The sequence below is a fragment of the Hypanus sabinus genome, chromosome 2 (assembly GCF_030144855.1).
Source record: "Hypanus sabinus isolate sHypSab1 chromosome 2, sHypSab1.hap1, whole genome shotgun sequence".
In the NCBI taxonomy this organism is placed as follows: domain Eukaryota; kingdom Metazoa; phylum Chordata; class Chondrichthyes; order Myliobatiformes; family Dasyatidae; genus Hypanus; species Hypanus sabinus.
The window spans coordinates 143,020,685-143,309,042 of NC_082707.1; the positions used below are offsets into that span (position 1 = coordinate 143,020,685).

At 38.6% G+C, this 288,358-nt stretch overlaps 2 protein-coding genes across 4 annotated transcripts; both read left to right on the forward strand.

Moving 5' to 3' along the window:
• The first annotated feature begins 11,013 nt into the window (after positions 1–11,013).
• g2e3 (G2/M-phase specific E3 ubiquitin protein ligase) lies at positions 11,014–80,591 on the forward strand. Its single transcript, XM_059956101.1, has 15 exons — positions 11,014–11,186; positions 24,331–24,407; positions 27,851–27,945; positions 32,257–32,358; positions 35,088–35,212; positions 36,883–37,054; positions 38,142–38,248; positions 41,105–41,221; positions 47,483–47,607; positions 53,764–53,896; positions 56,172–56,488; positions 63,186–63,367; positions 70,742–70,914; positions 73,355–73,569; positions 78,412–80,591. The coding sequence occupies exons 1-15, from the start codon at positions 11,014–11,016 to the stop codon at positions 78,660–78,662; spliced, it is 2,364 nt and encodes a 787-aa protein (XP_059812084.1). The 3' UTR covers positions 78,663–80,591.
• A 2,585-nt stretch (positions 80,592–83,176) lies between these two features.
• Positions 83,177–239,331, forward strand: scfd1 (sec1 family domain containing 1). 3 transcript variants are annotated; one of them, XM_059956122.1, is made up of 26 exons: positions 83,177–83,241; positions 92,864–92,934; positions 93,994–94,082; positions 94,848–94,938; positions 95,089–95,211; positions 96,264–96,351; positions 100,726–100,815; positions 102,906–102,961; positions 104,534–104,619; positions 107,267–107,366; positions 137,985–138,124; positions 138,912–139,002; positions 139,746–139,819; positions 147,187–147,268; positions 150,502–150,598; positions 150,946–151,016; positions 161,152–161,231; positions 163,889–163,951; positions 169,375–169,450; positions 198,132–198,185; positions 208,734–208,786; positions 215,849–215,882; positions 229,523–229,588; positions 235,612–235,680; positions 238,272–238,331; positions 238,556–239,331. In XM_059956122.1, exons 1-25 carry the CDS (start codon positions 83,211–83,213, stop codon positions 238,296–238,298), a joined length of 1,902 nt encoding a protein of 633 aa, XP_059812105.1. In that variant the 5' UTR covers positions 83,177–83,210; the 3' UTR covers positions 238,299–238,331; positions 238,556–239,331. The 3 variants fall into 3 exon arrangements, with proteins under 3 accessions (XP_059812105.1, XP_059812095.1, XP_059812113.1); XM_059956112.1 differs by having other exon boundaries at positions 238,272–239,331; XM_059956130.1 differs by lacking the exons at positions 83,177–83,241; positions 92,864–92,934; positions 93,994–94,082; ... (1 more) ...; positions 95,089–95,211; positions 96,264–96,351 and adding an exon at positions 99,951–99,973 and having other exon boundaries at positions 238,272–239,331.
• The last annotated feature ends 49,027 nt before the right edge of the window (positions 239,332–288,358 follow it).

Sequence of the window (288,358 nt, forward strand, 5' to 3'; positions counted from 1 at the left end):
TAAGTCAGATGGAGCTGTGAAGAGATTGAACGGTAGGAATTTTCACTTTGCTTTGCTTCGCCCGGTTCACAAGTGCTTCCTTGGGTTCAAAAGAGAATCTTTAGATGTCCTCAAGCCCATACTTTATATTCCTTCCTGGAGGCTTAAAGACACACCTATGTTCATGTTGCTATCCCATTCCCATTCATTACTAAAGTGACACACACAAAATGCTAGAGGAACTCAGCAGGTCAGGCAGCACTTATGGAAAGGAATAAACAGTCAATGTTTCAGGACAAGACCCTTCTTCAGGATTGGACATCCACTATATACCTGGTCCATAACAGAAATGCATTTTGACTGAAAATCCCTACGATCTGAAACATAGTCATGAGAATTGACACAAAAAATCCTGTAAAATCATACTGGCACAGCAGAAAACTAACTGGTTCCAGTGGAAACTTCCAGTGCTAAAACTACAGTTAATTCCATTGGTCTTATTGTGCTGACAAAATATTAATACTTTCAGATGCAAAGCAATACTTATTTTGTAAATAACTTAATTGACAGCACATAAACGTGATTAATGTTTTTGAATCCACTGCCACTTGTAGGCAAAAATAATTCTGCTGACAGAGAAAAAAATTGCTTTGCTAATGGAGAAAATGAATTTAGATGTTGCACTGAAGTAGTCTGCCCAGATTTCAATCAGAGTACAGCATTCCTCCTCATGTCACCCTTCTATTAAACTGTTTGTGTCAATTTCTGTCTCTTTTTCTAATGATTCCCTAACATCCTCTTTGCTTTTATAGTTGGTGTCTCCTGAGTGATAAGAGGACAAAATATATACTTATGAAGTGCCTTCCAAATTGCTCTTTAGATAACACAAAGCACTGTACACTAATTAAATACTTTTGAAACATTGTCACCGATGAAATGAAGCTAAAATGGCAGTCTATTTATACACAGCAAGCTCCCACAAATGGCAATGTGTTAATTATTAATTAGATAATGAGAGAATCTGTGTTGGTGATGCTGAAAAAGGAATGAATGTCGGTCATGACCCCAGAGATAATGCCAGTGCGCTCTTCCAAAAGGCAACTTAAAGGTCTGGAGTTTCAAAAGTGAAGATTTCCTTGGGAAGCATGGATCAAAACTTTTGTACTCATGTCTCTGAGACTGGACTTGAGTAAACTCTCTTGAAGCTAGAAGGCAAAACTGCAAAGAAGTACATCACAGGTGATTCTGAAGCATCATCTATATTAGCATTTCTCCAGGAGCCCCCAGTCCTCTGCTGGTCATCAACATGCACCACTAGCAGAGAATGCTGGATATTATTGATCATCAACTGATTTTTTTTCCCAATGAAGGAGGACAGCATGCAATTTTAAACTCCCCAGCTATTCCCAAACTCAACACGGATATGTGAATACAAAAGGTAATGACTAAACTATTCCATTTTTTATTCCTTGCTAGATGATTTCTAAACAGATAACACAAAATTTAGTAAAAAGATTGCATGTAGTTTTCCTGCAGTTAAGTAATTATTAATACCAGAATTCACATAACAGATTTGACCTAACAACAAATGTAATGTGAAAATAAAAATGAGCCATTGTTATAAAGTGTCCATTTTGTAATAATCTATTTAAGTATTCCATAATAGTCTATCTGCTTGAGTGCTTTCTTATTCGATAGTACTTATTACAACTTTTTACCTTGCAATTGATTATTGATGCAATTGAGAGAATATTAAACTATTAAACTGGTTATAATGATTAAAGTGATTACTGTGAAGCTGTGGTACTTCACTGGCCAATCATCAGTAAAGTACTGGCTCTAAATGAAAAACATTTTCATCATGCACAGTTCCTTGTGGATTTTATGTGTCAGGTTTAAAAGGAGACCGTGGCCCATCGGGACACGTCTGCAAAGTGGGAAATTGTGGAGTGAGTTGGAGACAGGCAAGGGTTAATAGAGCAGCCATTGCTGGAGTGGGCCAATGTTAGAGTGGTCAGCTTTGGCTCAACAGGTAAGAATAGGTAGAAGCTAAGGGTGCTGAGTCATTTAGAATCACTTAGTTTTTCACCTTCAATGTGTTTTTGGGACTGTTAGAGCCTGCAATTTATAGTTTGGAGATTGAGTGATCCAGCATTTTGCTGCCTCAGAGAAGATTGTGGGAAGTAAGAGCATACTCAAGATGGCCTCAATATGAAGAAACTTTGAGACGGGGCACGAGCCAATGTTTGCTGGTTAAATTGCCAATACAATGCTGCTTAAAGCAAATGCAGAAGGTGAGGGACTTCAATGCCTACTGATCACTGCTGGAGAAGTAATCTGTCAGCGGCCTATCGCCATGGCAGGCGAGTAGGCCTCTCTGCCTCATGTAATGTCGGTCTCTTTAGATGAATGTTGGTAATATCGTAGGATGGTATCGCAGTTCTGCACTTAGGTATTGGATTATTGCATTTAGGATTGTAGAATTTTACAGAATTACGGTTTTTATATTTTGTGTTTTTATCACCCGTTCCTTTTCCGTTTTGTTGCGCAAGGGGAGGATGTTTATGGGTTGATGCTTTATTGTGTTCTGTTAGTTTTTTTTCCGCAGAGGAGGGGTTGTTTATTGGGGGGGGGGGGTCGATGCTCCTATTCTGCTTTGTGAGGGGGGGGAGCGGTTGATGATCTTTTTACTGCAGGGGGAGGGGTAGGGTAGATATTTCTCACTGAACAACCTTCACGTTCTTTCTTTGCCCCATGCTATTTGGAGAAGACAAATTTCAGAGTCGTATATGGAAAAATGCTTTGAAAATAAATGAACCACTGAACCCTTGGTTGATTGTAGAACTTAAGCTGAAGAAATTAGAGCCAAAGGTATAACAAGTGTAGGCAGAATGGTAGTTAAGGCAGTGGAATGCTCCTTCTGTAAGGTGTAGGACTGCAGGATACCTAAAGGTCTCCCTGAATGCTACATCTGCAAGAAGGGCACCTAACTTCAGTTTCTGACTGACAAGGTCAACTAACTGGAGCTGGGCGTATTCAGGACCAACTAGGAAGATGAAAGCTCAGCGATGAAACTTTTACTGAGGTGGTCACACCCAGAGAGCAGGCTTCAGATAGAAAATGGGTGACCACCAGAAGTCAGAGGAGTGAACAGTTAGTGCGGGGTTCCCCATGGCTATTCCCCTCAGAAACAAATATGCCCTTTCAGATACTGCAGGGGAGGGGAGGATCGCCTATCAGAGCACAGCGGCAGCAGCCATGCCACTGGCTCTGAGGCTCAGCAGGGAAGAATAAAGTCAGGTGGAGCAATAGTGATAGGAGACTTGATAGTTAGGAGATTCTGTGTCTGCAAAAGAGACACCGGGATGGTGTGTTGCCTCCCAGGGTCAAGGATGTCTCAGAGTGGCTGCAAAATATTTTCAAGAGGGAGGGTAATCAGCCAGAGGTCATGGTGCACATTGACATAGGTAGAGATGGGGAAGAGGTCCTGCTTAATGAGCATAGGGAGTTAAGGAAGAGGCTGAAGAACAGGTCCTCCAAGGTAGTAATCTCTGGATTACTCCCAGTACCATGATGATAGTACAGATGAATGTGTGGCTGAGGAAATGGTGCAGGTGACAGGAATCATTGGGATCTCTTCTGGGGAAGGTGTGATTTGTACAAAAGGAACAGGTTACAGCTGAGGGGACCAACATCCTCACGGGCTAGTTTGCCAGGGCTGTTGAAAAAAGTTCAAACTAATTTGACAGGGGAATGGGAACCAGAGTGATAAGGTTGTGAGTGGGGCAGTTGGTACTATATACAAGCAGAGACAAGGTGTAGTAAGACTGTGAGGAAGGACAGGCAGATGATGGAGCAAAATTACAGTCAGTGGGAAGAGTTCAAGTGTAACATGTGAGCAAAATCAAAAATGGTAATGAATACAGGACTGATAGTGGTATATTTGAATGCATGCAGTAAATAGAAGATGGTAGATGATCTTACACTGCAGTGAGAGATGTGGTTATGGGCATCACTGAAATACGGCTGAAAGAAGGTCATGGTTGAAGCTTAGATAGATAGATACTTTATTCATCCCCAAGGAGAAATTCAACATTTTTCCAGTGTCCCATACACTTATTGTAGCAAAACTAATTACATACAGTATTTAACTCAGTATAAATATGATATGCATCTAAAATCACCCTCCCAAAAAGCATTAATAAATAGCTTTTAAAAAGTTCTTAAATAGTTTACTAATAGTTTAATAGTTAACATCCAAGATACACATTGTATTGAAAGGACAGGCAGATAGGCAAAGAGGGTGGGTGGCCCTGCTGGGGAAGAAATAAATCAAATCGTAAGAAAGAGGTGACACAGGGTCAGAAGGTGTACAGTCCTTGTGGGTAGAGTTGAGAATTGCAAGGATAAAATGACCCTGATGAGAGTTACATTCAGACCTCCAAACAGTAGCCAGAATGTGGGATACAAATTACAATGGGAGATAGAAAAGACATGTACAAAGATTTGTGGATGGTCATAGAGGATTTTAATATGCAGGTAGATAGGGAAAATCAGGTTGGTGCTGAATCCCAAGAGGTGGAATTTGTAGAATGGCTACTTAATGTCTTTTTATAACAGCTTGTGGTTGAGCCCACTAGGGGAAAGGCAAATCTGGATTGGGTATTGTGTGAAGAACCATATTTGTAGTGGAGCTTGTGGTAAAGGAACCCTTAGGAGGCAGTGATCATAATATGATAGAATTCACTCTGCAGTTTGAGAGGGAGAAGATAAAGTCATACGTATCAGTATTACAGTGGACAAAAGGGAATTACAGAGGCATAAGAGAGGAGCTGTCCAAAGTTGATTGGAAGGGGACACTAGCAAGGATGATGGCATAACATCAATGGCTGGAGCTTCTGGGGGAAATTCAGAAGAAGCAGGATAGATACATCCCACAGAAAAAGAATTATTCTTTAGGGAGGATGAGGCAACTACGGATGTCAAGGTAAGTCAAAGGCAACCTAAAAGGAAAAGAGAGGGCATATAATATAGCAAAAATTAATGGGAAGTTAGAGGATTGGGAAGCTTTTAAAAACCAACTGAGGTTACTAAAAAAGACATAGGGAGAGAAAATATTAAAATATGAAGGTAAGCTAGCCAATACTATAAACGAGGATCCTAAAAGCTTTTTCAGATATATAATGAGTAAAAGAGAAGCAAGACTAGATATCAGACCACTGGAAAATCATGCTGGAGAGGGAGTAAAAGGAGACAAAGAAATGGCAGACAAACTTAATAAGTATTTAGCATCAGTCTTCATTATGGAAGATATTAGCAGTATGATGGAAATTCAGGTGTGTAACAGAGCTTGGGAAGCTGAAAGGTCTTAGGATAGATCAGTCACCTGGACCTGATGGTGTATACTCCAGTGTTCTGAAAGAAGTAGGTGAAGAGATTAGTAATGATCTTTCAAGAATTACTAGATTCTGGAACAGTCCTGGAGAACTGGAAAATAGCAAATGTCACTCCACTCTTTAAGAAGGGAGGGAGGCAGCAGAAAGGAAATTATAGGCCAGTTAGCTTGACTTCAGTTGTTGGAAAGATGGTGGAGTCCAATACGAAGGATGAGGTTTCGGGGTACTTGGAGTCACATGATAAAATAGGCCAAAGTCAGTATGATTTCCTAAAGGGTAAATCTTACCTAACAAACCTGTTGGAATTCTTGAGGAAATAACGGGCAGGATAGACAAAGGAAAGTAGGTGGATGTTGTTTGCTTGATTTTCAGAAGGCCTTTGACCAGGTGCCACACATGAGGCTGCTTAACAAGATAAGAGCCCATGGTATTACAGGAAAGATGACTCTTTTGTGATTAGAAGATTAGTGACTAACAGAAGGCGAAGAGTGGGAATAAAGGGGGCCTCTTCTGGTTTTCTGGGCCTTTTCTTAGCTACGGGTGACTAGTGGTGTTCCACAGGGGTCAATATTGGGACTGCTTCTTTTCACTTTATATGTCAATAATTTGGATGACGGAATTGATGGGTTTCTGGCCAAGTTTGCAGATAATACGAAGATAGGTGGAGGGGCAGGTGGTGTTGAGGAAGTAGGGAGCCTGCAGATGGACTTAAGACAGATTGGGAGAATGGGTAAAGAAGTGGCAGATGGAATATAGAGTAGCAAAGTGCATGGCCATGCACTTGTTAGAAGGAATAAAGGCATAGATTATTTTCTAAATGGGAAGTTCAAAAATTAGAGGTGCAAGGGGACTTGTGAGGCCTTGTGCAAAATTCCCTAAAGGTTAACTTACGGGTTGACTCAGTGGTAAAGAAGGCAAATGCAATGTTAGCTTTCATTTCCAGAGGACTAGAAGATAAGAGCAAGCATGTTAGTGCTGAGACTTTATTAAGCATTGGTCAGGCTGCACTTGGAGTACTGTCAACAGTTTTGGACCCCTACTCTAAAAAAAAGATGTACTGGCATTGGAGAGTGTTCAGAGGAGGTTCACAAGAATGAATCCAGGATGAAAGGGTTAACATATGAAAAGTGCAGCATTATATATTGATTAAATAAAAGCACGCACACGGGAGATGGCTATAACTGGTGTGGAGGGAGAGAGGGGAAGGGGAGAGGGAAGAGGGGGAAGAGGGGAGAGGGGGAAGAGGGGAGACAGTGGGGAGAGGGGGGAGGGAGTGGGAAAAAACAGAGTATGTGCAGACAACAGATCAATAAGTTCTCTGGCCCTGTTAAGTAGCTTGAGGTTTGGCCAGCGCCTTATCAACGATAATGTTCTCGTTGCACGTCTGGACCTGTGAAGTGGTATCAGATTTGACAGGTGTCTTGTCTAAGATAATGCAATCAGTTTCTGGTGTCACGTTGCTGTCAGTGACATGATCATCACTGAGAGGTAAATCCTGTAACTCTAATGTGTCCATCTTGTTGAATCCAGTCGACTCTGGTGTGTTCTTCAGTTGAGCATTCAGAATTTGGTCCACCTAACATCTGATCTCCAAGATCCACTGTATACATCAGTGGTCCCATTCTTGTAGCCATCCTACTGGGTGTCCACTTGTCTTCTCGGTAAGCAAGCACTAGGACTTCCTGCCCAATCTCAGCTCCTCGCTGCCTCACTGGCAACCGGCTGACCTGTTAATTCTGTACTTCCCTCCGGAGGTCTGGTTTCAGGAGGTCTATCTGAGATCTCAGATTCCTGCTCATGAACAGCATTGCAGGTGTTTGATTTGTTGTCATATGAACAGAGTTCCAATACACAAAAAGGAAGTTGTCCACCTTGTTCTGTGAAGTAGTGTCCTCATTGTCCATCTATTTAATGGACTTCTTGAAGGTTTGGATAAACCTTTCAGCTAACCCAGCTGTTGCTGGGTGGTGAGGAGCTGGCTTGAAATATCTGACGCCATTTTTCTTCATGAACAGTCGGAATTCTTGGGACGTGTATTGTGGTCTGTTGTCACTCACAATTTGTTCTGGTAAACCATTTCTGGCAAAGATAGTCCTCAGAGTGGAGACAGTTTTGCTGAGGTGGTTGACTTCATTGGTATAACCTCCGGCCACTTCGAATGAGCATCCCCAGTAATCAGAAACATGGAGTTCATGAATGGCCCAGCTTAGTCAATATGTACTCTTTGCCATGGTGAAGATAGCCACTCCCACTGGTATAGCAGTGCCAGTAGGGGTGCATTTTGAACTTCGTGTCAACCCAAACAGCTTTTGGCCAAGTCTTCAATCTGTTTATCTATTCCCAGTCACCACACTTAGCTCCAGGCGAGACTCTTCATCTTGACTTTACCCAAGTATCCTTCAGCAAATTTTCTAACACTCCGGTGCGTAGTTTAGATGGAACCACAACACGAGATCCACACATCAGTGTTCTTTGACATACCAACAGTTGGTCTCGTCTCGCTGAGAACACTGGAAACGTAGGGTTACCATGAGCTGGTCATCCTTGAATGGTGATTTCATAGACTTTTGACACTGCCAGATCATTCTTTGCTTCACTTTGTATTTTGGAACTTGTTACCAGCAACTGGTCTGCCAATGTGGCATGAAACACCTTGGCTAGGTCGCAGTATGAAGACTTTTCTTCTTCAGTTGCCTACAGTGGAAGATGTGACAAGCCATCAGCGTTGCTGTGTTGTTTGGTACCCTTGAAACCTATGTTGTAAGAGTGGGCTCCTAGGAACGGTGCCTAATGTTGTAACCGGGTAGAAGTCATCACTGGAATTCCTTTCCTTGGACACAGGGGGCTATTGCTGGTGGAACTTCTTTATTCCTCATACTAGACTTAAGGTCAAACTCTGCATAGTTGGAGAGAGGGAGAGAGAAATGTGCATGTGCAAACAACAGATCAGTATGTAGTTCTAATGGGGGGGGGGAGTGTTATTGATCTAAAAGAAATAGATCCATACATTACAGCTCTGGGCCTGTACTCACTGGAATTTCATAAAATGGGGGGAGGGGGAATCTCAATGAAACCCATTAACTATCAAAAGGCCTAGGCAGAGTGGATGGGGAGAAGATGTTTTCTGTAGTGCATGAGTCTAGAACCAACAGAAATGAAGAGGAATTTCTTTAGCCAGAGGGTGGTGAATCTGTGGAATTCATTGCTATAGATGGCTGTGGAAGTGAAGGCATTGAATATATTTAACGAGGAGTCTGATAACTTGTTGATTAGTCAAAGCATCAAAGGTTATGTGGAGAAGGAAGGAGAACGGTGTTGAGAGGCATAGTAAGTAAGCCATGATGGAATGGTAGAGAAGACGCGATGGTAATTCTTCTCCTACAGTATGTCATATGTCACAAGGTGAAAGGCAGTCAGAAAGAGAAAGTAAAACTATCATGTTGTGATACTTGGATGTGGAAATAACCAATGTTATAAAATGCACTGAACAAACAGCACCGACAATTAAAAGCCCAGAAATTCATTCACACAACCTCAGAAAAAATGTGTTGTGCAGACGAAAATTGCAATCACTTGATGTCAAACAATTTTGCACAATGTGAGCATTAGAGGTAGATGTTTCTGTGGGTAAAATTTTCTGTACTTGTTATGAGAGTGGACCGAGCAGACAAACATCAAGTGGCACACAAACAAAAGGGAAGTATGCACAGTATGTCAGGGTCTCCTCACTCTCTAAAACCTTTCCTCAGGATCTTCGCTGAGAAAGGCCAGCCCTTTACTGCCTACCTCAGCTGCAGAATTCAAGGTAAGCTCTAAGAGGGAAAATATATTTTCGATAAATGGGATATTTTCATTCGCACTTGGAAGGGGCATTTGGCTGCACTTCAGCATTTCCAAAAGTGCGAGCATTCATCGAGACTGTTTATGTTCTTAGTGCCACTCACTGGCAGCTTCCTGCCATGAGTTTTCCTTGTATGGATAGTTAGGGGTTCCTGTTGCCAGCTGCAGCTCAAGTTCATGAGTAGCTTCAACCAGCAATAATTAGTCTGCTTTACTAGAAGCAGGATACATCTTTATGTAATTAACAAATGTGCACATTAATACAAAATTGGCAGAACACAGAGAAGTGAGAACAGTTACTTTTCAGACTAGCAAGAATGATAAAATTGATAAAGTGCACAATCTAAGGAGATAAAATTTAACACAGAGAATTGTATTGCAGTTAGATTTGATTCGAAGATTGAGAGAAGTCAATTAAATGGCTCAATTTGAAAAGGATGCAGAAACAGAGACCTTTCAGATTATGTAAGTATCTAAAGTTGATAAGACATATGAAAAAGGATGCTTAAAAGGCCTTCAAGCAACACACACAAAATGCTGGTGGAACGCAGCAGGCCAGGCAGCATCTATAGGAAGAAGCAGTCGACATTTCGGGAAAGCCTTCATTCAGGACACACGAGTATTGTATCTGATGATACAATACCCATCAAGAAAAATGTCAGCATAGAGATGGTAAAGAGCTGAGGGGGATGTGGGAAGAACAAGATGAGATTACCGTAGGATTAGAGGGTGCCTGGCGGTTGGCATGGACTTGGTGGGTTGCTTCCATGCTGTATGGCTCCATGACCTCTATAATGACCCTGCTGTTAAATACAGTTGTTAACACTGACTGTGCATTATAACAGCCACAGTACCAAGCAGAAGCAGAAGAAGAATTATTTCTGAAAGAATGTGTGTTTCCACTTTCTCTGTTTCTGCAACAAACTGAGTTACTTCCACGTTCAGGGTGGGGAGAAGGAAGGGAGACTGGAGAACAATGCAAAAAGAAGAAGCAGTGGTGTCGTGAGCAATATTTTGCAGGGGATTTGAGGAGGGAGTCGAGTTGGTTTAAAGTCTTAGTGTTAAGGTGACATGAAAAGAGGTTCTAAGTTGAAGCGAGGGAATGAAAATGATTGGAGAACACGAGACAGAACAAATAAAAAATGAGATTGCATCAAATATATCTTCAGAAGGTGAATCTTCAAAAAGTCAGCACCCATCATTATGGACTCCTATCACCCAGGACAGGCTCCCTTCCTATTACACCATCAGAGAGGAGGTACAGGAGTCAACGTTTTAGCAACAGCTACTTCCCCTCTGTCATTAGATTTCTGAACGGACAATGAACACCACCTCTCTGTTGTTGCTCTCTTTTTTGCACGAATTTAGTTTATTATATATATATATATATATATATATATATTTCTTATTGTAATTTACAGTACACTTACCAATTCCGCTGTACAGGTACCGCAATTCACCAAATTTCCCAACATACGTCAGTGATATTAAACCGGATTGTGATATAGGAATTTGATCTTGCACAGAGGAAGAAGAATGATGTCAAACATTATGTTGGATTGGCTTTGATGCTGCTGGATTGGTTGATTTTCCAGATTATAGGATGTCATTTCAAGTTAATACCCCACAAAAGTTTAAGTGTACTGTTTTATAGATGCAACATAAATAAAACGTTCAGCGAACCCTGCAAGTTTCAGGGAAGCGTGTAAACGGAGAGCTGCCAAATTTAAAGGAACTTCGAACGAGATAAGTTTGAACAGAGTGGAGAAGCAACTCTGAAAGGGCGGCTGATTGACGGATGACGTCACTATCCCGGCTACGGGTCAGAACGTTGGGGATCACTTCCGGGAGTGTGCCGGAAGCCGGGAATTTGAATCTGAGCGCCATTAAGAGTAACAAAAGAGACGAGGGAAGGGTTGTTGTTGGCACCTTGAAGCGGTCGGTACAGGCGATGAGGAAGCCGGCTCGACGGTGAGTTGCCTACGCTGATTAAGCTGTAGGCAGCGGATATTTACGTACGAGTGTATGTGGATCGGAGTGATAAACGGGCATTAGAGCGGAGCCTGAGAGGCCCGGACGCCCATATGTGGGTGGGTCGGTGTGTGAGAGAGAAGAAAGGAGATGGGGGGAGAGAGTGGCGATGGATGGGGAAAGAGAGACGGAAGAATAGAGAGAGAGCGTGACGGATGGAAGGAGAAACAGGAGACCTGGTGGTCCCAGTTAGTGTAGGAATCCGTAGCCCTGAGAGTTCGGTGTAACATACGGCGTCCGGTATACTCAGGTCCCCGCACCCCAATCCCGGTGATGACGTGACGTCGGACCAGTTGTCAAACCTGTATTGCGATTCCTGTGATCATTTTCAAGATTTAAGAGGAACTGAAGCCTGCCTTCTATTTCAAAGCTAATGACGTGTCTAATTGTGTTCCTAGAGGCTGTTTAAAAGCTGCGTACCCATAATAAGGGGATTGATTCTTAAATCATAGGTGACAGTCCATTCTGCGGGCTCTTCATGAATAAATAATTTGTCTTTGTTGAATTTGTCATCGTGATTCTGGTTACATTTTTCTTCACCTTGTGGTATTTATCTCAGAATCAGTCACTATCCCACCATTGTTTGACTTTAAGGCATCTCTTCATTTGTAGATATGGAAACAATTACAGCACGGAAACTCACCCTAACTCATCCAGATTGACCCAATTACCTAACCGAGTTAGTCCCATTTGTCCGTGTTACACTCATAGTCGAAACCTTTACAACTCCTGTACCTGTCAAAAGTGTCATAATCGTATCTGCCTCTTCTGCTTCCTCTGACAGCACATTCCATATATCTTCACACTTTGTGCGGACAAAGTTTCCTCTTGGGCCCCTTTTAATTTTTTTCCTGTCAGTTTAAACGTACCCTCCAGTTTTGAACTTCCTTACTCTGGGGTAAAAACTGCTTATTCACCTTACCTATTCCGTTCATGATTTTATCAGTCCCTAAAACATCACCCTATGCCTCCTTATGTTTACTGTTCCAATTATTGACTGTTTACAAGTATCAAAATCCTGTAGGAAGTCAATTTACCTACGGGGTTGTGTCTTTTTTTAAGTTACATTTTGTTCTTTGGCTCTCAACATTCTCCCTGTGCCCCAGTAATAACCATTATTTAATTTTGGTGTAGATGGTTTTATATCAGCCGCTGAGATTTCTGAAGTTTCCACTTAAAGTATTTGATTTGCATGCAAGGTCAAGCTTTGTCTGGAAACAACATTTTGTACGTAGGTCTGTTTTCTAAAAGCTCAGAACTGCTAGTGCTATATTCTTGGGTAATTTGATTATCATAAAAAGATATCATTTATCATTACAGGTTTCTTCCTACCAGTTGCCAAACCTGTATTGCATTAAATGTTAAAATCTTCATTCATGATAGTAAAGGAATGTTGGCCCTTGCAACAGTTGTCTTGTACTCGTGTATGAAAGGCCTTTCCTCCACCCTGAAATTTTATTAAGATGATTTGTTTTTTTTTAACTTCCAGGAGCTGTTTGTGTTTTTTTAAAATACAGGTCGACATTCACTAATCCGACTACCTGTAATCCAGTTCCTTTGATAACCAGCACTGATTTCAAATTTTCCGTGCAACTGTAATTTCAAATTTCCCAGGCCATCATACCAATCTTCTGTGCATTGTTATGGTTGCAGTAGATTTGTTCACGTGTTGGCGAGCTCTTGTAAGCACAGACAAGCAATTCCTGCTTGTTTTCCTGCATTTATTAATATCATTTGTGTGAGGCTCAGCTGCACGTCTCACCTGCCAGCGGCAGGGGAGCTGGCGCCTGCTGGGTCGGTCTGTCTTCTCGCCCACCTGCTGGCAGTCGCGCACTGCCCTCTGGCATCGCCCGGCCAGCACTCCGTTCTCTTCTGCCTACGACCTCAGGTCAGACATGGTGACCCGCTGAATTTAAGCATATTTACTAAGTGGAGGAAAAGAAACTAATGAGGATTCCCTCAGTAACAGTGAGTGAAGAGGGAAGAGCCCAGCGCTGAATGCCTGGCCACCTGGCGGTCGCATGAAATGTGACGTATAGAAAACCTCCAATCTCCGACTTCTGCTAATGCTCATCCAGATGTGCTGCCACTATCAACAGGTTTTGAAGAAACTGTTGTGCCAGTTTCAGCACCAGTTCCTGATGTTTCATTCATTTTTCAAGATGAAGATGTTGATAATCCTGACAACCCCACACTTGCAGACTTTGCCTGAAGGTATATTAAACGTCTCACTTTAGAAGCGGAAATGCTCAACTGTTCTGTATAAGTTAATTCCTGTACATTTACCTCTACCCTTTTTTACCTGTGCCTGTACAGTATATTACTTTATTAAAATTTCATTTGCTACTCATTTAATATTTCTGTTTCATTCTTATCTAACTAGTATTGATTTACATGTTTTAAAGGTATGATGAGGCGGTTAGCTATTGCTTAATGTGATCCTTCTGTAATTCGGCATTTTCACTAATCCGGCAATCCTCAGGTCCCAGTGGTGCCGGATTATAGAAGGTCGACCTGTATTCCACTTTAAGTTGTGGTGTTAATTGACATAAATCAGAAAATGCGAGAAATTCTCAATAGGTCAGGCTGCATCTGTGGGAAGAGAAGCAATGTTTGGGGTTAAAAATCTTTTGTCAGATATTGGTTTGCCTTCCCACAGATAGGCTTAACCTGGTGATTATTTCTGATATTTTTTGCTTTTATTTTAGATTTCCATCATTTGCATTTTTTCTTGATATTTCATTCACTTGTGGGCTTTCTTGTTTTTTTTTTGAGATTTGTGTTCCTGAACTTGCTGTGTAATCTGTTTCTAAAGTCTATTTTCAAATGGTTCCATTTAATATCAGAGAATGTATACGTTATGCAACCTGAAATTCTTGAATTTTTATTGTGAAAATTGCTAGCATTCATAAATACAAAAGAGAAAGTGGTTTAAATTACTGGCTTGCTGAACTTATTTCAGTTTAGTACTAGAAATTAGTGGTGGGAGGCTGTCCACTACAGACGTCCAGTTTTAAAATTTCAGATATTGTCTCTAATCACCAGCCTTGCTAATCTTGTTGCGCATATCTTGCAGCTTGGGTTCTTTGTGCTTCAAAATCATGCACAAACTTTTGACGTAGTGAGGTAGATTTATTTTTGTTATTACTTTTCATTATTTTCTTGACTTGTTTATCGTGGTAATTTTCCATTTTGCTCCTCAAGAAGAACTAAGGCTTACTAGTCAATATTGGTTTAAAGAAAAAATTGATTATATTACATTATACATTATTACATTATATTACGTTCTTTCATCAATCTTTTTATAAAGAAGCAGTTGTTTTACTTAATAAGGTCAGCACATTCAGATGGTAAAATTTTTCAAAGTAGTATCAAGAAATTGCCAAAGCATTGATTGCAGTTTCTTTAAAAAAGTTTAACCCAAAAGCTGTAGTTAGTGACACAATCCTCAACTTGCCTATTACTTGTATGTTGTAATCACATTTTGAATTTCACCTTGTCTTTGCAATAACATTTTACACCATTACGTTCATTTTCTTGCTGGATTATGGTATTACCAGATGAACTGCAGGAAAAAAATCTAATCTTAATACTCCAGATTTTATTTTAACAGAATATTACATGGTGATTTAATGTTTATGATTTGTAGGTTTTCTAATGTCTATAAGGAGGATGCCTATTAAAGATAATGAGCAGAGAATTGTGTATTATCTTACTGTACTAGATGATTTTCTGTGGTTTTTATGGAGAGTACAAAACACCCAATATTTAGACAAGGATTGTTCAACTGCGTGAATAATTAGACCAAAGTAGTGGCATAATTCTTTTTTCACTTTAAAGATAAATGTTCTGTTCTTATTGTTAGTTACTTTGATTTTGTTATTGAGTTAATGGCGTAACCAGTTTTAGTGCAGGAAATGAGAAGATCATGTTGGCTGGTTTCCCTATGGGAGAGGCTGAAAAAGCTGTTTAGCTAAAGAACCACAGTTTCATCAGTAATATGAGGGATTAAATTTAGCAAGTTAGCTTACATTGGTAGTGTCCATCTTTAATAATAAATATTATAAATATTATGGGGCATTATAAAGTGTGGAAAAAAAAATAAAAAATTGAAACAAATTTTTATACTAGATGTTTGAAAGGAAAGCAGAATTGAAAATGTTTAATAAGGAACTTCGATCTTGGATTTAAATATTTGATTTGGTAATAATGTGCAGTGCTTCACTTGTATTGAATTACTTGAATGTTAGTTGCCTCTTGCATGATAAGCATTAAATAATCAAGACGTCTTTGGACTTTGGATTAAATTTGATCTGGAACATCACCAAGATTAGTGTGGAATTAATACACTTTGATAGGTAATATTATATTTCTTTGCCAGGCATAATGTTATTTATGCATGTATTTGCAAGAAGAAAGTTTGTGGACCCTTTGCAATTACCTGGTTTTCTGTATTAATTACTCATAAAATATGATCTAATTTTCATCGAAGGCACAATAATATGCAAACACAATCTGTGTAAACTAATAACACAGAAACAAATTGTATTTTCCATGTCTTTATTGAAGACATTGTTTAATCATTCACAGTCCAGGCTGGAAAAAATATGTGAACCCTAGTATTTAATAACTGGTGGAACCTCCTTTAGCAGCAATAACCTCCACCAAATGTTTCTTGTAGCTGCTGATCAGACTCACACAGCAGTGAGGAGGAATTTTAGATCATTCCTCCATTCAAAACTGATTCAGTTCACAATATTTTTGGGATACCTTGAATGAACAGCCCTCTTCAGGTCAAGCCACATCATCTCAATTGGGTTAATGCCTGGACTCTGACTTAGCCATCCGAAAACATGTTTTTAAAAAAAATTGTTGTTGATTTATTTTTGTGTTTTGGATCATTGTCGTATTGCATTATGCAACTTCTATTAAGCTTCAGGTGACAGATTGCTATCCTAACATTCCCTCAACGATTGCAAGCTGTCCAGGCCCTGAGGCTGCAAAGCAGCTTCAAATCGTGATGCTCCTTCCACTATACTTCATAGTTAAGATGAGGTATTGGTGTTGGTATGCAGTGCCCTTTTCCCTCCAAATGTAGCAGTGTGCATTTCTGCCAAAACTTTCAACTTTTGTCTCATTTGTACACAGAATATTGTCCCAGAAGCATTGTAGAACATCCAGATGGTCTTTTGCAAACTTGAGATATGCAGCAATGTTCTTTTAGTGAGCAGTGATTTCCTCTGTGGTGTCTCATGAATACCATTCTTATTCAGTGTTTTTCTTCTAGTGGACACATGAACAGATACTTTAGCAAGTTCTGGAGATACCTGCAGGTCTTTTGCTGTTATCTTTGGGTTCTTTCTCACATCCTTCAGGATTGCATGTGTTAACTATGAAGAATGCCCACTCCTAGGGAGAGTAGCAACAGTACTGAATTTCCTCCATATGTAGACAATTTCTCTTACTGTGGACTAATGAACACTCAGGTCTTTAGAAATGCTTTTGTAGTTTTTTCCTGCTTCATGCATCTCTACAGTTCTTGGGTCCTCTGAAAGTTGTTTTGATCAAGGCATAGTGTACATAAACAGATCTTTCTTGAGAAGAGCAGACTCTGTCATTAACCTGACTTGGTGTGTCTTTTTAATAGGGCAGCTCTACAATCCACACTTCCAATCTTGTCGCATTGATTGGAACACCTAACTCCAAAAAGCTTTTGTAAAGAGGTTCACATACTTTTTTGAACCCAGACTGTGATTGTTTAAATGGTCTACTCAATATCAACAAGAAGAAGTACAATTGTTTGGGTGGTATTAGGTTAGATATATTGTGTTTATCTATTATTATGAATTACATGAAGATTGGACCATATTTTGAGTAATTACTGCAGAAAACCAGGTAAATGCAAGGGGTTCACAATTATTTTTCTTGCAACTGTAATTATGCAATTATTGACAGATTCTGGCTTTGGAAAGTGGCACTCATGTGAAGTCCAAGTTTATTCTCAAGTTAGCTTGCACATTTCATCAAGCAAATGTCCATAAAATAAGACAAAATATTCAAATGAAATTATAGTGAATATAAAATGATAAATATTTTTTAGTTGGATATGGTCATAAATTGGATTCCCCATTTCTAAGGGAAAGGAAATCAATGCTAAATTGTGAGCAATTTTCTTTGACATAAAGGTGGTATCTGGCTGAATGTGCCATCAACAGGGAACACTTGAATGGTTGGCATCATAGCTTGCTCAAAGGAAGATGGTCATGGTATTCAGAGATCTATCATCTTAGCCATGGAATATCACTCTAGGAATTCCTTGGGAAAGGTTTCTTCATTGACCACCCCCACTCCACATGGCTGCTATAAGGTCAGAAGTTGCAATCTTTGTTGATGGTTGGCTGATGAATGTTCAGTTTGTTTTTTGCTCAGCGGTATTTGTGGCAAGGAATATTCATGTCATAAGCATGTCAGCTAGTGACTATCTTTAATAACAGTGTGTCTAACTACTGACAGTCTGTTTAATTGGCATCCCATACATCACCCTTGATGTTCATTGACTCCACTCCAGTATAGTGTGTACCTTTACAAAATGCACTATTGTTAATTGCTCAGAGTGCTCCAACAGTTCTTTTCAAACCAATGCCCTCTACTACCAAGTAGACATGGTAGGCTCCACCACCTGCAGGTTCCCCTCCAAGATGCGTACCATCCGTCCTTGGAAATGTATCATTGGTCCTTCATTCCATGGATGTGAATCATGAAATGACCTACCCAAAAGCATTGTGTGAGTTCCTTTATTACAAAGACTAAGTTGGCTGCTTGCCACCACCTTCCGGGGAAAATTAAGATTAAGTTTACCAGTGTTGCCAAGATTATGGAAATAGGAATTTGTTTTCATAAAATACTACTTCTGATCATTCTTCTGACTAGTATTGTGGATTTTTTTTGGTGATCTTTTAAACTTGCAGGGTATGGCAACTTGGCACAACTGTCCTTGATTTCCTTTGAAAAGATGGTAGTGAGCTGCTGTATCTCTTCATGGTGGCTCTGCAGTATTACTGAGGATCACATCTGCTGAATGATGAAGGACTGGTCTGAATTTTTCCTGTCAAGATGTTGTGAGAGTTGGAGGGAAGCCTCCAAGTGGTACTGCTGCCATGCACCCAAAGTCCTTGCCCTTTTCCGAATCAAAATCAGGTTTAATGTCACTGGCGTGTGTTGTGAAATTGGTTGATTTGCATCAGCAGTACATTTCAATACATAATAATAAAACTAAATTATAATAAATATATACATTAAAAAGTAGAGGAAAAGTAGTGAGGGCATGTTCATGGTTTCATTGTCCATTCAGAAATCTGAAGGCAGGGGGAAGAAGTTGTTCCTAAAATGTTGAGTGTGTGTTGTCAGGCTCCTGTCGCCCACCTCTTTGATGATAGCAATGTAAAGGAGACATCTAGTGATGCATGCCGCCATTTTGAGGCTTTGCCTTTTGAACGTGTCTTGGATGCCGAGGAGGCCAGTGTCCACAAGGGAACTGGCTGAGCTTTCTCCAATCCTGTGCAACCAGGTGGTGTTGCAACCAGTTAAAGTGCTCTCCATGATACAGCTGTAGAAATTCGCAAGTGTCTTTGGTGACATATCAATTCTCAAACTCCGAATGAAATATAGATGCCATCATGCCTTATTTGTAATTGCATCAATATATTGGGTCCAGGACAGATACTCAGATGTTGATGGTCAGGAACTTGAAACCGCTCACCCTTTCTATTGCTGATCCTTCAATGAGGATTCTTGTGTGTTCCCAACTTGCTCCTCCTGAAGTCCACAGTCAATTCCTTAGTCTTACTGACATTACTCCATGTGTAATCTATTGCTGCTGGTTCATTTCCAAAATGTTACATTTCATAACAATTGTAACAGCTCTGTAGTTGTAGTGAAAAGATTGCTCATTTGCAGAGCAATAAAGTGGGCTGCTTTGTTCCAGATATTTTCAAACTCATTGAAAATTGTTTATTTTTTCTGTGAAGTACTGTGATATTTCATCATACTGCTGAATTGATAGGCAGTGGAAAGGTGCTGAGATGTTTCAGAGGGTTTGCCACTGCCTGTCTGGCCTGGATGTTTTATAGCCAGAAGATGTAAGAAGATTGAGTTGAGATTGAATGACATGTGTAAGTGATTGATGCTCTGCTTGGGTAAAGAAGGGATTTATAATTTGTCATCAATAGTAATTTAAATGAAGATACAGTATATGTCTAACTTGGAACAATTTAAACACCCCATGATTACATTGTTACTGTCTACAGGTTGGGCTTGCATCTGGGTTCTTCGACTGTTGCTAAAGAGTTAGGGAATTAATTTGGAGTTGCTAGATCAATCTTGGCTTCATGTTGGCCCAGTAGCGTAGTGGTTAGCACAACGCTTTATGGTATAAGTGACACGGGTTCAATTCCTGCTGCTGCCTGTAAAGGATATGTATGTTCTCCCTGTAACCGCATGGGTTTCCTTCTGGTACTCCTGTTTCTCCCCAGAGTCCAAAGACCTAGAGGTCATTATAAATTGTCCCATGGATTAAATCTGGATTGCTGGGTGGCATGGCTCACAGGGCTGGTAGGACCTGTTCCACACTGTATCTCAATAAATAAATAACGTCCAGCAGTAACCTGTTGATGCAATGTGCTAACACTGCTGCCTCGTTTTGAAGCTTCAGTTGTACCCATGTTCTCTTTAACCCTTTGATGCTGTAGCCCAAAAATTCCTGTATCAATAAATGGAACAATGCATATCTCACATAGGACAAATAGAAAGACATGAACTAAATAAATTTGTATTAAAATAAGCAGAAACAGACCTTTGAAACTCCCAGGAGGAACCTTATGTGAGGGATGAACTTTTCAAGTAACTTTGTTACAATTGGATCAATAGAATAGTGCTATTTTCAAGGTCTTTTTTTTAAAGAGAAACCGGGTCTGCTTTAAATAGCTAGCAATTGCTCGTGTGTAAATATAAATAAATGGTTTACTGTATATTGCATATTAGCTGTTAAATTTGATGTCTGGTTCAGCTATTAGACAACTAGTTTTGTTGCTTTAATTGTAGACACAGTCCCATTTTTAAGAAAGGGAAAAATGTGCCTTTTGAAGTATTTTAAGACTTATTTTATTTTGGCAATTAGCAACATAGCACAGACTGATTATTAAATAATTTCACAAAGGAGACACAACAATAAAATAAAATTCTTACAATTAGAAAGATGTCCTTGAATATATTGCAGGATCTTATCAATCAATAATTATATTGATCTTTTCCTGCTGGCTTTGAGCATGGGTTGAGGTAACTATGGATAGGAAAATCCGTTTATAAGATAGAGCAACTTACAAAACACAACCAAAGTAGTCCAAATTGCAAATTGAAAAATTGCAGTAAAGTATCTAGATTGGTTCATCAATTTGCTCTTTGTCCTTTCTTTGTATAGCTGAACATATTTTAATTATTATACTTTGACTAACTGAAATTGAGCTCTGGTATTGATGTACAGTGCCTTGTAAAAGTATTCAATCCCCACAACTATTTTCACACTTTACTCTCTCGTTAAATCCCATCGTGAAAATGTGCCTAGGTCTGGCCACACCTCTAAACTTAGCCACTGGTGAAGAATGACACTTGCAGGAGAGGCTACTGAGATGCCAGCAGTCACCCTGAATGAGCTGCAGAATTCAGTAGCTACAACTGGGGATGAAGTTCATGGCTCCACAATCTCTTAAAGCTTTGCACAAAAAGATATTTATGGAAGAGTAGCAAGGAAGAAACCCTGGCTTTTCTTTTTAAAAAAAAGCATATCCTTGCTCATAAAAACTTTAAAGCATCACTTAGAAGATTGCTGTAAAGATGTGGAAGAATGTCTTGTGGTGGCATGAGACTAAAGTGGAATTTTTTGGCCTTAACACTAAGCTGTACGTGTGGCGCTTCAGCCAGTAACACCATCCCTGCTGTAAAGTCTGATGGAGGTAGCATCATGCTATGGGGCTGCTTTTGAACGGGGGGGGGGGGGGGGGGGCTTGGAAATCTGGTCAGGATTGATGGAAAGATGAATGCTGCTAAATATAGAGAGATACTGCATTAAAAACATGCTAGCCTCTGCCAGAGAGCTTAAACTGGAGAGGAAGTTCATCTTTCGATAGGATGATGACCTAAAGCACACTGCCAGAGCAACCATAGAGTGCCTTCAAATGAAGAAAACTGATGTCCTTGACTGGCCAATCAGAGTCTTGACCTTAACCCAAATGGTTTTCAAGATTTCTCTCCACCGCCACTCTCCAACTAACCTGAAAATTGGCCCAGCTTGAACAATTTTGCAAGGAGGAATGGGCAAATCTTGCTCCATGAAGATGTGCAGAGACTTATCCAAAAAGACTGTAATAGCCGCAAGAAGTAGTTCAACTGAGTACTGAACAGAGGGAGATGAATACTTTGAACTGCTGACATTACAATTTAGTTTTTCAAGCTTTACAGTTTTCCTGGGTGTTTTTTTTTTGGGCTCTGCTGTGAAGAAAGGAGTATGTGACTCACAATTTTAAAAAATCTCAGTTGAATTGATCAAAATCCCCGTTGTATTACACATTTATGTGAACGGAGGGTTGAATACTTTTACAAGGCACCGCAAATAAGGAAGAGAATTCTGCTCCCTGCCAATCTATTGAGGACTTACTGAATTAGATTCAATATTGATTGATATTTTTTGAACTCGGGTATTTACATTACTGCACAACCTTTGATATACTGAAGTAAAAATCCCAGTGCACTTCAAGGAAGTTAGTTATCATATCAAAATTTTATGTTGTGCCATTTTGAAACCAAATGACTAAAAACTTAGACAAAGAGGAGGCTTGTAATGGATCAGTAAGAATTTAAATGGGAATCTAATATATCCAACTTGGAATCAGAGTAGATGAGGTCTATGCTGGTGTTTATATCCTGCACAAATCTTACAATTCTCATCATTCTTCATCTAACCCGATTAGAACAACTATCATAAGATACAGGAGCAGAATTAGCCCATTTGGCCTATAGAGTCTGTTCTGCCATTTCATCATGACTGATCCAGTTTTCCTCTCTGCCCCAATCTGCCTTCTCACCATATCCCTCCATGCCCAATCAAGAATCTATCAACCTCTGCTTTAAGTGTACATAAAGACTTGGTGTCCACAGCTGCCTGTGGTGAAGAATTCCACAGATTTACCACTCTCTGGCTAAAGGAATTCCTCATCTCTTTTCTAAAAGGATGCTCCTCTATTCTGTGGCTCTGTCCTCTAATCTTAGATGCTCCCACCTTGGGAACATCCTGTCAACATCCACTTTATCAAGGCTTTTCACCATTTGATGAGTTTCAATGAGGTCACCCCTCATTCTTCTGAATTCCAGCGAATACAGGCCCAGAGCCATCAAATGCTCTTCATATGACAAGCCATTTGATCCTCCAGTCATTTTCATGAACCTTTGAACCCTCTCTAGTTTCAGCACAACCTTTCTAATGTAAGGGACCCAAAACTGCTCACAATACTGCAAATGAGGTTTCACCAGTGCTTTACAAAGCTTCAATATTACATCCTTGCTTCTATATTCTAGTCTTCTTGCAATTACTGCTAACGTTGCATTTGCCTTCCTCACCACAGATTCAACCTGCAAATTAATGTTTCGGAAATCTTGCACAAGGACTCCCAAGTACCTTTGCACCTCAGTTTTTTGTATTTCTCTCCATTTAGAAAATAGTCTACACTTTTCTTTCTTCTACCAAAGTTCATGACTATATACTTCCTGACACTTCCACCTGCCGTTTCTTTGCCTGTTCTCCTAATATGTCAAGACCTTCTGTAGCCTCCCCTCCACCCATCTTCATATCATCTGCAAACTTTTCAATAAAGCCATCAATTCCATTGTCCAAATCATTAAAATATAATGTAAAAAGAATCTGACCCAACACAGATTGCTGTGGAACATCACAGGCTCCCTTTATTCCCATTTCTTGACTCCTGTCAATCAGCAACTGCTTTATCAATGCTAGAATCTTTCCTGTGTACCATGGGCTCATAGCTTGTTAAACAACATTGTGTGTGGGGTCTTGTCAAAGGCCTTCTGAAAACCGAAGTACACAACATCAAGCGATTCTTCTTTATCTATCCTGCTTGTTATTTTTTCAAAGAATTCCACCAGATTTGTCAGGCAGGATTTGCTCTTGAGGAAACCATGCTAACTGTGGCCTATTTTATCATGTGCCACCAGGTATCCTGAGACCCCACCCTTAATAATCCATTCCAGCATCTTCCCAACCACTGAGATCAGGCAAACTTGCCTATAGTTTCCTTTCTTCTACCTCTCTCCCTTCTTGAAGAGTGGAGCGACATTTGCAATTTTCCAGTCTTCCAGAACCATTCCAGAATCTAGTGTTTCTTGAAAGGTCATTACTAATGCCTCCACAATCCTTCAGCTACATCTTTCAGAACTCTGGGGTGTACATTGTCTAGGCCAGGTGACTTATATCTATCTTAAATTCTTTCAGTTTCCCAAGAACCTTTTCTCTAGTTATGGTAACCTGATGCACTTCATGCACCCAACACCTGGAACTTCTACCAGACTGCTCATGTCTTCCACAGTGAAGGCTGATGCAAAATACTATTCAGTTTGTCTGCCATTTTGTTGTCACCCATTACTACCTCTCCAGCATTATTTTCCAGCAGACTGATATGCACCCTTGCCTCTCTTTTACACTTTATGTATTTGAAGGAACTTGGTATCCTATTTAATATTATTGGCTGGCTTTCTTTTGTTTTCCATCTTTACTTGATGACTTTTTAGTTGCCTTCTGTTGGTTTTAAAATCTTCCCAATCCTCTAACATTTCTCTAAATGTTATTTGCCCTCTCTGTGGCTTATGTGCTGGTTATGACTTTTCTTGTTAGCCATGGCTGTGTCATTCTACTTTATCATTCTTTTTTATGTCCCTCTCTCCTTAGAGGTTTTTATTCAGGTAGGTGTATAACCTTTTTTTTGTGTTGATCCATAATTATTTATATCTTTCTTTTATCTAGGAAGTTTTCTAAATCCAGAACTACATTTAACTATGTCGCAAAGGCAGAACAGCAGCAGCAGCTGATACAAAATCCTCGTGAGTATTGCTGATATTGAACCTGCTATCTTCATTTTGTATTTCTATCTCAAAATTGACAGATAGTATTGGAAATCGTCAAATGGTTGGAGCAATATTTTTAAGCCTTGAGGTTCTTAAGTGGCCTTTATAGAGGAGGAATTTTTCACAAATGTACTTCCAATGATCTTCTATTTAGATTAAGCTATGATAACTTGGTTTAGTTACTAGTAATACAAAGCTGAGTGAGAAACTTAAGTTTCAGTCCTCAGGTGCTGCAGAGTTAAGTTAAGTGAGTGAACAAAGATCTAGCGGTGAGAATATGCTGTGGCAAACTCTGGAGAGTATTTTATGTTGGCATTGAAAATGAAGCACAAAATCTAAATGACAGGAATTCAAAATCTGAGACGGATAGGGTGTCCTGGATGATTGCTTTCCAAAAGATTTTTATGCAGGTATAGCAAGTAATTAGGAAATGTATTAAATGTACCCGTGGAATTTAATACAAAAGTTGGAGGGTTATCTTTCAGTTACAGTGGATTCCATTTAATTATGCCATCAGTTAATCGGGGTAGCCACTTATTTGGAACAACTCCTAAAGAACAAAATCAAATCAAGAAAATAGCCAGGATTCTCTTCATTTGTTTGGGACACTGTGCCGCTTAATTGGGACAGGAGTCTGTTGCTAAATGATTTCTAACCTGTGTCAGTCATGGACACTTGTGAGGCTGAGACACTACAACGTGCTTAGAGCAAGTAGTTTTTAAATAGTATCAGTTTCATGTGTTCAAAAAGTAGTGATTTTTGTCACTGATAATTCGTGAGAAATAGTAAAAAAATTCAGAACTGCTTTGCTCACTGAGGTTTCAGGTATTCAGTCTTGGAAATGTCACAACTGGCTGAGAGTGAAAAATTCAGTACTTCGAGTTAGGTAATATAATGAAATTGTAGGCATTGACAATCACCTTGAGTGCTATAATGAAAATGAAGATTTGGAGGATGCAATCTTCAAAAGGATTGTATGAAGGCAGTCCATTATCTGCACTGATTTTGTTAATTTACAGTCAATCAAAAGAACATGGCAGTGACACTGGATGAATTTCTCCATCTAGAACTACTAAGACACTGTTTTATAGCACTATAGTAGTATTGATAAGTGTTCCAATTTGTTTTGGATTTCATTTAAATACATAATTTAAATAGGGTACTTGGAAGTGTGGAGGAGCAGAGGGATCTGGGGGAAGTTGCCTGGTTTAGAGAGTATGCATTATGATCAGAGATTAAGGGAGCTAGGGCTTTTCTCTTTGGAGAGAAGGAGGATGAGAGGAGACATGATAGAGGTATACAAGATATTAAGAGGAATAGATAGAGTGGACAGCCAGTGCCTCTTCCCCAGGGCACCACTGCTCAATACAAGAGGACGTGGCTTTAAGGTAAGGGGTGAAAAGTTCAACGAGGATATTAGAGGAAGGTTTTTTACTCAGAGTGGTTGGTGTGTGGAATGCACTGCCTGCATCAGTGGTGGAGGCAGATACACTAGTGAAATTTAAGAGACTACTAGACAGGTATATGGAGGAATTTAAGGTGGAGGGTTATATGGGAGGCAGGGTTAAGGGTTGGCACAGCATTGTGGGCCAAAGGGCCTGTACTGTGCTGTATTGTTCTATGTTCTATAATTTGTTATTCATTTTTAAAAATATTTTTAAACTATTTTCATGAAACTGGCTAATTAGAACAGCCGCCTAATTGGTTCCAAATGTACAGGTCTTGATGTTTCCCTGTTGACTGGAATCCACTGTATATAGGGCATCAGTGAAATTATATTTGTAGGACAGAATAGTATTTAAGAAAGAATACTAATGTTCTGTAAGGTGTTCAGTGGAGATTTACTAGCCAAAAACCAGGAGTGGATGGGTATTCTTATGAAGGAAGTTTGATTAGGCTAGGGTTGTATCTACTGGAGTTTAGAAGAGTACAAAGTGATTTTGTTGAAACATATAAACTTGAGTGGTTTTGACAAGGGCAACATAAAGAGGATGTTTTCTCAAAGGAGGATTAGGTACTAAGGTTTATTTTTTGAGAGAGAGGCTACTTATTTGAAACATGGGTGAAGCAAGCAATCCTTTTGGAGTTTTGAGTCTTGGAACTCTTCTTAAGGTACTATGGAATTATAACGTTTGATTATTAAAACAGAGAATATTTTTTATTCTTGATAGCCAAGAACATGAAAGGTTTGTGTAAATAGAGGAATGTAGAGTTAAGATTTCCATTGGATCAGCTGTGAGCTTATTAAATTATGGAGTAGACTTGAAAGGCTAAAAATACAGCTTCTGCTAATTCATATACCTAAAATGCTGATTAGCAAAATTGAGGCTTATGGGTTTGGTAACTGGTAACCTTGATGATTCAAAGCAATTCATAAGAGTTATTCAGCATGTTAACAGCCTTTTGTCCCAACTTGTCCATGCTGACCAAGGTGCCAATCTATGCTCATCCTATTTACGTACATTTGGAGCTGCTCTCATCTAGTCAAGTGGAGAGCATCCCCTTGCACTCTGGACTTGTGTCTTCTAGATGGTGGAAAGTCTTCGGCCAGAAGTGATTCGCTGAATTGTTTTCAGCCCATGACCTGAATTTCTAGGGATGGTTCAGTTATTGATAGGTTCAATAACTGAACCTAGTTTTATTGTTGGGTTCAGTTGTAAATTTGACAGTAATGATCACAAATTTATGATATTGAAACAGTTTGTCGTGCCACTAAATTTTAAGGGTTGTTGACTCTTGTTTGAGAAATGCATATGTGCAAATTCATTTGCAATTTTGATTTGGACTATTTCAATTATTTTCACATCTGTTTTCTCTTTGGGATTGTTTGAGAAAAGTTGTATTGTTACTGCTTTGAACCAGTGACAAGAAACTAAAGTACTGTTCAGACTCACCTATACCTTTACTTCCTCATCGATAAGATCATTTCTATATTGTTTGTTGTAAATGCTGTGAAAATATTTGAATGTGATAAGTATCACAAGCTTGTCTAATCCAGCATGAGGAAGTAAAATACTGCCGATGCTGGAAGAAGTCACAAGTAGCAGTCATGTGACCCCCTGTGTTGGCTCTTCGTTTTCATTTTCCTACCTATTCCCCATAACTTTAAACTTCTACAAAGCAACAATTGGTCTTTTGTCCTTTAATATATTCAATGGTTGAGTCTCAACAGCAACTGTGGATAGAGCATTCAAAAGATTCTTGAACCTCCAAAAAAAGAAATTCTTCAGTTTTTGAGCTCTCCTCATTGAAATTGAATTGCTGCTTGAAAAAAGTTAGCTAGAAAAATAAAGCTGTGAAAGTGAAAATCTTCCAAAGTGATTTTTCTGATGCAGATTTGTTCTTTACATTTGAAACATTTTTAGTCATTAATTTACACTGTTTAAACTCAGATAATTGAGGATTTTTTTTTTTTGTAGCCTGTGCATTTTGTCGACGGAATGATGACTGCCCAGAGAAGTATGGCGAGAAGAAGACCTGTGATAATGGGATAACTGTGCATTACTACTGCTTAGTAGGTTTAAGCCATCTTTTAATTTATTTCCCTGTTTTCAGTATAATGAAATAACTGAATTTAAATGGTTATTATACTCCTAGGGGATTTTGTTACTAGAAGTATTTTTGAAGTTGTAAATTTAGGCCAAAACATCCTACATTTGATTGTTAACCTTGAATGAATGAGATGAATTGTTATCCTACTATTAACTTTAAAAATACTTGCCAAGTGAATCTGTTATGATGCTCAGTTGTATGCTTTGCCAGAAAGGGTCCAATGAAAGGAGGACTAGATCAGGCTGACTAGTGTCTGCAGTTCTATGCTGTGCTGTGCTTTAAATTAGTGTAATAAAATGCATATTTAAGCAGGTTACCAGCATATGAATGGCATCAATTATATTCCACCAGCATGAGTTCACTACATTAGGACAAGTAGGAAACTTTCTTTTTTCTCTGTAATGGCATATGACATGAGAGGCTTTCAGTATCAAAACTACCAGCTGCCAGGAATCCCATGTAATCTGTTCACTATAGTGTATTCTCTCTTGCATGCCTGATAACAACCCCTATTCTGGTAGTAATTTAGTTAGCAACCAGCCCTTTGGGATGAAATTGAAGTATCCTTGCACTCTCAAGGAAAACGTGCAAATTTCTACACTCCCCAAGGTCAGTATTGATCCTAGATTACTGGAGCTGTGGGTCAGTTGTGTTACCTGTTTAAAGCTTAACAATTGGGTATAGGAAAAACAAGCATTTCACGTTTGGATTTTCCATGAGCACCTAATGGGCCAGATCACATTGGTGGCCACCTGTCAGTTCCATGAAGAACTGTTGGCTGCCTACAATGTGTACAAGCCATTGAAGTGCAGAATGGGATATAGATTAGATCTGATCAGAGATATTTTGAGAGGGTAGAAAGGGTCTTTATAGGTCTTTAATAGTACAATTGGTTGTCAGTGTCCTGGGAACAGGCTTTTTGGTTGTGCTACCTGAAATCTTGTTGTTATTTGTGAATTGCTCCAAATTGAGGCAACTCTTGCAGTGAACCCCTGAGGTAAAAGGTATCAGTGACTATAGAGCTAGTGTGTTACACCAACAATTATTACAGCAAATGTACTTTACTGCCCCAGTATCCCTCATACTTTGTTCAGCTCAGTCACATTGGCCTCTCTTTGTTCCAACTTCCTGCAATTATCGAAACAGCAAGTGTGGGAATTGATTAAATTCATGTGATGAGACTCTGCAAAGAATTTATCTTTCACCCCATTCCCAATGCAAATTTTCCTGGGATACCAAAGACATGGGGGTGAATTTCTGTGCTCAGCTGACTCCTATATCTAGTCCACACTAAGCCCCATTCCTTTAGGTAAGGGTCTGGGCTAAGATGGTGGCCAGCAGTTCTGATTTCAGGATTTTGCCACTTGATCAGTGCTGTAGTTGCTGTAAGTTACTGGAATAGGAAACCATATGTTTCGACTGAATAACAATCCAGAAAGCCTGATTGAAATGCCATCAAACCAACTGTGGAATTTGAATTCAGAATTAGGATGCAATGTGCCATCCTTACCTGGTTTAGACTTTAAGTGCTCCCATGTGATTGACTCTTAACTGGCTTGTACCATTACTCAACTCAGAACATGAATAAAACCAGATGGCCCACTTGGCATTGATCCTAGATACTGAATTAGTGAGTTTTTCACCAACTAGCTAACCTTATCAAATATCTAGGATTTTACAAATATCTAGGATTAATGTCTGTCTCATAGCCTGACCTTGTTGTAGTCACAAAAACATGCTTTGCAGACAATACAGCAGACTCCTCTATAATAATCCTGGTTTATTCTATCCTTTTAGCAAATAGGACTCACCAAAGGCAATGAATGGTGTACAGATTGGAGTCCTTGATTCCATTCTTAGAGAATCAAGGCAGAGCTTCCTCTGGATTACCATTTGTTGTCCTCCTTTGGCCAATTAAATTATAGCAACACTACAGAATGTACTCCGAATGGGAATGAGTTGGTTATAACAGTGCTAACTGAAGGATATACAGTAGCTGCCAGGCTAGGTCTTAAGCAGGTAATGTTGGAACCAGCACAACCATCTTGATTTCATCCTGTGGCAGAAATGTCTGTCCACAATAGCATTGGTAGATGTAACTACACCCACAGTTCTGGTAGAATATGAATGTACATCTTCACAATATGGATGGTTATGTTTAAAGCATTTAAAATGCTTATCTTCAAGGTTTGCCATGTCCAAAAAAAGTCCCTTACTTCTGATCATAGATCTTCCTAGTCCAGCAAAGTTTTTATGTTCACTGGAATAATCATGAATTTTTGGAGCTTTGTTAAAGATTATGAGACTTTTCTGTCATTAGAAACAGTTTTCTCCCCCCTTACTTCTACATGATTTTTGAACATCTCTTGCTATCCTTAACCTTCCTTTCTGTTAGGAGAACCACTCTGGTTTCTCAGAATTTTTATGTAATTGGTTCCAAAATAATCTTTTATGTGGCCCCTTATCAATGATGGCCTCTTATAGCCTTATAAAAAAATTCAACACTCTGTATCCATTAGTTTTCCTTCCTGCACTGTTTAATACACTCTGAGGGAACATGAGCAGATTTGTGAAACACTATTTCCCTCTCAAAACAATATTGACTCTGATCATCTTTTTAATCTCTAAATAGCCTCATTTCCATCTCAGTGAATCCAATATTTTCCCAATGACAGGTGTCAAGGTAGCTGGCTTGAACTTTTAGGCTTTGCATCCCCTTTCTTCCTTATATTATGGCCTTGCATTTATGACTTATAAATCATGCCTGGAATAGAGAGAATTTTTAATTGATTACAACAATGCATCCACAGTCTCCCATGTTTCCGTGAAGACTATGATGCAGGTTATGACAAATCATTGATATGTTTGATGTTTAGTGATGTTCTAAGTAGCTCCTTTCCTATTGCAAACACAAGAAAATCTGCTGGAAATCTTGACTAACATACAAAAATGCTGGAGGAACTCAGCAGGTAAAGCAGCATCTACGGAAGTGAATCAATGTTTTGGGCCAAAGGCCCTTCTTCAGTACTGAAAAGGAAGGGGGAAGATGCCAAAATTAAAAGGTGGGGGATGGGAAGGAGAAGGAGGATGGTGGAAAGTCCTTTCCTATTATCCCTTGTTTATTTTTATTGGGGTGTCTAGTTTTTTTTTCTGTTGTGAAAAGTGATCCATTCTCCAGTTGTTCATAGAGTTGTACAACTTGGAACCAGATCATTTGACTTAATATTGAAAGAGGATCATTTTGCATGCCTCATTTACTATTTCTATAATTAATACAACAGTCTGAGTCACGCAGCCCAAAAGCAGCCCTGAGTTTCACCAAGTCTGCATTGAAGATCAGTTCCTTACCTGCATTACTTTTATGCTATTCCCATTTCACTCTATCAATTCATACACTTGTAGGCAATTTTCAGTGGGAATAACCCACCAATCTTCATTTTTTTTCGTATGTGGGTGGCAACTGGAAGCCTTGGAGGAAACCCACACAAAAACGGAGAACATATGCATACTGTATATACAAACAGCACTGGAGGCTTGGAATGAACCTGAATTGCTGGAGCTTTAACGTGGCTATTCTACTAGCTTCTGTGCAATACCAAACATATTTGTAAATACAAAAAATCCTTCAAACAGAAATGCTGATCTTATTTCATCAGTCACTCAGATCGTAACTAAATTATCTGGTTTCTTTGATTGTGGATCTTCAGATGAAATGGTACTGTCAAATATGTGCAAGTCTACTGCTGTATAATTTGTAGAGACAGTAAGATTTTTAAACAAGATTTTTTTTAGATGGGTAAATGTTTCTGATGATATTTAGATGTTTTGATTTGAATATTGAATATTCATTTCCTCATGCTAAATCATTGATGTAGCACATGGATTGTCGATGATAGTTGAGGTAGCATTGTAGGGTTTGGAAGAGATACTATTGTGGATGGTCATCTGTCCATAATTGAAATGATTAAGAATGAAACATGGCTAGTATGAACCCACAGATCGGGATGATGCTGGCAAGCCATTGTTGGAGGATGGGTATCGTCAATTATATTTTGGATGAGGATATTTTGTTTCATAGGATCCCTTGTAACCATGATAACTGTTTTCAAGGATAATGTTTCTAAAGATGTTGCAGTTGTCCTTTTATAAAGGCATTGGGTACCATTGATAGTTTTTTTAATATAAGATTTTTGAAAAGTTATAATTTGTATTGAATTTTATTTTATTTTATGTGGTCTCCAAATCAAAATGATTATTAAATTTGACTTTGTAGATTATGTCAAGTGGCTTGTATCAACGTGGAGAAGAAAATGAAGGAATTTATGGATTTCTGGCTCATGATATCAAAAAGGAAATTTCTAGAGCTTCAAGAATGGTAAGTATAAATACACAATTCTATTAAACTTGTTTCCACAATGCTCCAGGGTAGTAAAAACAGAAGCTATGTTGGACAGAATCATGGTATGGCTTTTTGGTCATACTGCTTTTTGAGATTCTTAACAGATAGAAACATAGAAGAACACATGGAGTAGGTACAATTTGAATAGAAATCAGCTAAAGTGTGATATAGTAATGAGAGGCCACACTGCCACTTGCATTTTTTTCAAGGCAGATGGCATAAGCATCATAAGGAAAATTTAGTTAAATAGTAAAGTGTCACCATCAAATGATGGTGCAGGGAGTAATTACATTCTGTTTTGAAGTTTTCAGTAAATGAATAAGGTACTTCCATTCTTGATTATGTAGAACCATAGAACACTACAGCACGGGAAACAGGCCATTCGGCCCTTCTAGTCTGTGCCGAAACTTTATTCCACTAGTCCCATTGACCTGCACCCAGTCCATAACCCTCTAGACCTCTCTCATCCATGTATCTATCCAATTTATTCTTAAAACTTAAGAGTGAGCTAGCATTTACCACGTCAGATGGCAGCTCGTTCCACACTCCTGCCACTCTCTGAGTGAAGAAGTTCCTCCCAATGTTCCCCCTAAACCTTTCCCCTTTCATCCTAAAGCCATGTTCTCTCGTATTTATCTCTCCTAATCTAAGTGGAAAGGGCCTACTCGCATTTACTCTGTCTATACCCCTCATAATTTTGTAAACCTCTTTCAAATCTCACCTCATTCTTCTATGCTCCAAGGAATGAAGTCCTAACCTGTTCAATCTTTTCCTGTATCTCAACTCTTGAAGACCTGGCAGCATCCTAGTAAATCTTCTCTGCACTCTTTCAATCTTACTGATATCCTTCCTATAGTTAGGTGACCAGAACTGTACACAATACTCCAAATTTGGCCTCACCGATGTCTTATACAACCTCACCATAACATCCCAACTCTTATACTATACAACCTCACCATAACATCCCAACTCTTATACTATACAACCTCACCATAACATCCCAACTCTTATACTATACAACCTCACCATAACATCCCAACTCTTGTACTCAGTACTTTGATTTATGAATGTCAGGATGCCTAAAACCTTCTTTACAACCCTGTCTACCTGTGACGCCACTTTCAGGGAATTATGTATCTGAACTCCCAGATCCCTGCATTCCTCAGTGTCCTACCATTTACTGTGTATGTCCTACCTTGATTATTCTTCCAAAATGCAACACTTTACACTTGTCTGCATTAAATTCCATCTGCTTTTTCTGGCCCATTTTTCCAGTTGGTCCAGATCCCTCTGCAAGCTTTGAAAGCCTTCCTCGCTGTCCACAATGCCTCCAATCTTCAGCAAACTTGCTGATCCAATTTACCACATTATCATCTAGATCATTGATATAGACAACAAAGAATAATGGTCCCAGCACAGATCCCTGAGGCACACCACTAGTCACAGGCCTCCAGTCTGAGAAGCAATCATCCACTACAACTCTGTCCTCCCACACAGCCAATTTTGAATCCAGTTTACAGCCACTCCATGGATACCTAGTGTCTGAACCTTCTGAACTAACCTCCCATGTGGGACCTTGTCAAAGGCCTTACTAAAGTCCATGTAGACAACATCCACAGCCTTTTGTTCATCTACTTTCTTAGTAAACTCCTCAAAAAATTCTACAAGTTTCATTAAACACGATCTACCACGCACAAAGCCATGCTGACCATCCTTAATCAGCCCCTGGCTGTCCAGATGCTTGTATATCCAATCTCTCAAAATAGGTTTTTGGCACCCATTTTATGGTATTTGTGGTTCCGTCCACTTTTAGATGAAAAATTAATATTAATAGTCATGGTGTTCTTTTCTCAATCTTTAACTGATTCAATCCTGTATTCTGCATTAGGTTGGGTAAATTTCTGTGTTCTACCAACTGTGAGCTCAGCTTCTGAACTTTTATGTTCTCTGTAACAGTAAGCACCAACCTCCACTTCATGACGTCCTTTATTTCTGCTCCTGCATGATCTGTATGCATTTGAAGCTCTTACCACAGGTCTTTCAGCTTCATTTGACAATTATAAAACTCCTAGATGATTTTTTCCTTGGTCACAACCAGAAACCTCCTCTCATTGAGGGCTTTGCTAATCTTAGCTAATGCAAAGTTGTTCTTCTTTGTCATTCCTCCCTTTTTAATTTAATTGATCATTTCTCATCCTTTCAAACATCTCCTTGTGTGACTTCAACGTCTCATTCCCCAAAACTTATTCATCTTACCAGTGCCTTTTAATTTTCATCAGCCTCCTGACATTGAAATGTAAATATAAATTTCTGTTATTGTTGAATGTAACATTTAATCAGACTTTCCATGAAGTCCTGGGCTTTACAAAGTTTAGTAGGATCGAATTTACTTTTCTGCCCATAAAATTAATTAATATAAAATTACAGGATCCAGTGATTGGTAAATTGCAACAGCTGATTTGTTTGCTTTGACAAATATAAACATGTATTTAAACCACAGGAATTCTGAAATTGTTAGCAGCTATTTATTATTTCTAATTTGTGGTTGATCACTTCACCCACTGCCTCTTCCCCCTCCTCTTATTCTGTTCTTTTCAGTCATGAGGCAGGATCAGTCTATTTAAATTTTATATTTGCTCAGGTTATTGGATTTTATTTCAAAGATATATGGGATCAAATGCTTCATTTCCAATTTATTTTTGTAGAAATGTCGGGTGTGCAAGATGCGTGGGGCATCAATAGGCTGTGCCATTAGAAAATGCCGGAGGAGCTTTCATTTTCCTTGTGGTGTGGAGAATCAATGTATTTTCCAGTTTACAGGACAGTTTCCGTAAGTTTAAACATGTTCCAAATGAACAGGTACAACTTAATTGCAATCATCTTGTGCAGTTACTCCCTCTTCTCAAACTTATTCCAACCCACTTACTGAAAACCCTACTTATTTTCTGTCGCCTATGTTATCTAGTATTTTTCATGGCTCCACATTTTTCAAAATTCTTCCTTACAAACCTGCTGTCCTTATTCTTTTCAAATAATTTCCAGCTCTTTGCTTCTTTGAAAACAGAAACCCCATCACAACATTTCCTGTTTTGTCTCTCAGTTTTGTTTTGCTTCACAAACTGATGTTCGTCTTTTCTGCAGATCAATTTGAATTCCAGATTTCAATGTTAAAGTCACCCAAGACTCTTTATCTTGGGCACAAATAATGTCACGTATTGTCTTCTTTAAGCAGAAGGTATAAAGGCTTCAAGTCCCATATCACCAGATTCAAAAGCAGCTCCTTCCCTTCAACCACATGTGCTAACTGAACTAACTGGCAAACCCCTAAATGTTAGTTTAGCAATGCTATGACCACCTTGCACTAAAATTGACCTTTTCTTTGTTCTAATTGTTCTTGTTTGTTAAAAATTGTGTAGTTCTATACAGTGTCATTTTATTGAAAAGCAAATAAATGCAACTTGCTATGTGGACAACACAATGAATTTTAAAGTTTTTTATTTGGGGGAGAGGTGTCTATGAATTACACCAGTATGGTCACATTTATTGCCTTTTCTTGAGAATGTTTGCTTCAAATAGAACAAGTTTTCCCCCGGGTACTGTATTAGTCTTCCTTAAAATTGCAATGTGAACTCAAGAACCTTTTTCATGTTTTTTAACTATTCTTGTTCAATTATTTTTATATATAAATATAAAATAAATAATGTCAATAATGATTAGTTGGTGAGAATATTAAATAATTTAAAGGAATGATATTGACAAGTGTGATCATGTGAGTTTGAATCACTTAGAACAATAAAAAGTCAATTTACTGAAAGAACAGTCTTTTTAAAGAGCTAAGATGTTTTGATAGGCAGGGGAAAAAACAAAAGCAGATCATTCCAGTAAGAAAAGAATGAGTAGAGGATAATTGCACAGGAGTTATACAGTGTTGATTACCAAGCTTGCTTGATTTGCAGCCAGAGACCAGAGTTTGAATTCAGTGCACCTGACAAATTTCAATTCAAATAATTTCAACCTGGAATTAAAACTTACTAGAGAAATGACTTGCTCTGATGCAGTCAGAAAGTGAGATATCTGGAGAATTTAATAGGGAGTTCAGAAGACTGCAAGGTGCTCATTCATCAGATGAGGATTTGTTCCTTAAGCTTGAATTGGGCCTTTTAACAGTGCAGGAAGCTACAAACATGTCAGGTTAAGAGTGAGATGGAAAATTAAACTGGCAAATAACGGAGATGAAAGTCATTCCAGTGGACTGAATTCGGATGTTCTATCAGTGGTTACCAAATTTTTCTCCAGGGTAGAGATACCACATTATTAACTCTGAATATGGTATGCTAAAGTAGAAACAAGGCAAGTTGCTTTATTTTGTTAAATTGGTGGGTCCCAAATGGTGGAAGAGTTGAGGTAAAAGGAAAGTTTTTACTTCTCCTGTAGTTGGGTGGTAAAGTCCATAATGCAGACCTTGTAAATTGAATTAATAGTGTCCTTTTAACCTTCCAGGTCTTACTGTTGGGAGCATAAACCTGTACAAAAGATACCATGTGCATCCATATGGTCAGGCGGTTCTAATACATGTGCTGTCTGTTTAGAGTCCATTGACCCTCTTCCTTCCTATGATGTCTTAAAGAGTCCTTGCTGTAAAAATACTTGGTTTCACAGACAATGTTTGCAGGTGAGTGAAAGTTAAAAAGAAAATCGTGATCTGTTCTTGGTATTATTTTTTTTTTAAATTGCAGATTCTGGAAATTAGAAGAAAAACAGGAAATTGTGGAAGCTACTTTGCAGGTTAGCAGTGTCTGTGGAGGCAGAAATGGAGAGGCTATTTCAGATTGATAGCCTTTGATCAGAACTAGGATAAAGTTTAAAAATGATGGAGGTAACACTCCTTTGGGAATGTTAAGAGTGAAAAACATCTCGCTGGTATTAGAGAAGATGATCCATTGAATTGGAAGCATGTTAAGGTGGAGGAAGAGGCTTGAAGAGATCCTGTTTTTGTTCTGGCAGGGGAAGGGGGTACAGAAAGTGAGAGCTAGGAAATTAAGCATGATTGAGAGCCCTGCTGAATATTGTGGAGGGGAATCCATGGTGAAGGACAAAAGAATTCATCTGTTGTGGATGAAATTGTCATCAGAGAGGATATGTTGGAGTGGCAAGAACTGGAAAATGAAGCAGAGTCCTTGCATGATCGAGCACAAAAGGAGATGTGTTCAAGATAGTTATTGTGGTCTACAAATTTGTAATGGATATTGGCTGTTAATCTATCCTAAAATGAAGTCAAGTTAAGAATAGTTCGATTGTTTTTCTCAGTACATCAAATATATCATTCAGTGCTGAAAGCATTTTCATTGAGTCTTGTGCATTATTGCGATCTGGTTGTTTCTGCCTCCTTTTCAAACCAATTTCCTTTGTTGCTTTTTTACCTCTTTATACTTTTCCATTCCCCAACTTGGAATCTGCTTTCCAATAATTGTACCTCGTTAATGTGGACCAAAGCCTTTTATCAACCTGTATCCTTTCCCACTGCAGCATCATTTTGACGTGATTAATTTTCACTCGAGTTGCAGTATGCCCCACCAAGGTATACTTAATTTACCAATTATTCCCATTTAGTTTACCTGTTATTCTCCTCTATCACTTGGTATACTGAGCTACCAGCCTTGTTGCGTTTCCTTAAAGTTATAATTGCGGCCTGAAAAACTCCTGGTCTTCACCTGTAATTTTTATTATTTGTTGCTGAATGTAATTGTTTTTTTTGGTAGCATCAGGCACTGAGTGCTGGGGTGTTCTTCTTCAAGTGCACTATCTGCAGTAATAAGGAAGACTTCCAAAAGGAGATGTTGCGATTGGGGATCCATGTACCAGAAAGGTATGTTTGCATTTATCAATTAAAGTTTTTGTTGTGCTTATTAATTATTAGGGATAATTCTTTATCAATGATAATTGATGCTTATGTTAGAATGCTGTTCTTGGACTACTGTTCAGCATTCAACATCATAATTTCCCCCTAGGCTCGACAAGAAGCTCAGAGACCTTGGCCTGCACTCCACCTTGTGCAGCTGTATCCTGGACTCCCTGTTGGATTGCCAGTGGGTGGTAAGGATGGGCACCCTCACCTCTACCCCTCTGACCCTCAACACAGGAGCCCCCAGGGTTATTTCCTGAGCCCCTTCCTCTACTCCCTATACATCCATGACTGTGTTGCCAAACACAGCTCCAATCTGCTGATCAACTTTGCAGATGACATGACATTGATAGGCCTTATTTCCAACAATGATGACACAGCCTACAGAGAAGAAGTCAACTGGACAGTGGTGCCAAGAAAACAATCTCTCCCTCAATGTTGAAAAACAAAGGAGTTGATCGTGGAATACAGGAGGAACAGAGACAGACTAGCTCCAAATCACAACAGTGGGACTGTAATTGAGGGGATAAGTAGTTTCAGGTTCCTCAGTATACAGATCACCAAGGATCTCACCTGGACTGTACATACCGGCTGTGTGGTAAAATAAGCACAACAGCACCTCTTTTACCTCAGACAGCTGATGAAGTTCGACACGAATACCCATATCCTCAGGACTTTCTATAGAGGCACCATTGAGAGCATACCGACTGGCTGGTACCGGAACTGTACTACCCTCAATCACTGGGCTCTACAGGGAGTGATGCGGACAGCCCAGTGCATCTGTGGCTGTGAACTTTCCTCTGTTCAGGACATTTACAGAAGCAGGTGCATAAAAAGGGCCCGGAGAATCATCGGGGACTCCAGCCACCTCAACCACAAACTGTTCAGCTGCTACTGTCTGTCTAACAGTACTGCAGCATTAAGGCCTGGATCACCAGGCTCTGGGACAGCTTCTTTCACCAGGCCATCAGATAGATCAATACACATTCATCTGATTGCATACAGGTATTCCCCGCTATCTGAAGGTAGAGCATTCCCATGAAACTGTTCGTAAGCTGGAATGTCGTAAAGTGAAGAAGCAGTTACCATTTATTTATATGGGAAAAATTTGTGAGCGTTCCCAGACCCAAAAAATAACCTACAAGGTCATGCCAAGTAACACATAAAACCTAAAATAACAGTAGCATATATTAAAAGCAGGAATTATATGATAAATACACAACTTATATAAAGTAAAAATACTTTTCTGCAATCATTGCAACACTGTCTAGCGTAGCAAAAATCTTAACTACGTAGCAGTCTCTCCAGTAACCTTTAAGCTATGCAGCTGCCAAATCATACCAAATAACACATAAAAATACACAGCCTATATAAAGCAGAAATAATGTATGTACAGTGTAGTTTCACTTAGCGGAATTGGGAAGACAGTGAGCACACTGATGATGGTGTGTTAGGCTGAGTCGTTGGAGGTAGGGGTGCTCGGCAATTTTTTCCAATAAATTACAGTTTCGTTACAGTTAAAGCACTTATACGAATAACCACCTTCTGTAATTATTTTCTTCAGTTCTGCTGAGAACTTTATGGCAGCTTCAGTATCAGCCAAAGCACTCTCTCCAGTAAACTTTAAGCTACAAAGCTGCCCTCGCCTCACAAACCGATCAAACCACCCATGACTACCTTTAAATTCCAGTTTCGCAACACTTTCATCACCATCGTCCAGTGCTTTCTGTTTCAACTTATTAAAAAGACTGACTGATTTCTCCTTAAGTATAAGATAACTTAACGGAACACCACACTTTGTACACCCATCAATCCACTCAAGCAATAGACTTTCCATTTTATCCATTATTGGATGCCGACTAAGAGAGATCGCTTTGCTATAAACAGAACCTACAGTAACCTCGGCAGATTTCAAGATTCTTTCTCTCTGTGTATAAATAGTGCAAACTGGTCAACGCGTGCACAATGTCCTTACTTCGTTCACCGCGATCAAAATGCTTAATTATGTCTAGTTTTACACTAAATGTAACACCCTTACGAGCTCTTTTAGGCTTTTCCGATATCTTAGAACTCATCTTACTAACGGATGCACAAAATAAATTGTAAAGCACAGATGCTCACAGGCAAGTGTTTAAGCAATGGCGGCTAGAATGCAGTTCCGGGGGAGGAGCTTGGCTGCTCAGGGCACACGCTGCCTTTTCACATAACAGTGAAAGCACCTTCTGTTAGTGAAAACAGGTAACTAATGTAGGTCTTTCGAAACCACAAGGTGTCATAAAGCGAACATTCGAAAAACGGGGGCCACCTGTATTTGTATGACTGTACATACGTATACAAAACAATTATGTATACAATCTTAATGTTTGGGCAATATCCTCCCACATTTCCCCAATTTACATTGCGACGGAGATGCAACATAAAGATTTTTACTCCCTTGGATGAAAGAAATAAATAAATACAACACAAGAAAATTTAAGACGAATGAAAAGGCGTTATTGCACAGCATTGACTTAAGTTTAATTTATAGTGACCCTTCCTCTTTCAGTTCCCATTATTTTAGTTATGTTGCATCATTTCCCTCACCTTACAATAACAATTGACTCAGTCCTTTATTCCACTGGGGGAATTTAGGCTTTTTTTTTGATTTTCCAATTTGAATGTATGGACATGAAAACAGTATTGCAGTTTTGAATTCAGGAAGTGTTTTTAGATATTTTATGAACTTGGATTGCTCATTGCAGGAAGCCTGTCCTCATTCCCACTCTTTATGCAGCAATACTTGTTCCTTTGTTACCAACTGTTTCATTTCATTCTATGCAGGGATGCATCCTGGGAACTAGAAGAAAATGCATTTGAGGAATTGTTGCACCGTTACCACCGGTGTGACGCAAGAAGGTGCCTCTGTAAAGATGGACGAGAATATACAGAACCTGAAGGGTAATATTCTGTTTATCTTGCATTAAAAATGTTAAATAGATGAAACTAATTTTAAAAAATCACAACACTGAATTCCTTAAAACAAAATAAAATAGGGTTTTGAGTAAAATTGTTATTTTCTGATGAGGTCTCTAATTAAATCAGTGTATACACACAACACATGGAAGCTTGCTGTAAGTATGAAGTTGAAGAGATCTGGGTTTTTTTAATCGGTGCCTAACTGTTCCTTCTCAAATGGTTAATGCCTCTGGATTATGAAATATTTACTTAGAATGTCTATCAGAAATCCAGGAATTCCACTCTGAGCTGCAGACTTTTACCCAGGTAACTGCTGCCTAGTGGAAGATTAGTGTCTTGAATATCCACATAATTGATCACAATCCTTGGGCATTTGCATTCCAACATTGGACTTCTGGAGTCCATTAGCGGATGGTGATAATATCCATAGATTCCATAGCACTTAGACTGGAAAACCTGCCTGCTAATGTTGCACAAGGTGTGCCTTGTTCATCTTAATGGAAGGAAACATATGGAAAGAAAACCAGTTACAAGATCTTTTATATCATGTACTTAATTTGCTTATATTTAATTATTTTTAATGTCATTGTTATTTAATTTTTAAAAAATATATTTCTAAATATAAATGAATATTAGAGGCATAAATATTTATTCAACTTGGCAGATTTAACAACAGGTCAGCCTGGCAGCAGGATGAACCAGGATTGGAAAGTAATAGGGTGGGGCTTGCTTTGAGGATAGACAACTGAATGGATATTCAACTTGTGGTCAGTAAAATATCAGGCATTTACTCTCAAGGTTATCATTTGAGAAATGAATGCTTTTGAGAATGCTCTCATACATGAGAGTTCATATCTATTGATTTGTTCAAATCTTACAGTAATAAAGTGACATAGCCAGTTAAACTTGATCTATATCCATTGAGTGGCAATTTACTTTGGCATGAAATTTTCCAGTGACAAATGGACTTTTTTTTTGTAATTTATTTTTTATTGAAGTTCATCATCAAACAAACATTTCTATAAGATATATTTCAGACATTGTACATATATATCATATATATCAAAAATCTCCACAAAATACTTATTTGAGGTATACACTTAAAAGAAAGAAAAAACAAACAAAAGGAAAAAATTGTACAAGTAGGGAGTGAAAGTGGTGACTGAAGAGATTGTGAAGGTATTAGTAATGATCTTTCAATAATCACTAGATTCTGGAATGGTTCCGGAAGTCTGGAAAATTGCAAATGTCACTCCACTCTTCAAGAAGAGAGAGAGAGGCAGAAGAAAAGGAACTATAAGCCAGTGAGTCTGATCTCATTGGTTAAGAAGATGCTGGAGTCTACTGCTAACGATGTGGTTTTGGGGCACTTGGAGGCACATGGTAAAATAGGCCTTGATCAGCATGGTTTCCTCAAGGGAAAATTTTTCCTGACAAATCTGTTGGAATTCTTTGAAGGAATAACAAGCAGGAGAGACAAACGGGAATAAATTGATGTTGTGTACTTGGATGTTCAGAAAGCCTTTTGATAAGATGCCATACATGAGTCTGCTTAACAAGCTATGAGCCCATGGTATTACAGGGAAGATTCAAACATGTATAAAGCAGTGGCTGATTGGCAGGAGACAAAGAGTGGGAATGAAGGGAGCCTTTTCTGGATGGCTACCAGTGACTACTGGTGTTCCAAAGGGGTATGTGTTGGGACCGACCCTGTAAGTTATATGTCAATGATTTGGATGATAGAATTGATAGCTTTGTTGCAAAGTTTGCAAACGATATGAAAATAGGTGGAGAGAAATGTAGTTTTGAGAAAGTAGAGAGGCTGCAGAAGGACTTAGAAAGATTAGAAGAATGGGCAAAGAAATGGCAGATGGAATACAGAGTTGGAAATTGTATGGTCATGTACTTTTGTTCAAGAAATAAAAGGGTTGAGTATTTTCTAACTGGAGAGAGAGTACAGAAAAAAAAACTAAGGTGCAAAGGGATTTGAGAATCCTTGTGCAAGTTTTCCTAAAGGTTAGTTTGCAGGTTGAGTCTCTGGTGAGGAAAGCAAATGCAATGTTAGTAGTCCTTTTAAGAGGACTAGAAGATAAAAGCAAGGATGCAATGTTGAAACTTTATAAAGCACTGGTGAGGCCTAATTTGGAGTATTGTGAACAGTTTTGGGCCCCTTATCTTAGAAAGGTTGTACTGAAACTAGAGAGGGTTCAAAGGAGGTTCATGAAAATGACTCCAGGATTGAATGTTTGTTCATATGAAGAGCGTTTGATGGCTCTGGGCTTGTATTCACTGGAATTCAGAAGAATAAGGTGAGACCTCATTGAAACTTATTGAATAGTGAAAGGCTTTGATAGAGTGGATGTGGGAGGATATTTCCTATGGTGGGAGGGTCTAAGACCAGAGGACAGTCTCAGAATAGAGGGACATCCTTTTAAAATGGAGATGAGGAATTATTTTAGCAAGAGGGTGGTGAATCTGTTGAATTCTTTGCCACAGGCAGCTGTGGAGGACAAATCTTTATGTATATTTAAGGCAGAGGTTGATAAATTCTTGATTGGTCATGAAGGGATATTGGGTGAAGGCAGGAGATTGGGGCTGAGAAGAAAACTGGATCAGCCATGATGGAGCAGACTCAATGGGCCAAATGACCTAATTCTGCTCTTATAACTTATGGTCACCCTTTTAATCTTTTGCCAAAGTTTTTATTCTTTGTCCCCTCATCAATGAGAACAGTTTGCCTCAGTCTGCCCTTTGTAAACCGATCAGTCATGATATTGTACGTCATTTTTGCTCATTCGTCAGCCTTGTTTCTTCTCTAATCTTAGAGGTACGATGCATCATGCCTTGAACATTTCTATTATCTTTCATGCCCACTTTAAAGACCTTTGTATTCAGTCCGGAAATTAATTTCATGTTTTTTGCACAGATTGAATAAAACATCTTTGATTTTGTTCTTGCTGGCTCTTCATGATTAGTATAGCACAAAAAATCCTTTTCTTAATATGCCTATCATGTGCAAGTGATATGTTCAGGTACATGTATACGTTTTTATATTTGCATTCGCACAGTTTGATCTTATCTACATTTACTGTTCTATAGATTTGCAAAGTATCCCTGCAGAAAAAGAATCTCGGTTGTATGTGGTAACATGATAATACTCTGATGATAAATTTTACTTTGAGCTTTGAAAATTTTGAACCTGGAACTTTGTTTCTCAGTTAAACTGAGTAATAAATTATGTATTTAACTGAAATACAGAACAAATTAGTTGTCACAAGGAAATCTGCAGATGCTGGAAGTTCAAACAACACATACAAAATACTGGTGAAACACAGCAGGCCAGGCAGCATCTATAAGGAGAAGCATTGTTGACGTTTGGGGCCGAGACCCTTCGTCCTGACAAAAGGTTTCGGCCCAAAATGTCGACAGTGCTTCTCCTTATAGATGATGCCTGGCCTGCTGTGTTCCACAAATTAGTTGTCTTTTTTTTTGTACCTTTTAACTTCCATGAAACTTTGGCTATTTGGGGCAGTCACTCAATTGGGCCAAAATGTATTGTTCCTGATTGTCTCAATTAACCAAAATCCACTGCATCTCTGATTCCTTCAGACCCTGTTACCTCAGACTTTGAGGTTCTTTCACACCAATAAGGGCATCTTAATCACCAGAAACTTCTTTCCTGTGTGTTGTTTTTCAAATAAATCATTTTGGTACCAAACAGAAATGTTTTTATCAGCTAATGTAAGCACACTATATTTACTGAAGTATGTTATCCCTCAACAATCAGAAATGTACTAATAGAGTTTAGCAATGCAAGTAATGTGGATGGATGATCTCATTAGTTTTACCACATGGTTGTAAAATGTATAGGCCAGAATTTGCAGTTAGGAATAAGTTGCCACATTTGTTGCCCATCCATGAAGTGTTTTCCCTGCAGAAATTTGCCAAAAGAACCTTGCTGCAGCAGAAGTAGAGATTGGGCATTCTACAGCTTCTGGAGTGAGGCTGATCTATAAAACAGACAGCTAAAGTACAGAATCCAGCTTATCCAACTATTTGTGACATCAAATAGTGAATAGTTCTCAAACTACTAAAATCTTGAAGTTTTAAATTTTGGAAGGGGTAGAGGTTAATTGGCATTTTTAAAATAAAAGAAACATGTTCTTTAAATATTGGAGTCATAAAATCTATTAAAAAACCATAATACTACCATATATATTAATAGTTGCAGCCATGCCAATCACTTAAGGAATAAATGCAGTTTTATATTCTATTTAGAATCAATATCATTATTGGATCTAATCTTTCACAGCTTGCTCAAGTTAAGTAATGTAAGTAGTTGGGGGACCTCCTCAATTTCATGTGCCCTCTGCGAAGTCCTTGAGCCCTACTTAAGCAAAATTGGGGGGGGGGGGTGGAAGAACAACAAAAATATGTCTTGACAATACCTTAGGGGCATGCATATTTGTGCAGAAATTACAAATGTGCCTGCTAGTTGTACTAAAAAAAATCCATTCTGTTTCAGACTGGAGTTGCTCAAAGCTTTTGGAAATCCACTGGAGAAAGGGACAATGTCGCTTTATTGCAATTTAAATAGAGGACTAGTTTCAGTTCAATGTTTTCAAGTTTGACTGATTTCAAACCTTTTTTTTTCTGGGAAAATGTAAAAATAATAAAAGTAATGCTATAAAGTACAGTACTTCAGTGCTGTCTCTTGTACACATGTTGATATTATTAGATTTTGTCTTGAAAGTTTTGGAGGATATAAAACACCTAAACTCAGTTTCAATTATGGAAACTACTAATACTCACTTCTGGTTTTGCATATAATCCTGCTCACTTCTACTCAATTCCAATAGATAATGATCACATTATGTATTGCCATGTCCTTCCTGGAGGAGCGGCCTGTATTATTATCTGTGTATAGCTGCCTTGCTGTGTATATCAAGATTCAAATGTGTTTACTGTCATTCTTCAGCACTTACATGTAATGAAAAATGAAATGATTGTTACTCTGTATCTAATACAGCATTAAAATTTACAATAAGCATAAAGAGCATAATAAAAAAGTGCAAATATAAATAGGAAAGCAATCCTACAAAACACATTGCACAAATAACTTGTGTACGTGAACTGATTTTATGTCCCTGTCACCTAATAACACTAGGTAATGTGTATGTAGAGGTGGTGGGGTTAATGGATGGAGGTATTGCTCAGATTGATGGCTTAGGGCAGGGGTGTCAAACTCATTTTAGGTCACGGGCTGGATTGGGCAGAATGCAGTTTCATGCGGGCCGGATAAGTTGGGCGCATGCGAACGCAGCTTTCATTGCCTCAGTTTTTTCAGCTTGTTCTCATGTGTCTCAGTCTCTGCTATAACTACAAAGTGTTTCACTTCACAAATTCCGTTTCTTATGAAGAAGACTGCTGAGCAAGCATTATTTTTATGATTGGTATTAACTTACAATCATAGGCTTCATATCGCCGGGCCATTAATAATTAAAATAATAGATCTATCTAAAATGATCCTCCGGCCCGCGAGCCTTGAGTTTGACACATATGGCTTAGGGGAAGTTACTGTTTTTGAGTGTGGTGGCCCTAGCATGGATGCTACATAGTCTCCTCCCTAATGGAAGTGGGACAAACAGTCCATATGCTGAGTGGGTGGGATCCCTTATGATATAGTTGGCATTTTTCCAGTGCCTTTCAGTATATGTGTCTTTAATGGTGGTTAAGCTCATGCCAGTGATGAGTTGGGCGGTTTTAACTACCTGTTGATGCGTCCTCCTGTCTGCTGCAATGTAGTGTGCATTGCAATAAAGCAGTTTCCAAATTGCTTTGTCACTTCTATTTTTGAGGAGATGCATCATTTTGGCAGAAATACATTTTAATATTCTTATATTGATATAGATCATTAGTTTGTCAAATGAATGTTCTGACTCCTAAATTAAAGACTGAAAAAAAATAATTGGAGTCATCCCAATGATTGTCTTTATTATAAAATGCCAACACTGTTAAGTCCAAATTAGGAAATGTTGATCTGTGCAATGTATTGTAGATGGTATTAATCTATAGTTAACATTTTTTTGTTTAGTTTAACTTGCATAATTGTACCACTTGCAAGTAAACCCTAGTCACTGACTTGCATGTTAGAAAATAATAACTTAATTGGCATTGATTTGTCACACAATTAATGTAATGAAAAATATTTTTGAAAGAAATTAATAACAGTACTTTTTTCAGTAAATGGGACATTGTACTTTGTAAGTACTGTGGCTCCAGTGGAACTCATCAGGCCTGTTCATTGTTGGCAAGCTGTTTGGAAAGTTGGGAGTGTCCCGAGTGCAGAGAGATTGTGTACAAGTCAGGTAATTTACAAATAACATTTCTATTTAAAGCATGAAAATGGCTAAGAAGTTGCTTTTGTTAATTCTAGCTCATAACTTGTTTTGATCTTTCACATTACTAAATAAATAGTCTTGAAACTTGTATGGAACTCCATTCAAAGAGCTTTTTAAAATTCAGTCAGATATCTGTGCACAATAGTTTTTATCCTCCACTATCATGTGTAGAATTGGCAAGCTGTGTCTGGCCATGTGACTCAGTAAATTCTTGTCACTTCTCCATAAGCTACCTCTCGCCATACTCCGTCTCATCCTAATTAGACTCTAGAAGTGCTTTATTAATCATAAAATACATTGGATCATTGTGAGTTCATTATAGCTACCATGTTAAAGTATTGAGTAATACTGGAAGAACTCAGCATTTCAGACAGCATCTAGATTCATTAGTGTCCATCTTTGGGATCCCATTTTGGATTAAATGACAAATATTACCTCATTGTCAATCACTTCTCACCTGTGCTGTTTTAAGCAAATGCACCATGTGGATCCAAGCTTCCGAGGATTACCACAAATAGAGGGGCTCTAAACAGTATGAAGAACTAGGTATCAAATTAAAAAAGAAAATTGAAAACACTTTTGGATAATTTTCTAAGCCACATGTATGTTGACACAAAGGGCAAATAAGATTGGTGAAATGAATGCAGGCCTCAAGTGCTGATGGAAGTGAATTCCTGTTCATCAGTACTGGCCCCCGTAGTCAGGACAGTGGGAATGGCACATTACAACAGTCTGTACTTGAGCCATGTTGGAACCAGTGTTACAGCAAGAGAGGTGGGGAGGATTTTAAACTAAATAGTAGGAGCGAGGGAATAGAGAATATAACTATAAGAATAAATCAGTGGGTAAAGCTAGAGGTTGCAAAACTATATGTGGATCAAAATTCAAAACAAAAGAACAAAGTGCAAATAGAAGTATGATCTGATGACCATTACAGAGCCATGACTGCAGGATGACAGACTAATGGCTGAATATTTAAATATTAAAAAAACTGTGATTTATATTTAATGTGGCTAAATACTCATCAGTCATCAGCAGAGATGGACACCAGAGTTCCTTGATGAACATGGTGGATGGTAAACACTTGAGTGATTGGAATAGACCTCAAAGAATTGTGGTTGTTAAAGGTCAATCATTCCAATTTCAGGAATTTCACAGCAGGAATTCCTAAGGGCAGTGTCCTAGGTCCATCCATCTTCACTTGCTTCAAAAATAGCTTCATAACATATGATTAAAACAAGGATGTATGTATACAGGGACAGAAAGATACTTGTACACAACTCAATTCAAGTTTATGTGTTGGTATAGTAAGCAATTAGGAAGGTGAACAAGATGTTCACTTATATTGTAAACAATTTCAGTATAAGAGTAAACACATTTTGCTGCAATTATATGGAGCCCTTGTGAGCCACCACCTAAAATATTTGCTAAATATCTTGTCTCCTGATCTAAAGAAAGCTATGTTTCTGTTACAGGAGACTCAATGTAGGCCACCAAATTGATACCTTTAAGGAGAGAGTGAGCCGATTTGGTGCAAGAAGAATTAATTAATTTCAATGAAGCATAAAGTTCTTAAGTTTTATAGGGTGACCTTCAATCATGGTCTATTAGGCATCTGGCAAAGGCCAATTAAAAAGCTGTGAAGTGACCATTGTGGGCACAGCCATTGTGTGAGTGATCAGGCTTTGGTTAAAGAGGGTACACAAGAAGGGGTGAAGGCTTGAAGTGAGTTTCTAGTAAGAATTTTTTCTATTAGTATGTATCTAGTGCAGGGAGAATGGGTCCAGGTTTAGTGGTATATTTCTCATGTAAGATATGGGAACTCTGGAAGACCCCCATCTCCCTGATAATTACATCTGCACAAAGTCTATTGAACTGCAACTCCTTAGAGACTACGTTAAGAAACTGGACCTGCAGTTGGATGACATTTGATCATATGGGAGTGACAGATAGGAGCTGCAGGGAGGTACTCACCCTTAAGTAGCAGGAGACAGGTATTTAGGTGACTGTGTCAGGAGAAGGAAAGGGAATAAGCAGCCAGTGCAAAGTACCCTGTGGTCATTCCCTCAATAATAAGTATAGTGCTTTGGATGGTGTTGAGTGTGGGTGTTACCCACTGGGAAAGCCGCAGCAACCTTGTCAGTGGCACTGAGTCTGGCTCTGTTGGTGAGACGAAGAGAGTGCAGCAGTAATAGGGTATTCAGTAGTTAAAGGAGAGTACAGGAGATCCTGTGGATGTGAAAAAGACACTCAGGTATATGTTGCCTTCCAGGTCCCAGGGTCAGATATGTCTCAGATCAGGTCCACAGCATTCTAATTGGTGAGGGTTAACAGCCTGAAGTTGTAGTACATGTTGGTACCAATGACATGGGTAGAAAAAGGGATGAGGTCCTGAAGGAGAATATGGGGGGGGGGGGGGGGGTAGAAAGCTGAAAAGCATAGTCTCCAGGGTAGTAATCTCTGGATTGCTGCCTGTGCCACGTGGCAGTGAGAGTAAGAACAGGATGATTTGGCAGATAAATGCAAGGCTTAAGAATTGATGTGGTGGGCAGGATTGCAGATTTCTAAACCATTGGAATGTCTTCAGGGGCAGATATGACCTGTACAAAAGGGATAGATTACATCAGAACTCAAGGGAGGGTAATATCATTGTGAGAGCTGTTGGGGAGTGTTTGAACTAATTTGGTAGGGGGATGAGAACCGGAGTGATACGGCTGAGGATGGGGTAGTTGATATATAAGTAAGATGCAATGTATTGTTAGACTGAGGAAGGACATACAATGATAGGACAAAATTGCAGTCAGTGCATGAGTTAAATTGTTACAGGAGGGCAAGATTGAAAAGGGTGATGAAGACAGGATTGAAGGAGTTACATTTGAATGCTTGCAGTATACAGAATAAAGAAGGTGATCTTGTAGCGCAGTTAGAGATTGGCATGTATGATGTTGAGGGCATCCCTAAGTCGGGGTTCTAAGAAGATCGTAGTCAGGAGCTTAACATCCAAGGATACATATTGTATCAAAAGGGCACGCAGGTAGGCAGAGGGGGTTGGATTGGCTCTGTTGGCAAAAAATGTAATCAGATCCTTAAAAGAGCTGACATAGAATCGGAAGACATATAATCCTGGTGGGTAAAGTTAGGAAAACGCAAGTGTAAAAAGACCCTGATGGGTGCTATACACAGGCCTCTGAACAGTAGCTCGGATGTGGGCCACAAATTACAATGGGAGAAAAAGCATGTAAAAAGGGCAATAATAGTCATGGAGGATTTAATTAATCAGGTATATTGAGGAAAATAAGGTTGGTGCTGGACCTAAGAGAGGAAATTTGTCAAATGCCTGTGAGATGGCTTTGTGGAGGTGCTTGTGGTTGAACCCACTAGGAAAAAGGCAATTCTGGATTGGGTGTTTTATGAACTGGATTTGTTGAGCAAGTGTAAGGTAAAGGAACCCTTTGGAGGAAGTGATCCTAATATGATAAAATACACCCTGCAGTTTGAGAGGGAGAAGCTAAAGTTAAATTAGTATTACTGTGGAGTAAAGGGAATTACAGAGGCATGAGAGAGGAACTGGCCAAAGTACATTGGAAGATGATATGAGCATAGATGCCAGCGGAACAGCAATGGCTGGAGTTTCTGGGAGCAATTTGGAAAGCACAGGATGGATACGTTCTAAAGAAGTATTTCAAAGGATGGATGAAATAAAGGGTGGTTGACTATGGAAGTCATATCAGCATAAAAACAAAAGAGAGGGCTTTAATATAGCAAAACTGAGTGGGATGTTAAAGGATTGGGAAATCATCAGAAGGCAACTAAAAAGCAATAGAGAGAAAAGATGAAATATGAAGATCAGCTAGCCAATAATATAAGAGGATGCAGAAGTTTCTTTTTCCAGATATATGAAGAGTAAAACAGAAGCAAGAGTAGATGGCAGACTGTTTGAAAATGATGCTGGAAGGGTAGTAATTGGGGACAAAGAAATGGCAGATGAATCAAATAAGTATTTTCCATAGTCTTCACTATGGAAGTCACCAGCAGTATATCTGAAGTAAAAGAGTGTCAGGGCACAAGTGTGTGTAGTTGCTATTACTAAGAAGAAGGTGTTTGGGAAGTTGAAAGGTCTGAATATAGATAATTAACCTAACCTAGATGGACTACACCCCAGGATTCTGAAAGAGATAGCTGAAGAGATTGTGGAGGTAAAAATGTATTGATCTTTCAAGAATCACTAGAATCTGGAATGATTCTGGAAGTCTGGAAAATTGCAAATGTCACTCCATCCTTTAAGAAGTGAGGGAGGCAGAGAAAGTTAAATTACAGGCCATTTAGCCTTATTTCAGTGGTTGGGAAGATGTTGGGAATCCATTATTAAGGATGATGTTTTAGGGTACTTAGAGGCACGTGATAAATAGGGCAAAATCAGCTTAGTTTTCTTAACAGGAAATATTGACTGACAAATCTGTTGGAATTCTTTGAGGAAAATTACAGGCAGAATAGACGAAAGAGAGCCAGTGGATGGTGTTTATGTGGATTTTCAGAAGGCATTTGACAAGGTGCCGCACATGAGGCAGCCCATGGTACTATAGGAAAGATACCAACATACATAGAAGATTGGCTGACTGGCAGGAAAGAAAGAGTGGGAATAAAGGGGGACTCTTGATGTTGCCATGGTGTTCTGTAAGGGTTGGAGTTGAGATCACTTAAACAACATATTTCAATGATTTGAAATACAGAATTGATGGCTTTGTGGCCGTTTGAAGACCAAATTGCCTTACGAAGATAGGTGGAGGGGCAGTTGAAGAAGCAGGAGTCTGCAGAAGGACAGATTATGAGAATGGGCAAGGAAGAGGTGGATGGAATATAGTGTAGGGGAGTGTATGCTCAAGCACATTAGTAGAGGGAATAAAGGTAGACTTATTCTCTAAATGGGGAGAAAAAAGATGCAATGGGAATTCTCCTGCAGGATCCCTAAAGGTTAACTTCCAGGTTGAGTCGATGGTAAGGAAGGCAAATACAATGTTAGCATTCGTTTTGAGAGGACTAGAATATAAAATCAAAGACGTAATGCTGAGTATTTATAAAGCATTGGCTAAATCATACTTGAAGTATTGTGAACAGACTTGGGCCCCGTATCTAAGATAAAAATGTGATGAAATTGTAGAGGGTCCAGAGCAAGTTCATGAGAATGATTCCAGGAATGAAGGGGTTAACGAGAAATGTTTGGCTCTGGGCCTATACTCGCTGGAGCTTAAAAGAATGATGGGGGATCTCATTGAAACCTATTGAAAGGTCACAAAAGAGTGGATGTGAAGAAGTTTCCTCTAGCGGGGGAGTCTAGGACCTGAGGGCTCAGTCTCAGAATGGAAGGATGTCCCATTAAAACACGAGAAGGAATTTCTTTAGCCAGAGGGGTAAATCTGCAGAATTTATTGCCAGGGATAGCTTTGGAGGCCAGGTCATTGGGTAGATTCAAAGCAGAGGTTGATAGATTCTTGATTACTAAGTGCATCAAAGGTTATGAGGAGAAGGCAGAATAATGGTGTTGAGTGTTAATAAATCAATGTTGTGAAATGCTGGAGTAGAATCGATGGGCTGAGTAGCTTAATTCTGCTCGTATTTCTTAAAGTCTTGTTGATAATCTTTATCTGGCTGGATTGTTGTGAGCAAGAGTCAATATTGGGATTCAGATGAGAAGAAACCCCATCTCTAGAGAACAGTTAATCTTTAAAATTTTGTACCTGAGTGGGTACATTATATTCAAAATAAGGTTGATATGTTTTTAGCTAATAAAGGAATCACAGGAAAAGCTGTTAGTTGAGGAAAGTGGCAGTCCATTTACACTGTAACCATGATTTTACTGAGTGGCAAAACAGGCACAAAGGATTAACCAACCTATTCCTTTTGTTTCTAACGTTATCTGCACCTTACTCACTTTTGCCATCCAACTTGAAGTTTGTTATGAAAATACTTCTGTTTCTATTGTGCTTGGTCTTTACTATTGTTGTATATGATTAGTAGATTATTAAAATTGAACAATCTGGTAGATTGTAAAGATTCAATTTTTATTAGAGTTTGTAAAAGTGCTAGATTGAACGTTTTCAAATTGTTTTATGATTTGTCCCATAGAAAAATTAAGGAAACGAAGCCGAAGTTCAGCGATAAATTCAAGAAAGAGGAAATATACAGAAAACCAGGATACACTCCGTTCACCCAAGTGTCCAAGGTTATCAGGTGGAACTCTGAAAGAATGCAAAAATAGGTTAGTACTGGGCAAGAATTATTCTTTTTTGTCTTGGAATTATGAAACAAAATGACAGAACTTGATTAACTGAGAAAGATATCCTAAGCCTAACAATATCCTAAATTCTGCATTCTGCAGATCACAAATATTTGTTTGCTGCTTGTAATCCTTGCCCTTCAGATCTCCCACTCCCATTTTGCATCTAGTTCTATCTATCCTCCCATCACCACTCATCTTTGACTTTGGTGCTTGTTTTCAGCAAAACCTTCACTACGGTTTATACACTCATCACTTTTAATGCTGCCTAATGTCCATTCAAGGGAAAAAGACTGCCAGTATTTAGCCATCTAACTGACAATAAGACAAATACTTTAATGAATGTGTTCTCCAAGTTCAGAAGTCCCAGACTTACCAAATGATGGGTAATATGACACCTATCAATGCATCATTGCTTGACTGTATGGGCTTTCAGCACAAAGTTCTGTCATGTTAAACAATTTACCCAGGAGATTTGCTTTTTCAAATCCAAGGCTGTTGCTTTCAATGGGGGTTGTGGAGTTATGAAAATCAAGCCAAGGGAATTTTAATTTAGTTTATTTTTCTAACTTTAACTCTTCATAATGTATGTGGTTTACCAAAGATTATGAGACTGCAGATGCTGAACGTATTGGGAGCAACACACAAAACACTGGATGAACTCAGCACAAGATTCCTTCCTATAGATGCTGCCCGGCGCACTGCATTCCAAGAATTTTGCTTGTGTAACAAAAGGCAGTTTAAATAGCTTGGTACAGACTAGATGGAATAAAGGGCCTATTTCTGTTCTATACTTTTCTATGTCAACTGTGAGCTAAGCAGCTCAGGCAGCATCTAATGAGCAAAATGAGTAGTTGGTGATTTGGGCTGAGATTCTTCTTCGTGACTAATAGAAGAGCAGAGCTGACCAATATGGAAAGTTTAGTACAGTTTTAGGGGGGAAAAATTGGAGGGAGGACAGCCTGAAGAACTTAAGAATAATAATTAAATTACTTAGTTTAATTTCACATTCTGGCTACAGATTAGAAGACAATTACAGTTATTTCTGCAACTGATTTATAAGTGTTGCGTTCTCTGAAATATCCTGTTCATGTACTAATGCCATTATTTAGTAAGTTCATGTTCTTGAACTTGTTCTTCATCCCTCAAATTCAGTTCTGTACCTTATCCTTGAAACATTTTTTTCATTTTTGGTGTCTAAATCAAATTTCTCTTTGTCAGTGAATGCAAGTGGTAGAATTCAATGTGATGATGTAGCATAAAATTATATGATTATTACAATTTTGAAAATGTTTCACAAACGTACTGTGTTTTTAGAACATCGCTGCAAATTAAGAACATAAGAAATAGGAGCAGCAGTAGGCCGTGCAGCCCGTCAAGTTTACTCCGCCATTCGATAAGATCATGGCCGATCTGGCCATGGACTCATCTCCAGCTATTTGCCTTTCCCCCATAACCCTTAATTCCGCTACTTTGCAAAAATTTAGACACCAAAAATTAAGCTTTGCCTGTTGGGTTTATTAACCAGTCTAAGTCCATCCACCTGCTATTAATTTTTCCCAAGTAAAATCATCAACTGATATTTTACAGCGTCAATGGTATTTTAAAATTTTGGTATTTATTTCTGAGACAACTTGCCCACATTTGGAATGCACAAAAAGATGGATTCTAGTTTTGTGAAATGTAAAGCAGTAAGCAAACATGGCTCAATTTTCCCCAAGGTAAGTAATAATCAGAATCTCCTTTGCAGAAGAAATTTTGATGAAAATAGTGCTCTTAGTGATAGAAATAATCTCTGAAGTATATTATATTCAGCTACTATCACACTGACTAGAAAGACTTGATTTGTAAAGAAGTTTTAGGATAGAGTTTGATTTTAACTGAGCATTAGGACTAGATTTTTCTTACTTTGCTGCAGTTATGTAATCTCCTTGGAGAGGCAAGGACCAGTTGAAGGAAGGGTAAAGCTTCATTACTTCAGGAGAACTTCAATCCCCTTGTTATTCATTTCATTCCATCAGTGCGTTTAGGGTCCCAAATTTCTGTTTTATTTTTATTGTTTCTTGCTTAAAGGTTAAGTTTGTGATCTGTTTGGAGCTAAAGACTATTGGTCATTAGGATATCTTTCACTTTTGATATTTTAAATTGTGAAATATTAAAAGACTTACTGAGGAGTTGCAGTGTATTTCGTGAAGTAATACATGGTGATACATTGTTACTTTACCAACTTCAAACTTGCAAATATTTTTTTTAACAGCCAAATATTTGCAGCAAGACCTCTTGCAAGCATTTTGAAGGAATTGAGGTCACAAATCAAATCGAATGTCATCTCAAGAATCAATTTTGACAGAACAAATGTCTGGGAAGGAGCTTTGAGAGTGATGAAGAGGAAAGTATTTAATCCTACCAACACAATTTGCATTCAGTATTCAAATAATGCTGGAAAACCTCAAGAAATGCCTGACATTGAAAACCCTCTTCGTGATTTCTTTAATTTGCTCATGCATCATCTTCAGAATTCAACCCTATTTGATGGTCTGAATACCTCAAAGAACTTAACTCTCAATTCTCAAGGTTAGTCATTTTTCACATATAATTAATGACTTTGGTCTTTATTTTTTTGTTTTATCATTTGATTTTCATGTTGTACAAGAAAAGATGAAGAATTAACATTAGTTGTAATTTGAGTTGACTTTTGCTTGGGTGTTTTGCCCAAAATCAGATGCACATAAAATACCCGAGTGGCTCTTCAATTCACTGTTAAATGGAAATGAACATAAAATTTATTGTAAGGTTAAATTTGGACAGTGAAACTAAAACTTTATGGATCTCAAACAGCAACCTCTTAAGTATTAAGTACAGGTGCACAAAGGAACATATCCTTTTCGATATCCATGTCAGTTTGAATATCCTTCATTATGCTCTTTCACAAGACGCGTGCTCAGTTTGTCAACTAAGATGGATACTTGTGAAAGTCAATAAAAATGTACTGTCATGTAAGAACGAGGAAGCCTCAGAAGAACAATGTTTTCATTACATTAGGGTGCAGAATGTTTGTTAACCAATTACAGTGTTTAAAATCTGAGAAGTTTAAAATAAAATGCTAATTTTGCATTGTGATATCATTTTGCTTTTCTTAATTTTTTCCTGATAACAAATAGAAGAACAGAAATATTAAACTAAAATGGCAGGTTTTGCCTCAGATTTTGTTGATGGTTAATTAAACTAATATTTAAACATTCATCTTCTCTAACACTACAACGTCCTAAGGGAATTCACCCTCTTGTAATCTCAGTGAATCTACATTGTATATAATGTTTCTATAACATTATACTTGCTAGTTTTCTTGAGTATTTTTGTTGTGCTAGGGCAGGGGTCAGCAACCTTTACCACTGAAAGAGCCACTTGGACCCGTTTCCCACAGAAAAGAAAACACTGGGAGCCGCAAAACCCGTTTGACATTTAAAATGAAATAACACTGCATACAACGTTTTTTTTGCCTTTATGCTATGTATAAACAAACTATAATGTGTTGCATTTATGAAATTGATGAACTCCTGCAGAGAAAACGAAATTACATTTCTGCATGCAACAAAAACATTTTGAACTCCGAAAAAAAGACGTTGGGTTGAAAGTTACTTTTAAGTAAAATACTCAATGTCTATTTGAGTCCTTCTTGTATTTATGAAAAACGCCGAACTTAAATTTTCCGCCAGCAGCAAACCAAAAATATCATCAGCCAGCTGTCAGCCTGAAAAATAAAAGGACTATTTCACTGAACAATGAAAAAATATGAATATACATAAAATAATAGGCAATTAAAATATTTATCATACTTGGTTAATGGGATTTCTGCTCCTGGACCTCAGCGCACAGCGTCTGCACATCAGGGCTGTATGACGTCACCTTCATCTTTACACAGGATCGCAAGCTGTCATCTGTGAAGCATGCGCGATGTTTGTTTTTAATAAAGTTCATGTTGGAGAACACCTGCTCACATACATATGTGGATCCAAAGATCGACAGGACTCCAAGCGCATACTTTTTCATGTTTACATAAATGTCGGGCACAGCATTCCATGTTTCAAACACAAGTTGGTCCGGATTTGGAAGGTTTTCAATATCACTCCATTTGTGATTCTGAGCAAGAACGGCCTTCTGACGGGCAACATCTTCAAGGTCTGCTGTCAAGCGTCTAAACTTGGACACCCATATGTCTTTGTCGGCTATGTCGGCCAGTTCCATCTCAAGATCAGGTTGACTCACACCTGCCAATGCAGTCGTATTCAGTAGGGAAGGATCGATGCTTAAGGGAGTGACCGGGAAGGATAATGTGTTTTTTTCCTCTCTGAACTCACAGAAGCGTTTCCCAAACGATGTTTGCATTGCGATGATTGCAGAATGTAAATACTCCGAAATTATCATGTCGTGACCTTGTTTGAACTCTCTCAAATTGGGGAAGTGAGACAAAGTGCCTTTCTGTAAATCTCTGGCAAGCACTGTCAACTTGCGCTCGAATGCCAAGACATCCTCCAACATGTGCAGGGCTGTGCGTCCTTTCCCCTGAAGAGCTGTGTTCAGCGTGTTCAGGTGCGCTGTCATGTCTACCATGAAGTGTAGCTTTTCCAGCCACTCTGGCTGTTCCAGCTCAGGAAAGTTGAGCCCTTTGCTGCCCAGGAAAGTTTTCACTTCTTCCAGACATGCGACAAAGCGTTTCAGCACCTCCCCTTTGGACAGCCACCGGACTTTGTTGTGCAGCAGGAGATCAGAATATGCGCTTTCCATCTCGTCCAGTAACAAACGGAATTGACGGTGATTTAAACTTTTTGCCATTATTTTATTGACAATCTGAATGACAACATCCATTACTTCTGTGCATTCCGGAGGAAATGTTTGAGCGCACAGTGCCTCTTGGTGCAAGATGCAGTGAAAAGTCAGCAGCTTTCTGTCCAGCGACTTCTGCAGTAAAGCCACAAATCCCTTGTGCGTTCCCGTCATATTCGGAGCCCCATCAGTAGCTACTGACACCAGATGGGTGGTCTTTATTCCTTTGGCTCTTAAACAATTCAAGACAGCCTCACAGATGTCCTCCCCCCGTGTTTGGTCTTTTAGAGGTATCAACTCAATCAGTTCTTCCTGTGGCCCGGCAGAGTTTACATACCGGCAGAACAACACTATTTGTTCAATATCGCCTTTGTCTTTAGACTCGTCACAGGCAATCGAGTAGGCCACAGCTGAATTGATGTCTTTAATTTGCTGTCTTGTGATGTCTTCTGCCATTTTTATGGTTCTGTCTTTGACAGTCTTTGCAGAGAGGGGCATATCCCTGATTTTCTGCACAATTTCACTCTTGTTTTTAAAGTCCGTGAATAGATGTTCTGAAATCTTAATGAAAGATTCTTTTATATATTCACCATCTGTAAACTGCTTCCCGTGCCTGACTATTTCCTGAGCGGCAATATAACTGGCGTATGTCGTTGATTTTCCTGACTTCATCCATTTCTGGAAATGATTTTTGCTCAGATCAACCTTCCGCATCAGTTCCGAAACGGCTTTTTTTCTCTTATCTCCATCCGGATATTTTTGAGCAAAGGCTGCGTGTTTACTCTGGAAATGCCTTGCGACATTTGACTTTTTGTTGTTTGCTAGTTTCTCATTGCATATTAAGCATACCGGTAAACCAGTCTCGTCAACAGTGAAAGCAAATGAATCTGTCCACGTATCATTAAACGTTCTGTTTTCTTCAGTCACTTTTCTTTTTTTAGAATTCTCCATAGTTGGCTTACCTTGGATCGAAAAATTAAAGAAATCGCGCACTGGCGGGTGTCAGGTATTGGCAGTGGTGACGTATATTAATAGCGATAAAAACACGTTGCAGCGGTGTGTTCAGGCAGTCAGTAAACTGCAGTCGAATAACTTTATTCGAACTAAACAGCCTTGCTTCTAAGCCTCCCTCAACCCAGCCCCCATGGACGCAGATGCTGCAAAAGACACGTACTCACAAACCCCCGTAGGCAATCTCCCTTAGCCGGAATGCTGGCTAATTGAGAGCCGTTTCGGATGTGTCAGAAAATGTGTCGCCACACTTACATTGTACAAGATCACCATAATCTTCAAATTTAGAATTACATTTCAAAAGCTAACAAACTAACATAAAATACATTTTAATTAAATACTGACCAATTATTTCCCAAAGCCACAGGGAGCCGCAGCACAGAGGTGAAAGAGCCACAAATGGCTCGGGAGCCGCAGGTTGCCGACCCCCGTGCTAGGGGAACAATTGTTTGGTTGCGTATAGAACAGTACAGTACAGGAACAGGCTCTTCGGCCCACAACATTGTGCCAATCCAAATAAATTAGTAATCAAATGGACAACTAAACAAATCCTTTATTCACACACAGTGTCCATATCCCTCCATTTTCCTCATATTCACATGTGTATTTAAACATCTCAAAAGTCCCGAATGTATCTGCATCTACCACCAACCCAGGTATATAAAACAAAACTTGCCTCTAGCATCTTTAAAATTATCCCTTCACTTTAAATGCATGCCCTCTGGGATGTGCCCTGGGAAAAAAGATACTGTCTGTCTACTCTATATATACCCCTCAATCTTATGAATCTCTGTCAGGTCTTACCTCAGCCTCCACTGTTCCAGAGAAAACAACTTGGGTTTGTTCAACCTCTTGTTATAGCACATGCCCTCTAGTAAATCTCTTCTATACCCTCTCCAAAGACTCAACATCTTCCCTTTTATATGGGTGACCAGAAATGTATGCAATTCCATATGCAACCTAAACAGAGCTCTATACAGCTGCAACATAATTTGATGAGTTTTGACTACTAAAGGCAAACCTGATATGTACCTTCTTAACCACTTTATCAGCCTGTGTAGCCACTTCTAGGGAGCTATGAACTTGGACCCCAAGATCCCTTTACTCATCAGCATTGTTAAAGGTCTTGCCTTTAACAGTGTACTGGCCCCTTTATCCTGCTCTATTCTTTGCCATTCATCTACGCCATCCACAACACCATCAATCTTTGTATCATCTACAAACTTCCTTACCCACTCATTTACATTTTCTTCCAAGTCATTTATATATATATATCACAAACAGCAGAGATCCATATGATCATAAATCCTATCCCTAAGGATTCTCTCTTATAACTTAACAACCACTGACATCAGACTCACCAGTCTCTATTTTCCAGGATTGTCCCTGGTTCCCTTTCTGAACAATGGAGCGACAGTAGCGACGTGCCAGTCCTCCAGGACTTTGCCTGTATCTAGAGAGAATACAAAGATACTGGTCAAGGCCCCAGCAATCTCTTCACTTGCCTCTGTCAATAAACTGAAGTATATCCCAGCAAGCCCTAGGGACTTAATGCTTCTTTAAGGGACCCAATACTACTTCCTCCTTTACTTCATTTCCTAGCATATTAATACTCTCCCACTGATCTCCCTATCCTCCACATCCTTCTGGGCAAATACTAATGTGAAGGATCTCGGGCACATCCCTTGCATCCAAGCAAATGTTCCCCCTTTTGTCCATGAGTAGTCCCGCCCTTTCCCTAGTCATCTTCTTGCTCGTGATGTATGTGTAAAATGCCTTGGGATTCTCTTTAATCCTAATTGCCAAGAACTTTTCTTTACCCCTCCCAGTTTTCCTAATTCCCTTCTTGAGTTCTGGCTTCTTTATAATCCTCTAATACTCTGTTTGATTCTAGCTTCCTGAGCTTACATCCTATTTCTTGACTAAATTCATCACCTCCTTTGACATCCAAGGTTCTCTTACCTTGCCATCCTCATATTTCCTCTTTACTGGAACATACTATACCTGCCTTGTGCTATGTGTTAGATGTGGACTTACCTAAAAACAGCTGTTCCCAATTAACTCTCTATAGTTCCTATCTAATGTCTTGTAATTTGCCTTGTTCTAATTTAATACTGCCCTGCAAGGGCCATACTTACTGTATATATGTCTATAGCAGTCTTAAAACTTAAGGAGTTGTGATCAATTTTCTCTTAATTGCTCACCCACTGAAAGATTGGTCACCTGGCCAGACTCATTACCCAATATCAGATCTAGTGCAGCCCTTCTTCTTGATGGAATATCTACATATTGTTTTAAGAACTCCTCCTGGGTGCAGCTAACAAATTCTGCCCCACGTAAACTTCTTGCGTAAAAAGATCCCAGTTTATATTGGGGTAGTTGGACTCCCCCATTATAACCCTATTATTTTTAAACCTTTCCTTAATATGCCTGCATATCTGTTCTTCAATGTCCCAGTGGCTATTGTGGGGTGGGGATCTGTCACACAATGCCATCAATGATTGCACCCTTCCTATTTTTGAGTTCTACCTATATGGACTCAGTGGATGAGCCTTCAGTTATGTACCCTCTGAGTGCAGCTATGATATTGTCCCTGATTAGTAGTGAAACTATTTCTTCCTAGTCTTTCCCCCTCCCCAACACCACCAGTTACCATCCTGGGACAGTAAGCATTCATATTCATTCCTGTGCCTCTCTCAATTAAGTCTCTGTAATGTCCACAACATCATACTTCCATATACTGACCCATGCTCCTTTACCCATATCTTCCTAGCATTAAACTATCTGTCTCATCAAATCCATTACTTTGCTCCTATCTCCTTTTACTGGCCTTGACATTTATCTTCTTCTGCATCCATCCACTTTCTGACCTGATGTTCTGGCTCCCATCCCCCTGCTATCTTATTCTATTGAAGTAGAAAAATAATTTTTATCAATCAAGCGGTGTTGTTTCTTTGTTTTCTTCATTACAGTAACTCATAGTTCAACATCTGGTGCTGCAGGCTATTAGCAACAGAGCTTGTTTTGAAACAGTGTAAAGCAAATTGTCTGCCATGGGAACACAAATCAGTGATGTGGAAGTTGTCTTGTTTTTAATGCACAGAAGCATAAATACTCATTTAAGAATAGCTTGCTTCCTTGATTTAAAATCATTCAAATTTAAAAATAAGAGGCCTATTCTTCCAAGTTGCTGCTATATGTCTGGAACTCTTGATAATTAGGAAATTGAATCAACTTAAATAAATATATTGTATTTGTACATCATTTATTGTTACCTTGGGAAGTTCCAAAGTTCTTCATTTCCAAGTATTGATGTTTTAAGTGTAGTAGTTGGTGTGATGGAAAATATTGAGTGGAACTTTTGGTTGTTTATCCTCCTAATCTGAGTGCATTAGAAGATAAAAGTCTATATATTTATATTCATTTCTTTCCGTAGCTCTTAGGTTGGATTGGTATTATGAGGCTGGACGAATGATTGCACTATCCTTAGTTCATGGTGGTCCATCACCAAACTTCTTATCCAAAACATTATTTAATTGTCTGGCCTATGGACCAGAGATAACTGAGCCAAGTATAGAAGACGTGGCATCATTTGAGATAACACAAAAGATCATAAAGGTAAAATCATGAACTACTTTTAAATCCTATGGTTAAGGGCAGTATCTGACAACGTTTCTTTTTTCCCCAAAAGCAAATCTTGAGATGTGAATTAATCTTGAAATATAAATCTTGACTATCTATGTATAAATGAAATGAGTTAAATAAAAGTTGTAATGGCCTTAAGCTCATAAAATAAAATTGTTTGATAAAATTTGATAGGTCTTCCCAAAGAAAACTTTTTTGTAGAAAATGTGGAGAAAAGGAATCGGGCAATTGAGGCAATTGTCTGAGGAAAAGAGCATCATTGCAAGTAGGCTCTTTGTTTCTGCCTGCTACTGCTCCACTGAACTTGTTTGCAAACCGCGACTCAATTTTATCCCTCTTGGTTCAGTTCCTTCCCAGCTACACCCGTGGCACTTCACATGCTCTTAATCTCAACATCTTTCAATTCCCTGGCCCCGATTGCCTCATTTTCACCATGGATCTCCAGGCGCCATACACTTCTATCCCGCTTCAAGAAGGCCTTGAAGCTCTCCACTTCTTTCTCGAAAACAGACATGACCAGTTTCCCTCCAGCGCCACCCTCCTCAGTCTGGCAGAACTGGTCCTCGAACTCAGCAATTTCTTTTTTAGCGCCTCCCACTTTCTCCTTTGGCTCCTCTCACTTTCTCCAAACTAAGGTCTAGCCATGGGTACGTGCATGGGCCCCAGCTATGCCTGCCTTTTTGTTGGCTATGTGTATGTTCCAAGCCTTCCCTGGTAATGTTCCTCAACTCTTTCTCCTCTACATTGACGACTTCATTAGTGCTCCTTCATGCACCCATGCTAAGCTTGTCAATTTCACCAACTTCTGCCTTGCCCTTAGTTCACTTGGTCCATTTCTGACACCTGTCCCCTTTCTCAATCTCACTGACTCAATCACTGGAGACAGACTGTCTACTGATATATTATAAACCTACCCACTCCCATAGTTATCTTGACTATAATGCTTCCCACCATGTCTCCTGTTTTTAAAAAAAAAATGCCTTTCCCTTTTCTCAGTTCCTTTGCCTCTTCTGTGTCTGGTCCTAGGATGTGACTTTCCTTCAGGACATAAGGAATAACTTCCTCCTTCAAGCAATGGGATTTCCCTTCCTCCTCCATAGATACTGCTCTCACTGACATTTCCTCCACTTCCCAGACATTTGACCTCCCCCCATTTTCCCACCACCATAACAGGGATAGAGTTACTTTTGTTCTCACCAACCACCCCATGAACCTCTGGATCGAGCCCATCATTCTCTGCAATTTCTGCCTACAGTGACATTTTTACAACATCCCCCCCTCTACTTTCCTTAGGGACTGCTCCCTCTGAGATTCCTTTGTCCCTCCCCACTAACTCTCTCCTGCCACTTATCCCTGCAAGCTGAAGTGCTACACCTGTCAATTCACCTCTTCCCTCACTTCCATTCAGAGCCCCAAACAGCCCTTCCAGATGAGGGAGCACATTACCTGTGAATTTATTGAGGACGTCCAGCACTTCCAGTGCAGCCTGCTTTACATTGGTAAGACCTGACATAGATTGGGGATTTGCTTTGTCCAGCACCTTTGCTGCATCCTCAAAAAGCCGGATTTCCAGGTGCCCAACCATTTTAATTCCAAACCCCTTTCCCATTCTGCCATTTTGTGCATGGCCTCCTCTACTGCAACAATGAGGCCACTCTCAGGTTGGAGGAGCAACACCTCATATTCCATCTGGGTAGCCTCCAACCTGATGGCATGAACATCGATTTCTCCAATTTCAGATAACCCCCTTCCCTTTCTTTCTTTCTTTCTTTCTAATTCCCCCCCATGCTGGACCCCTTTTCAGATTTTCTCTTCTCACCTGCCTATCACCACCCCCTGGTGTTCCCCCCCCCCTTCCCTTTTTCCTGTGGTCCACTTTCCTCTCCTATTATCCCTTCAGCCCTTTACCTTTTCTGTTTGCTTCCCAGCTTCTTGCTTAATCTCTTCCACCCACCCACCTGGCTTCCAGCTTGTATATCTTCTCCTCCCCTCACCTTTGTATTCTGGCTTCTTCACCTTTTCTTCACAGTCCTGATGAACCCCCCCCCCCCCCCCCCCCCAGACCTGAACCATCAACTGTTATTCAGTTCCATAGATGCTGCCTGACCTGCTAAGTTCCTCCAGCATTTTGTGTGTGGTGCCCTGGATTTCCAGCTTCTGCAGAATCTCTTGTGTTTACTATTAGTATTGTGATGCAAATGTTATCTGTTTTAAAATTGGTAATATTTCTAAAATGGATCTCTTGAAAAATAATGCAAATCAGCAACAAGTCTAAACTTTTGAATTACAAGTACTTGCCACAAAGAGGGAGGCAAATCATCTGACTAGTCTAAGAGCAATACTGTGTGTATGTAAACCCAAGAGTAACTTTTTTATCCACTCTTTTTGATTTTTAATATAGTATAGAATGTGGGAGGGGTAGGAAGTACTGGGTAAATGATGGCTTTTCTGAACAAAAATACAACCCACTGAATGTCTTAATGTGCTCCATTGTTTCTCTCCATGTAGAGACAAGTAAAGGAGCTTCAGGTTAGACCTGATTTAGGGCCTGAGAACCTAGTGGTTTATTGTGGAATACAATGCTGTATTTTTAATTATTCTTGCTTTTAGTTCATGTTTTTAATTTTGACTATTTAAGATCATAAGATATAGGAACAGAAGTCTGCTCCACCATTTAATCATGGGCTGATCCAATTCTTCCAGTCGTCCCCATTCCCCTGCCTTCTCCCCATACCCTTTCATGCCTTTGCTAATCAAGAACCTATCTATCTCTGCCTTAAATGCACCTAATGACTTGGCCTCCACAGCCACTCGTGGCAATGAATTCCACAGATTTACCACCCTCTGACTAAAGTAATTTCACTGCATCCCTGTTCTGAGTGGACGTCCTTCAATCCTGAAGTCTGCTTGTCCTGGAGTCCCCTGCCATATCTAATCTATTCAGGCCTTTTAACATTCGGAACGTTTCTATGAGATCCCCCCTCTTTCTCATGAACTCCAGAGAATACAGCCCAAGAGTTGCCGGGCATTCCTCATACGGTAACCCTTTCATTCTTGTGAATCTTCTCTGAACCCTCTCCAATGTCAGTATATCCTTCCTAAAATAAGGAGCCCAAAACTGCGCACAATACTCTCTAAGTGTGGTCTTAAAGTGCCTTATGGAGCCTCAACATCACATCCCTGCTCTTTTATTCTATACCTGTAGCAATGAATGCCAACATTGCATTTGCCTTTTTCACCACTAACTCAATCTGGAGGTTAACCTTTAGGGTATCCTGCACAAGGACTCCCAAGTCCCTTTACATCTCTGCATTTTGAATTCTCTCCCATCTAAATAATAGTCTGCCCGTTTATTTCTTCCACCAAAGTGCATGACCATCTACTTTCTAACATTGTATTTCATTTGCCACTTCTTTGCCCATTCCCCTAAACTTTCTAAGCCTCTCTGCAGGCTCTCTGTTTCCTCAGCACTACCCGCTCCTCCACCTATATTTGTATCATTGGCAAATTTAGCTACAAATCCATTAATCTGATAGTCCAAATCATTGATACACATCATAAAAATCTGTGGTCCCGACACCGACCCTTGTGGAACTCCACTGATAACCGGCAGCCAACCAGAATAGAATCCCTTTATTCCCACTCTCTGTTTTCTGCCAATCAGCCAATGCTCCACCCATGCTAGTAATTCCCCTGTAATTCCGCGGGATCTGACCTTGTTAAGCAGCCTCATGTGCAGCACCTTGTTAAAGGCCTTCTGAAAATCCAAGTACACCACATCTACTGCATCTTCTTTATCTACCCTGCTTGTAATTTCCTCAAAAAGTTGCAGTAGGTTAGTCGGGCAAGATTTTCCTTTCAGGAAACCATACTGTCTTTGGCCTATCTTGTCATGTGTCTCCAAATACTCCATAATCTCATCTGTAACCATTAAGCTTCCTGAGCATAATTTTCACTTCCTTGACACTGTTGAATGTCCAGTGTAATGTAGATGTCTTCCACGGTTCCTCTACCATCTCTGTGCCTCTCATTACAATATCTTCAGCGTCATTTCCTATTGGTCCTATTACCCTCAACTCTCTTTTACTCTTTATATACTTAAAAACGCTTTTAGTATCTTCCCTGATATTAGTCGCCAGCTTCCTTTCATAATTCATCTTTTCCTTCCTAATGACATTCTTAGTTTCCATCTGCAAGGTTTTATAAGCTTCCCAATCCTCTATCTTCCCACTGGCTTTGGCTTTCTTGTATGCTGTCTCTTTTGCTTTTACTTTGGCTCTGACTTCACTTGTCAGCCATGGTAGCGTCCTCCTTCCATTCAAAAATTTCTTATTTGGAATATATCTGTCTTGCATTTCCTTCATTTTTCGCAGAAACTTCAGCCATTGCTGCACTGCTGTCCTTCCTGCTAGTATCTCTTTCCGGTCAATCTTGGCCAGTTCCCCTCTCATGTCATTGTAATTTCCTTTATTCCACTGAAATACTAACACATTGGAATTCAGTTTCTCCTTCTCAAATTTCAAAGTGAACTGGATCATATTGTGATCACTATTCCTTAAGGGTTCTTTAACCTTAAGCTCCCTTATCACCTCCAGATCATTGCACAACACCCAATCCAGTTCAGCCAATCCCCTAATGGGCTCAACAACAAGCTGTTCTAAAAAGCCATCCCCGAGACATTATATAAATTCTCTCTTGAGGTCCAGTATTGGCCTGATTTTCCCAATCCCCAACGATTATCATGACATTGCCCCTCTGACATGCCTTTTCTATCTCCTGCTGTAATTTGTAATCCACTTCCAGGCTGCTGTTTGGAGGTCTGTATACAACTTCCATTAGGGTCCTTTTACCCTTGTCATTTCTTAACTCAACCCATAGGGACTCTGTATATTCCGATCCTATGTCATCCCTTTTTAATGATTTAATATTGTTTCTTGTATACAGGGCCACACCACCCCCTCTGCCTACTAACCTACCTTTCTGATACACCATATATTCTTGGACTTTCAGCTCCCAATGGCAGCCATCATTTAGCCAAGTTTCAGAGATGGTCACAATGTCATACTTGTTCATCTGTAGCTGAATTTCAAGATCGTTCATTTTATTTCTTGTGCTGTGTGTGTTCAAATATAACATTTTTCAGTCCAGTATTTGTTGCTTTCTGTTTTAACTGCACCACCCCTCTATTCAGGGAGTTGGGTAGCCCTATAACTCATCCCACTGGCTGTGATTATGCCTCATTTCCTGCCTGCCCTTTCTATCAGTCCAGTTCCCATCCCCCTGCCAAATTAGTTTAAACCCTCCCAAACAGTTCTATTAAACCTGCCTGCTAGGGTTCAGGTGTAACCTGTCCATTTTGTACAGGTGGTTCCTCCCCCAGAAGAGGCCCCAATGATCCAGGAACCCAATGCCCTGCCCCCTACACCATTCTCTCAGCCATGTATTAATATGCCTGTTCATGCTATTTTTGCGCTTGTTAGCATGTGGCACAGGCAGCAATCCTGAGATTACTACCTGGAGGTCCTGCTTTTCAGCTTCCTACCCAACTCCCTGAATTCTCTCTTCAGGGCCTCCTCCCTTTTTCTACCTTTGTCATTGGCACCAACGTGTACCAAGACTAATGGTTGTTCACCCTCTCCCTTCAGAATAGTCTGTATCCGATCCGAGATATCCTGTACACTGGCACCTGGGAGGCAAAACACCGTGCAGGTATCTCTGTGAGGCTGACAGAACCTCCTGTCTGTTCCTCTCACTATTTAATCCCTTATAACTACTGCATTCCTTATCTTCTCTCCCTTCAGCACCACAGAACCAGGCTTAGTGCCTGAGACCCGATCGCCGTGGTCGTCCTCTGTCAGTTCACCCCACTCAGTAGCATCCAAAACAAGAAATAAATTCTGAGGGGGATGGCCAGAGGGGTGCTGTCTACTGTCTGAGCTCCCTTCCCTTACCTGACAGTAACCCACTTGTCTAACTCCTGCAGCCTTGGGGTGACTTATTCCCTGTAGCTCCTCTCTATCTCCTGCTCACTTTCCCTAATAAGCTGTAGGTCATCAAGCCACAGCCCCAGGTCCCCAACACGGTCTCTCAGAAGATGCATCTCGGTGCACCTGGCACAGATGTGGCCACTTGAGAGACTGGAAGACTCCAGGGTTCTCACATCTGACACCCAGAGCAAAGTACTAACCCTACAGACATGCCCTCTATTCCTCCAAATAAAAATGCAAGCGGAAAAAAAATGAAGTCCACCAACCCACTTACCTCGCCAAAGCCCTACCGCTCTGTTTCAGATTACTCCATCGATGACTGCTCTGCTAGGCAGTCCCCCTTTTAAGCCTGAACCTTCCCAACTCTCCAACTCATGATTGGTCCACCGGTAATAGCCGAGTTCCCGCGAAGCTTTCCCCGTTTAAACTTTGTTCCCAAACCTGTGCACTGCCTCCTCTCTCGGAGTTCTCCAACTTTAAGTCCTTTATTCGTTCTAAAATAGTTCAAATAATTTAAACTTTTTATTCATCTAAATGATGAAGACATTAAAAAAAAATCAAGAAATATTCTCAGCTTCAGGCAGGACTTTGCAAAATGTCTCAGCTCAGGTTTCCAGTGCTGCAGTTTCTATTGGAGGCTCAGCTGCTCCTCAGTTCATTTGAGGTGGGCAAGTTTAGGTCACTCTACCCATACCAAGAAGATCTTGTATTGCAATTCTGTGCAGATGGCTCAGTGAGAGAGGTTCATCCCCTCGTAAATTCAGTATCTTGACTTCCCTGAATCATAATTCAATCAATGCCCCATATTTGGGTTATTAAATTATATATTAAAAGTCAATACAACCATCCATCTTGTAGAGCTGTAGCTCATAAGTTCCCCAGTGACATTGATTCAATCCTGATCTCTGATGCTTCTGTATGGAGTTTATGTGTTCTCTCTGAGATTAATTGGCCACTGTAAATTAACCCTAGTGTGTAACTGTGTTTGGTTGTGGGAAGTTTATGGGATTGTGGGAATAAAATTAGTGGGAGAATGGAATTGCCGTGTCCATTGGTATGGATGTGATGGGCCAAATGGGTTCATTCTGTGTGGTATGGAGGTACGTAATGTGGAAGCTACACTAGCATCTGATTCATTTAAATTATAAACCAGCAAAATTGGAAGGTGGAAGATAAATTAAGTGCCAAAAACTGCAGTGTAACAAAGTTAGTTAATACAATCTTAGTGTTTCAGGCTCATGTTGCTTTTAAAAACTGCTGTTCGACGTTTATAAAATTCTTAAGGCCGTGATTATGGGTGAGGGAGAAGTGGTTCCAAACTGATGCTTGACGTATTTCTTTATTATGTTTGAATATTCAGATAAAAGAATCATCAACCTTGGAAGAGTTGAAACTATTTATCAATGAAAACGCTGATTACCTTTCAATAGCTGGATGCTTAAGACCAGTATGGTCACTGGACGATAAGGAACCGCTGTTAAAAGATGTGCTGATCTTTCACGTAATCAGTCGAGTTCACTCACCCTTAGAAAGGTTTGTGTTTTGTTCTGTACTTCTATCAGTTGTATAAATGAGCATTCAAAATATCCTAAAAATTGGAAGCCTAGGCAGTTTTGTGAATGTGAATTGGGCAATGTTCAATGAGAGTTTAGCAAGAAGTTGTACTTAATTGCAAGCTCCAACAATTTTCATTTTGCACTAGGGCGTGAAGTAGATTGCATTTGATAGAAGGTCTGATCGGGTGGTAATAACCCAGTTTTCCAGTGTTCCGGGTGATTTTAGAGAAAGTTCAGTGTTGAATCTGAAACCTGTTGTATTCTCTTGGCCTACCTTTTTGTTGGTTCTTAAATTTTTAAAGACTAGAATTAAAATCTAGTCTCTCCAGTTTATTGTTCAGCAACTTTATGCAGATTATCACTTATACTAAAGTGGAAGCCAGTTTTTACACAGTGCTTCTGATCAAAGCAATTAAGGAGAAATGATATCATAGGGAAATGATATCAATACTTATATCAGATGCACTTCAGACGTTTTTTTTTAAAGTAAATTTTTGTACAGTGCTTCAAACCTCCAGAATTTAAATGTATTTTAAATGTCATATGTGTGTCTTTCATGTGCATCCTTTCATCAGTTTCCCTTGATGTCAAATAGATATTTAATTTGTTCTTGATAGTTTATTGTCAGTCTCCATGGTATCAGCTGTGGGTCTGCATGGCATATCAGTTTCCTTAATAATACTTTAGAATTACACATAATTATGGTGAGGACTATTCCAGTCTTTTGTTGAAATTCTGTAACATTCACTTCGAGAAGACTAGAATGTAAAGCAACGATTATGGCTGGTGTTTTGTAATGCATTGGTCAAACAACATTTGGAATATTATGAGCAATCTTGAGCCTGGTATTTAAGGAAGGATGTGCTAGGCCTGGAGAGAGTCCAGATGAGGTTCACAAAAATGATCCTAAGAATGAAAAGCTTAACATAGGAGAAGCATTTGATAATTCCGGGTATGTATTCAATGGAGTTCAAAAGGGCGGGGGCATCTCACTGAAACAGAGTAGATACTGGAAAACCCGGATATAAAGGATATTTTCATTAGTAGGTGGGTCTAGGGTCTGAGGGCACAGCCTCAACAGAGGGACACTCTTTAAAACTGAGGTGAGCTAGAATTTCTTCAGCCAAAGGGAGGTGAGTCTGTGGAATTCATTGCCACAAAGGGCTGTGGAGGCCAAGTCATTGGGTGTAAGGCAGGGATTAATAGATTCTTCATTGGTGATGAGGATTAAGGATTACCAGGAGGAGGAGAGAGATTGGGGTTTAAAAAAAAATTCATGATTGAACCGCGGAACAGACTTGATGTGCTGAATGGCCTAATTCTATTCCTATATTTTATGGTCTTCTACACAAATAATTAAATGGTTTCATGAAAGAACTGTTGCAGTGACTATTTGTATAATTTAATTTGTTTTGAAGCAATTCTTTACTTATAAAATTCTAGTTGAAATCGAAGTTGAATTCTATGATCTGCAAAAGTTTTGATTTCTACTATTTAGAACTTCTTGTCTCAGCAAGGTTGGGCGGGGGAGAATAGAGAAAAAGGGTTTATGGGATTAACATAGCAAATGTTTTGTGAGGCCAAGTTTTTGATGTAAATAAATAGCGTGGTGATAGGGATGAGGAATAAAGATTTCTGTGAAAATGAGAGAGGCAAGATTGATAATGGTAATTCACAGACAACCCATCTAATCAGATTTAGATGGATTAATATCGCATGTTGTAAATGCACAAACCCAGTAGAAGTTGTAGAAGTTTTACAAACAAAAAATTAGTTTTTAGTTCAAAACTCTATTAAATAGCATAATATTCAACAGTGGTCAGCAAAGGCAATGGGATTCTGGACTGATAGGACCTTAGATTGGTGAGTGGAACCTTGTGCTGCAATTTGATTTTTTTGGAATTAGTTCCAACTTCTACCTGTTGTCTGATGTTTAAAATAGTGTACAGTGTATGAAACTATGCACCTCAGATCTTATAAAATATGTGTTGTTTATTTTGGGTTTAAGAATTTACCAGGCCAGTGAAATATTTTTCATATAAAACAAGATATTTTTACATACCTGTATCCTTTTATTGACCTTAGTGTGTTATGTAAAAGATCTTAACTTACAGTGTATGAAATTAATCAGCTGTGCATTATTTTAAAGGGTGTGTAAATGCATTTGTTTTAATACTTGGTTAAAATAATATGCATTCCACTTGAAACGTTAGATTCTTCAGAAATCATTCACCAATGAATCAGTGTCTTATTTATCCTCATTGTTAAAAACATGGCCATCTATGATGTGCGTCATTATGTTGAATTATTTCTACCATGCTGTTCATCTAACTTATTTCTATTTTCCTTTGTCCAGGTCATGTTGCCCCTTGAAACTGATTTGACTTTGATCTTTAATTTGGTCCTTATCTTTCCAGGTTTCGTGAAGGATTGAAAGTTCTTGGTGTGTTGGAAAGTATTCAAACCTATCCAGAAAAATTCTCTGAACTTCTGTGTTACAAACCACAGAAATTATCTGCTGAAATAATTGGAAACCTTTTCTCCATTGACTTTTCACCGAATGGAAGTAATAGAATAATTGCAGAATCTAAAGCCATCAGCTTCTGGAGAGATTATTTGACAGATGTAGAAGGTATGAAAATTTTACACTTTTTGCCACACTATCCAATTATCAGCAAAATTTGTGCATTTGTGCAGCCAAACTTATATACTATCTTCTTGATAAAGAGAACTGAAATAGCAATGATGTTGGTATCAAACAAGGTGATTATCTGTATTGGTTGAAAACAGTAATTGCTGTTTATAATACAGCAAAGAAATTCTGAAGAGAATCAACTTATCACCCAAGGGAATTACACATTAGATAACAACACACACAAAATGCTGGTGGAACACAGCAGGCCAGGCAGCATCTATAGTGGGAAGCGCTGTCGACATTTCAGGCCAAGACCCTTCGTCAGGACTATCTTTCCTTTCGGTTAGTCCTGACAAAGGGTCTCGGCCCGAAACGTCTTCAGCGCTTCTCACTATAGATGCTGCCTGGCCTGCTGTGTTCCACTAGCATTTTGTGTATGTTGTTGTTTGAATTTACAGCATCTGCAGATTTCCTCGTGTTTATACATTAGATAAATTAGTTGTCTGGCTATTCATTATTGTTTATTCTTTTCCATCTTCGAAAAAGTAGTTTTAACAATTTGAAAATTTGCTTCCACCGAACTAAATTGTTTATGGGAGAAAGGAATCCTCATTTATGAGATTTATTTGGTTATGTTATTGGAACAACATTCAGTTTCTGGATCAAGATACCAAGACATGAATTCAAAATCTGAGTTGGAAAATTTAAAATTCAAGTACGGTAAAACTAATAGTCCACTATCCCAGTGCTCTGCATCTGGCTCACCTAAGCTGTATTTCTTTACTCCTTTTAACTCACCAGAGTTCCATTCCCATACTCTGTATAGAGTCATCGGGGTCATGTTCACCTGCCCTTTAAACGAACTGGATTTTATGCACTTCAGCACTCCCTTTACACTCACCTGGTTTTTCCTCATTTTCTCTTTAACACACTGGTCCACAGATAAATTCATACTATCATGTACAACTTACTTAAAAAGTGAATTCAAGCATGTTGATGAACTGATAGTATCCAGTAGTTTCAAATGTCTGCCAATCCAGCAGAGGGCCCTGGGTCATTGGAGCTTTACTTAAATAAAACTGATATTTTGGGGGAGAAAACTATAGTAAATATCAGCATGAAACCAACAGATGGTGGTTGTACTGTAAACTCCCTTGATTCATTAAGTTCCAATTTACCACAGTCTGATCTAGAGTGCTATGCAAAAATCTTGAATACACATGCACACATACACTCACGACTTTTACATGGCATGTAGTATTTTTATGTATTGCACTACTGTTGCCGCAAAAAAAAAATTTCATGACAAGTGTGATAAACTGGATTCTGATGTGGGTTTCTGTTGTGGACTGAGAGTGGGAAGGGAGAGGGGAATCATATCTGGGAATAGCATAAGGGAGGGAACAAGAAGCACCACAGAGGCATTCTGTTACGATCAATAAACCAGCTGTTTGGAATCAAATGACCTTGCCTGATGTCTCAGGGCTGACTGTGTCTGCACCTGTGCCACAACCACCCCCCCCACCCCAGCACTCCTTCTCTGCCACCTGTCCCATACCCCCTCCAGCGGCACTTAGCCTTCACCATTCCCAACATCATTTTCTCCCGCCAGAATTACAAACTTGCTCTCTGCTCCACGTTAACAAATACAGTACTGTGCAAAAGTCTTAGGCACTCTAACTGTATATATGACTCCAAAGCCACTAATGTGGATAAATCTAATTGCATGTGAACAATAAATGGTGAAATGACCAGTGATGAACACACCTTGCAAACAAAATGTAGTATAGTACATGATACTTTGGCATTTATAAGATATAGGAGCAGACTTGGGCCATTTGGCCTATCAAGTTTGTTCCTCTCATTTTCCCTCTCAGCCCCAATATTTTGCCTTCTCCCTTCATGTCCTGACTAATCACGAATCTATCAATATCCATCTTAAATATATCCAATGACTTGGCCTCCACAGCCACCTGTGGCAATGAATTCCACAGATTCACCACTCTCTGACTAAAGAAATACCTCTTCATCTCAGTTCTAAAAGGATGCCCCCTCTATTCTGAGGGTGGTCTTAGACTCTCCAACCAAAATAAACATCCTCTCCACAACCACTCTCTGGAGACCTTTCAGCATCCAACAGGTTTCAATGAGGTCAGCCATCATTCTTCTGAATTCTAGTGAATTAAAGCCCAGGACCATCAAATACTCTTCATATGACAAGTGATTCAATCCTAGAATCATTTTCATAAACCTCCTTTGAACCCTCAACAGTTTCAACACACCCTTTCTAAAATAAGGGGGCCCAAAACTGCTTAAAATACTGGTGAGGTCTCACCAATGGTTTATAAAGTTTCAATATTACATCCTTGCTTTTATATTCTAACCTTCTTGAAATGAATGCAAACATTGCATTTGTCTTCCTCATCACAGACTCAACCTGCAAATGAACCTTTAGGGATCCCTGCACAAGTACTCCTAAGTCGGTTTGTACCTCAGTTTTTTGTGTTTTCTTTCCATTTAGAAAACAGTCAACCTTTAATTTCTTCTACCGAAGTGCATGACACTATATTCTACCTGCCATTTCTTTGCCCATTCTCCTAATCTAAGTCCTTCTGTAGCCTCTCAGCTTCCTCAAAACTGCATGCCCCTCCACTTATCTTCATTTTGTTTGCAAACTTTGCAACAAAGCTATCAATTCCATCATCCAAATCATTGACATATAACATAAGAAACTGTCCCAAAGCAGACCCCCCTGGAACTCTAGTTACCGGCAGCCAACCAGAAAAGCTCCCTTTATTCCCACTCTGTCTCCTGCCAAGCAGTCACTGTTCTATCCATGCTAGTATCTTCCATTAATACCGTGGGCTCTTAACTTGTTAAGCAGCTCATTTGTGGCTCTTTGTCAAAGACCTTCTGAAAATCCAAATGCACAACATCTGCCAATTCTCCTTTGTCTATCCTGTTTGTTATTTCTCAAAGAATTCCAACAGATTTGTCAGGCTACATTTTCCCTTGAAGAAACCTTGCTGACTCTGGCCTATTTTATCATGTGCTTCCAAGTAACCCTTAACCACATCCTTCACAATCAACTCCAACGTCTTCTCAACCACAGAGATCGGACTGACCTCTAATTTCCTTTCTTCTGCCTCTCTCCCATCTTGAAGAATGGAGTGACATTTGCAATTTTCCAAACTTCCAGAACCATGTCAGGTTAATTGAATATTGAAAAATCATTACTAATACCTGCACAATCTCTTTCAGTACTTTGGGGTGTCTGCCATCTGGTCAAGGTGACTTCTACATTCAGACCTTTCAGTTTCCCAAGAACCTTCCTGAACTTCTGGCATACTGCTAGTGTCTTCCACAGTCCATCATTTCCTTGTCCCCCATTACTACCTCTCCAGCATCATTTTTCAGCGGTCCAACAATCCAGAGGTGATCCCAGTGAACTCCTGCCCCCACACCAGTTCTTCAGCCCTGCATTCATCTGCCAAATCATCCTATCTCTGTTTTTCCTGTTTTTCAGCTTTCTACCTAGCTTCATAAAATCTCACCTTCCTTACCTATGTCATTGTTGCCAATATGTACCAAGACTTCTGGCTGCTTACTCTGACCCAGGTGTGTCTATTGTGCCCACAGAATCTCATCTCTATTCTTCTGAATTTCCTATTATCGCTGTAGTCCTCTTTACCTCTCTTCTGTTCTGAGCCACAGCACCAAACTCAGTGCCAGAGACCCAGTCACTGTGCCATCCCCCTCAATACTATCCAAAGTGTTATACTTATTATTGAGAGGAACAGCCACAGGGGTACTCCACACTGCCTGCCCATTTCCCTTCCTTCTCCTGGCAGTCACCCAGTTACCTGCCTTCCTGCAATCTAGTGTGACTATCTCCCTGTAGTTTCTTATTCTCCCATAAGAACTGAAGGTCATCGAGCTGCAGTTGCAGTTCCTTCTCTGGGGTGAAGCTTTGTGCACCTGGTGCTGTTGTGGTTATCTGGAAGGCTGGAGGTCTCCCAGAATTCCCACATCTCACACATGGCCCTGAAGCCATTTTCACTGCACTAACTTTGACCTAACCAACCAGGAAGAAGAATCAAAAATAAAAAGAGAAACCTACCAGATGCTTGTTTACCTTGCTTAGGCCTGATCTTGCCAAAGCTTGATGAGCCAAAGTCACTCCCAACACTGGTTCACTCATACCTACGGCTGCTCCTTTCTCATGAACCCCACTTGGTGGTTGGTCGCAGTCCAATCACTGCCGTGAAGTGCTGCCTTTTTCATCTTTAGGGCAAACCCAAGTGAGAAGATAGCTTCAGAATGCCTTTCCCTGAATTAGTGCTAATAAAGCTGGCACTAACAGTTATCATTATAACTTTATACAAAGAAGTATTAAAGCATTGCTGTGCTGGGTATCTAGCTGGAAATCCCTGACCACTGTCTGTACTTTCACAGCAATGATTCATCTAAGTGTTTGATTTTCTGTAGACTGGCAGGTGGTGCAGCCATAGCTGGGCTTCTTATTCTAGGCTGGTGAGGGCTGAGGAGGGGGAGACAGCAGCTTTCATCACTTGAAAGTAGATAATGAGAGAGACCAAAGAATCAAGGTGATGGAGAACCAATTCCAATGCCAATTCCCAGCAGCAGCTTGCACTTACTGTGCTGGTCAAGGTCAACCCTGAGCCCCTTGTTTCAGGCTAAGTAGCTGTGATGGTCACTGCAACAACACCAACAGCGAGGATCTGGTTTTGAATATTTGGACTGTTAGTCAAATAGTTAAGTAGAACCACATCTAAATGCACACCATTTTTTGTGAATTAACATTGTTTTTCTTTTCAGGTGGAAAAACTAAAGCTTCTTTTGAAGGAATCTTGAGTTTTGCAACTGGCACAAGTAATATTCCACCCATCAGTTATGTTCCTCGCCCATCAATTAAATTCTTGCATAGTGATGGAATAGTACAGTACAGATTTCCAACAGGACAAACATCAGTCAATTGTTTGAAACTACCAATGTCAAAAACATATGAGGAATTTAAAGAATGCATGGATTTCGCTATTTGTAACACACCTGAATTAAAAAGAAAGTAATGCTGTAAATATTCTTAAGTCAATTATTAAATTTGTACATTATCTAGCAGTTTTCTTTTTAGAAAATTACAATCTTTGTTTTTAATTGCCAATTATTTAGCAAGGGCTTGCAGAAGCCTTGAAATAAGTTTACAGGATGTAAAGGATAATGGTTCCTCCTTAGAGAACTATTTTATGCACAATGTTCAAAGAGGGAAGCAGAAACTTAAACTTTGTCAGTTTCCCTGCCAACATGTTGTGTTTCAATATACTTTGATGTGGAAACACAGTAATAATAATATTTGCATTAGTTTATAATCTTGCTGAAGCACAACTATTTCTCTACTTGGGCTGCCCTGGCTAAGTGAAAGTCCTTGTAGCCATTCTGATTTTCTCTGGCAGAGAAGGTGAAGGAATAAAATATTGAAACAGCTGAGAAGTTCTATATTGATTTCTAAATATTCAGAATGTTATTCAATTTCTAGATTAATGTAATACAGATTTGCTTATGAAATTACTTGATTAGCTGGTTTGAAGTTTCCTTTAATAGCTTTGCATATGACACCCACATATATCATCAATAAGTTTACACTTAGAGATGGCATTTAAAAAAAATTATGATGAAAATAAATTTAAATTTTCTAAAGTGCAGTAAATTGTAATTTGCCAAAGTAATATTTTGGATGACCAAAATATGTAAGGTTTGTTTTGTGTTTACTTTTAAAATGAGGAATTGGAAATTTTGCTTTGTGTGTAGACTTTTTGAAGATTTTCTTCACTGGTTTCGCCAGTAACAAATATAAACTTTGTATTTTATTTCTGACCTTATAACTACCATGATGGACTATAGTTGTAATGTAAATAGAAATTACTTTATATTGGTAACTCATTTAGTTGGCTTCTCTAGAAAAATATAACTATTTAGAATTGTTATAAATATATTTAATTTTCATCAAAAAATGAAACCCATTTAACAGTATTATTAATAGTTTGGTTTGGCAACAAAAGGGAGTTCCTTAGGTGCTGATATTGTAATATGTTCTTGTTTAATCCATTTCTGAGAAAATTACTGCTTTTACAAGTTGTACAGTCTTCCTTAGCTTGCTCTTTAAACACTGATTTCAGACCTTCAGCAGTGGGTGAAGGATTCAGTATTACAAATGTATTTTTACATTTGAACAAAATCCATAAAATATGTTATTTGGTTAAATTCGTGCTTTCCTTCTGACAACTTATCTAAGTCCCCTGACGTTTCACATTGAGAAAAGATGTGGGTAAATGTAGTTTTTTTGCATATTTAAACAGGAAAAAAGCAAAAAAACAAAATAAGCAAAATTTATATACCATTTCTGAAGAAAATAATTGTATGAAAGAAATGGTAAGATGTAGGGGGGGAAAGCTGTCAGTACAAAGACTACCATTAGTGAATAAAATTAATGCAGAAAAATAATTTGAATGTGTACAAATGAACTGTTATGTGAATGAATATTGTTTGTGAATAAAATAAACTATTGTATTTGACTAGGTATCTATCCTAAATAATTTATCCAAGTGATTTTCTGTGTAATTGTTCAGTTTGATGTGTGCTTTTATCAATGCATATATTTGATTAATGCAGAAATAACAAGAAAGTTGAACCTTAGTTACCAATTGAGATATTAGAACCTGGTTATCAATTAAAAATGTAAAACAACTGCTAAAACATGTTAAAGGTAGAAATGTAATAATCTCATTGGAATAAAAATATTGAATTCTTGGGTAATTTTTGACTGGCAAAATTGGTCAATAGTCGATTATGGATAAACTGACCTTAACATCAATTTATTAATGTTCAATTTGTGAAGACATCTGTAATCTGTGATGTATAATTGTTTTAGTTATAGCTGGATGGTGTCCTTACATGAGCTTGTTTCTGTATGTGCTTAAATAATAAATGAAAGGATGTTGCAATTTTTTCTGATGAACCAAATTGTTCTTAAGTTTTTTTTATATTTCTTGTAAGCTTCAATTGAAACTTTGGTTTCTAAAACACAGATTGAAATGTTTAAATGTAAAGATTTTGTATATGTTACAAGCTATCAAAAATGAAATTTTACAGATAACTGACAAAAAAACACAAATGGTAATCTAAATTAAAAAATAGTAAATGCTGTTCAGGAATAAGACCCAGAATTAACGATTGAGAGTGATCTCCCTTTTACAGAAATTGAAAAGTGAGAGAATATGATTGCGAGGAAACAAAAGTATTGAAACTCAGATGCAGAACACAGCAGCTGCTGGAAATATTCAGTAAATCACAGCGTCTGTGGAGAGAAAAAAAAGTGAGTTAAGTTACAGAGTGGATAACCTTGCTTCAAATCTGGCTAGTTTTGATACAAACAGAAATGTTAGTTAGCTGAAATTATTAACTTCAAAATTGAGTGTCTAAGGTTATAGTATGCTGAGGCAAAGGGTGGGGTGCTGTTCCTTGAGTTTGCTTTGGGCATTGTTAAGATTATGAAGGAGCCAAAGATAAGATGAATGTAGAGGAGAATGATTCATGAATATGGCTTCATATTCATTCTATATTTTAGTTATGTCTTTATCCATAAAAAGAAATCTCTTAAAACCTGGACTCTAAATGATTCATTGGCATAATGATTGTAGCATGGAGGGTGGCCCATTGGTTCCATGTAAAACCTAACTGGTCCTACTCCACCCTCCCCACAGACCTGCATTTTCTTACATTGAAAACCCTTTACCAAACTACCATTTGATTGCTACCATAGACACAGCCCCCACTTCTACCCATAGAAGTGCATTCCGGATCCCAACCTCTCAGTACATGTGTTTTTTTTTAACTTTTGTCTCTTGTCATCAGTCTTCTCATGCCACTTGTATGCTAAGTATTTTCATTCTTTGTCCATGTTCTTGATCCTTATGTTTCAACTGCCCAACTCAACTTGGGTACCTTTTGAAAGATCTCACAATCTATCCTTTCAGAGGAATAACTGTGCATTCTCCAATCTGCTTACAAAATACGTTCTTTCTTCCTTAAAATCATTTCAGTAATCCTCTTCTACGCACACTCCTTTGCATCCTTGAAGAGTATTTCCCAGAAATGTAATATTCCATTTACAGCCACAGGGTTCTATAATTGTCCATCATGTCCACTTTTGTTCTTGTACTCCAAGGCCAAGATGTGGTATGATTTTTTTCTTTAGCTATGAAGTCCAGCATCCGTACAGTTTGAATTCTTGGGGTGATAGGCCTTTGTGAGGCAAGAGTAATCATGAAGCTTTATATTTAAAGAATTAAATTATTTTGATTGCTTCATGGCTATTTTAAGCAGAAAGAGGCATGCAGAGAGGGGCTCCTCAGACCTGTGGAATATGGGATCTCCTAGATGTTTTCTGTGCCCTTGATATATCCAGAAGGCAACAGTGCACATGGTCAGCAGGTAAGATGCTGTACCTGAAGCTAATGTCAATTTTAGCTTGTGGCCTTTCCTAGGAATGAATTGTAGCTGAGAGGCTTTGCAGTGATTTGCTGCTAAGTTTAAAGTCTTCACACCTTGGGTAGAAATGGCAAATGAGTTAATAGTGGGATACAGATTCAATTGACTGCAATGGATAAGATGGAAATGATTCTGCAGTGGCCAATAATTCTGCATTTAGTTTTCCTTGTGTAAAGGATAGCATATTGAGTGCCAAATGCCATTGGGTAAACTGAAGAAAGTTAAAGGCAGTCCATCTGAAGGGTTGCGGCCTGAACGTCAACTGTACATTTCCCTCCGCAGATGTCTAATCTGCTGAATTTCTCCAGCAAATAAGCTAAAATCTACAGGTGCTGGAAATCAAAGCAATGCATACAAAATGCTGGAAGAATTCAGCAGGCCAGGCAACATCTGTGGAGAAGAGTAAACAGTCAACATCTCTTCAGAAGGCTAAATTGTTGAGTTGGAAACCATGCAACTGTATGATACAGTATGCTTGACTTCGGAGTCTATTTTCTATTTTTGGCTCAAATTTCTAGTATTTGTGGTGTTTTCTCCAATTATATAATAGCAGGTTGAAATAAATGTTAACTTTTATCAGTGAGGCTCTTCTTTGAAGGGTTGGGGGGGGGGGAAGGGAGACAAACTACTGCAGCATCTATAGAATAGACAGTCGACGTTTCGGATCAAGACCCAAACACACCGCTTGAGGAACTTTAACGGGTCAGGGAGCATCTATATATGAAGCAAAAAAAAAGTCGCTATAGAATCTGCTCGACCCGATGCATTTCTCCATTTGTTTTCCGATTCCACCATCTGCAGGCTCTTGTGTCTACTCATAACGAGAAACTCATGTGTTTGCTGTGACTACCAGTCCTTACCAATGTGGAGAACAGTCATCTACCCCCGAATCTGTGCAAAAGACGTAATTTGTCTGGATAAGTTAAAGCTTCTCTCACAATTTGAGCACTGTACAGTAAATGCTGGTGTTTGAGGTGTTGCCCAGCTTTTAGCATCATTACGGCGGGTCGCGGAGCCCGACCTGCATTTGCCACGTCATCCGAGTTTGCGTCAGGCAGGGAGCTGCGGGCAAGATGGCGGCGTCCGTACGGGAGAAACAGATTGGTGAGTAATGTCTGAACACCACCAAGGGACGGGCTCTGACCGGGCTAGAGAGACTACTGACAAACTTGGTAGCGCACAGCGATCCTGCTTGTGAAGGAGAATGGCACGTTCACTGTTACTGTGGTGCCAGGCCCGAGACCGCAGAGAGCGTCGCCGCGCAGCTCTGTGATGTGCAGCTGCTTGCAGGCGAACTCCCTCCCAGACATGATGCGCGGCGGCTTACGGCCGAATTACCAGCTTCTCTTAATAGCTTTTTAAGTGGCTATAGCATCTTATCATTTACTGTTGGAGTCTTGTCTCTGAAAGCAATAATTTTTCAGTAAGAGGCACCGCTGTTTGGAATGCTGGTGTTTGTGTGCTAGCGAAAGTACAAAGTTGTTTGACGTTTTTACTCTGTGTGATTGCCTGTTATTCACTTGTTGAATATGCTAATGTCGAACTTTGGTGACATATATAGGTCTGAATGCGTTCCGCAAAGAACTGGATTGGATACCCTTTTATTATGTGATAACCTCTTTACCAATATAGGATGCCTCCTTTAAACAATGTTCTGATAATTAATTTTTATCAACGGCATTACTGGCTCTTATTGGGGCGTATAATCGATTTACCAGTTTTATGTTTGTGCAATAACAAGTAACGTTTATGTTAGTAATAATCACCGATTGAAGTTCCAGTTGAGAAGTGCAGCTCATGTTGTCATTCGGAGTGTCAACAATGATCGCTATCCACTTCGATAGTCTCACAGGATCGGGACGATAGGTTTTACGCGTTATTGAGTGGGTAATAAGGCCAGAATAGAAACCATAGAGTCTTTTCAGATGCAGGAAATGCCTCTTAGGGCAGTTGGGTGGCTGCTTTGCCTTTTCAAGGCGCACTCAAGGCTTCTGTGTGCTCTAGATGCCGTCCCGAATGCACTTCCTTCACTGAGTTGTTCCCCACCAGAAATTGCAAGGTTATTGCACTTCAGGAAAAATGAACGCATCCTTAAATGTCTACCTTTCTTGTAATCTTTTCCTATGACAGAGCTGGTTATGTTTATGGAGTCCTAGTGTCAGTCTAGCAAACAACATGGCTTGTCCAACATAGCCAACTCTAAGTACTGAGCAACAAATAACCCACTATCAAAAGCTATCAAAAGTAGCATCAGTGGGAAGAGAGGAATCATTGACATGGCAAGTTGAAATCCTGTGTAAGGACATGAGTGTACTAGGAACTGAGAATGTTGACAATGCTGGTGTTAGTTTGCCTATCCTTTGAATGAACTTGGACAGTTTTGCAGAGCTGTCTTTGGTATTATTTTTCCAGTGTCTTTAGCTGCCTATGGAAGGAATTCCAGGTGTTAAAATTTAATAGGAGGACAGGGATCATTGCTGCCTGTTAGAAGTGAGTTTCATGCCTGGATTCCAATGCATTCAACTTGCAACAATCAGAGTGAGAAGATAGAGGGATGTTGGGGCACTGGGTTTGGCAGGGGAGAGAAATGATAAGGGAATGAGATGAGGACTGAGAGAAAGTGAAGGAAATGAGATCTCTTGTAAGTTTAACTTCAAATATTTTGTGTGCAGAATGGTATTTTCAGATCGTTGTATTGATTTTTTAGTACAGTATTTAGGTTACGTTGACAGATATACTTGAAGATAATGAGAAACTCCTTTTGAATTTCCTGATGAAGGGTCTTGGCCAAAAATGTGAACATTTCATTTTCCCTCAATATTGCTACGTGAATTGCTGAGTTTCTCTTGCATTTTGTATTGCTTTTGAAATTAGGAATATTTACTATTGGAACATGTACCTGACATCAAAATTCAAATTTCTGGATCAGCATTGCAGAGGATCTATTTTGGGCCTAGCATATTGATGCAATCATAAAGAAGGCATGCCAGCGGATTTACTTCATCATAAGTTTAAGGACATTCGGTTTGTCAGGCAAGACTCCAGCAAATTTCTACAAACGTGCTGTGTAGAGCATTCTGACTGGTTACATCATCATCTAGTATAGTGCTGTAGGGGGTTGTAGACTTAGCCAGCTCCAAAATGGACACTAGCCTCCCTACATCAAAGATATCTTGAAGAAGTATTGTCTTAAGAAGGCAACATCCATCCTTAAAGACTCTCAGTATCCAGAACATGCCCTCTTCTCATTACTACCATTAGGAAGGAGGTACAGGAGTGTGAAGATGCACACTCAATATTTTAGGAACAGCTTCCTCCCCTCTGCCATCAGATTTCTAAACAGACCTCATAATTTCAGTTCTTTTTGCAGTACTTATTTATTTTTATATAGTATTGTAATTTATGTATTGCACTGTACTGCTGCCACAAAATAACAAATTTAATAACATTAGTGATATTACAACCGATTCTAATTCTGAAATTAATGAATTCACTTTATAAATCAACTTAACTATAACCATCACTGAGATCTATGCTGAAGGGAGCAGTTGTCTCAAAACAAAAAAACCCTAATTAGAAAATATTACATAAGCTGTGAGTCTTTCCCATCAGAATATGTGGTTAGGTCTTCCAGCATTAGATTGTCGTGGAGTGTGTGGTACATGTGAAGGAGAGCCTGCACATGTTATGAGTTTGAATGATACAGATGTTCAGAGAAATCTGCATGTCCCATTGAACAATATAACAAAGAGTTGGAATAAATGGGTTGTTTTAAGGCTGATAACCAGTGGAGTATCACAGGGATGGGTTCTTAGCCCATCCCTGTTTACATTTTCTATTACATTAACAACCTGGAGGAGGGAAAGAAATGTAAGGTTTCTAAGTTCGCTGATGATACAGGAAGAGGTGGAAGAGTGTTCCGTGTTGGGGACATTGTGATTCTGCAACACCATACAGATAGATTGAGTGGGCAAAAACATGGATACAGTGAGCTGATGAACACTACCTTGTATATGCTTTTTGCACTTATTTTCTATATTTTTATTATATTTTATAGTATATTTTATGTATTGCTCTGCACTACCTCAAAACAACAAAATTCATGGTGTATTTCAGGGATAATAAACCTGATTCTGATTATAACAACCTGTCTTGAAAAATGGCTGAAAATACTTATGTACTATAATATTCTAGTGTTCCAGTTACTAGGCAGAGAATAAATTGCAATGACTTCTCTTTCCATTCATGTACTTCAAGACTCTGAAGTATCCATTCTTGTTTGCCTTTTCTTTCACATGTACTGTTCTCCTCAGGCATATAAATAAAAAAAATATGATCTATGTATGCTGTAACATTTGGATGTCTCACGACCTCCTCGCTGATCCAATGAATCTTGGAATTATCGTGCTGTGATGTCAACTGTTGGGCAAACATTTCCCGTGGATGAATATAAATAAATTAAACTATTTGATCTGCTCAGTTTAATTTATTGACCACTAATCCCATCCAAAAAATTGACGCTGAAGCAACTCTTCATAACCCTGGTGTGTTTGATGCAGAGCTGATTTCTCAAGTGCTTCTTGCCTTACTAGTACAATCATTAATTTTTGTTTCAGTAATGTCACTTGTTATCAATTGCTGAAATCTTTTTCATGCTTTTTGCGTCTTTGGATACATCTATTCTCATACTGTCTCTGCTCTAGGCTGAGGCTGTAGCCTGCTCTGTCTACTCCAGGCTTTGTGTCTAAGGACTCACTTCTGTTCTGAAGGCTATTTGCTTACCTATATTATTTGCACAGTTTGTTTTTTCTTTGTCTGCACATTGGACGTTTGATGGTCTTTTTTTAATGGGAATAATTCTTCTGGGTTTCTTTGTTTTGTGGCTGCCTGAATCTCAAGGTTGTATAATGTGTACAAACTTTGATCATAAATGTACTTTGAACTTTTTGTATGGCACTCTTTAGACACTTGCCCTCTTAGAAGGCTTTGCTGCATATGTCCTATGTCTTGCTGAATCCTGTTTATCTATCCTGACGCTTGCTTGCTTTCACTGGTTCCAGGTCTGACAATGCCTTGGTTGTAAATTCTCCTTCCATGTATTTGAAATACTTTAATCACCTTGACCTCCTTATTTCTGTACTCTCAGGCCTTACAACCTTCGAAATTCCTTTGCTGCTCCATTTATTTGTCCTGCTGACTATACCAGGTTTTAATTGGTTTATAGTTTGTGATCATGTTCTCAAGCTTTGGAATTACTGCATATTCATACTCCTTGTCAAACATTTGCGAAAATCTTTCTCTGGTCAAGCTATTGGGCACCTATCCTAATATATCTAATCTCACATTGTAACATTTTTGTGAAGCACTTTAAGACATATTACAGCATTAAAGACATTGTATCAATATTGTCTTTTTGTCTTCTATGATGGCTTCTTAGTATTGAGGATAACATACTTTCTGTGTGCTTTTGTCACTTATTTTGTGACTGAAGAGGGCAATACGTGAACTTCTTAGGCTATGTCCACACTAGACCAGATAAATCCATAACCAAAGCTTTTTTTATTCATTTTGATCCTCCATCCACACTTTCCTCCCCCAAAAACAGAGCTTTCCTTAAATGTCCTCCAGAGTGTGTAAACTTGAAAACGCTGATTGGGCAGAGTAGTGTGGACGGGGTAACTGGAGAGTTTTAAAAACGCTGTCATGACAAGCCGGAACAGATGGTGGCGGCAGCGCGACATTTCATTGTTTTCTTGAATGCAACCCCCCCCCCCCACACACACACACAACCTAACAATTTCAGAACTGACGGCAACGAGACTGAAGCCAGAAGAGTTAGAAATGTACTCACCAAATACTTTGACCCATAACTTACTGAATAAATAAGTATACTCACTTTGCCCTGTTTTCTGTCCTTGCTTATATGAAGGTGGTTTACCTACTTATGCAAGTACTTCTCTGACAATAGATGTGTAACAGCCTAATGTAACATTGTATGGAAGTACAAGATAACACTGATGCAGGCATGTTTTATGCATTTAACAAGGTGCTTATTAATGCAGCAGAATCAGTGTTTCAATGTTCATCATTAGCCCGGTCATACTGTCTGTGAACTCCCTATCGGTTGCTTCCATACGCTCCAGTATTAGATTAATTTTTTTTAGGTTTAGTCCTCCTGCGCGAGAGCCAACAGCTGTCCATCATTTAGCAATTTCCTTTTAAGTTTTTCTAGTCTGTAACTGCACAAACGTGCACTTTCACAGCGAGATTCAACAGCAAACGTATCGCTTGCTTTCTGTAGATGTGTCCTGCGCATGCCCAGTTGGAGGAGATTTGCCTAAATACCCATTTTAATGTGGACGGATGTATTTTCAAAAGCACTTGGTGTGAACGCCTATTGTTTTTACGCGAAACCAGCGTTTTCAAAATTATCCGGTCCTGTAACCGTGTGGGTTTTCTCTGGGGCTTCCCCCCCCATTCCAAAAATGTATGGTTTTGTATGTAATTGGTCACATAGGTATAATAGGACAATATGGGCTTGGTAAGCCAAAAGGACTTGCAGTAACAAGTTTCAGATAATGTGTGAACTGTGGTTTTCAAATTTATAGCAAATTCGTATTTCTAATGTATCTCTGCAATAAAAATAAAAGTCTTTGGTCAATTGAAGAGTATATTAATATGTTAATGTTGATTACCATGTAATTTATATTCATTTACTTGAGAAGCATAAGTTAGATTTCACTGTTTTCAAAACTTCCACTTGACAAAATATCCCTTTCCCATCACTGGAATGTTCTACTGACTGCTGGGCTGGTAGACTTCTTCTGAATCTTTACCACCATGGGATAGCTAAATGTTACTCCTTTTATATCAGACATTGTACGTGCAACTGTAAAAACAATTTTCAGCTTCAATCTATAATAAATGGTTTGGCAGCTGATAGTCTTTTGTTCTTGGAGTAGCAAGTTTCAGATGATGTGTGAAGTCTGGTTTACAGTTTTACAGCAAATCCGTATTTGGTTCCGTTGTGGATGTAATTCTGAGTGGCTGGGAATTCTAAGGTTATAATAAGTTATTATAGCAAGTCAACAAAATTGTTATAATGAACAAACAACAGTATTGAAGGGAAATGGTACCTTTTATGATGAGCTTTATGTTTCATAGGTCATATGAAAGGGAACTCTGCACACCACAATAGTTTAGACCTGAAGTTTCTAGTTGAGATTTACAATCATTTGTGGACTTTCACAAGCAGGCAGGATAGACAAAGGAGAGTCAGTGGCTGTTGTTTACTTGGATTTTCAGAAGTCCTTTGGCAAGGACTTTGACATGAGACTGCTAAACAAAATGAGAGCCCATGGTCATACAGGAAAGATACTAGCATGGATAGAAGATTGGCTGACGGGCAGGAGGCAAAGATTGGGAATAATGAGAGCCTTTTCTGGTTAGCTGCCAATAACTAGATCTGTTCCACAGAGGTCTGTGTTGGGATTGCTTCTTTGTACTTGACCTGTTAATGATTTGGAAAATTGAATTGAAGCCTTTGTGGCCAATCTTGTGGATGGTAAGTGGGGGGCAGATGGTGTTGTGGAAGCAGAAAGGGTGCAGAAAGATTTAGACAGATTAAGAGAATGGGCAAAGAAGTGGCAGATAGAATACAGTCAGGAAGTATATGATCATGCATTTTGATAGAAGGAATAAAAGCATAAACTTTTCTAAGTGACGAGAAAGTTCAAAAATCTGAAAGGGATCCTTGTACAGGTTAAATTGCCGGTTGAGTCAGTCATGAGGAAGGCAAATGCAATGTTAGCATTTATTTCGAGAGGATTAGAATATAAAAGCAAGGATGTAACGCTGAGGCTTCATTAGGCATTGGTCAGAACGCATTTGGACAATTGTGAGCAGTTTTGGGCACTGCCGTATCTAAAATGAGATGTACTGACACTGGAGAGGGTTCAGTTGTTTCAAAAAGTAAAACTACCAGGCACTCTTGATTTCTGTTGAAAGTGGGAGAGGTGGTTCCCAGAGATGACACGCATTTTCAGAAATTTGGTGGAAGTTGGTCAAATACATTGTGAGTAATTAATCAATCAGTCAAGAGTTGGATACTATCAGGTAAAACAGTTCATTAAAATTAAATACACAGAAGCAAAATTGCTAAGTTCAGAAATAACTAAAGGTGAAATTGAAAAAAACAAGTGTAATGATAAAAACAAGCACTGGGAAGTGATGCCTAGAATTTCTTGTCTCCTAAATAAAACTTTGCTTGCTGCCTTTTGATCACTTGTGAGATCTCTCTGCTGCCGGAGAGAGGAGACTGCCTTTTGATCGCTGGTGGAATCGCTCACTGCTGGAGAGGAAAAGGCCAGCACTGTGCCTGGAGAATGTTACCTAGGTTTTCTGCGTTTTTGGTATGGGCTTGGACAATAGACTTTTTGTCAGTCTTATAGTTTTATATATTCAGAGTTTTTTCACCCAGTCTTTCTTGATTCTTGTGTGCAGGGGAGGGGATTTGGATGTCAATGTACCTGTTCTTTTTGTGCACAGGAGGGATTTGGAAGTTGATGATTGTGCTGCTGTTCTTCTCTTTCTTGGTTTTGTGGCTATCTGGAGAAGAAGAATTTCAGAGTTATATACTTTGATAATGAATTAACCTTTGAAACTTTGTACTGGTACATGGAAATTATTTAATGTTGTTGGTACAGACATCTTAACTTCAGCTTCACTGGTGGCACCCTTATTTTTCATAAGGTTTAAAATTCTAAGGTTGAACTTGATGATTCTCTGGTGAAGCATTATAAAAGATGTTAAACCTGGACACGATGAACCCTCGTGGAACAATGGCAAAGATGATCTGTTTGTATTTAGTGGTTAAGTTACTGATAAAGAACATGCAAGGTCTGGCATATTTATCTGGAGGCTTTATTTTGAATCTCCACCACAGCAGTGAGAATATTTAAATTCAAGTAATCAAATAATGCTGAAATTTTAAAAATGGTATAACTTGTCATAATTGCAAACCTACTAAACTTTGAAAGCTGTTTATGAATGCCCTTCAGCTAAGGAAATTTGTCATCTATGAATTTTGGCTTATAAGTGATCCCAAACACCCAGCTATGGATTGACTCTTTATTTTTGAATGACACAGAGGACCGCTTAAATCAGGGGAAATTAGAAATGCTTCACTTGTTCGTGACATACGTATGAATAATTATGCAGCACTAGCTAATAACAGATGCATAGATAATTACAAAAATAAATCACATTTCATTTATCATTCTGAGAACAAGCAAGAGAATCCTCCCTGATGTCCTGGGCACTAATCACTGAAGCAATATTGCTAAATCAGTTAATTTGGTCTTTATCACAATGCAGGAAATGTTATTTGATTAGATTTTTTGGAGTTTCCTAAATGCATTTTTACATTACAATAGTGACCACACTTAAAAAATACTTATTTTTGAAGTATTTATCATCAGAGATCACACCACCCAGGCCATACTCTTTTCTCACTACTGCCAGCAGGTAGAACGTAGAATTGACTCAGGATTCTGAGCAATCCTCAGCACCAGCAGGTTGAAGAACAGTTCCTACCAGACCATCATCAGACTCTCATCAAAGGGAATAACTACACTCACCTGTCCATCCATTGAGATGTTCCCACAACCAATTATCTCACTTTAAGAACTTTTTTATCTTGTTATCTCGTGTTCTCATTATTTACTGCTATTTATTTATATTTAAATTTGCACAGTTTGTTGTCTTCTGCACTCTAGTTGATATTTCCTTGATCCTGTTATAGTTACTATTCTATAAAACTGCTGAGGAATACCCACAGGGAAATGAAACTCTGGGTTGTATATGGTGACATATATAAACTTTGTAATTAAATTTATTTATGAATTTTTGGATTTTTTTATTGATGCGAAGTGCCTTGGGACATTCTGAGGTCACAAAAGAGTTTATTTTAATATATTACTAACAGAATGCTTAAGTAATGTAATATTTGGAATATAAATCAACACACTATTTGAACAAAAAAGAAATTTATTATTCAGTATTATTTTTAACAAATTGGCTTGATCCAAACATTGGGTTTAGAGCTACTATTTTTGTTTAAGTAATATTTTAATAGCGTAATAATGCAGTCCCTGTTTCCCTCCAAGTTCTTTGTTGTGGAAAAAAAACCTTTTAGACTGCTGCTCTCATGCAATGAGAAACTTTTAATTAATGTTAAGAAATTAAAGTCTTCAGAGAACAAAGGAGCTTGGTGATTTTATTTTATCTTTCACAACTCTACATCACAAGTCAATTTTCTTGCCACAAATACATTCATGTTTTGAAAAAAAAATGTGCTTTTCTACAGAAAGTGTCCCATATTCAAGCTTTACTTAAATCTGAAATAAATGTTTATTTATGTACCAAATACACCTTTTTGTGTCCAAGTATAATGCAAAAGTAATTAATCACTATGCAGTTAATTTCCTGCTCTTTTTTTTTCTCCTGCAAGTATTGGGCACATGAAAGTCTGCAAACTCCAGAATACCTGTGGGAACATGTTCATTGTATTAAACTACAAGAAGTTTTAGGAACTTTTCTCATTGTTTATTTTAAATTAATCATTGCAAAATGAGACAGGCAGTCAGTACTGTAGAAATATATGCACTTGTAATTCTTTGAAATTTAGTAATAGCTCTTAATTGGTTATTTTTCTTTTATTTTACAGCTGCTCTAAAACGAATGTTAAACTTCAATGTCATTCCAGTTAAAAACAGCACCACAGAACCAGTATGGAAGGTGAGGGAATATCTAGACTGCTGGCAAACGTCAGCACATGTAGAACACCCTAATCATTAAAATTCTTAAGCTAAGCTTTTAAAGCATAGTATTTTCTAACTCTATTCAGCTCACTATTAATTTGGCAAAGACAAAAAGATTGAAATTGTGTCAGCTAAGAAAAATCTGGTTGGATACAATAACCAGATTTAATTATTACTATTTGCACTTGTATTTCTACTTAATTCTAAAGCAGTATCACTGGAGTTTAATCACATATTTTTTGGTAGTGACAAAAGTAAAATTTGGGAGTATTTATAGTGTATTTGTTGACAGTAGGACTAGTGTATCAGTGAACAAGCTTCGAACACTGGAATACTAGTATTAATGAATGAAATCCAGAAATGCTGGAGATATTCATCAGGCAAAGCAACATCTGGTGAGAGAATCTAAATTAATGTTTTGGATCAACAAAAACATTAAGGATAAAAGCAATTTTTGTTTTAGGATGCATGTGGAGATGAGAACAAAATATCAAAGGGAAGATCTATGATGGATGGAATTCATTATGGTGATAGTTTCTGGCCAAACTAATCCACAAATTTGAACCTGTACTCTAGTTACTTGATACTTAAAACTCTATTTCCACACCCACTCTGGCCTTTGTCTTCAACCCACTGCACTACTCCAAGTACAATGTAACCTTAAGAAGAGCACCTTATTTTTCAAATAAGTGCAAAACAACCTTCTGGACTCTAAATTAATTTCAGAGAATTTTGTTATTGCCATTCTGTTCTCTTGACCAGTCTATTCCCTTGCATCATCGTCAGTTTAATTGTTTCAAATTTCTCTTTGTCCTTCTCTGCCCTTCCCCTTTCTTTACATCTTAAAACTTCTGGGTTTTCCCCCCCATCTCTTTAATCTGAAGCATAAACTTTATTTTTCCACAGATGATCTTCTGGTCTTTTGTTTCAAATTACAACCTCTGCAGTAATCTGCATTGACATTAATATAAATAAAAAACATTGGTGTTATTCTTTAAGCCATAATTCTTTGTTTCTAATATTGTTTCTTCTGTAGATTCTGATCTACGACCGATTTGGTCAAGACATCATTTCACCGTTACTCTCTGTGAAAGAATTGAGAGATATGGGCATCACTTTACACCTGTAAGATTAATTTAATCTTGGACAACTGAGTTTAAAGTTAGAACATAATGGAGTAAGACATGTTTTAAGGAAGTGTTTTTCCCTCAACTATCTTAAATTAGCTATCATTATCCTTATTGAAACAGTTGTTCTCTAATAGACTGTTTTATTGGCGTGAACGATTTAAAAAATAACTGGATTTGCATGGTTCTGAGGTTGTTTTTTTAGAAATGAAGAATATGAAAAATCTCTTTATAGACTGTCTATACTGTCTTAAGTGCAGTCATGTTAAAATTAGTTGATTAAAATAGTTAAAATTAAATAAATTTAAATTAAATAAAATTAAATAGTTAAAGTTGATTAAGATTAGTTAAAATATGTTGGCGATATTCTTTGATGTCCAGAGTTCATAAATTTGTTTTGTTTTTTCATTTAGTGAATAAAGTGCAAGTAAACATTAGGTTTTGGTTTACTATTTTGGTCAACATAATTAAATCTTTGAGTAACTGCATGCTGTACAGTTGCTGTATACCTTAGACACTCTTAATAACAACAGAAGTTTCATGAAGCGTAGTGCTTAAATTATTCATTTAGGACTACATTTATAATCCATAAGTCATGGGAAAACACACCATTAGTTTTCAAAACTTCCAAGATTTATCTTTTGTATAAATCAAATGTTAGATTTGTTGTGCTTTATTTTTGAGAAAGTTATTTTCCCTGTATATCAGTATGTTAGGTATAATCTGTAGTATTTGGTTTTAATTTGTAATTACAATTTTTCAGGCTATTGCACTCTGACAGAGATCCTATTCCAGATGTTCCAGCAATTTATTTTATAATGCCAACAGAAGAAAATGTTGACAGAGTATGCCAGGTAATTTGGATTATGGCTTTTTGATTAAAGTAACTTTCTATATATCTGAAATGGAAAGGTTTAACTGATTTTAAGAATATTATTTATTTGAATATTTACAATTTCAGTTTTATGATTTAATATTAATTTTAAGTACAATTGCTTTTGTAGGATCTTCGGAACCAACTTTATGAGTCCTATTACTTAAATTTCATCTCAGCAATTTCAAGGGGTAAACTTGAAGACATTGCCAGTGCAGCTCTGAGTACAAACGCAGTAGCCCAAGTTGCCAAGGTCAGATGATTGCATTAGCTCAGGAAATCATGCTTTGTTCTGATCTCTTCATTTAACCTGGGTCAAAAAAAAGTTAAATTACATAGTTGCAATAGATTTAACTGAATTTAAGTGTATTGTACATTTGCTTTTTCTAAAGTTGTCAATTACCATCTGTTTGTTGGATGCCTAGATCAACATTTTTGAGTCTCATGTGTAACCTTTCAACATCGTAAATCTTCTGTAGTGCTGATCTGTTAAAGCATGTTCCCAATCAAAATAGTAAGTGTTTCTTTGAAATACATATGCAACATATTTGGATATAGAAACATAGAAAATAGGTGCAGGAGTAAGCCATTCGGCCCTTTGAACCTGCACCACCATTCAGTATGATCATGGCTGATCATCCAACTCAAAACCCTGTACCTGCTTTCTCTCCATACCCCTTGATCCCTTTAGCCACAAGGGCCATATCTAACTTCCGCTTAAATATAGCCAATGAACCGGCCTCAACTATTTCCCATGGCAGAGAATTCCACAGATTCACCACTCTCTGTGTGAAGAAGTTTTTCCTCATCTTGGTCTTAAAAGGCTTCCCCTTTATCCTTAAACTGTGACCCCTCATTCTGGACTTCTGGATATGGCTCATTAACATTGTGTTCTATATAATCAGTTTGTAATCAACAAACTCAATTACAAATCAATTCTAATAATTGTTAAATGGACACATGATTTGAGTATTATTTGATACACCAGATTTTTTGGTTACATTTAAAATGTGATTCCCCTTATAGCAAGTTTAAGTTTTAAGGCAATTGTGCAGTTAATAAGTTTGATTAATATACAAGTTAATTTGATATAGAGTCTTCATGGTGAACAATTTTCTAATACTTTGAATAAAATATAATTATTTGCTAGTTACACTTGTATTAAAAGAAAATTGTTTGCAACTTTGTACAGATCATGATTCTCCTAAATCTGAAGTTTCAATTGCACTCTATGGGTTTTGCTGATATTAAAGAATTTAGCATTATGTGATATTGACATCCTTTTCTGCTTTCCTATTTTTGCAGTTATTTGATCAGTATTTAAACTTTATCACTTTGGAAGATGACATGTTTGTACTGTGCAATCAGAACAAACAGCTGATCTCATATCATGGTACTGTCTCCAATCTCTTATTTCTATATTATTATGTGCGTCGGGAGTGTTTTTTCTCAGATTCAAGCCAGTTTTCATTTATAGTCTAAAATAATAACATATTTAAGTTGTATTTTTAAAATACAGTTCTTCTTTTGGGAAAAAAAAGTTATTTCTTTTAGTGTGAAAATTAATCCAGGCTTTGTCTGCTGATGAAACTATGGTGCATTAAATTTAATTAGAGTAGGGCTCCATCAGATTTCAAAAACATGAAATTAGTCTAAAACATGAAATTTTTTTACAAATAGAATGTACAATGGGTGAACGTTTAAATATAACAGAATATTAAATATCAATATTGATAAAATATTTTTATGGTTATATGAAAATCCTTCTCTGATGTCACCTACCAGGAAAAGATGCATTCAATTCTCAACATTTTGAAATGGATTTTGTACCAACAATCTCCGACACTTAAACACTAAAAAAACTCAAACACTGCTTATTAACTTTTCTGTATTACTCTTTGTTTTTTGAAATATTAAGGTTTATTTTTTAGTGTTTTTAGAAAGGAGTTTAAAGTAAATTTATTATCAAAGTACATGTACGTCACCATATACTACCCTGAGATTCATTTTTTACCGGCATTCACAGTATATGATAGAATCAATGAAACATGACCAAGACAAACAATGTGCAGAAGACAACAAACTGCAAAAACAAAAATAATAATGATAAGTAAATAATATTGAGAGCATGAGTTGCAGAATCCTTAAAAATTTGTCCATAGGTTGCGGAATCTATTCATTATTGGGAGTGATTGAAGTTATCCCCTCTAGTTTACGAGCCTCATATTTGAGGGGTAATAACTGTTCCTGAACCTTACTGCTTCTATAACTATATCCTGTTGGCAGCAGCAAGAAAAGATCATGGCCTGGATGTGAGGGTCCTTGATGATGAATGCTGCCTTCCTGCGAAAGCATCCCTTGTCAATGGTGGGGAGGGCTTTACCTGTGATGGGCAGGGCAATATCCACTACTTTTTGTAGTTTTTTTTTCCATTCAAGGGCATTGGTGTTTCCATCCCAGGCTGTGATGCAATCAGTCAGTATACTTTCCACTACACATCTGTAGAAGTTCATCAGGTTTTAGATGACGTGCTGATTCAGAATCAGAGTCAAGTTTAATATCATTGGCATATGTCATGAAATTCGTTGTTTTGTAGCAGCAGTACAATGCAATATATTAATTAAAACTATGAATTACAATAAAAATATATTATAAAGAAAATTATATTAAATAATTAGTGCAAAAAGAGAGGAAAAAGTACTGATGTAGCATTTATTGGTTCATTCTCCATTCAGAAATCTGATGGCAAAGGGGAAGAAGCTGTTCCTAAAAGGTTGAGTGTGTGTCTTCAGGCTCCTGTACCTTCTCCCTAATGGAAGAGTGATGGGGATCCTTAATAATGGATGTCACCTTTTTTGAGGCATTGCATTTTGAAGGTGTCCTTGAAGCTGGTGAGGCCAATGTCCACAATGAAGCTGGCAGAGTTTACAACTTTCTGCAGCATTTTCTTATTCTCTGCAGTGGTCCCTCCATAACAGACAGTGATGCAACCAGTTAGAATGCACTCCATGGTTCATCTGCAGAAATTTGAGAGTGTCTTTGGTGACATTCCAATTCTCCTCAAACTCCTAATGAAATACAGCTGCTGTCATGCCTTTTTTGTAATTGCATCGAAATGTTGGGCCCAGGATAGATCCTCAGAGATGTTGACACTTAGAAACTTGAAACCACTCACCCTTTCTACTTCTGATCTCTTGATGAGTACTGATGTGTATTCCCTCGACTTCCCCTTCCTGAAGTTCACATTCAGTTCCTTTGAGTGCACAGTTATTGCTGTGACACCACTCAACCAACTGGTCTATCTCAGTCCTGTGCGCCTCCTTGTCACCATCTGAAATTCTGTCAACAGAAGTTCTGTCATCACAAATTTATAGATGGTGTTTGAGCTGTGCCTAGCCACACAATCATAGGTGTGGAGACAGTAGAACAGTGGGCATCCTTGAGGTGTGCCAGTGTTGATTGTCAGCGAGGAGGAGATGGTACTTCTGATCTGCACATAGTGTGGTCTCCCAGTGAGTAAGTTAACGATCGAGTTGCAGAGGGAGGTACAAAGGCCAGGTTTTAGATCTTGATTAAATCTGAGGGTATGATTATCTTGAATGTTGAGCTGTAATCACTAAACAGCAGCCTGATGTACAATATGTATTGCAATCGTCCAGGTTATCCAAGGGTGAATAGAGAGCCAGTAAGATTGCATCCGCTGTAGATCTGTTGTGATAGGCAAATGACAGTGGGTCCAGATCTTTGCTTAGGCAGGTTGTGATACTAGCCATGACTAAGCCCTCAAAGCACTTCGTTACAGTAGATATGAGTGCCACTGGGCAGAAGTCATTGAGGCAGCTCACCCTTCTCTTCTTGGGCACTGATATGATTGTCACCCTTTTGAAGCGGGTGGGAATCTCTGACTGCAGCAGTGAGAGACTGAAGATGTCGTTGAACACTCCTGTCGGTTGGCACAGGCTTTCCGAGCCCCACCAAGTACACCATCAGAGTCTGGCGCCTTGCAAGAGTGCACCCTTTTGAAAGCTGTTCTGACATTGGCCTCCGAGACAGCGATCACAGTGCCAGCAGATATTGCAGGGTTTCGCACAGGTGTAGTTTTGTTCTCTATTTTTGCATAAAAGGCATTGATCTCATTGGGGAGTGAAACATCACGGCCTTTCATGATGTAAGGTTTTGCCTTGTAGGAAGTACTGGCCTGCAAACCTTGCTAGAGCTGATGTGCATTTGATTCTGTCTCTATCAATCAGAATTGTTTTTTCACCTTTAATAGCCTTCCGTAGGTCATATGTGGAAGATGTGTCATTCTGGATCATTGGTCTTGAATGCCACAGATCTACCCCTCAGCAGACTACAAATCTCCTGGTTGTTTCATAGCTTTTAGTTTGGGATATGTCTAATATGCTCATCCACACAGATGGCAAGTGAGGCGTACTCATTTAGACTCTCCATAACCCATAGGAGCAGAATTAGGCCATTCAGCCCATCGAGTCTGCTCCACCATTCCATCATGGCTGATTCCAGATTCTACTCGATGCCATACACCTGCCTTCTCGCCATATCCTTTAATGCTCTGACCGATCAGGAAACAATCAACTTCTGCTTTAAATATACGCATGGACTTGGCCTCCACTGCAATCTGTGGCAAAGCATTCCACAGATTTACTACTCTTGGGCCCCTTACCTCTGTTCTAAAGGGTCTCCCCGCAATTTGAAGCTGTTCCCCCTGGTTCTGGATACACCCACCATGGGAAACTCCTTTCCATATCCATCCTATCTTGTCCTTTCAACATTTAGAAGGCTTCGATGAGATTCTTCCCCCCCCCCCCCACACACACACACAGACACACACACACACACACACATTCTTCTAAATTCCAGTGAGTACAGGCCCAAAGCTGCCAAACACTTCTCATATGTTAACCCTTTCATTCCCAGAATCATGAAATTGAATCCCTGAGTAGAAGTACAGCCAGATGATCAGACTTACCGAAGTGTGGGCGTGGGATGGCACGGTAAGCTTTCTTGATGCTGGTAGAACAGTGGTCAAGTGTGTTGACTCTTCTGGCTCCATAGGTGATTTTAGTGGTAGTTGTTCAGAGACTTCTTCAAGCTGGCATGGTTGAAATCTCCTGCAATGATAGGGAAGCTATCAGGGTGCACTATGCAAACTTCTAAGGAGGTAGAGGTCCTGCCTTGCCTTTTTTGTAATGGCAGTTACATAGTGGACTCAGGACAGATCTTCTGAAATAATAATGCCAAGTAATTTAAAGTTACTGACTCTCTCCATTTCTGATCCCCTCATGAGAAATGGCTCATGGGTTTCTGGTTTCCTCCACCTGTAATCAATAATAGGCTCTTTGGTTTTGCTGACATTGAGTGAGAGCAGAACTCTTGTGCCATGGAAAACTGAGCACAGGAATCCAGGTGGAACTTGCATGCAATGTATCATTGTAGCTAATACCTTTTGGATGCAGTTTTAAAGTGAGACCACTTAGCAGCTCCTGGATAAATGTAGCTCCAGGGGCATTGTTTCAGAGAAGGTGAACAGAATTATTTTCATGTCATGGCCAATATTTATTTTGTCATCATTACTATTTTTTTCATTTTATTGTCCTTTGTTATAGCTTGTTGAGTGTATACCGTGTACTATATTTTCAATAATGTAATAATTATGTTTTGAAGGTAAGCAAGTCTCTGCAAAATGGCTTGGGATCTGTTGGTTCATGTATGGCATACAATTTCTTTTCTCCCCATCTTATTTCAGCAATCAATCGACCTGATATCACTGATACAGAAATGGAAATAATTATGGACACTCTGGTGGATAGCCTTTTCTGTTTTTTTGTCACAATGGGTAAGTGGAGTGTAGCAAATCCCTATTTCTGTTATTACAGTTTTGAAGGTGTTTTAATTGCTTTAAAGAAAGTATACTCTTATGAATTTCTTAAATATTTAGGGCTGTCCAGTGATAAGTTGTGTATCAGGGTGATTGGGTGTGATGCACCTCCATGGTCACCTCCTAAGGGGTTTTAAATCATACAGTTGGAATTATGGGGAAGAAACCAAGTAGATTGATAGTAAGAAGTCTGTCACATTACATGGATATATCGTTTGACTTTAAGTGAAACTTGAGCTGATGGTGATTACGTGGTGGATGTGTCCTCTGAAATGACCTTTAGAGAAGGAATCAACAAATGGATGCAACTACCCTATATAGACACCAATAGTGCAGGCCATATTATTATTGGGAAACAACGTTTTCTAATCAACTCTGCAGTCTAGCAAAGTTGCCCACTCTTCGTTGTCTTGTTGATGTGTCATTCCTTGAGGAAGGATGAGCTGATGGCATTCAGGTCAAACCCTCTCTGAATATGGATAATGTCACTGACTTCTGCTTGGACTCATGATTGATTCACAGGTTAACCAGTGTATACAACACGCGGGAATTAACTCCATGAACTGGAATTGATTGCAGTAAGAATGAGACCATACAAGTAACTGTTCCATTGTACTCTTCATCATCGAGCTGGATTACCAGAAGGTGCTGGGACATTGATACTGTGATCTTGGTGCAAGTGTTAAAGCTTGACTGGAGCAGAATGCAAAGGTGAAACGGAAGTTGGGAATGTGAGAATAGCACTCGCTCTTGATGGCAGGCAATGAAGTGGTCTTAAGGGGTGAAGTGTTCTCAGTATAGCTAAGCACAGCACAAGTGTGACACAATCCCTGATACCATGCCCTTGTAGTCACCCGAGTCATCTTTCACTTCATCTGGAGATCCAGAATGTATTTCATCCATTGGTCGTTATGTAAAGGTCTCCAGTGAAGGGGGAGGGGAAATGTACTCAACATCATCTTCATTACAATGGCCATTTTCGGGTGTGGTTCCATTGAACAGTACTTAAAATCAGAGTAGGCTAACACCAAGTGTCACTATCTTGAGGTTTTACCCGTCCCCAGTGTTGCAATGAACCTGGTCTTGTGGTGCGATCTTGTCAGGCTGCCTGTTCTTCAAAAGACTGTTTCTGCAGCAAACAATTTTGTAAGGTCTCTGATTGGTGAGCTTGGAATGCTCTGGAGGGAGCTTGGGAGAAGATGAAGGTGGATCCTGCATCTGCAGATTTCTTCTTGTTTCTGGGTGGATTCTATGGGACATTTTCCTGAGTAGATTGTCAAAGGCATTTGGCAGAATGCTTCATTTACAAGAACTGCCAGGTAACCATCAAGATCTTGTTTGGCTGTTAGAGAGAAGGAACATCCCTGTTAGAGCCGCCTTCCCAACTGGACTCTCACTCTCACCTCATACTCTACCTCAAGATGGTTGCAGCAAGGATGAGACATCAGCCCACCTCCTCATGCACTGTGTATTTGACAAGAAAGTCTGGAAAAGGATGCACTGGTTCTTGTCATGGTTCACCATGTGCACCTCTGAGTACCCTGAGATCTTCGGGCTGTTCTCAGGGAGATACCTTGAGATAAACACCTATTGGTGCTGGAAGATAGTCAACTTGATGGAAGGTGCACTTTGCCTGTAGTTTGTTGGTTTTTCAATGCACAATGTCCAGAGATAAACACTTCTGACTGGAACATTGCAAGTGCAAGATTATGTGCTGCAAAATGAACTGAAGCTTGGTGTAACCACTGTTGAGATTCTGAGTGGGCTTTCTGTAATAGTCTCTGAAACATTTCACATATGCTCTGCCTCAGGAAGCAAGAGTGCCATGGATGTGTTATAAGCTAACATATTAAACAGGTACTACTCAGTGTGGAGAAAGACATAACAATTGTATTTGCTCTTTGTGTGTGTGTGTTTGTGATTATGACCAAAGTATATTTTTGAAATTTAAAATAAGTGGGTAGAATTTAAATTGATGATAAGCACAGCAGCTCATTAATTTCAGAGCTTTTGCAAATCTTGTAGTTTGACTGCCTTTCTTAAATTAGGTGCTGTTCCAATCATACGATGCCCTCGAGGAAATGCAGCTGAAATGGTAGCAGTGGTAAGAAATATATTTTCATTTATTTCAGTACACATAACTAATAAGCTTAATAATTACTAGACAATGCATGATCCATAATGTATACCTGATAAATTAGTGCTTATAATTGTTAGCTGCTGGTAAAAATCTTATTTCTAATCAATTAGTAAAACAAATGAATTTAAGTAATGTAAGATATCAAAGTGAAGTCCCACTTGCTTCCTCACATAGATGTTAAATATCAGATATTGCAGGAAGCTCTTACTGCAATAACAACGGCTTGCTATAGTTTAAATTAAAATTTCTGGGGTATAATAGAGGACAGAATTGGACTAAAGCATTGATCCAAAAGGGGTCAGTTAAGGCTAGTGACAAAACCAAAACTAGTGAAATGATAAATTTTATTGAGGAAGACTTGTTGCAGAGTAGACAAGGAATTTAACTGTATGGGGCCTCAGTAATTCAGAATATGTTGATTGATTCGAAATAACATGTTATTTTACTTACCAGACTGTGACCTAGTTTGGAAAGTAAGCAGTAATGATGAAATTAAAAAACTGATCTGCAATACTTCATAAATGCTGACATCAGGCAGCACCCCTTACACTGCCACCTAATGCTCTTAAATACTGATAGAAGTGCAGTACTGTAGCGGTGTGCTACGCGCAGCGCTAAAATAACGACATGGAATTGGTAAACTGCAGTTAAGATTTTATTCGAACTTCGTGGCCTCGCTTTAAACCCTCCCTGATCCCGCCCTCCCCAGGCGTGGATGCTGTAGGGGGCACGTACTCACAGTCCCGCGCGAGCTTTTCCCTTTGTTGGTGAAGCAGACCTGGCGCCCTTTTGGGACTGGCCTTTATGCCGGCACACTGGCTATTTGTGAGCCGGTTCGAGTGCACTAGGAAGTGGGTCGCCACAGTACCAATAATATTGGGTAAGATGAATGAGGAGTTCTCAACCCATGCGTGATACAGTTATTTGGCACTTTTCATGTGCAAGTAGAGGGAATAATACTTGTTTCAGGACTTGCATTGACACTAACTTACTTTGCTCAGTGGGGAAAAAAAAATATCTAATTATCACATCAATTGCAAAGAGAAAGTAAGAAAAATTTAGCATTTCAGCTTTACAACAGTGACTACACTTCTAAAACTAAAAAGTTTGGGCAGAACATGAAAAGTGCCTTTCTAAATTTTAGGAATCTGCGAAGTGCTTTAGAGCCATTTGATGCCTTTTTCAAATTGACCTTGAGAAATTGTGGCACCCTCACTCCTTGAACCTATGAGAATGGTCTACTGTTTGGAAAGGAGTAACAGACTTATGATACCAAAGGTGTAAAATGTTCATGTAAACTAAGTTTTCAGCCTTTTGAAATCAAATCTTATTAATTGTGTAGCAATATTGAGTGCATGATCCATTGTATAATTTGAAGTTTGTATCTTTATTTCTAGCTAGAACAACTGTCCTAAACTGTACTGTCTTTCTTAACAGTTGTTCAAGAGTAAAGGATTTTCAATGATTTATTGCTTTCTGCTACAGAATTAAATAGATGTTTCTGCAATTAAAAATAATTCTAATTACTTTTCTCAGAAATTAGATAAGAAACTGCGAGAAAATCTACGAGATGCCAGAAATAGTCTCTTCACAGGTGATAATCTTAGTGGAGGACAATTCAGGTACAATTCAGTAAATTAACTCTGTAAAAAAGGAAACCCTAGGGTTATAACTAATAGGTTTTTTGCAGTTTAACATTGTTTGAGTAAGCTATATAAAAGTACCTGTTTTCACTTTTTGTGCATCTGCATGATAAGGCATTGCTGGCATAGTGACACTGTCATTAGTGCTGTTACCTCATAGCTTCTGGAACACAATTTTGATTCTAGCCCTGGTACTGTCTGAACCCTGGTAGTTGTTCTCCTGGTGCACATGTGGGTTTTCTGTGAGTATTCTGATTTCGTCCCACTTGCCAAAGACATGCTGGGAGGGTGATTGGCTACGGTAATACTAGTTAATGGCAAATCCTGATGGCATGCGTGATAGTGCATGAACTGCAGTAGTGCAGGAAAATAAGGAGAAAGGTAATGGATCTAATGGGATTGTACCCTTGCAAACCTTCATGGATTGTATTGTGCTAAAAAGATTTTCTTGTGTCATTATAGGGAGAAGTTAGTTTTGTCGGGTGTTTCTAGGATTTTGACTTTGACAGTAATTTTTAAATTTTGTTTTGATAAAGGGGAAATTTATATAATTTGATCACTGTACGATAGGCAGAAGCATTACAAATAATATTAAATCTTGTTTAACGTTACACATTGACTCACATGAAGTACTACCCCATAAAACAACAGGTGGGAGAGGAACAAAGTTGTTTAAAGCTCAATGCAGTCCTGACCTGGTGAGCGTGTAACCATTAGGGTGTCCAGATATCTTACCATATACAGCCAGTGATTTAAATCCACATCCCAAAGTGTAGTAAGAGCCTAATTTGAACATTAACTATTGCATTGGTTTTCTCAAGGGCTAGTTCCATAGGCTATATGGTCTCCTAATACATTTTGCAGACAAGGAGGAGAAGAGCTCCACTTTGTTTTTCAACAAAGCTAACTACCACCACTTCCTTTAATTAGTATCTTAATAAGATTAAATGTATCTTAATAAAGAATAGCCAAAAGATACTTGAATAAAACTGAGAGTGGTTCATTAAACTAACAATTCCCTATGTTCTATCTGCATTTTAACTTTTAACATTGAGACATTGTATTTTTAAGCTGGATGATCAGTGATCTATGCAATTTCTTTTTATTATGCATGTTAGAATGAAAAAGTGGTTTATGTGTAAATGTTAAAATGAGATTTCTTCTGTACAAATTAATATAATTAAGGTTGTATTGAACTATTGCAGTAAATCATCCACACTTGAACTCTCATAATTTCAAATTTATTTCTGAAAAATGTGTAAAGGATTTCAAAGATCCTATGGCACAGCATAAGACATAGGAGCAGAATTAGGCCATCTGGCCCATCGAGTCTGTTCCCAGTTCCCAGCCTTCTCCCCATAATCTCCAATGCCATATCCAATCAAGAACCTATAAATCTCCATCTTAAATACACCCAATGACCTGGCCTCCACAGCTGCGGGTGGCAACAACTTCCACAAATTCACCAACCTTTGGTTAAAGAAATTTCTCCTATTCACTGGAATTCAGGAGGATGAGGGGAGATCTCACTGAAACCTTTTGAATGTTGAAAGGCCTAGACAGAGTAGAAGTGGAAAGGATATTTCCCAAGGTGGGAGAGTCTAGGATGAAGACACCGACCTCCGCAGAACGCCACTCATCGTTGGCAACCAACCAGAAAAGGATCCTTTTATTCCCACTCGCTGCCTCCTACCAATCAGCCGGTGCTCTAACCATGTTAGTAACTTTCCTGTAATACCATGGGCTCTTAACTTGGTAAGCAGCCCGATGTGTGGCACCTTGTCAAAGGCCTTCTGAAAGTCCAAATATGCAACATTGGCTGCATCCCCTTATCTATCCTACTTGTTATCTCTTCAAAGAATTCCAACAGGTTCGTCAGGCAGGATTTTTCCCTGAAGGAAACTTGGTAGTATCTTGTCCTTTATCACCAAGTACTCCATCACCTCATCATTAATAATTGACTCTAATATCTTCCCAACCACTGAGGTCAGGCTAACTGGTCTATAATTTCCTTTCTGCTGCCTTTCTCCTTTCTTAAAGAGTGGAGTAACACTCACCTAGTCACCAGCTACTCACTTCCTGCAACTTTGGGGTGACTAGTTCCCTTTAATTCTGATTAGTTATATTCTCACTCTCCTGTAAAAGCCAAAGGTCAAGCAGTTGTTGCTCCAGATCCCTAACGTGGTCTTCAAAAAGCTGTAGCCGGATGCATTTCACGCAGATGTGGTAGCTTTTGTTGAAACGTTGACAAGTGAATAGCTTCTTAGTCCAATTTATAGGAGGTACAGAAGCCTGAAAGCACACACTCAGCGATTCAGGAACAGCTTCCCCTCTGTCACCCGATTCCTAAATAGACATTGAAGCCTTGGACACTACCTTGCTTTTTAATATATATTATTTCTGTTTTTGCATGATTTTTAATCTATTCAATACACATATAACAGATTTATTTATTTTTTATTATTATTATTTTGTTTTCTTTTTCTTCTATATTATGTATTGTATTAAGCTGCTGCTGCTCGGTTAGCAAATTTCACGTCACATGCTGGTGATAAGAAACCTGAACCTGATTCTGATTCAATTCATGTATCATCTTATATTTTTGTTCCTTTTGTTTCTACCACAGTTTCCAAAGACCATTATTAGTCCTTGTGGACAGGAATATAGATTTAGCAACTCCATTGCATCATACATGGACGTACCAAGCCCTGGTTCATGATGTGCTGGTAAGAAAACAACTGTGCCCACACTTTGCTTTGATCCTGATGATGATGCTGTTTAGTAGCAATTAAGTACACAGATATTGAATTCTAATACAATAAAAATATTAACTGATAACCATCCCAAGTTTTGATGAAAACCTTGTCTGAAGGACATATTTGCATTATAATGTGCACATTGGCAGCTTGTATCGAGAAAGAGAAGCTACACAAGTTGTGATTCACTATTATTTTGCACTGTTTAATTAGGTTTCCTAAAACAATGTCACATGTCTAATCTCCCCATTATCTTTCAAGAATGTACTTTCTTAAAAGTGCCATGGGAAGTTGTTTACTATTTGACAATGTAAACATGCTCTTAATTAAAATAGGAATAGTTGGTGCCTTTCAATCCATCTCACTAGCCTATGAAATGAAGTTATTTCCAGTATTGTGAGAAACAGATGGAAGATTTCTTTTACTTTTTTCTTGCATCCCATTTTTCATCCACATCTTTCTTTCCAATTCTTCATCTACACCTGATTTGGCATTGAATTCACCCATTCAAGTTGCTATCTTGTTTATTTAACTGTTTACTGTGAATCATTAAGTAGATATGCTTTCATTCTACTGGTAAACAAGATCCCAAATGTCCTGTTGTATATGTCGCACTGTTTATAATTCACTCTTCCTACAATATCAGAGAACTTTCTGACACTTCAAATGTGTAGAGCCAAATCCAATGAAAAACATGGCAAGATACACTGGATAGATGAATGTTAATTTGTTAATTCAGTAAGTGATAGATATTAAGAGTATTAAACAATACTGGGTCAGTGCAGTGAAGCGCATTGAATATAAAAGATCAGCTATGATCTTATTAAACAAAACAGCAGAATGGTGTACTCCTGTGTCTATTTCTCAGATAATATTTTTTATGTCATTATTAAGATTCAACATTCATTTCCAGTACACAAGTGTAAAGGAAAATGAAATAATTGTTACTCTGGATCCAATGCAGCACAAAAAGCACAATAAGATAAGAACAACTTTAATTTAAAAAAACAGTAAAAATAAATACTTAAGGTAGCTTATGTGCATATAAGTGACGCAAGACACAGGAATGTTTATACGTAAGGAGACGGACAGGAAATGGAGAAGTAGTAGTGGTGGGAGTGTGGAGGGGTGAGTTAGTGGGTGGAGGTGTTGATCAGCTTTACTGCTGGGGAAAGTAACTGTTTTTGAGTCTGGTGATCCTGGCAGGATGCTAAGTAGCCTCCTCCCTGATGGGAGTGGGACAAACGGTCTATGATCAAAGTGGGTGCAATTCTTCATGATATTACTGACCTTTTTGCAGCACTTTTCTGTATATATATCCTTGATGGTAGGTAGTCTGATGCCGATGATGCATTGGGCAGTTTTGACTACCATGCTGTCCACTGTATATTTATAGAAGGATGTTGAGAATAAATGTGTATAGTCCATATCTCCTCTGCATCCTCAGGAAAAAAAACAGCATTAGTATGTTTTCCTGTTGTGTAGGGTATGTTTTGGGACCATGAGAGGTTGTGTGTGATGTGCACTCCCTGGTGTTTGAAACAGCTCATAGTTTTCACTGCTGTGTCATTGATGTAAAGAGGGGAGTGAGTTTGCAAATTCTCCTGAGGTCGATAACCATCTGCTTTGTCTTGTTAACATTGAGGGAGAGGTTATTTGCCTGGCCTCCAGCCCTTCCACATCCTCTCTGTAGGCCATCTCATCGATGATTGTTGTGTCAGGCCAACCTGATAATATGATTGCTCGGGTGTTTGGCCATGCAGTCGCGTGTGAGCAGAGTGTACAGCAGTGAGTTCATCATACAGCCCTGGGGTCACTGGTGGTCCATCCTGACAGTCTGTGCTCTGTTGATTAGGAAGTCCAACATCCAGTTGCACGGTGATGTATTCATTCCAAGGAGTAGGAGTTTGTTCCTCCTAAAATTGCCAGTAGATGGTGATGTTGTTGCTACAGCAATTTTATTTTATTCAGCACAACTGTATGTGTTGAATGACACTTCGAAGCATTCCTCAGTCTGAAAGGCCAGTTCCTTAACTGCAATTTTTTTTGCCATTTTAAGTTCTTTCTATTGCAAATTAGAAATTTGAATTACAGTACATGTTTTTAAGATATATTAGAGTTTTTAAACTGATATTGATGAAATAACTAACTGTCTAGAATTGGTTCAGTACCTACTTAAATAGAGACTAGCACGCTGGCGGAAGCATAATTAAATAATGAATAGTTTCATGCATGGCCATATGTAGAATTGAACCTGATCTCTCATTGCTTAGAACAGGGGTCGGCAACGTTTACCACTGAAAGAGCCAATATGGACCCATTTCCCACAGAAAAGAAAACACTGGGAGCCACAAAACCCGTTTGACATTTAAAATGAAATAACACTGCATACAACGTTTTTTTTTGCCTTTATGCTATGTATAAACAAACTATAATGTGTTGCATTTATGAAATTGATGAACTCCTGCAGAGAAAACAAAATTACATTTCTGCATGCAACAAAAACATTTTGAACTCCGAAAAAAAGACGTTGGGTTGAAGGTTACTCCATAGGTAGCCTACCTTGGATCGAAGAATTAAAAGAAAGCGCGCACTGGCGGGTGTCAGGCATTGGCAGTGGTGATGTATATTAATAGCGATAAAAAACACGTTGTAGCGGTGTAGCGCTACACGCAGCGCTAAAATGACACTGCAGTCAAAGGTAACTTTATTCGAACTAAACAGCCTTGATTTAAAGCCTCCCTCAACCCGTCCCCGTGGGCGCGGATGCTCCAAAAGACATGTACTCACAAACCCCCGTAGGCTATCTCCCTTAGCCGGAACGGTGGCTAATTGTGAGCCGGTTCGGATGTGCCAGGAAATGGGGTCTCCACAACGTTTTTAGATTGTACAAGATCACCATAATCTTCAAATTTCGAATTACATTTCAAAAACTAACAAACTACGGGGAGCCGCGGGTTGCCGACCCTTGGCTTAGAACATGGTTGAGCTTTTACATTTACGGCTTTGCCCTGTATCTAGGGCCCGGACATCTACTGATCTCCACTTTGACTATGCTTGGACTTACAGCCTTGTGGGACAAAGAATTCCAAGCACTTAAAGCCCTCTGAAGAAGTTCCTCTCTCGTACATCAATGATCCCTATGATTGATAACCGTGGGAGCTGTGGTCAGTTTGGTAAAGATGCTTGTGTTGGAGATGAGACAAGTGAGAATTGTGATAAATTGGGAAGGTGACAAATGCAAATTGATTGTGGTGGACAAGGCAGGCCTTGTTATGGCTAAAGGAAGCACTTCTCCTGGTGGGTGGGTAGTCCATTCATTAAGCTAGTCAGAATCCTGAGAAACTGATCATCTGTAGTTAAAAATAGAATGACTGTTAAAATGCACAAGTTTGTATATTTTTTACATTGACTTGCTAGATATTGATATCGATGGCACTTGCGTGCTGGCCTAGGACAGGTCCTCCGGAAGGATAACACCAAGGAATTTAAAGTTGCTGAGACTTTCCACCTCTAATTCCCCCAATGAGGACTGGCTCATGGACCTCTGGTTTCCTTCTCTTGAAGTCAATAATCAGCTCCTTGGACTTGCTGACATTGAGTAAGAAGTTGTTGTTTTGGCACCACTCAATCTCCTGTATGCTGATTCATCACCACCTTTGATTCGGCCTACGACAGTGATGTTGTCAGCCAACTTGAACATGGCATTGGCTTAGCCACACAGTCGTATGTATAAACAGGTAGAGCAGGGGGCTAAGTGTTGCATCTGAGCAGATGGAGATTGTAGAGGAGATATTCCCAATCCAAACTGTCTGGGGTCTGCAAGTGAGGATCCAATTGCACAAGGATGTATTGAGGCCAAAGTCTTGAAACTTAGTTTTGAGGAGATGATAGTATTGAGTGTAGTCTATAAAGAGCATCCTGATGTATGCATCTTTGCAATCCAAATGTTCCAGGTTTGAGTGAAGAGCCATTGAGATGGTATCTGCTGCACTGGTAGGGGAATTGGAGCAGATCCAAGTCAATTCTCAGGCAGGAGTTGATATGTTTCATCACCAGCCTCTCAAAACACTTCATCTCTGCAGATGTAAGTGCAACAGGACAGTCATTATTGAGGCAGGTTACCATGTTCTTCTTGGGAACAAGAAAAATTGAAGCTGTTTGAAGTAAGTGAGTACCTCAGACTGCCAAAGCATGTGGTTAAAGCTATCAGTGAACACTCCAGCCTGTTGATCAGCACAGGTTTTTAGTACTTGGCCAAGTACCCATCTGGGCTAGATACTTTCCGTAGGTTCACCCTCCTAAAGGCTGCTCACAGTCAGCTTCATAAGATCATCAGGGGCTTTGGGAGTTAATGATGGCTTCTCCATGTTTTGACGTTGTGGTTTGACAAACCAATAATTCTATTTTATGGTTCGAACAGTCGTGTGATCAGAGAAAAGATCATGACAGTGGCTCTAACCTCAGTTCCATTTCCCTAATGTATAAAAGGATACTTTGATTTAGAGCCTGACCACCAGCTGCTAAAATTCTTCTGTGTGTAATCGTAGAAAACATACACATTTTCATTGACTTTTTTATGTATGCTTTTTTTTAATAAACAAAAAGCAGGCCATTCAAATAAATTTTGATGATTCCAGATTCCAAAAGCAGATAATAAAAGACATTCAAAATGGCCTTTAATAAACTATCCCATAAAAGACTAACAAATAAGGTGGGAGAATGTAAAGGTTGGGGGTGGAGTTTCAAGATGGCGACGTAGACATCTGCCTTTTAGGCGCTCTTCATTTTTTAAGCTATAATCACCCTTTAATCAAATCTTTTCGTACTTAATTACATGGGTTGATATTTACGATTTATTTCTCTTTTTAAAAATAACACTGGATTTAATTTTTTCAAACTTAACATGTCTGTACCTAAGAAATCGTCTAAAGACCCTATAACTCTCGATGCAATCTCCAGTCTTCTGGATACTAAACTGGATACTAAACTTGCAAGTCTGGAAAACAAACTTACTGCGAAAATGTCGGAGCTTGAAGAAGTCGTTAAATCATTTGATATCAAGCTTCAATCGCAAGCAGCAGATATTGAACGCCATGAAGAATAGTTTGCGGCTCTTGACAAGATAATTTGTGAAAAAATACGTACAATAAAAACTTTGTAGGAGAAGGTACGGTCGACCGCTAAAATAGTGGAGCAGTATAAGTTTAAAATCACCGATCTTGAAAACCGGTCTCAGAGACAGAATTTGCGTATTATTGGATTTCCCGAAAATCTCGAGTCTGGTGACTTAACTGAATATTTCTCTAATTTATTGTGGGAAATTTTTGGCGAGGACGCTTTGCGGGTTAAACCTACTATTGATCGTGCCCACAGAGTTTTGAGATTTTTGGCTGCGAAAGACAAGCCACGAGCTGTGATTGTCCGTCTCCATTATCCTCGGGAGAAAGAGCTTTTAATTCGATTAGCTCGTCAGAAAGGTATGATTTCTCACAGAAACAACAAGTTTCGTATTGTGGAGGACTATTCATTCGAGGTAATGAGGGCGAGAATTGCTTTTAAACCGGTGATGGCGGAGGTTCATTCGATTGGACTTAAACAAGCTTTAAGATATCCAGCGAATCTCAGAATTACGTTGAGCGACAACAGTCAGCGTTTCTTTAATACTCCGGAAGAAGCGAAGAAATTCGTTGAAGAATATCGCTCTTCTAGTCCAACTTGAACTATGTGTTATGTGGAAGAACTTTTGGAGAGAAGACGCCATTCCGTTTTAGGCTTTAACTTATGAAGCTGCGGTATAGCTTTTTATTTTGGTCTGTAGACCTGTTTTTTTTAATTATCATGATTTACAGATGCTTTTTTAACTTTACTAAAATATCTTTTTTCTTAATTAATTTTTTTCCCCTCTGGATTAGATATACATGTTAAGACTTTGTAATAATGATTTATTTTTTAAGATGTCGTTTCTTCTTCCCATAAGACTTTGTTTTCCGTAAGCGTTTATTTGCCTGTATTTGAGAATGGGACGAATGTTTTGAATTTTTGAACCTTTTTTTTATATATATACTGTAGTGGTTATTGAACCCTTTTTTAATTCTATTTTGATAACCTTTTTTTAAAAAAAAATTGGTGAATTTACATCTATATTTTGTAAAATGGTCCTTTCAAAATGTCGTTTCTTCTTCCCATAAGTCTTTGTTTTTGAAACGTCATTTCCTTATATTTGAATGTGGAATTTTTTTTTAAAGGCATATTACACTATTTTAATCTTCAATGGTTATCCTTTTTTTTATTAATGATTTTTTGCTTTTTTATATTATTTTTTCATTTTGATTGATATATATTCTTTCTGTTTACAACCCTGTATTTATATCTGGGTGTTATATAGTTTCTCTTTTCTTTCTTTTCATGAAGTCGCCATCTTGAAAATGGGGCTAATATTAGTGTTAGTTTATGCACCTGCCGCTTGGCTTTTTTCCGTGGGGTTGGGGGAGGGGGTAGAGATCTTCTTTCACGCTTTTGCTTTTTATTTTTTTGCTTTTAGTTTATGGGCCGACTTTAAATTATTAATATTGTTGAGGTGTCATGTTCTCCAGTTGCTCCTGAATCGTTTTTCCTTCTTCCTGAATTATGGGTTATGTGTCTTTTTAACCTTTTATGATATACACAACTAATATTGGCATGATGGATAAGTCTATTAACTTTATCTCCTGGAATACTAATGGTTTAAATCATCCGATTAAACGTAAAAAAATATTTAAAGTATTCCATAGACTAAATGCTAATATTATTTTTGCACAGGAGACCCATATTAGGAGGGAGGATAATCAACGCTTTTTTAGGTTCTGGAAGGGTCAACAATTTCACTCGAATTGTACCGCCAAAATTAGGGGTGTGTCTATTTTTATAGACCCCTCAATTTCGTTTACACATCATGAAATTATTTCTGATCCACAGGGCAGATTTTTGTTGATAACTGGTTCCCTTTTTAATCGAAAAGTGGTTCTAGTTAATATTTATGCTCCAAACTTTGACTGCCCTGAATTCTTTAAACATTTATTTACTTCCCTTCTTAATCTAAATGAATATATGTTGATAATGGGTGGAGATTTCAATTGTTGTTTGAATCCTTCAATGGATAGATCTAAACCTATTCGAATTCTTCCGAATAGATCAGCCTTACTTATTAATTCTTTTATGGTTGATTCGGGAATTACTGAAATATGGCGGTTTTTGAACCCTAAAGATAAAGAATTTTCGTTTTTTTCACATGTATATCACAGTTATTCTAGAATTGATTATTTCCTTATTGATCATCGTTTATTAACAGATGTTATTGATTGTAAATATGATTCTATTGCTATTTCGGATCATGCACCTTTGAAGTTATCTATCAAGATTTCGGACTTTTCTAATAATACTAGATCTTGGAGACTTAACGCTACTTTGCTTCAAGATCCAGAATTCATCACCTACATAAAACAGCAAATTGACTTGTTTTTCTCAACAAACTATACAGAAGAGATTGACAGAGGAATACTTTGGGACTCTTTTAAGGCTTTTATCCGTGGACAAATTATCTCATATTCCGTCGGTAAAAGAAAACAAAGATATTTAGATATCGCTTTATTAGTGGATAAAATTAAAGAAATTGATAAGATTTATTCCGTGACTCCAACCAAAGAACTTTATAAGAAGAGAGTTGAGCTTCAAATGGAGCATAGCTTATTATTATCTTCTTCAATTGAGAATCAATTAATTAGGACCAGGGCTCAATTTTATATCCATAGTGATCGAACTGGCAAATTGTTAGCTAACCAATTAAAAGCTATCTCGACTAAGCGACAAATTATTAAAATTCGTAAACAAGACGGCAATCTGATTACTGATCATAAAGAAATCAATAACACTTTTCAAGATTTTTATAAATCTTTATATCAATCAGAATTTGATGGCGATCTGTCCATGATGGATAACTTTTTTAACAATTTGAATATTCCCAAACTGACAGATGAAGATCGTAGCTTGTTTGATGCTCCTATCTCTTTGGCCGAAATAGGAGAGGCTATCTCATCAATGAATTCAGGGAAAGCTCCTGGTCCTGATGGTTATATTATAGAATTTTTTAAAACTTTTTCTTCTTTGCTTTCCCCTTGGCTATGTGAAATTTTTAATGATGCATTTGTTAAGAAGAGATTACCTCAGTCTTTTTATGAAGCTACTATCTCTCTAATTCTTAAAAAAGATAAGGATCCCACTTTATGTGCATCTTATCGCCCTATATCACTATTAAATGTAGACTCTAAGATTCTTACAACAATTTTAGCTATTAGGTTAGAAAAGGCACTATCACAGATTATTTCAGAAGACCAAACTGGTTTTATTAGGAATCGGTATTCCTTTTTTAATATTAGAAAATGGATTAATATAATTTATACTTCATCACCCAGAATGTGTTATTTCACTAGATGCTGAAAAAGCTTTTGATAGAGTTGAATGGGTATACTTATTTAACACTTTGAGATATTTTAATTTTAGTCCTAATTTTATATCATGGATCAAACTAATATATCATAAACCTGTTGCTTCTGTTCTTACAAATAATTACAGATCTTTTTTTCAATTATCTCGTGGTACGAGACAAGGTTGTCCCCTAAGTCCTCTATTGTTTAATATTGCATTAGAACCTTTAGCCATTGCTATTCGTGAATCTCCTAATATTTTTGGTATTACCCGCAATGAGAAATTATACAAGTTATCACTCTATGCTGATGACTTGTTGTTATATATTTCTGATCCTGACAGGTCTATTCCCGCTATTTTATCCTTGTTGGCTCAATTTGGTAGTTTTTCTGGTTATAAACTAAACTTGGATAAGAGTGATTTATTCCCTTTAAACGTGCAAACTTTATTGAATGAAAGGATACCATTTAAAGTTGTTGATGATAACTTTATCTATTTAGGTATAAAAATTACCAAGAAATATAAAGATTTATTTACATTGAATTTTTTACCTATGCTTTATCAAATTCAACAACTTACTACAAGATGGTCTCCCTTATCCTTATCATTAGTTGGTAGGATTAATGCTATTAAAATGATGATTCTACCAAAATTTTTATATTTATTTCAAGCTTTACCAATTTTTATTCCTAAATCTTTTTTTGATAACATTGACTCAAAAATTTCTTCATTTGTGTGGCAAAATAAAAATCCTAGGTTAAGTAAAAGGCAATTACAAAAATCTAAAAAAGATGGTGGTTTAGCTCTACCTAACTTTAGATTTTACTATTGGGCGAATAATATTCGTAACTTAATTTATTGGAAATCAGATTTGGATTCATCATTGTGCCCACAGTGGGTAAATTTAGAATGCAATGAGGCACAGGGATATTCTCTATTCTCCGTTCTGGGTTCTTCTCTTTCTGCCGATTTAGTTAAATTCAATAAACAGATATCTAACCCTGTTGTCAAACATACATTACGAATTTGGTTTCAATTTCGTAAATTTTTTACTCTGAATAACTTTGTTCTTGATAGCCCTATTTTACTTAATTTTTTTTTCAAACCTTTGACAGATCAAGCTTTTAGCATATGGAAAAGGAAAGGTATAAAATGCTTTCGTGATCTCTTCTTTGAAGGTAGTTTGATGTCTTTCGACCAACCTTCCAACAAATTTGAGTTACCTAAATCTAACTTTTTTAGATATCTACAAATTAGAAATTTTTTACATAAAATTCTACCATCCTTCCCCAATTCAACTTCAATGGACTTTTTAGGTATGATTTTTACCTTAAATCCCTATCAGAGGGATTAGTGGCTTTTATTTATAATATGATTATGAAGATACAACCAGAAATATCAGGTAGAATTAAACAAGAATGGGAAAGAGAACTTCAATATAATATATCAATAGAAAAATGGGAAAAAATTTTACAAATGGTTAATTCTTCTATATGTGCTAAACATGCTTTAATACAATTTAAAATTGTACATAGAGCTCATATGTCTAAAGATAAACTTGCTCGATTCTACTCTCATATTAACCCTCAATGTGACAGATGTCATTCAGATGTGGCTTCATTGACCCATATGTTTTGGTCATGTCCCACCTTATATAATTATTGGAAGGACATATTTGCTACCATTTCCTCAATTTGGAATATCGATTTACAACCTCATTTTATTACTGCAATTTTTGGTATACCAAATGAGGATGGTAATCAGTTTTCCCCTTCAATTAGATGAATGATTGCTTTTGTAACATTAATGGCCAGAAGGTCTATATTGCAAAATTGGAAATAAGTAAATCCTCCTACCACATTTCAGTGGCTCTCTCAAACTATTTCTTATCTGAGCTTGGAAAAAATTAGAAGCACTATTTCTGACTCATCAGTTAAATTTGAAGAAACTTGGGGACCGTTCATTTGACATTTTCATATGAATTAATTTGACCTCTCCCAGACCTTCTCTCTGTCTATTCTTGTTCTGGTATGGAATTCCAGAGTTTTTGGCACTATCATATACAAATAAACTGTTATTATTGCCCATGTTAGTTTAGTTTAGTATTTTTTTTTCTTAATATATACTTTTTGCTTGTATTCTATAATTTTTTTCTTTTTCTTTTGACGATTATTCTTTTTTTTTCATATAATTACTGTAGACTTGATTGATAATGTACTGTTTTTCTGTTGATATTTTAATAGGATATTGTTATCCTACTATTAATTCAATTTCAAGTCTTATGCATTTATAACCTATTCATTATTATGTTATGTTTTTTTTTATATATGAAACTTAATAAAAAGATTGAAAAAGAAAAAAAGAGAATGTAAAGGTTGGGAATGAGAATGATGGTGGATTGCTTGCCAGCTGCAAGATGGAAAACAGGGAAATGAGATGGCTTTCCCTGTGGCAAAATCTGATAGTAGTGTTCCACAAGAATCTATCTTGGGGTTGTTACTGTTCACAGATTACATTAATAATTCAGATACCGAAATCAAAAACGTAAACTTGTAAATGACAGCTAATTATGTAGGGGAAATATGAAGGGTGCTGTTGATAGTTATTACTTTGAAAGTTACTTTTTAAGATGGCGGCGTAAAGCAGCTTGCAGCGGCCACTCCGGAGCTGATTATCTGTTATTTGTGAAGTGGGGTGCCGTGCGCAATCATAATCGATTGAAAACGGACGTGGGATCATGGAGGACCATTGGGAAATCTCCAGGAAGACCTTCTTTGTTGCTGCTGCTGCTGTGAGGTCCGGGACTCTGCTAGGAAGAACAGGCCCCCAGTCCTCGGGGTCACGTTGCCGATGGCTGTTGGCGGGGCCGTCTTAATACGCTCGGCAGAGGATGGTGCTCGGAGAAGCTGTGCAGGAGGGGGTGGTCATCAGCTCGGAAATTTCCATGAACTCGGAGTCTGCTGCGGTAAGTTCGCTTTCGATGTGTGCTGCATCTGCGAGGCTGAGTCGGGCGGCGCCGTGGAAGTCCATAGCAGGGGTATTCCCTTCTGCCGCCGGCTGGCACCCTGGGGACTTGTGGAAACTGTGTGGTGATTTCTTTTGAACTTATAATCCTTTAACATCTTTGAACTATTTTTACTGTGCCCATAGTCTTTTTTTTTTATCAATTATGCTATTGTTTGCACTGTTGTAACTTTGTGGTTTTGTGAAGGTCTTGTAGCTTTAGTTTTTGGTCTTGTTTGTCTTGTGGATTTGGAGCTCCTTTCTGGGGAACGCACTAAGACGGTAATGCGATATTAATACGCAGCAGCCTCTCCGGACTCTGGATTGGGGATTGCCAAACGTTATGTGGATTTTCTAGTGTAGTCTGTTTTGTCATATGCTTTTGTGATATCATTCTGGAGGAACGTTGTCTCATTTTTTAACTGCATTGCATTTGTGGTTTCTAAATGACAATCTGAATCTCTGACTCTGAAAGACTGCTATGAATTGTAGGAGGATGTCAATAAATGAATAATTAACATACAGGTAAATGTGAGAGAGAGCACTTTCATAGGAAGTATAGTGAAGCCATTTCACTTGAAAGGTGTGTAAATAGGGGTTGTAGATGAAACAAGGAATATTGGAGTACAAATAATACTATCACTAAATCTTGTGGCACAGATGGGTAAAGTCATTAAGACACAGCAAACCAAGCAGAGTGGTTTATTTCTGGACGTATAGAATTGGAAAGAAAGGAAGTTAAGCTTCACCTTGATGACTGCTCTGTCATCCACCATCATGAAGTTCTTCAAGAGGCTGGACATGGCGTATATTAACTCCAACTTCTCAGGCAAGTTTGTCCTACTGCAATTTGCCTACCGCTGAAATAGGTCAGTAGCAGTCACCGTCTCCCTACATGCATCTCTGGACCATCTGGAGAGCAAAGACACCTATGTTAGACTATTGTTTATTGACTACAGTTCCACCTTCAATAGTATCATTCCAAGAAAACTCATCACCAAACAGAGACCTTGAAGTCAGGACCTCCCTCTGCAACTGGATCCTTGATTTTATGAATAACAGCCCAGAGTCAGTAAGGATAGGCAGCAGCATCTCTGACACACTTATTCTAAATGCTGTTGCTCCACAAGGTTTTGTCCTCAGTCCACTACCTTATTACCTGCACCCTCATGAGTGCGTGGCCAGATTCTCCTTTAACTTCATTTACATGCTTGTAGATGATACCACTAGAGAGGGCTGTACCTCGAGTAATGATGTATTAGAATACATGAGTAGATAGAGAGTTTAGTAACATGGTATTATGACAACAACCTTTCCCTCAAAAGTTGAAAGTAAATTTATTATCAAAGTGCATATGTAACCATATACTACCCTGAAATTCATTTTCTTGCAGGCATTCACAGTATGTACAAAGAAATACAATAGAAACATTGGGAAAACTGCACACAACAAAGATGTTGGCAATCAAAAAGAGCAGGTTATTTACTTCATTAAGGGAGTGGAGCACATGCTGATATGTTCATCAGTAGTGCTGAGTTTAAGGGGGTTGAGAGTATCAAGTTTACAGGAGTAAGCATTACCAACAGCCATGGCCAAAAAAGCTCGCCAATGCCACTGCTTCTTCTAAAGAAATTTGGCATGTTCCTGCCAACCCTTACCAACTTTTATTGATGTACCATCAAAAGCACCCCATCCAGATGCATCTCAGCTTGGTATGGCACCTGTTTTGCCCATAGCCCTGGTGACTACAAGAGATTGCAGAGAGCTATCGATACAACTCAGCACATTGCCATCTCCAGCCTCCTCTCCGTGGACTCTGTCTACATTTCTCACTGCCTCAATAAAGTAGCCAGCTTAATTAAAGACACAAACCTTTCCAGGGCATTATCTCTTTCCATTCTCCCATCTAGCAGTAGATACCAAAGCTGGTAAACACATTACACCAGGCTCAAAGAGAACTTCTACTTCACTGGTACTAGACTATTGAATAGGTCCTTAGTACTTTAACCTCACGGTCTACTTTGTTATTATCTTACACCTTCCTGCCTTCCTTCTCTGCACTTTCTCTGTATATGGTGCACTTCATTCTGCATTGTTGTTTTACCTTGTACTACCTCAGTGCACTGTTTAACAAATTGATCTATCTGATCAGTATGCAAGACGAGCTACTGTACCTTGGTATATGAGACAACAATAAACCAATTCCAGTCTTAACCTGCATCAAACTTTGATTAGCCTGCATTTGGAATCTTGAATAATTCTGGTTGTCAGACTATGAAAAGAATATTTGGGGATTGAATGAGTACAGAGGTGATTTGTAGGAATGATACCAGAAATATGTGAGTTTATCAGTAAGAGATTTTCTTTGTCCTGACCAATAGAGACCTTGGAGCTTTTAGACTTAAGTCAGTGTTTTGCAGAGTGTATGTGGAGAAAATAATCCCACTTGTGTGGATGAGCGTAATTCGAAGCCACCAGAATTAAATGTTCACCAAGAAATCCAGTAGCTTTTTTGTTACAGCCAAGATGGTCAGATGGTGGAACTGGATACCACAGTGTGCTTGAAGCAAATTGTGCGGATGCATTTAAGGGAAGAATGAACAAGTATATGAGGAAGAAAGGAATAAAGGACTGAACTGATAGATTTAGGTGGAGGAGATTTCAGTGGAGCATAAATCCTCCAGTAAAGGGTCTCGGCCCAAAACATTGACTGTACTTTTTTTCCATAGATGCTGCCTGGCCTCCTGAGTTCCTCCAGCATTTTGTGTGTGTTGCTTGGATTTCCAGCATCTGCAGATTTTCTCTTGTTTGTGATTGGAACATAAGTCTTACGGGTTTGACTGTAAGGTCTGTTCTGTGTCACATATCCTTCATAATTTCATATATTTACAAAGATACTTTTGGTAATGATCCAAGCAATTATTCACCAAATTTTTGTCTTGCTCCTTTGATAACTCAGTTGGTAGTTATGATACAGAACTGCACCATACAAAATAACAGGATTAAGGTCTGATAACTGAACTTGCTGAAGCTCTGCACTTCCTGCCAGTGCTCACTGTAGAAATTGAGTGGTCTTCCTGTGGTCCAGTATAGTTGAGTTAACAGAATGGGTTCATTTTCTTTATTTTCTCTCGTTTTCTTGACACGATGGCATGTGAAGAATAAGTAATTTGAATTAATACCACAGATCAGTAAGTGTTTCAACTTCTGCCTTCCAAGAGTGAGCAAGAGAAGATCTAAACAAGTGACTTCCTTTAAACACTCTGGTTTGGAAAAAAAATAAATATTCATCTTCTTGGATTGAGAGCTAAATATTTTTGTGGCCTCCTTTGTTTCAAAGTTCTCATTCCACGAACCATTCTCTTGAAAGCTTAACTTCTTTGAATGAGGGCATTGTGCTATTGCAGATGCTTATCATTCTTATAAGCTTTAATGATATGCATAAATCCCTTTGAAAATGTGAATCTTGGAAGCCATACATCCTTTAAGCACCACATCTGTAAGCAGTAACATGTCACTTAAGCTTTGAAAACTTCTGCAATTTGAAGTGACTTCCTTTCATAAACATTCTTTCTTTTAGGAAATAAACAGAATATTGTTATCTACTTTTCTGCCTTCACTTCGCTGATCAGTCAAAGCTGTCACTGAAATCAAATGTTTGTGACGGTCTAAATTGTTTTTTAGCTAAATTGAAAATGTTGACAACCAAATTGACATAAACTTACTGATCAATTAAAATTATCAATGCTCATTTCAAGGATGTAGAAGCACTGGAGAGTGGAATTAAAAACACTAGGTTATTGTAGTTAATGTAGAGTTATGGAAGACCAAACAAATAAAATAAACTTACTTTTTCTCACATTGCCTTATCCTGCCATAAATCAGTGGACTTATAAGAACATCAAGTATTAAACTGTATTTACTGTAATGAGATTGAGGTGAATTTCCTGTGGAGTACCCTATCATAATTATTACCAAAGACTTCTCTAGCAATGACATTTTGGGAATTTAATCTCTTTAATTTTAAATATCTTAACTTTTCAAGAGATTTGAATGCTTTAAAAGTTTTAGAATGCTTAACGTTTGCACATTCTGAGTTCCATCAGAGGGTATTTTTACTTGACTGTTTCATTGGCTTACTCATGTGTGTGGATTTCATTTCCTAAGATCCATTTGCTCATAGGTCAGGATTGATCTTTGAAGGTTTGGTACAACGTTGGCCTTTCAGATACAAAAATTGACCCAATGCTGTGTAAAAGACAATTCTAACCAGTGATGTACTTCCAGTAAATTTTGGGCCTATATCTCAAGGGCACAGTTTTGTAACTTCCGGTTTGAATGGGACAAAATAAAAAATTTTCAATAATAAAGTTGTTTAAACGCAGTAATTTTCTTTCTTCTAGTGCACCAATTCATTTGAAGTGGGAGAAGGTTTTTAAAAGTGGAATTTTTCTGGTTGAAGAATGAGAATTAAGTGACATGTGCAGGCCATGTGTAGATTTCTTGAGGTGATACAAGTCCGAGTGGTGATGTTCTATTTAAGACAAAATAAAGTGTTTGGCCTGGTGAGCCTTTCAACTTAATGTTCTTGCATTTGATTGTATTGACAGAAAATAGTGATACACTATTTAATAATGATAGATAATTTGAATGGCATGTAATTTATATTTAAAGCAAAAAATGTTTTGAATTGGGGACAAAGACAGGGTTCCATTATGATTGAGCCTATAAAATATGCAGAGCAGATATCTAACATATTGTACAATTAAGCAGAGTAAAATAAATTTTCCTCTGATTGTCTGTAATGGCTATGTTAATGCTCTGTGAAATGTAAAAGTCAAGTCAAGTCACTTTTTATTGTCATTTCGACCATAACTGCTGGTACAGTACTGTATACAGTAAAAAAGAGATGAAGTTTTTCAGGACCATGTTGCTACGTGAAACAATAAAAAAACTACACTGAAACTACGTAAAACAACACAAAAACTACACTAGACTACAGACCTACACAGGACTGCATAAAGTGCACGAAACAGTGCAGGCAGTACAATAAAGACAGTAGGCACAGTAGAGGGCAGTAGGTTGGTGCCAGTCTAGGCTCTGGGTATTGAGGAGTCTGATGGCTTGTTACACAGTCTGGTTGTGAGAGCCGGAAGGCCTTTTGCCAGATGGCAGGAGGGAAAAGAGTTTGTATGAGGGGTGCGTGGAGTCCTTCAAAATGCTGTTTGCTTTGCAGATGCAGCGTGTGGTGTGAACGTCTGTAATGGTGGGAAGAGAGACCCCGATGATCTTCTCAGCTGACCTCACTATCCACTGCAGGGTCTTGCAATCCGAGATGGTGCAATTTCTGAACCAGGCAGTGATGCAGCTGCTCAGGATGCTCTCAGTACAACCTCTGTAGAATGTGATGAGGATGGGGGGTGGGAGATGGATTTCCCTCAGCCTTCGCAGAAAGTAGAGACACTGCTGGGCTTTCTTTGCTATGGAGCTGGTGTTGAGCAACCAGGTGAGATTCTCCGCCAGGTGAATACCAAGAAGGTTACGAAAAGCATAATTAGTGACAGTTGATTTGTTTGTCTTGATCTTAAGGCATTTTTCTGGCTGCGCTATTGAAACATCGAATATAAAATCTCCGTTTCAGTCACAAAGATTAATGCTTTATATCTTATGTCTTCAAAGAACTCATTCAATTGATTTTATTTATATATATTTTAAATATATCTCTAAATTAACGTTGAAAGAAAGGTGTTAAAACTTCCACTGTCAGAGAGGCGGCTCATAATGAATGCCTCTCTGAGCGGCAGCTTTGAATTATGGTAGCTTTTTAAAACTTTGGATGTTAATAAATATCCACTTAAAATAAGTAATGCTAAAAACATCTGTTTTTCATCCATAGAAAAGATTTAACATTTTTTAGTCACCATATACTTAACTGGAAAGTTAATCATTCCCATAGGCAGTTGAAAGTAGTTGTGGTTTGGGCTTAGATGAGCGGTGCATCATTAGCTGAATTGGTCAGCACTGTTCTTAGCATCTTCTGACTGACCATGTATCAGTCTTTTTCTGTTCTATATGATGTGGATTGATAATTAGGTATGACCATTTGGGTAGATAATGGCATACAGCATCGGATCTGAACTGATGGTGTTTTGGAGTTTAGCATTCAGAAATATTTGAAGTTAGAAATATTAAACCAGTACAATAAATGTTTTTAGGGTGACAGTTAAGATTAAACAGTATTGAATTGCAAGTGGTTTGTTTTTCAAGTCAAATAAGTTGCGTATTTCTAATAGCAACAGGTTGGATTTCAGCTAAGCTCATTATACTTCTACTCTTTGGAACATTCAAATTGCAGTTTTTAAAAAAAATTAAGATGTTTACTGTTGACTAATTAAACAAAAACCATATTTCTGACAAATTCTGAACTTCTCCAATTAAATAAATTAAAATAATTACATTATTGATAATTAAATGTCAAATTATATTGAATCAAAGTTCCAAGTGGAACTACAGATGTCATGTTGATTTGTTCAGAATAGCAAATCATATTTCTAGTTTGGGGCTTTGCCTGTAAACTTCAGTGTGACAAAACCGCTATAGCTTTGGTCTAGTCCAGCCAAGAAAATCAGAATCAGTGAGCTGGTTAGAAGGAAAAACTAATATTATGAAAAAAATAGTGTGTTTTTGTTAGAAAAAGATGGTTCTGCTATTGGTATAAGCTGTGATGATAGGTTAGGAATACTCTTAAAATGTTGATTCCTGTATATATTTTAAGCCGATTCTACTTTATTGTGTAGTGTAGTTCAATCACTTGGATCAAGTCAGATGTTCTCCTAAGGGGTTGTCTATTAGTGGGTCCTCAGGTGTACATAGAGGCCGATCTGAGTTCCACATATTCTGATGCAGTGAGGACATTGAGTAGTTAGTGGCTGTGTTTAGCGGTTGGGTCTTTTAGTCATTCATTCTCTCCTTTTGCTGCTGCCACTTGTTCTCTGTGGCACAGCGGAGGTTGCATTCATGTAGCACAGTTCCCTCTTGAACAAATTTCCTCCTATTAAGTGCAGTGTCTTTCCAGTTTTTAGATGTGATGTTGAATTTCTTCAGGCTGATTTTGATGTTATCTTTGAAGTGTTATTGTTGCCCACCAGGGGCTCATTGATTGTCCTTCAACTGGGAATAAGGATCTGTCTGTGGAGTTGTGAGTTAGGTATTTGAATGACATGACCTATTCAGTGGAGTTGGTGTTGCTTTATTATGGTAGAGGTGCTGTCCATGTCATCCTTCTCCAGTATGCTGGTGTTAGTGCACCTGTCCTTCCAGCTTGGCCTCAACATCTTTTGTAAGGTTCTTTGGTGGTGCTATGTGCTTGTGCACTGTGTACCCATATTTTTGTTTTCTGTTTTCTCTCTCTCTCTCTCTATCCAGCTTTCCTTGTTTCCGTAAGGTCGAGGATGGCAGCAGTAAAGGTGGCAAATATGATGGACACAATGATACAGCTCTGTTTGACTTCTGCCTTGACAATGAGGGTTCTGATTCAACACCATTATTACTGAATACTGTGACTGACATGCCATCATGCACTAGCCTCAGTATTCCTAAGTACTTGTCAGGACAGCCATGTCTTGTTAGTATATGCCAGAGAGTTTGAAAACCGTCATAGATCTGATGAAAGGTGCAAGGGTTGCCTTTGTTCACATAATTTTTCGTGTGATGATCATGCCTGCAGTACCTCTAGATGGATGGAAAGCACACTGTGATTCCTGGAGTATTTCTTCAGATAACAGAAGGAATCAGTTGACAAGGATATGTGCAAGCACTTTGCCTGTTGTTGACAGAAGGGTGATGCCTCTATAATTGCCACAATCTTCCTTGTCTCCATTCTTTAATATGGTCACTATTAGAACATCCCTGAGCTCTGAGGGCAGTTGTTCCTTTTCCCAGGCCTTCAGGAACAAGGAATAATTGTGGTGCAGGGGTGCTGGTTCATCTTTCTTTAGGATCTCTACCGAGATCCCATCAGGACTCGTGGCTTTGTTGCTTTCCAAGCTCGTCTTTCATTCTGGGGGGGGAGGGGTTGGTGTTCTCTCTTGTTTTCTCTCACAGGTCTCTGGAGGAGTTGTCTGGTAACCTCAGGTTCAGCAGTGCTATTGGGGTTAAGCAGTTCTTGAAAGTGCTTTCTCCATCGATCGTTGGTATTCTTCCATTCCGTTAGTAGCTTTTTCAATTCAGTAAGAGCTTGCTACCTTATTGTTTCTTTACTTAATTCTAACTGTGCCATAGCTGTGAGTGATGACAGACTCTGTGAGTGAGAAACTCTTGAGAAGTAATCAGCTTTTTTCATCCTTTTTATCATGTGTATATTCTTTTGTTCCTTTGCTTTTTCTGAAGACTTAGTAACAGTATTGAGCAAGTCTTCGGACAATGAAAAGCTTGAAGCATAAGAGTGTTTGTTATCTGAGAGAGTTCAGACTTTTTGCCAATCTACTTACAAAACTAAACTTTTTTTTGTATCTCCATCATTAGCATGTGAATTTTGCAATATCCTGCATAACAAAGGCACGTGCTCCAAAAAATGATTCATTCCCAATAAAATACTTTGGAACATCCTGAGGAATCTCATTTATCTGTTTTGTTATGATGGCTATCATTCAATATGCATTTATTAGCAACATCGATACTATATAGTTATGGGGTTATTTTTGCCATTGCAAGATTATGTAGATTAATTAATGTTTCCACAGGTGCTGAGTAAGAAAAATAAACACTATTCTTTAGTAAGAACAATGAACTGCTTCTTCTGGTGCAGAAAGTTAATGGTCATATAAATAAAATTGCAGGTCCAAATTAGGGCACATAAATATTACTATTTTCCTTGCAATTATGAAATATGGCATTCCTTTCATACATTTCTAAAATATTATTTGTTGCCTCATGAACAGTAACTAGCATCTTTCTTTCTTCAATTTTTTATTAATTTCTTTCATAAAAGCATACAGGATACAATAAGATATATAATATTTATCGATTACAATATATTGAAATCACGGATGAAGTGTAATCGCATATCCATATAAATTAAATATAAACATAAAATTGAAAAGAAATAATTTTATTTTACAAAAAATCTAAACCCATTACCAGAAAAAAATGCTGTTTGGTTAAAAAAAAAAGGAAAAAATGCTTAACATATAGTAAAACATATTGTTAGCCAACATCTGTGCTTAATAGCAAATCAAAGATCTTGAAAGTAATTCGAAAAAGGTCCCCAGAATGTTAAAAAATCTTGCCTAGGTTCAGAAATTGAACAGGGAATTTTCCAAATTTAGGCAAACGTAACATCATGTAACCAATGAGTAGGTGGAGTGGCATCCTTCCACTTAAGCAACAATGTCCTCCTGGCTATAAGAGAAATAACGGCCAAAATATGCAAATCACGTGTCTCCAAAATAATAATCATTTCCTCCAACAATACCAAATAAGTCAGTCAAAAGATTGTAAGTCAGTCAAAAGATTAGATTTAAAATTTATTTTAAAAAAGCACCGAAAAAGTTCGAAATACTTCCTTCCAATATTTTTCAAGACTTGGACAAGTCCAAAACATATGGATTAGTGAAGCTTCTCCATTATTACATCTATCACAATAGGGAGATATATCCAAATAAAAACAAGACAGCTTATCTTTAGACATATGGGTTCTATCAACCACTTTAAATTGTAGAAGGGAATGAGGGGCGCATAATGATTCCAATTTAAAAATTTCATTCCAAGTGTCCTCAGAAATTGAAATCTGTTCATCTTGTTCCCAAAGATTTTTAATTTTATCTAATGGAATATTTCTCATTCCCAACAACATACCATGAATATTAGATATAGATGCACTGTAGAAGGATTTCTAATTAAAAACTATATCAAGCAAATTTTTATCTGGACTTTTAGGAAATGTATGTACTTGAAAACGCAAGAAGTCTCTGATTTGTAAATATCGAAAAAAGTGAGTTCTCGGTAGACTATACTTAACTGACAGTTGTTCAAATGAAGAGAGACTATCTCCAACAAACAAGTCATGAAAGCATTTAATACCCAATCTATTCCACTCTTTAAAAATTACTTCAGATATAGAAGGTTTAAAAAAAGGTTAGAAAAAATGGTACTGGAAAGTGAAAAACTCAATAATTGTATCCAAATCCTCAAAATGTGTTTAACTACAATATTATCACTTATTATTACTTCTTCTTCTTATTATTATTATTATTATTATTATTATTACAATATTATTACTTAAAGATAAAGGAATTGAGGATCCAAGAAGAAGAATGATAGAAAATTTATTAACAGTGTTAGCTTCTAAAGAAACCCAGACCAAACAGTCCTCTAGTAATTAACATCTGTATGATTAGGAAACAAAACCCTAATATGGTGCAAGGGTCTTTCAGCCGTTGTGTAACCCTAATTAATAAAAGTTGATTTGGTTGTGGCTGTTTACAATTTCAGTAAATAATCAACATTTCTGCCTATTGTACTGTAGATACTACTTCCCTAGCATTCCATAAATCCTCAGAAATTTTGAAATGTGAGTTATCTATTCCTGATGAAGAATCTTGGTCTGATACATTGACTGTACTCTTTTCCATAGATTCTGCCTAGCCTGCTGAGTTCCTCCAGCATTTTGGATTTTCAGCATCGGCTGATTTTTTCTTGTTTATTCTACTTAATCTCCAACACATGATCTAACCTGGCACTTCAAATTTGCTTAGATAGTGTTGCATTATGGGTGGTAATCTTTTAAGTAAGATATTAACTGAGTTTGTCATTTTGATAGATGTAATATCCTTCTGCACTTTTCAAACAAGATGACAGGAGTTCCCATGGTGTTCTGCTCAATATTTATCCCTCAATCAATGCCATTGGCTTCACCTGTTCAGTTTTTTTTCTGTTACAGTTGATTCTGGGATATTATTTTGCAAAGTTGGGTAACATTTTCCAGCTGAATAAGATTGACAGTTAACTCATTGGCTGGGAAGTGTTTTGGGATCTACATGAAAGAGAATCTATAAATACAGATTTTACCACATACACAGTCAGAAACTTGAACAAATGGTGAACCAATGCAAAAAGGTTATAGAGGCTGTTATTACAGCTTAACCAATGATTCCCATTAGGCATCTCTGAATCTCATGGCTAGGAATTCTTTGTCTGCTTCTGCCTAGTTATATTACACTCTTTGTGATCAATTATTCCAGAACTTTCTCTTGAATGAAACAAATTATGCTGTAATCTGTGATTTCAAGTATTGAAGTAGTAAGAAGAAAAATGATAGCCATAAGTTATAGGATAGATAAAACTTTACATCCATTTACCTAGCCAACTTTAATAATATTTTCCCTTTCGAGGGCATTGCGTTTCAAACATTTAATTTTCCAAAGTCAACCTGTGCTTTCTGTTACAACTAGTTAACATAAATCATGTTTTATTCAGTGCTGCAGATTAATTGATAGTTCCCACTGATCTGAACATTGCCATTTGTCATTCGAGTATTTGAATTAAAAAATGTGACTGCATTCTCTAAATAAATTTATATAATTTTGAATTTGATTTTGCAAGTTAAGAGTAGCTCCATTAATGTTGCCAACTGACTTTTCTTATTCTGTTGTCTATGAAGAACTCTGTGCCAAAGTGCATGGCTTTGCAACCTTAGAAGTTGTTTTTGGGTGCACACAGAATAAAGGCACCTTTTTCATTCTGTTAATCCAAATGGAATTTCACCCTTTTAAAAACTATGTGGACTGCTTGGCTTCAGCATTACTTGCCTTCTCACTTGTGAGCCACGTTGATGAAGAGTTGTACTTAGAAATTCAGTTCATGTGTGTGTCTGTTTCAAAGGTTGTGCTACATTGCTGAGCCAGATATTGCAGGTAATTTGTTTAAGGAGATGACTTGCACTAGTAGACTAACTCTTTCCCTCTAGGAGACACAAGATACTGCAGATGCTGGAATCTAAAGCAACAAACAATCTGGAGGAACTCAGTGAAGTGCAGGGTTTTTAATGTAAAATGTTTGCATTTCCTTTCCTTCCAAAGATGCAGTTCAGCCTTCTGAGGTGCCTCTGCAGATTGTTTCATCTAGGACTGGCTCTAATCTATGATAGACTAGTTGTCCAGATTGGTTGTTGATTACTGCACCATTTCTTTGCAACATCCAGACAGCATTGCAAAGGTGCATTTACTCTTAAGCCCAAGTTACCTTGTAAAGGTAATGTAGGACCTCCTGCAGTTGCTTTTGTAACTCCTTGATGCCACTTCAGAAAGTTCATTGCCATAAAAACATTACATTTTCTGATGCCATATTGCATTACCTCATTTATTAAACATTTTATCACATCTTCCCATGGTATAATATGGATTTTTGACCTCTGATTCTTATACTTGCAAAGAATTGGACTGGTGTGATTTTACCCAGCAGCAAAAGAGGTTTGCATCAGGCTGGCAGTTTTGGTCTGAGAAACCTGAAGTTAGTTGATAGTGAAAATGAAGTGCAACACACACAAAATGCTTCTGGAACTGAGCAGGTCAGGCAGGTCAGGTTTTGGCTTGAAGTATCAACTGTTTATTCTCTTTCATAGATGCTTCCTGATCTGCTGAGCTCCTCCTGCATTTTGTGTGTTTTGTTCTGGATTTCCAGCATCTGCAGAATCTCTAGTGTAATTGAAGTTCACTCAGCTTCACTAAAGGATTTCTGAGACTTGGACTAATGAGCAATGCTCTGCAAGAATCTGTTGATCTCTCCTATTCTGTGTTTTATGTATTCAAAGATTAATATGTACTGTGTTTTTAAGTTCAGACTAGATATTTAAGTTCTAAGTAATTGAAACTCAAATCCAGCTCAAACTTATGGGATGAAACCTCTGTCTGTTGATTAAACAAATGATGCTAACTGCTATCAAACTTGTCTGTTGCATGCAAAACCATAGCAAAGCACTAACTACTAATCACTTTAAAGTAGCAATGCACACACATAGCAAGAGAATAGGAACCCTTTCAATGGGAGCTTTAAGGAATTTTGCACCAAGTCTTCAATTTATTGGCATATAGTTTTGCCACAGTAAAGGAGTTTGATTCAGCAGCTGTATACATTTTATATCCCAGTGTCATTGATTTAGACTCTCGGCTGATTAGCTCAGATAAAAAAGAAGTGATCTCTTCCGGGCATTATCTGCTACAAAATGCACAAAATTATTCCTTTTCATTAGCAGTATGTTTATAGTATGCCAAGTTTTTCAATTTATGATATGGTTCTTCATTAGAAAATGAAGACAAATTTTGCAGACATAAACTTACAAAATTTTACCAGAATAGCTCATTTTTGGCATCATTGGTTTGAACTGGATTTCAGTCCTGATTCAAAGATGATGCAAATCTTTTAGCTGTTTACTCTGCTAAGTTACATGACATTTCATGGGCTGCTTTGTCAAGTGACACTGGCAGCAATGAAAATATGTCTTGCAGGCTTTGCCATCCTACCAAGTTCACATGCCTGATCTGTCCATAGTGATTGGAGTTCCTCTGGGATGTGAGAATTCTGTATTCTTGCAGCTGACTTCATCAGAGCTGTTAAGAGAAATCTAAAATGATGGATTCTTATGAATCATGATTTTTTTTTGTAGCAAGAAATAGATTTCTCCTCCAGGCTGTCTGTTCTGCAATAAACCATTTTCAATAGAAAGCATTTCTAGAAATGTGCTATCCTGTTTCCCTCATGAATTGCACAAAGACTAGCAAATTTATACAGACGTGAGTGGAAAGCATTATGACTATTTGCATCGCTGCTTGGTACGTGCAGGATTAAAAGAGGCTGCAGACGGTTGTAGAGTCAGTCAGATCCGTCACTCCCCATTATTGGTGACTTCAAAAGGCACCATCTGAGGAAGATAGCAACTTTATTAAGGGCCCTCACTATTCAGACATGCCCTCTTTTCATTGCACATCAGAAATGAGCTAAAGGAGCATGAAGACTCATACTCAACATTTTAGGAACAGCTTCTTTCCCTTTGCCATCAGATTTCTGAATGGTCCCTTAACACCACTGCTCTTTTGGATTATTTATTTTTGTAACGTAGTAATTTTTTTGTGTCTTGCACTGTACTGCTGCCACAAAACAACAAATTTCATGACATATGTTAGTGATGATAAACCATATTATAAATGTGACCTTTTCTAAACAAACTGACATGCTGGAGAGCAGATCCACAGATATTCAGTGATTTATTTGTCAGTTAGGGTGCAATAACTGGCCTAAATGTCTCGGGGAGACATCATAATTTGTTCTTGGATAAGCAAGCTGTTCAGCAGATGGAATGGTGTTGCAGTTAAGCCAGAGACAAACTGAATATCGCTGTTATCTTAATTGGTAAGTTGCCTTATATCAGTAAACTTGTCACACAAATTGGGCTTGTGTGACACTATCTAGCAATACAATGTATTTAGTCATGAAGCAGGCATCTGAGCCTCTTCTTAAAAGTTCCCAAATGTAACTTCAAATTTTGCTTGCGTAATTACACATTAAGTACTTGACTTTTCCAAATTTTATTCCAAATAAAATGTCCACTTAACTAGAACACTAGATCCTTTTTCAAATAAAATTACTGAATCACATCAGTGGATTTAAAGGATAAGAACATGAAAAAGAAAGCAGGAGTAGGTCATGAGGTCCCTCATCCTTCTCCAATGATTAATAAGTTCATGGACATGGCCAATCTTTTACTTCAGCACCGGTTACTATGTAACCCACATTCATTTTTATTGTCCACTCCATTTCCACTCTGATTCCTTTCTTCAGCTTTCCAACAAAACTCAAAGAACAGAATTTCATCTTCCATCTCGGCACTAAACAGTCCTGGGGGTGATATTAAGTTCAGCATTTTCAGATATACTGGTACTGATGGTTCAGATATAAGATCATGCCTCTGCAGCTTTAATTCATTTTCTCTCTCCCAATAAGCCACCTGACTGCTGGGTATCGAAAGATATTTTTTCAGATTTCTGGCAACAGCTCTATTCTGCACCTCATTGTTCTAGCAATTTGTCTTCTGTTCTCTTGATCTCCCCTCATTTGTATACTAAATAACATTTCAAGGACTCTTCATCTCATGTTCTCAATGTTGCTTATTTACTTAATATTTCTTTCTTTTTGTATTTGCACAGTTGCCTTTTGCACACCAGTTGAATGGCCAAGTTGGTACAGTCTTCCATTAATTCTGTTATGATTATTATTACTATGGATTTATTGAGTATGCCCAGAAGAAAATGGATCTCAAGTTGCATTGAAAATTTAACTTTGAACTTTTATTGTATCACCTAGCTAATCTTGTTCTCCACCCTATTATGGACATTCTCTTTGTTCTCTCTGTAATTGAAAACACATCTGTTTCTCATATTCTCAACTTCTGTGAAGAATTTGTTAATACTTCATAAATGCTGCCGAGCCTGCTGAATATTTCCAGTACTTTTTTTTTCAAATTTCCAATGCGTACTGCATTTTTTATTTTCACAACTTATAACTTTTGATTTTCTTAATATCCAAATGTATGAACATTTGTAGATCTTGCTGTGTGTCATCAACAGATTTGGATTTATTACATTTGGCCGCCTTATTCCCATCAGTAAACAGATTGTTAATGTTTGGGTCCTGGCACTGATTCCTGCTGAACCCCATCCCTTTCAGCTATTCAACCTGAAAATAACTGGTGTATTCTTATTCTATTACCTGTCATTATAAATATTCTAATCCTTTCCCTTTGCCTGTATATGACCACAAACTCATACGTACTAATTTTCTTTAATTGCACCTTATCAAAGGCCTTTGAAAGTCAAGTACAGTGTATCCATAGTTCCCCCTATATGTTTCAGTTACAATTTCAAATAAAGTGATTCATCAAACATTTCCCTTTTATAAACCCATGTTGAGTCTACTCAATTCCACAGATTCACCACTGTTTGCCCAAAAAAATTCCTCTTTATCTCCATTCTGAAAGGATGCCCCTCTATTCTGAGGCTGAGTCCTCTGTTCTTAGACTGTCCCACCGTAGGAAACATCCTCTCCACATCCACTATTATCAAAGCCTTTCATCTTTTAATAGGTTTCAATAAGGTCTCTCTCATTCTTCTGAATTCCAGTGAATACAGGCTCAGAACCATCAAACGCTCTTCATATGACAAGCTTTTCAATCCTGGAATCATTTTTGTGAACCCCTCTTTCGTTTCAGCACATCCTTTCTAAGATAAGGGGCCCAAACCTGCTCGTAATACACCAAGTGAGGCCTCACCAGAGCTTTATAAAGTTTCAGCATTATATCCTTGCTTTTATATTTTAGTCCTCTTGAAATGAATGCTAACATTGCATTTTCCTTCCTCACCACAGACTCAACTTGCAAATTAACCTTTAGGGAATCCTGCACAAGGACTCCCAAGTCCCTTTGCACCTTAGTTTTTTTTGTTTTCTATACAATTAGAAAACTTTCAACACTTGCATTTATTCTACCAAAGTGCACGACCATATATTTCCCAACACTGAATTCCATCTGCCATTTCTTCGCCCATTCTCCTAATCTGTCTAACAATCTTTAAAACCTGCCCCTTCACCTATCTTCAAATTGTCTGCAAACTACGCAACAAAGCCATCAATTCCATCATTCAAATAAGGTTAAAACAATTGGTCCCACCACAGACCCCTGTACAACACCATGATCACAGGCAGCCTGCCAGAAAAGGCTCCCTTCGTTCCCACTCTTTGTCTGCTGCCAATCATCCACTGTTTTAACAATGCTAGAATATTTCCTGTAATACCATGAGCTCGAAGCTGGTTAAGCAGCCTCATGTGTGGCACCTTATCAAAGGCCTTCTGAAAATCCAAGTACACAACATCAAGCGATTCTCCTTTGTCTATCCCGATTGTAATCACTTCAAACTTCCAACAGATTTGTTAGGTAAGATTTTCCCTTGAGGAAACCAAACTGACTACAGCCTATTTTATCATGTGCCTATAAGTACCTTGAGACCTTATCCTTAATCTCTCTTCTGACATTTCCAATATTTCAGTCTTCTAGAACCATTTCAGAATCTTATGATTCTTGAAAGATCATCACTACTGCATCCACAATCTCTTCAGCCATCTCTTTCAGAACTATGGAGTGTACACCATTTAGTCCAGGTGACTTGTCTACCTTTCATTTACCCAAGAAACTTCTATCTAGTTTTGGTAACTTCTCTCACTTAATGCCCCCTGACACCTGGAACTCTCATCATACTACTGGTGTCTTCCACAGTGAAAACTGATGCAAAATATTTATTCAATTCATATGCCATTTTGTTGTCCTCTATTACTGCTACTCCAACATTGTTTTCCAGTAGACTGATATCGACTCTTGCTTCTCTTTTACACTTTTTGTATCTGAAGAAACTTTTGGTATCCTTGTAAATATTATTGGCTAGCTTACTTTCATGTTCCATCTCTACCTTCTTAATGAATTTTTAGTTGCCTGCTGTTGGTTTTTAATAGCTTACCCATCCTTCACCTTTCCACTAATTTTTGCTCTATTATATACCCACTCTTTGATTTTTATGTTGGCTTTGACTTCTCTTGTTAGCCATGGTTGTGTCAACTTTCCTTTAAAATATTTCTTCCTCTTTGGGACATAAGCACTCAAAGTAATGAGTTCTAATATTTTCCCAACTTCTAGAGGACTTGGGTTGAGAGTAAAATGTGGAAAGTTGAAGAGGAACATGAGGGGAAACTTATTCACTCAGAAGGCCGTGAGAGTGTGGAACAAGTCACCAGTGCAAATGGTTCATTCAAACTTGATTTCAACATTTAAGAGAAGTTTGGATAGGTACATGGATGATAGGGTTATGGAAGGCTATGGTCACGGTACAGACCGATGGGAGTAGGCAGTTTAAATGGACTAGTTGGGCCGAAGGGCCTGTTTCTGTGCTGTACTTTTCTATGACCCTATAACTCGATAAGACAAAATGGTGTGCAGTTCACCTTTTTTCATCCTCCTATAATATTTACTATCTTCCATTTTGCCAGTGAGAACAGTTTTAGAATCCTGGAAACATATTTTATATAGTGGGATACAGATCATAAGGTCCTAAAAATCTGCGGTTTCAATTTTGCTCATTTTCTTTTCCAATTTTTTATTGCTCTGTTGATTTCATTTCCTTATTCTCTGGACCTGTAATTTTTTCATGTCTGTTCTCATTTTTGTACTGTCTCTTTATTCCCTGATATAAATTTACTTATTCTGTAAACATCTATATTAATTTTTGCTAATGTTCCTTGTATGTACATGTATTGAGGATTTTACAGTTTTGTTTTCTTGTACTTTCTCTTACTTTTCTCTTGCTTTCTAATTACTTGGTCTTACTTTGGGAACAATTTCCAAATTTTGAATTTCTCAGCCTTTTTGATGCAAATATGTATTAATTCTTTGAATGACAGCCTTTGCCCTTCTGCTGTCACACCACTTAACATATTTTTCCAATCTGCCATAGTTCATTGGAGCCTCACTTTGTATCTGCCAAACATTTTTGTTTACACTTTTTACTATCTGCAGTATTTTTGATTTCTTGCCTCACAGTTATCAGATAAGCACTTTGTATATGTTTAATGTCAGGGTTTCAAATTAAAATGTCATTTTTACTCTTTGTATAAAATACAATCATATAATGATCACTCTCCCTAATGGAATGCTAGTGATACTGATTAATTCAATAACAGTAATGAATACTAACTACTATGAATATGCATTCAGTGGCCACTTTATTAGGTATTTCCTGTTCCTCCTGTTTTTCACATCATTCATAGGCATGAAAATCCCATGAGGTCAGTAGTTTCTGAAACTCAAACCACCCCATCTGGCACTACCATTCATTCCATGGTTAAAGTCACTTAGATCACATTTCTTCCCCATTCTGAACAACAACTGAACTTGTTGACCATGCCTTCATGGTTTTATGCATAGAATTGTCTTCACATGATTGGCTGATTAGATAATTGAATTAATAACCAAGTGTAGCTAATAAAGTGGCCACTGAATGTATGTTATCAGGATGTATTTGTTTTTTGCAGGACTTTCATCTGAATAGAGTAAACTTGGAAGAGACTCCAGGAGTAGAAAATTCTTCTGCAGGGGCAAGACCAAAGAAAAAAACTAAAAAAACTTATGACTTAACAGCCACTGATAATTTTTGGCAAAGGCACAAAGGCAGGTAATACATTTCAGGATTGTATTTTCTTGTTTTTTTTCATGAAGAAGTACTTTAGTATTTCGTTTTGTCATTTCAGTATTTCTTCTGGCACAATCTCAGTTTACACTGCCATAAGCCTTCTATTGCTTTTGTGCTTAGCACTCTACTTACTGTTGTATTTATTATTTTCACGTACATTCTTTGCATTGTAAGCTTCATGCGAGCAATAAACTTCATGCACCCTCTAGCGTATTTGACAATAAACTAATCTGAATCTACTTGTGTAATTGTATCTTTAAGGAGAAATTAACAGATACATTGGGGTTTGAAACCCACAACTTCACCTTATTGTTCTTGATTTATTTTGAAAGTGTCAATTAACACAAGCAGTTGATCCAATCCATGAAATTCTTGTTTGCTAAGAGACTAATGTCTGTTCTAATTCCACATCACGTCGTCTTGGTTTATGGTGCAGATTAAGGCATATCAAGTCCTTTTAATATATAGTGTGTGTCTTTCCACTACCTCTAGCAGGGGGTTCAGAACCCCACCACCCTCCTAGTTATTGTCTTTGCTACATTGTTCCTCATCTTTGATAAAATTAGGAATAAACTGGACGTTTGCTATCCTTGTGGGAAAACATTTGATACTTGTAACCTTTAGCAAACAAGTATGTTCTTATTTTGGAGAAAAGTGCAATTGCCTGCTGATGAGCATACTTTTCATTGAATTGAGATCTAGGGTATCTAAAAGATATTATCTTATCTTATATGATTGTACCTTGAATCCCTGATCTTTTCTTATTTAGTCCCTTTCCAGAAGTAGCTGAATCAGTCCAACAAGAACTGGATTCTTACAGAGCACAAGAGGATGAAGTCAAACACTTAAAGAGTATCATGGTAAGCAATGAGACAATAGAAGTAGTCAATTAATAATTAAAATTTGAAATGATCTGTACAACTTCAGTATATACACAGCATTCAAAACTATAATAGAAGAACAGAAGACCAAAATTCAAAGTACACAGCCATTGATGTTGGGGAAGAGCAGAAAAACTGTATTAGAAATTGGAGGAACAGTTAAATATTACATCTATCATCATGAACAAAGGATGTATGAGCTTGAGGGAATGATGAGAAAAAGCAAAGCTAAAATTAAGATAAAATAGTGATAAACCAGTTCTGCATATTGGGGTATTCTGCACTCTGCCTCTTAGTGTATACAAATGAGTTTGTGAAAGATGAATTGGTAAAATATATTGACAAAGAGTGCAGATAGCAGAGGAAATTCCTCAGATACAGAAGAATTGGAGTTAGATTGGAATTTTTTGAGAGGTAGGAGATGTCAGTTAATTCAAAGAGACAACTGTCTTATATACATGAAATGTTATGCTTCAGATAAAAGATGAGGGTGAACAACAGCATATTTGAGTTTTACTTTAGCTTTGGAAAATCAGCTGAAATTCAGTTTTTTGCTCTACATTCTTAAATCTACAGTATTATTAAAAGTAACCTCATTTTGAGAGTTCTTCATTGGAGGCTGAACATACTATTTCCTGTCTTTTTTAATGGTTGAAATTTATGTTACAAAAGATGTGACTTTGTAGTTCATTGTTGATAATATTTGTAATTTTTCTCTGCAGGGGTTAGAGGGAGAGGATGATGGTGCTATTAGCATGCTTTCTGATAACACTGCAAAACTTACATCTGCAGTGAGGTGAGTATTGACTGAAAAAACATTAGATTCACAGGTCTGTATTTTGCACAATTAGTGTTTACAGACAAGCCTATAAAATATTATGGAGCTTATTTATTACTAAATGTAATTAGATTGCCTCGATGGTTCCAGTGCTTTAGATAAAAAGTAGTGTAATAATAAACAACATGTTCTGGACATGAAAGCTTGCTACAGTATCTTTATTGATTTTATTTGTTCCAAAAGAAACAATGGGATCATGATTTTTGACCAGATTGCAACATGTTTTCCTGAAATTCTATGCCTCTCAATTATTTGCGTGGCCACTCTGAAGTTGCAGTCCTGCTGTTTGCTATGGAACATATTTGTCATATTCCAAAAGAGGCAAAAGAGGGATGAAGATCCAAATCAAGAGTTCTTTTCTGGCAAGAAACTCACCATTCAGCAAAACAATCTATTATTTTTTTATTTGGAATGATAATATTTCCAAACTTAATGTTCTTTTATTCCCCTCTTTAGCATTGCATGACTGCTTCTAAGCAGCTAGTCACACTATCCAAAGATTAATGAAAATGTTCATTTAGCCAGTACTATATGAGAAATGCCAGTACTTAACACAGTCAATGCTGGCATTTGTGACTGACAAATGTCAGCAAGTTGGAATTCCTGCAATACCTAATCCTACAGGCTAAGTTCTACTGGCAGTTTCTCGGTTGTGCTCCAGATTTGAATTTCTAATGGGGTCTAATTGCAAAGCACAGTCCTGTTGAATTCAGCAGCCATTTCACAGGTTCCTATGAACCTGCACTGTCTGTGAGCCAAATCATTTGAAGGGAATGGTTCTGACAGAGAAGGGTGAGTATAGTTAATTTACAGTCTTCTAATTAATTATACTTGAACATTGAACAATACAGCAAAGGAACAAGGTCTTTGACACGCAATGTTTGTACAATGCCTGTTGTTGAGCACTATGTTGAATTAAACTAAATCCCTTCCACCTATAGCTGACGTATATCCCTCCATTCCCTGAATCTTCATTTGCCTAATAGCCACTAAACTACCACTGTCATTTCAGCTTCTACCACTGCCTTACCCACCAACCCCCAGCAGGCCATTCCAGCCACCTACAACTCTTTGTTTAAAAGAACTTGCCTGAAACATCTCCTCTAAACTACTCCCCCCCCCCCCCCCCCAATTATTATAGTCTTCTACATGAGTAGTTCTCTACCACTTGATATTTGCACCCTGGGAAAATGATTCTGATTGTCTACCCTATCTTGCCTCTCATAATTTTATAAACTTTTGTCAGATTTCCCTTCAGCCCCTGCCAGTCAAGAGAAAACAATCCATGTTTGTCCCACCTCTGCTTAATGCTCATACCCCCTAATCCAGAGAGCATCTTGGTAAACTTATGTATTTTCCAAAGCCTTCACATCCTTCCTGTAATGGGGCATCCGGAATTGCACACATATGGCTTTAATTTTTATAATCTTTAAAATTATTTTTAGTAAACTTCCCATTTTTTTTTATTATGTATACATCTTGGTTTCCTTTTCTGTTAGTTTTTGAATGCTTCTAAGTGTTAGGAACATTTTGAAATATTCAAGGTCTTTGACATTTCTGAAAACTTACAAAGTTATTGGTGAAACTTTGAAAGCTGTTGGTGGTTCATCCGTTTTCTGGGCATGACTTATTCTGGCCCATCCGCATTACAACATAAAACTGGAAAGCCCCCATACAGTACCTAACCAGCCACTTTACCAGTTGACCTTGCCAGCAGGATCACCAAAGATAGTTACAGATGTTTTGCGTTTGTCAGCATTAAGTGTGGTAGCTCAGCTTTAGCAGCAACATCTGGCCCGGTGTCAAATACTGGAATAAATAATCAAACACAGGTTCTATTGTGCACAGCAAGCAATGATGTTCTACAAACTATAGAAAAGAGTGCAGCAATGGTTCTTCAGAATCACGTCAGTGAATAATTATCAATTTTGCACCAGTCTGGTTGCAATCAAACAGTAAAATTAAATTACCAAAACATTGTTAGATTTGAAAGAAATTGTATAATGGGAGTCAGACTTGTTTACACATTAATAATGTCTAATTTAACATCTAATAGAGGTAAAATAATAGAGATAAAGCAGAGCCTTGGTCACTGTTACTTCGATGGAATTTCAAAATTATTTTATAAAATCTTAAAGGTTAAGTTGCAACAAATTGGAAACAACCTTGTGCAAACCGGAGTGATTAAATAAGAGACGAGCTGCTTGGGTCCTAGTGCCCTTCCCTTGGACAACATCGGTGGTGTGGACAGGGGAAGGCTTGCAGCTTGGGCAACTGCCGGTTTCCCATACAACCCTGCCCAGGCCTGCGCCCTGGAAACCTTCCAAGGCGCAAATCCATGGTCTCACGAGACTAACGGATGCCTATAATATAAATAAGGGACAGTAACTATCAAAGGGGTAACTCTTAAGACCAATGATGAACTAGCTTTTTACTTGCGTATAATCTGGAGTGGAGACAAAGAAAGTGTATTAAGTTTGTGGGTGATACTTGGGAGATGCAGTGAATATGGAAAAGTGGATCAATAAATTACACAAAACTGCATATATGATGAAATGAATGCACATGACAAATATTGTTGCTGTTTAAAAGATATCAAGTTGTTGTAAGAATGACGGGGACTCACAGAGTAAGTTTTTTTTCAAACTCCCGGACCATATGTACAGGGAATAATATAATCTTTTCCATCATTTACACTTCTCAGAAATATACAATATTAATGAGATTGATGAAGATTACCAAATGGGTTGTGCAGGAAAAATATTTCAGTGAATCAAGTTGTCCAAGCAATCTCTATTGGCTCTGGATGGAAATTTTAAATGCTTTAAAGAACTCTTTGCATGTCTCAATTACTGCTTTACAATCCCTCGATAATTATGAATGAGAAGTTTAAAATGTACATTTGCTGATGTATGTATTCCCCGTAGTTTTTAATTTAGCTTTCTGTACTGCATAGTTTAGAAAAAAATTGCTAATTGATATTTTTTGCTTTGTTTGCTATCATATTGCCAGAGTTTTTTAAATAAGGCAATTCTGTTCAGAATAAATTTACATTATGAGATGTATTCTTCAATTCTATTTGTGTGCCTGAATTTTAACTAGATCTTTTAATCCATTCATCTTTACCAGAAATTTATTAGTGCTAGCCAAATGTCGGAATTGTCATTTTCATTCAACTGCTTCGTGCATATAAATTGGTAAATTGGTTTTTTATTTTTGTTTGCTTTCTGACACAGTGAAAAACTTTTTCTTTGCATGCTGTGCAAGCAGATCATTTCATTACATCAATGCATTGAGGTAGTCCAAGGGAAAGCAATTAGAGGGTGTTATGTACAGAATGTGCAGTGCAGGCAGACAGTAAGATGCAAGGCTGTTGTGAGATAGAGTGTGAGGTCAAGAGTTCATTTTATTGTGCTAGAGCACTATTCAATACTTTTATAGAATATTAGAGTAGCAGGACAGAAGCTGTCCTTGAGCCTGATGATGTGTGCTTTCAGGCTTTTGAATTGTCTGCCTGATGGAAGGGAGGAGAAGCACAAGTGACCGGAGATGTGGGTCTCAAGGTTCAAAGTAAATTTACTATCATAGTACATATATGTCACCATATACCATCCTGAGATCCATTTTCTTGCAGACATTCACAGTAGCTAGAAATAAACACATTAGAGTCAATGAAAAATTGCACACAACAAAGATGAACAAACAACCAATGCACAAAAGACAACAGACTGTACAAGTACAAAAAGAGAAAAATAGTTAAATAATTAAGCAATAAATATCAAGAACATAAGTTGTAGAGCCCTTGAAAGTGAGTCCATATGTTGTGGAACCATTTCAGTGCTGAGGTGAGTGAATTTGAGTGAAGATATCCCCTCTAGTTCAAGAGCCTAGTGGTTGAGGGTTGACAGTTGATTATATTGGCTGCCTTACTGATGCAATGAGAAGTGCATGGAGGGTAGGGTGATTTCCATAATGTGCTGAGCTGTGTTTGCGATTCTGCATTTTCTTATAGTTTCGGGCAGAGCAATTGAAATTCAAAGATGTGATACATTTGGATGGGATGCATTCTATAGTGCATTGATAAAAATCACTATAGGTCAAGGAGGATATGCTAAATTTATTTACCTTCATGTGGAAGTAGAAACGTTGGGGTACCCTGATGGCTGTGACATCAGTGTGTTTGGACCAGACACATTATTCCCTCCGAGGAACTTGAAAGTACATTTATTATAAAAGTATGCATGCTGTATACAACCCTGAAATTCATCATCCCACAGGCAACCACAAAATAAAGAAAACCATGAAACCCATTCAAAGAGAAACACAAAACCCCCAACACTCAGAAAAAGAACAAATCATGCAAATGGCGGAGAAAAAACCTGAAAACCACAGAGTATATAACATCAACCACAAAGTCAACAAAACAGTCCAGGAATATGCAGCTTTAGCTCAGTTCAATCCAATCAAGCACTGTGCCGTTTGCTGACTGTGGGCCACAGAGCCTGTCCATCCCAACTAACATTGCTCAAAGCAGCAACTAAAAGCTGCAGCCAGAAACCATAAACTCATCACAACATGAACTATAGAGTCCAGTCCACAAGCCACATGGATCCAACATTGCCCAAGACCCATGACTGCGGTAGCAGTAAGAGAAAGACCGATCCAACATAGGCACTGTCCTCCGGGTGCAGTGAGTGAGAGAGAGACCGGTCTCTCGCAGGCAGATGGCACTGAGCACCCGCTCGCCTTCCACTACCATCCTCACTGATTTCAAATCCCTCAACGCTTCAATCATTGAGAAATGGAGTTGTTCACAGGCTTGAGCCCCATTTCCAGGCTTTGCACATTTGGTTCAAAACCTCACTAAACCTCCTCGGAGACAGCAAAGCACCAGATTGCTCAATCAGCTTGAAAATATACCATCAAGCTATAGATCACAGGCTCCGATAGTAGCTGAATCATATTTGAAAGAAGTAGTGTTAAAGGAAGTAAAAGAAGTAATTTTGTGAACTGTCTGAAGGATGTTCCATTTGGTCACGTTGTTCGCTGGTGCCACCTTCTGCTCAACGTCAGCAGTCTTGACATAACAGGAACATGTGCACTGACCCTTTTCCTGAAGTCTGTGACTAAGCTCTTTTGTTTTGCTGACATTGAAGGAAAGGTTGTTGTTATGGCACCATGCTACTAGGCTCTTTATCTCCTTCCTGTGCTCCAATTCATTGCTATTTGAGATACAGCCCACTACAGTTGTATCATCTACAAACATGAACGTGGAATTAGAGCATAATCTGGCCATGCAGTTGTGGACATATTTAGGACTAAAGTAGGGATTGAGGATGCAGCCTTGTAGGACACCAGCATTATGGTTAATTGTGGCAGAGGTGTTGCTGCTCTGCCTTGTGATTGTGGTCTGTTGGTCAGGAAGTCAAGGATCCAGTTATAAAGGAAGGTGTTGAGTCCCAGGTCAGGGAGTTTAGAAGTAAGTTTGCTTGGAATTATCGTATGGAAGGCCAGAGTTGTAGTAAATAAACAATATTTTAACATGTCCTTGCTGTCCAGATGCTCCAGTGAGTGAGTGTAGGGCCAAGGAGATGGCATCCACTTGGACCTATTTTGGTGGTAGGTGAATTTCAGTGAGCCAAAATGTCTGGAAGGCTGGAGATGATGTATGTCACAACCGAAATTTATACTTATTTGGCCACTTTATTAGGTATACCTGTTAACCTGCTCATTAATACAAATTCAATCATGTAGCAGCATCTCTATGCAGAAAAGCATGCAGACATGGTCAAGAAGTTCAGTTGCTGTTCAGACCAAACATCATAATGGGGAAGAAATGTGATGCAAGTGACTTTGACCTTGGAATGCTGCCAGACTAGGTGGTTTGAGTATCTTAGAAGCTGCTGATCTCTTGGGATTTTCACACACAGCAGTATAAAATTTACAGAAAATGATGCAAAAATCAAAAAAAAACATCCATTGAGTGGTAGTTCTGTGGGCAAAATGACTTGTTAATGAGAGAGATAATAGAAAAATGGGCAGATTGGTTCACATTGTCAAGGAAGGTGACAGTAACTCAAATAACCATACTTTACAACAGCGATGTGCATCTCTAAATGCACCTGTCCAGCCTTGAAGTGGATGGGCTACAGCAGTCCAGGATGACCACAAACATACATCAGTGGCCACCTTATTAGGTATAGAAGGTACCTGTACCTAATAAAGTGGTCTCTGAGCATAATTCTCTTGATAGCCATATTCTTGCTTTTGTAATGAAACAGTTTGGGATTTTAAGGAATTTTAGATAACTTTGAAAAGTGCCTGTCATCTTCAGAAGCAATCTGATATTTTTTCTTGCTGGAGCAGAATATGGAGAAATTGTATTGATATGTAAAAACTAATGAAGGTATCAAAAATGCATTCACAAGAACCAGGTAACATAAATATACTAATATTAGCTCCCATGGTAAAGGAGGAAAACATAACAATAAAAGGATGTAGAACTAAAACAAATAAAAGCCCTGGTAATCAAGAAAACCTGATCATTGTGTATGTTTATAATCTGTTCCAAACCTTATCTGGGCGTATTTAATCATTACCAGACTTCATAGCTTCATCAACAATTTTAAATCCGTGGGAGTATTTGTCTCAGCCTAAAGAGATATTCCCTTTGTTTTATCCATCCCATCTCCCGCATTGCTACTTAAAGCTAACTTATTTTCTCTCCCACTTAAGAAGAGTCTTGGACCGGAATCAGTAACTCTTTTTCCATAGATACTGCCAAACTGCTAAATGTACCCTGCATTTTCAGCATTTGCATTTTCTCTCTCACAGAACCATCTTTTAAATTTGACTTTTTGTCAATTTTTCACGGTCACAAGTGCCAACTTAAGCTTCCCAATGGTGGAAGTGCTAACTCCACACTCTCAACTACCAATAAAGTCTGTGCTTTAATCCACTCTATCCCTCCAATGCCTAAATTGTTTAAAATTTTTATACATCCATTTATAAAACAGTCAGTGTTTATACTGAATGCCGTGTATAGTTTTAGAAGTTGTTTTATCTGCTTTGTTCTATTTATTTTCTAATGCTAGCTGGTAATGAAGTTTTATCCTCTGTAAGCTTGTAATTTCCTTGCTGGGCTATTAAATCCATGAGGAAATAAAATTAGCTTATTTTTTTCATTACATTTCAAACTACTGGCAAAATTTTGTTATTTCTTGATCTATTCCACAAAGGCAATTGTAATGAACTGCAATGAAGCTAAATTTTGTAACTCTAATATTGAAGATTTTTTTTAAATGTTTTATCTATTTTCCTTAAAGCTCTCTCCCTGAACTTCTGCAGAAAAAAAGACTTATTGATCTTCATACAAATGTGGCAACGGCTGTCTTAGAACATATTAAGGTACAATATTTATTGAAATGTGCCAGTTATAAAGATTAAAAGATAAGCTTTATTTGTCTCACGTCTATCATAACATGCACTGAAATACGTTGTTTGTATCAAATCAAATGAGTGAGGACACATGTCGCCACACTTTCTGGCACCAACATAGCATGCCCACAGCTCGCTACCCTATTCATACCTCTTTGAAATGTGGGAGGAAACCCACATAGTCACAAGGAGAATGTACAGGTTCCTTTTGGACAGCGGTGGGATGTGAACTCCAACCTTACAGCTGGTGCTGTAAAGCATTGCGCTAATTGCTATGTCATCATTCCATCCATACAGTAATTTCATCAAAGAGTTCCTTTTCACATAATGTCATTTTTTGAATCTACCTTTACTTTAAATGACACATCAGTTAGTGTACATAACCAGTGAGGTTACCATTTGTTAATCATTGCATTTGAATATAAGGCAGTAGGTTTTTAATTTTACTGTATTTAAATAACTTAATTGATCTTTGATAGCCTACCATGTGCAATAATTTTAGTTGTGGAAAAATGTTACTAAAGCATATTTTCTTATAAGGACAAATGTGTGTTTTAAACAGAAACTGCTGAAACTAAGTGTATGAAAAATTAGCTAACAGAATGACTTCGAACATGTCCTATCAAATCTTGTTCGAAGCTGTGATTGTTCCTTCTTAAGTGATACCAATTATGACTGAAACAAACCTAACTTCTCTAACTTTCATTTTGGCTCTGTAATTTTGTAAGTTTGCAGTAGTGTGTCCTAATCTAGAACTAATTTAGCAATTTCAATTCAAAAAACAATAAATCTTAACAATAAATTAAGATTAAAGCATCTCTTGTTACCAGAATATAGGGAGAATTACCTATAACTAATTCGTGATACACTTGACTTTGGATGGCCAGTTGCTGATAGTAATTGCTACAGTAAAATGCCTCAGTTATTCAGCTGATATTCCCTTATTCAAAAGAGAAATTTAATGTCATTGATAAGCAATATAAATAAAATAATAGCTATTTTTCTAATAAGAACATAAAAAGTAGGAGCAGAAGACCAGAAATTAGTTTGAGTGAGCTCCACCATTGAATAAGCAATTCTGTAGAACTTTGTAGAATTCTAACTGAATAGCATCTGTCATTTGAGTGTGCCACCATATCAGGCAAGTTGTTATGAGGCAACACAGTCATTTTCTGACTTAGCTACAGTGTAACTCCTGTCAAGTGATTGATCCAGCTGCTGAGTTTGGAGCATAGAACAGTACGTGTTGTCTTGTATCGCTTGCCAACATTTCTGTCAAAAGAAAACTAGAAATAAATCAACTTAGGCCTTTGACATCTAATTTGACAGAAAGGGTTTGGAAACACTTTTGGAAACCTGGGAGATTGTGAAGTTATATGTCCCAGTGTACTGAAACCAAAACCCGCAGAGTGGAAGTATTGAGCAAGTCTTACCATATTGTAAGAATTTATGAATGATTAATACATAACTGATGCTTTCAGCATCCAACTTTGAAAGCCACAAGACTATATCAGTAGTTTATCAAATGAAAAAAAAAAATTAACTATCCTGAACCTCTAATTCTGTTTTGATAAATTGCCTCTTTCCTGTGCTTTTAATAATTAAAGAAATTTTATCTGCGAAATTTCTATGGGCTGTGTGATGCTCCCTTCATAACTTAGAACAATACAGAATGGATTAAGGAAGATACTGCCTTGGTAGGGTCAAGGGTGTAAGAACAGTTAAAGAAAATGGAAACATACAGTATAACTGAGTTCCCTCATTGGAAAAAAAAACACAGCTTCTAAGTTTCACATAACTTGCCAGGTATGATGTTAAATCGCATAGCCAGGGCTAGATTCCAGGTTTGTGTATAATAAAGGCCTAATAGGCAGATCTCACCTTAGTTAGTGTGCAAAGTTAAAAATAAGCTGGAGTTCCCTTTCCTGATTTTCTTCCTGTGGTCATTCAAGGATAGTAAACCTGTGGCAACTCTGTGTGGATTAGACCTTTCTCATAATACACTGCTGCCCTGTCACTCCGTGTTCCAAACTACCATAATGTTTCAGATACTGAAGAGTAACATACCTGCCCAACACAATTGCTCTATATACAAAAAAAGGGGAAGAATCTTAGGGAAGAAATTGTGTTGATTAAATTTCACTTAATCTTTTGGATGCTGGGCTACCTTTGGCAGAGAGTTAACCCTACAAAATGTTTGTTTCAATATCTATAGTATTGTAACCCCATAACATAGCACAGCATCAAATATGATTTAAAGCCTTTACACAAACATAATAATCTCCCTAATGAACACCTGCTTACTTTTGTAAGTGAATTGATTCATCGTCACTTACAATAAGCCACCATTCCATTGTTTTTTTCTCATCATTTTCTGTTACCTTCTATCCCTGAAGTTTCTTCCAGTATTTTACTGCTTGAATTTAAATTTATTACATATATGATTTTGGCTACCTATCTATTAACAGTCATTTCAAAATATTTAATTGTTGAAACCAGATTAGTTAGCTGTTCATTTTGTTTGTAATAGAGCAATCAATACATGTAACATTTTTTTCCTGATATCTGTGCTTGAACCTAAATCAATGTAATGGAATCAAGATGTTTTTCTTTGTCAGTTATTAGTACCTAAATTTTTTTTTTAAATGACATATACAGTTCCAACTAATTTACAGTCCTCAATTAGGAATTTTAAAAAATTGAAAGTTTTGGGGACTGTAAAATAAAATGCCTCTATGAAGGCTGAGGATTGCGTTATAGATGTTGGATTCTCTGTGTGTTTTGTGTTCTAAAAGACTCCCAATGAAAATGATAAACATTTCAGTTCAGACAGGATGTTTAGTTCTCTGTATCTTTTGAGGTTAACATTTTTGGATTGAGTAAGAATATTCGTACTTCAATGCTAAATTCACTGCTCTTTTGAACTTTTAGATGGAAGCTGTAAAATTTCTCCAGTTTCCTCATCTGATTTTTATTCAGTTTTTTTTTCTCTGTTAACCAGCAGTTTAATCAATCACATCTGCTGTATTAGATTTATAAAAAGTTTAGCTATCTGCTTCTCCCTATTGTTATCATTATCACACACATCATTGCTTATTTTTTTGTGAAAGTTTTTGATTTTATAATTACCTTCACCTACTAAAAATGTCCTGTAGAAATCCTGAAGCTGGTAATGTTTGGTAATATTTTCTTTTCCCTGTTAGGCTCGAAAGCTAGATGTCTATTTTGAATATGAGGAAAAGTTGATGAGCAAGTCGACACTGGACAAATCCCTACTGGATATGATATCCGATCCTGATGGTAACTATTGTGCTTATAATTGAAGATTGATCTTCAGATCATATGCAACCTTAGAGAAAGCACAGGCTATATGTTCTGACACACTGCAAAGGCAGAATTTACATTGTACTGCGAAGTGCCATTAATAGCTTATATTAGATTTTTAACTTAAAAGGCTTAAATGTATTTAAAAATTAAGAACATTGTCCATATTTCATGAATGATTAGATAAAGCTCGGAAATAAATTTGTCTAGCATGAGACACATTAGTTATTATTTTAATATTGGTTCTGATACTGTCTGCAAAATAGCAATTTCTTTGCTATATTTTCATTGTTCTGAAAAATAATTTGCTTTCATTTTTATAGGAGGTACCCCTGAAGATAAAATGAGGTTGTTTATCATTTACTACATCAGTTCACCCCAGCCACCTTCAGAGGCAAGTTTTAGCTTAATATTCGGCAACTAAAATTATTTTCTACTTTCATTTTGAAAAGCTTGCAAAATACCATTTAATTTTAAGGAGTTGATTAGTTCTTAAATGGTAATAAAATGTCTACATTTTCACATTTTATCATCATCATCGTTATGTGCCATTGGTAAATCATGGTCTATGACCATGATTGTTCATGGCAAACCTACAGAAGCAGTTTGCCGTTGCCTTCTGGGCAATGTCTTTACAAGACATGTGACCCCTGCCATTATCAATATTCTTCAGAGATTACCTGCCTGGCATCAGGTAGTAACATAACCAGGACTTGTGATATGCACCAATTGCTCATACGACCATCCACCACTTGTTTCCATGGCTTCACATAACCTTGGCAGGGGGCTAGGCAGGTACTACACCTTGCCCAAGAGTGACCTGCAGGCTAGCAGAGGGAAGGAGTGCCTTATACTTCCTTTGGTAGAGCTGTATCTCCACTCTGACAACTTTCACATTTAACAATAAATAAATAATTTTTGAAATACTGTTCCCTTGTCATGCAGTGTTACCTACAATAGAAGTCTCAATTCCACACCAGTAAGTTAGTTTTTTCGCTATTAAAATTTATTTTGCCAGTGATGAGAGCAAAATTTTGGCCATCTTGTAGTCCATCAAATATTGCTATGAGGTTTTCATAACCATTTGAAAGGGAAATGGGATGCCAAGTTAAAGCCTTATCAGAAAGATAGTATGCTGTACATCTGTAATCCCTCTAGTCCCCACAACTCTCTCTATATCCATAGCCCCCTCCTTGCCCCCATACTCTTCCATATATTTGTTACCCCTCCAGTCAGCATTCCCTCAGTACTGCATTGAAGTATCGACTTAGGAGTAGGTCCTGGAGCACTTGATCCATAGCCTTCCCATTAAGAGTGAGAATCATAATATTTTAAGGGGAAACATAAAGTAGGCCACTTTACTTGAAAATTGGCACACCAAGAGCCTGCCGTGCACCTGCACCAATTAGAAGACAGGTTGCCATTGTATTAACCAATTTAAAAAATTTCACCAAATATGCTGGTGATTTTCTGTATCTGTCATGATTCCATTGATATTTCTACAAACATACACAAAGGTTGTAGACAATAGTAGCTTTTCTATAATCAATAAAATGCTAATCAAATTCTGGCCTAAGTATTTAAGTTTATACATGAATAATATCCATTCATGCTAAGTACCTTCTGCTTTTATCAGACACAGAGAGAAAGGAGAAAGTGATATTCTTTAACCTTGGTTGTCTCAAATTAAGCAAAAATGCACTTATAAATACGAACAAATATCATAATTTTGATATCATTGCAAGATCTCCAAAGGTTAATGCAATTCCTTGGATCAATTTCATTTGTGCCAAATAAATCAAAAAAATCTCAGTTTATAACAGATAGAATGTACATTTAATGTGCTTTACTGTTATCTCTGAATTCATGTAGAACAAAGTTAAAAATAACATTATTGGATTTCATTTGCAACAGTGAATCCTAATAATGTATTAAGTTTTGTGACTGATATATAGAAGCTCTGATTACATCACCTTTTATTCAGAACTGGCTTAATATGATGTTATTTAAATTTTCTCATTCTTTCTTGCTGTTATATACAGAGTAAGGTGTATGTATTACCATAAAATTGGACACTACCTATAGGTAATAATTAAGGAAGATTAAATTCAAGATTGTGGCTGCTGTATATTTTGACATGTGTGAAATATATTTACTTGTTGAGAAATATTTTGTAATCTCTCCAAATCCCTTATGTTTGTCCAGAGATAACAAAACTTCACATTGAGTTGGCATGCCACTATTTATTGTTGCAGGTTACATTTACGGTGGCTTTAAAAGTGCCCTGTAGCTAAGCCTTTTCCTCAATAAAAATAAGCATTCCTTGGGCAAATATTTCAGATCTCTTTTGAAGAATTAAATCATCTAAAATTGACCTTGAATTGAAAATCTTGATTGTTATTTTAGAAACATAGGAAACATACAACACAATACAGGCCCTTCACCCCGCAATGTTGTGCCAAAAATGTATGTGCTTTAGAAATTACCTAGGGTTACCCATAGCCCTCTATTTTTCTAAGCTTCATGTACCTATCCAGGAGTCTCTTAAAAGACCCTATCGTATCCGCCTCCACCACCATCGCTGGCAGCCCATCCCACGCACCCACCACTCTCTGCGTTTTAAAAAAAAAACAAACAAAAAAAACACCCCTGACATCTCCTCTGTATCTGCTTCCAAGATCCTTAAACTGTGCTCTCTCATGTTAGCCATTTCAGCCCTGGGAAAAAGCCTCTGACTATCTACTCAATCCATGCCTCTCATCATCTTATACACCTCTATTTGTTCACCTCTCATCCTCTGCCGCTCCAAGGAGAAAATGCCAAGTTCACTCAACCTATTCTCATAAGGCATGCTCCCCAATCCAGGCAACATCCTTGTAAGTCTCCTCTGCACTCTTTCTATAGTTTCCACATCCTTCCTGTAGTGAGGTGACCAGAACTGAGCACAGTACTCCAAGTACTGGTCTGACCAGGGTCCTGTATAGCTGCAACATTACGTCTCGTCTCTTAAACTCAATCCCATGGTTGATGAAGGCCAATGCACCATATGGCTTCTTAACCACAGAGTCAACCTGCACAGCAACTTTGAGTGTCCTGTGGACTCAAACCCCTAGATCCCGCTGATCCTCCGCACTGCCAAGAGCCTTACCAGTAATACTATATTCTGCCATCATATTTGACCCATCTCACACTTATCTGGGTTGAATTCCATCTGCCACTTCTCAGCCCAGTTTTGCATCCTATCGATGTCCTGCTGTAACCTCTGCCAGCCCTCCACACTATCCACAACAGCCCCAACCTTTGTATTATCAGCAAATTTATTAACCCAACAGCCAACAGTCAGGACTAAATAAATTTGCTTAGATATCAAAATACTATTTTATTTAACATTCTTTTAAAGATCTTAAACTTCATCAAAAATATCTATCTTTATGGCTTTTAATGCATAGTGGAGATCACTGTGCTTCAAATCTTCCCTTTCGCCTATTTATTCCATCAGTAATTACCAGTAATATCATTAAAATTTATGCACATATGTGACAATTTGTGGTATGCAAATGAAATGAAAATAACATCTCAACTTTGTCAATTTTCAGAACAAAACTATTTGCAAAAATATTTCCTTTATATTTCAAGAATGTTTATTGATGTCCATCATCACTTAATCTTACCAAGTAATGGCCCACATTTTGTAGGATTTGCTTGTAGCTCCATGTAGAAACATCAGTAGTTCTCAACATAAATTTTGGTAACTTTGAGGACTCCTGCACAGACACCTCAATGCAATTGTCTTGAATGAACAAGACTTTTTAGCCTCTCAACATTTAAGAATTCTTTATTTGCAAGTAGATTGTACGGATTTTGCGGGAAGGAAATTAATTGTAAAGGCTAAATTATTATTTTTGCATTTCTGCTTTTCTTGATCTTTTTAATTTAAAAAAGTCAATATCTGTGCTTACATTACTCAGTTTTGATCCAGATGTTGGGGGGGGGGGGGGGTGTTGATTTTTTAGCTTACTAAGCCAGTGTTCTGGACTCCGCAAATGAGGCCTGAGGGCAACTAGGGCTTTGAACAATATAAAAAAAAGCCCTCCCTTCAGCTACCACAAAAAAACTATGATTACAAGGTTATTTTACTAGCTGTATTTTTCAGAGTCTAAAACATATTAAAAATCACTTTTAAAAGCTAGTTAAAATTAATAATTTAACTAATTAAAAGCATTAAAAAGTTATCTTTCTTTCTTGCCGTACTTTAGTATTTCTCAAAAACATGAATAAATAGGTTCAGGAATGCTTCATCAGATATATCCAAGTGCAAACTCCAACAGCCAAATTACACAGGAATTTCAACAAGGTGGGGCTACACATTTAACTCTGTGATTAAACTATACAAGTAATGCAAAATCAGAAAACTGCTGCAGATGCCAGAAATCTGAAATAAGAAACAAAAAATGCTGGAAGCAGACAATGAGTCAGGTACCATGTGTAGAAAGAGAAATGTTTCAGGTAAATGACCCTTCATTGGAATGAGAAAGAGAGAACATCAAGTTAGTTTTCTGTAGCAGTGTAGCTGATGGGATGGTGGGTAGAACAAAGAGAATGTCTTTGATAGGGCAAATCGAAATGAATTAATGGGTGATATAATTAGAATCATAGAGTTATACAACATGGAAACAGGCCATTCAGCCCATCTTGCCTGGGCCAATAAAGGTGTCTTGCCAAGGTAGTCCCAAATCCTTCTAAATGATTCTACCCATTAAGCTATCCAAATATCTCTTAACTGTTGTAACTATACTCACCTCTACCCCCTCCTTTAGAAGCTTGTTCAATGGCACCACCCTCTTGTGAAGAAAAACTTTTTCTCCAGGTCTCATTTGAATCTTTGCCCATGCACTTTAAATCTATACTCTCTAGTTTTAACTTCTTCTGTGCTGGAAAAAAAGTCTGTGACCATCCATCTTGTTTGTGTCTTGAATGATTTTGTAAATCTCTTCAGGGTCATCCTTCATCCTCCTTCACACCAGGGTAAGCAGTTCCAACCTATCTAGACTCTCCTTATAACTTAAACTCCCCAATCCCAGCAACATCCTTGTGAATCTTTTCTAGACCCATTCTAGCTTAATTGTGTCCTTCATGTAGTACAGTGATTGGAACTGCACATGATATTTCAGATGCAGACTTGCCAGCATCTTGTACAACTGCAACATCTCTTGTGTATCATGCTTCTATGTGTATTATGTGTAAGCAGAAAGAAAAATTGGGTTACCTAAAATTTGACATAGAAACAGAAAGAAAATTACCTAAAGAAAGAGAATTTGATAGTTTGGCAATATATTACAATAGAGATGTAGTGTTGTGCCTTGATTTAACAGTGTAGTAGTTCTGAGACAGAAAAACTAGAGTCAGATGGGATTTAAGGTGACAGGCAACTAGTAGCTCAGGATCACTCTTGCAAGGTATTCTACAAAGTGGTTATCCCAATCTGAGTTTGTTTTCTACAGTATCAAGAAAACCACATAGTGAATTCCCAAATTAATACACTAATTCCCTGTGTACACTAGTACACACGGAACAGACAACAGGGAGTTAGGAAAAAAGCTGAGAAGCAGGACCACAAGGGTAGTAATCTCGGGACTATTGCCTGTGCCAAGTGACCGTGAGTAGAGGGATAGAGTGAGGTGGAGGATAAATGCGTGGCTGAGTGGCTGGAGCAGGGGGCAGGGATTCAAATCTCTGGATCATTAGGAACTCTTTCTGAGCAGGCGTGACCTGTACAATAAGGATGGGTTGTACTTGGGGTATTGGGGAGAGTTTAAACTAGAATTGATGTGGGGTGGGAACTGAAGAGACAGAGGAAGGGGTGATTGGCTCACAAATAGAGAAAGCTTGTAGGCAGTGTGAGGGGGAGGATAGGCAAGTGATAGAGAAGGGATGTGCTTGGATTGATGGTTTGAGATGTGTCTATTTTAATACAAGGAGTATCAAGAGCAAAGTAGATGAGCTTAGAGTACTTGGATCTATGATGTTATCGCCATTACAGAGACTTGGATGGCTCAGGGGCAAGAATAGCTACTTAGAGTGCTGCTTTAAATGTTTCAGAAAGGACAGGGAGGGAGGCAAAAGAGGTGGGGCATGGCTGATCAGAGATGGTGTCACGGCTGCAGAAAAGGAGGAAGACACTGGAGGAATTGTCTACTGGGTGTTTTTTTGTAGACCACCCAGTAGTAACAGGGACATTGAGGAGCAGATAGGGAGACAGATTCTGGAACAGTGCAATAATAGCAAGGCTGTCGTGATGGGAGATTTTAATTTCCCCAATATTGATTGGCATCTCCCTAGAGCAAGGGGTTTAGATGGGGTGGAGTTTGTTAGGTGTGTTCAGAAAGGTTTCTTCACAATATGTAGATAAACCTACAAGAGGAGAGGCTGTACTTGATCTAGTATTGGGAAATGAACCTGGTCTGTCAGTGGAGAGCATTTTGGAGATAGTGAACACAATTCTATCTCCTTTACCATAGCATTGGAGAGGGATATGACCAGACAAGTTAGGAAAGCATTTAATTGAAGTAAGGGGAAATATGAAGCTACCAGGCAGGAACTTGGAAGCATAAATTGGGAGCGGATGTTCTTGGGGAAATGTATGGCAGAACTGTGGCAAATGTTTATGGGGATATTTGCATGGCGTTCTGCAAAGGTGCATTCCAGTGAGACGGAAAGGATTGTAGGGTACAGGAACCATAGTGTATAAAGGCCGTTAGTCAAGAAGAAAAGAAAAGCTTACAAAAGGTTCAAAAAACTAAGTAATGATAGAGATGTAGAAAATTATATGGCTAGCAGAAAGGAGCTTAAGATTGAAATTAGGAAAGCCAGAAAGGGCCATGAGAAGTCCTTGGCGAGCACGATTAAGGAAAACCCCAAGGCATTCTACAGGTATGTGAAGAGCAAGAGGATAAGACGTGAGAAAATAGGACCAATCAAGTGTGACAGTGGAAGTGTGTCTGGAACCAGAGGAGGTAGCGGAGGTATTTAATGGATACTTTTCTTCAGTATTCACTACGGAAAAGGAACTACACGATTGTAGGGATGACTTACAGTGGATTGAAAAGCTTGAGCATATAGATATTAAGAAAGAGGATTTGCTGGAGCTTTTGGAAAGCATCAAGTTGGATAAGACATCGGAACTGAACGAGATATAACCCAGGCTACTGCGGGAGGCTAGGGATCATGCTGAGATTCCAGAGAGGTTCCAGAGGATTGGAGGGTTGCGAATGTTGTTCCCTTATTCAAGAAAGGGAATAAAGATAGCCCAGGAAATTATAGACCAGAGTCTTACTTCAGTGGTTGGTAAGTTAGAAAAATAGAAACGTAGAAAACCTACAGCACAATACAGGCCCTTCGGCCCACAATGCTGTGCCGAACATGTACTTACTTTAGAAATTACCTGGGGGTTACCTATAGCCCTCTATTTTTCCAAGCTCCATGTACCTATCCACGAGTCTCTGAAAAGACCCTATCATATCCACCTCCACCACCATCGCCAGCAGCCCATTCCACGCATTCACCATTCTATGCGTAAAGAAAAAACTTACCTGACATCTCCTCTTTACCTGTTCCAAGCATCTTATACTGTGCTCTCTGGTGCTCTCTCTCACCATTACATCCCTGGGAAAAAGTCTCTGACTATCCACACGATCAATGCCTCTCATCATCCATCATCTTATACACCTCTATCAAGTCACCTCTCATCCTCCGCCACTCCAAGGAGAAAACACCAAGGTCATTCAACCTATTCTCATAAGGCATGCTCCCCAATCCGGGCAACATCCTTGTAAATCTCCTCTGCACCCTTTATATAGTTTCCATATCTTTCCTGTAGAGAGGTGACAAGAACTGAACGCAGTACTAAAAGTGGGGTCTGACCAGGGCCCTATATATCTGTAACAGCTATATATGACCTTATATAGTTGATAGAGAAGATCCTGAGAGCTAAGATTTATGAACATTTGGAAAGGCATAACATGATTGGGAATAGTCAGCATAGCTTTGTCAGAGGCAGGTCATGCCTTATGAGCCTGATAGAACGCTTTGAGGATGTGACTAAACAGATTGATGAAGGTAGGGCAGTAGATGTGGTGTATATGGATTTCAGCAAGGCATTTGATAAAGTACCCCATGCAAGGCTTATTGAGAAAGTAAGGAGGTGTAGGATCCAAGGAGACCTTGCTTTTGTGGATCCAGAATTGGCTTGACCACAGACACCAAAAGAGTGGTTGTAGACAGGTCATATTCTGCATGGAGATCGGTGACCAGTGGTGTGCCTCAGGGATCTGTTCTGGGACCGCTTCTCTTCATGATTTTTATAAATGACCTGAATGAAGAAGTGGAAGGGTGGGTTAGTAAATTTATTGATGACTCAAAGATTGGGGCTGTTGTGGATAGTGTGGAGGGCTGTCGGAAGTTACAGCTGGACATAGGATGCAAAACTGGGCTGAGAAGTGGCAGATGGAGTTCAACCCAAATAAGTGTGAGGTGGTTCATTTTGGTAGATCAAATATGATGGCAGAAAATAGTATTAATGGTAAGACTCTTGGCGGTGTGGAGGATCAGAGGGATCTTGGGGTCCAAGTCCATATGACACTCAAAGCTGCTGCGCAGGTTGATTGTGTGGTTAAGAAGGCATACGGTACATTGGCCTTCATCAACCGTGGGATTGAGGTCAAGAGCCGAGAGGTAATGTTACGGCTATGTAAGACCCTGATCAGACCCGGCTTGATGTACTGTGCTCAATTCTGCTCACCACGCTACTGGAAACTAAAGGAAGAGTGCAGAGAAGATTTACAAGGATGTTGCCTGGATTGTGGAGCATATCTTATGAGAGTAGGTTGAGTGAACTTGGCATTTGCTCCTTGGAGCAATGGAGGATGAGAGGTGACTTGGTAGAGGGGTATAAGATGATGAGAGGCATTGATCATATGGATTGTCAGAGGCTTTTTCCCAGGGCTGAAATAGTTAATACGAGAGCGCACAGTTTTAAGGTACTTGGAAGCAGGTACAGAGGAGATGTCAAGAGTAAGTTTTTTTACGCAGAGAGTGGGGGGTGCATGGAATGGACTGCCGATGATAATGGTGGAGGCAGATACATTAGGGTCTTTTAAGAGACTCTTGGATAGATACATGGAGCTTAGAAAAATAGAGGCTATGGGTAACCCTACGTAATTTCTAAAATAAGTACAAGTTTGGCACAACATTGTAGTCCAAAGGGCCTGTATTGTGCTGTAAGTTTTCTATATTTCTAGATTAGAAGTGCACTTGTCCTTTTACTTCACTTCATTTGTACTTACTGCTATATAAGTTTGAAACTGAGTAATTGTATTTCCGGGCCTATGTACACAAGGTTTGATACATCAATGGATTGAAAGTTGCAAGATACCGAAAATATCTCTCAGGAAGAGCTGGCTTTAAAATTTACTGATAAAAGTTGAAATACTTGTGGCAAATTAAAGATTTTGATAATAGTTTTCTTCAGGAACCTTGCTTGCTTTTGGCAGACTTTGTTGCACAGGCCCTGTATGCAGAGTAAGCAAATAGTCCTTATTTATTCAATGTCTATCCCTCATAACTGTACCTCAGTTAAATCTCACCTCAGACCTGTCTGATCCAAAATGGACAGCAGCATACATATAGTAAATTTCCCTCATAACTGCAGATATCCACTCCTGGAATAGACTTCATTAATTTCTGCACTCTCCAGAGCACCCATCTCTTTAATGTGCAGACCAGAATAGCTTGCAGTGCTAAAGTGTTGCATACTGTTCTAGCATAACCTCTTTGTAGCTGTATTCTGTACATTGAGTAATAAAGGAACAAGTTCCATATGGGGGGGGGGGGGACTTAAGTTAAACATTATTATTGAGCTATGCATACAATCTGTGCCAGGGTTCAAAGTGCATATAGCATCTTCCTACTATTTCTTGCCCTGTACATACTTGAAACAAAAATGTCCCTGAATCATCTCTTTCTGTGCCAATATTGTTACTTGTATACCATGATATTTGTTTAATTGTTGATAGATTTTGACTTTTTTCATCATTAATGTTTCAAACCATATCGCCTTACTTGGAAATATCTGAAAATCAATAGATTGTGCTGAATCTTACTGTATATAGTTTTACAAGGTCTCAGTCTAACAGGTATTCTTAATGCATAAAGCTCAGACAATCAAACATCAAGTGGTTGCTTACCATGAGAATGAAAACATTGGCAATGTATGTTATACTCTACCAAGCCACTGGATTCAAGGGCAAATTGGTCTTAATTCCCTTATGTTCTTTGCATTCTTTGTCTCATCATATAACTTAATATGACCTTTGTTAAGTGTAACTGGAAAATTTCAACTTTTATTTCCTTCAGTATCTCTTCACTTTCCAAGATCCTAGCAAAGCTTATTTTAGAAAGCAAATCTGCAATGAATTTGTAACTCTGAAGTTCATTGTTCTTTGTGTTCTAAGTAACATTATTTATACCAACAGGTTGACCTAGAGCAATATAAAAAAGCACTAACTGATGCTGGATGTAATTTGGCTCCTTTAAATTACATCAAACGATGGAAGTAAGTAAGATCAGCACTGGCAATAGTTTTATTATCAAGGGAATAAAAGCTTAGTTGACAGCACATGACTAAGGACCACAAAGCAAAACACAAAATAGTATAAGTGGATGAGTTAAAACATTTTTAAAACATATTCATCCATTTGTTTATAAAAATTGTCTGATTGTTGATGTCAGAATTGAAAAGCAGTTGGCAAATGAAATGTTGAATCTGAAACTCAGGCTTCTGGAAAATAAAGCACCAATTGATTTTAAGAGTTTCAAATATATATATAGTATTATTAATAATACCAGCAAAGAACAAACCAGTTGAAGAACCTCAAAGACACATTCCATGTTTGGCAAACAGAAAAATGTTTTTGGAAACATATTTTATACATAGACGGAGAAGGACAGCAGCTTTAATAATTTAGAACCTAGAACAGTACAGCACAGTGGAGGCCCTTTGGTCCACAATGTTGTGCTGACCTTTTAACCTACCCTAGGATTAATGTAACACTTCACTCCTGCATAATCCTCTATTTTTCGTTCATCCATGCAAGAGTCCTCTTATGTGTCCCTAATATATCTGCTGTTACCACCATCACTGGCAGTGCATTTCATGCACCTACCACTCTGTGTAAAATGCTACTTCTGACATCCCTCCCGCTATACTGTCCTCCAATCACCTTAAAATTGTGTCTTTGTGTATTAGCCATTCCCACCTTGAAAATAAGGCACTGGCTCTCCACTCTGTCAATGCCACTGATCAGCTTTTACACCTCTATCAAGTCACCTCTCATCTTCCTTCGCACAACCTTTTCTCATAAGACATGTTGAATAATCCAAGCAGCATACTGGTAAATTGGTAAATTTCCTCTGCACCCTATCTAAAGCTTCCACATCCCTCTTATAATGAGGTGACCAGAACTGAAAGCAATACTTCAAGTGTGGTTTTACTGGAGATTTATAGATCAGCAACATTACATCACAATTCTTGAATTTAAATCTTCCAACTCATGAAGGCCAGTACATCTTCTTAAACACCATATCCCTTGTACAGCAACTTTGAGAGATCTATATATGCCCCCCTCAGCCCAAGATCCTTCTGTTCTTCCACACTGCTAAGAATCTTGCCATTAACCTTGAACTGTAGTTCAATGTTATAAAGCATATCACTTCACACTTTGCCATATTGAACGCCATCTGCCACTTCTTAGTCCAACTTTGCATCTTATCAATGCCCCATCACAATCTTCTACACTATCCACAACACCACCAACCTTCATGTCATCTGCAAACTTACTAACCCATCCTCTACTTCCTCATCCAAGTCATTTATAAAAAAATCACAAAGAGCAGAGGCCTCAGACAAATCTCTATAGAGCTAATAACATTTGCCACCTTCTGATCTTCTATTACAACTTCTGTGACCAGTGAGGTCGCAATTGTGCAGTAACCTCTTCCCATGTTTCCCATTATAACCTGGGATATTTCCTGTCCAGCCCCTGGGACTTCCCTATCCTAATGTTTTTCAAATATTCTAGCACATGCTTTTTTTTTAATGTTGGTGTGTTCAAGCACATCACTCTGCTCTAAATTGTCCTCACATTTGTCAAGATCCCTCTCACTGCTGAATACTGAAGCAAAGTATTCAGTAATGATCTCCCCTACCTCCTCCGACTCTAGGAACAGTTTACACTTCTATCCTACCCTCACTCTAGTCATCATCCTGTTCTTCACATATGTATAGATCGCCTTGAGGTTTTCCTTCAGCCAATTCACCAAAGCCTTCTCATGTCCCCTTCTAGCTTTCTTAAGCTGCTTCCTGGCTATTTTATAACTCTGAAGAGCCCTATCTGATCCTTGCTTCCTAAACCTTATGTGTTTTTCTTCTTCCTCTTGACTCCTTTCCCTGCCTCAATGGGCCAAACCAATCCAGAACCCCAAAAAAGTGTCCCTAAACAACCTACAAATTTCCATTGTGCATTTCTCTGAGTATGTCTTTCCTATTTTATAGTCCCAAGTGCTGCCTGATAGCATCAGAATTCACCCTCTACCAATTAAATACTTTTCCATATCCCTATCCAAAATGAGGTAGTTGTGGTCACTGTCTCCAGAATGCTCACCCTCTGAAAGTTTTGTAACCAGAATATAAAGAAGCTGTCATCGTGTTAGCAGAATGGGAAAGAAAACTCGCCTGACTATCGAAAATCTAAAAGATAATTATTGTTTACCTATCACCAAACCAAAAAGGCAAGGAATTGACAAATTGCCTATTGATTGCAATTGAATATTAGTTGCAGAGTAAAACATATGAAACCCACTTAAAGTAGGTTTCTCTATTCTCTATTCACATGAAAATATAAAAATAATGGTGCAATCTTTTAGTTTTTTTGAAGATTTTGATCATATTATAAGAATGGAAAAGACTGCATTGAACTCCTTTAGTATTGTCTCACCAAGGAATAAAGTCGCCCTCCAGTGAAAAATTCAATTGATCTGAATTTGCCTTGGTAAAAACTGAGGCTTCCTGTCATCCCTAATGTAATTTTGCAGCTTTGGTAAATAAGTTTTTCTTCTCAAACTACATTTCATAAATCTACAATTTTGGGGAGACTGTGGGAAAAATAGTTTCTTATTCTTAGATTCACTTTGATTATTTACTTTCGTTTGCAGAGCATTTACCAAAATGGCATCAACTCCTGCTAACCTTGGAGGCAGTGGACCAAAACCAATAAGGTACATGCTGTTAGTGCAGAAGAATGCTGCTGCTATTCTTCACAAGCACAGCGAGATGCAGCTAAAATATTTTGTTCTGGAAATATTGAATCTACGAGTAATTTGATGACTGAGGAGCCTAAAATAAGGCCAATGCTGGATATCTAAGATGCTGCAGATAAGCAGGAGGTCAGTAATGACCTATTGACCTGAAACACAAATCTGTTTCCCTCTGCACAGATGCTGCCTGGGCTAATGAGTACCTCCCAGTATATTCTATTTTTATCTGTAATTAGTTGACATCTGTTTATGCTAAATAATTGAAATGCTCAAGACATACATGTTTAGCAGAGAGCAAATTAAAGTATAAAAATAGGCCAGATGGCTCATTTATCTGTCATTAGCTTGTTTCGAGTTTGTTCTCAATGCTTTTCATATCCTTTAGTACCTCTTTCAACAATCTATTTCTCTTCTAAAATACTGAGATTACTGTGTAAGATGAGGAATTCTTCATTGAGAGCACTACCTGCAATGGTTTTTCAAACCTTCCTTTTGATCTACAACACTGAAATCCCACAGATTATGAAAATTTAAATTGACGATAGCTCTCTACAACAGTGAAAGCATGAACGGGCATGCACACACACACTCACTTCGGGGTATGCCTACCCTGAAGAAGTCTAAATCTTCTGTTTGATGGGAGTTCAGTGAATCCATCTCTCATTGCTTCCCCTCTGTGATCTTTGCTGTCCGCCGACTCTTCAACCACATAATTACCCAGTCTCACTACCACAGCCACTTACCTTTAATGGGAACTTGTCTTCACTGCCATCTTGTTCCACAGGGCCTCCTGCTCCATTTTCAATTTGGACCCACCAAGGATTCCAGGTACTTACATTCAATGAACTGCTTCTCTTGCCACTTCTCCCTCTGAATTGTACGTGCTACCCTCTCCGCCCATGTGTAAATATCTGTGGGTCCTGTCTCAGTCTCTGCCACAGCTCCAGGCCCCTCTCTGCACCACCTGTCATGGACTTCTCTGACAGTTCATCCTTCACCGGATCCACACCTCCATCCTCCGGTTCTTTTTCCTCCTCATGTCTAGGAAGGATCAAAAGATCACCCGTCTCCAGACTGCGGCCCCTGCCACCTCCTGCTTGGACAGCGACTCAATCAAATGTCTTCAGACTGCTGGTCCTGCTGTCTCCAACTGTGGTTACAATGGATGCCTCCCCCACCTCCCAGCCATCTCCCACTTGGACCTCAGTTCTAGATCGTGGATCCCACCATTACAAAATCCAGTTTCAACAACCCCGAATGCCTTCAGACTGCGAATTATGTGGCTTCTAGTGTTGTGGTTACTTGAAATAACCTGGAGACACAGACAATTCTTCAAGAAAATTAAACCTTTATTTGCAAACAAAGGCTGAGGCAATCAATGAACTTGTCACCGAAAGCCCACCGAGCTCCGGTGTACAGCATTCTTTATAGTAATTTCTTATCTCAGTTACATTTTGGTTTCATCAGCATACCCAATCAATTTTTAATTGCATATCATCTATATGTTAACTAATCAATCGCTCTTGCCTAGCTCTCGGTGCACCACCATTATGTTTCACCCGTTCGCATTGGGGCCTTATTCCTGGCCAAGGTTATTTTTTCCAGACAACCTCCCTCACATTACATTCCTGCTCACACCATCCTGTCCGCCACCGTTATCTCTTACTAAACAAAGGCTGAGTGTAATACATGGGGTACATTTCAGCTAATAGCGCTGCTAGCTAAACAGGTGTTCTGTAAGTGCCACAGTATGCAGTTAAGAGAGTACAAAGTATCTAGTTAAAACAACACATAGCAAAATGTGTCTAGTAAAATAATACATAGTAATATTGAGTACCTAGAAGTGATTACATAGTATAGTAAATTGCTAATACATAGTGATTATATTTCAGGTATATATAATGATTATGTCTGGTATATTTCTCATTGCTGCTAGGCGTCCTGGCTCCTTTCCCCCACACCATTCTCCAATCCTGGGTCTCCCAAGTTGCCAACTACCTCTTTGGTCCTCAGAACCTCCTTCTTCAACCCACCCTACATTCCCTTCCCCCTCCTCTGATGCCACCAACTCTGGTTCCCCTCAGATCCCCCAGTTCTAATCTCCATCATGTCTTCACCATTCACCATTCCCTCTAACTTCCCCTCTCTGAGCAAGGGCCTTAACTTTGTCTCCCTTCACTTGCACCTCAGTGATTTTTGCACACACCACAATGCTCTCTTCCCCTGTTTCCAAGCCCACTTCTTTGGCAAAAATTCCCCACCCCATTTTAATTACCCCTTTCTTCTGTATCCAACCATCCTCCTCTTCCTGGACGCCTTGCTGTGGGTGCATCTTTTCATCTTCAATTGGCAATGAGACATCAACCGGCTTGACTTCAGCACTCCTCAAACCTTATCCCTCTGAACTCTCCACTCTCTCCACACCAATCCCAACCTTTACCTCAAACCCGCAGACAAAGCGGGTGCTGTTGTAGTGTGGCAGATTAATCTCTACCTAGCTGAGATCAGGTGGCAACTCTCCTACTTGCTCCTTGAAAAGTTTTCCACTAAGGAATAATGTTCCCTTTAAGGTATGCGTGTGCACACATCTGCTGCTAGTGCACAAAGTTGCTTAAGCTGTGCGCAAAATTTTGTCACCCATGTTAGGTATATTTCCACAATTATACACAATTGCATTTTCTTTTCTGGTTTCTGATGTGGACAGTGTTGATAGCGTGGAGTTTGCGATGATTTGTCTGCAGATTTTAGAACTGGCTTCTTTATATTGTTTTTGTTGAAGAAATTATTCAGTGCACACTTATTGTTACTGGGCAAAAATTTACACAGCACAAGATTTTTGCGTACACTGATCATTACAAATTAGAGGGAACATTGCTAAGAACCATCAGAACATTGTCTCTGACACCATCACCAACCTCATCAACTCTGGAGATCTCCCATCAACTATCATCAAACTTGTAGTTCCCTGAACCTGTACTACTTCTTTCCACCTCCCACCCAGGATCCACAAGCCGAACTGGCCAAGTAGGCCAATTGTCTCTGCCTGCCCTCTTGCCCCACTGAATTCATGTCTGCATTCCTCGACTCTATTCTATCCCCCTTGATTCAGTCCTTTTCCACCTGCATCTGCAACACTTCACATGTTCTCAATCTCCACAACAACTCTCAATTCCCTGGCCTGGACAGCCTCATTTCTACCATGGACATCCAATCCCTATACACTTATATAGCCCATCAAGATGGCCTTAAATCTCTCCATTTCTTTCTCGACAAAAGACACAACCAGTTCCCCTCCACCACCACTGTCTTCTGACCGGCGGAGCTGGTTATTACCCTCAACAATTTCTCCTCTGGCAACTCCTACTTTCTCTAAACTCAAAGGATAGCCATGGACACCTGCATAGGTCCAGCTGTACCTGCCTTTTCATTGGCTACATGAAACAGTCCATGTCCAAGCCTTCTCTGGTAATGCTCCCCAATTCTTTCTGCATTACATTGATGACTGCATTGGTGCTGCTTCATGCACCTATGCTGAGCTCGTCAATTTCATCAGCTTTGCCTCCAACTTTCACCCTCCCCTTTAATTCACTTGGAACATTTCTGACACCTCTGTCTCCATTTCTGGAGACAAACTGTACTGATATCTTTTATAATCCTACCAATTCTCATGGCTATCTTGCCTATACCTCTTCCTGCTTTGTCCCCAATAAAAATGCTCTTTCCTTTTCTCTACTTGATCTCTGCAGTGTCTGTTCCCAGGGTGAGGCTTTCTTTTCCAGGTCCACGTTCTTCCAACATTGATGCTACTCTCACCTGCATCTCCTCTATTTCCTGAAATCTGCACTCACCCGTCTTCACAGGGATAGAATTCCTCTTGTCCTCAGCTACCACCCCATGTCCAATATATCATGCTTCGCAACTTCTGTCATCTTCGATGAAATCCTACCACCAAACGCATCTTTACCTTCTCCCCCCAACTCTCTGCTTTCCGCAGGAAGTGCTTCCTCGTGATTCCTTGGTTGATACATCTCTCCCCACTAATCTCCCTCCTGGGACATACCCCTGCAGGTGACAGCAATGCTATATCTTCACTATGCTATAAAATGCTACAAATTCACCTCCTCCCTCATCTTCATTCAGGGCCCCAAACAGTCCTTACAGGTGAGGCAACATTTCTCCTGTGAATCCGGTGGGGTCGTCTATTGTGTCAAGTGCTCCCGATGCAGCCTCCTCTACATTGGTGAGACCTGATGTAAATTGTGGGACTATTTTGTCGAGTACTTCTGGTTCACCTCCCAAAAGTGAAATTTCATGCTGGCCAAACATCGGTCCATGGCCTGCTCTTCTGCACTGACAAAGTGTAATGCAGAGATCAGTACATCTCATCAGAAATGCAAAGAAAATTACAGTTTGATTCCACAATATTTTATTGTATGTTTATTCACTACTTATTTAAAATTAGTGCAGCCACGTGGATAAGTTCCCATAAAATGACATCATATGAACAATCAGATTTTTTTATTCTTATTATACATCACTCATTTTGAGTTTTCATCACTTTTCATTCTTTTTCAAGTTTTATAGCTCTTAATTCCAGCTTTGTTCCTTATAGCCATTGACATGACCCAGCTAATGTAACTGTAACAATCAAAGCAACACACACAAAATGCTGGAGGAACTTAGCAGGTCAGGCAGCATCTAAGGAAATGAATAAACAGTTGCCATAGAATATAGTGAGATGGTTGATGCATCCAATTTTGCAACTGCAAGTAAACAAGAACAGTGTGTTAATCTATTGAAATGATGTATGCTAGGAAAAAAACTTGCATCTTACACTTACTAGTCTATAATGCTGTGTAGCTACTTAAAATCTGGGCAATTAGATGTACCAGTAAAAAGATAGTTTCAGTGTTTGAATTTATTATTCCAGAGAATTCAACATTGCACAAAAAATAACTTTGACCAGTTAAATGATATTAATGAAAGCATGTTTTATTATTTTGTGTTGTAAACTTACATTATTTCAAAATATCTTAATTCAGTGTGTTGTGGCTGCCTTTCTAAGCTTAAACAACAAAAATAACGTGACTGGAACATTTGTATAATCGCTACAAAGAGTAGCCTTTAGCTGTATGCTGTAATTGAAAACAGCTCCTCTGTTCACACAGATCCTTTGTATCACAATAATGACTTGTAAGCAAAATTACTAGGATGTTTCAGAATTTTCTAAACTGACAAAAGATGTATCAAAAACATTTGCAAACATGGAAGATCTCAATGTATTCATTTGTCTTGAGAATAAATACAAGCAGCAAATAGTCTATAATGGTTTTGCTAGGCAAATTGAAGACAAAGGAACTATAATGCATATTTCCTACTTTCAGCTTGCTTTCACGTGTAATGAATACTGGCTCACAGTTTGTGATGGAGGGAGTTAAGAATTTTGTGCTAAAGCAACAAGTAAGTATACTTATTTTAGTTAATCCAAGTGCAAAACAATGTAATGGTAGACTTGAAGTAATGTTAGGGCACAAATGAAAGAATCCAGATGTGATTTAATTTTAAATCTACTCAAGCATCCCTAATCGCATCCGGTTTTTCCATATTGGAGTTTTGTTGCATCTGCAATTATCAAGATTATTGATATAGATGACAAGCAAGAACGGACCCAGCACGCATCCCTATGGTACACCACTAGTCACAGACCTCCAGTCAGAGAGGTAACCATCTGCTACCACTCTTTGGTTTCTCACGCAAAGCCAATGCCTAATGTAATTTACTACCTCATCCTGAATGCCAAGTGATTGACCCTTCTTGACTAACCTCCCAAGTGGGAACTTGTCAAAGGCCTTGCTAAAGATCTTATATACATTTATCTTTTCAATCAAATGGATGTTGCTTTCATTTAATACCAGCAGACTCTGGTGTAAAATTGCTGGGTGTATGGTGCATCCAAACTGTCAGCTCAGTTTATTCATGCTGTACCTCTGGACTCAGTTCTTGAGTTCAGCATGTAGAGTGGAAGTGTCTTATCTCCAGCTTAACTGTGACGTGCACATTGCAATTCACAATCTTAAAATGGAAATGAACTGACCAGCAAGGAGGAAATCAACAGCATTTCTCTATGGAAAAGCCAGCCAGAGGTGAGTACGTTTTGGCCTAATGTTATCAGATATTGTCCAAGTCCTTAGGAGACTTTTACAATTGTCCTTTGTCAGATCTCTGAGAACCGTTTGTCTGCATGCCCTAGACTTTGTTAACTCCGTGCATTGCTTGGGAACTGTATGAGTACTAAGTACTGTATGTTCTATTCTCTGAAGTGTGAGATTTTATGCCAGCAGAACTACCATACATTTACAATTATTTCTGAATTCTCACAGCATTAATTCACAAATGCCTCCATTTGAAAGTATTATTGTGTTATCCTATTTCCAGCAAGTAAGACTTCCTAAATGTTTTGTTTATTCTCAGAGGATGACTATCAATTACCAGCCCTACCAACTAGGACTTTACACCATGCATAATACAAATCTACCCTTGGAGAATAAAAGCAGAGAAACTGGAAGTACTCTGCAGGACTTGGATTGAAAACAATACCATGTTTCCCTCTATGCAGATGCTGCCTGTATTTCAGGCATTTATTGTTTCATATAAGATTTCTAGCATCCTTTTGGTTTTGGTTCTCTTTATGAGGATTTTGTCAGCAATAGACTGAAACTGTACTCCTGTTTTTTAATGTTTGGATTGGATTATTGTGTAGTAATTTGGTATTATAGACAATAGACAAAAGGTGCAGGAGTCGGCCATTCGGCCCTTCGAGCCAGTACCATTCAATGTGATCATGGCTGATCATCCACAATCAGTACCCCGTTCCTGCCTTCTCCCCATATCCCTTGACTCCATGATCTTTAGGAGCTCTACCTAACTCTTTCTTGAAAGCATCCAGAGAATTGGCCTCCACTGCCTTCTGAGGTGAAAAAGTTTTTCCTGAACTCCGTTCTAAATGGCTTACTCCTTACTCTTAAACAGTAGCCTCTCATTCTGGATTCCCCCAACATCGGGAACATGTTTCCTGCCTCTAGCGTGTCCAATCCCTTAATAATCTTACATGTTTCAATCAGATCATCCTTCTAAGTTCCAGTGTATACAAGTCCTGTCACTCCAATCTTTCAACATATGACAGTCCCGCCATCCTGGGAATCAACCTCGTGAACCTACGCTGCACTCCCTCAATAGCAAGAATGTCCTTCCTCAAACTTGGAGACCAAAACTAAACATGTTACTCCAGGTGTGGTCTCACCAGGGCCCTGTACAACTGCAGAAGGACCTCTTTGCTCCTATACTCAACTCCCCTTGTTATGAAGGCCAACATGCCATTAGCTTTCTTCACTGTCTGCTGTACCTGCATGCTTACTTTCAGTGACTGATGAACAAGGACTTCTGGATCATATTGTACTTCCCTTTTCCTAACTTGGCACCATTCAGATAGTAATCTGCCTTCCTGTTCTTGCCACCAAAGTGGATAACCTCACATTTATCCACATTAAACTTCATCTGCCATACATTTGCCCACTCACCCAACCTGTCCAAGTCACCCTGCATTCTCATAACATCCTCCTGACATTTCATACTGCCACCCAGCTTTGTGTCATCTGCAAATTTGCTAATGCTATTCTTAATCCCTTCATCTAAATCATTAATGTATATTGTAAATAGCTGCAGTCCCAGCACCGAGCCTTGCAGTACCCCACTAGTCACTGCCTGCCATTCTGAAAAGGACCTGTTAATCCCTACTCTTTGTTTCCTGTCTGCCAACCAATTTTCTATCCATGTTAGTACCCTACCCCCAGTACCATGTTCTCTAATTTTGCCCACTGATCTCCTATGTGGGACCTTATCAAAGGCTTTCTGAAAGGCCAGGTACACTACATCCACTGGCTCTCCCTTGTCCATTTTCATAGTTACATCCTCAAAAAATTCCAGAAGATTAGTCAAGCATGATTTCCCCTTCATAAATCCATGCTGACTTGTATCGATCCTGTTACTGCTAACCAAATGTGCTGCTATTTCATCTTTTATAATCGACTCCAGCATTTTCCCCACCACTGATGTCAGGCTAACTGGTCTATGATTCCCTGTTTTCTCTCTCCTTCCTTTCTTAAAAAGTGGGATAACATTAGCTACCCTCCAATCCACAGGAACTGATCCTGAATCTGTAGAACATTGGAAAATTATTACCAATGTGTCCACGACTTCTAGAGCCACCTCCTTAAGTACCCTGTGATGCAGACCATCAGGCCCTGGGGATTTATCAGCCTTCAGTTCCTCGGTTACTTAGGTCCTCTGGCAACTATTACATCTGGGAGATTGTCTGTGTCTTCCCTAGTGAAGACAGATCCAAAGTACCTGTTCAACTCGTCTGCCGTTTCCAACAAGGAACAACCCCATAATAAACTCACCCGTTTCTGCCTTCAAGGGCTCAACTTTGGTCTTAACTAATTTTTTCCTCTTCATTTATCTAAAGAAGCTTTTACTAACCTCCTTTATTTTCTTGGCTTGCTTACCTTCGTACCTCATCTTTTCTCCCCGTATTACCTTTTTAGTTATCTTCTGTTGCTCTTTAAAAGTTTCCCAATCCTCTGGCTTCCCCCTCATGTTCTTGTATTCTTGTGAGAAGCCAATGTATTTTATTAGTGAATGTCACGTAGTGCTAGTTGTATGATTGATATACAAATGAAATTATTGGACTTCATCTGAAGCAATACAAACCACATTGACTGTCCAGTTATAAAATAATTTTTATCCTTTAAGAACAAGTAATGAAAATTAGTCCAGGCATAAGCACTTTGAAGCTATGAGAACAACAGAGGAAATGACATTGTTTCAAAAGAATGCAGTTTGTAGGTTCTGAGGAAAATAATTCTAATGAAACATTTGTGAAAAGTATCATAAACATGTTGAATAAATTATGAATGTAAGCCATTGAATTGAGTGGGTTAAATAGGTCAATGAGAAGAATAAGTTAGTTTGCAAGGATGTTTAAACATGAAGGTTTACAATAAGACGATTAGATAAGTCTGACGTTTCTCAAATGCCCTAGTTTGTTCCTTATTTGTTCTTTTCCAGTGTACTTAATAATCATGTACTTGTGCTGATAATTACCTACTTCTGTGTCCTCTAATGTGTGAGCATTAACACAAATGTAGCAGAACCTGATCTCTGGTTATCTTGGACTCCCTTGCCATTAGATCTCACCCTTGCTGTGTGAAACTTGTGTGATAAGTGGTGTGCAACAGTTTTCCAGTGTTAAAAGAAATCACAGACCTGCAACTTCAATTCTACGATATGAAGTTCAGGACCTGGAATGTCAATACTTTTGTGTACAACCTGAGTGCCATATTTTCATTGTTCAGGAACTCAAATAGTTTGATATCTGCTTTATTACACTGAATGAGAATGACAGGCAGTTTATAGAACAAGACTGCGGGTACACCTTCTGAGGAGTAAACTTGAAAGGAAATGCTGCCTTCGTCAAGTGAGCTTTTCATCAAGAATAATCTAGTCCAGCATTTCGCTGACTTCCTCTTCAGAATTAGTGAACCACTGGTTCACTTTACGGAACCAACAAGCTTAGGTCATATATGCAACCTTTGAAGCTTTGGACAAGGTTAACTAGGATTTGTAAGTATGTAACTTCCAGTAAGGTAGCAACATGCTCGGACACAGTGGACACTCTGTATCCAATCAAAGGTGTATTTGTCCTATAGGTCTCTTTTATGGTCGCAGTCACGGCTGTAAACTAAGAACATCAAGTATTGCAGGACTATCCCATTAAGTGAGTTGCTTGATAGTGATGGAGCTGGACTCGTTACGTACCATTGATTATTGTTGTGTTGTCACCTGGGTTTGGTGTGTAACATTGTACTGAGACAGTGTGCGGTCCAAAAAAGGATGCGAGTGATTGTCTTGGATGTTTTTATTGTGATTGCAAGGCCCTACTGGACATCAGTAACATATAATACTGCAATTCCGATTCACTGGTACATTGGCAAGATCAACGGCAGAGGAGCTGTGCGGACAAGGCTCTCATGCCTTGAAGTCATCCGTTGCAGTGGCTGGTGAAGGAGACGCCAGAGCTGGCTGTGTGTCACTGAATTTTGTACTGGGTTGGGGGGCTGGCCTCTCCCGGCAGTATTGCTGTCTGGTATTCACTCAATGGTGGCATATTGACATCAGCGCTGGACTTCGAGGCGAGAGATCTCGAGTTCGAATCCAGCCAGCTCCCCTGCACGCTCTCCATCCGGTGCCTGGGTTGAGTGCAGAGCTAGTAACTCGACCTCATAAAAAATGAACCTGGAAAGGGATGGGCTCCACCAGTTTTCAGATACCAAAGAGCAATCACCAAAAAGATCAGAGCAAGAAGCTTGTCATGACGGTGCCCCGACAACTCCACCAGGAGTTAAGGGTGCACACACACACGCGCACTTGCTCAATGCTGTCCTCCAGTGTTTGCTTGATGGAAGAACAGGCTGTACCAGGACAACTCAGGAACTTGGGCTGTTTTTTCTCTTTCTGATTTTGTTTTTTGGAAATCCTAACCAGATGTGCTATGTGCAGTATACGGTTGGTTATGTGTTTTGCAACTTTGCCCAGGAGGAAGGAACACTGTATCATTTGGCTATATTCATGCATGGTTGAATGATGCTTGAACTTGAAAATATTCTGGTCTGCATCACACCATCTAATCCACTCTGATACCTCACTCAACCTAGCCCCAAAACATTATTGCCAATGGAAACATCACAGCAAGAAGATCAAAGCTGTCAAGTACCCCACTAGGTAGTTTTCAAACAGTGTCACATACTTGTCAACTCCCAGCCAACAGAAACCTCAGAACGTCTGTCATAACTAGCACCTGTAGATGGACTTTTGGATTCACAAACAGAAGTCAAGATTGGCTTGGTAAGCATGATCAACTACAAACATGAGTCATTCCTGGAATGGAAGCTTATCCGTAAGGGAAAAGAGCCAGGTTTGCAGGCATTTGAAGGCAGAGATTCAGCAGAAAACTTGGGATCTGAAAAGAAAGACAGTGGATGGAAAGAATACTAGAACTCAGTACCTGTCAACAGCCATCTCACACATAGGTACCTTAGCACTATAAAAGCACTATAAAAGCTGTGTATATCTACACAGTCCATATTCTCAAAGTCTGATCTTACTAAGAGCCAAGAAGAGGGATGGGGGGGTTGAGTTAGACCATAAGAGCAGAATTAGACCATTTGGCCCATTAAGTCTGCTCTGCCATTCAATTATGGCTGATCCTTTTTGCCCCTCCTCAGCCCCACTCCCCAGCCTTCTCCTGATAACCTTCCGTGGAGATGTCACTATTCACCAGAGGGAACACTTCAGAGACCTCCTTAATTGTTACGCTGGCCTTGATTTGAGTGCCCTTGACCTTGATGTGAGTAAGTTAACCACCTCACAACCCACACCATCAGAGTGAAAGTAAGACATCCTCAATCCTAACTGCCAAAGAAGAAGCACTACAATTTTAAGCATCTTTTCTCCTGTTATGTTCATTATGATTCAAAGTTAGTTCTCTATAAGATTATATGTGCAGTTCTCTTAGTTTATGAAGGGAAATTGTTGGCTTTTGCAGGATGTTTTAAAAATTCCTATAGATTTCTTCCCAGGCATTAATTAATTCATTTTGTCATGTAATTTTACAAATAATTAGACTCCTAGGAATGCTTTGAAAGCTGAGGCATTGATTATGTATGCCTCAACAAATGGTTTCAAATATCCAAATGTTACTTAATCATTTTAAATGAGATCACAAAAGCCCTCAGGAAATATTCTTCTAAAGGAAAATTCAACTTTTGGAAGATTAAGTAACAGTGGAGATTTTTTTTGGCTAAGTATTTACCCCCAAATAAGTAGCATGAATTCTAGCTGTGCAGTTTATTTTATAGTGGAGTTTGATATGTAAAAATGCAATAGGTTGTTGATTATGTTCAAGTAGAATCAAAGTATCACAGTACAGATTACCAACATATAATTACCTAAAATATAAGTTTCCTTTATTTTTGTGACTTGTTTAATATCAAAGCTAAAAATTTTTAAGCCTTGGTATTCAGTCTAGCATCTGCTTCTCCAACAATAATTGGCTTTGAGAAGCAATTTTGAACTGTCACAGTCCATGTGATGAAGGAGCTGTTGTATGATGCACACTGCCAATAAATAGAAAATTCTCTAAATGTGCCTTGGCAAGATGTCAACATTATATTTTCACGTGTTTTGGGTGTGGTATGTTAGCTGCTTTTGTCCTTTTGGATGCAATATGGCTGACAAACTTGCCACGGAAAAAGCTACAGCGATTTCTTGCAAATGATTCTAAAAATAGGCATTGCTCTCTGTACCTGAGTTGTGCCTATTGAAAAGGAATACATGCACTCAGTGGTCACTTTATTAGGCACAGGAGTGGAACCCCATGAGGCCTTCTGTTGTAGCCCATCCACTTCAACGTTTGACGTGTTGTGCATTAAGAGATGCTGTTCTGCACACCACTGTTAGAATATTTGAGTTATTATTGCCTTCCTGTCAGCTTGAACCAGTCTGGCCATTCTCCTCTGACCTTTCTCATTAACAAACCATTTTTACCTACAGAACTGCCACTCACTTTTTGTTTCATTTTTTGCACCATTCTCAATGAACTCTACAGATTGTTATGCATAAAAATACCAGGAGATCAGCAGTTTCTGAGATACTCAAACCACCCTATCCAGCATCAACAATCAGTCCACAGTCAAAGTCACTTAGATCACATTTCTTCCCTTTCTGATGTTTGGTCTAAACAGTAACTGAGCCTCTTGACAATACTGTATGTTTTTATGCATTGCGTAGTTGCCACATGTTTGACTGATCAGATATTTGCATTAGTGAGTAGGTTTACAAGTGTGTGTAGCTAATCAAGTGGTCACCAAGTGTATTTCTCCAGTGCTCAAATGCACTAACTAACCATGGTGATACTGGGCATCTTTAATGTTATGGTAATTGCATTCCTGACTTTTGCCTTGTAGCAGCTGGAAGAAAGGTATGAAATGTGTGTGGAGGGTAAACGTGGTTGTTGAGAATAGAGTGCATTGATTGACATTGGACCATTAGTAGTTAGTAATTGTTGGCACTAAAGACCATGGGTGTTTGTTGAGCTATCAAGAGATGAGGTGAGTTATTGCAGTTAGATATTTAGAAATAGTGGATGGGATTTGGGCTTTATGAGTTGTAGTGTAATGTGGTTGTTGTAAGTGGAGGGTATGGGTGATTTTTCAGCCATCAGGAGTTTGGGAAGATGCATTTGTTTGAAATAAAAGCCATGAGTTAATGTTGGCTTTTTCTGGTAAGTTGGCAGTGCCCTCAGATGCAGCAGCTTCTACGGGATCAGCCAAAGTTGTTGTTGTCTTTTTTAAACATACATTTTATGATTGCAACACCCTGCTAAAAATTGAGAACGTAAAGTACTGCAGGCCTGCTTCATCAGCGAGTTGATCATTGGCAGAGAAAGTGAAGGAACTGGACTTGGTACAGACTGTGATGCTGCCTGCAAAAGAGAGGCGTTGGTGTGTGAAGGAGGTGTGCAGTGTAACAGCAAGTGATCGTTTTGGTTGCACTTCTTGTGATCACAAGACCCTGTTGGACATTGGTGGTGTGGAATGCTGCAAGTCTAATTCATTGGTTTATTGGCAGTCGGCGGGGGAGCTTCATGGCCTTGTCCATAATTAGGACTAGGCCTCGAGCCGGAGGCATCAGAGTTGGGTACTCCACCAGCTGGTGGTGTCCGTGCTGGAGTCGATGCTGCCCCCAGTGTTCATTTGGCAGGATACTAGCTGTATTGTGTTCATCTTCAGACTGCTGCGACGTTCATGGACTCAGGGACTTGGAATTTTTTTGTGTGACTGTTTTATTGCTATCTTATATGTGCAGTTTGTACCTTGTACCATGTATGACTGTCGGTACTGTGTTTTTCACCTTGGTCCCAGAGTAATGCTGTTTTGTTTGGTGGTATTTGTGTATAGTTGACTGACGATTAAATTTGAATTTGATCTATTTGCTCTACTAGGAGATGAAGTGGGTTACTGTTGTTGTTGGGAACAGAAGGTGTTGTTGAGTACTGTGCCATCAGCACATGTCATTGAATATCCTATGAAGTGATGTCTTTAGTTAAAATATCTAACTTCATGCTCAACAAATTGCTGATACATTGAATTAAAGGAAAACAATTAGATTATTGATTACCTTCATATGACTTGTTTTTACAGTAATACGTTGTATGTTTTAACAACCTATTTGTAAGATGAATTTAACATTTTCTTTTCCATATCCATGTTTCCGTGTGATTTTGAATGTAGTTAACAAGGCAATTTCATTCCAAGCATCCCACTTAAATGGTACTCCCCAGAGATAGCTCATTTCCTGTTTTTATTTGATCAACTTCTGTGTAAACAGCATACAATAGATCATAGACAATCTGTGTCTTTCTTGTCTCTGCATCCAATAAAGATTTATTTAGAAATCTCATCCAGTTTACTTTAACCTTTTATTCAAGTTGACCAATATCATGATATAAATGTTTATTGCATTTTGTAATTTATCACTGGAGCACAATGGTATGATTTCGCCAAATTATTGTTAAATTATGTCTTACAATCTCTTTGGCTTTACACCTTGAATTGAATGATATGACACTCAAGTGATGTGCTGATTCATGAAACACAAATTAAGCATGCAAGTGCAGTACATTAGGCAGCAAGGAAGATTTATTGGCCTTTATTGCATTGATCTTTATTGTAAAGGGTTTGAATATAAAAGACATTTAATATGTTGTCTGTAAATGTTGCTAAATCATTCTCCATTCAAAACAGCCAGAACATATAACAAAATAATTGTAAATTTTGTATTTGATATCAAAGCATGGCCACTTTAGGAGAATGAAATTTATTAACTTTGAATGATTCTGCTAATATTTTAAAATTACTAAGGAAGCTTCATTAACTACTATACAAGTCCCAAAAATGTTAGTTCGTTCTTTGCAGTTATAGAAATTTTTCTAATCTAATTTTTCTAATTTTATTAATCTGGATTTGATGATCCCATTTCAGCCATTCCATATCCTTTGAGCCCATAACATTGATGATTTTATTCTTGTTGGAGCATATTTAAAAGTGTAAAATTAAAGAAGTTGAGCAATAAAATGGTTTTAAGACTTAAAGGAAAAATCCACATGACATAAAGGGATTCTGCAGGGGTTTCGAGTGTTATTTTTATGTCAGAGTTAAACTGATTTAGAACATTTTCTTCACATAATATTTGCAAATATTAATGCTAGCACACTAAAACTGCTTTTGTTCAACCAACACTTGATGTCAAAAATCCCAATTCATTTGCCAGCCATTTACCAACAGAGCTTTGATTTTGTAACCCAGTAGTGTGTACAAGATTCCAGACTTAAGATGGGCAGGTACCACAAACATCTATAAAACATGCAACTCTTTTGAACTGATGCTGGGACAGTGTCTAAATTAGACCTTTTTAATTTTGAGCTTTGATTTAGTTTAAGCATGCTTGAATCATCCTGTTTTTAATATGAATTAAGGTTTGGATTTTTTTAAATGAATGAAATTAATTTATTTCGGTCAGTACAAACATAACAAAAAACATGATTTACAACAATGATAGGACAAAATTACAAAAAAAAAATATTCTTTAAAACAGACCAAAAGGGTGTAGGCTGAAGCTACAGCTTATTATGCCTACCCCTCTTACTTATACAACATATTTGGCATCAATGATTACATCAAAAACAAAAATTTCATAATCTTTTAACACAAAATCTAATTACAAAATCATTTATTTACATTACTCCCATTCATTTTAAATCATTTATTTTATATTTGTTCATTAAATAATTTTTAAATAATTTTTTAAACTTAAGTGTAGTGCATGTTTTTAAATTCTTACAACTGTTCCATAGATTCACCCCTCTGACTGAAATACAATGATTTTTTACATTTTATCCTCTGTTTTTGAAATATACATGTTCATCTCAAATCATGTTGACTTTCTCTTATTTTAAACAATCTTTGGATACTTTGTGGTAGCTGTCCATTTTTTACTTTATACATAATTTGTATTTTTTTAAATCTGCAAAATCTCTGAATTTTAAAGTGTTTAGTTGAATAAATAGTGGATTGGTTGGCTCATAATAACTTTTGATTTTTAAGTTGTATGTTTTTGAATGTTTCCCAATGTCAGGCATTCAAAAATGTTACAAGTTTTTGAAAGGAGGAACAGCCAGCTAATCCAGGAAGTGTAAACTGTTACCAGCTGTTTCCATGAATAGGGCCTTTTCCTGATTTGCTGTGTTAAAGTGATAATGTGCACAGGAGCCTGTTGTTCTGCAAGGCCTGTCAGTTGAGTACCGGTATGGCTTCAGTCAGGAAGTTTCCTCAAATGGGTCCACAAAAAGTATGTTTGTATTTAGTTCATGGCAAACACAGGTTGTTTGCTGCCAACAGAAAATTCTTGAGTATTACTTATTCAAATTGTGTTAATGAACTGTTATACAAGTAAATGAAAACAACCAAAGAAAATGACAGTTTACTCTCAAACAAGGGAGTATTACTGACATTGTGTATGTGCTACTGACATTTTTCACCCTGTTTGACTGAAGATGAAAACAATGAACAAATTTTGACTTCCTTTGTTTTAGTTTCTGCAACTATATTTGCATGTTGTTATAACACCAAAGTCCTTTTTGTTCCAAATCTGTAATTTAATTCATAAGTACATTTTTTGCAATTTATTAGTTAAATATCCTCACAAATCACATTTCATTACTTCAGCATTTCAAGGCAGTATATAAAATGTTCCATTGGTAGAATAATAAATTGTGCACGTCTGTGTAAATATAGTGGTGTCTCTCTGGCTACTGGAAACAATTCGCAAGAATGCAGAACAAGTATTTTTAATATGTTCTTTTTTATCCTCCTTACTGCCTTTTTGACTAACTACCTGTGAGTCCGAGCTCCTCTTGTAGAAAAAACTGGCTCCTACTCCATTGATTCTGCTTCCAAAGAATAGCAGGCCACCCAACTGGCTGTCATAGCAATTGATGGTGTAAGCAATCCACACTCCTCAGTTACTGTCCCTTTCATATCAACTTTGTCAAACTAATTTTGTAATATTTCCAGTTGTTTGATCTATCTCATCTCTTCTCCTTCCTTTGTCTTCCTGAGACCACCTCCTGCTGTCTTGCATCTATCCTTATTAATCAGCTGATCGTCTAGCATCCCTTTCTGGTCCCCAGTTGTACGTGGCAGAAAATTTAAAAACAACATATGAAATAGCAAAAAATGGTGGAAACACTCAGCAGGTCAGGGAGCATAAGTGGGTAAAGAAATAGTAGCATTTCAAGTCAAAGGTATTCCATCCAAGCAAGTTTATATCAAGCTGCAGAAAGGCTGAGGCCACTATTTCTAAAATTATTTCAATATTTATAGAGCTGTCTGAATAATAGATTGGTAAAGGAAATTGGAGAAAATGAAAGCAAAGAGGCATGCATGTCAGAGCTGTTGCTGAAACCTAATCCCAAAGAGCCAGTATTGGAAATGACCATGAGATAAGGCAGTATCTATGGTGAAAGAAAAGTTGAGTTGATATTGCAGGTATAACATAACTGATTGGTATTGATACAGGCAGAAAAAACCAGTGATGATCAGTTATAGTTAAATTTAATATTGAGCCCCAAGGGTTGTAATGTACCTAGACAGATGCTGAGGTGTTTTCCTTACATTGGTATTTGATAAAACAATGTAGGAAGCCACAAGCTGAAAGGCTAGAGTGGGATGGAGAATTAACATGACTGGTAACTGGGAGGCTGAATGTGGTCCTTGCAGACTCAAAAAGGAGTCACAAGTAGCAATCAACCAATCTGCATTTGGTTTCTCCGGTACAGAGGATGCTAAATTATTAGCACCAACTGCAGTACATTAGTTTGGAAGAAGTACAAGTAAGTTGTTGCTTCACTAAGAGGGTGGTTTGAGTCATTCATTGGTAAGCAAGGAGCTGCATCTGATCCAGTTATGTGGTGGTGTTCCAAGTAGTGGAGCGGCTGATGGAGATGAAGGCAAGCTGGAGATCACAAATGGAACTGTCCTGATGAAATGCAGAAATGGAAGGTGGAGAGTGGAAATGTGTCCATTGGTTGAATCTTGTTGAAGGTGGCAAAAATTGTGAAATAAAATTTGTTGAATGTCGAGGTGAAAAGTGTGAAACATAGGAACCATATCTTTATCCAGGAAGAGAGACATGAAAGCTAGATACATGAAATGATGAGATGCTGTCCAGGGTTCTAACAAATGTGGAGAAAGAAAGACATCTCAAAGGCTCAACATCAGAAAACTGGGGAAATGGAAAGCAGTCTTTGTAGAAGGCAGGGAGAGAGGAAGCAGAGTCAAGATGGTTCTGGGCATCTGTGTACTTGTAATGGATGTTAGTTGCTAATATACAGTCGACCCTCCTTACCCACGAGGGATTGATTCCGGGACCTCTTGCAGATACCAAAATTTGCGGATGCTTCAAGTCCCTTATTCAACCTGTCTCAATACGATGGATCTCAGGACCCAGTGGAACCCTGGACCTTATTTAACCTGTCCCAGTGCGGTGGACATTAGGTCCCAGTGGCAGAGATCTGAATCCGCAGTGTTTCTGTTTACGAAAATAATCACGATCGTGATTGAAAATAAAGTGGAAATAATAAAGCGATTGGAAAGAGGTGAAACGCCATTGGTCATAGGAAAAGCGTTAGACTGCAGTCGGTCAACAATCGGAACAATTTTAATGGATAAATTGAGAAAGTCTGTGCCCGATGAAAGCTAAAATTATTACTGACCAACACAGTGGTTTATTTTTGGGGTTTTGGGTTTTTGATCCTCACATCAACCCGCAACGGTGGAGAGTGCACTCGATAGCAGTCTGTCACTGGATCAAACTCGGAAAGAAGGTCCTGAGCCCGGCACAGAAACATACATTCTTAAGTGTTTTATATGCATAGAAAGGTAAAATATATACTATATACTAAGACAAATGTTTGACTAACTGATGCTAAATAGTACCGGATGTACCTGTTCTGACTTACTGAGTAAGAGAACTTCCAATTTTTTTCAAACCCGATCCACAATAACCCACGCACATCCTCCCGTATACTTTAAATCATCTCTAGATTACTTATAATACCTAATACAATGTAAATGCTATTTAAAATAGTTGTTATACTGCCTTGTTTAGGGAATAATAACAAGAAAAAAGATCTGTACATGCTCAAACAACAAGTGCTGGAAGAGCACTTCCGAGTTTTCACGATTCGCAGTTGGTTGAATTTGCGCATGCGGAATTCGCAGATAAGGAGGGCCGACTGTATCTCTGTATTGGCAACTTACTGGTAGTTATTGGTAGGCCATATGAAAGTGATAGTGCAGTGAAAATTGGCAACAAAAATAATGAAGCTTTAATGTTTGGTATGAATGTGAGAAGCAGCACTGTAGTAATCATCAGTGTACAGTGTAAAGATGTAAGTGTCCTCATACCTCAGAAGAAATTCTCTTTTCAAATCTGCTACTGTTACCTGACATAATTAAAAGGACACCTCTCTCGTCAGGTTTTCAGGCTTTCAATCTTGCCACAATACTGATATGGACTCATTTAGGACCTCAGATTATTTCCTTTATATGCCATATCTCTTCTCTCTCAGTTTTTCTTCAGACTTCACAACAATTGACACCATATTGCTGTCAGTCTTTGTTACTATTGTCTATCTGAGTGGAAGTGCCCCTGCCTCATTTCACTTTTGCTTATCTATGATAGCTACAGAATCTCTAGCATTGGTTTCACTTAATTTCCCTTACTATTAATACTATTAGGAGTGTATTTTTAGTTCTCTCATTTACATCTAAATGCTGTCCCTCATGGAAAAAGAACAACAACTACATAATTCACAGGTACTCAGGAAAGACCCATTTTTACTTCAATTCCATCCCTACCTTATCAATTGCCTGTGGCTAAACTGTTTGCTACAGGATCCAAACTGCCATCGCTTTACCCTTCTCTAGCTCGTGTTTCATGATAACTTAACTAAGAGCATATGTCAAAAAGAATAGCTGTTCTAATGAAGGGTGTTTGACTTGGAATGTTAAGTCTGTTTCTCTTCTACCTAACCAACTGTTTCCAGTATTTTCTGTTTTTGATTTTTTTATGTTTAATTTACTATCAATTTATGTGGATAAGTATACAGGTAGAGCTACACTATTATTTGATTTGCTTCATGTTCTGATTTCCATGGTGATTTTACCGATGTAATCATTTTCAGTTAAATCTCTGATTGGATAGAAATTGAAATAGAAAAGGAAATCTTATGTCACAAAAGTAGTTGAGTAAAAAAAGTTGCAAAAATAATCAGTCTATTAGCAATCTGACAGCAGAATAAATGAGTTGAAAGAGAATAGAACATCTCAAATGGCTATTTCATATGTAGCCTGTTATACATGGACTCATGTTAAATTTTGTTTTCCGTAAATTTTATTAGCCAACAATAGAAGCTTGAATTTCTAATTGGGGGAAGAAAATTAATTATGCAAGTGAACAAAAAGATTAACCAGGCTCTTAGTTTTTTTTTAAATCCTTTGAAAAATAAAGAATTTAAAAATGCTCTACCTCATGTTCTCATGGTAATGAAATCAATTTGATTAGCATATTTTCCCATTATGAAGTGCTTTACTGTAAAGTGTAAAAGCAATGTTAAGTTAAAATTTAAAACTGAGAAAATCAGTTGGGTATAATTTATCATGGTATAAACTGGAATTCCCTAGAACCTAAAGTAATAAGAGCATAAAATCAACATAGCATAAGACTGTTTTACCCTGAAACTGATACCTGTAAGTCCATGCACTGTTTCTGAAATGTCTCCACCAAATGCAATTTATTTTTCTTCATGTATACCATGTAAAGGGAGAGTTTGTGATATTTTATGTATTTGTATTTTTATGTTTTATAACTCCAGAAACTAATCGAAAAGCAAGAGAGCCAAGGATAACATCTCTACTTCATTTTACTTTAGTGAGGCGCGGACACTTGACGTGGTAGCATAATGACATATGCCATTCACGTACTTCTTACATATAACCCATAATGTATTATGTAAACAAAGATAGAATGCTTAATCAAACAATATATTTACAATATTAATCACGTATTACTGAAATGTTTAATACATTACACTCTTCCCTGCTTAGCTATAAACTCCCAACTCAATATAGAATGCATCTCAACTTAAATATGTAATGTATTGCTCTCTATATACACATATACAGTACTATGCAAAAGTTTTCTGCACATTTAAAGAAATTGTATAAGGAAAAATGTTTTGAAAAATAATGAATAGTTTCTATATAACAAAAAATACTATAAAGAACAGTAAACAGTAAAATTAAATCAAATCACTATTTGGTGTGACCACCCTTTGCCTTTAAAACTGCATCAGTTCTACTAGGTACTCTGTTGTGCAGTTTATAAGAAAATTGGCTCATGTTTTTCCAGCTATCTTGGATAATTTGCCACAGTTCGTCTGCAAACTTTGGCTGTCTTGTTTACTTCCGTCTGTTCAGGTAATCAACCTTGATGATGTTAAAATCAAGGATTTGTGCGGGCCATTCCATCTGTTGCAGAACTTCTTGTTTTTTTTTCAGAATATACTTCTTTATGACTTTAGTCAAGTGTGTGGGGTTATTGTCCCGCTGCAGAATGAAATTTGAACTGATAAGACGCCTTTCCCTGATGGTATTGCATGACAGATGACAATCTGCTTGTGCTTCTCAGCTCTGAGGACTCTATTAATTCTGACCAGATTACCAACTCTATTTGCAGAAATGCTGTCCCAAACATGCAGGAGGTGCAAGGAACCATTTTTGTGCTTCACTATTAGCTGCAGGCACTCATCCCTGTAGAGCTCTCCAGCTCTTCTACAGACAAACTGCTTCATGTTTGGGCTAGAAAATTCTAATTTTGTCTCCTCAGTCCAGAGCACTTGATGCCATTGTTCAGCACCCAAGTCCTTGTGTTTTTATGTGTAGTGAGTCTCTTGGCTTTGTTTCCACTTCAGAGGAATAGCTTTTGGCAGTAACTCTTCCATTAACACCACTTCTGACAAGAATTCTCTGGAATGTAGAGAGATATAATTGGGTTCCAGTGGTTTCTCTGAGTTCAGAGTGAATGGCAGAGTTGGACTTCTGATTTAGATGGGATGCCAGTTTGATGTATCTCTCATCTGCTGCACTCTGTTTCTGTGGCTGACCACTGTGTTTCTGGTCCTCAATTTTGCCTGTTTCTTAGTGCCTCTTCAGAAGAGCTTCGACCACACATCTTGAAACTCCTGTCTGCCGCAAAAATTCTCCTCGCTGTGTTATGTCCGTAGCCCCCTCCTTTGTGAGAATCGCAAGATCACTGTTTGTTTGGGTCAAGGGGCCCAGGAAATGGGAAAAGAGACGTGCAGACGGGCTCTTTTCGCCGGTGATGTAAAGCTACAGGACAAGGCCATTGTCTCTTGGAGACCAACTTGTGGATTGAGCTACTATACTACGTGAATGCCCTGAGGCAAAGTGGGCTGGTTGAGGGAGAGAGTGCACACCCCCAACCTGATTGACATCTACGACCCTGCGAGTCAGGATAAAAGAGGGTCTGTAGGTACAGTCCCTCAGACGCACCAGAAGAAACGGTAAGCGACCACGTAACAGCAGGAAGTCATCGGAAGGAAGCCACGTGCGTTCAGTTCCGTTGCTGGAATTGGTAGCTGGAACCACGGAAAACGGCTTTTAGCTAACAACGGGGAAACCCACTCCCCTGACTCAACGGATTGGCATCCAAAAAGACCTGGGCAAGTTTTAAACTGCCGCTCTCTTAAACCCAAAATGCTGCAGCGTGAACGACCTAATAGTGACTGTTATATTTCCATCGGACAATACATTATCCCCTAGACAACGATAGAGCTATTTCTTATTGGTTATCATTATACCCACGCTTTAGATTTAGTATTGACGACGTATATTATCTGTATGTTTGCATTAATCTTATTTTTGTGCCCTTTATCAATAAATACTTTTAAAAATAGTACCATCAGACTTCAACAGACCTCTCTATCTTTGCTGGTAAGTGATCCAGTTACGGGGTTTCTTAACAGCTGATACAGGAGGACCACCTTGTGTCCTGTCGATATGCTAACAAAACAGCAGCAAAATTGTTGATTGATAGCATATCCTTGTCCTGAAGTTATTCTCATAATTGTATTATTATATAAAGTATAATTAGGACATTTTTATGAAAAAATAGAATATTTAAGTATGACTGCTTAATTATGTTAAATTGAAAAATATTTAAGAAATATTATAAACATTATGTATTTCAATAGTGCTGACAGGATTGCCTCATATGAGCTAAGTTATCTAACTTCAGTAGTGGGCAAGTTGTTGGATAAGATCCTAAGAAGCAGAATTTATGAGCATTTGGAGTGACATAATCTGATTAGGGACAGATTGTGCCTTACAAGCCTGATTGAATTGTTTGAGGATGTAACAGACCACATTAATGGTAGAGCAGGGGATATAGTGTATATGGATTTCAGTAATGCATTTGATAGGGTTCCCTATGCAAGGCTTAACAGAAATAAGGAGGCATGGGATCCAAGGAAACCTTGCTTTGTGGATCCAGAACTGGCTTGCCCACAGAAGGCAAAGAGTAGTTGTAGATGAATTGTACACTGCACGGAGGTCGGTGACCAGTGGTGTTCTGTAGGGATCTGTTCTGGGACCCCTCCTCTTTGTGATCAAGTCAAGTCAAGTGACTTTTTATTGTAATTTCAACAATAACTGCTGGTACAGTACACAGTAAAAACAAGACAACGTTTTTCAGGACCATGGTGCTACATGAAACAATACAAAGGCTACACTGAATTACGTAAATACAACACAAAAAAAACTACACTGGACTACAGACCAACCCAGGACTGCATAAAGTGCACAAAACAATGCAGGCATTACAATAAATAATAAACAAGACAATATGCACATTAGAGGGCAGTAAGTTGGTGTCAGTCCAGGCTCTGGGTATTGAGGAGACCTTATTTATAAATGACCTGGATGAAGAAGTAGAAGGGTGGATTAGTAAGTTTGCTGATGACACCAAGGTTGGGGTGTTGTGGATAGTTTGGAGGGTTGTCAGAGATTACAGTAGGACATCAATAGGAAGCAGAACTGGTCTGAGAAGTGGCTGATGGAGTTCAACCCAGATAGGTGTGAAGTGGTTCATTTCAGTAGATCAAATATGAAGACAGAATATAGTATTAATAGTAAGACTCTTGGCAGTGTGGAGAATCAGAGCGATCTTGGGGTCCATATCCATATGACATTCAAAGCCGCTGCACAGGCTGACAGCATTGTTAAAAAGGCGTATGGTGTGTTGGCATTCATCAACCGTGGGATTGAGTTCAAGAGCGTAAGGTAATGTTACGGCTATATAAGACCTTGGTCAGACCCCACTTGGAGTACTATGTTCAGTTCTGGTCATCTCACTACAAGAAGGATGTGGATACTATAGAAAGAGTGCAAAGGAGATTTTCAAGGATGTTGCCTGTGTTGGAGAGTGTGCCTTATGATAATAGGTTGAGTGAGCTTGGCTTTTTCTCTTTGGAGTGATGGAGAATGAGAGGTGACCTGATAGAGGTGTATAAGATAATAGGCATTGGTCATGTGGATAGCTAGAAGCTTTTTTCCAGGTCTGACATGGCTAAAATGAGGGGGCATAGTTTTAAGGTGCTTGGAAGTAGGTACATAGGGGATGTCAGCGGTAGATTTTTTAACAGAATACACTGCTGGTAATAGTGTTTTTTTAAATTTATTCATTTATGGGATGTGAGCATTGCCAGCTAAGCCAGCATTTTATTGCCCATCCCTAGCTGCCTTTGAGAAGGTGGTGGAGGTGGATGCAATAGGGTCTTTTAAGAGACTCTTAGATAGGTACATGGAGCTTAGAAAATTAGAGGGCTATGCAGTAGTGTAATTTTAGGCAGTTTCCAGAGTAGGTTACATGATTGGTACAACATTGGGCCAAAGGGCCTGTAACGTGCTATAGATTTCTGTCTTCTATGTTTTACAGTGAGCAAAACTTATTACTATCTGTCTTAGGATCTGATCTGTTATGATGTTACCAGTTAGCACAAGAATAGGTTCTTCAGCATACAGTGTCTGCACTGACTGTGTTGCCAATCTAAACTAATGCCCAGACATGTTCTGCAAACTTTTTTCCTTGTCATTTATGAGTTTGTTCAAATACCTCTTAAATGTTGCCATTTATCTGCTTCTACATCTCCCCTAGCAGTGCGTTCCATTCACCAATCACTTTCTGTGTTTTAAAAAATGTAAACCTATGTCCTGTGATGTTTGACCTTTCTACTCTGGGAAAAAGTTTCTGATTACCTAATGCCTCTCATAATTTTATATACTTCGATCAGTTGCTCTTAGCATCAGACGCTCCAGAAAAAAAGCAATCTTAAGTTTGTAGAACTTTGTATTTTAGCTAATACATTCCAATCCAGGCAACATCCTGGTGAATTTCTGCATCCTCTCCAAAGCCTCTATATCAATCCTGTAGTGTGGGACCAGAATTCCACACATAACTCCAAATGTTGCCTAACCGAAGGTTTATATAGCTGACCAAACATTTATGCAGCTGTCATACAATTTCCGGACTTTTATACTCATTGCCCCAATTGAAAGGAAAGCATGCTGTATATTTGTTTCACCCTCCTGTCCAATTGTTTTGCTTCTTTCAGGGAGCTATGAATTTGTACTTCAACATTCTGTGAATCAGTACATCTAAGGATCCTGCCATTTACTGTATATTCCCTCTTTCATTCACATCCTTCATAAACTAGCAACCTTTCCTCTCAATACTGATAACAATCATGAGACACGGGCAGAATTAGGGCATCGACCCATTGAGCTAGCTCTGCCACTTGATCATCACTAACTTATTATTCTCTCTCAGCCCCATTCTCCTGCCTTTCCCCCTTTAACATTTGATACTCTCACTAATTAAGAACCTACCAACCTCTGCTTTAGATATACCCAATGACTTAGCCTCCACGGGCATCTGTGGCAATGAAACCCACAGATTCACCACCTGGTTAAAGAAATTCCTCCTCATCTCTGTTCAAAAGAGACAGCCTTCTATTCAGAGGCAATGCCAGTGATCCTAGGCTCTCCCATTACTGGAAACCGCTTCTCCATGGGCACTCTAAACGGCCTTTCAATATTCGATAGGTTTCAGTGAGATTCCGCCCACCCCCTCACCCCATCCTTCTAAATTCCAGTGAATACAGGCCCAGAGCCACCAAATATTCTTCTTATACATTAACTCTCTCATTCCCAGAACCATTCTTGTACACCCCGTGTAGATCCTCTCCAAAGCCAGCACATCCTACCTTAGATTGGGGTCTCAAGCTGCTCACAGTACAGTAAATGTGGTCTGACCAATGCATGGTCTCAATCTGAGTCATCAACTTGCACCTTTTGCTGCTTGATCTTCCTTTTCATCCTGTTCTTTGTTCCAGATTCAGGCATCTGCAGTCCTATTTGTTTTCAAACTCCATCTTCCATTTCTTTGCCCTAATTTCCAACTAATCTATATGCTATGATATCTTTTCATGACCTTTCTAACTATCCACAGCTCTGTCGATCTCCATGTCATCAGGTTATCATACAGTTTTAGTGAATGCAATTTTAATTGACTGTGACTTTAAGAATTGATGGAGCATTTGGGAAAGTCAAACATACGATTGGCAAACATAAGAATAGCACTTTGTAATGAATTATCTGGGGACAAGTGTAATGTTAAAATATCTAAATCAAAGTTTTGTAGTTGAGCATAATGTTATCAGCACACACAAAATGCTAGAGGAACTAGAGCTAAGGTGGGTCAGGAGCATCTGGATGGTCGATGATTTGAGATGACATCCAAAACCTTAAAGCCACTAGGTGGAATAATCCCCATTGGTGGACAAGGGAGAAACAATTCTCTGGTTTCAAACAAGGTTAAGTTCAAGTTCAAGTTCATTGCCATTTGGTTATACATACAGCACCTATAAAAATATTCACCTATAAAAAACCTCCTTTGGCAGTTCTCATGTTTTATTGTTTTATAACATTGAATCACAGTGGATTTAATTTGCCTTTTTTGCCATTGATTAACAGAAAAAGACTCTTTTGTGTTAAAATGAAAACATCTCTACAAAGTGATCTAAATTAATTATAGATATAAAGCAAAAAATAATTGATTGCATAAGTGTTCACCCCCATTAATATGACACACCAAATCATTACTGGTGTAGCCAGTTGTTTTTAAAAAGTCACATAATTAGCTAAATGGAGATCCCTTGTGTGCAGTCAAGATATTGAATTGAAAGTAGAAGTACACCTGTATCTGGAAGGTCCGATTACTGGTGAGTCAGTATCCTGGCAAAAACTGCACTTTGAAGACAAAAGAGCGCTCCAAGCAACTCTGCAAAAAGGTTATTGAAAATCACAAGTCAAGAGATGGATACAAGAAAATTTCAAAGTCACTGAATATCCCTTGGAGTACACTTAAGTCAATCATCAAGAAATGGAAGGAATATGGCGCAGCTGTAAATCTGTCTAGAGCAGGCTGTCCTCAAAAACTGAGTGTCCGTGCAAGAACAGGACTAGTGAGGGAGGTCACCAAGAGACCAATGACAACTCTGAAGGAGTTACAAGCTTCAGTGGCTGAGATGGGAGAGACTGTACATACAACAACTTTTGCCTGGGTGCTTCATCAGTTTGTAGCTTTATGGGAGATTGACAAAGAGAAAGCCTCTGTGGAAAAAAAACTCGTATGAAATCTTGACTAGAGCTTCCCAGAAGGCATGTGGGAGACTCGTAAGCTGGAAGATGGCTCTATGGTCTGATGACACCAAAATTGAGCATTTTGGCCATCAGTCTAAACGCTACACTGCACATCATCAAAAACTCACCAGTGAAGAATGGTGGGGACTGCCGCTGTGGGGATGCTTCACTGCAGCAGGCCCTGAAAAGCTTATGAAGGTAGAGGGTAAAATTAATACAGCAAAATACAGGGAAATCCTGCAAGAGGTCTGCAACTTGGAAGAAGATTTGTTTTCCAGCAAAACAATGACCCCAAGCATAAAGCCATTGCTACACAGGAATGGCTTAAAAACAACAAAGTTAATGTCCTGGAGTTGTCAAGTCAAAGTCCAGACCTCAATACATTTGAGAATTTGTGGCTGGTCTTGAAAACGGCTGTTCACTCACGATTCCTATGTGATCTGATAGAGCTTGAGCAGTTTTGTAAAGAAGAATGGGGAAAAATTGCAGTGTTCAGATGTGCAAAGCTGATAGGGACCTATCCACACAGTCGAGGCTGTAATTGCTGCCAAAGGTAGCATCTACTAAAAACTGACTTGAAGGGGATGAGTAATTCTGCACTCAATTATTTTGTGTTTAATATTTGTAATAAATTTAGAACAATTTGTAGAAATTTATTTTCACTTTGACACGAGAGGCTTTTCTGTTGATCAAGTGTCAGAAAAGATAAATTAAATCCACTGTGATTCAATGTTGCAAAATAATAAAGTATGACAACTTCCAAGGGGGAGTGAAAACATTTTATGGACACTGTACATACAAACAAACCGAATACCATTCCTTAGACCACAGTGTACACACAAAATAAAATATATTACCATAATGAAATGCATGTAATGCACAGCATAGATAAACAGTAGGCAACCCACTGTCCTAGTAATGAGACTGCACTAGGGACAAGATATTCATTAGTCTCACAGTCTGATGTTACCCACTCCGGCAGTTTTCTTCCTCCTTCCTGACGGTTGTGGGTCAAACAGATTGTGGAATGAGTGGTAGGGATCCTTAACAATGCTTCAGACCCTTCATCTATAACACTCCTAGGACATACCCTAAAAGAGGGTGGGGGCACACTGGTGACCCTCTCAGCAGGTTTTTAACTGTCTAGGGTTTTGCAGTCTATGCCTTGCAGCTTCCATACTACAAAATGATGCAGCCAGACAGGACACTCGATGGTGCTCCTGTAGAAAGCTGTTAGAATGGGCCCAGGGACCATTGCACACCTCAGCTTCCTCAAAGTGTAGCACTGCCTTGCGTTCTTGAATAATGCGGAGTTGTTAGATCGTCTATTATGCGCACACCAAGGAACTCCATGGTCTTCACTCTCTCCACAGCAGAGCCATTGGTATGCAATGGAGAGTAGTTGCCTTACGCCTTCCTGAAGTCCACAATCATCTCTTTCGTCTTGTCCACATTGAGACTCAGGTCCTCACACCACTTGGCAAGATTTTCTACCTCCTCTCTGTATGCAGAATCATTATTGTTGCTGATGAGGATTACCACTGTTATATCGTCAGCAAACCTGATGATGTGGGTTGAGCAGGATCTGGCAATGTAGTTGTGAATCAACAGTGTGAACAGCAGTGGTCTCAGCACACAGCCCTGGGGGGTTCAGTGCTCAGTGTAATGCAGCTTGAAATGTCACTGCCAACTCAGATAGACTGGGTCCTTCTGTCAAAAAGTCCAGGATCCCGTTACAGACAGTTTGCCCACCAGCCTGTAAAGGATGATTGTGTTAAGCACCAAGCTGAAGTCAGTGAACAACACCTTGACATAGGAGACATCGTATTCTAGGTGGGACAGGACAGAGTTGAAGACTGAGTCTATGGCATCATCAGTGGGCTGGTTTGAGTGGTGGACTTACTGCAAAGGATCCAACGTAGCTAGGAGTTGTGATTTTATATGATCCAGTACCAGCTGCTCAAAACATTTCATGATTGTTGAAGTCAGTCCCTCTGGTGGTATTCATTTAGGTCAGTTACTATTGCCGTCTTGGGCACCAGAGTGATGGTGGCTGTCTTGAAGCTTGCAGGGATAGTAGACTGTTTCAAAGAGATATTAAAGGTGTCCATTAAGACCTCTGTTACCTGAATCACATCATCCCTTAGCACTTGACCCCAGATATTTTGTTTAGCCCATGCAGCTTTGCGTGGGTTTACCTTGGCAAAGATCCTTCTCACCTTGGCTGCGGCCAGACAGAGTGTCTGTTGCTCGGGGGTGAGGGGACCTTCCTCGATGTCACATCATTCAATAAATTCATATCTATGCATCAGCAGTTTGTCGTACAGTAATGCAGTTATTAAACAATATTTTAAGGAAGTTATTACAAGTGGATTTGTGTGTCCACGTGTTCTTTAATTTCCTTAAAGATTGTATTTGGAATTCTAGAAACTCAGAAAAAGGTCTAGGCTACTCCGGTGAATATCTTCTCTTAGAGGAAGTTGAGTGGGTGGCTACTTGGCTAACTACAGTAGATGGCTGTGTACAAAAATGCAGCTCCAAGCAATCAGTGTAAGATATATTACTTGGTTTTGGGTAGGGAAAATCAGATGCTGTCCTTGGCATGAATAAAATTATTCTAACCCCTCCCCAAAATTAAGATATCTACATAAAATCGCCAGTTATTTTTGCATTGAACTAGTATTAAGTATAAGATGATTGCTGTTTGGTAGAGGAAATATGGAGATGAAAACTGAATGTATTAATTTCAGAAGAAATTGATCTAATAATTAGTTAATTCACCCAAGAAAACTCAAATCAAGTGAGTTATTGAAAGATGAAAAGAAATATGATTTCAATTAAAAGCACCTGTTTATGAAAAGAAATAATATGATATAAATTTATGAGTAATATCACATTTTGAATGCAGACATTGTCTCACCAGACTTAAATATGCAATCTTCTGCCAGTGTTGCTAAGACTGGAAAATTTCAGTGTCGTAACCACTGCCAATAGAAAACCAATGAGGCATTAAACACTGATATCTTTGTAGTTTACTACAGCACCTCTTTATGATAAAGTTATATAAGGGAATCCATGTGAGCATTGCATACAGCAACTTTCCTTTTTGCGCATAAGTTTTAATTCTGAGGCCTGTGTCCTAAATATAAAAGTGACAGAGAGCACTGTTCATATATCCTTAAAACACAGAACTTGTTCCAGACCACAGGTCAGTAAATGAGATCTGAAATTGCTTAACTGCATCACTTCCATTGATGAATCAAACACAGATAATAAATTTTTAGATTGTTTTATGAAAGTGAATAATTACCACATCTAAAAACGAAAAGTAATATGGTTAGCATTTGACAACCATAGCTCGTGACTAGAGGTAGAGAGATTAGTTTTATGATTGTGTGTACTATTTGAACTATTACAGCGGGAGTTCTTCACATGCATCCATAATACCCAAGACTTGAAGCAGTTTGTTTTTATTGGTAGTTAACACCATCATGCAAGATCTTTTTTGGTGGGATTCTAAAGGGCCTTTTAGTATTTTTAGATCTATTTGAATTGAAGCTATGTTAAACTGAACAGCTTAACTGATGTTTATATTCTTGTGGTGTGAGGAAGGAGAAAATATGAATTTGGAAGCATATATGATTTTTTTTCCAAAAGTAACTGACTAATGCTGTGAATTATATTGATGGAAACTGAAAGTGTTTATTCATTAATGTGGTTCTAATTGAATAGTCTTGAATATTGCTTATCAACATGAATAATGAAAAAAGGTTTCAACTTAGAAACTGGAGTAAGCATTTGGATGCTCGAATCTGTTCTCTGATTTAGTTGATCCATGATGGCTCCATATTCTTTGATATCCTTGTCAATACAGCTCACATTCCAGTTAGGTTACATCAGCCTCAAGAAATGTTTACTCTTGTATTTACAATTAAGCTTGCAAACCCTGTTTTCATTCAGATCATTGTTTTGTGTGTTATGCCTCCCCTTGAGCTTAATGCCTTGCACAATGTTTGCAAAATAATTTTTAGAATATCCAATTTAAATCTGAGCGAAGCAACAAGGCATATTTTTTCTTTTTTTTCAAACCCAAATGACATTCTATTTGCCCCTTCATACCTTAGTAAAATTTCTGTTTGCAAATACCAACAATCAAGAAAGATTAAAGAAGATGAGGGGCTGCAATCTAGTAAGTAAGAAGCTTAAGAAATAGATAAATTTAGACTATTTAACAATATATAACATGTATCTGGAATATTGCTTTGAAATAATTTTGGTAACTAGCTCAAAAAGATATGAATTGTAATTACAGAGAAGTAATTTTAAAACCTATTTTGGTTAGGGATGTTGCTCACTGGGAGAGCACATGTTTACCACGTATCGGAACCCAGATTCAATCCCTGGTGTCTCTCTGAAGGTGATCATGAATTTGATGGATTTTTTTTCCCAGTGCGTCGTGGTTTCCTCACACATTCTATAGATGTAAGGGTTAGTAGGTTAATTGGTAAATGGGCAGTACAGACTTGTGGGCTGGAAGGGCCTGTTACCATGCTTATTCTAAATTTTAAAAATTTGCTGGTGGCTATTAAACATATGAATTTGACGAAAGTTCAAGATGTAGTTGAAACTTCTGTACTTGTCTGTAATGGTTTTAATTATAATTAATTGACCGTTTTTGAAGGAAGGAATAAATATTGTTCATAATGAGAACTTTATATTAGATAAAATGCTGGACACCAGATATTCTGGAAAGGCTGAAAATTAATTAATAAGATGAATGAATTAATAAGATTTAAAAATAATTATTAAGATGAATAATGACAAGCAATTAGGGATTTTCCATTTTGGAAAATATTTAATTCTTAAAGAGACATTTTGCTTTTTTTTAAACTACTACCTTCAACCTCGCCAATTATTTAACCTACAAAGCAAATATTTGCAGTGGAATGCAAAGTGTCTTTACCTTTCATCTGTGTAGGTTCCTCATGGTATCTCAGGAATCAATTGTTAGCAAGCCTTGCACATAAAGCAAGCACATTTGAATTCCTGAAGCCTGTGTGACTTGAATATATAAACCTGACATTGGCACATTGTGTTACTAAACCTCCAGATTATTCATTCTGCTGCAATCTTTACACTTGGTGCAGAGTGGCAATGGGGATGGAGGTGGAGTGTGGTGGAGATGGCAAGGAAAACAAGGTTTTGGGTGAATTGTTGATGGTTTTCAAGCTAGTTTTGTAGCTTGTTGAACTGTGGGTTCATTGGGAATGAGGAATGGATTAGGTAAATTGTTCAGCTAAGATCCATTTTCAGAAATATACTATTTATAGTGGTGGTTTATGCTGTTTTTATCCCCTCTGTCTTCACTTCCATCCCACTCAATGGAAGAATGCAAAATTATAACAGAAGTAACATTGCATAGAGAAAATAAAATAGCTGGCATTGTTGGAAATTTGAAATAGAAACAGAAAATGTTGTACATACTCAAGTCAGGTTGCATCTGTGAAGAGAAAAAAGAGTTGAAATTTGAGGCTTTCATGAGAACTGGAAAAGTGGCAAAGTCAAAACACCTTATCCCCTATTTCATTGACCTAAAACATTGTCTCTCTTTCCGTAGATATTGGCTGACTTGTTGAATATTGCCAGTATCTTCTATGTGTTTTTTAAAATTACAAGTCTTATAAAATAGTGTATTATTGATTACTCATAGAGCAGTGATTGGAAATAAGCCCAATCATATGTTAATTGTGTACCATATGCCATGAGAAAAGAACTGGAACAGCTGCATCTGAATGTTATCTAAAGATGCCCACCATATTTCTTGCAGACCAATCATTCACCTGTGGTTGAGTCGAGTCGGGACCACATACAATCTAAAGTGGGATAATTAGAAAAGGCAACAGTGTGTTGAAATAATTCAGTAATTGTTTATTCATTATTTTTCTCCATTTGTTTTGATAACTATGCAATTTGGGAAGCTGAGAAAGCATGGTTTTGTGCATAGGAATTTATAATGCCGGTTGAGGAGTCTGAAGTTGCAAAACCAAATACTAAAGGCTTAATAAAACTTATGAATACTGTCATTCTTCTTCATAGTTAATAATTGGTTATCTCCTTTTCAGAATCTGCCAGTGACTCGTATCTTGGACAACTTAATAGAGATGAAATCAAATCCTGTGAGTAAAATTAAGTATCAGCATTGATCAGAAATACAAAATAAAATTGCGTGACTATCTTTATATCAAGAGTCATAGCCATTTATCTTCTCAAGTTTGTTCCATTATTTCATCAGATCACCGAATTTGTTTGGCTTCATGTTTACATTTTTGTCTTTCTTTCAGCATGGCTGTTTTGCAAAATATGGTTGAGCTGGCATTTGAAAGTTCAGTGCAGAAAGCTCCAACCTTCCTTTACAAAATCACAAAATTATGAAATAACCTTTAATAAAATTCCATTCAAAAAGCATGTGTTTATTATTAGAAGTGTTGTACTGAAGTACTTAGATGAAAATTATATCAGCATTAATAGGAATTCAATAATGAAGAATTTTCTTCATTTCTCTCTTTCTAATACACAATGCAGAAAATGAGTTTTACAGAACACCAGCTCTACAATTACTATTGAAATAACAGGTCCAGGTATCTTCTGTCAGACTTAATCTGATGCAGGATTTGAGAACAGTTTCCAAAGTAATACTGGTGAATCATAGCAAAATCCAGCTTCATTTCTAGACATCAGGAAGGGTCCAGGAAAACAAGAAGACCAAGAATAGACATGTGGAGCTTGGTTATTAAGTTTGGGCTTTCTGAGTGCAGTAGCCACCAAAAGTTGGGCCAGTGTCTGTATTTTGGTATGGTTCAGCATGGCCAAGTGAGAAACAGAACTTGGGAGAATGCTCATTAGTAGATGGACTAGAATATTGAATGAAAATGAGCAAATTGACTTACCTAATCTCCTCAAACTCCTAAAGAAATATAGTCACTGGTTTGCTTCATAAATCCTCTGAGATGTTGATGTCCAGGAACTTGAAACTGCTCATCCTTTCCACTGCTGACCCCCCCCCCCCCCCCCATGATGACTGGTGTGTGTTCTTCTGACTTCCCCTTCCTGAAGTCTGCAGTCAGTTCATTGGTCTTAGTGATGTTGAGTGCACGCTTGTATGGAAATACACACACACTGAACATTTCAGGCTGAAGACTACTCATTAGAACAAGAAAAGAGAGAAAATAAGCTAGTTTTAAGTTGCAGAGGCTTGTGGTGACAGGTAGGGCAAAGGAAGGGTCAGTCCAGGATTGTTGTTATGATAAGCTGTTTATGAAGACCCTGCCAGATATATTCCCTTCTCCTATTCATCCACCTCCCACTTTTGCATTTAATATTAGCTTGTTTTCTCAGTTTCCCAGTTCTGATGGCCTTTGACTTGAAACATTAACTCTGTTCTTCTTTCCAAGTGGCTGACTGATACTTTCCAGTGTTTTTCTGTAGAATACTGAATGTACTTTACATGATTTATTGATGAAGCTTGGTACATTGACAAGGCTTCATCAAATATTGCTTGCCCTTGGGGAAAGTAGTTGTGAGCTGACATCTTAACCCTCTTCACTCCTTGTGGACTGCACAGTATTCCCACAGAAGTCAGGTAATACATTTGAGGATTTGGATTGAGGTATAATAAAGGATTGATGGTATATTAAGGTCACTGTAACTTGGAATGTGTTGGAGGTCAGTGGTTTGGAGATGCTGTCAAGGCATGGAGAATTATTGGTGCATTTTTAATATAAGGCACTTTGCAGCCACAGAATTATGAGGAGAGAATAAACTTGAGATGCTGACCAAGTGCCAGTCATACAGGCTGCTCCATCCAAGGTGTTGTCAAGCCGAGTTCTAATCACTGAGACAAGTATAAAGTATTGTCTACTTGTGACTAAATACTGTAGTTGCATATAATTTGACTCTATGTATAGAACTAGGAAGGAATTTAAATGTCCTGCTTACGATTTCTGATAAAACAATCTGCACTGAAGTACTATCCAAACTTTAAAAATCATGTGACTTTCTGTATTACAAAGAATGATAATTACTGACTTAAAGAGCAGGTTGTCTGTCAAATAATGCACTTTGTCTTTGATATTAGAAAAGTATGTCAATTCCATAAGAATAGGTTATAGGGAAAATTGGTGATAAATGGTGAGCCAGCTGAACCAAAATAGCCACCACCTACATTGTAAGGAAACATGGAATATATTTTTAATTCACTGAGGAAATTACCTCAGATTTTTAATATGGAAATACCTTGTCTCCTTTCAAACTTTAGTTGAATAACTGGATAAAGATAGAAATTGCAAGATGTAGCTGTCACCATTTTCCGGTCTGCCTTTTATACAAGTATGGTGACGATGTACTGCAGATTGCAAATGTTGTCCCCTTGCTGAAATAGAGAGAGAAAGGTAAACTGTCAGCTATAGAGCAATCAGTTTGCTTTGGTACTTGAGTAACTTGAAGCAGTACTCCAAGAAAAAAAAATTCAAAACTCCTTCAATGAATTACTCCTTCAAAGAGCCACTTTGGGCTAGAACATTTTGTACTGTTAAGGGGTGAAAATAATAAACCTGGCATCATCTGTGTTTCTTTTTCTTGAATTAGTGGACAGTGCACGAAGTTCACTACTGGGCTATGACATTTTCAATAGATATTAGTGACAATTTGAGGGCATGGCAATTTAAAGATGAAACTGAACTAAATCTTGGCATCAATAGGAAATAGGTGTATCGATGGGTACATGGTAGAAGAACTCAATTGTTGTAAATGATACACTTAAATTGATTGAAAAGAGAATGAGAATTCAGGTTAAAATTGAAGTTCAAGCATTTGAACAAAAATGTTTTAATCGAATATTTGTTTAAATCTTTGAAGGTGTCTGGACAGTCTATTCTGACCTCAGTAAATAAGGCAAAGTTTTGATGTAACTTTATGAATTAATTTGGGGTCCATCTGGAGTATTGTGCCCAATTCTAGGCATTATTTTTAGAAAGGATGTTGAAGCTTTGGAGTCAAAATAAAGGAGATTTACTTGGGGGAAATATTGCATGAAATATATAACCAAGAGAAACATGAGTAATTTTAAGTAATGAAGAGTTTTAGAATAAAAAGCTTTGGCTATTTAAAACATTTCTATCATCTTTATTGAGAATAAATAAAGAAAATGTCTAATGTCTTAAATGTTGATAGTGAGAGCAACATATTTAAGGTAATACTCAAAACAATCCCAAATACTCAAATGCAACAGCAGTTGGAATTTAGGCTGCATGCAAATGTCATCATTCAAAACGTAACAAAGTTGTTGCGCGATGTGATGTGTGTGCGTACAGCTCTGTTGCACTAGAAATCTAGTGCAGCTAGTTAACTTTTGTGCCATTTTATTCTTGTTTCATGATCATTATGTTAGTGCTTTGCTGCTGATGCCAAAAATACTGAGCGAGACCTAAAAAGAGATGCTGTAAATCACAGCTTGAAACAAGCATTTAACTACTAAATTCATTGTGCAATTGGCAAAGAAGGGGAATCACTCACCCACCTTAGAGAAATTTGTCCCCAAATGTCAGTGGAATCCGTGGCTTAGTTTTCCCCCTTTCTTAGTGCATGTTGGTACCTGCATAGTCAGGGCGAACTATAAATCCCACTGGATAATTTTACAGTTTAAAAATCAGGGAGTAAAAGGCTTTAGCTTGTACATCTGTTTAAATATTTTATGAGAAGAAGAAATGGGAGCGGTAGCATAGCAGTTAGCATAACACTTTACAGGGCCAGTGATCCCTGATTGGGGTTCAGTTCTCATAACATATGTGTCTGTGTCTGTTTCCTCAGGCTCCTCCTGTTTCTTCCAATGTTACAAATATGTATTGGATAGGGTTAGGATTAGTAAGTTGTGGGCGTGTTATGTTGGCACTGAAAGCACGGCAATATTTGCGGGCTGCCCTTAGCAGAGCCTTGGATTGTGTTGATCATTGACACAAAAGAGACATTTCACTATATGTTGTGATGTACAAGTAAAGCTAATGTTTTAAAATAAAATCTCATCTTTAAAACGTTTTTAAAATCTTTGTTATTTTAAAATGGATTGAAATTTGAATTTATTATACTGGAAGAATATCACTGGCATATGTCGTGAAATTTGTAAAATTTGCTGCAGCAGTACAATTTGATACATGATAAATATAGAAAGAAAACTGAATACAGTGTAGGTGTGTGTATTTAGATTAGATTAGATTCAACTTTATTGTCTTTGTGCCAAGTACAGGTACAAAGCCAATGAAGTGCAGTTCACATCTAACCAGAAATGCAAAGAATAGCATTATGCAAAGAAGAGGTAAAAGAAGCTCGGAGAGAAGCTGTTTTTTTTTTAACTGATTGGGGCAAAGAGGCTAGACTGTACAGGCGTGTGACGTAACACGCCAAAGGTTTAAAAAGGAGAGGAAGTTTTCAACGGTCACTTAAATCGAAGCAAGAAGCAGAGAGGGAAGAGGTATAAGAAGCTTGGAGAGAAGCTTTTTTTTTATCTGATCGGGGCAAAGAGGCTAGACTGTGCAGGTGCATGATGTAGCATGCCAGAGGTTTAAAAGAAAGACCGCCATCATCATAGCAGCCATTGTCAGAGTGGACTGAGGCAGAATGGGACAGCTTTGGCTCAATCAGGCTTCGGCGAGAACAGGCAGAGGCGAGGTTGAACGGGGCATGACTGCGTAAGCGCATGAAGGTCGGCCTCTGAGATCAGCGGGGGAATTTTAAAAGCGAGCAGAGGCTGAATACGAGCTTCACTCCAGGTGAGGTAAGGCTGGGTAAGCTCCTTTAATTAATCTAATTAGCTTAGGAGTAGGTAATGGAGGCAGCAGTTAGGGCAGCTGAGTGCTCCGTTTGCAGTACATGGGAAGTCAGGGCGAGCACTTTTGTCCCTGATGACTATACTTGCAAAAGGTGCATCCAGCTGCAGTTCCTGACAAACCGTGTTAGGGAACTGGAGCTGGATGAACTTCGGATCATTCGGGAGGCAGAGGCAGAAGTAGACAGGAATTTCAGGGAGACAGTCACCCCTAGGAGTCAGAGACAGGTAGTTGGGTGACTGTCAGGAGAGGGAAGGGGAATAGACAGGAAAAGCAGAGCACCCCTGTGACCATTCCCATCAACCGTTTTGGTTACTGTTGGTGGGGATAACCTACCAGGGACAAGTTGCAGTGGTTGCGTCTCTGGCACTGAGATTGGACCCTCAGCTCAGAAGGGAAGGTGGGAAAAAAGGAGATCAGTAGTGATAGGGGAAGAGATCGAGAATCCCGGATGGTCCTGTTGCCTCCCTGGTGCCAAGGTCCGCGATCTTGGATCAAGTTCTCAGTATTCTCAAGAGGAAGGGTGAGCGGCCAGTGCCAAGTTAAAGGACAGGACCTCCAGGATAGCAATCTCAGGATTGCTACCAGTGCCATGTGCAGATGGGTTTAGAAATAGTAAGACAGTGCAAATCAACACGTGGCTGAAGACATGGTGCAGGAGGGAGGGCTTCAGATTTATAGATAATTGGGCAGTTTTCCAGGGAAGCTGGGACCTGTTCTGGTGGGATAGTTTACAACTGACAGACAGACATACTTTATTGATCCCGAGGGAAATTGGGTTTCGTTACAGTCGTACCAACTGAGAATAGTGTAGAAATATAGCAATATAAAACCATAAAGAATTAAATAATAATAAGTAAATTATGCCAAGTGGAAATTAGTCCAGGGCTAGCCTATTGGCTCAGGGTGTCTGACACGCTGAGGGAGAAGTTGTAAAGTTTGTTGGCTACAGGCAGGAATGACTTCTTATGACGCTCAGTGTTGCATCTCAGTGGAATGAGTCTCTGACTGAATGTACTGTTGTGCCTAACCAGTACATTATGGAGTGGATGGGAGACATTGTCCAAGATGGCTTGCAGCTTGGACAGCATCCTCTTTTCAGACACCACCATCAGAGAGTCCAGTTCCAACCCCACAACATCACTGGCCTTACGAATGAGTTTGTTGATTCTGTTGGTGTCTGCTGCCCCAATACACAACAGCAAACATGATAGCACTGGCCACCACAGACTCATAGAACATCCTCAGCGCCGTCTGGCAGATGTTAAAGGACCTCCGTCTCCTCAGGAAATAGAGACAGCTCTGACCCTTCTTGTAGACAGCCTCTGAACTGGAAGGGGACACATATTCTTGCAGGCAGGTTTGCTAGAGAGGCTCCAGTCGATTTAAACTAGATACAAGCGGGGAGAGGAACCAGAGTGTAGGAACAGATGTATGGGAGAAGGAAGAAAAAGAAGACAGTAAAGTTCTTTGTGCTGTTTGAGATAAACAGAGAGGAGGAAGTGGAGAATTTCTTAAGTGCATTTATTTTAATGCAAGGAGCATTGTAAGAAAGGTGAATGAGCTTAAAGCATGGATTGATACCTGGAAATATGATGTTGTAGCTATTAGTGAAACATGGTTGCAGGAGGGGTGTGATTGGCAACTAAATATTCCTGGATTTCGTGGCTTCAGGTGTGATAGAATTGGAAGGACAAGGGGGGGAGGTGTTGCATTGCTTGTCAGAGAAAATATTACAGCGGTGCTCTGGCAGGATAGATTAGAGGGCTCGTTTAGGGAGCCTACTTGGGTGGAATTGAGGAATGGGAAAGGTGTAGTAACACTTACAGGGGTGTATTATAGACCACCTAATGGGGAGCGAGAATTGGAGGAGCAAATTTGCAAGGAGATAGCAGATATTTGTAGTAAGCACAGAGGGTTGTGATTGCGGGACATTTTAATTTTCCACACATAGACTGGGAAACCCATACTGTAAAAGGGATGGGTGATTTGGGGTTTGTAAAATGTGTGCAGGGTAGTTTTTTGCAGCAATACATAGAGGTACCGACTAGAGAACGGGCAGCGTTGGATCTTCTGTTAGAGAATGAAATAGGTCAGGTGACGGAGATATTTGTTGGGGAGCATTTCGGGTCCAGTGATCACAATGCCATTAGTTTCAATATAATTATGGAGAAGGATAGGACTGGACCCAGGGTTGAGATTTTTGATTGGAGAAAGGCTAACTTTGAGGAGATGCGAAAGGATTTGGAAGGAGTGGATTGGGACAATTTGTTTTATGGGAAGGATGTAATAGAGAACTGGAGGTCATTTAAAGATGAAATTTTGAGGGTACAGAATCTTTATGTTCCTGTTAGGTTGAAAGGAAAGGTTAAAAGTTTGAGATCCATGGTTTTCAAGGGATATTGGAAACTTGGTTAGGAAAAAAGAGAGATATCTACAATAAATATAGGCAGCATGGAGTAAATGAGGTGCTCGAGGAATATAAAGAATGTAAGAAGAATCTTAAGAAATAAATTAGAAAACCTAAAAGAAGATATGAGGTTGCTTTAGCAAGTAAGGTGAAAATAAATCCGAAGGGTTTCTACAGTTATATTAATAGCAAAAGGATAGTGAGGGATAAAATTGGTCCCTTAGAGAATCAGAGTGGACAGCTATGTGTGGAGCCGAAAGAGATGGGGGAGATTTTGAACAATTTCTTTTTTTTTTTCGGTATTCACTAAGGAGAAGGATATTGAATTGTGTAAGGTAAGGGAAACAAATAGGGAAGTTATGGAAACTATGAAGATTAAAGAGGAAGAAGTACTGGCGCTTTTAAGAAATATAAAAGTGGATAAATCTCTGGGTCCTGATAGGATATTCCCTAGGACCTTGAGGGAATTTAGTGTAGAAATAGCAGGGGCTCTGACAGAAATATTTCAAATGTCATTAGAAATGGGGATGGTGCCAGAAGATTGGTGTATTGCTCATGTGGTTCCATTGTTTAAAAAGGGTTCTAAGAGTAAACCTAGCAATTATAGGCCTGTCAGTTTGATGTCAGTGGTGGGTAAATTAATGGAAAGTATTCTTAGAGATGGTATACATTATCTGGATAGACAGAGTCTGATTAGGAACAGTCAGCGTGGATTTGTGTGTGGAAGGTCATGTTTGACAAATCTTATTGAATTTTTTGAAGAGGTTACGAGGAAAGTTGACGAGGGTAAAGCAGTGGATGTTGTCTATATGGACTTCAGTAAGGCCTTTGACAAGGTTCCGCATGGAAGGTTAGTTAGGAAGGTTCAATCGTTAAGTATTAATTTTGAAGTAGTAAAATGGATTCAACAGTGGCTGGATGGGAGATGCCAGAGAGTAGTGGTGGATAACTGTTTGTCAGGTTGGAGGCCAGTGACTAGTGGTGTGCTTCAGGGATCTGTACTGGGTCCAATGTTGTGTGTCATTTACATTAATGATCTGGATGATGGGGTGGTAAATTGGATTGGTAAGTATGCAGATGATACTAAGGTAGGTGGCATTGTGGATAATGAAGTAGGTTTTCAAAGCTTGCAGAGAGATTTAGGCCAATTAGAAGAGTGGGCTGAACGATGGCAGGTGGAGTTGAATGCTGATAAGTGTGAGGTGCTACATTTTGGTAGGAATAATCAAAATAGGACATGCATAGTAAATGGTAGGGCATTGAAGAATACAGTAGAACAGAGTGATCTAGGAATAGTGGTGCATAGTTCCCTGAAGGTGGAATCTCATGTGGATAGGGTGGTGAAGAAAGCTTTTGGTGTGCTGGCCATTGTAAATCAGAGCATTGAGTATAGGAGTTGGGATGTAATGTTAAAATTGTACAAGGCATTGGTAAGGCCGAATTTGGAGTATTGTGTACAGTTCTGGTCACCAAATTATAGGTAAGATATCAACAAAATAGAGAGAGTACAGAGAAGATTTACTAGAATGTTACCTGGGTTTCAGCACCTAAGTTACAGGGAAAAGGTTGAAGAACAAGTTAGGTCTTTATTCTTTGGAGCATAGAAGGTTGAGGGGGGTCTTGATAGAGGTATTTAAATTTATGAGGGGGATAGATAGATTTGACGTAGATAGGCTTTTTCCATTGAGAGTAGGGGAGATTCAAACTAGAGGACATGAGTTGAGAGTTGGGGGCAAAAGTTTAAGGGTAACACAAGGGGAAATTTCTTTACTCAGAGAGTGGTAGCTGTGTGGAACGAGTTTCCAGGAGAAGTGGGAAAGGCAGGTTCGGTATTGTCATTTGAAGTAAAATTGGATAGGTATATGTTCAGGAAAGGAATGGAGGGTTATGGGCTGAGTGCAGGTCTGTGGGACTAGGTGAGAGTAAGTGTTCAGCACAGACCAAAAGGGCCGAGATGGCCTGTTTCCATGCTGTAATTGTTATATGGTTATATTTACAAAATAACTGCAAATAAAAAGTTAAGTGCTACAGCACACAAATATAAAACTACTGAGACAGTACAATATGGATGCAATACAGCTTAGTGCTATGATGCGAGGTTCAGCCGGGTCACAAACTCAGGGAAGAAGCTCTTCCTGTGCCTGCTGGTGCAGGAGCGGAGGCTCCTGTAGCACCTACTGGATAGGAGGAGAGTAAAAAGTCCATGGTAAGGGTGAGATGCATCCTTGATAATGCTTTTTGCCCTGCCCAGGCAGCATTTGTGGTGGATTTTCTCAATGGTGGGCAATTGGGTGCCAAAAATCTGCTGGGCAGTTTTCACCACATGCCGGAGCGCTTTGTGGTCTGATACGGGACAATTGCCATACCACACTGAGATGCAGGACTTCTGGTAAGATGGTGATTGTTTAGCTGCTCCGAACTTTTGCTCCGTCATTCTCCCTATCTTTGCACAATATGTCTCCATTCTTAAACCTTAGTTAGGTATTTTATTAGGTCTCTTTTACTTGCCTGCGAACACATCTATCTTATAATGTCTACCAAAAGTACTAAAACCACACTGAGATGCAGTTGGTGAGTATGCTCTCAATGGTACAGCTGTAAAAGTCTGTCAGTATCCTGGGACAAAGGTGAACTATGTTGATGCTCCGCAGGAAGTAAAGGCACTATTCTGCCTTTTTGATCAGGATAAAGGAGTTCAGGGACCAGGTGAGATCCTTGGAAAATGTGGATACCAAGGAATTTCAAGCTTGATACATGCCCCACTACAGCTCCGTTGATGTAGATGGGGATATGAGTGTGGCTGCTAGCACGCCTGAAGACTACAATGATCTGCTTGGTCTTCTGGGTGTATAAGGGCCAGGTTGTTGTCAGCACACCACGTGGCCAGGTATGTATGTGTATGTGAGTGTGTATTATATATATATTTTTGTGCATTTCATTTTGGGTATTATATGCCTAGTTAAGTGAAACTTGTTGAGTTAAATAACAATTGAAACAGACTTTAGATTAATGCTTCAACTGTTGGCACATTATGTGGCTAAGAACATCTTTCTGAGAAAGTAATGAATTATTTTAGTGATGATTCATTAGTCCTCCATCTGTGAAATGAATTAAACATCTAAATGCCAACAGGGTGCATATTGTGCTTCCGTGGCTGGTGACATGATACAATTTCTTTCTTCATGCTGATCTCATGCATCTTTGAAATTCTAGGTTTGCAGAAAATCTGCTTCTTAAATAGTGGGAAAGTGCAAATATAACCAAAGGTGAAGATGTGCTCAAAAATTAGTTCATGCAACATAAAATTTCAGTTAACAAATTTAAGAACATATCAATAAACATTTTTTTCTTGTCAGAAGGCTCAATGTCCCACAATTTTACAGAAATGCCTTAGGAAATGTTGTACCCTAGAATTAAAAACCTCTTTTTTTCTATAGGAAACTGATGATTACAGATACTTTGATCCAAAAATGCTTCGTGGCAGTGAGAGGTAGGTTCTGTACAATTCATTAAATACTTCATTTAGGTTACATTTTGAGAAGCAATTTGTAAAGTTTAAGGGAATTGTTGGATTTTGCCAGTTAAAAGAATTCTTGCAGAGGAAATTTAGGAAATAAAAGCTGCAAAGCAGTTATGTAAATGTAGTAATTTACAATATTTTGAAAATTGGCTGCTTGTATAATATGTACTTTTTCCATTTAGCAGAGTGTAATTTCAAGACTTGAAAGATTAGTAACAAAATAATAAATTATAATATCATGAAATATTTGTTCCTATTGTTAGTAAAATACATTTTTTAAAGAAAAATGCTTTGTTACCTGTGAACAAATGGTTTCCCAACACAGTAATTGAGATTAACAAAATTATTTTTGAGGCTTGATGCCATCCACTGTATCCCTGGCATAATCTATGAGCTTCTTCAACAAATCGTCATCATTCTAGTACATGGGGACTAAATTTAAATAAGTTACAAAATTAACTTATTTTATAGTGTACTTGAAATTCTTCATTCTTGGATAACAAACTAAGTGTTCATTTTGAGTGGCGGTGAGCCAAATGAATTGGCAGATGAGTAAACCATATGACGTAGTACTGAGTAAACCATTGAAAATGATTCCAAATCCAGCTGACCTTGGACAAATCAGCAGCAAGAGAACTAATAGCATCAGTGTATCTTTAAATTGATTGATAACAATAGAGAATTAATTCATTATTCCCTCTCTAACCTGCCTGCTGAAGCAGTAGTGGTTTGCACCTTTTTGGTTGTAAAGTGTCAGTAGGATGAAACTAGATAATCCACTACTTTAGCTTCCTTCAAGGAAGCAGATTCAGAAGAAGTTGTAATATTACTGACGTATTATGAAATTAGTTATTTTGCAGCAGCAGTACCGTCCAACACATTTAAAATCACTGTTAGTTAGAATAAGAATATAGATAAATTAAATAGTGCAAAATGGTGAGGTGGTGTTAATGGGTTCATGGACTGTTCAGAAATCTGATGACAGAGGGAAAGTATGTGTTCCTTAAGCACTGAGTATGCATCTTTAGACACGTGTACCTCCTCAGTCTGGAGTAATGCGAAGAAGGCATTTCCTGGATTGTGAGAGTCCTTCATGATCCACCTTCTTGAGATATCAAAATAAATATTAAATAAGTACTAAGTAGGATGTGAAAGAGATACCCAGATGGTATATTGCCTCTCAGGTGCCAGGGTCAGAGATATCTCATATCAGGTTCATAGTATTCTAATGAGGGAGAACGAGCAGCTGGAAGTTGTGGTGCATATTAGTACCAATAACCGAGGTAGGAAAACAAAAAAGGTCCTGAAAAGAGAATGTAGGGAGTTAGGAAGAAAGCTGAAAAGCAGGACCTCCAGGGTAGTAAGCTCGGGATTGCTGCCTGTGCCATTCTCCAATAAGGGTAGCAGTAGGATGATTTGGCAGATGAATGCATGGATGAGAAATTGGTAGCAGGGTGCAGATTTTCAGATTTCCGGATCCTGAATCTAGTGAATCCTACAGCAACTAATGTCCTAGTGGTCACATTTGCTAGAGCTGTCGGGGAGGGTTTAAACTAATTTGGCAAGGAGATTGGTACAGGAGTAATAGGATTGATGATGTAGCAGTTGGTATGTGTCAGCCATGATGGAATGGTGGAGCAGACCTGATTGGCCAAATGGCCTAATACTGCTCCTATGTTTTATGGTCTTGTAGTGAAAATAGTGAGGTAGTGTTCATGGGTTAGTTCTTGTCCATTCAGAAATCTGACAGTGGAAAGGAAGAAGCTTTGAGTGTGCATCGTCAAGCTCCAGTACCTCCTCCCTGATTATAGCAATAAGAAGAGGACATGTCCTGGGTGATGGGAGCTCTATCACCTCCTACAAAGTGAAACTAAGTATCGTAAGTGACAACAAACTTTCACTCCCAGATGAGCTCCATGCTTTAAACCATTAAAACTTGAAGGCACCTTCACAAACTCATATTGCCCCCTGACGACCCTGTGATTTCAGTCTCTGAGGCTGCATCCTTCAGGAGGGTAAACTTATGGAAAGCATCCAGCCCAGACAGGGTACCTGGCCAAGCACTAAATTCCTGTGCTGGTTAAATGGCTGGAGTGTTCACTAAGATCTTTAAACTTTCACTCCAGCAGTCTAAATTACCCACCTGCTTCAAGCAGGCTTCACCTGTACCAGTACCTAAGAAGAACGTGGTAAACTACCTGTGACTATCATTCAGTAACACTTAATCCACTGTGATAAAGAGCTTTGAGAGGTTGGTGATGAAAATATCAACTCACACCTGAGGAGTGACCAGGATTCACTCCAATTTGCCTACCATCACAACCGGTGAACAGATGCCATCATATTGGCTCTTGACTCAACCTTGGAACATCTGTTGTATGTATCTACATTGTCCAGGATGCTCTTCATTGATGACAGTTCAGCATTCACTACTGTCATACTCTCAAAACTGTGTTGGTACATGGCCAAGTGGTTAAGGCATTGGTCTAGTGATCTGAAGGTCACTAGTTCGAGCCTTGGCTGAGGCTGCATGTGTGTCCTTGAGCAAGGCGCTTAACCACACATTGATCTGCGACGACATCGGTGCCAAGCTGTAGGGGTCCTAATGCCCTTCCCTTGGACAACATCAGCCAAGTGGAACTTGGGCAACTGCCGGTCTTCCATTTAAAAAAAACCTTGCCCAGGCTTGTGCAATTCCAAGGCGCAAATCCATGGTCTAATGAGACTAACAGAGGCCTACCTACCTATCCACACTCAAAATTAATCAGTAATCTGCAAGACCTGGGCATCTGTACCTCCTTGTACAACTGGATCCTTAATTTTCTCACTTGCAGACCCCAATCAATTCGGATTGACAACGTCTCCTCCACAATCACCATCAGCACAGATGCACCGCAAATATGTGTGCTTAGCCCCCTACCCACTTCATACTTATGACGGCAAGACAAAGCACAGCTCCAATGCCATATTTAAGTTTGCTGATGACACCACTGTTGTTGGCCAAGTGAAAGGTGCTGAGGAAAGACATGGAAAATCTGGCAGAATGATGCCGTAGCAACAACCTCACACTCAATGTCAGCAAGACCAAGGAGCTGATTATTGACTGCGAGGGGCAAGAGTCCTTAAACCAGTCCTTGGGGTATCAGAGATGGAGGGGGTCATCAACTTTAAATTCCTCTGTGTTAATCATTTCAGAGGATCTGACCTGGATCCAGCATGTAAGTGCTGGTCACAAAGAAAATATGGCAGCGCCTGTACTTTCTTTGAAGTTTGTGAAGATTCAGCATGACATTTAAAATTTGACAAACTTAGATAGATGCACAATGGAAAGTTACATCATGGCCTGGCATGGAAACAATGTCCTTGCATGGATGAGCCTACAAAGAGTAGTGGATACGGCGCATTCCATCACAGCTAAACCCTTCCTGACCACTGAACACATCTACATGGAATGCTGTCGTAGGAAAGCAGTGTCCATCATCAAAGACCCCCAACATCGAGGCCAAGCTCTCCTCTCAATGCTGTCATCAGGAAGGAGGTACAGGAGCCTCAGAACCAACACCACCAGGTTCAGGAACAGTTATTTGCCTTCAACCATCAGGATCTTGAACCTGAGGAGATAACCAGTCACCCCAACACTGAACTGTTCTCACAACCTATGGACTCACTTTCAAGATCCCTTCATCTTTTGTTCATCTATTGCTTATTTATTTATTTATTTATTTATTTATTCCTTTTTTTTTCTTTTTTTATTTGTTGTTTGTACATTGGTTGTTCATCTTGTGTGCGATCTCTCATTGATTCTATTGTGGTTCTTTGCATTTACTGTGATTGCCCTCAAGAAATTTAATCTCAGGGTTGTATATGGTGACATATACAGTAGTGTTTCAATAATAAATTTACTTTGAACAATAATGATGGATGTTGCCTTTTTGAAGCATCGCCTTTTGAAGATGTCCTCAATGCTGAGGAGGCTAGTGTCTATAATGAAGCTAGCTGAGTTTGCACCCTTCTGCAGCTTTTCCTACGCAGTCATACCAGATGGTGAGCTAGCCAGTTTGAACGTACATCTGAAGAATTTTGCTCAAGTCTTTGGTGACATACCAAATTTCCGCAAACTCCTAATGAAATATGACCCCTGATATGCCTTCTTGAAATTGCCCATTCCTTCTAGTGCAGATCCCCTGAATAGTACTGGTCTGTGTTAACCTTGACTTCTCCTTCCTGAAGTCCTCAATCAATTCCTTGGTTTTAATGACTTTGAGTGCAAGGTTGTTACTCATCCATCCAATCTAGCTCACTACTTTTCACCTCCTCATTACCATTTGAGCTTCTGCCAACAGCAGTTGTGTCATCAGCAAATTTATAGATGGTGTTTTTAACTGTAACACTCGCTTCGCCTAGCGACTTAATATCGGGGGTAACAACCCCCTGCCCAGCCAAACTTAAAAGATCTCGTTTGGGTGGATGTTGTGCGATGTGTAACCTGTTACAAATCAGTACCCCGAAATAACAAACAGTACACAATACGCAATTAAACTATTAAGTTTTATAACTCTTACTTTGACTATATGGTTAGTAGGGAAAAAAAATATAAAAGAAAAAGGGCCCAAATCATATTAAACAGTCTGTGCACAAAGTTGGAGGTCGCTCAGCAGTCCTTCTTCCACCATCAGTCTCCTCCGAGCGTCACCAACCTTCAGACCCCCGTTCCAAGTCCACCCCATCCAGCGGTCTATCAGATCTCTCCATTCACGTCTTCTCTCTTCATCGCTCTCTCTCTCTCCCTCTGGCAAAAGCACACAAAATCAACTGCTTCCAGAAGCACAAGACAGGGCAACAAAATCCTGATTGGCTGACATGCATCCACAGTCCTGTTATCTCCAGCCATAACCCAAACATTGCTGCTACAGAGAAACGGTTACTTCAGCAGTGAACGTTACAAACAACCATTACATTAGCAGTGAACCCTTACAGCGCGTTACATAACAATACCTTGCCTCAGAGTCGTGGTTGTAGAGAGAGTAGATCAGTGGGCTAAGCAGCATGTTTGGTGTTGATTCAGTGAGGAGAAGATGTTGCGTCTGAATCGCACTGATTGTAGTTTCCCATGAGGAAGTCCATGATCCAGGTGCAGAGCAGTACAACAGCCCAGGTTTTGAAGCTTGTCAATTAGTACAGAGGAGATAATGATGTTGAACACTGAGTCATAATCAATAGTCATCAGCCTGAAGTAGGTATTGCTGTAGTCCAAGATGTCCAAGACTGAGTGGAGAGCCAGTGAAATTCCATCCGTGTAGACCTATTGCAGCGGTTGATAAATTGCAGTGACGGGTATTTCAGGAAAATGCTAAAGACCTGTGGGTTATTGCTTTGTAGGCAATTCTTCAGATTGAGACTTATTTACCTCCAATCTAGCTTGGTATGTTCTAAGGTATGACTAGCCACTCAGTCATGGTTATGAGAGAGTAGAGCAGTAGGGCCAATGAGGGCCAATATGGAAAGTGTACACAGTTTCACTCTCAGGCAAGTGGTGATTATTAATTCAGTCAGGTGGGCAGTTTGTGAGATGTCCTTCTCTGCTGGACATATGGCTTCAGTGTTTTCAATATCACTCCCGATATTGTTCTACATTTTGAGTAGTCATGAGCCAGAAAGTCCCAGGAGTTGGTGGGAATTTCAGTTTGCCTCAGAGATGCTGTAATCCACAAAAGAGGTGTCTGACAGTGGCATCTAGTGAGAGGACTCCCTGCTGTCTGTCGCAAGGTCATGTTTAGGATCGTAGAAACATTGATCCTCCTCAACTTCCACCTCCCATTGACCAAGGAGCTGCTCCTTAAATCACAGTATAAATTCCATCTATTCAGCGGTACAGGAGACATAATCATCACTGCCTGACAAGTCCAAGAAAAATCAGGGAACAGTATCAGCCATTCTAAGTAGCTTTTTTTTTAACTTGCTAAAGCTATTCACAGAAATTAATCTCAGTCTTATTTGAGATCATTTCCAAATATGAATAATCACTGTTTTTTGGAGCATGGTACAAACATAGTACAAAACACAGAGAAATTAAGATAATAGCCCAGTGATCTCAAAGATCCATAATAACTAATGGTTATAAAACATTTTAAATAATATGCTGATTTAAAATTCTTGAGCATACATCACACATCAAAAATGAAATAATGCACCAAAAAAATCGCAATTTTTAGAATTATGCCTCATGAAAATTTTAAAAATGCATTAGAAGAAGCAGATTTATATTTTCAAGCTCTTTTTGTATGAGCTTAAATATTGATGATCATATTTGAAATATTTTTAATATATTAAATCCATCATCCTTCAACTGTTCTAAAGTGAGAACACAGAATGGGGCTAAATGAGTTTAGTGATTATTAAATTCATAAAACACATCAGTTACAGTGTAGTTGCTTTATTTTGGTCATTGGCAAATCAGTTTCAATATAAAATGTGCATCCATCCTAATTCTGGAACAGATTATGAGCACCATCTTTTGCATTGCATAATATACGCATGAATAGGTGGATTTAGAAAATCAAGTGTCAATTACAGTTACGTTTATCAAACTAAATTTGGAAATGCACTTAAATTTTAACCTTTATTTGGATGATGTACAGATTGTCTGAACATCCTAAAATTGAGGGAAAAATTAATGCATTTCATGGAGCTTCTGAACATTGGACTACCTAAATATACATCAATTTATGAATAACATTTCTGAATTATGAAATAAGAGCTTAATTTTTGCCACTCATTAAGTAAGAAACAAATATATCTCCATGAAATAGATTTTGTTGCTTTATCGCTCCTGATTATGCTTGAATCAACCATCATCTGTTAGTTTTACAGTCAATAAATCCACAGAAGATAGAGATGAAGCTTCATTTTAATCTAATATATTAGATTAGAATACATCTTCAGAGTAATTGTTTTCCATTGATGTGTAGGTATTGCAGTTAGCTGTATAGCTTTTCAGTCAATAACTTTGTATGATCTGCACTTGCTTTGCAGCTCTGTTCCAAGAAACAAAAACCCATTCCAAGAGGTAAGTTCTCATAGTTTGGAAGCATTCAACTACTTTTGCAGATCATCTTAATGAAATCTGACACAAATACTGAGGATATCCAGATAGTTGCAACTGCTACTGGGACCACATTGAAAATATTAAATTTGGACTTGCAAGTGGAAAGTCATATCCAATGATGAATTTAGTGAAATGACATTTGTAGCTACAAAGAAATATAGTTGGGATATATTCATGTGTCTAAAATAAATCAATAAGTAACATATGTATTTTTTCTGCTGTCATTAAGTGCTGACTAAATGTTTCAAAACACAGCTGGTTATGTTTATTTTATTCTCATATTTATTGTTGATTAAGTCTATGAAGGCTCTCAGTCATCCAGATCATTGCATATCAAGCAGTAGTAAATCAAGGCAGCTGGACTTGCTGTGTTGCTTGTCTAGAAGATATTCTGCCACTCATCCAAGAGGCTTCTTCAGTTCTAATCCATGGTAGGCTTATAAAGTCTGTGAGTTGTACAAAGGTAGAGCAGTTACGTGAGGGTCGTTAAAAGTCGTAAAGGTAATGAGAGGGGTATTAGTCTTTGCATGAATGGAGCTGTGAACTGTTGTGGAGATGCTGGGGTAAAGATGTTAGGACGACATTATAAGTAGCTGATAGGTGGTGTCATACCCTATCCCCTCTGTTTAGGGATGGGTTTTCCAATTTGACAAAGATGGCCTCTTTAACCCCTCTTTCAAACTATCTATCCAAAATGTGCATATTGTTATCATCAAAGGAATGTCCTTTGTCTTTGAGTCTTAACCTAAGGTGTTAGCCCTCCTACGTTGGGCTATCCATTTATGAAGTGGTTGCTTTGTCTTGCCGATGTACAGTTCTCATTGCACTGGATAGCATATACAATATTGCTCTGTTTATGTTTGTGTGTAGGATACTTGGGGTGGACGAGTTTCTGTCTGAGTGTGTTTGTAGGTTTGAAAAACACAGGGATTGGGTGTTTGTTGAAAATTCTTCCAAGTTTCTCTGAAACTCCAGCTACATATGGGATGACTATGTTTTTCTGTCTGCTTTGCTCCTTACCTCTGTCTGTTAGGCTGATGTCCCTTCTGTTTTTCTGTTGCTATCTTGAAGGACCACTCAGGGTAGCCACAAGCTTTCAAGGCTTCTCTCAAGTACTTTACTTGTGTTTCTTGTCTTCCGTCGTAATGTTGGCAGGCACATTCTCAGCATGCTGATGCAGTGTTCTCATAACCCCCAACTTGTGTTCTAATGGGTGATGAGAGTCAAACTGTAGGTATTGATCTCTGTGGGTTGGCTTTCTGTAAACAATATCTAGATGTCCATTTTCTTTTATAAGTACTGTACAGCCTTAAAAAGGGCCAATCTTGTAAATTCGATGTTATTATCCACCGAGTTGATGTATTCTGTGAAGGCTTGCACCTCATAGATTTTGATCTTTGACCCAAGTGTTATCCACCTACCTGAATCAATGACTCTGGGATCTTCTACAGAAGACCTGTATATCAGCGAGACAAAACAACCATTTCACAAATGGATGGCCCATCATAGGAGGACATCCTTTAAAAAATGCAGAGTTTATAAATTGGGAAACTACCCACAATGGATTAGAACTGAAGAAGCCTCTTGGATGAATAGCAAATCACCTTCTAGACCAACGCAGCAAGTCCAGTTGCCTTGATTTACTGCTGCTTGATATTGTTGATTCAGTTTGCATTGGAGCCCAGTTGTCTCAATCTGTGAATGTATTAACTTTAAGGTGTTTTTTTTCTGAAGTAATCTCTAATTTTATCTGACCTCAAATATCTAGCATCACAATAGAACCCCAGTTTCTTCAGCAATGTTTTTTGATGCGATTATTTTGCTCTTATTTTTCTGAGGAGGTGATTAGCCAATGTTTTCCAATAGTTTTGTTCTGATTTATATGTAACTTAGAAAGGCCATTCCATCTGTTTAATTCTCCTGACAGCAACAAAGTATATCCAGCAAAGTGCAGCTTCAGTATGAACATTTCAATACAATAATATTCACAACAGTAGTTGAATTATTATCAATCTGCCTGCTATCCAGATGTCCTGCAGTGGTCCTTTACACTCACAATATGGCATGATGGAGGCACACAAACTGGTCACTCTCAACATCCCTGACCAATCCCATGAAGTGAAGTGGGCTGAGAGCAGCTTCCAGGCAACGTGTTCTGAGGCCTTGCTCTAGAATGCCTGAGAGATTTTGCCAATTTTCCAACTGCAAATTCTTCTAAAAATCATTTGTATATATTTAATAAAATGAACTAATATTCAAAATATTTAAATAAGTAAATACATTAAAGTTAAATGCATCAAGAACTTTACTGTTTTTTCAAAAGTTCAAAGTAAACTTACTATCAATGCTTATATATGTCACCATATACAGCCTTAAGATTCATTTTCTTGTCGGCATTCAGAGTAAATAGGAAAAAAAACTCAATAGGAATCAATGAAAAACTGCACACAACAGAGATGGACGACCGATGTGCAAGAGACAACACACTGTGCAAATACAAAAAGAAAAGATAAATAGATAAGCAATAAATATTGAGAACATGAGTTTTACAGTCCTTAAGAGTGACTTCATAGGTTGTGGACTCAGTTCACTGTTGGGGTGACTGAAGTTATTCCCTCTAGTTCAAGAACCTGATGGTTGAGGGGTAATAGCTGTCCCTGAACCTGGTGGTGTGGCACTTGAAGCTCCTGTACCTCCTTCTTGAAGACAGTAGTAAGAAGAGAGCATGGCCTGGATGGTGGGTGTCCTTGATGATGGATGCGGCTTTCCTGCTACAGTGTTCCTTGTAAATGTGCTCAATGTGGAAAAGAGTTTAGCTGTGATGGATTAACCTGTGTCCACTACTTTTTGTAGCCTTTTTTGTTCAAGGGCATTGGTATTTCCATACCAGGCCATGATGCAACCAGTCAGTATACTCTCCACCACACATCTATAGAAGTTTGTCAAATTTTAGATGACATGCCAAATGCGCGCAAACTTCGAAGAAAGTGGAGGTGCTGCTATGCCTTTTTTCTAATGGCATTTACATGCTGGACTCAGAACTGATCCTCTGAAATGATAACCATACCATCACAGACTCCACTCAAATGAATGAGGTTTGCCCCATTCTGTTATAAATGTGAAAGCTGGATGTGCTGTGATGCTTGCCCCTGTCTTCAGCATATCGAGTTGTACTTGAGATTGAATAGCAGAATGGACAGTCAGATACCTCCCATCTGATCCACAACTTCTATTGAGCTTCTGCCTCTCACTGGCACTCATGAGTCATATACTCTGAGTGGCCACTTTACTAGGTACACCTGTACACCTGGTTAATGTAAATATCTAATTGGTTAATCTCAATGCATAGAAGCTTGCAGACATTGTCAAGAAGTTTAGTTGTTGTTCAAACCAAACACCAGAATGGGCAAGAAATGTGATCCAAGTGGCTGACTCTGGAATGATTGGTGGCAGGCAAGGTGGTTTGAGTATTACAGAAACTGCTGATATCTTGGGGTGTTCATGTATAATAGTCTCTAGAGTTTACAGAGAATGATGTTATAAACAAAAGACATCCAGTGAGAGACAGTTCAGTGATTGTAAACACCTTGTTAATGAGAGAAATCAGGGGAGAATGGCCAGACTGGTTCAAGCTGACAGGAAGGTGACAGCAACACAAATACCATGTGTTGCAACAGTGGTGTGTGGAAGAACATTCTAAATGCACAAAATGTCAAACCTTGAAGTAGATGGGCTACAGTAGCAGAAGACCATGAACATACATTCAGTGGACACTTTATTTTGTGCGGGAGGTACCTAATATAATGGAAACATGACTTTGAAGGAGGCTGATCAGTCCTTCAAAACAATGCTGGCACTCACAGCCAACCTATTAATTCCACTTTCCCGGTAGCCTCCTTTCTGTAACATGCCCCTCAACTCCTCCCTGATTTTCCTACCACAGCCTACATCAGGTAATCTGTTTATGGTCGTTCGTTAGTCCTACTAACCAACAGATTTTTGGAATGTAGGTGAGGGCCTGAGCACCCAGGAGAACTGTGCTACCAAGTACAAGATATGTGGAAACTCGAATGGCTAATTTGACCCAGTGCACAGTATTTATATAGATCCCTAAAGTTAGATAAATGGACTTCAGAAAGTTCAGCAAAGACTTTTCTGAAGTAGTGCAAATAATTGAATTTGTTTAAGTTATTTGGGCGCCATGGTACTGTAGTGGCTCATGCAATGTTATTAAAGCATGAGACATCAGAATTCAATTCCAGCATTCCCTGTAACCAAGTTTGTACGTCCCTTCGTGTGTGTGTGTGTGTGTGTTTGCGCACGCGTGCGCGCACGTTTCCTACGGTGCTTCAGTTTCCTTCCACAGTCAAAAGACAGTATAGTTGGGAGGTTAAGATAGATACTTTATTGATCCCAATGGAAATTACAGTGTCACAGTAGCATTACAAGTGCATAAATATACAAATATTAGAAGAGAAGTAAGAAAGAATAAATAATAAGTTACCTCAAATAATCTAACAGGAGAAGGTCGTCACTTCCCTGGCTGTAGGTTGACTCATCATAAAGCGTAATGGCCGAGGGAAAGAATGACCTCATATAGTGCTCTTTGGAGCAGCGCAGTTATCTTAGTCTATTACTGAAAGTGCTCCTCTTTTCAGCTAAGGTGGCATGCAGAGAATGAGAAACATTGTCCAGAATTGCTAGCATTTTCCAGAGGGTCCTTTGTTCTACCACAGCCTCCTGTTGGCATCTCCTGTGTTGATACCATTGCCCCAGCACACCACCACATAGAAGATTGTACTGGCAACAACATGTGAAGGAGAGACCTGCATACTCCAAAGGAATTCAGTCTCCTCAGAAAGTAGAGGCATCTCCGATCCTTGTACACTGCCTCTGTGGTGCTCCACTCAAGTCTGTCATCCAGGGACTTGTACTGTAGGTCCACATCACATCCACATCCTCACCATTATTAGTAATAGGGAGAAGTGCAGGCTTAGTCTTCCTAAAATCCATCACCATCTCCTTTGTCTTACTGATGCTGAGCTGCAATTGGTTCAGCTCGCACTATTTGACAAAGTCCTCCACCAGGGCCCTCTATTCATCCTCCCATCCTCCTTTTATACACCCAACCATTACTGAGTCAGCAGAGAATTTTTGCAGATGTCATGACTTGGTGTTGTTTCTGAAGTCCAAGGGTATATAGGGTAAACAGGAAGGGAGCCAATACAGTTCCCTATGGGGCCCCAGTGCTGCTTCGCACTGTGTCTGACCCACAGCTCTGAAGCTGCTCAAACTGTCGTCTGCCAGTCAGGTAGTTCATTATATAGAATATAATGGAGGTGCCAACCTGCGTTGATTGGAGCTTCTCCCCCAGCATTGAGGTCTGTAGGGTATTGAAGGCATTTGAGAAATCAAAAACTACAATCCTGGCTGTTTATCCAAATGGGAGTAGGCTCTGTTCAGCAGGTAGATGAAAGCAACATAGATTCCAATGTGTAGGCAAACTGCAGGTGATTGAGGGCTGATCTGAGCAGGGGTCGGAGGTGAGCCAGGACCAACCTCTCTAGGGTCTTCATGATGTTTGAGGTCAGGGCCACTGGACAGTAGTCATTCAAGACTTTTGGTTGGCCCTCCTTGAGTACTGGGACCACACATGGTTAATTAGTCATTGTAAATTGTCCTATGATTAGGCTAGGGTTAAATCGGTGGATTGCTGAGCAGTGTGGTCTGAAGTGCCTGTTCCGTGCTGTATCTGTGAATAAAATAAATTACAATATTTAGATGAAAAACCTTCATAAATGAGGGGGAAATAGTTTAATATCAATCTTGCACTGCAGTTAAACCAAAAACTTTATAGAAATTTAATACTTGTGTCCTATGCTTTAAGAAGTTTTTAATTCCATCCATTGTGCTTTCTCTGATGTCATTAATTCTCTTCCCTGTTTATCTGATGTAAATTTTCTGTTCTTTGTGCATTGTGCTGTAAGAAGGTTATAAATAAGCAGATTAGAGGAAATAATTCCAGCAACACAGCTAGTTCATCTTCCCATCTTTAATTTTCTACAGAAAATATGTGGTTTTTTAATTTAATTTTAGTATGACTGTAGGCTTACAAACTATTGTCTTTAAAGTAGTTACGCAATGATAATGCCACCAAGATGACAGCTTCAGTCACTTACATTCCCTTTGTCAACAATTCTTAATGCTTAAGCACCTCTAGAATTGAATTCTTACTAATTTCCTATTGTGTCCTAGGTCCAAGTTTTGAATTCTGATGTCTGCAATTGTCAAATCTTTTACAGATTTTCCTGAACCTGTATTCATTTTCATGTCCCATCCCCAATATTGTTTATCTCCTTATGCCAGTGATTAAAATGAGTGCTTCGAAGCTGCACATGATGAAATCCATTGAATTTCAGAATACCAGAATGAAATAGTAAATAGTTTGTAATATTTGATCAGTTGGATTATGTGTGATAACTATAGAGCTGCAAGGAGCTTTCAACACTTGAAAATTTATTCACTCTTTGAATCATCTCAAGCCAAGGCTGCCAGAGATGAATGAAAGAATTGTGATAGAAACTTTTGAAGGAGAGGGACTTCCAGAAATAGCTTATGAAGGTTTAAAAGGCTAACAAGGGATACCTGGGGAAATCAGTTCCACGTATTGTGAGTTCCTGTGACTATAGTAATGAGATCAAAGTATGCAGATACAGTATTGCCAATTCTTAGTAGGTTGTGTTGGTGCTGAATAGAATCTCAGACTTAAGACTCAGCTCAAAGCAAAATACAATACTGCATTTCAGCCCTGATCAGTGTGAGATCAATGAGAAATTGGTAGTAAGAACCATTGTTTTGCTAAACCTGGTCATGTTCTACCTCAGCCCTGAATGAATATCAGATTTGCAATCTAACATTTTAAAGGGACAGTAAAGGGCAACAATGAAGATGTAGTTGTGATAATGCATATGGATTGTATGACAGTACTATTGAAAGGGAAACTAATATGAAGCAGAGCGGGTCAAAAATGAATGTCTGTGGAACTTGGAAAGTTGGATGCTGGAAATAACCAAGCTGCATTGGAATTTCAGGCAATCCTGGAGAAACAAATCAGTGGATAAAGTATACTATAGTCAGAAATCTGATTGTTTCAAAATGTCTGAGAGCCACAGTAAAGCTTATCCCTCTTTAGGACATTGAGTTGATGAAAAAAAGCAGACTTGCATTTTAACCCTTGGATCAAAATAAAATATTGGAGGTATGTTTAAGATTTTCCTGCTGCTTCCCAATGTTTCCCAATATTTGAACTGTTGTGACAAACTCAAGCACTAGTTGGACATGAGGGATGTTCACTGTTACCTACTCTTTTGTTTTTGGTCTGTTGATAAATTGACAAAGTTTCACCTATAGCTTTCATGTCCACCAGGCTTGTGTTAATGCACGCTACAGGGAAATAGACATGAACTAAAGAAAGTTAATAAATTGGCCTGGGTCATCCTTGACTTGATCCACTGCAAAGATTTGTCACCCATGCTGTCTGTTCACCTGCACATTTTTTTTAGGATGTAGAGGACTAGACGAACTGACCCATCACACACCTATCAAGGGACAGTATCCTCAGTGTAACTCTTGAAAATGCTCACAGCGGTTCCGGTGACGTCATCGTCAAGAATGGCAGCTTAAGTCACTAGCTCCTCCGGAAAAATACGTATTAAGCTCCATTAACAAATCAAATATAGTATTTGTCGACAGTATTTGAACTGATAAGAAGGGCAAGAATGGGGCAAAGGAATGGAAATTAAAAAATTGACACTGCGGAGCCTGTGGACGAGAGAAGTGCAGTGAGCGGCTCGCCTACCCGACTGCGTGCTAGCGAGGCTGACGATGAACCTCGTTCAGGCGAAGCGGCGAATATGATCAAAATTTTGAAAGAGATAAGAGAGTTCTAGAAAGATATAAAACAGCAGCTACATGATATTAAGTCAGAGCTCGCCAACGTCAATCAAAAAAATAGCAGTGGCAGAGACTCGAATTGAAAAGGTGGGACTTCACATTCAAAACGTGGAACGGGTACTAAGTAAGACGATAAAAAATATTAAATCAACAAGAAGGTAAACTTCTTGACCTGGAGGGAAGATCACGGCGGAAAATAATCAGAATATACAACGTTCCTGAAGGAGCGGAGGGCTTGTCTGTGACAGAGTTTGTCGGAAAGTTGCTGCAGGACACGCTGGACCTTCCCTCGACTATGGAGCTGGAAATTGAGAGAGCGTATCGTGTGATCATCCTGAAGCCTACCTGAGATAGAGCAGATAAGCCACGCACAATAATAATTAAATTCCTTCGATACAGTACCAAGGCGGAGATTCTACGAAGGACCTGGGGTAAAAAGGTGTTTTTAGACAATAAATTAATATATTTCAACCGAGATTACTCCCCCCCCCCCCCCGTGGTCCTACAGAAACGTAAAGAATACTCTGAAGTAAAGCGAATACTGAAACAAGAAAGGATTAGATTTCAAACTCCATACCATGCTAAACTTCGAGTGTTTTGTCAAGATGGGATCCAACTGTATCAGACAGTGGAAGAGGCGACTACAGACATGAAGGCCAGAGGGTTGCCCGTCAGCATGATCAAACCGAGGGAAAGCCTGGCAGAGGAATTATCCCACTCCGCTTGGAAATAGTGCGAGAATCAAGAAGGCAGGAGACGGGAGGAGGCCGAGAGAAGTATATCAGGAAGAGACCGGGAGTTTTCCAAAGACAGCCCTCACACCCTCCAGAAGAGCCATAAGGTTTGGCTAACTTTAAAAATGTTGAGAAGCTAAATGGGAGCAAAAGTAGATGGTAATATACCTATTTTGAGAAATACTTATTATAATGTGGATTTTATATTACTTAGTCGTTATTCTGTATTCGCTCACTTACTCCTTTTTCTCCACCAAAATGAGAATATATATGTGTGTGTGTGTGTGTGTGTGTATATATGTGTGTGTGTGTGTATATATATACATACACACCTTGGAATCACACATTCATTGCCATTTTTGTTATTATTTGTGTTTCTTGGTTCTTATTTGTTCAGAGAGTAGATCGATTAAGTTCTGCTAATTCCAATGATACATTGACACATAAATACAGATGGCTAAGGACAAAGTAAAATTCATTTCTTTTAATGTCGATGGGCTATTAAAATCCAATCAAACGTAATAGAATAGGGCAACCAACATACTCTTTACCAAAATTGATGCAATCCTTTGAACAATATGGTCAATTATCAGGATACAAGATCAACATAGATAAAACCCAATTACTTTCAAGTTACTACAGCCCACCAAGAGAAATTGAAAGTAGATATCCCTGGGCATGGCAAACAGGATTTTTCAAATATATGGGCATCATTATGCCAAAAGATTTGGCTAAATTATCAGAATGTAATTATCAGCCTTTATATAAAAAAAAATCAAGGAAGATATGGTGAGATGGAACCAAATTCCTTTTTTCAGTCTCTCTTCAAGGATTGAGTCTGTTAAAATGAATATACTGCCCAGACTGTTATATCTCTTTCAGATCCTACCAATAGAGATTAATCAAAATCAATTCAATGAATGGAACAAGATGTTATCAAGGTATATTTGTCAGGGTAAAAGGCCTAGAGTTCGTCTCAAAACTTTGCAATTAGCAAAGGAAAAGGGGGGATGGGGCCTATCTTCTCTTAGAGATTATTATTTTGCAGCACAGTTGAGAGCTGTGATATGTTGGTGCAACCCATCATATGACGCTCAATGGAAAAACATTGAGGAGCTGGTACTTCCCATCCCCATACAAGCAAATTTGGCTGACAACAACCTGCAAAGGTACATAAATACTATTGAGAACCGATGGGTGAAATTGACTCTCAAAATATGGAAAACTACTATAAAAGAATATAATCTACAGGGAGATACTGCAATTCTTAAATGGTGTGCATGTAACTCGGATTTTACACCGAATAAATTGGATGCTAGATTTAAGGACTGGACAGCTAAAGGAATTACTGTTCTTTGCAACATAATGAAAGCAGGAACACTGTTCAGTGTTGAAATGCTTAAAGAGAAACACTTATTAGAAAAACGATATTTTTATTGGTATTTACAGATGTGACAATATGTTAATAAGACACTTAGAAATGTAACCAAGGCAAGTACATGCTTGATAGAGCTATTTAGAAAAGCATATAATTCAGATAACGGTAGTAGAATCATTTCAAGCATGTTTAAGGGTTTTCAAATTTTAAAACACATTCAACTTCATACATTAAAACAAAATGGGAGAAGGAAGGAGGGATAATTATATCTGAGGAAGAATGGACAATAATATGGAGATATCAGTGGAAGTGTACCAGTTCACAGAAATGGAGGGAGTTTGGATGGAAAAACTTGATAAGATATTTTATTACACCCTCTCAGAAATCCCATTATGATAGTAACCTCCCTGTTTGCTTGAGAAATTGTGGAAATCGAAATACAAATCATTACCATATTTTTTGGGACTGCCCTGTTATCAAAGACTATTGGAGGGGGATACACAATGCCCTACAAGAAATCTTTAAATGTGAAATACCCTTAGAGAGTAAGACCGTATATTTTGGATATATCCCTCAAGAATGATTGAAAAGAGATAAATATTTAATGAATATACTGATGGTGGCTGGTAAAAAGACTCTTACTAGGAAATGGTTATCACAGGAGAGCCCAACTTTAAATGCATGGATGGAAATTACAATGGGCAGTTACAAAATGGAGAAGATAACAGCATCTGTTAATCATAAGCTGGAACAATTTGATTCATACTGGGAAAAATGGTTTAACTACATAATGCCTCATAGGCCTGATTTTATTCTCACAAATCAATGAGTATGTTGTAAAAAAAAATCACTCCCTACTTGTACATAGTTCTTTCCTTTTGCTTGTTTTTTCTTTCCACTCTTTTCTGTAAGTGTATACCTCACATAAATACTTCGTGGAGATTTGTGATATATATGATATATATGTACAATGTCTGAAATACATCTTATGGAAATGTTCGTTTGATGATGAACTTCAATAAAAAAAATTACAAAAAAGAAGAAAATGCTCACAGCATTTGAACTGTTTAAAAATATTTCTGATAATCAGAGCCATTAAAAACTATTCAAATAGATTCAAACAGTTTAAAAAGAAAATGTTTTTATATTTTTTGAGGAAAACACCTTAAAACAATGAAAAATAAAGTGAAATTTTAAAAAAGCATTTAATTACAGTCACTGTTTTTCCATTGGAATCTAAAGCTTCTCCTCAACATTTCACAGTTGGGCTGAGTGAGCAGACAATCAGATGTTCTGCCCACGATCCTGCAGCTCAACTTAAACGTATGGAGAAATGGAAGACAGGCTGAGGTCTGAATCATATAAGTGCCAATATCTGTCAAATGTGCCTTTTGCGAAAGGAAAACATTTATAATTATTGTCCAATACTTTTAGGATTATTGGCCTCATTGCCTGATTTCTGATTTGCTGAGTGAGCAGATCATTAAATATTACCTACACCATAAGCTTGTATTAATTTATTGTATTTTTTATTCTTCTGTCCTTTTTAAATATATCCTGATGAAACAAGTTCTCCTAAATATATACATCTAACCTTTGCAATAATATGATATATCATGAATGGATTCTAGTAATTCAAAAACAACTGTAAACACAACCTTTTTTCCAGGAGGCTAAAATTGTGTTTAAGACCTTCTGTATCAGATTTAATTAAATATAATTGTTGTGTTTCACATTGCATATTTTTAATGTCTATTTCAAATAAAGAAAGCTTTTGCAAAGAGTTTGAAATAAAAATCCTTTAAGCAGCTTTATGTAGCCGGGGAGATAAAATAGCTCCTTTGACATTGCTTGCTAAAAAGTCCTTCACATCCACTATCCTTGATCTGGGATTATTGATTAATTTGTGTTTATGCATTTTCTGAGAATTAGTCTGTGTGCAGCTTTCTCTGACACTTTTAATCACAATACATCAACAAACTTCAGTGTTAAAGAAAAGGGAAATCTGATTAAGAAATCAAATAATAGACCAACCATTTTACTGCTTTATATTTCAAAGAATGATCACTCTCTATAATTGGCATCAAAATTCCCAAGTAGCATTGTGGACAAAAGCACTGCCCAAGCACAAGATCAGAATCTCCTAGTTGCAAACCTCTGTATCGTTCATTAAACTCCGCAAGGAAGTTCTAAAATTCTGCCATTAACCATAGCATTTGTGAGTGAGGAGGGGGTATATGTCAGCATGGTTGCAGCTGTAGGTGATAGTCCATTTACCTGCAGTAAAATCCATGCATATAAATGCTGGGTAAAAACAGGTCTTTATTAGTCACCATCATCATATTGCCTGTCACTATTTTCTGTTTAAGTAATCAACCATTAAATGATCTTTTGGGGCTAAATCTGAACATCCGGAGGACTTGGCAAGGAAAGAGAAGGCAAGAGATTGGGGCTGAGAGGAAAGCAGGATCATTACATAACATAATGGGCCAAATGGCCTAATTCTGCTCCTATATCTTATGGTCTTACGGAAATCAGAATAAAAATAAACATTGACTGGGAGATGTTAACAAAAATTCATTAGGAAATCATAATTGTTAGTTTATGCATTTCATAATCTTAACTGTATGTACATCTTTAAACTTAATAAATATATTCTATGCCAATTCTGATTACTAAAACTAGGAGGGAGGCATTGATCAATTCAGTTTGCAACAATAAATTCTGTCTTTTATGGTAAGCTTTAAGAAAAATAATTCTTGTAGCAAAGAAAGTAATTTAACATTATGCAATCCCTATTAGCATAATACAAGAATTATATGATTCTATATAGTTGTAAGATTAGGCAGGTTTATCCAGCTTTGAGTAATTGAATTTTATTCTTCTTGTAACTGAAGCAAAGAAATTGGGTGCAATTGTTGCTACTAATTGTAATGTAATCCAAAATATTTTTCACATTTTATATTTAAATATTGGCATAAAATAAAAACAGAAAATTCTGGAAATACTCACGCTGCAACTTTGGAAAGCAAAACCAGGTTAATGTTTCAAGTCAAAGAACTTCCATTAGAATTGTTTTGGCACATAATGAAGAAAGGGACATCAGAGAAGGTGAATGAGGAAAGAGCAAATGAAGGAATTCCCATTTGACAGCAGAGGAGAACATCAGTTTAGGAATTCCTGGAAGAGAAATTACAGTGAATTCACCAAGTGAATGAAAACTTTTTTTTAAAAAAAACATAGACTCTGGAAATCTAAAATAGAAACAAATACATGCTTCAAATACGCAGCAAACCAGACCATGTAGGTGGTAAGAGATCTTTCATTAGAACAGCCTAGTCTCTCTTTACTTGCTCATCCTCTGAGGCATTTCTTTCCCTTCTTGTTTTTGATAATTGTATAATCTTGTCAGTCTTCATTAACCGTGATCTTCAAAAGAAATCCACTAAAAATTTTACGTAGGGCAAATGAGACTAACATTTCGGTAAGTGTTGTGTTAAAGTCTAGATGAGAATTTAAATTTGTTTATTTTCTAGGCCATTGCCTTTGTTGTTGGTGGTGGAAATTATATTGAATATCAAAACCTTGTTGACTACACAAAGGTAAGGGAATATTTAATATGTACTTACATAAAGTAATTAAGGGTGCATTGTGAGCAAAGAGCGAATATCTTTGAAATGCTAATGGTCCTTTGGAGAATGAAGAGACAGTTAAATATCTACTCAAATGGAAAAATAAACCTCAAACTGCATATTGCTTGGAAGAGTAAATCAGACTTATGAAATCAATATATTTATTAATCCCACATTAGTAACATGCAAAATATATACTGGAATAGAGTTGAATATCTAAATGGAAATAACTCATCAAAAGCACCCATCATTTCAATTTGTGTGGGCCGTAGACTGTCATAGATCTTGTGGGATGCTCGTTCTGAAATTGTGCTGTGCATCTTCTGTACTATACTGAAACTTAAGAGGGAATTTGCAAAACATAAAAAAAATGGATTTAAAATTTCATGTGAGGTAAAAAGGACTAAATAGTCCAAAAGAGAATTTGGGTTTGTTCATTTTGTAGGCCATTGCCTTTGTTACTGTACTCTCCATGGCCTGAGTGATTGAAGTTGAACACCATCGAAAAGAAACAGTCAGTCTGAAACATAGAAACATAGAATTCTATAGCACATTACAGGCCTTTCAGCCCACAATGTTGTGCTGAGCACGTAACCTACTCAGAAACTGCCTAGAATTTCCCTACCACATAGCCCTCTGTTTTTCTAAGCTCCATGTACCTATCTAAAGAGTCTCTTAAAAGACCCTATTGTTTGACTGGCATCTTACTCACCTACCTAAACATCCACCATTTCTCACAATGTAGTTCAACTTCATCATCAAAAGCACTGCATATATTACTCTGAGAACAATACCCAAGCTGGCAAAGTTCACCATTGAATGGGAGAGCAACAGCAAGCGTGAGGGTACACCACCACCTGCAAATTCTCCTCCATGTTGCACACCATCCTGACTCAGAAATACATCATTCTACCTTCATCATCACCAAGTCTACTGTAAGACCAGGAACTCCCTGCCCAACCACATTGTTGGTCTACCGTCACTGGGTGTAGGGGGCATTATAGCAAATCAAGGACTGATTCATCACTCCCTTTTTAAGGGCACTAAAGTATAGAAACTAAATTCTGAAGTCACCAATAATACCCATAACACCTAAAAATGAAAACATAAAATTGATCAAGTTGAGCTATGATTTCCAGATACATTCGTTGTTTTAAAAAAAAGCATTTCGCATTAAAGTCAAGTCTCACCAGTTGACGCATTTTTTTCTGGAGAGAATGGATTAGATCATATTTCAATAGTAGGTCTTCAGATGTAGAAAAATGAAATAGAATTTCAATTTGTTGCGACTGATATCAAGAAGGCTGTATTTGTAAGCAACATGTAGCTTACCCTGAGGCATTAATGTATTAGAATTTTAAGAAATCTGCTTGTGGCTGATAATAAAACTGTTATTTTTGACATAAATGTTCCTGGGACAGTGAGCAAATAATACAACAATAATTTCTGAGGAAATTTAATACCTTTTTTATTGGATTTTAGCTAAGCAATATGGATTACATCAATAAAACTAGCCAGTTAAAGGCTAGTCTGCAGTGTAATCTGAATAGTCCAGTTGATGAAAATTTATACAAGATTCATTCATTTCTTCCCTTCTTTTGACTAACCTCTGCTTGACGCCACTTAATGGAGTCATAGACTCAGTTAAATAAGTTAGTGGAATGGTATTCACAATGCTTGACGTCTCATGTGTCCTGTCATTATAATTAGTGCTCATTTTCTTTAGTGTTTTGAAAGCACTACTTTTGATTTTGTTTTAATATTCCCCTTATCCTGTGCCACCAATAAGTTGCAACATGTAAATGAGGCACTTAGATGGAAGTGGTCTAGGATGAATCCAAGGATGATAATATACGAAGGGAAATCTTCAGGACTATCTAATTAAAGGTATATGGGACAGATTATACTTTAAAAACTTTGAGACATGACATATGTGGACACCAGCTTCATTTGAGCCATGATTACAAAACAAGAGTACATCAATGCAAAACTAATTAGCATTAAGCAAGAATTAGTGGAAAGAAGATCGGCACAATTTTAAAAACCAACAGACAGCAACTAAAAAAGCCTTGAAGAGGGAAAATATGAAACATGTTGGTAAGCTAACCAATAATATCAAAGAGGATACCAAAAGTTTCTTTCAAGTATATAAAGAGTTCTAACTAAAGGCCTGCTGGATAATGACAGTAGAGAGGTAGTAATTAGGGACAAGAAAATAGTAGATGATCTAAATAAATATTTTGCATCACAATGAAAGACCCTAGCAGTATGCCAATTGTTTGAATGTGTCGGGGCAGAAGTGAGTGCAGTTGCTATCACTAGGTAGAAGGTGCTTGGGAAGCTGAAAGGTCTGAAGGTAGTTAAGTTACCTGGACCAAATGGTGTACATGCCAGGGTTCTGAAGGAGGTGGCTGAAGAGATTGTGGAGGCATTAGCAGTGATATTTCAAGAATCACTAGATTTTGGCATAGTTCTGGAGGACTGGAACATTGCAAATGTCACTCCATTCTTCAAGAAGGGGGGGAGGCAGAAGAAAGGAAATTGTAGGCCAGTTAGCCTGACCTTAGTGTTTGGGAAGATGTTGGAGTCAATTGTTAAAGATGAGGTTTCGTGGTATTTGGAGGCATATGACAAAACAGGCCATAGTCAGTATGGTTTCCTTAAGGGAAAATCTTGTCTGACAAATCTGTTGGAATTCTTTGAATCAGTGTTGTGTACTTGGATTTTCAAAAGGCCTTTGACATGGTGCTACATATGTTAAGAGCCCATGGTGTTGCGGGAAAGATACTAGCATGGGTAGAAGATTGGCTGATTGGTAAGATGCAAAGAGTGGAAATAAACGGAGCCTTTCCTGTTTGGCTACAAGTAGTGTTGTGGAAACAGGGAGGCTGCTAAAGGTCTTGGACAGATTAGGAGAATGGGCAAAGAAGTGGCAGATGGAATACAGTGTGGGGAAGTGTATGGTCATGCACTTTGCTGGAAAAAATAAAAGTGCAGACTATTTTCTGAATAGGGAGAAAATTCAAAAACCTGAGGTGCAAAGGGACTTGGAAATCCTCGTACAGGATTCCCTAAAGATTAATTTGCTAGTTGAGTCAGTGGTGAGGAGAGCAAATGCAATGTTAGCATTAATTTTGAGAGGAATAGAATATAAAATCAGTAATATAATATTGAGGCTGTATAACACACCAGTGAGGCCTCACATGGAGTGTTGTGAGCAGTTTTGGGTCACTTATCTAAGAAAGGATGTGCTGACCTTGGAGAGGGTTCAGAGGAGGTTCATGAGAATGATTCTGAGAATTAAAGGGTTATTGCAGGCATGGGCAAACTACGGCCCGCGGGCCATATGCGGCCCGTTAAGCTTTTTAATCCGGCCCGCAGAACTTGATGAAATTATATTAATCTTATTAACGTTTTTTCCCCGCAATTCTGGCGTTTTCCCAATAGATGACGCACTCTATATACATTGACCTTTGTTGAGGTGCAGCGTATTACTCCACATTTGCGCTTTACTTTGTGACCTTGTGGCGACCCATTTCCTGGCACATCCAAACCGGCTCACAATTAGCCAGCGTTCCGGCTAAGGGAGATAGCCTGCGGGGATTTGCGAGCACAGAGCTCCGCATATTGGCGCGCTCTCACTGTTCTGTCATTGTGCGGGTCGTTGTTGAGTTTTGGCACAGGGGACAATTGAATAAGAAGGAGCAGGACAAGTAGACCTGCATCTCCTACCGTTTTTGAAATAAAGACAGTCAGGAGGAGAGTGATAATGATAATATCTTGAAGGATAACAGAATTTTCAGTGCTTTAAAATAATAACTGTTACTATTAAAAAAAGCTGTATTTTATTCATTTAATTTTCAGTGTTTTAAAAGACATTTCAATAAATAGCTAAATACCATGGGACTTCAAAGACAGATATTTTGTTGTAATGCATTTGTTCATTTTCAATTGAAATTAAAGCACATGTTTTCTACATATTCCATGATATTTTATTTTCTCTTATGAGGTGTATTACCAAAACACTCGTCCATCTGCTCCTGGTCCGGCCCCCCTGTCAAATTTTAGAACCCTTTGTGGCCCTCAAGTCAAAAAGTTTGCCCACCCCTGGGTTATTGTATGAGAAGTGTTTGATGACTCTGGGCCTGTATGCAATGGAATTTAGAAGAATGTGAGATGATCTCAATGAAACCTATTGCATATTGATAGATAGAGTGCATGTGAAGGGGATGCTTCCTATAATGTGGGAGGCAAGCACCAGAGAGCACAGCCTCGGAATAGAGGGACATCTATTTAAAACAGAAAAGAAGAGGAATTTCTTTATCCAGAGGGTGATGAATCTGTGGAATTCACTGCCACAAGCAGCCGTGGAGGCCAAGACAGAGGCTAAGATGGAAAATGGATCAGACACGATAAACTGGCAAGGCAGACTTAATAGCCTGATTCTACTCCTATGTCTTATAGTCTTAGTTAAATATTTTTAGATATTTTTCCCTTTGCAGTATTAGATGAAGGAAGAGACATTAATTGTTTGCTTGTTTAAAGGTGATTGTAAACCTGCGTGACAATCCATTTAAGAACATAAATTTAATTTAAGTATCAGTTGATCTAAACAATCATGGAAAGCAAAGTTGGAATCCATTCTTCAATATTGATTTCCTGAGAAAGAAGAAGGAAGGTAAATAAAAGATTTACAACTTAAAAACAGGAGATGGATCTAATTGGTTAGAAAGTAATCTTTAAAAAAATTAAATAGAAAAGAGGTGAAATAGGTGAGGGAGGAGATGAACATAAATACCCATGATTATATAAAATAATATGAGCTGGAATGGTCCAAAAACTATCCCTGGCATTCAGTATGATCATGGCTTATTTGCCCCACAGCCACCAATTCCCTGACCTTTGGAAAATTTAAATAACCCCAATCACCAAGCATCAACAATCCTCCAGGATGGAAAATGCCAGTTTCACTGCCTCTGTGAGGAGTTCTGACATATTACACTTAAATTGCCATCCCCTGATCTTGAAATTATATCCCCTCATTTGTGGAATAATCTCAACATCTATCCTGTCATAACCTCTAAAGATTTTACCTAAAATCACCACCCACCCACCCCCAGCATTGTTCTACACTTTGAAGAATGTTAGGTGTCTGGTGATCAGCATGTTCTCTTTGGCCTTACTGGTTGGTTTCCAATGCTGTGTGACTGTCATGTCGGTAGAATTCCTTTAACCCTCTTATCCCAGAAAATAAAATGAACCGTATTTAAACATTTAAAACTTGCAATCAATTTAAATTTTAAATATGTATTAATATTACTCGGGGGAAAATGTTCTGGCATTGGAATTATGGCAGAATGTTCATTAATTCATTTCACATTATTTTGAGGCACTGCAATTTTTGTTATCCTTGACTGGTTACGATAAAATTGTGAGCCAGCTGCACCATTCCTCCATCATTTAAACTTTATTTAAGGGTGATACTTGACATGACTACATAGCAATACAGGGTGACAAATTCTGGAGTCTAGGTGAAATTAAGGTGCCTGGGAGCATAAAAGGGAGTGTTGGGAATGATGATAGTGGGGTCTGACTTCACGATGATTTGCTGCACCATGTTTCTCAGTGTTGTGCTACCAATAAAGTCTCGTGTGAACTCAGCACCCATTTGCCCACATCATTCATGGTATCAGCCAAAGCTTTAACACCTTTAGGGATATATGGTCTTTATTAAGTTATGTGGCAACGCATGAGGCAGCAACAACTAGTTATGTATAGAAGCAAAGAGATTTTGTTTTGATCGTACAGTATTGCTGGGCAAGATATGTAAAAAAAAGAATTCTGAATACTTGTCAAAAGAATAAGGTCATTATTGTGTCCATACAATAATTTTAACTGATTTTCTTTATTGATTCTCAAGTCATGACCTCAATTCAGATGTCACTGTATGTATTATACTCAAGAATAAATTCATTCCTTTTATTTTTATTCAGAGTAAACCAGGTAAACATGTATTATATGGCTGCAGTGAGCTCTTCAATGCTAGTCAATTCCTGAAGCAGGTACAGTATTTTTATTTACATGTGGTAGTGATTAAAAGAGCAGTATCTGTATGATTAATACATATTAATCTGATTCTGAGGCAAAGCTAGCAGCAGTGACTTGTGGCCTCAGTATTTATGCATAGTGACATAAGATGCGTTCCAAGCTAATTAATTTATATTTAAAGCGTCTGGTTAAAATTGCTCCTCCAATGGTGTACTGTTGATGGACAGTGAGAAGTTTGCATTCTCTTGTTGCAATTAGTTGATCGTATGAAGTCATAGAAAACTACAGCACAGAGACTGGCCCTTCGGCCCTTCCAGTCCAAGCCTAGCCATTTAAACTGCCTGCTCCCATCGACCTGTACCCAGACCACAGCCCTCCATACCTCTTACATCCATACATCTTAAACAATGAAATCGAAATCACATCCACCACTTACGCTGGCAGGTAGATCCACACTCTCACCACTCTGAGTGAAGAAGTTCTCCCTCATGTTCCTCTTAAACATTTCACCTTTCACCCTTAGCCCATGACCTCAGTGGCAAAAGTCTGTTTGCATTTACCCTGTCTATACCCCTCATAATTTTGTATCCCTACTTTTTAGGGATTAAAGTTCTAACCTACTTTATCTTAATTTATTAATCAGGTCCTCCAGTCATGGCAACATCCTTGTAAATTTTCTCTGTGATCTTTCAATCTTATTTACATTTTTCCTGTAGGTAGGTGACCAAAATTGCACATAATACTTCCAAGTTAGGCCTCATCAACGTTGTACACAACTTCAACATAACATCCTAACTCCTGTTCGCAGTTCTTTCATCTATGAAGGCCAATGTGGCAAGAGCTTTCTTAACGACCCTATTTTTTAAGGAATTTTTGACCTGTATTCCCTGATCCCTTTCAGTCCCCTGCAGATCACTGTGTAAGGCCTGCTCTGATTGGTCCTCCCAAGGTGCAACACCCCACACTTGTCTGCATTAAATTCCATCTACCATTTTTCACCCCATTTTTCCAGCTGGTCCAATACCCACTCCAAGCTTTCTCACTGTCCACTACATATTATCATCACAGTATGATATCTTGGAGCTAGGTATATAAGCCTAAGCTTGATATGGCTGCATCATAACTAGGCAATGTCTGAAGCAAGAAAACAACTTCAAACTTTGCAGTGAAATAGAAATCTTAAGCTAGAGATGAATGGCCAAAATAATGTCACAGAGCAAGTCCCACATACTGTTCAGGGCCCCAAGTACAGTTGTCCCAACAAGCAGAACAAACTTGTCAGAACAAATTGTCAGAAATTTTTAAGACTTATGAAAGGGACTACTGACACTGGAAATCTAGAGCACAACTCAAATTTCTGGAGAAACACCCTAATTCTGCATCTACCCCTACACCTCCTCCCTCACAAACATTCAGGATGCCCAACATTGAGGCGGCACTTCACTTGCGAAACCATTGGTAACATTTATTACATCTGTTGCAACATCCAGTGCATCAGTGAGACCCAACACAAATTGAGGGATTTCTTCATAACGCCATAAGAGCCAGGATTTCCTGGTGGCCATCTATTTTAATTCCACATCAAGATATCTGTCTACGGTCTCCTCTATTGACAAATCAATGCTAAGTGCAGATTAGAGGAATAAACCCTCATTCTGCCTTGGGAGTCTCCCACCTCATGGCATAAACATCAATTTCTCTAACTTCTGGTAACCATTCCCCTCTGCCCCCTATGATTTCCCTTATCCCACCGGCTCCTATACTTATTCTTTTTCACCACCCCAGCCCTCACAATCAGCCTACAACCCACAAATTCTTCCCTCCTGTTTCCCTCCTCTCCTCTTTCCCATTATTCTATGGTCCACTCTTCTCTCCTATGGGATTCCATTTTCTTCAACCCTTGGTAACTTCCACATCACCTTCCTACTTCATACATAATTCCCACTCTCCCACTCTCTCACTTGCCTAGATTCACTTTATTACAAGCCTGCTCTCCTTCGAGAGAAACTCAGGTCTTGTGGCAGAGTCTGCAGGACCTCCAGTGGCCTCACTAACCACCTCAGAACTTTCAGAACTGGAACAGAAGCAAGTCATCCTTGATTCCGAGGAACTGCTTGAAAAATGCGTTTCTGGTGTACAGTCCTTAAGTGTCAAAACTGAGTGGTTTACCTGGACTCTTAAGCCATGCCCTGCCTATGTTGTAATGTCACAAGAAAAACAAACTGAATTGCATGGACACTGGTCCTTGATATCCTTACAAGCGGGCGGATATCATTCAAAGTGCCTTTATCTAAGAAGCAGCAAATATTTCAACTTTGCCTCATATTTGTGCTAAGTCCAGGTATGACTGAGGCTGAGAATGTCCATAAAATATCCTTCCAGGAGTAGCCCAATTATTCACCAGTTTCAGCAGTGTCATTGAGTTGCGGAGTTCAGGTAGTGTCTGTAATGCTTAATGGTTTACTACTGTGTTCTAACTTGCCACTTCTGCTATTCAGCAAGCACCATTCTTCATTAGATTGGTCATTCATTCCTAGGTTTGCCTGAAGATGTTCTTACCATGTCTCTACTTCCGTTATCTAACTGAAATTATTTTTCTGTTCAGCTATCACAACTTGGATCTCAGAGTTAAGACCACCATTGTTCTGTGCATCTTCATTGAAAGGTGGGGAAAACACGGGAGGCAAATTTTAATACAGCAGTGTCATGCCATACTTTATTTACATTATTACTTATGCTTATTTGATAATTCTTGATGCAATTGGATGTGATTCCTGTCATTTTAATACCAAACTGTATATCATGTAATTGTTCAAATAGTTGAAATAAATTTGAAAACAGAAATCTTTAGAGTCAGTAATTCCAATTAATACTATATTTCTTGCGAAGATGGTGAGACATGGAGGTGCCTTGCAGGCAGCATGCAAAACTACTAACAACTCTACCAAATATGCTTTTTCGGAACTATGATCACTGCAATCTGCAGCCTGTAATTTCCCACTGGGAAGTCTGCTTTTGAGCTGTCTGCACGACCTGGCATTTTTGTGGTATCCTGAAATATTCAGCAAACTGGACTCTCGAAAATACAGATTAGGACACGATGGCCATTGCTGGAGCATACTTGGGGCCGGACTGAAGCAACAAGGCTTGGGCCTGAGAGCAGATAATGAACTGATGTTTGGCTATTTAAGCACCGAGCCAGATTAAAAAGATTAATTTGTCAAGGCCGAGAGCAAAAGATAAACCAGTGTTCAGCTTAGCTCACTACTCTGGGATGTTTTATCCACTTCAGTGCTCAACTGACTCTGCAGCTGCATCCTGAGGCTATCGGCATTCGCCTCAGCACTGTCCATGACTCCACGGCTATGGCTTGCAGCATCAGCCTCCTGGAGCAGCTTCAGCACTGAACTAACTCCGTGGCTGTGGAATTACTTATAGGGCCTCAACAGTTCACATTCTGTCTATTGTGGGTTTGCTTTTTTTTTATTATTGATTGCACAATTTTTTCTTTATTTTTCACACATTGGATGTAAGCTGGTCTTTGTGGGCTGGGGGTTTTCATGAATTCTATTGTGTTTCTTTGTTTTGTGGCTGCCTGCAAGAAGATGAATTTCAAGGTTGTATATGGTATACAAACTTTGATAATAAACGTACTTGGAATTTCAGTGATTTGTATTTATTGTTTTAATTTTGCTATCTCTTCTCCCAATTATGGCATATGATGTATTTATTTTAAATGCAGCCTAGAAGATGTATGTAATTGAGAGGTGGATCTTGTCTTCGGCATTTCACTTCCTTGCTCAAAATGTCACATTCTCAATGGTCTTTAATTGAAACAGGTTAAACCTGAAACCATCTATTTTAAGATCAGTTTGTATCTGGTAGTGCTTTTTTCCCACTAGATGGCGAATTGCTCTCTCAAAAAGTAAAATATAATACAGGGGAAGCCAGGGAAACTAAATCAATATATCCCAGGACAGAGTTGCTGTGCATTGTGCCCTAGATACCAAAACTTTCAAATTGCTTAGGAATCCAGGGATCCACGTAGTATTTCTGTCTTTGTTTCCTTGCCCTTTGTGATCCAAGTAATTAGCACTTCCTAGTGAAAACATTGGGTACTGCTTTTCTGGCCTGATTATTAGATAATTGTGACATTCTCATCCAAAGACTGTCTAAAATGTCCATTGCATTTAAATGTAGAACTTTATGAAAAATAGTTAAAGGTTACTTTGGAATTAAAAGGTAAGGAATGGATATTTTTTTTTAATTTTGGATTAAACCAATTTTTTATCATTGCTGATCAAAAAGCACTATTCAATTTTAGTATGTTGTATTTATTGAATTTATTACTTCACAGAGCCAAATTCTTTACAGAAATTGACTTGTTTTATGTATTTATTTGTGGAATACAGGCATTGCTGACTCCCAAATTGTCTTGTGAAGATGGTGGAGAGCCACCTTTTTGAACTACTGGAGTTCATCCTTGAGTGATGTTTTTCATTAGGGAGATCCAGGACTTTAACCTGGACAATAGTGATTACATTTCCATGAAATGGTGTGTGATTTGGAGGAAGTGGGTTTTCTGTTCATTCTTATTGACCTGAGTGGTGGGAAATTTGGGAAGAACTATTAAGGTAGTTTTGAGAATTGTAGCTATGAATGTTTTATTGGAAAATGCACAGATAATTGAGAAGCTGAAGGCTTGTGGTATTAGATAGGATGCCAGACCAGGAGACTGTTTTATTCTGGCTGGCATCAAACTTAAGCACTTTTGAGTCCTCCAATTCTCTTTATGACACTGTATGGAAAATCTTTGTCTCCCCTGTCCTCCCTGTTAAGGAGTGTCTCAATTTTTTTCAAAATCTCGTCTCATTCTTGTTTTCAAGGGCTGCATGCTCTCACCCTCTGTACCAGTTCAGCCTGCACCACTTTTACAATTCTCCAGGCTCTCTAGATTTTTTCCAGTTTTGAGATCTTGATCATCCCTGGTCATTGTACCTACAGTGGCCAAATATAGGAGTTCTGGAATTCTCTGCTTCTCAATCCAACCTCTAGTTTCTTTCAAAATGATGCTCCTTAAAATTTTATACAAGATTATCAGTCATCTGCTATTCTGCCTCACTCAGCGTCTGTTACTATTTGATAACATTACTGTGAAGTTCCTTTAAATACTGTAAAAGAGTTTGATTTCCACTTATTTAATGATAGGTGGTATATTCCAACAAGTTCCTGGCTTGTGCCTTGAAGGTGCTGGTAAGATTGTGGGGAATCTAACTATCCATATGATGAATGCACTCTCACAGTAGTGTCCTGTAAGTAGAGCCCAGTATTAAACTTCCTTCACTTGAAATTTTGATTACATGATACATCCACTAGCACTAATACCCTGTGATGGTGAGGTGGGGAGAAGAACTGTTCTGTTGAAATCATCTTTAGTGTATACTTAAAACGGGAAGGACCCACGGCCCTGTTGTAGTGATAACATGGGCTGGAGGTGGAGGCTTTTGTTACCGTCTTTTTAAAAAGTGGAAGACAAATTATAAATTTAGAAAATCAATGTTGTATGCAGTGCGGCAGTTTGTTTAAAGATGAACTAAGTGAGAATATTGGCCATGGTATATCACTGAATAAGGTCAAATCAGAGTAAAGCAATTGGAAGAGGTCTAAAATTGGTGAAATTTTGTTTGAATAACAAAAACATTCTTTGAAGTTCAAAGTGAATTTATTCTCAAAGTCCATACAGTACATATCATCATATTCTACCCTGAGATTCATTTTTGTGGGCTTTCACAATAAATGCAAAGAAACACAAAATCAATTAAAAACTACACAAAAAGATGGAGAAACAACCGATGTGCAAAAGAGAACAAATTAGGCAAATACAAAAAAGGAAAAACAAAATAAGAAATAAATACAATGATATATAATATTGAGAACAGGAGTGGTAGAGTCCTTGAAAGTGAATTCATAGGTTGTGGGATCATTTCAGTGTTGGGGTAAGTGAAGTTACCCAGCCTAGTTCAAGAACCTGATGTTTTTTTCTGAAACTGGTGGTGTGGGACCTAAGGCACTATACCTCCTCCTGGGTGGCAGCAGTGAGAAGAGAGAGTGGCCTTGATGGGCGCCACTTTCCTGCAACAGCACTCCTTGTAGGTATACCAGAAGCCAGTTTTCCTCTGGAGGACTGGGCTGATCCACTACTTTTTGTAGGCTTTTCCATTCCATACCAGGCCATGTTGCAACCAGTCTATATACTCCCCACTGCACATCTATACATATTTGTCAAATTTTAAATGTCATGCCGAATCTTCACAAACGTCTAAGAAAACAGAGGTACTGCTATGCCTTCTTTGTAATGACATTTTCATGCTGGACCCAGAAAAGATCCTCTGAATTGATAATGCTGAGGAATTTCAAGTTGCTGACCCTCCCCGACCTTGATCCCCTGGTAAGGACTGGCTCATGGACCTCCAATTTCCTCCACCTGTAGTACTTAATCAGTTCTTTGGTTTTGCTGACATTGAGTGAGAAATTGTTGTTGTTTTGGCACCATTTGGGCAGATTTTCAATCCTTCTCCTAGATGATTTGTCACCACTTTAGATTCGGCCAACAACATTACTCTCATCAACAAATTTAAATATGGCATTGGAACTGTACTTAGCCTCATAGTAATAAGTATAAAGTGAGTAGAGCAAGGGGCTAAGTACACAGCCTTGTGGTGCACCTGGGCTGATGGTGCATGTGGAGGAGATGTTGCTGCCAATCAGAACGGATTTGGGTCTGCTGGTGAGGAAATCAAGTATCCAGTTGCACAAAAGAGGTACTGAGGCCTCGGTGTTGGATCTTATTGATTAGTTTTGAGGGTGTGATAGTGTTGAATGCCTAGCTGTAGTCAATGAACAGCATTCTGATGTATGCATCTTCACTCTCCAGGTGTTCCAGTGTTGAGTACAGAACCAATGAAACACATCACCTGTTGATCTATTAAGATGTCAGGCAATTCGGAGCAGATCCAAGTCACTTCACAGGAGAAATTGATGTGTTTCATCCCCAACCTCTCAAAGCACTCCATGGATGTAAGTGCTACTGGACAGTAGTCGCTGAGACATGTTACCAAGTTTTTCTTGGGCACTAGTGTAATTGAAACCTGCTTGAAGCAGGCGGGTACCTCAGACTGCCAAAGCAAGAGATTAATAATATTAGTGCCCACTCCAGCCAGTTGTTTAGCACAGGTCTTCAGTACTTGGACAGGTACGCTGTCTGTGCCAGATGCTTTCCATGGCTTCACCCTCTTAAATGACGCTCACATCAGCCTGAGAGACAGAAATCACAGGGCCATAGGAGTTGATGAAAGTGCCTCCATATTTTGTCAATCAAAGCAAGCATAAAAGACATTAAGCTCATCTGGGAGCAAAACTTTGTTGTCACATTATGTCACTTGGATTTCCCTTGTAGGATGTGATAGAGTTCAAGCCCTGCCATAGCTGTTGAGCATTCTATGATTCATGTTTAGTTGTGTGGTGAACTACATATACCTGTCTGGACACGCCCCCCCCCCCCCCCCCCAGCTGACTGCTCCTGTGGCTCCTCCCACACTCCCACAGACCCCGGTATAAAGGTGACTGAGGCCTGAGCCCTGCCCTCAGTCTCCAGGATGTAGCATTGCTGCTTGTTCTTTCTTCCAGTCAATAAAAGCCGATATCTCACCTCACGTCTCAGAGAGTTATTGATGGTGCATCAGTTTGGAATTGTCACTTTGCATGTGAGATTGCATTTTGGAGATGAACACCATTGATCTGGTCCTTAGCAGATCCCTCTTGGATCATCCACAGCTTCTGGTTGGGAAAAACTCCAAATGATTTTGTGGGGACACACTCGCCCACAAGTGATTTTATAAAGCTGGACTTTATATTATATAAATGTGGACTGATGTCCAAGAGCCTCAAATGGAGATAAATGGTTTGTTATAATAGCCATTTTAGAATAATTAACATAACTGCATAAGAAATAGGGCAGTTAGCTTCTTGCTCCAGTTCTCATCATTCAGTCACGTTTGAATGATTGGTTGTTGACCTCAGCAAGAATCAGATGTATAGAGGTATGTAGGAATTTTTGGTTTGAAATAGTTATGAAAAGGCAGAGCAGACTTAAAGAACTATATGGCTTTCCGTTAAAATGTATTTTTAGAAACCGTGGCTTCTGGTTGACCCTTGTAAACACAGTATTTGTGGCTAGCCTACTTGTGTTTGCATTCAGTTATCATTCCCATCATGTCGATAGGGGATTTGATGATGACAATGACATTACTTATAGGAGTGTAGTTAGACTTTTTGGAGGTAGGCATTACATCCACTTGTGTGACACATCTTTGCCAATAATCAGCGCAAGGCTGGGTGTTGCCCAGGTTATTTAAGGCTTTGCAAATAAAACTGAAGAATACTTTCATCAATTCTTACTTATAATCTTGCAATGTAAAGAAAAATAAGTGATTAAGCAACCCAAGATGTTTGGGCCTACAACACTATCTCAGGCTGCTACTGCTCTGCTTCCAATGTGTACTGTTTCAAGTCAATGACCTTCCATCAGAGCCTGAAACATGAGCTGTTTATCTTGCCACAGTACTATGTAACCTGCTGGCTGTTTCGTTGATTGTTATCAAATTTCCAATATCGATATTCTTATTTTGCTTTTTAAAAACTCAGTTTGTTCTAAGGACCAGTAGCTACACCTTAGTGCTCATCTGAAATCCAGCTGTAGCTTTTTGCTGTGAGACTGCTTATTATCTCTTCTTCCAAATGAGTTTCATATTTTCATTCCACTGCAAGTGGTATTCACAATAATGACTTCATGTCACAGTTCTAAACGTGAAATAACAATATCTATCATATTTAACAATGCATTAACACTTGAAAGCTAGCTCATATTTTCTTGGAGAAACAAAAATATGAAACTTTACCTTATTTCTACTTTGGAAAAGTGCAGAAGTATCACAACAGGAAAATAATTACCCATATCTTGCTGTGTGGGGCCTCATAATTGCAAGCTATAGCACACAAAGTTCAGAGTAATGTACTGATATGGACTGAGAATTGGTTATCAAATAGAATGAATGAGAATATACAGAACCACCTCAAGTTGGGAGGTTGTGATGAGTGAAGAATTACAGGGACCAGTGTTTCATCACAAAATGTTAACAATCCATTTCAAAGTTTTGGCTGAGGAGACCAAATGCCATACTTCCAAGCTTGATGTTAGTAAAATATTTGGGAATGCAAATATAATGAAGGATATAAAAGCTCCAAGGGGATGTTGACAAGCTGAGGAGTGCAACAACATTGCAGATGGCACATAATATTGAGGTGTGAGGTCATCCACTGCACGTTACAGAAAGAAGTATTTGTTAAATATTGAGTGACAGGGTAGTTCAGAGGGATTAAGGTCTGCTTGTCACAAATGACAAGGCCAATATGCAATGCAGTGAGCAATTGAGAGGTCAGATAAATGTTAGCTTTTATTACAAGATCTTGATTGCAGAAGTAAGGATGTTCCATTGCAAATGTAAAGAACCATGGTGAGATACATCTGGAGGACTGTTCTGAAATGCTTGGCAGGCTAGGTGAAGGGAAGATGTTTCCCATGGCTGAAGAGAATAGGACATGTGGGTATGGTTTGAGAATAAAGAGTGAGCTATTTATGACTGAGATGAAGGAGCATTTCTTCACCCAGTTTGTGAATCTTTAGAATTTTCTACCCCATAAAGCTCTATGAAGCTCAATCATTGTGTTTATTCAAAACAGAGATTAATATATTTCTGGGCATTAAGGAAATCAAGGAATGTGAAGTTAGTACCAGAAAATGGTAGGTATGTAGAAGATTGGCAATGGTCATGTTGAATGGCAGAGAAGACTTGAGCTGGGTGACAGTGTTCCTAATCCTATTTATTATGTTGATATTTAACTTTCAAAACTTGGGATCTATACACTGAGCTTGCTGTCCAAGAAAGTCCTAGAGAGAAGTTGTATTGCCCTATATGCTGCATGGCCCTTAAAGGACACAAATAGATTATGAGTGTAAAGCAGATCAAAATCAGCCCACAAAATTCCTCTACATCTTTCACTGGTAGTTTTATCACCTTCACCAGTCTTGACATCTATCAAGAGTTTTCAATACTTCTGAATGGCTCTGAAATTCAGGAATATTTTTAAATAATTTGTAATTTTCAGAGCAAATACTCTACCACGTGAAGCTGGAATGTTTTCAAATTTATCCCCAAATCATAACGAACTTTCAAGATGTATAACCAAAAGCTTGATCAAAGTGGTAGATTTTTAAAAGCATCTCCAATGAGAAGAGAATGGTGAAAAGAGAATTCCTAGTGCAAACATGCAAAGTTAGGCCGGGAAAAACAATTTTAAAAAATAAAGTCAACAAGTCCACATTGGGAAGAACAAGATGATCTCAAACGCTCTGTGTAGCTGTAAGTGACAGAGGTAAGACACAAGCAAGCTTTTGAAATTCAATGTAGAAGCCACTGCAGGACAACAAAGGTGATCTTGATGAAGGGTTTCAACCTGAAATGAGGACTGTATTTTTTTTCCATAGATGCTACCTGGCCTGTTGAGTTCCTCCAGCATTTTGAGTGTGTTGCTTAGATTTCCAGCATCTGCAGATTTTCTCTTGTTTGTGATTCTGCAATATATCAGCATATATTTTGAAGAAATATTATTTCAGTAGGGCAGGTTCCTTAAAAATCTTTATACCTGGATAAATTTCCAGAAACTAAATTTAAATTAATATTATCCTTTTTGATAAAAAATGTTGTGAGTTTATGTGTGATAATTTGAGGAGCATCTTATGAGAAATGCTATGTTTGTTTGATGGTGTGCCTTGACATTTCTAGTGAAAATCATAAATCTTTAACTATGGTAATAGTGCTGTTTATTACCCAATGAATGTTCTTCCATCAGCTTTAGGAAATCAAATTTTCCTAGAGTTCAACTGAATGTTGTAAACCAGAATGGCAGACCTGTATCTGGCACCAAAATCTATTTCCTGTCTCCAATGAAAGAAAATTCAGTGGCTTGTTGTCTAACATCAAGGTTAATGAAAGGTTTGCTCTATTAGAATTTACTGTAAGATCTCTGCCTTCTCCATGAGAACCTCAATTTAGTAATAAGCAAGCTACTGTTACAACTGGGCACATGGCCACATTGTACAGATATATATTTATTCTGGAAGACTGCTTTTCTAGTGGCAATCCTAATTGGGAGACAGGTTGTGAACTAAAAACATTGGATATTGATATTCCTTCCAAGCTGTGTATATGAGGACAGGATTAGAGAAGATCATACTGACTTTTACCAGTGATTCCAATTAGAACTGCAAGCATTCAGATATTGAAACTAAGGTAACCAAATCTACTGCTGGATTCTGCTCATACATTTCTGTCTTCCTGAGATTTTCCAGACATGGGAATTTCACCTCGGATCCTGCCTCAGTTTATACCCAGCTCAAGGTCCGAGGCTCCATTGAGTTCAATAAGTAATTTACTTACTTATTTTAGTTCAATGTCTGCACAACGATATTCCTTAAATCATTTTAATAATTATAGTTCAGTTTTAAAATCTGAAAGGGTGTTAACAATGTTTACAACCAGTATAGGTCTATTCCCACCTAAATTTGCCCCCAGCTTTTGCCAGCTGTGAAAAGCTATAAACATCATTTCAGGAACTGGAGCTCAGCTCTGCATTAGCGAGGCCAAGCCACTGTCCAGAACCTGCTGCCTGAATCATGGTTTAGCAGCACTGGTAACATAGGTCCTGTGTCTCAGCTCAGGTATACCTGAGCAGGACGGTGCCTTGGTTCATGATTCCCAGGAGTTGAACAGTGGCAACAAAATTCATCCAGTGACGGTGCCTATAAAAAGTATTCACCCCTTTCCCTCAAACGTTTTCATGTTTTATTGTTTTACAGCATTAAATCGCAGTGGATTAAGTTGACTTTTTTTGACTCTTTTGTGTCAAAGTTAAAACAAATTTCTACAAATTGGTCTAAATTTAGTATAATTATTAAACAATAATTGATTGAATAATTACTAACCCCCTTCAAGTCAGTATTAGCAGATGCACCTTTGGCAGCAATTACAGCCTTGAGTCTGTGTGGATAGATCTGTATCCGCTGTGCACATCTGGACACTGCAATATTTCTTCATTCTTCTTTACAAAACTGCACAAACTTCGTCAGATTGCATAGGATTTATGTTTATGAGTTAATTTATGAGGATTTATTAGTTAACTCATCCTCTATATGTGCTAAACATTCGTTGATACAGTTCAAAGTAATTCATAGGGCCCATATGTCTATGGATAAATTAGCTCGTTATTATTCTCATATAAGTCCAGTATGTGACAGATGTCACTCTTAAGACTGCTTCTTTAACTCATATGTTTTGGTCATGTTCCGCTTTGAAAAAATATTGGAAAGATATCTTTGATATTATTTCAACTGTCTTGAATATTGATGTACAACCTCATCCTATTACAGCAATTTTTGGGTTACCAACGATGGAACCACATCATTTAACCTCTTCAGCGCGTCGGATGATTGCATTTCTCACATTAATGGCTAAAAGATTGATTTTGCTGAATTGGAAGGAGATTAATCCTCCCAACACATTTCATTGGTTCTCTCAAGCTATGTTATGTTTAAACTTAGAAAAAATCAGAAGTGTTATATACGATCCTTCTATTAAATTTGATCAGACCTGGAGGCCTTTTATTCAACACTTTCATATGATGTGATTTGAGCTCTTTCCAAACCTATTCTTGTGTCAGTATATGTAGGGAGGTTCAGAGCTGGTGACACTAATGGTCCTGTTTTTTTTTGATACTATAAACAGCCCATGTTCTTTTCTTAGTTTTTTTCTGTTAGGTTATTATTGGTTAGTTTTTTTTTGAGGGGGGGGTATGTATATTTTTTCTTTTTGGATATGTTAATCCTTTTTTTATGAACTCTAAATTTGTATTGAACTTTTTTGGGAGGTTTATTATCTTTGTATTAACTGAATATATAATTATATAGGTTATCTGTTAACAATGTAATCCCAACAATTGTTTAGCAGTGCTATGTATATCCACTATTTTGATATTAATAAAAAGATTGAAAAAGGATTTATGAGTGAACAGTCCTTTTCAAGTCCAGGCACAAATTCTCAATTGGATTGAGGTCTGGACTCTGACTTGGCCACTCTAGGACATTAACTTTGTTGTTTTTAATCCTTTACTATGTAGCTTTTCACTTGGCTCATCGTCTTGCTGGAAAACTAATCTTCTCCCAAGTCATAGTTCTCTTGCAGATACATCAGATTTGCCTCCAGGATTTTGCTTCATTCATTTTCCCTCTACTTTCACAAGCTTTCCAGGGCCTGCTGCGTGAAGCATCCACATAACATGATGCAGCCGCCACCATGCTTCACAGTAGGGATGGTGAGCTTTTGATAATGTGCAGTGTTTGACTTAGGCTGAACATAGTGTTTAGTCTGATGGCTAAAAGGCTCAATTTTGGTTTCAGCAGACCATAGAATCTTCTTCCGGCTGACTTCAGAGTCTCCCACATGCCTTCTGGCAAACTCTAACCGAGATTTCTTGGAGTTTTTTTTTCAACAGTGGATTTCCCTTTGCCACTCTCCCATAAAGCTGCAACTGGTGAAGCACCCGGTCAACAGTTGTTGTATGTGCAGTCTCTCATATCTCAGTCACTGAATCTTGTAAATCCTCCAGAGTTGTCAGATGTCTCTTGGTGACCTCCCTCACTAGTCCCCTCCTTGCACAGTCACTCAGTTTTTGAGGACAGCCTGCTCTAGGCAGATTTATAGCTGTGCCATATTCTTTCCATTTCTTGATGATTGACATAACTGTACTCCAACGAATTTTCAGTGACTTGGAAATTTTCGTGTATCCATCTCCTGACTTGTACTTTTCAATAACCTTTTCGTGGAGTTGCTTTTGAGTGTTCTTTTGTCTTCAGCTTGTTTGATTTGCCAGGATACTGACTCGCCAGCAGTTGGACCTTCCAGATTCAGTTGCATTTTTACTTAAATCAATTGAAACACAATGACTGCACCAGTGATGATTTTGTGTGTCTTAGTAAAGGGGGTGAATACTTTCGCAGTCGATTATGTTGTGTTTTATATTTGCAATCAGTGTAGATCACTTTCACATGGAAGTGTCTTTTTCTGTTGATCAGTGTCAAAAAAAGCCAAATTAAATCCACTGTGATTAAGTGTTGTAAAGCAATAAAACATGAAAACTTACGGGGGGGGGGGGGTGAATACTTTTTATAGGCACTGTATATGACATGAGTCACTGGTGTGCTAAATTCCTTGCATTCAGAGCAAGTAATTTTAACAACAGTTGTAACCTGGGAAATAGATCATTTTCATGATTACAATAATATTTTGTTAATTTGGGAGTCTACAATAAAAGTGCAGAAGGAAAAAAAAGATTGCTTTTTGTGAATTAAAGTGATCAGGCACCTGCTATTCCATTGTCTGATTTGCTCAAACTCTTTAAGTGGAGAAATATTATTGACAAACTTTTGTTGGTGAACAATCCTTTTAATGAGTTAAAATATTTATAGCACCAAGATAGTCAATAAAGATCAATAGGGCTCTGCCCGCATCATTACTAATCTCAATAATATAAATAATCACATGGTTACATAAAAAGCAGGAAGACAGAAATTTTCAACACAACCGTTTTATTAGAGCTACAGGGCATTAGAATATTGTAAATTCTGTATTATTTAATGTGAATTATCTATAAATTTCTGAATTATTTTGTTAGATACTTTATTAAAACTACGCTCACTTTGTACTGGTTGCATTATTACCTTTTCAATTGTAAATGATAGTTTGTTATCTGCAAAATGCATAATTTTTCTGATATACATTAGGAGTACACAAATATGATAAATTCACTCCCTAGTTTGCTCATCCAAATCCACTGACCTCTTCCCCTTGCACAGCACTTTTCCATGCTCTTACAGGTGATGCAACACTATGCCACTCTGCACCATCCAGTGATCCCAAAATCTTTCCAGTTAAACCAGTAAATCATGTACATTTCTTTCATTATAATGCTTTAAATTTGTTGGTCACGTTGTGGTCTTTTCTTCATTGGAAAAAGCGAAGGTATATTTGGAGACCATTTTATAGAACACTTTAATTATATCATGTCACTTATATTCTCCACCCTACATTCATTATGTGCAATGTCATTTGGCTTCTACAAAGCTCAAGGAACGCCATTTCAAGTTCCATTCAGGCATGTGCAGCCTTTGGAACTTAATATTGCATTCAACAATTTTGTGTTTCTAAGTTTTAAATTTGTTTCCTGTCCTCTTCTTCAGGTGCAATTTTTTCCATTGGAAGCCAATTCATTTGTGTTAGCCTCATTACGTGATCTTGTGGTTTCCCAGCAAAGGATCTTAACCAGGTTATTTATCTTCAAATCCATCATTATTTTCATAGAAATTCTGGACTAAAATGACATGGGAGCCTTATCCACTTCAAAGATGAATACTGAGGTATTAATGAGTGGTGTGGGTGTGCTTCCCAAGAAGTGGTGGGGAGGGAGTTGGTTGAAATAGTGGATACTTGCTACTTACACAAATGCATCAGAAAAGTCAGTGAAAATTAAAATAGTACTAAATGGGATGTATCCTAGGATTTCGAGGGCAAGGCAAGAGAACATTGCCGGGGCACTGACTATAATTTTATAATGCTCTGTGGATAATGGGGTGGTGCCCAAGAATTGGAGAGGAATATTACTCCCTCTTTCAACTGAGTGTAGCCCCAGCAATTATAGAGCAATCTCCTTAGTGGGGAAGCTTTTGGAAAGATTGAGCAAGGATATGGTTAAAAATAATCAGGAAAAAAATAAATTAAATAAGACAAGCTAGATATGTTCACTAAGGGAGAATTATTTCTTTTGAACAGTTTTGATGGAATGTTTTGTTTGAATTTCTGAGGATAATGCAGGAAAATAGTGGTTTTCCTAGAGATTAGTGCTACGGCCTTTTTTTTTTGATTACCAACCAATAAGTTCTGAACTTCAGAACAACATAAAACTTGTCAGTGTTGTGAACTGCAAAAAGGATGCGGCAGTTATCCAGACAGACTGGTGGAATGTGCAGGTGAATAACATGCAAAGGGCATGCAGGAACAAAGGGACTTGATGGTATGTGTGCAAAGATCAATGAACTGCGGCAGGATATACAAAATTCTGGCCTTTATCAGCAGTATAAGAGTATGAAAACCGGGAAGTAATGCTGAACCTTTATAAAATACCTTCAAATGGAATATTGTGTTCAGTTCTGGTCACCATGTTATCAGGAAGAATTAAAGAGGGTCCAGAAAAGTCATATAAAAATGGTTCCTGGGTTTGAGGAACTACGGATTCAAGGATAAAATTAGGTTGGGTCTGTTTTCCTTAAAAAAGAAAAGGTTGAAAGACGATTAAACAAAAATAGATGAAATGAAGAAGTGGGCAGTGGAAGGCTGTTCCTGTTGCAGGAGCCAAGGACCGGAGGTCACAGGTATAAATTGAAGGAAATTATAGTGACATAGAAAGCTTGGTGAATTCAAATATATTTTCACAATTGCTATCTTTGGTGAACTTTCAAACACTTCTGACTCAATTTGTCATTTGTTCTAAACCAATTTTGTTCTCAAATATATTCCTAGATTTTGTATTCACATTGTTAAACATAATGCAAAATATATCTCCCACATAATTTTAAACAAATAGCTAATGAAAGGCAAGAAGGCTCATTTGCTTGAAAATTCATAAAACTTACGGTTGCATTTGTTGTAGATAACTGCCATTCTTATAGGATTTAGCTGCTGGTTTGAATCAGTTCAAGTTTATGCAAACTTTAATTGAATTATATTTCTAATGTTTGAAAATTGAATAAATCTTCTGAAATCATTAGTTTGATTTTGAAAACCATGTTTCTGTTTCCAACTATTTTACCTTCAGTCTGACTGTTCCTGAGTTTAGAACCCAAATGAAGTTGTGATCTTCAGAGCTTCCAAGACTTTACCTTCTGTGACATTTTCAGCATAAATGTCAGAGATATAGAGATGTACTTTGGTGATTTTATAATTTTTCCATCAAAGTCCAAACAAGATCTTAGTGAAACTAAACATTTAAATGTTTGCAATATTCCAGTGTGCTCAGCTGTACCCATCGAAAGGCAATCATTCTCAAACAAAAGCATAGCCAGTTATCTTGATTTCATCATATATTTGAGAAACATAATTGTAAATCTTCAACTTGCATCCTATTTACTTACCAGGTTTAAAATTGGTAGTGTCCTGGATCCCGTATCTCCACATTATTCATTTTCCCAACCTTTAACTGCTCCGAGGCAGAGGCCCAGCTGTTTTGGAAGACTTCCAGCCATCACCACATTAAGCGCTGCTGGAAGTATGTATATGAGTCTCAACCTGGGGATTGATGGTACATTTTCAATTATTGCCCAATAGGATGAGACAAGTTTCGTGACAAGATCTGGAGAAGGCACCTAAGCGAATTCACTATTTCTGAAGGACATGCTATGAAAGCACACAAGAATAGAAACTGGTCACTCCAATTAGCTAATCATTTTATCATTGCTTGTGGTGTTTAAAATTTTGATACATCAAGGATATTTAAGGATTGCTTATAAACTGAGTTATTCTAGAAAATGTCCCATTGTACATAGCGCTTCTCTCTATAGGAAGCAGAATTGTGCAAAAGCAAGTATTTTGCCTTTGGGGTGAGTAAGTGAAGAGGTAGTAGTTAAGTATCTGTTGGGGTTTTTTTCAGTTTCATCAGATAATAACCAGAATACGGTTTTCATAACACTCAAACAAATGTGCTATTTTATTGAAACATTGGGAATTTGCATAAAATATTAGAGTGCAATATTAGTGAACAACTATAGTTTTAAATATATAATTATGATGCATTAAAAAGAGCCACAATGCATTTTTAATTTTATAACATTTTCATTAGCATCAAATATTCCACTTTAGGTTAATTCTGTTCTGCTCCGGTACTACCCATTGGCATTAAAATTCAGGTGAGTGTCAGTTGTTTATAAAATGAAGCTGGCAAGTTAGAGCTGCAAAATCATTTTCTTTTAAAGTTCAGTCTCAGCTGTGTAAAACAGGACCCTGACGATCTGGAAGTGTCCTTCTCTGGTAGATTGAACTTGCATGAATTTGCTTGCATGGATTTTGCAGCAAGTCAGTGCTCTGAAATTGGTTTTGAAGTTCATGGTGGAGTAACAAAACCATGTCAAATTTTAAAAAATGAAGTAAGACAGCAGTAGGCCAGACTGAAGTAGCAAAAGTTGACTGCAGTGGGCACTGAGCTGAAAAAGCCCAATGAGAATATGAAAAGCCAAGCAGTTGGGTTCAGGCAGGTAGGCAGTGTTCAAGGAGAGTTGATTGTTTTATACATGGACCCCTCCAACTTTCCACATGTAAGCTTTACAATGTTTTACTTTATTTGTCCTTCTGGTCAGAGTCCCAATTCATTCTAATTGATGCAAAAATATTAATATATTTAATACGTACACAATACTGGAGGAACTCAGCAGGTTAGGCAGCATCAATGGAAAAGAATAAACAATCAGTATTTCAGGCTGAGACCCTTCTTCAGGACTGGAAAGGAAGTGGTAAGAAGGTGGGGGGAGGGGAATGAGAACAAGCTGGAAGGTGATAGGTGAAGCTAGGTGGATGCGAGGGGGAGATGAAGTAAGAAGCTAGAAGGTGATTGGGGAAAGGGGGCTAAAGAAGGAATCTGATAAGAGGGGAGAGTGGACCATGGGAAAAAGGCAAGGAGGAGGTCATCAGGGAGAGCTGATAGGCAGGTGAAGAGAGGAAGTAAGGAGGAAGCCAGAGTGGGGAGTGGAAAAAAGAGGGAAGGAGGAGGGAGAAAAATTGCTGGAAAATAGAAAAACTGATGTCATACCATGAGACATGAGGCTACCTTGATCGAATATGAAGTATTGCTTCTCCAACCTGAGTGGCCTCATCATGGCAGTAGGGGAGGCCATGAACCAACATATTGGGACTGGAGTGGGGATTGGAATCAAAATGGTTGGCCACTGGCAAATCATGCTTGATATGATGGAGTGGAGTGGGGTGCTCAACAAAGCGATCCCCAACCTATGTTAGGTCTCACCAGCGTAGGAAAGGCCACATCCAGAGCATTGGATACAGTAGATGACCCCACCAGATTTGCAGGAGAAGTGTTACCTCACCTGGAAGGACTGTTTGGGGCCCTGAATGGAGGTAAGTAAGCTCATGTAGCACCACCCCTGCTTTCAGGGATTAGTGCCAAGAAGGAGATTAGTGGAGAGAGACGAAAAACAGAGTAGGGGGAGGTAAAAATATGTTTGCTAGTAGCATCCCATTGAAGATGATGGAAGTTACGGAGACTGATGTGCTGGATGCAGAAACTCGTGTGCTGATGACAAGTGGAACTCTATCCCTGATAAGGCAGCAGGATTATGGGTTGAGGGTGAATGTCCAGGAAATGGAGCAGATGCAGGTAAGGGCAGCATCGATGGTGGAGGAAGGGAGCCCCATTCTTTGAAGAAGGCGAACAGCTCTTTCTGGAAAGGAAAACTTCATCCTGGAAACAGATGCAATAGAGGCTTAGGAATCCTGGGAACAGGTGAGGCAGAAACAAAATAGGATAGATAGAGTTCAAGTGCAGCAAACTTTCACTTGAATTAGGCTGCTCTGAAAGTGGATTAAGACATTCATAATGCCATCTTCCCTCAGTATTAATCAATAAACTTCAAAACCTGGACCTGCAACTGGATCCTTGACTTTCTCATTGGGAGTCATCCATCATTGTGGATCAGAATTAAGATCTCCACCTTGCTGACAATCAACACTGACGCATCTCAAGCCTGCTGCTCTGCTCTCTCTACAACCGTAACTGCGTGGCCAGGCACAGCACAAATGCTATCTATAAATTCCCCAATTACAGCTATTGTTAGCAGAATCTCAGATGGTGACAAGGAATCATATAGCAGTGAGATAGATCAGCAATTTGAGTGCTGTCGCAACAACACCCTAGCACACAACATCAGTAAGACCAAAGAATAGATCGTGAACTTCAAAATAGGGAAGTCAAGGGGACCCTCATTGTTGGGTCAGTAGTGGAAAGGGTGAGCAGTTTCAGGTGTCTGAGTATCAATATGAAGAAGGCATACCAGCAGCTATATTTCATTAGGAGTTTGAGGAGATTTGGTATGTGATCAAAGATTAGCAAGTTTCTACAGGATACCGTGGAGAGCATTCTAGCTGGTTACATCACCATTTGGTATGGAGGCACCACAGCACCAGATTGGAAAATGTTGTAGAGCATTGTAAACTCAGCCAGCTCTAACTTGAATACTAGCCTCCCCAGCATCAAGGGCACCTTCAAAAGCAATGCCTTAAAAGGATGGTATCTATCATTAAGGGTCCCCTCATCCAGGACATGACCTCTTCTCACTGCTACTAAGAAAGTGGTACAGGAGCCTGAAAACACACACTCAATGTTATAGGAACATCTTCTTCCCCTCCGCCATCAGCTTTTTAAATGGACAATGAACCCATGAACACTGCCTCACAAATTTTGCTCTCTTTTTGCACTATTGATTTAAGTTATATATTTTTTTTCTCATCCCTTGTGGGTGATGTATATGTTTCCCTTAATCTCAGGTCCTGTACCAGAGCCCTGGGAGCTTGAGGGTTCGGCGCAGTATCCTCACCGTTCCTAGTAGTGAGCTGTTCTGGCCCAAGATTTCAGATGTTGTTCCCGGGATTTGATGGAGCCACTCTCCCAGTCCAGGTGTCACAGCTCCAAGTGCTCCTATTGCCTCTGGGATTACTCTGACTTTAACCTTCCACATCCTTTCTATCTGTTCTTTCAAACCCTGTTATTTCTCCAGCTTCTCATATTCTTTTCTTCCTGATATTACTGTCATTCCAGATTGCTACATCTATTACTATTGCTTTCTTCTGTTCCTTGTTTAATACTACTATGGATGGCTGACCATCAGCCTGCTCATCAGTCTGTATTTGGAAGTCCCACAGGATCTTAACTCTGTCATTCTCCAATACCTTCTTGGGTGTTTCCCATTTGGACTTGGGAATGCCCAATATATATTCAGCACAGAAGTTCCTGTAGACAATTCCTGCAATGTGGTTGTGCCCTTCAGTCTATGCTGTCCCTAGCCGCATCTTGCACCCTGCTACTAAGTGCTGGAAGGTTTCAGCACTTTCCTTGCACAGTGTGCATCATGGATCTTGTCTGGTGTGATAGACGCCTGCTTCTATTGCTCTTGTGCTCAGCACCTGTTCTTGTGCAGCCATGAGTAGTGCCTCTGTGCTGTCCCTCAGCCCTTGGTAGGACTTTCTGATGTCAGCCTCCTCTGATATCTGGCAATGAAACATCCTGCACAGTGGCTTCTCCTGCCATGGGCTCTGATCCCCTGGCTCTGCTTCACCCACTTCTATTTCCATGTCCCCTGCCTGCTGTCTGAGGTATTCTCTTAGCAGATCGTAATTAGGGGCCATCTTCCTGAAATACTCATGAATGTTTCATTTTCTTCCAGAACTGTGGCCTTGACACTTCCAAGTCCCTGTCCTCCTTTATCCCAGTGGGTGTACAGATGTTTGACATTGGACTTTAGGTGGAATCCTCCATGTGTTGTTAGTAGTTTCTGGGTCTTGATGCCAACAGTTTCCAGTTCAATCCTTGGCCAGCACACTGTTGTGGCTGGGTATCTGATAATGGGTAGGGAGAATGTGTTCATGGTTCTGATCTTGTGTGTGTGTTTAGATATATAGATGCAGAGATATATATATTTCACAAAATATGTCAATGATAATAAATTTGATTCTAATTCTGTTAAAAAGGTTTCATGTCCTTTTATGTTCAAAGATATGTGCCTTGTGTTGAAAGACTTTAACATTCTGTTGAGTATTCTGGAGTTGTGTGAATATAGCAGATATTAATTCAAACAAGAATCAGTCTTCAGTCTTTAATGTGATTGTAAATTGCAAGCAATAATTTGAAGTTAAAAGCACACCTCTCGACTGTCTGTGGAGCACAGGCTAGCCCATAGACTAAGAGATATGTTTTGCAAAATGGTGACCGTGAGATGTCTGCATATAGATCAGCTAAATATTAAGACAATGGGATTATATTAATTGGCTTGCATCAAAGCAGGCAACATGGCAAAGCTATTTGCACCAGTGTGACTTAAGTTCAGGCTGGCTGACCAGGCTGATGTCACAGCATATCCAACAGCTATAGTTGCAATGAACAGCTGATCTATTGTGTACCCACAGAGTCAACTCATACAGGCACTAACCTTGGGCATCTAGCTCTCAGTCCTCAGAAGCTTTTAGAATATTTGTGTCAATTAGTTGATCCCAACAGGGGTGTTTAAAATTTCAGAAGTAATTCAAAGAAGCATTGGCAACCCAAAATTTTGAAGTAAATGATGGCATTGTAATTATTGAAATTGTATTGAATCACCTCCTGTTACTTTTGATTTCAAGGGTATAAAAATTTGATGCACTTTTAGGTTTGTGAGACTCTACTGAGAGGGTCTCTCAGTAGAATGCCTGCTTGTTGTGATGAATAAAGACTAATGTGTATCCAGCTTCAGTGTCCCTCCAGTGACTTTGATCATAGTCACAGTAATCCCTTGTATATGTTGCTGCCAATGTGGATATTCTTCTGGTGGCAAAGTGGAAAGAATGCCATTCCTCATATGGAAAAGCACGAAAAAAGGTCACTTACAGAAACACCAATCTATATGGAAACAATTGCAGACAGATCATGGAATCATTGATTTTGGACAATAACAAAATTCAACATACTTCATATTTCTTCATAGAAAAATTGACAATGATAAATGAATAGCTCTGCAATAATATGTGTAGCATAAAGCAGTGAGATCAAATGTTTTGTTTATAATGACATTAGCCTTTGTGTATATATGAGGGACTTCTGAAAATACATTTATTAACATCCAAAATACTTAACCTCAGAGATTCTATGCTTCAAGTAGTCAATAGTTTTCAAATTTCTATAAGCTAATTTGAGGGGAAACTGCTCAATATCATGGACTGTAAGATTATTAAGCAGAGGCTGCAAGGATAATTTCACTAAATGCACATATATAACCTTGAATAGTTTTAATTGTGCTATAGAAGTAGCTCATTTGGATGAAATGTTTATAAATCCTGCCAGAGCTCAACCTTGGCCTGTGCTGAAAACTCAGCATTGTTTTAAATGCCAAAATAGCTTCTGTTGTACAGACAATTGCCAATTCTCATTCATGTCAATGGAATGGAGATATATACACAATATATATTGGCTTAAATTGTCAGCCCATTTGGTCTTTTCTCAATGGAGGCAGAGTTCATTGAGTTTGTATAAGCGAGTGTGGTGATTGAGAATTCTTACACTTTGAATAGAAGATTTTATATTTGTTATTCTGAAGAACTTAATATTGACATATACGAACTTTTGCATCAGGTTGCAGTTCATTCCAGTAACATTGCAACTTTTATCACACTTCCCCTGCCACTTTTTTTCTGGTGGATTAAAGTAAATAAGACAATGATACCTAACAGGCAAGGCAACATTCCGGAGAGAGAATCAGAGTTTATGTTTTGGATTGATAATCAGAAGCAGGAAAATTAGAAATAAAATAATTAGAAAAAGTGGAGAGAAGAGGAGAGTACAAAAGGAATTTTTTGTGATAGGATGGAGGACAGGATAGCCCGACTGAGACAAGCAATGTCAACTGAAAAGCTTTGTTTGGGGGAGCTGTAAGCAGGAGGTAAATGTAAACTGAAATTACTTTAAGGGAGAATATAAAGCAACACTGGAAATGTAAAAAGCAAGTTTGGAATGGCTAAATATTTCAAACTTTTGAACTCGGTGTCAAGTCTAGATAGCTATAATGTGACTGTCAGAACTGAGATATTATTTGTTAAGTTTATATTGAACTTCATTGAAGTAGTGTAGGAGGCTGAACAAGTGGGATAGATAAAATGGAAGGGAACACTAGCCTATAGAGATACAGCTTTAGAGAATATATTTGCAAACTCTTTTGAATACTTAAACTCAGAGTTCTATGGTTTAAAAGGTCAGTGGTTAACCAGGATGGCCACTGCATTGTGAACAAAGAAGCTCTGCCTCGGTAGAGACAAGTGGAATCCTAATGTCGTTCTTGGTGGAAGAAGAGGTGGTGAGGACAGAGCATGGAAAATGGAAGAAGGTTGTTTGAGATCGTCTCAACTTGAGTGGAGGGAAAACCACAATTAAGGGAACAAGATGCATCAGACCATTGATGTGAAAGAAGGCATTTCCAGAGCAGATGTGACAGAGATGGTGAAATAGGAATAGGAAGGGTCCCTTGCAAGAGACATGAACACCAGTTAAAAGTGAGTAAGAGACAAATATGACGAATAAGTTCATCGGTTCTCCTCACAGGGATTTCATCGTTCAATGGAGAATAAAGCAGGCAGAAGATTTATAGATAGACAATAGACAATAGGTGCAGAAGGAGACCATTCGGCCCCTCAAGTCTGCACCGCAATTCTGAGATCATGGCTGATCATTCACTATCAATACCCAGTCCCTGCCTTGTCCCCATATCCCTTGATTCCCCTGTCCATCAGATATCTATCTAGCTCCTTCTTGAAAGCATCCAGAGAATTGGCCTCCACCGTCTTCCGAGGCAGTGCATTCCACACCTCCACAACTCTCTGGGAGAAGAAGCTCTTCCTCAACTCTGTTTTAAATAACTGACCTCTTACTCTCAATTCATGCCCTCTGGTACTGGACTCTCCCAACATCTGGAACATATTTCCTGCCTGAATCCTATCAAATCCTTTAATTATCTTAAACGTTTCAATCAGATCCCCTCTCAATCTCCTCAATTCCAGTGTGTACAAGCCCAATCTCTCTGCGTAAGACAGCCCTGCCATCCCAGGAATCAACCTAGTGAATCTACGCTGCACTTCCTCAATTGCCAGAATGTCCTTCCTTAAACCTGGAGACCAAAACTGTACACAATATTCCAGGTGTGGTCTCACCAGGGCCCTGTACAAATGCAAAAGGACATCCTTGCTCTTGTACTCAATTCCCCTTGTAACAAATTTGCAGATTCTTTGTAGATCGTTTCAATATAGATGCTAGTAAGTAAAAAAGGAGAGATCTGAAATTGGATGTTGCTTTCAAAAGTGATCGAGGTTTACAGCAAACTTGTATCTGGGAAGAACACCTGCTTAACAACACTGAGAGTATTGCTTAATTTTAGCTGATAAGCCAAACTAAAGCTGCTTAAAATGTAATACGATTGCTAGTTTATTAGGTGGCATGATTTTCAAGATGGTAAGTCGCTTGAAGTTGATTGGTGAGTTTAATTCTATGGAAATTCAAGCAATACAGAAGGAATGGTTTTATAAAGGGTATGAGGCTTGAATTTATGACATCTGGTGAGATGATATCAACTAACAAGCAAGTCAATTTCAAAGAAAAACAGGCTTAAAACAATAATATTTTCAAGGTAAATGACTTGGAGTCATAGAGTCATACAGCAGGGAAACAGGCCCTTTGGCCCAATTCATCCATGCTAACTTTGTTGCCCAGTGAGCTAGTTATTTAGCCCGTGGCCCTCTTAAGTCTCTCCTATCCATGTACTTATGTAGATGGTGTTTAACTGTTGTGAATGTGCCAGCCTCAACCGCTGCTTCTGGCAGCTCATTCCAAATACTCTCCATGCTTTGCATGAAGAAGCTGCCCCTGATGTTGCTTGTAAATCTCTCGCCTCTTAAGCCTATGCTGTCTTGTTTTAGCACCGAAATCCTTGAGAAAAAGGCGATGTGCTTTCACCCTGTTAATGCCCCTCTATAGGTCAACTCTCAATTGCCTACATTCCAGGGAATTCCTAGTCTATGCAACCTCTTGTTGCTCAGGCATTCAATTCCAGGGAATTCTTTCCAGTTTAATAATATTTCCTACGGCAGAGTGACCAAAACTGTACACAATATTCCAGGAGCTGCCTCATTATTGTCTAATATAACTGCAACATTATTTCCCAACACTGATACTCAATATCATGACTGATAAAGGGCAGCATGCCAAATGGCTTTTCCACCACCCTATCTACCTATGATGGCACTTTTAGCAAGCTATGCATTTGCACTCCTAGGTCTCTCTGTTCCATAACACTCCCCAAGGCCCCAACATTCATTGTATAAATCCTACCCTGGTTTGACTTCCCAAAATGCAATGCATCATATTTATCTGTATCGAAACCTATTTGTTAATCCTGAGTCCACCTACTTAGCTGATCAAGATCCCCTTGTAATTGTTCATAACCTTTTACATTATCTACAACACCACCCTATCTTGGTATCATGCTAATTATGCTTTATAATGTACATTCACTTCCAGACCTGGATATCCCCACCAGAGGAAACATCCTCTCCACATCCACCTTATCTAGTCCTTTCAATGTTCAGTAGGTTTCAATGAGATCCCCCTGCATTCTTCTAAATTCCAGTGAGTACAGGCCCAAAGCTGCCAGACGTTCCACTTATCTTAACCCCTTCATTCCTGGAATCATCCTCATGAACCTCCTCTGGACTCTGTCCAATGACAATACATGAGATAAGGGGCCCTAAACTGTTGACAATATTCCAAATGCAGCCTGACTAGTGTCTTATTAAGCATCAGCATTATCTCCTTCTTTTATATTCTGCTCCCTTTGCAATAAATGCTAACATTTCATTTACCTTCTTTACCACAGACTCAACCTTCTGGGAGTCTTGCACATGGACTCCTAAGTCTATTTGCACCTCTGATGTTTGAATTTTCTCCCCGTTTAGATAATAGTCCACACTATTGTTCCTTTAACCAAAATGCATTATCATACATTTCCCAACACAGTATTCCATCTACCATTTTTTGCCCATTCTTCTAATTTGTCTAAGTCAATCACATTACTTCCTCAGCACTACCTACCCCTCCAACTATCTTCATATCATTTGCAAGCTTTGCCACAAAGCCATCAATTCCATTATTTAAATCACTGACAATGTGAAAAGTAGCGGTCCCAATACTAACCCCTGAGGAACACTACTAGTCACTGGCAACCAATCAGAAAAGCCCCTTTTATTCCCATTCGCTGCCTCCTGCCTGTCAGCCATTCCTCTATTCATGCCAGTATATTTCCTGTAACACCATATGATTTTATCTTCTTAAGCAAATAAAACAGTTTATCAAATGCCTTCTGACAATCTAAGGCATTCATTGCCTCTCCTTTGTCCAATCTGCTTGTTACTTCCTCAAAGAATTCCACCAGCTTTGTCAGGCAAGATTTCCCTTTACAGAAACCATGCTGACTTTGACTTATTTTATCATTAGTCTCCCATTCCCTCAGCTTCTATCATTTTCTCCACAGTACAAACTGAAGAGAATTATTCATTAAACATCTCACCACTTCCTTTGGTTCCACCCACAGATAGCCATGCCGATGTTTAAGAGTATCTATTCTCTCTCTAGCCACACTTTTACTCTTGTTACACTCTTTCATGAGAATTTTGTCTCACCTTGCCTGCCTCACCTTCTCTTGTCTTCTTTTTACCCAGAGAAGGGGCAATAGACTGATTTCTCAGAAAATAGTATCAATATCAAGAACTCGTGTTCACACTAGCTTTGTTATTGGTCTAGTATTCCAAACCCTGGATTAATAAGCAGGAAACACACTAGGTAGGGAACTGGCTTATTTGGTTAAACAAAATCTGTAATTATAAGAGTGGAATTGGTAAAGGTGACCAAGAAATTACCAGATGGACTTGCTACATTACATACAAAATCTCCTGGGACCTGCATAAGTGATGCTCTTCACATTTACCGGTGATCTAAATGAAGAGTTTTAAGCAAGTTTGAAAATGGCACAGAGGACATTTTTTCGGACCTTTGATGAGGAAGAAGTTGCTGTTGGTGAAAGATGTGGAGGGATGGCAAGGAAAGGGGGAAGAAAATGGTCCTCATCTGAAAAATGCATTTTTGAATATCACTTGTGTACTATTATTATGCTCACGAATGGGGCAGGACGCGTGAACACCCCTGCAGGGTGTAATGCTGCAAGCTGATAAATGGAAGCCTTGAGTCTGTGTGCATTGTAAAAACTCATAGATACTCAGTTATTCAGGGGTAACCTTTGAACATCTGAGAGTGCACCATCTGCTTTTTATATGTGGATGCCAAAAGTTCTAAACATGTCCAAATGCATATTTATAGTATCAATTAGAAAATTAGAAATATTAGATAATTTACTATTCTCCTAATGACATTTCAAATTACTTTTGTGGAAGACAGCCAGTTACCTTGTTTAAGACTTCAGATGTGTCAAAACTTTCCTTCACATACATGGAGAATTCCAGTGCAAAGTTTGAAGCCAACTTATTTCTAGAAAGAAAGTTGAAACCAGTCTTAATGAGTAGAGCATGTTAAAAACTGCTACTAAATCTATGATGTTCTGACGAACCTTTGTACGTGGTATCTGTTGTCCACCAGTCCTGGGCATTTCTGCAAGTAATGATTCTTGATTCTTTGATTAATTGATGTAGTGAAGCATGTGTACAAACTCCAGAAATAAAGATACTCCTCACTTTAAATCTCCCCCCCCCCCCACATCCAAAGGATTAAGATTGAAATTTTGAATATTATTTTTGTAAACTTCCAAAAAGGACTTTAGTGGACAATAAGATAAACACATCAAAGGTACACAATTAGATCAATGATCTTGTGTTTGGGCATTAGTTTCTTGTCCTGCCAACAGCTTTTTCAATGCATATTTGAGAGTGTTGGATTCCATGTCCTTGTATATTTATTCACTTCTTGTTTATAACCACACCAACAAATTACTGACAGACAAGTAGATTTGCCTGCATAACTCTCTGAGTGACAGGCAGATCTAGGGCAGGAGCAGGGACATATGTGACAGGTATATTAACCTCAACAGTCAGCAGTGTGCTGTGTGAAAGATCAGTGAGGAGTGAAATGGAAGAGTCTGTAATCCAGAACAGTAGCTGGCTTTGGTCTAACAACTCAGTGTTGAGAGACAGAGAGGTGTCCGAACCTGGAAAAACAGCCATTGGAATCTATCTACTGACTTTAGGTGGGTGAAAGTATTTTTCTTACCCAATTAAATTGGTCAATTAAACTGCTTGGAAATGATACAAAATAATTTATATAATATAATCAAATTCAGATCAACTTCAATTTAAATCATGACTTCTCTCAAAAGTTCTTTTGTTCAGTGATTGTATTGGTTTGCATTGAGCAGTAATCAAAATATTTAAAAATAATCCCAATAAATTTGCTCAGGTGTCTACTCCCATTTTCAGAATGCAACACCAGAGTAGACCAAATGGACTAGGTTCTTCACTGAGGGAAGAAGGTCAGGTTACATGTGAACTCATAAACAAATTAGAGACCAAACTTAAAAATATCAGCTACCAGTATTGAAAGTTTTTTCATGAAACTAACAAAGACATTCATTGATAAACAACAATGTATTCAAGTACTTAGGATGTTCATTGATAAACAACAATTTATTCAAGTACTTAGGATATATTTAACTATGGTAGTAGACATCATCATGCAGTCAGTATTTGGTCAATATTTTTAAGAAAACTGCTGTCTACCAAGGTGGTTAATTGGGTTTTTGCACAGTGGAATGTGGAAGTGTTCCTCTCCTGGATCCGTAGGTTTCTACTGGTCTGGCCCAAGGAACGATGTAGTTGGTTTGAGTGTCCATGGGCTAGGAAGAATAATTCTAAACTTACTGGCAACAGAGACTATGTGTGAACATTCTATCACTTCAGCACTTGAAAACCTTTTCTAACTCCTAATTACTAATTAGGAATCCTCAGTGCAAAAACTTCCATAACATAAAGTAACCTTGCCAATACATTTGTGGGGAAAAGTAACAATACCAGTTGTAATAATTTGCACTTAATTCTATCTTAAGTTTCTTGTTAAACAATCATTATTATGAGAGCAGTGGGGGAAGTGCTGAGACAGATGGTGCAGAAAGCTTAACTGATTTGTATAATTGAAATTAGAATAGCCCAAGCGAATTACTCCTCCTCTATAGATGTTGCTTCAGACTTTGTATAACTCGGCTGAATGTGTCCTTCAATGTAGCTGCTTTAGTATTATATGCACTTTTAAATAATTCCCCTCATTGCTCTTAAAGAAATAACATGAAATTGAACTTTAAAAGAAAGTTTAAAGTTTAAATTTTAAAGTTTATTTAAAGTGAATTTTAAAAGAAAATGAAAAATGTTGATTCTTAAGTAATCTCATCGTTTGTGGCTGTCTCTGCTCTGTTAATCCCAAATATCTCATCTTTCCTTGTGCATGCAAATAAAACTAAGAAACATGACTACTTAATAATACTATTGCTAAATGATTAACAATAATTCACTCATCGAAATGGGAAAAAGTAACAAATGCAAAGAAAATACTATATGAAGGGAGTGCTGGAGAGAATCAGAAATGGCTAAGATTGACAGCCACCACCAGAAGGAGGTAGAACTGGCAGTCATAAGGGAACATTATAACCTCAGGGCATCCCAAGGCACAACCAAAGAAGTATATTATAAGGGTTGAAATATTCAGCAAGGTGCCATAAGCAGCAGTGTACAAAAATTCCATTTTAGTAATGGTGATAGTGAAGTGAAAATTAGCCAGGAAACTGGGGGAACATCTCTGTCCTTCTGTGAAAATGTGTTTTCTCATCTTTTCTGGACACCTGCATCTGGAAGTACAGAATGGTCCTTGGTTCACTGGTTTTGTTTTGCGATGGTATTGGGTTCTGTTGTGTATTTAATAGTTCAATAACATTTGAGTAATCTTGTATTGGTTGATTAAGTATTCTTATTTGTTTAAATAATTCATTATAGGTTATATATGTTAAAAACATGAATTGCATATGTCATCGTGATAGCATATGATACATGCACTCATCACTTAAAGTAAACACAAAATTAGACCCGCATTCCCGGACTCTCGAGTCTTCCTTTGTATTAGTTTAATGTTTTGAAGTTACAAAACAAAACATTGGTGATGCAGTGTATTTATTAAAATGAACATGAGACGGCTACTGACCTGTAGAAAGACAGTAAGATATCTGAACTCAGAAAAATGCAGCAATGAACATCAAGTTTTTAACATGCAGCACATGTTCTCAGAAGGGGAGACACAATTGAGTTTAGAAAATAACGCAGGACTCGGAGGAATTCTCAAGTTCATAAGGGGTGAGTACCAGGTAATAACGATCATAAACAAAGCAGAAAAGGCTGGCTACATCAGAAAAAACTGGCACATGTTATTAGACTAAAGATAAATGGAATATACATACTAAACTCATGCAACAATATTTTGAAGCAAATGAAATAGCCAATGAGAAACAAGCACCAATTTTGCTGCGTGCATTAGGTTTGAAGGAATACAGTTTGCTTTGAAGTTTGACTGCTCCAACCAAACCATCAGAAATTAACTTAGTTGATATTGTCAAAATGTGCAGGAACATGTAGAACTGAAGTCATTATTGTTTGCAGAAAGCTTCAGGTTTCATAAAAAGACATCCGTAACAGTGAAATACAACAACCAACAAGCCACATTGAGCATGTATGTTGTAAAAACAGGAGGACCAGCTTTGTGGGGATGTGAGAGGCTGAGTCAATTACAACTTGACTGGAAATCCATCCACAATTTGCATGCCACATTCCCTGCAATGAAGCCAGCTGAAAGTGATTTTTAAAAGGTGCTGGATGATGCTGCAACTGTCTCCATGCTGTGCGCCATTCCCAACAGAGGGCAAGTAGGTGTTGATGCCATCCTCTGTGCCCCTGGTTGGAAAGCATGTTGGACCAGGGAAGGACCATGCTGCTCAGAAGTGGTCTGACTACACCAGGTAATGTATCTGAGAAATATTCTGATATGTTTACCAGGCGGTTTATTGCGAAATGTGGCTTGGTTTTAAGCTGGAAGAGCATAAAAAGAGCTTCAGGAAGCTTACAAGTATTCCTCTTTTGTGAGTATAAAGAACCAAAGTCTACTCTCCATGCATTAAGGTTATTGCATGAACAAATTCAAGTGGGAGACAAAAAGCTGCTTGTAAAAGATGCAAAGACCAACGTCCAGCTGGATGAATGGGAGGTAAAAAAGAAAGGAGTCAATGGAGATACTAAAACTGAGGATTTGTTAGATAATGTTGATGTGGAAACCCAGATGAGTGTGATCTGATCATACGGGGAGCAGCAGAAGGAATAATATGAAAATACGCCCATGAACTAAATGCACCTTCCAAAGAGCAAGATGCACAAAATGAAGGAGAAGGAAAGTGTCCAGAGCTGTCAGAGCCACTTGCTGCAGTCCCAGAGTCAACTCCTACAATCACCACAGAGGAGGCCTCAGAACCTGAGATAGTTTCAAAACCACAGGTTTCACCTGCCAAGCAGAGTGATCCTCCTCGACAGGAAAGACGTTATCCCACAAGAGTAAGAAAGCCTTCACAGCGATTAAATCTTCAGGCCTGAATGGGACAATTTAAAACTTGCTATGCTGTGGATGTCCTTATATAGTAGTTGTATTGGATAGTATACTGTGTACAATTGAGATACATTCTCAATTGGGCTTTAGTTTGTAGCTAAGCTGAGAGAAGTGTGTGTTTGATATTTCAATAATAATTGAGTGATCTTGTGCAGTGGTCCCCAACCACCGGGCCACGGATCAGTACTGGGCTGGAAAGCATGTGCTACCAGACCGTGAGGAAACAATATGAAATGATATGAGTCAGCTGCACCTTTCCTCATTCCCTGTCACACCCACGGTTGAACTTGAACGTACGCAAGGTCATCAGTCGCCTAAGTGCAGTGATACTCTCACGCCAGGGATCACTGGTTGGCCTCGGGTAACCCGGCCGGCGAGAAGTGCCGTTGCCACTGGCCGGGAGCATGGACAGTTGGGTGCCACCTCTGAACCTGTTTAGTACACCAAATGTTTGTGGGGAACCCGGTGCTAAAATATTTGCAGATGACCTAATTCGGGCTCAGGGTTTCGTAAGTAGCTACCTCGCTGTGATCTACTGAAAGTCATCCCTCGAGACAAACCTTTGTCAGCCGATAGATCCTACCTACCTACGAGGAGGCGGGTGCGCACCCTGTCGCACTCCACGCTCAGTCAGTCACTCTCTCTGGACTGCGACCGCCGCGCCCCCAGCACGGGGACCTCCGGCCCTGACCTTGTCCTCTCACCCCACCCACAACCAGCTGCCCCTGACCATGGTGTCTGGCAGTGGGCGGGGGGGAGGCTGGAGTTCGGGCCCAGAGGCTGTCTAATGAGGCAATGAAGCCCTCAAAACTGTTTCGGTACCTTGAGTCCAAGCACCCTGCGCTTAAAGACAAACCCATTGAGTTTCTTGAGCAGAAAAAACGTGAGCAAGCAGGACAGAAGCAAGTGCTGATAGCCACATAAACTAAATTGCGGAATAGACTGGACACAAGGAACCTCCTTCGAGGATCGCTGTATTCCAGTCATGTTTAACACCTCCACACCTCCCCACCTCCCATCGGCCGGTCCACAAGAATATTGTCAATATTAAACTGGTCCGCAGTGCAAAAAAGGTTGGTGACCCCGATACCCCGATCTTGTGTGTATACACGTGTGTCTGTGTGTGTGTGTGTGTGTATATATATATACTTGCATACCTCGTTGATAGGCTAGCATTTTCGGACTCCCATGTCTTCCATTGAATTAGTTTAATATTTTGAGGTTACAAAACATAACAGGCTCCCTCCCTGCAAAGCCCTAAAATCAAAGCTGATTTGAAATCCTATCCAATATAGATATTTACAGATATCCTCACTATAAAAAGGCCTGTTCTTGTGCCATGTTCTATGTACATTAAGAACAGGGGACAAGATATTGTTTGCAACAAAAAGCTGAGCTAAGAATATTTGTTAGAAGTTTACTGCCAACAACTCTGACCCTTTGGAAAGGTCATGCAGCTGTGCTAGAAAGCTGGGTTTAACGATAGGCCCCTGGAAAGTGAATATCCATTTATTAATTATAGAAAAATATAACTGCAAATTTAAACCTACTGATTTCAATATTCCCAAAATCACAAGGTCATTAAGAGTGAACAAGGCCAATCAGTCGATGCTAACTCATCCTTCTGAAGCTTCACATAGAGACATAGAACACTACAGCACAGAAGCAGGCCCATGGCCCAGCTGGTCCATGCTGAATCTCCCCTCCTAATGCAGCAAACAGCAGTCTTTCAAACTGCACTGGAGTTTTTACTTCCAACAACACCAGGAAGTGCATTCCCAGTGGAAAAATTTGAATCAAGATGTTTCTGTTATTATTTGACTGCATGTTTCTACGTATTTCTCAAGCCACTTCATTAAAATTCATATTCTGCTTGAACCACTTTTATGAGCTAACGATGAAACTACTATCAACCACTATCCTGGGGCTGGAGAACAGACAAAATAATTAGCTTTTCCTCTGTCTTTCAAATGGCCAAGATATTGAAGAGCTTGAGATACAAGGAGTAATTAGATAAGCAGGGTCAGTTTTCCCTGCATCACAAGAGGCTGCAGGATGACCTAATAGAGGTGTATAAAATTGTGAGAGGCATAGGCAGAGTCCATTTCCCACAATAGAGGCTTCTAAAACTAGAGAGCGTAAAGTTAAAGTGAGAAGTTTAAAGAGGATCAGAGTGGTAAATAATTCACACAGAGTAGATAGTGTCTGGAATGTGCTGCCAGAGAAGATGGTTTAAGTGAAGCACTATAAGAACATTTAAGAGGCACCCAAAGAGGACGTAGAGGAATATGGGATTAAAGCAGGCAAGTGTGATTAGTATATACAAGCATGTCAGTTGTCATGGGCATGGTGAGGCAAAGTACTTTAATTGTTGGATGGCTCTGTACCGTACAATTCTAGGACTATGTTAGAAATAATATTGTATATAAAGCATGAAAAGAATGCCATTTGTCTATGAAAATCCCTTCACAATCTGTGAATCTCCAGAAAAGTATTGTAGCCAACGAAATTCTTCCCAAGCAAAATCAGTGTTATTTATTTAGAGATCGAATTCAGAACAGGCTCTTCCGCCCAGCAACCCACCTGTGTAACACTAATCACAGGCCAATTTACAATCAGCAATTAACCTTCTGAATCCTGACGAAGGGTCTCAGCCCGAAACATTGACTGCTCCTTTCAACGGATGCTGCCCGACCTGCTGAGTTCATCCAGCTTGTTTGTATGTGTTGATTTGACCACAGCAGTGTACTTTGTGTTACCCTCTAACTGGCACATCTTTGGGACGAACAATGGGAGGAAACCCACGCGGTCCACGGGGAGTCTGTACAAACTCTTTACAGATGGTGATGCTGACCGTCTTACAACACTATCTACATCTCAAAGATGCTGCAAGCCACGTACCAATAGGTCAGAATGGGTGCAGGATTAAAGAGGCAGGCACTGGGAAGCTCGAGTCACCCTGCAGACTGAACATAGGAATGTTGCACCATGATTACCCAATCAGCATCTGGTTTCTCTGGTGTAGAGGACACCACATTGGGAACACCGAGTACAATACACTAGACTGGATCAAGTGCAAATGAATGGCAGCTTCATCACAAAAACTGTTTAGGTCCCAGTATGGTGGGAAAGGAAGAAGAGGAGGACTGTGCCACTGATTCACATGGAAGGTTTGATCCATGTGAATCAATAAACTTAACAACTTTGGCCTCAATACCTCCTGGTGCAATTGAATCCGCGATTTCCTCACTTGCAGACCCCAGTCAGTTCGGATTGACAACATCTCCTCCACAATCTCTATCAGCACAGGTGCTCCACAAGGCTGGGTGCTTAGCCTCCTGCTCTACTTGCTTTACAATTATTGTGTGGCTAAGCACAGCTCCAATGCCATATTCAAGTTTGCTGACGACACATCTATTGTAGGCCAAATCAAAGGGGGTGATGAATCAATCAGGAGATTGAAAATCTGAGGGGTGCCATAACAACAACCTCTTATTCAATGTCAGCTAGACCAAGGAGCTGATTATTGACTTCTAGGGAAGAAACCTAAAGGTTCATGAGCCTGTCCTCATCCGAGGATCAGAGGCGGAGAGGGGCAGCAACATTCAGTGTTCCTTGATGTTATTATTTCAGAGGACCTCTCCTGTAAGTGCAATTACAAAGAAAGCATGTCAGAAAGCATCCTTCCTTAAGAGTTTGCATACATTTGGCATAATATTCAAAACTTTAAAAAACTTCTATGGATGTATGGTATACCTGGTATGGAAACACCAATGCCCTTGACTGGAAAATCTGACAAAAGTAGTGAATGCAGCCAAGTCCAAGCCCTCCCCACCATTGAGTACGTCTACATGAAACATTGCAGGAAAGCAGCATCCATCATCAGGGACCCCCACCATCCAGGCCATGCTCTCTTCTCACTGCTGCCATCAGGAAGAAGGTACAGGAGCTTCAGGACTCACAGTACCAGGTTTAGAGACAGTTATTACCTCTCAACCATCGGGCTCTTGACCAAGAGGGATAACTTCACTCAACTTCACCTGCCCATCATTGAAAAGTTCCCTCAACCGATGGACTCACTTTCAATGACCCTTCATAGCATTTCCTTAATATTTATTGCTTCTTCATTTATTGTTACTATTTCTTTCTCTTTGTATTTACACTGTTGTCTTTTGCACACTGGTTGAACGCCCAGTTGGTGCAGTTGTTCATTGATTCTATTCCAGTTATTATTTTTTAATTATGGGCTTATTGAATATACCCACAAGAAAATTGATCTTGGGGTTGAATATGGTGATATATATGTACCTTGATAATAAATTTACATTAAATTTTGAAAATGCTAGCATAAATTACAAATTGGTTGACAGACAGGCAATTCATCAGAATATAGTTACTTGAAGGATAACGGTTTGATGTACAAGGGAATTTGGGTGTCATTGTACTGATGGTTTGATGTACAAGGGAATTTGGGTGTCATTGTACTGATGGTTTGATGCACAAGGGAATTTGGGTGTCATTGTACTGATGGTTTGATGTACAAGGGAATTTGGGTGTCATTGTACTGAGAGATAATGTGCAGATGTGGCAGGCAGTTGAAAGGCATAAACACAAGTGATTCTACAGATGCTGAAAACCCAGAGCAATGATGGCAAATTGTTGGCCTTCATTATGAGGGGGTTGTGGTTTGAGCACAAGAATAAAGATGTCTAGCTACACTTAGAGCATGCCTGAAGAATTATGTGTGGTTTCAGTCTTCTTTCATAAGAAAGGTTATGCTTGCAAACGAAAGAGAGACCAGGCATATGGTTTCAAGACAGCAAATCAGCCATGACTGAATTGAAAGGAAGACCTGTTTCTGAGGGCCAAGTGGCCAACTCCTCTCTTTCTGCCATCTCTTTCTGCCATGTTTCCACTCTGTCTGCCATTAATTTCAGAATGTTTGCTTAAGAATTATCATATTCACTTACACTTCTCACTTAAATTCCATTTGTCCTCACTGTGTTCATTATTCAGTAATTAAGATCCTGAGGCATCTTGCCAGGTTGGTTGTGGAGAGAGTGAGTTTCCCCTTGTGGAAGAATCTGAAACTAGGGATCACTGTTTAAAAAAATAGGGATCTACCATTTAAGTCAGAGAAAGGACACCTTTTATTTCACTCCCATGGCCTTCAAAATTCTCTTCCCCAATGGATAGTAAAAGTAGAGTCCTCAAATATTTGTAAGGCACGGAAGGGGGATTCCCAATAAGCAATGGGTAAAAAGTCTACCCCAAGTAGACTGGAATGCGATCAGATCAACCATGATCTTGTTGAGGGGCAGAGTGGACTATTGCCGTGTCTAATTCATATGTTTGTATGTAGCTGTGAAGAACCTACCACTGCAATATGAGTTCAACTAAATCAGGAGTTAAAGGGTGAGAGATTTTTAAATTTAATGTCAATTGAAATTATCTTCGTTTGAATGAGAAAATAATTTAAGAATTAAGAAGGAAAAAATAGATGAAGTAGCTTAATTTTTTGTTTTTGTTGATTTAGCTGAACTTAATGGAACTTGGCTAAATGCCCCTGAGCCATGATCACTGATCTTAATCATGATCCAGGAACCAGTATAGAAAGTACACTTGTATTAAGAATGACTGACTTTCCAAAGGCAGGGTCTGCCAACGGTTTCTGTGAAGTCTCACTTGAAAAGTGATCATTTTGGAAAGATTCTGGCAAGCGTGGAAAAGGAGTGTAGCCTGAGCCAGAGTACCTTCAAGAATTAGAGGGGACGAAAGTACAAAAACATTTGAGAGTAGAAACACTTAGATATTGGTTTAATACTGATCTAGCCCAAGCCTTTGCTCCAATAGTTTACATGGATGTTGTACATATTTTTAATGTAAAAGAAGATATAGGTTACTGGACAGTAGTCTCTCAAAACTGCTTTCCTCAAAGAGCAGACACAAAACGTATTTTTATGCTGCATATGTTTACCCTGAAGTGATCTCTGCAAGAATTTGGATGTATTGTTGGCATCCCAAGTAAGTTCTGAATCCAATCTTGTCATACTCCTGGCATTCTTCCAGTCTTAGTGAATTGAGGGAAGTCTATGAAAAAGAGTTGCTTGTGCTCCAGCATTTCAAACTACCAGATATTCAATCAAATAGGAAGACCACTGAAAGTGAAAATACAGATGAAGTATTCACTATTTGAATTGGGCTGAATGTATGACTTTTTCACACAAAAGATTACGCTTCTTTATTGACAGCTTCACTCGTGAAGTAATGGAATTGCATGGTATTTTAGACAGGTTGTTGACAATTGAACTTCATTTCATTTTAATGATAAGCAACATTTTTCTTAAATCTGTATACACCTGATGGGTTCTTTGGTCATTTTCTAGCAGTACCAGCAAGGCCGGCATTTACTGCACATCTATAATTGCATTTAATGTGCACGTGGGCCACCTCCACAAACTGCTGCAGTTATTTTGAGAAGGTATTCCCACAGTGCCCTTGGATAGGATGCTTGAGAATTTAGACTTTTGGTAATGAAGCTGCACTCAGCGGAGAAAATTGGAGAGGTCAGACACTGAGTCCATTTGGCTGGACCTTGGGAATAGGAAGGGTGCAATCACAATGATGGGATTGTACTACAGACCCCCAATGGCCACCGGGATATTGAGGAACAGATATGTAACCAGATTAAGGAAATGTTTGTAAAAAAAAAAATAGGGTTCTTGACATGGGGGATTTAAACTTCCCTAATATAAGCTGGACCTTCTTAGTGTAAGGGGTTTCGATAGGGCTTAATTTGTTATGTGTATCCAGAATGGTCTAAAGAGGGGAGTGGCCATACTGGGCCTGCTGTTGGGTAATGAGCTTGACCAGGTGACTGACCTTTCAGTGGGTGAACTGTTAGGGAACAGTGACCACAACTTCAAACTCTCAAGATAGCTATAGTTAGGGATAGGTATGGTCCTTGTGGGAAAGTTTTAAATTGGAGTAGGGCAAATTATGAGGGTATAAGGCAGGAACTTTGAAGCATTAATTTGGAACACTTTTTCTCTGGCAAGAGAACTTCAGATATGTAAAGGGCATTTGAAATTCAATTGCACAGAGTACAGGAAAGGTACAGGGCCTATAAAAAGCATTCACCCCCTTGGAAGTTTTCATGTTCTATTGCTTTACAACATTGAATCACAGTAGATTTAGTTCAGCTTTTTTTGACACGATCAACAGAAAAAGACTCTTTCATGTCAGTGAAAACAGATTTCTACAAAGTGATCTAAATTACTTACAAATGTAAAGCACAAAATAATTGATTGTATAAGTACTCACCCCCTGCAGGCTCCAGTATAAGGGAACTGGAGCTGCAGCTTGTTAGGGAAAGTGAGGCAGTGATAGACAGGATCTACAGGGAGATAGTCATCCCAAGACTACAAGAAACAGATAAATGGGTGACTGTCAGGAGAGGGAAGGGAGAACGTCAGTTAGAGGAGAGCACCCCTGTGGCTGTCCACCTCAACAATAAATACTCCATCTGAATACTGTTGGGTGGGGTGGGGGGGAAATGACCTACCTGGGGGAAGCAACAGTGGCCATTTCTCTGGCTCTAAGTCTGGCCCTGTGGCTCAGAAGGGTAGGGAACTGAAGAGGATGGCAATAGGGGATGTTATAGTCAAGGGGACAGAAGGGCAATTCTGTGGATGCAAGAAGGAAACATGGATGGTAGTTCGCCTCCCAGGCGCCAGAGTCTGAGATGTTTCTGGACGTGAACACAATATCTTGAAAAGGGAGGGTGAGCAACCAGAAGTCATGATACATATTGGTACCAACAACGTAGGAAGAAAAAGGGAAGATGTCCTGAAAAAAGAATATAGGGAGTTAAGAAGGAAGTTGAGAAGCAGGACCTCAAGGGTAGTAATCTCAGGATTACTGCTTGTTCCATGCAACAATGAGGGTAGGAATAGTATGAGGTGGCAGATAATTGTGTGGCTGAAGAATTGGAGCAGGGGGCAGAGATTCAGATTTCTGGATAATTGGGACCTCTTCTAGGGCAAGTAGGACCTGTACAAAAGGGATGGGTTGCACTTAAATTCAAGGGAGACCAATATTTTCCTGCAGGCAGATTTACTAGAGCTGTTGGGGGTGGTTTAAACTAATACAGCAGGGGGATAGGAACCAGTATGATGGAGCTGAGGATGAGCCAGCACGTTTACAAGTATATGATGGGTGTAACATGAATGTAAGGAAGGACAAGCCAATGATGGGTACAAATACAGATAGAACAAAGGCAACATTCAAAAGAGCGAAGAATGTAGGACTGGAAGTGCTGCATTTAACTGCATGCAGCATTCGGAATAAGGTGGACGAATTTAAGGTGCAATTAGAGACTGGTCGGTATGACATTGTGGGCATCACTGAGCAGGTGAAAGAAGGCCATAGTTGGGAGCTAAACATCAAAGGATGTGCTTTGTATCAAAAGAACAGGCAGGAAGGCACAAGCAGTGGCTCTGCTTGTAGGAGATGGAATTACATCCTCAGAAAGGGGTGACGTAGGGTCAGAGAATGTTGAATCTTTGTAAGTGGAGATAAGAAATTGCAAACCATTATCCGAATCATACAGACCTCCAAATAGTAGCCAAGATGTGGAGTTAAAATTGCAAAGGGAGCTGGAAAAGGCATGTAATAAGGGTAATGACACAATTATAATAGTGTCTTCAATATGCAAAGAGATTAGGAAAATTAAGTTGGTGTCAGATCGCAAGGGAGAGAAGTTATCGAATGCCTACAAGATGGCTTTTTAGAGCAGCTTGTACTTGAGCCTATTCGAGGAAAGGCTGTCTTAGATTGGGTGTTGTGTAGTAACCCAGATTTTATTAGAGAGCTTAACGTAAAGGAACCCTAAGGAGGTGGTGATCATAATATGATTGAATTCATACACAGTTTGAGAGGGAGACGCATATGTCACATGTATCAGTATCACAATGGAATAAAGGGAGTTACAGAGGCATAAGAGAGGAGCTTGCCCAGGTGGATTTGAGGGCAAACTGGCGGGGATGATGGCAGAGCAGAGGTGGCTGAAGTTTCTGGGAATAGTTCAGAAGGCACAGGATAGGTTTGCCCCACAAGGGAAGAAGTTCTCAAATGGCAGGTGTAGGCAACCGTGGCTGACTAAGGAAGTTAAGAAAAGCATAAAAGTCAAGGAAAGAGCATATAAGGGCATATAAAGTGAGTGGGAAGCTGAATGATTGGGAAGCTTTTAAAATCCAACAAAAGGCAACTATAAAAGCTATAAGGAGGGAAAAGATGAAATATGAGGGCAGACTAGTCAATAATATAAAGCAGGATACCAAAAGTTTTTTTCAGTTATATAAAGAATAAAAGGCAGGTGAGAGTTGATATTGGACCACTGGTAAATGATGCTGGTGAGGCAGTAATAGGAGACAAAGAAATGGGAGATGAACTTAATGGGTACTTTGTGTCTGTCTTCACCATAGAAAACACTAGCAGTGTGCCAGAGGTCCATGAGTGTCAGAGAGCAAGAGTGAGTGTTGTTGCGATTACAAAGGAAAACATACTAGGCAAACTCAAAGGTCTTAAGGTGGATAAGTCACCTGGACCAGATGGTCTACATCCCAAAGTCCTGAGAGAGGTTGCTAATGAAATAATGGATACATTGGTCATCATCTTTCAATAATCACTTGATTCTGTCATGGTCCCAGAAGACTGGAAGATTGCAAATGTCACTCCACTGTTGAAGAAGGGAGAAAAGCAAATAAAGTGAAATTATAGGCCAATTAGCCTAACCTCTGTGGTTGGGAAAGTGTTGGAGTCTATTATGAAGGATGAGGTTTTGAGGTACTTGGAGACTAATGATAAAATAAGTCAAAGTCAACGTGGTTTCTGTAAACAGAAATCTTGCCTGACATATCTGTTAGAGTTCTTTAAGGAAGTAACAAGCAAGGTGGATAAAGGAGAGACAGTGGGTGTCACTTACTTGGATTTTCTGAAGATGTTTGATAAGGTGCCACACATGAGGTTGCTTAACAAGATAAAATCCTATGGCATTATAGGAAAGAAACTGGCATGGATAGAGGAATGGCTGACAGGCAAGAGGCAGTGACTGGGAATAGGCGGGGACTTCTTAGGTTGGCTGCCAGTGACTAGTGGTATTCCTCAGGGGTCAGTATTGGAACTGTTGCTTTTCACATTGTTTGTCAATGATTTAGATAATGGAGTTGATGACTTTGTGGCAAAGTTTGTGATGATACGAAGATAGGTGGAGGGGTAGGTAGTGCTGAGGAAATAATGTGATTGCAGTAGGACTTAGACAAATTGGAAGAATGGGCAAGAAAGTGGTAGATGGAATACTGTGTTGGGAAATGTATGATAATGCATTTTGGTAAAAGGAACAATAGTGTGGACTATTATCTAAATGGGGAGAAGTTTCAAACATCAGAGGTGCAGAGAGACTTAGGAGTCCTCGTGCAAGTCCCAGAAGGTTAATTTATAGGTTGAGTCTGTGGTAAAGAAGGCAAATGCAATGTTGACATTTATTCCAAGGGAAATAGAATATGAAAGCAAGCTGATGATGCTGAGGCTTTATAAGACACTAGGCAGGCCAGCAGTTTTGGGCCCCATATCTCAAGAAGGACACGTCATTGAAGAGAGTCCAGAAGAGATTCATGAGGAAATTTCCAGGAATGAAGGGGTTAACATATAAGGAACGTTTGGGAGCTTTGGGCCTGTACAGACTGGAATTTGGAAGAATTCAGAGGGATCTCATTAAAACCTACCAAATGTTGAAAGGACTAGATAGGGAGGATGTGGAGAGGATGTTTCCTGTGATGGGGGTATGCAGAATTTGAGGGCACACCCTCAAAATTGAGGGGTGACCTTTTACAACAGAGGTAAGAAGGATTTTTTTTTTTAGCCAGAGAGTAGTAAATCTGTGGAATGCTTTGCCACAGACTGTGGTGGAGGCCAAGTCTGTGAGTATATTTAAAATGGAAGTTGATAGTTTCTTGATTGGTCAGGGCATCAAAGCATATGGTGAGAAGGCAAGTGTATGTGGTTGAGTGGGATCTGGTATCAGCCATGATGAAATAGCAAAGCAGGCTGGATGGACTGAATGGCCTAATTCTGCTGCTATGTTTTATGGTCTTATGGCCTTAAGTCAACATTTAGTAGATGCTCCTTTGGCAACAATTACAGTCTTGAGTCTGTGTGGATAGGTCTCTGTCAATTTTGCATATTTGGACACTACAATTTTCCCCATTCTTCTTTACAAAACTGCTCAAGCTCGGTCAGATTCCAGGGGGATTGTGAGTGAACAGCTCTTTTCAAGTCCAGCCACAAATTCTCAATTGGATTGAGACCTAGACTCTGACTTGGTCACTACAGGACATTAACTTTGTTGTTCTTAAGTGATTCCTGTGTAGCTTTGGCTTTATGCTTGTGGTCATTGTCTTGCTGGAAAACAAATCTTCTCCCAAGTTACAGTTCTCTAGCAGACTGCATCAGGTTTTTCTCCAGGATTTTCCTATATTTTTCTGCATTCATTTTACCCTCTACCTTCACAAGCCTTCCAGGGCCTGCTGTAGTGAAGCATCCCCACAGCATGATGCAGCCACCAAAATGCTTCACGGTAAAGATGATGTGTTTTTGATGCTGTGTGGTGTTTGGCTTACAGCAAACATAGTGTTTAGTCTGATGGTCAAAAAGCTCAATTTTGTTTTCATCAGACCATGGAAACTTCCTCCTGCTGACTTCAGAGTCTCCTACAAGCCTTCTGGCAAACTCTAACCAAGACTTCATACGAGTTTTTTTTTCAGCAGTGACTTTCTCTTTGCCAGTCTCCCCCTAAAGCTGCAACTGGAGAAGCACCTGGGCAACAGTTGTATGCGCAGTCTCTCCCACCTCAGCCACTGAAGCTTGTTACTTCTCCAGAGTAGTAATAGGTCTCTTGGAGGCCTCCCTCATTCATCCCCTTCTTGCAGGTCACTCAGTTTTTGAGGTGGCCTGCTGTAGGCTGATTTATTCACAGTTGTGCCATTTTCTTTCCGTTTCTTGATGATTGACTTAACTGTACTTCCAGGGATATTCAGTGACTTGGAGATTTTCTTGTATCCATCTCCTGACTTGTGCTTTTCAATAACCTTTTTATTGCATTGCTTGGAGTGTTCTTTTGTCTTTATAGTGTAGTTTTTGCTAGGTTACTGACTCACCAGCAGTTGGACCTTTTAGATACAGATGTATTTTCAGTCAAATCAACTAAATTACCTTGACTGTTTACAAGTCTCCATAAACAGGTCTCCATTTAACTAATTATGCGACTTTTAAAACCAATTGGCTGTACAAGTGATGATTTGGTGTGTCGTTTTAAAGGAGGTTGAATACTTATGCAATCAATTATTCTGTGTTTTATACTTGTAATTAATTTAGATCACTTTGTAGAGATTTGTTTTCACTTTGTCACAAAAGTGTCTTTTTCTGTTGATCAGTATCAAAAAAGCCAAATTAAATCCACTGTGGTTCAATTTTGCAAAACAATAAAACATTGAAACTTCCAAGAGGGATGAATACTTTTTATAGGCACTGAATGTTCCTCTTAGTAAGAAAGAGAAGAAGGGAAGGAAAGATGAGAGAACCTTGGATGCCCAGAGAGGAGATAAATTTAGTAAAGAAGAAAAAGGAAAAATATGTAAAGCTTTGGAGGTCAGGCTCAAACAAAGCACATGAGGAGTATAAAGAAGCCAGAAAACAACTAAAGAAGGGAGTTAGGAAAAGAAGGAGTGGCCATGAAAAGTCCTTGGCAAACAGGATGAAGGTGAATCCCAAGGCATCAGGAGCAAGAGGACAGCTGAGGAGAGGGTGGGACACACAAGGACAAAGAGCAGAACACTCACTTGGATGCAAAGAATGTAAGTGGATTATACAATGAGGACTTTGTTTCAGTAAGGAAAAGGATATGGAGGACCAGGAGATCGGTACTGAGTGTATAAATACATCAGGACTGGTGAGAGACTAATGTTGTACCTCTCTTTGAAAAGGGAAGAAGGAGAAATCCTAGGAACTATAAAACCGGTGAGTCTCATGTCATTGTAGGGAAATTGCTGGAGAAAACTCTGAGGAATTGGACATATAAGCATTTGGAATCTCATGGCCTAACTAAGGAGAGCCAGCATAGCTTTGTGCATGGCAGGTCATGCCTTACCAACTTCATTGATTTTTTAATGAGATGATAAGAGAGATTGATGAGGGTTTTCTACATGGATGTTAGTAAGGCTTTTGACTAAGTCTCTCATGGGAGGTTAATCCAGAAGATTATGATGCATGGGATCTGCAGCAAATTGGCTGTTTGGATTCAGAATTGGCTTGCACAGAGAAGACAGAGAGCGTGTAGTGGTTGAAGGGACATTTGAGCTGGAGGTCTGAAATTAGTGGAGTTCCGCAGAGATCTGTACTGGGACCACTGCTGTTTGTAATGTATAAAAATGACCTGGATGAAAATGTAGATTGGTGGGTTAATGAACTTGCAGATGATACCAGGATTGGAAGAGTTGTGGGTAGTGTAGAAGACTGTCAAAGAACACAGCATGCTGGGGTTTCTGGTGATGTCATTGTCAAGAATGGCAGCTTAAGTCACGAGCTCCTCTGTAAAAACGCTTATTAAGCCCCGTTAACCCATCAAATATAGTATTTTTCGAAAAATATTTGAACTGGAAAGAGGGTCAAGAATGGGGAAAAGGAATGGAAATAAAAAAAGCGACACTGCAGAGCCTGCGGCTGAGAGGAGTGCAGCGAGCGGCTCTCCTACCTGACTGCGTGCTAGTGAGGCAGCTGCTGGGCCTCGTTCAAGCGAAGTGGCGAATATGATCGAAATCCTGAAAGAGATAAGGGAGTTCCGGAAAAAAATAGAGCAGCAGCTCCGTGATATTAAGTCAGAGCTTGCCAACGTCAATCAAAAAATATCGGTGGCAGGGACTCGAATTCAGAAGGTGGAAGATTGCTTTCAAAATGTGGAATGGATACTAAGTAGGACAATAAAAATATTAAATCACCAAGAAAGTAAACTGTTTGACCTGGAGGGAAGATCACGGCGGAAAAATATCAGCATCTACAACATTCCTGAAGGAGCAGAGGGCTCGTCTATGACAGAGTTTGTCGGAAAGTTACTGTGGGATGTGCTGGATCTTCCCTCGGCTATGGAGCTGGAAGTCGAAAGAGCTCATCGTGCGTTTGTTCCGAAACCTACCCATGCTCAATGATAAAGCCATGCTCAATAATAATTAAATTCCTTCTGTACAGCACCAAGGCGGAGATTCTATGAAGGGCCTGGGGTAAGAAGAGAGTGTTTTTAGATGATAAATTAATATATTTTGACCAAGATTAACCCCCCCCCCCCCGCGGTCCTGCAGAAACGTAAAGAATACTCTGAAGTAAAGCGAGTACTAAAGCAAAAAAAGATTACATTTCAAGCTTCATACCCTGCTAAACTTCGAGTGTTTTATGACGACATGATGCAGTTGTACCAGACAGTGGAAGAGGTGCCTACAGACATGAAGGGGAGAGGGTTGCCCATCAGCGTGACCAAAAGGAGGGAAAGCCTGGCTGAGGAATTATCCCGCTCTGCTTGGGAAATTGTGCGAGAATCGAGAAGGCAGGAGACAGGAGGAGGCCAAGAGAAATATATCAGGAAGAGACGGAGTTTCCCAAAGACAGTCTTCACCCCCTTCAGAAGAGCCATAAGCTTTGGCTAACTTAAAAAATGTTGAGAAGCTAAATGAAAGCAGAAGTAGATGGTGATATACCTCTCTCGAGAAATACTTATTATAATGTGGATTTTATATTACTTAGTTGTTATTCTTTATTCGCTCACTTACTCCTTTTCCCCCACCGAAATGAGAATATATATATATATATATATATATATATATGTGTGCATGTATGTAATATATGTATTATATGTGTATATATATATGTGTGAGTGTGTGTGTTTGTGTATATATATATATATATATATATATAGATAGGAGGAGTACACAGGGAAATATTTTCTGTGTAATGGATTTGTTCACTGACTTTTATGAATACTGCAATGGGGGCCCTCAACTCACAAGTAGGGGGGGTTATCCCCCACAGCTACACATTTCCTCTAGCTCAACGCAGGGTCATCTACTAGAGATCTCAGCCTTGGAATCACACATTCGTTGCCATTTTTGTTATTTGTGTTGCTTGGTTCTTATTTGTTCAGGGAGTAGATCGATTAAGTTTTATTCTAATTTCAATGATACATTGACAGATAAATACAGATGGCTAAGGACAAGGTAAAATTAATTTCTTTTAATGTCAATGGGCTATTAAATCCAATCAAACGTAAGAGAATTTTATCCAAAATGAAAAAAGAACAAGCCCATATTTACAAGAAACTCATTTAAGTGATAATGAGCATAAAAAACTAAAGAGAATGGGCTTCACTAATCTGTTTTTCTCCTCATATAAATCAGAACATAGGAGAAGAGTTGCCATTCTTATCTCAAGTAAGCTAAATTTTGAAAAAGTATTTGAAATGGGAGATAAAGAGGGCAGATATATTCTGGTAAGGGGGAATATAGACAGAAATTCAGTTACTCTACTTCACTCTGGGAAGTGGTATTGGTTTCTTTCAGAAAATTACTGATATTATGGTAACAGAAACAGAAGGTCTCCTGATATGTGAGGGAGATTTAAATTTACAATTACAGCCAAACTTAGACTCTTCCAATAGAAAAACCTATGAAACAAAATCTTTACGTAAGAAAGTTAATACATTTTTTGAGGATGTTGGATTAATTGATATATGGAGGGACCTTTTCCCTGACAGAAGGGATTACACTGATTATTCTGCTCTGCATTCTGTATATACAAGAATAGACTACTTCATAACATTTGGAAAAGACAAAGACAAAATAAACACCTGTGGAATTGGGACAATAGATGTAAGTGACCATGCACCTATATATTTATCTGTTGATTTTGATCTACAACCAAAGAATACTATTTGGAAACTAAATTCAAGTCAACTCAATGATCCGTACTTTAAGGAACAAATTAAAAAAGAAATTGGTCTCTACATAGAATTTAATGATAATGGAGAGGTTTCACCTCCCATTTTATGGGATACTCTGAAGGCGGTCTTAAGAGGGAAAATTATAGCGATATCTTCATATAAGAAAAAAATAAGGAATAAAACTTTAGAGGAATTACAAAATAGGCTGAAGGAACTAGAGAAAAAACACAAATTGAATTTGGCACAGGATACATTAGGGGAAATTAAAAGAATTAGGAATGAAATTAATAGTTTGGCTATGCAAGAAATCAGGAAAAACTTAATGTTTCTGAAACAGAGACATTATGAAAGTGGATCGAAATCTATGAAAATACTGGTGTGGAAACTGAAAAAAAAGATAGCAGAAAATACAATTCATAGAATTAGGGACCCAAGAGTGAAAATGTTAAAAAAATAAGCTAAGTGAAATTCACGAAGCTTTTGAAGTGTTTTACAAATATCTATATTCCAAAGTTCTAGGGGGAAGCATAACCCATATTGACACCTTCTTGAATTCTCTAGAGTTACCCACTTTAAGCAAAGAACAAAATAGAACGATGACTGCTGACATTACTGAAGTTGAATTAAAAGCTGCAATTTGTAGGCTTAAATTAAGGAAGTCACCAGGATCAGATGGATATATGACAGAGTGGTACAAAGAATTTAAAAATGAGTTAATTCCTTTTTTACTCCCCACACTGAACTGGGCTCTAAAAAAGGCACAATTGCCACCCAGTTGGAAGGAAGTGATAATCTCAGCTATACCGAAAAAAGGCAAGGATAAAATGGAATGCGGGTCATTTAGATCAATATCTGTTCTTAATGTAGATTATAGATTATTTACCTCCATCATGGCCAAAAGATTAGAGGAATTTCTACCCATACTGATATGTAATGATCAGACAGGTTTTGTACAACACCAGACACAAGACAATATATGAAGGACACTTCATATAATGGATCATATACAAAAAAAAATTCAAAATAGTGATAAGCGTGGATGCTGAAAAGGCATTTGATTCAGTTAATTGGAATTTTCTTTACAGAGTTTTACATAGATTTGGTTTCCAAGACATAATTATTAAAACTATACAGACACTATATGACAATCTTACTGCCAAGATTAAAATCAATGGATATTTATATGGATATTTATCAAATAGTCTTACCCTAGAGAGGGGCACAAGACAGGGTTGTGCATGGTCACCGCTACTCTTCGCATTATATCTAGAACCATTAGCTCAATACATCAGACAATGAAGTTATCAGGGGAATTACTATTAAAGGGACAGAGCATAAATTGGCTTGTTATGCGGATGACATTTTGATCTATCTAGGGCAACCAACATACTCTTTACCTAAATAGATGCAATCCTTTGAACAATATGGTTTATCAGGATACAAGATCAACATAGATAAAACCCAATTACTTTCATATTTCTAGAGCCCACCAAGAGAAATTGAAAGTTGATACCCCTGGGCTTGGCACACAGAGTCTTTCAAATATTTGGGCATCAGAATGTAATTATCAGCCTTTATATAAAAAAATTAAGGAAGATGTGGCAAGATGGAACCTGATTCCTTTTGTCAGTCTCTGTTCAAGGATTGAGTCTATTAAAATTAATATACTTCCCAGACTGTTATATCTTTCAGACCCTACCAATAGAGATTAAACAAAATCAATTCACTGAATGAAACAAGATGCTATCAAGGTATATTTGGCAGGGTAAAAGGCCTAGAGTTCATCTCAAAACTTTGCAATTAGCGAAGGAAAAGGGGGGATGGGGCCTACATTCTCTTAGAGATTATTATTTTGCAGCACAGTTGAGAGCTGTGATATGTTGGTACAACATATGTTGATATGTTGATATGATGCTCAATGGAAAAACATTGAGGAGCGGGTACTTCCCATCCCCATACAAACAATTTTGGCTGATAACAACCTGCAAAGGTACATGAATACTATTGATAACCCATGAGTGAAATTGACCCTTAAATATACGGAAAACTACTATAAAAGAATATAATTTAGAGGGAGATATTGTAATTCTTAAATGGTGTGCATATGACTCGGATTTTACGTCAAATAAATTGGATGCTAGATTGAAGGACTGGGCAGCTAAAGGAATAACAGTTCTTTGCAACATAATGAAAGAAGGAACACTGTTCAGTTTTGAAATGCTTAAAGAGAAACACTTATGAGAAAAACAAGATTTTTATCGGTATTTACAGATGCGACAATATGTTAATAAGATGCTTAAAAATGTAACCAAGGCAAGTACATGCTTGATAGAGCTCTTTAGAAAAGCATATAATTCAGGTAATGGTAGTAAAATCATTTCAAGCATGTATAAGGGGTTGTCAAATCTTAAAATACATTCAACTTCATACATTAAAACAAAATGGGAGAAGGAAGGAGGGATAATTATATCTGAGGAAGAATGGACAACAATATGGAAGTATCAATGGAAGTGTACCAGTTCACAGAAATGGAGGGAGTTTAGATGGAAAAACTTGATAAGATATTTTATTACACCCTCTCAGAAATCCCATTATGATAGTAACCTCCCTGTTTGCTTGAGAAATTGTGGAAATCAAAATGCAAATCATTACCATATTTTTTGGGACTGCCCTGTTGTCAAAGACTATTGGAGGGGGATACACAATGCCCTACAAGACATCTTTAAATGTGAAATACCCTTAGAGAGTAAGACCATATATTTTGGATATATCCCTCAAGTATGGTTGAAAAGAGATAAATATTTAATGAATATACTGTTGGTGGCTGGTAAAAGGACTCTTACTAGGAAATAGTTATCACAGGAGAGCCCAACTTTAATGCATGGATGGAAATTAAAATGGACAGTTACAAAATGGAGAAGATAACAGCATCTGTTAATCATAAGCTGGAACAATTTGATTCATACTGGGAAAATGGTTTAACTACATAATGCCTCATAGGCCAGATTTGATTCTCACAAATCAATGAATATGTTGTAAAAAAAGATCACTCCTGATCATAGTTCTTTACTTTTGCTTGTTTTTTTCTTTGCACTCTTTTCTATAAGTGTATACCTCAGATAAATACTTTGTGGAGATTTTTGATATATATGATTATATGATATATATGTACAATGTCTGAAATACATCTTATGGAAATGTTTGATGATGAACTTCAATAAAAAAATAAATTACAACAAAAAAAGAATACAGCATGGTATAGACCAGTTGTGGATATGGCTGAGAGATGTCAGGTGGTGTTTAATCCAGATAAATGTGAGGTGTTACAATCAGGAGGGTAAAAGTCCCCTTTTAAGGGCAAAAGTACACTGTTTTAACAGTGTTGTTGAGCAGAGAGATCTTGGCATACAAATTCATAGCTCCTTGAAAGGGGCTACACAGGTCAGTAAAGTGGTTAAGAAGGCTTATGGAATGCTTGCTTTTACTTGTTGAGACATTGAGTTCAAAAGTCAGAAGGTTAAGTTATGTTGCAACTTTATAAAATTGTCTACAGTTCTGATCACCCCACTATTGGAAGGATGTTGAGGCCTTGGAGAGGATGTAGATGTGGTTTACCAGGATGCATGTGTCATACGAGCGGCTGGATAAACTTGGGTTCTTTTCTCTGGAGCATCGGATGCTGAGGAGGGATCTGATAGAGGTTTATAAGATTATGAGAGGTGTAGATAGAGTGGGCAGAGAGTATCTTTTTCCTGGGGTTGAAGGTGAGAGGGAATAGGTTCAAGTGGGAAGTGAGGGTTAAGTTATTTTTCTCAGAGTGGTGGATGCCTGGAATGCACTGCCTGATCTGATGGTAGAGGCAAGTACATTAGTGGCTTTTAAGAGACGCTTGTATAGGCACATGGATGTACAGAAGATGGAGAGAGATGGACATGGTGTTGGTA

Bases quoted from the DNA above. Each gene is read 5' to 3' on its own strand.
- g2e3 (XM_059956101.1), top strand. From the start codon at position 11,014: ATGACGTCACTATCCCGGCTACGGGTCAGAACGTTGGGGATCACTTCC. The intron at 32,359-35,087 runs GTAAGTATAAAT...TTATTTTTGTAG, and splicing joins TTTCTAGAGCTTCAAGAATG to AAATGTCGGGTGTGCAAGAT. The intron at 70,915-73,354 runs GTTTGTGTTTTG...TTATCTTTCCAG, and splicing joins GTTCACTCACCCTTAGAAAG to GTTTCGTGAAGGATTGAAAG.
- scfd1 (XM_059956112.1), top strand. From the start codon at position 83,211: ATGGCGGCGTCCGTACGGGAGAAACAGATTG. The intron at 83,242-92,863 runs GTGAGTAATGTC...TTTATTTTACAG, and splicing joins CGTACGGGAGAAACAGATTG to CTGCTCTAAAACGAATGTTA. The intron at 150,599-150,945 runs GTAACTATTGTG...TCATTTTTATAG, and splicing joins TATGATATCCGATCCTGATG to GAGGTACCCCTGAAGATAAA.